Source organism: Caretta caretta, chromosome 8, assembly GCF_965140235.1.
Source record: "Caretta caretta isolate rCarCar2 chromosome 8, rCarCar1.hap1, whole genome shotgun sequence".
In the NCBI taxonomy this organism is placed as follows: domain Eukaryota; kingdom Metazoa; phylum Chordata; order Testudines; family Cheloniidae; genus Caretta; species Caretta caretta.
The window spans coordinates 70,943,640-71,183,666 of record NC_134213.1 but is presented as its reverse complement, the minus strand read 5'-3'; the positions used below and the strand labels follow the sequence as shown (position 1 = coordinate 71,183,666).

Genomic DNA, 240,027 nt, shown 5'->3' with positions numbered 1-240,027 from the left:
CAGCTCTTGATTCTACTTGCTTCAGCACTGAATAGGTCAGGGTGCAGTAAAACCTGCTCAGCTCCCCTCTGCCAGCACTGCTGTGGAATCTACTCCACTGGTCCAGAATCTGCTTCCCCCTGCTGCCGGTCCAGCCAGTGCTCACCAGAGATGAGCTCGCTCTCTCAGCTGCTGTTCCAGGCAGTACTTGTCAGCTCTACTCCCTGGTCTGATCAAGCCTTGTCTGCAAACTCTTCCTCACAGTCTGAAAACTTTCCAAATGATGGAAATCCACAGCAAACTGTATTCTTAGATAAAGCCCCTACTCCTTTGGCTAAGGGCTTGGCTACACTTGCAAGTTACAGCATAATAAAGGAGCCCCAGGCGCACTAGCTCACTACCCGTACACAGTGGCAAGGCACGTAGAGCGCTCTGACTCCGCGGCTACAGCACTGCTGGTACTCCACCTTGGCAAGTGGAATAACGTTTGCTACGACCCCACTGGAATGCCACAGCACCAGTGTGAACGAGGTGTTGCATTACTGCGCTCTGATCAGCCTCTGGAAACGTCCCATAATCCCCTTAAGTCAGGTGGGCAATTTTGTCATGGTTTTTGAATTGCTCCAGGAATGCAGATATGCCCTTTGAAAGCTCCATTTCTGACAGCCAGCTGTTTATCTGCTCTGAGACAAAGCAAGCCATTAGTGTGGAATGCTGTGTGTGAGAGAGAGAGGCGGGGGGAAGGGGGGTCTGCTGCTGTCTGAATTTACAAGACAGCATGCTGACATGCTTTCAGCCCCCCCAAAAAGCCATAACACACTCCCTGTCACACTCCACCCCACCCCCATTTGAAAAGCATGTTGCAGTCACTTGCATTGTGGGCAGCTATCCCAGCATGCATCGCTCCCAATACTGCTGCAAGGGCCGCAAATGTGGCCACGCCAGTGCATTTGAAGCTATCAGTGTGGACAGACTGCAGCACTTTCCCTACTGCACTCTCCAAAGGCTGGTTTAACTCAAGGTGCTCTACATCTGTAGATGTAGCCATACTCCAAAACTCTCACCTCTAGAGCAAAAACCTTTTCCCTACCCTGTTGTACCCTAGCTTCATTAGCCACCCTTAGTTCACATCTTGTATCGTTATGGTGACCCCCCTCACCCAGAGCATGGTTGGCACAGCTCCTATACCCTTTCTTTAGGCAAGAAAGATAATTTCATATCACATGCATATAAAACAGTTTAATCAAAACAACGAAACCAAACATAGTAGAATTAGTGATAACAATATGCAAATTAAGCTGACCTGAGCTGGTTTTTCCCCTTCTCATCAACAGAGGGTTCCATCTCCTAAATCCTCTGATCATGGGGCTTGCATATTAATTTAAACTCACAAGTAAAAACATGCGTTACAATTCTCTTAGTAAATAACATTCCTACATTGCACATATTTATATTTACATTTCACAGCACAGTCATAAAAAGTTCCAGGTATGAGTTAGGTGTTAGTAGTTAGTTGTTATATAGCTAATTTCCTGACTGCTGAATCAGAACTTGTAACCATCATGCATTAGCTGGAGTGTTCACCTTTCATGAATATCCAGCTTAAAATCAGGTAAGTTGTTTTATTTTGATAAGGCTAGACTAAATTATTTGTAAGGAATTTATTAATCTTTTGTTCAGTACAAGATGAAAGATCACTTGCACCTGCTATATAAGTATGCCCTGAGTTTTCTTATGTTATTTAGGGCAAATCAGTGTCTCACATAAAAACGTTACTGTGAGTGTTTAGTTAAGGCTAAGATGGTTATATTCACAAATAAGGTCCTATATGTTCCATGGAATCAGATATGGTTAGTCATCTCAAATTGTCTTAAGCACCCTATCTAGTATGTTTCCACTAGATAAGAATTAAATTTTTAAGTGAATGTAGTGGTCAGGGGGTGGCATGGATCAGCATTCATGTCACACTCCCCAGCAGTACCTGGCCCAAGCCGGGGAAGCTAATGATCCAACCAGCAGACCAAATTTGGTGATGAATCCTGGTCACACGCCACCTAAGTCACATTGTGCATATGCTAAGAAGAAGAGTGGTAAGAGAAAGGTAATGGATTGAAAGATCTGGAAACTGAAGTCCTCAGCCAAATGAGTTCATTACATGTAGCCTCTCTGTTACAAAAAATTTCCCCAGATTAGACAATAATGAAATCCAGTTTTGATTAAATTTCATTCCTCCCAAGAAGAAAAGTAAATCTTTAAACCTTTTTCTCATCTTGCTCTCTGAATAGAATCATCATAGAATATTAGGGTTGGAAGAGACCTCAGGAGGTCATCTAGTCCAACCCCCTACTCAAAGCAGGACCAACACCAACTAAATCATCCCAGCCAGGGCTTTGTCAAGCCAGGCCTTAAAAACCTCTTTAAGGATGGAGATTCCACCACCTCCCTTGGTAACCCATTCCAGTGCTGCACCACCCTCCTAGTGAAATAGTGTTCCTAATATCCAACCTAGACCTCCTCCACTGCAACTTGAGACCATTGCTCCTTGTTCTGTCATCTGCCACCACTGAGAACAGCCAAGTGCCACCCTCACTCTTTTCTTCTGCAGACTAAACAAGCCCAGTTCCCTCAGTCTCTCATTGTAAGTCATATGCCCCAGCCCCCTAATCATTTTTGTTGCCCTCCACTGAACTCTTTCCAATTTGTCCACATTCTTTCTGTAGTGGGGGCCCCAAAACCGGATACAGTACTCCAGTTGTGGCCTCACCAGTGCCAAATAGAGGGGAATAATCACTTCCCTCGATCTGCTGGCAATGCTCCTACTAATGCAACCTAATATGCCGTTAGTCTTCTTGGCAATAAGGGCACGCTGCTGACTCATATCCAGCTTCTTAACCACTGTAATGTCCCTGTCCTTTTCTGCAGAACTCCTGCTTAGCCAGTCAGTCCCCAGCCTGTAGCAGTGCATAGGATTCTTCCGTCCTAAGTGCAAGAATCTGCACTTGAACTTCATCAGATTTCTTTTGGTCCAATCCTCTCATTTGTCTAGGTCCCTCTGTATCCTATCCCTACCCTCCAGCGTATCTACCAGGTTACCTTACAAGTCCCTGCCTCAGAGCCAGAGGTTAAAATTTTGAAGAGTGTCCACACACAGGAGTTGTCTGGGTTTAATGTAAATCACCTAAAAAAATCTGATTTAGTTAAACAAGTGCAAACCCTTGTGTGGATAGTTATCAGTATGTTCACAAAGTTGCACCATTTAAATATCAGACCTTTAATTAAACCAGTTCAACTATGTGTGTAGACCAGGCCTAAAACCCACCCTCCTATTTCTGGGTATGATTCCCTGCTATGGTACTCCAGTTTTATGAAGGTGTAACTCTAAATGGGAGTAATGCAGGGATGAATCAGGCCCTTTGATTTTAAGATTGGAAAATGTTCTTATGAAACAATATTTTTCCCTTCTGTATTTTTGTAACTTGTATCACTCTTGACTCTGGGTATTTCATTCTAGTGTTCATGTTAGGCACTCAGATACCATGGTGAGGGGCAACACTATGAAAAACAAGTAGACAGATGTTCATGTTATTATTGCAGTATGAAACTGGAATGCAGGTTCTACAAAAACAGAACTGAACATTGTATATATTAGAGATTATCAATGTATTAGGGATAGTTTAAATTAACGAGATCACTTTATAAATGTCATGTCTAAGCACCAAAGAATTCCAGAGAAATGCTCCAGCAAAGAAGTTATGTTTCTTTGGAAAACTATTGCTTGTTTTATTTATTAACATGACCTATATATTAAATAAAACATTATCAGTGATAACGCTATGTCTATAAAAATGCTCAGCTAAAATCATATGGTTTGGAATTTTAACCATGGAAAGCTAACGTAGTTACATTTTAGAATCAGAACTACCTCCCTGACTAAAAATGAACTAGGAAGTAAATGCACAGAAATAATCTACTGCAGGTGTTCGCAACCTTTTAAATGTATTCTCAACCTTTTTCTTTCTTTCCCCCTCAACTTGCTAGAAAAACTACATGGCCCAGCAGGGGGTGGGGTACTTGGGGCTCCAGGCCAGGGGTGGGAACCCTTGGACATAGGTGTAGTTTGACTTCTATTTTGTGGGGCGGGAGGAGGGCTGGCAGGGCTCTGGCCAGCTCTGCACAGCGGGGTCCAGGGAGGGAGCGCCACCTCTACCCCCTGACTCAGCAGGCCACTCACCTGTCTGGGGCTGTGTGCCGGTGGCTGCTTCGTGAGGGCTCTGCTGGGCCCAGGAGCCGCCCGGGCAGCTCTGACCAGCTGTGTGAGCTGTCCAAGGGGGCTGGGAGCTGAGGAGCAGCCACAATGCTGGCCGGGTACCAGCAGCAGATGGGAGAATACCATGGCTGCCCACTCCATGGCACCACCAGCTAGGGTTGCCAAGTTGGGTTGGATATATTCCTGAAGATTTCATCACATGACACACTCTTTAAAGATTAATCTTTAATTCCTGGAGACTCCAGGCCAATCTGGGAGGGTTGGCAACCCTACCACCACCCAGAGGAGCAGCTGCCCCACACTGCCAGGCTCTGGCTTCCTGCCTAGGACCTGGCCAGAGGGTGAGGCCTGAGAGGGACTGGGGGAAAGGAGGAGGAGGTGGGGGTGGAGTTGCCCCCAGGACTGTCCCACTCTGGCTAAGGCACTGCAGTTTGGGGGGGGGCAACACCCTTGTGCTCCCCCAACTCTGCCCATGGGCTCAAGGTTTCTGCCCATATTGGGGTTTCATCTCTCTGTCCCCACTCCCGGCTTCCAAGGAGTGTGGGGAGGAGCTTGGGGTTTCAGTCCTGCGCTGCTCCCCACTTCAGCCCCACTCGGGGCACCGGGGTTCAGCAGTGGGGATCTGCAGCCCTCCTGAAAGGGCTTGTGGACCACCAGGGGACCGCAGACCCCCAGTTGAGAACCGCTGATCTACTGGATACTGAAAGGAATGTGGTCTAGAAAACTGAGAAGTAAAACTAATACTTGAAAAGCATGCAAGGTGCTCAGAGCAGTCAAAAAGAAGGGCTGTTCCCCTTTTTCATTCTGTAACACATTGAAAAGGTTTGAAAAAAACTTCTGTATAAGGTGCTTTCCAGCGGAGACTAGCAATGGCACAGCTGAACGCTGAGTTGTGTGCAAGTGGAGATAGAGCTGTAAGAGCTCTTTCTCTAGGCCAGGAGACACTGGCACGTTCCAGACCCCAGACCAGTCCCTGAGAAGCAGAGCAGCGAGTCTAATCAAAAGCTAAGGAGCTACGTGTATATTGAAGAAGTGGATCCAGTTTAGATGTAGTGCTAGCACGACCTATGAGTTGTGATCCTAGCTAAAAGCTGTGTAAGCCTCCCAGGAGTCCAGTCCACAGTGCATTCCAGACACAAAACCAGAGCCAGGAGAAGATAAAGGAACTTTGCTGGAACAAGGAACTCTGATTTTTAAAATACCACTTTTAAATAACTGCTTGATCTCTCTCTATGGGTACTTAGTCAGGTAACAGATGGCGATCTCAGACAAATTCAGTCTGTCACCTCTCACAAGGGCTCAATTTGCTGGGAAAAAAAAAAGAAGAAGAAGAAGAAGAAGAGAGAGGGAGATTCCATAAAGGCAAACTTTGTTGTCTCAGAAAACAGCCGGGAATATTTCCCTCCCTCTCCTTCCAAATAAATTTATTGAGCGTCTTAGTGCATTTCAGTGCCAGAAAAGTGATACCTATACAAACAATCAGTAAAGTGCATTGTGGTTCTTCTGGGTGAAAGACTCTTTACAAATGGAAGATTAATACACATTCTGCATTGTATTGTTTATCCAACTCTAGCTGACTTCCAGTAATCTGAAAGTGAGCAAGCTGGGTATAGTTATGCCTTACTAGCCCTTAGTGTTTATCATAACTTTGGGCAGGGGGAGGCTCGTTCTGATCGTTGTGTTCTTTCTTACATTACCACGTTTTCTTCATAAACTAAAAAGGCAAATGAAACATATTTATTTTTAACAGCATCCATTTCAACACAGGATTTTGTATATAAAGGCTGCACAACATGGATGGATAGACCCCAGCACACAGTATTTTAAATTCACAGGGCCAGATTCTATTCTTGCTTATACCACGGTAAAGCCAGAATAATTACATTGACTTCAGTGGAGCTACTCCAGCTTTCAGCTGGTGTAAGTTAGAATAACCTTAGGGCCTGGCTGGAATGGCTTGTTAAGGGACATTCCACAGCCAAGAATAGAGCACAGAATGTTCCGGCTACACCTTCTCCTTCCCTCAATATACCACCTTTGCCAGGAGCTGCAAAGTGGAGCACTGTACAACCTTTGCACTAGTTCTTCCTCACCTGGGAAATTCTCTTAAGCCACGCTAGTTCCTTCACTTTATAGCCCTGTTTACACAGTCTGAGCAGCAGGGACAGAGGTTTCAGGACTAGAAAAGGTAGTTCACATAGGTCAGCTCACAATCCAAGACCTCGGCATGTGTGAATAGACCCATCTACACATAAATAACCCAGCAGTGAGAGCAGTTCAGCTGGCCTACAAGTCATTCCTACTGGCCTACAAAGCATACCTCTTCAGATTTTAACTGCCAATGCGTGTGTCATACATGATATTAACTGGCAAAATTACACTCCAGGCTTCTGTGCGACAAGGCTGTGAAATTTTGGATCTGATGTGTCCATCACACAACACTTACATTGCAAAAGAACAGCCTAGTAACAAGTTTAGCAGGAAGCACAGCACCCAATAGGATGGTTTCTCAAAGTCATCAGCCAACATTGTTCCTGAGGTAGGGAACTCTTCATGTGGACCTGTTTGCCATAATGCCAAGCTGTTTCTGTCTGCATTCCCTCCAATTCCTGCCCTCCTGCCCTCCACAAGGTTCTGCACAAGATCAACCAGGGCAGGGGCAAAATGCTGAGCATAGCCCCAGATCCTTGTGTCGCAAACACAATTCAAACTTTACTGAGTCACTGGTCTGCCTAGTGTAGTGAGATAATGAAATTACTGGAGACCAAGAATAATCACAAAAGTCATTCTGTGAGGCTAGTAGTAGAGTGAGACATCACATACTGTCCTGGATGGAGATAAGGCTGCTATTATTGCTGCTGGGACAAAGAAGCAACCTGGAATAAGCGTAGAGGGACCCAAAGGAGCCATGTGTCTGAAACTCATCACGGCATACCCTGAACTTTGCCTGTTCAACTAGAATAGGATGGACTCAGAGCCAAACCACCCCTGGTTAGAGTTTTGCTCATCTTTAGCAAAAAGTTTACTTTAGAATGATACACAAGGAAAAGCTTTTCTTTAGAAGCCTTTGATATATGTCAATTCTTCTCCCACGCATTCCCTAAAACACTCAAAGATGCATTAGGTTAAACATTTAGCTTTTCTCCCCTTTATAATTTCAAGAAATAAACTAGGGCTGAGTTTGTAGCCATTTTAAGATTGGGGTCCCTCTGTAACAATCTGTACCCCTGTATTCACCCCTTTCACACTATTGTAATAATCTTTGTATAAAGTATGCCTTGGGAGGTATCATTTTAAAACTCATAATTTGCTGGTCAGTATTGTCCTGGTAAAATGTGTGTGGAACATTGTATATAAAGTTATAAGATTTCGCTGTATGGTGTTATTAACATGTTCCAAACCACAGCCCAGCCCAAACAGAAGTTGGCGAACAGGTCTATCAGAAACAAAAGAATTAATGCTCTGCTTAATTTGCATTTAATCAGTAAACAGTCATCAAGCACAAAGGGAGATCCAACAGGTGGGAAAACCAGCAGGATATCTCCTCTCCCATAGACTTTTTGTCTCCTGAAACTCAGCTGGAAATGTTTTCTAAGAGGGGGACTGACACTATAAAAATGTGGGACAAACACTGCCAGGGACCCCTCCTCTTCTGCTCTCACTCTGTCCGTCGATTGACTACACCAGAAGGAACTAAGGAAGCAGCCAGAACTTCCTGGCCTAGAAGTTTGGCCACTAAAACTATTAAGAGCATGTGGAATGGGAAACTTTGGTTTGACTTTAACATAGTTTGTTAAGTAAGGCTTTAGTTGCATTTTATCTTTATTGCTCTTGTAACCATTTCTGATTTTTATGTTCCATTACTTATACTCCCTTAAAATCTCCCTCCTTGTACTTAATAAACTTGTTTTATTGTTTTATCTAAACCAGTATGTTTGAAGTGTTTGGGAAACTCCATTTGAGATTTGTGAATATCATTTCTTTTAATAAAATTATGGACTTTATATGCACTTGTATTGTCCACGAGTGGGCTGGGCAAAATAAGAGATACATTTCTGGGGGGAAGTCTGGGACTGAGAGTGTGCTGGAGTCACCCTGAAGTGTAATTCAGGCTAGTGAAAGCCTAAATCTGACTGATAGTTTGCAAGTACATACAGACATAGCTAGGTGTGACTTATATGCTAGAGGCTGCTTGTGAGCAGTCCAGGGGTGGAGGCAAAAACAGCAAAGCAGTGTCCAGGTCAAAGAGGACACACATACTTAGAGTCCAGATTGTAACCTGGGTATGTCACTTACTTTGAACATTCCCACTTTACATCCAGAGTAACTCTGTGGAGTTACTCTGAAATTACACTGGAAATAAATGAAAGATTCTGGCCCCTTCACGATTAAGAAATATCGACATGCGTTGACAGACTTTAGATAAAGAAGTTGGGGTAGTCATTATGGAGAACTGAGGATAACCACATGGCCTTTATGTGTTCAAGTGATCTGGTGATGCTGTATAAAGCTCTCTTATCTGAAGCAAGATTGCTAGCATTCTCCTCTATGCTGGTGGGTTCATTTTTGCAATCAATGTCACAGAGTTGCTGAATAGCAAATAGTCTGTATATTCTAGAACCGTAACAGGAGGATATATGGTCAGAGCTCAGAATATGAGTTATATAATTATGTTTCACAAAGCCAAACATATTCATTAACAGATATCGGGCCTGACCATGTCATCCTTATAGAGACAAAACTACCATTGACTTCAACAGGAGTTTATGCCCAAGTAGGGAGTGCAACCCTGGGCCTAGGGTAGCCAGGTATCTGGTCAGCACCACTGACCGGGCCTTTAAAAGTCTGGTCGGAGGTGCTGCAGGGTTAAGGCAGACTAGTCCCTATGTGTCCTGGCACCGCTCTGTGCCCCGGAAGCGGCCAGCAGATCTGGCTCCTTGGTGGGGGAAAAGGGGTCATAGGGCTCCACATGCTGCCCCTGCCCTGAGAACCGGCTCCACACTCCCATTGGCGGGGAACCAGCACCAATGGGAGCTGGGGGGCAGTGCCTGCAGGTGAAGCAGTGCACGGAGCCTCCTGGCCCTCCTGCCTAAGAGCTGGACATGCCAGCCGCTTCTGGGGCTCAGCGTGGCGCCAGGACAGGCAGGGATCCTGCCTTAGCCCCGCTCTGCCAGTGACCAGGAGCCACCCAACGTAAGCCTGCGCCCCAACCCCCTTCCCCTGCCCTGAGCCCCCCGCCCTGGCCCCAAACCCCTCATCCCCAGGCCCACCCCAGAGTCCGCACCCCCAGCCTATTCCCCCTCCTGCACCCCAACCCCTTGCCTAAACCTGAAGCCCCCTCCCGCACTCCAAATCCCTCTGCCCCACTCCCCAGCCTGGAGCCACCTTCTGCACCCCAAACCCGTCATCCCCTGCCCCACCCCAAAGCCCACACCCCAGCCCAGAGCCCTCATCCTCACCCCCTCCCACACCTCAACCCCCTGCCTCAACCCACAGCCCCCTCACACATTCCAAATCCCTTGGCCCCACTTCCAAGCCTGGAGCCCCCTCCTGCACCCCAAACCCATCATCCCCAGTCCCACCACAGAGCCTGCACTCCTAGCCACAGCCCTCACCCCCTCCTGCACCCCAACTCCCTCTCCTAGCCCAGAGCCCCCTCCCGCACCCTGAACCCCTCATACTGTATAAATAGGAGCATTGCCAGCAGATTGAGGGACGTGATCTTTCCCCTCTATTTAGCACTGGTGAGGCCTCATCTGGAGTACTTTGTCCAGTTTTGGTCCCTACACTACAAGAAGGATGTGGAAAAATTGGAAAGAGTCCAGCAAAGTGCAACAAAAATTATTAGGGGGCTGGAGCACATGATTTATGAGGAGAGGCTGAGGGAACTGGGATTATTTAGTCTGCAGAAGAAAAGAATGAGGGGGGATTTGATAGCTGCTTTCAGCTACCTGAAAGGGGGTTCCAAAGAGGATGGATCTAGACTATTCTCAGTAGTAGCAGATGACAGAACAAGGAGCAATAGTCTCAAGTTGCAGCGGGGGAGGATTAGGTTGGATATTAGGAAAAACATTTTCAGTAGGAGGGTGATTAAACACTGGAATGGGTTACCTAGGGAGGTGGTGGAATCTCCTTCCTTAGAGGCTTCTAAGGTCAGTCTGACAAAGCCCTGGCTGGGATGATTTAGTTGGAGATTGGTCCTGCTTTGAGCCGTGGGTTGCACAAGATGACCTCCTGAGGTCCCTTCCAACCCGGATTTTCTATGATTCGGTTTTGTGCGATTAGAAAGTTGGCAACCCTAACTTTGAGCTTTAATCAACTCATGTGCTATTCACAATTCATTTTAATTTGACCATTTTTACCATTGCTTAATTGATAAACCTTCCTCAAATTAAATTAAGCTTCTTTCTCCCCATTCCAAAATTACAAAGGCATTTGAAAACAATACATAGTGCTGGACAAGGAGCCATTTGAAAGAGAAAGATCAGCTTGTGAAATTGTGTGTGCTGGAAGGTTAAGGAAAGACATCTCTTACCATCTGAAGAAGTCATTCTGGGCCAAAATGTTCCAACTTGGATGCTTAAGTTGGGCATCTTTTCAAAGATGTGAAGTGATTTAGGAGTACAAGTCCTATTGACTTCCATTGGAACACATGCTCCCAAGTCACTTAAATGCTTTTGAACATCCTACCCTCCCAGTCCATATTTATGTGCCTATCTGAACGGGTCTACTTTTCGAGGTGTTGAGCATTTGCTGCTTCCATTGAAGTCTATGGACAGGGCAGGTGCTCCATACTCTGAAAATTAGGCCTAAAGTGCCCAGCTGTAGGCACCCAAGTGTAAAATGTAAGCCTTACTGCTTTACCTCTGTTGTACGAACGTGCTGGTCTTACTGTTTCAATAAGCTTGCTTAGTTTGCTTTCCTTTGTCTCTATCTGCTGTAAAAAGTTTTGCTATCCAGAAATGGCTAAGTGCCTGTTTGTTAGGGATAATGAAATGGAAAGGTTTCGAATAAGCTAATACACTTCACTTTACAAAAAGTGACTGCATAAAGTTCAGGTTTCCTGTAAAATGGAGGAAGGTACTTTCTGATGGGAATGGATAAGTGATCTTCCTTCCCCCATTCACATTGCAGTGGTTTCTGTAAATGTCCCTGACTACCAGAGGTGGGTAGGAGACAATGGAACAGCTCCAAGTTTTGAACAGGAGTGAGAAACTGAGTATATCCCTATGGTTATGCCACTCATCTGGGGTGTGGGAGAATGGCAGAGCAAGGACTTGAACCAGGCTCTCTCACATCCCAGATGAGTACTCTTTTAGACTGTTTTGGGGTGGGAGTCTCTCTTGTGTTGATTAGAAATTCCATCCTCAACCATAGAAACCTTCCTGGCTAAACTTTATTCACAACTGGAATGTTTCCACAAGAAGTTTCCATTTTGATGAGTTAACCTTTCTGGGAAAGGCAGCTGGTGGAAGGTTTCATTGAAAAATTCCCAACCAGCTCCACTGTCTACAGAGGGTGCATTCAGACTGATTCAAGTGGATTTAAACCTTTAAAAAGGTCTAGGTTTGTGTCCCATTAAAAATTTGGGTTGAGTTTCAATTAGGTCACTTGTATTATCAATACTAGTTCAATCCAGCCATCACCTATGAGAAAAATTTGGCAACAAAGCTAGATTAAAGACTGAACATTCAAAATAAACTTATAAGTATTGTTTATATTAAGATAATGTCTTGTTAAAAAAACCAATGTCATAATGAATTCACTGAACAGACTCCATTCACTAGTGATAAAGTTTTAAATAGTACAAGCCTTTGCTTAAATAGGTTATAGATATGAGTGATTAATATATTAAATAGCTTATTTGGGGTGATATTAAAACTGAATGCAAATAGAGAAATTATTTCCCCCATTTATTTTGACAGCAAATGGTAATAATGTCAGCCACGATGACAATTTCCAAATTTAGGTCAGAGAATTAATTGTTGGGAGCAGGAGTGTCTGTACTCTCCACTGATCTGTTATGCTTCTGTGAAGAAGCACATCTGCTAGTTGCCATTATCAATATGATAATACACAGGAATCTGTCTATTCAAAATTTACTTTAGAGACCCCTGAATATTGAGCTCCTCCTAAGCCACGGATGTTCTGTCCTGTGAAGAGAGAAAACGATAGGAAGAGTAACAACTTTAGCAATTTGTGGGGTTTAAATTCCTGAGTCACAGATTTTGACACTAAGATTATTCTTTGATTATTTAGCTGAACAAGTGAGGGATAGATAACACAGAATGCCAGGAATAGCAGCTGTCCTTAGCCAGCTCTCTGTCAAAACAATGCTGGAAAGCTGCTGACGTATGAATATGCAGCATGTTTTGCTTCTATGGAACATCTTCTAGAGGTAACACACCAAATTCATTAGATTAGATTCATTTTTTAGAGGTATATTGCAGGATGTGAAGAACGAGCCAACAGCAATTTTAGAAAGCTCCTCTTCTTACTTGACAGGTTGCTCTAGGAGGAGTTCTGATTCCATGATGCCACTTTTCTCCTTGGGGTCCCCTGAGGAGTGATGCAGCTCTGAACCACCCCAATGCAGGCCAGTGCCTATCTGACCCAACCAATTTAGGTTATAAGTCATTCAAGTAAGAGACTTGCACAGCTATAGTGATATAGGAACAATGGATGATATCTCAATGATACAGTCCACATAATGGAATTCATGGCTTCCACAGCTCCTGAGAAGTGACTGTAAAACGAACAGTTTAAGGAATACTCTTTACACTGGAGAAATGAAATCTCCATCTATAGTGAGAGGCAAGAGAAGTTTTCATTTCCCATAAGTACCAATGATGGAATTGATCATTCCCATGAGCATCACTGATGGAAAACATTTTCCTCTTTCTCAATATTATTACACTAAACATAAAAGATATGGAAGAAAATAGAAGCTCTTATAGTTTTGCCCAGGAATACAACTTATTTTGAAATTGGCTTCAAATTATATTGGTTCATTATGGAGAACTATTACTAAATGGTGTTTGAAACTACCCCAGACAGAAGGGCAGTACATCCATCAAAGATGCTGGAGGGCATTAGCAGGTCAGACCTTCCTCCCCATTGGCTCAAACCTGCACCCATTGACTTCATTAGTGCAGAATCAGGCCTCCTGAGGCCAGCATGAGATGGGGATGAAGGAGAACTGTGTGGGGACTGAGTGCTCTGTTGTCTGCTGGAATCTTCTGTATGGTTGTGTACTTCAGCTAAACCTCTGAACTCTGGAGGCTTCTTCCATTGCTAGATTTATATGGAGTTTGCTAATTTATAATTGGATGTTTCATATAGTGTGCCTACTCCATGACTAGTTTACAGCATGTTTTTGCATATTGTTTGGCTGGGTCAGGCTGGGATTTTCACTTATTTAATGTTATTCTGTATATTGACAATATACAGATCATAGGAATCAATTTCGACCGTCCCTAATATTTCTCTACATCATTGGGTTGTTGTGAGATTAATGTTTGTAAAGTGCTTTGAGAACCTCAGATGAAAGGCACCATGGCTTTGAGCCAGCAAATAATTTAAGCATGTGCATAGTCCTAATGATTTCAATGGTCTACATGCGTGCTTAAGTGCTTTCCTACTTGGGCTGGGGGGGGGGAGGGGAGGACCATATATGTAAGAAGCATAGCAAACAAGTATACCATTTGTGAACAGCTGACCAAACTTTTCAAGTGTTTGCTGATTTTGGATGTCTAGCTTGAGACATCTAGGCTTTAAATTATCAGACTTGCTAAACATAGACAAGTCCCATAATTCTGAAGCTTTCTCTGGGATTACTAATTGTCCTTAATACCGATGCTGGAATAGTGCACTAAACAGCACTAAGTCTCAGGAAGTTATAAATAAGGTAATAAATTAAAAAAAAAACGCTCAAGGGAAATGAAAAATATTCTCTCAGCAATTTGGAATGTCCAGGTCAAGTTAAGTCTTTAAATTAAAAACATTTGCTGAAAGGAGTTAATTGTCTCCAGTTTCCTAGAGGAAATGCTCACTGTATGATGCTGTCATGCTGTCTGGAGCAGCTCACATCCATGAATGCCCACTTCAGGGTAGACTCAAAAACAGGGCAGACACTGCAACCTGAAGTTAAGTTCTATAATTATATTTCACCACGCCAGTGACAAATGTGAATTCCTGCATCATTATAACTTATAATTTAAGTCCCCTTAGACTCTCCAGTCTATCTTGCTGCCCAGGCAAATGGGATTTAGTGATAAATGGTCATCACACACCACAAAAATCACACCATAGTCACATTGCGTCCAGTTCCAAAAGATCTGTCACTTACCCCAAATCAGTTGGTAACTTAGATCTTACACCAAAGACAATGCCTGTCACGAATCCTGTAATAAACTATCTAACTATATTATATATTAACTAAGAAAAAGAAATGAGTTATTTGCAAACACACAAATGAGTTGCAGTCTAAATCCTAAGAGTGACACAGCTGTAGTGTTATGTCAATTCAAAGTGTCCTTCAGGGCAGAACCAGGAGGTAGCCTGGGGATCTCTGGCTTCATTTTGGAGACTCTAGCCCAGTGAGAGTTCGAACAGCAGAGATGGAAAATTTTCCTGTGTCTTTATTTCCTTCATTCATCCTCCATGTCCACAGGACAAGCTTGCTTACATATAGTATTTCCAAGGCGCGATAGGACCACTAACCCATCCTTTGTATTACGATGTTCTTTAATGGCCCATCTGATTTTGATAGTTCTTCTGGGAGGGGGGCCGGGGGAAACACTCTTCCCATCTGAGTTTACAGCAATCATTTTCAAAGTTATAAAGCAAAACTTACATATTTCCTTATAGCAAGACATTACAAACAAGATTAATGCATGCAGCAACTTACAAACATTCTATAGAGTCAAAACACTAAACTAAACACATTCTTATATCCATTCTTATGATACCCATTTTGACCAGCACTAACACATAAATGAACCGGACTGGTCACCAGCTCTGAGTCTGCCAGTTCTTAGCTAATGCCTGCAGCCTTTGCAAGAGCTGACACCTGGCCTGCCAGCATCGCAGACATACTGTATAATAATTACTGAAATATGTTTTATTAAGTCAAGTATGTGTTTCGCAATGGTGCTAACTGCCCGTTAGGTAAAACAGCTCAATAAAGAGACCTCTGCTCAACGTATGGCTGCGGCCCAAAGTGCTAATAATATCTTACATTGCGAAAGGAATAGATGGTGAACAATGCAAGGCGTATTACAATTTCCTGTATATAATCCGTGGCACTGCCTCATCTGGCACACTGAGAACAGTTCTGGTCACCCCATCCTCAAAAGAATATTGCAGAACTAGAAAAGGGTTAGAGAAGAGCAATGAGAATGATTGAGGGTCTTGAAAACCTCTCAGATGTAGAGAGATTGAAAATACTGGGATTGTTTACTTTAGAAAGGAGATGAATAAGAGCGGACATGCTAAAAGTATTCATCTTCTCTCAACCATTCGTTATTGTAGTCTAGAATCCTCTGTTCTCCCTCTCTCATAACAAGACCAAGGGGACATTCAATGAAATGTAAAAGGTGGGAAATAAATAATAACAAAAAATAAAATACTTTTTCACACAATGAAATATGGAATTCACTGCCACAGCAAGACACTAAATCCAATAACTTAATAAGAGTAATGATGGGACTGAATATTTATATGGATATCAAGAATATACAGACATAATTAATGACAACAAACATTTTGGAGGAGATATTAAACCTTGGGCTTCGGGGTAGGAATTAATATCTAACTATTAGAGACCAGGATGAGAACCATAGAGGAGGGCAGATTATCCCACATCTGTCCTGCTGCAGGTTTCTTACACCAGCCCCTGAAGCATCTGACACTGGCCACTAGCAGAGACAGGATACTTGTGTAGTCTAGAAGGACTTTGGATCTGATCCAGTATGGCACTTCCTGTGTTCCTAACATTACAAAGCAACAGTGCTGCATGGAAAACTGCTTACTATGCCTTCTAGGAGAGAATTTCATCCTTCCTGAAAACAGAAAATATGTTAACAGAAGAGGAAGACTATTCAATGTATTTTGAGTACATTCATCCAAATAAAGTCCATGGAAGCTGCCATTATTATGCCACAAAGGCAAGAGACACCTGTTTTCATGTTTTTTCTTAGCTTAGATCGTTTCTCAATTTAGTTTCATTTTCAACTTGTTGCTTGGCCTGATAATCTGTTGCAAAGCCAAAGTTGAAAAAGCAAGGCTTTAAGGCCCCTGAGTCAGAAAAAACAAATAACTTTGAGCACATGCTTTAGCCTGCTTCCTGCTTTTAAAAAAATCAAAGTTCAAAGTATTGAGTTTGCACTAAGAAAACAAGTTTAACTAATTACATTGCAAAAGTGTTGATTAGATGCTTAATATCCAAATCCTTTCACAGTTATGGGTTTTCATGTAAATCAGTGAGAGTTTGGCACAAAGCACTGAGCAATAAATATAGATAGAGCTACCATCGGTAAATCTAGAAGGAGCCAGATCTGATTACGAGAGATAGGAGAACAGTACCCAACAGTACCATTATCAAGATTTATCATGGTTGCCACTACATTTTTGAATGGGGCTGTATAAAATGCTGGCAATGGAATATGAGGTCCACATGTTGTGTTGCAATTTTACAAAAAATGATTTTTATGAAAAGCAAGAAAATGAAATTATGTAGGTTGACAATTGGAATAATTTCAATCATTGTATAAACACTCAAGAAGCTGAATTCCAAATTTTGAAATTCCGTTTTCCATTCAGGTGAAAATCATTGTCAGGAAAATATGAAAATCTGGACTTTCGCATTTCTTTCGATGTGAAAACCTCACTTTGTAACATTAAAATAAAAGAGAAATGTAGCAGGCACAAAATCACTGGAGATGGAATTGCAAGCAAATATTTTCACAGTTTTGCATGGACCCATTTATAGACCACATTATTGAGAAGGGATATGTGACGTTGCACCCCATAACGCTTTATGGAAATATGCTTATGAATGTATATGACATAGCTGGAATATGTTTTATGCTACATATGCCATGTAACATACCGCTGCAAAGGTTATAATCTACTGAATATATTCATCCTATTTGTATGCATGTATCATTTTTGTATTAGAAGTTATGAATATTGGCTGTGCACCTGTTTGATTTTAAGTAGCTTTAGTAAGGCATTTGGTCAGCTTCTTTAGAAAAGAATTTGCAAGTTAAGTGCCCAATCAAGAAACACTTAACAGACAATGGATCTTGGAAGACTCCAATCCACATAAGAAGTCTACCTGAGGACATTCAAGGTAGCATGTAAACAATGGCTGCCACTTGTAAGGAACTGAGTCATGCATGGACATGTGACTTGCCCATGTGACTCCAAAACTCCATCTTGTAGCTGGGTTTCTACACAGGGGGAGGGAGGGGTGTCCACCCAGAAGAGGAAGTCTATTTAAGCCCCTGGAAATCCCTCCATTTTTGTCTTCAGCTGGCTCAAGAGATAGCCTCTCCACCCCCAAAGGATACCTAAAAGAAACTGGAACAAAGGACAGTAACTACGGGGGTGTGCGTGATTGCTGGATCCAAACTAGAAGGAGGCTAGTCTGTAAAAGAAACTTATTGGAACATCTCTGAGGGTGAGATTTCATCTGTAATCACTTTCTTACTGTATTAGGTTTAGACTTGCATGGTTATTTTTTTGGTAATTTACTTTGTTGTCATTACTTGAAACCACTTAAATTTTACTTTTTGTATTTAATAAAATCACTTTTTACTTATTAATTAACCCAGAGTATGTATTAATACCTGGAGGGGCAGGGCAGCTGTGCATATCTCTCTATCAGTGTTATAAAGGGCGAACAATAAGCTTTATATGGGGTAAAACAGATTTATTTGGGGTTTGGACCCCATTGGGAACTGGGCATCTGGGTGTTGGAGACAGAAACACTTCTTAAGCTGTTTTCAGTTAAACCTGCAGCTTTTCGGGGACATGGTTCAGACCTGGGTCTGTGTTTGTAGCAGAGTAGCATGTCTGGCTCAGACCAGGCAGGGCACTGAAGTCCTAAGCTAGCAGGAAAAACAGACTCAGAGGTAGTCAAAACACATCAGGTGGCAGTCCCAAAGCAGGTTTCTGTGATCCAATCTGTCACATGATGTTAATAAAATTCTTATTTATTTGGACTGGAGTAGTACAGAGGAATCAGGGTCCCATTGTACTAGGTGTGGTACAAACAGAACAAGGAGCACCCTGATTTCTCATTGATGTTAATAGGAGGTGAGGGTGCACAGGCCAGTTCTCATTGAGGAGCATACTGGTTTATTAAATTTTGGTCAAAAAGTCTGGATTTTTATTATTCCACTAGTGATCTTTTGAGATTTAATGAATAATCTCAATTCCTTCCTTTCAAATGGCCACATTTTTAGCCATCCACCTATGCCAGTACTTTTCTTTTCTTTTAAAAACAGTTATATTTCAAGAGTAAAATTCTTGAACAGAAATAGTGCTCTCCTAGGAGTTTGAATATCTTCCTTTAAAATAAAAAATCAAGTTTTCTTTCCTCTACAGCTTGTGTAAGCAGTGTCAGGATGAGCTCCACCCTGACATCCGGTGGTGAGGTGTGGCAAGTTGTGGAAAAGAACTTCAGGGGCCGATCTCATTTGCATAGGTACACTCACCCCGCCTAGAATGAGGCCATAGCTGCCCAAATGGTCACTTTGGCTGCTGTGGGATCCCCAATGTCTCTGTTATCGGGGCAGGAAGAATAAATTGTTATTACCCTGATTATGGGAACTGTACTTGGCCTTTTGTTATGATGGAGGGACTCACCATCAACTAAGTAGCACTCGCTAGGCAAGGGTCATGGGTTCCAAAACTCTGTGAATTGAGAGAGACTGGGGACAAGTATTAATACTTGGTGGCATGGGCCCCTGGGTGAGGGCCTTACATGCTAATTGCACTTCCTCCTCTCTCCACTGTGGAATATCAGAGCTAATTTTGATTCTATTAGGGGTCTAGTGACAGGCTGCTGAGCTCACTTTGGACTAATGGTGGACCAGCACTGAGGCTCCCCTACTACAAGTGGAATTCACCAAAGAGCTGAACTGACTAAGAGCTGAAATCACTGAGCATTGTGTTAAGTAGTGGGGGAGCCTGAAGATATATTGTGGAGCAGTTTGTGGGATGGCTGGAGTGCCTTGTGGACAGGCTGGTGGAGCAGTTCATAAGACGGCAGGAGCTGCTTGTGGGACGTGGAGCGGAGCAGTTCGTGGACTGGCTGGTGGAGCAGCGGAGCGGAGCCGAGCGAAGCAGTTTGTGGGGCGGCTGGTGGAACGAAGGCCTATGGAGCTGTAGGGCGGTCAGCTTCAGATCATGTAAGGTGCCCCTTACCTCTCTTCCCCCCTGCCCCCATCTCCACCCAGGTTGGGAGGTAAAGCTCTGCAGATAAACTTTTGAACTCTGGGGCTGCCCTGACCAGGGACAGAGACTTTTGGGTCATTGGACTTTTGGGACTTTGGGTGATTTGGGGTTGCTGGACTCAAGAACCAAAGGGAAAGAACACGCCCCAATTTGCTTGGGGTGGTTTTTTTTTTGCTCATGGGTTGTGTTACGAATCCTGTTGGTGGTATTTCCCCAACATAATGCCACATTGTTTCTCTGTTATTAAAAGGCTTTTTGCTACACTCAGACTATGTGCTTGCGAGAGGGGAAGTATTGCCTCTTGGAGGCGCCCAGCGGGGGTGGTATATATTTGTCCCAGGTCACTGGGTGGAGGCTCGAGCCGGTTTGCATTGTGTTATTGGAATGAATCCCCTAGATATTGAACCCGGCCCTTGTTGCTGCCAACTCTGACGGGCAGAAGGGTTACATTTTTCGGGTTTTCTTTCCTCTACAGCTAGTATTACATAAAATACTTCCCCTTCACTTTTACTGGACAATGAGGTGTTCTGCTGATGTTTATAGTTTTAAAAAAAGCATAAGAATGAAAAATACCTAAGAAAGTTCTTCAGATTTGAAAGTGAGGTTTTGCTTAACTATCCAGTATGAAATACTGCCATTGCCAAGCTGCATTACTGTATTTTGAATAATTGTCTTTACTATATTTAGCACTTTCAGGCCAATATCTTAATTTTATGTGATCATTGTTTCCCTCCTACTGCTGACAGGTCACAGCAATGTTACTCAGACTTCCTCACACCACATTTTCTCAGTCCTATGTACTATCTAGACATCCAGAGACAGCTCAGCAGTGAAAGGGTACTCAAATGTCTGCCTTCTGGTTTCCTTCACTTTGGGACCAACCATTCTATTTACTAATAGGCAGAATACAAAAATGAAAACAATACAAAAGCCACCCTACACACCTTGGTGGATAGGTACTTACAATCCCTTGGGGCAGATCAAACTCTGATAGAAAATCTGCAAAAGAACCTCCGAAAGCCCTGAGTGCTAGTCTCATGGACTATGCACTGCCTCTCTGCAGAATGAGCATGGAGTGTGGCATTCCAGCCCTGCAGATGTCCTCAAATCCATGAGGAAATCCAGAGTGTTGGGACATAGAACTAGCTTCTCTATATAAATTCCCTTGTCTGCTTATTCCTCCAGGCACTAAAAATCCTGGAGCCAATGCTTCATCACTATGGTATTTGTGCAAATCCTGTGCGCACCACGCCCCTCCCCCACTCATGGTGATTTGCCACCGTAGAGCAGGAACCCATGGAGATAAATGGATATAGTTTCTGCCAGCACATCCCTGTGGTGCTGCCAGATCCATACAGTGGCCCTGCCTCAACCTTGTTTCCTCTACACTCCGTCATGCCCCCACCACTAGATCACTAGCTGTGCCAAGTTCATGTGAGGGGCTTCCATAAGATCTAGTGTAGGTGTAGCCCACAGAGCTAGCTTAGCCTTTTATTTTGCTTAGCAGTAATTCAAGGAACCTACATTGGCTTAAGCAGGTTAGCATATCTGGCATGCCAGGACAGGGCTGGTCCTTTGTCTCTCCCCACCAGATCTCCCAGGAAGAGTGTGAGTATATAAACATATGAGCTTATGCAAGGAATGATACCAAAGACATCCTCAATAGTATATTACTTCTATTTGTTTATGTGGTCTTGAGTTTTCTTGTCTTTACTGATTGTGCGTAAAAGTGGCTAAGGCTTTGCTTTGCCCTCACTGTGAGAATCTTTGGCTACACACCACCATTTCCAAGATATTGAACTTGGTAGTTTTAGTTCTGTTGCATCTGATTCTGGGACTAGAACCCTATTGCCCCCACCTCATTAAGTTAGTATTGGCAATGAATACAATTATTAACTGTTAAAGCTTCAGGCTAACTATTAATCAGGATAATTATTAGCGGTTAAAGAATCAGAAACAGAGGGGATGATTCCTCACTCTGCAAGTGTAGCCAAGTCTGTCTATCAAGCTCTCATCACTGTTGCAAGAGAACTTTGGTCACAAAAACTATGACAGAGTGTTCTGGGAAGGAAATTATCACCTTCAACCCGGAGGCAAGGCCCAATGCACTCAGGTTGCATTCATCCAATAGTGAGTATGGGTTGGGGAGGAAGAGGGAGCAATCCTGCTCATTCCTCCCCTCATATGTGGATTAGTCACCCTGTGTATTTTTTTTTTTTTACAGTGCATATAGCTCCTGCCTATGTCTATAACCCACCCATGCTCATTCCCTTGTGATACAAGGGCAGGCAATGGAGAAGTCCTCTAAATTTTAGTTTTCAGATCTAAGAGAGGGTGGGTCTACAATAGGTGTTATGTTGTATGTATATTATGTTCAGAATGTACCTAAATCACTTCTACTTGTACATAAAACTTCACATAACATGACTCAAGTATCTTGTGCATTGTCTCTGCTACTGTAATAGATCCATAAGCTTGTCTGGTGCACAGTATGAGCAGGGGTTCTTCCATCACATTCTTTGGGCTCTTATTTTTTTAATTCAAACAAAAAACCTGGGAAAAGTGGTTTGTGGCAAGGTCACTCTGTTTTCTCAGAAAAGCTAGGAGTTTCTTTGGCAACCACAAACAGAATCTAACTGCCTATCCCACCCATGCTTCCTTATCAGCACCAAGACCTTCATTATGAGCAGAAACAAAAACCGAACAATAATGTGAAACTGAGCTGGTACTTTGTGCGTATGTAGAGCATGAGGCTTTTCTATCATTTATCCTACAGCATATATACAAAAACGTCATTGTCGCTGTAAAATAGTGTTTGTTTTTTGTGCACATTTCAGATAAGAGCCTCAATATCTTATCCATGGGGGAGAAATAGGTCTTGCTGCCTTATTTTCCTGTTGTGGTACTTTGCTCCAGTGAGAATGGCAAAAGTCCTTCATTAAAACCAAACTGTGTACAAACTATAAGAAAATGATAGCAGCTAAATTGTTGAGTTATTTTTAAATATAAACCATCCTCACCCCTGAAAAGAGCCTCTCGAGCTTTTGTTTGCTCCAGTAGGCTATTGCATTAGCTGATGATACTGACTTACATCAGAAGTAGCATGCAGTGCTAAACAGAAATGGGCTCAAGCTACACTGTTTGTGGCTGGGTGCAGATTACAAAACATACACAAACCCTCAAATCTGGAGGTATTTGGATTGGTTTTTCTTTGGCTCTCCAGTAATAAAATAGCCTTCAGTTCTGGTATGGTTTTGCTGCTTAAGTGGATCGGCTGGAGGATAGGGCACACTGTCAACTGCACCCCTATGCAGTACAGATCCCAGTTTTGTGGGATTTCCCTAGGTGTCTGAAGATGAGGGCAGGACGGGGTCAGTACCCACTGCTGTGCATAGCAGGTCAGGTCCTTTACGCACACACACCCTGCCCAAGGTGCACTGGACTGTGGAGGACTACTTCATCTAGTAGGCTGAATTACTCTGTGGAGAGACTCCATGGTCCAGTTCGCAGGATTCTGCATGGATTACACAGCTTCCATCAGTGCAGTATCTGACCCCTCCCAATATTAATGAGCAAGACACCAGTGGGTATTGAAATATTACTATCCCCATTTTACAGATGGGAAGCTAAGTCACACTGGAAGTCTATTGTAGAACCACAAACTGAAGCCAGATCTCAATCCTGTGCTGGGCCTTTTACCACAAAATTCCCTTACATCCCCTGGCTCTACTCCTATGCGGTATCTGTTACATGAGCCTATACCCTGAAAGAACTTAATGGTCCTGGCTTTAGCAGGTACCCTGAATCTTATGTCAGGATTGGGAATGAGGGTTCCCTCATCTCTCAGCGTAGGCATAATTTCTACAAACTACTTAGATAGATATTATCTTCCCTTTAAGTGAAAGCCTAACTCAAGCAGACAGCACTGGCTCTCAGAATTAACAGTATTTTACTTTGCCAGTTAAATCCAGTGGCTAGGTCACTATGGTTTATACGTGACTCTTTGTTTCAACAAGCTGTTAATACAGCTTTAACTATTCCAGTGCAGGAACTCTAATTAGATAAACTGCATTGGGCAGTTTGTGGTGTTCTCAGAAGTCAGCATTCAGATACGTCTCGTGTGTCTCTCTCACTGAATGAGTCCATTTCAGGTCACATAGCCCTGGAGTGCAAATGGTTCTAGGGGACCAGTGGCTCTGCCCAGCATTCTTTCTGTTGTTGACACCAATGCCAAAAAAGTTATTCACACATTTTTGAGCTCACGAATCCTAGCACTTAAGGTATATCTACATTGCAGCAGGGAGTCGGCCTCTAGCAAGGCTCAAGCTAGTGTGCTAAAAAGATAGTAGTGTGAACGTTGGGGCTATAGGACACTCAGGCCAGCCACCTGAGCTCAGACCTGGGGTGCTGGGTGGGCTTGGGACCCGAAGCTACCACCAAGCAGCAACAGCCACACTGCTATTTTTAGCACATTATCGTGAGCCAAGCTAGCATGAGTTCATGATCTACACAGGCTAGGAGGCTCACTCCAAGCTGCAGCATAGCGTAGACCTATGTTAGGTGGCGAAATACTTGCTTTGCACCAGCAAAAAGTGAACAGTGCCCATAGCTTCATTAACTAACCTTTTTACAGGGATGACAGCGGGTGCCTCCATCGCTGCCTGGTGAACCTCACTGCTTGATTAGTTCAGGTGGCTTGGCAGTCAAACACGCACAAGACTGCTTGTCCTTCACCAAGGGATGCATTTATTTTCCTCTTACACCACCACAACAGGCTTATAGCAAGGGCAGGCTTCCCTGCAGCACTCACTCCCCAGCCTAGGCTCACCCTCTGAACTTCCTTCTGAACTCCTCTTGGGCTCCCTCCTAATCTGACATTGCATCCCTGTTTCCTCTCCTTATAGTCTCCCCCAATTACCTTGTTAACCCAGTGATTGTGGGCACCCAGGTGCTCACAATCCCACACCAAAAAGCATATAATTGCCCTCAGCTGGGCTTGCAGCCTCCTCCAGGCTGCAGCATTGTCAGTGATCATGGTGCTGCTGCTAGCACCCTGTCACAAGGGGCCAAATGCCACCACTGCTGCCTCCTCAGGCATAGCAAGCCCTGGGCACAGTAGAACCACCCCAGTTCCACTCTGCAAAGAGGGGATTTACAAGTGAACTTCACACCTCATGTGTAACAGAGCTCCGGTTCTCTGCTCTGCAGCAACATGGAAGGACCACTGAAACAACACACTGGAGGAAGAAAGGCAGGAATAGCCAATGGATTCACCACTGTGGTCACTTGGTGGCTGTCCAGTTACTCAGGAACTACAAATAATATGATGTCACTAGCTAACTGCACTCACTCCTTTTATGTATAAAAATATTCAGATTGCTTTTTTCATTAGTTAGCTGGCTGGGAGAGAAGATAAATACTGAGCGAACCACAAAAGGTTCTGAGTTTAGAGTCTGCTTGGGTGGGCATTTCAGCGTTCGGACATTTACCTGAACTATCTTAACCAGTTTGCCCATTGCGTCAAGTGGCCACATTTCCCTTTCTGTATTCCCAGAATCACCTTCCCTGCAACACAGCTTTGCTCCTCTCATCAGGCCTGGTCCCTCCCACCTTGGGGAGCTTAGACTAGTCCAGTGCACTCTGTGGAGTCTCAGGCCCACATTATTAAATGGCCAATGGCAGTTGCAGCAATGGCCCACAGCACCCTCTTTGAATGTGGCTGCCCACTCACCTGAGATCTGGAACAAGAGCTGATCTACCATGCTAGCCCGATTAAAGTGAAGATGGCCACCCATAAACAGCTGGAAAGGGAAGCCAGCTGCAAATGAGGTGGTACTGTCTAAGGAACAGCCACATACTGTAATATCTCACTGAGAAATAGCCTTCTCCTTCACTGAATATCCACTATGCTTCTTGTTATATTAAATTTGTTATATTCTAGCAGAACTATTATTCCAGACAATAAACATTGCCAGTGATGACATACAAAAAAAGCATAAAAGTTACTGAAGTAATATACTTATTCTATTATAAAAACATTATGGACATAATTATCCATTTTTTCTGCAAATAAAATAAAGCTGGGTCAAACTCATTCCCAGTGTAACTCTATTGAAGTCCACAGAAGATGAATGTGAGCCATTATATGAAGTGAAAAACACTTCCATGTAAATATTGTTATTCTAAGACATTGCTTACAAATAGCTATTTGTCTTAGAATAATGATATTTACATGGAAGCATTCTCTCTCTTAATACAATGGCTCAACTTCATCTCAGATGACTTCATCCTTGATTTCAACAGTTACACAGGGAACAAGAAACATTTCCAAATGCTATTGCTAAGCAAAGGTAAATAACATTGTTTTGGTGAATAAAAGACACAGGCCCACATTCTGTGATCACTTGTCCCTGCACAGAGACTGAGGAAGCACGGGTGAATGGGAAGGAGCAGAAGGCTTAAAGCCACCTCTGTGCTCTTGATATTTGGAGGTGTGCCTGCATGGGCCCCCAGAATAATTCAGAGCAGCTTTAAAACTTCTTTAACTTACATTCTGATTTCCATGCTTCTCTATGGGCCATGATGAACAGAGAATAGCCACAGTGCAGTTTATTCTGGCCACACCCCCTCCCCATCCCTGTAGATTAATTTATGATTTTTTATAAAATACATAAAACCTGTAATTTCTACTTATGCAATTAGTGTCACTGACTTTATTTGGCACTATTGAAAACAATGAGTTTTTTTCAGCAAATTCTATGTTTGAGAGCATAATTCCTTACATCGAAATGAATTAATTATTTAGCTGAACTTTTTAAGCCTCAAGTAATTGTTTGCTATAGGATTGTATGATTTATTTGTCATTTCTGTACTTTGGGATGTTATAAACAAGTAAAAATTGTCACAGATTGCTTAATGAAATAAAGAAGTTGCATCTAAAACAACAGTGCGTATTACCAATGCCACCAAAGGCATTTTCTGTGATTAAGCTATGCTCCTCATTTCTCCAACCTTTAAAATAGCTTTTTTTAAAAAACATCTTTATCTTCCAATACAACCAGTTACTTACAGAAGCCTTGCATGAGTTTGTTCTTCTTATTCACATGGAGCTTGATTCTCCAGTGTATGATAGTTCTATTGGCTTCAATTAAGTTACTCCTGATTGGCACAGGTGTAAGTGAGAGGCCATTCAGGTCCACAATGACTCACAGGAGTGTATCCATAAAGACATTGCTGTAAAACATCACATCTTTTTTTTTTTTTTGGCCCGTGAGAGTTTATTCTGGACTAGCTAGTGGGGGGTGACAATAAGTAGGATGCTGGGACATGCTTTTGAACCCAGTTTTGTTTTTTAAACAGTCTTGTTTATTAATTGAGAGACAAAGTGGGTGAGGTAATATCTTTTATTGTACGAACTTCTCTTGGTGAGAGAGTGACAAGCTTTTAAACTTAGAGAGCTCTTCTTCAGGTCTGGGAAATGTGTATTAATAGTCACACACTAAGGCTGTTCTTACAGTAAACACACACAGAGAAATCTGTTCTAAAGACAGAGAGATAAATGATGTCTCTGAGCACAGAAGCCAGGCACCACACTGTAGGTGGGATAAAATGTGACTCTAAGCTGGTGAAGTGAGTGGGTGTAACATCATATACCCCAGAGTTGGTATAACATCATATTTTACTGCTTGATATAATCTAAGGTTTTGCTATTATTGAGCAAGCTCTGTAACAGCTGCTGAAGTGACTACCCTTACGCTACCCTCTCTTGGGCTTAATAGTGGGCGCTTAAAAGGGGACAGGGGCAAATTAGAAGGGAGGGAGGGGCAGAATTGATGCAAGGGGGCAAACTGAATGCCCAGGAGGGTCAGCAGTTGGAGACAAGGAAAAGAGGGGCCCAGAGGCAAAACCAGGGGTGCGAGAAAGGAGCTGGAGTTAAGAACAGGCAGATGTGCCGCCAGACAGTGGAAAAGGGGCAAAACCTCAGATAGGGAGAGGGTAAAGGTTACCAGAAATGAGGTGAGCCATCTGCAGTGGTTGCAAAAACAGAAGCTGGGTAGCAGAAGGGCTTCCTCTCACCCCCACAGGATGGTACATCTCAGCAGCCAGGAAGGAGACTTGATTCAGTGAAATATTTTACACACCCTCCCCCCAAAAAGTGTCATACATGTTTTACATATTTAAAAGAGTCCCATAGCAGTTTATATGCCCATGTAAAGCCTCATAGCAGTTAACAAATTTGTTTTTTCTCCTTTTCTGATTTCCTGAACTGGACTCTTTCTTGTAATCCATTGTAAATGTAATTTCACTCCTTTTCATTGTTTACTTTTTAAAATGTTATTTTATTACTCTCATTATTCTTAGCACTTAATCATTTACCTTCATTAACCTTGTGTAGATGGATGTCATTGTGCTATTTAATTTATATTTTAATAACAGATAATCACTGAAAATATTAATAGTTGCTGTACTTTTAGTAATGACATATCAATGTGTTTCTTCCTATGTTTTTATTGTGCTATTGTAATTTTTAATTCTAATTTTTTTTAAATAGAGCAGTTATTCTTTTGTACCATATGACTTCAAGGCTGACTGATTTACTGGGTGGGTGTCAAAACTTCTTCAGAGTTTTATTTGATCCGCCAATTGAGATGGCCTTTCTCACCTGTTACTTTATCTCTCAATCCACCACCTTAATGCTTTTTTTGTCTAGAAGTTGGTTCCCAAATATTCTCTAAGGGCAGTATAATATATCCTATGAACTCCTTCTCAAAGGTAAATATCTACTGTAATCTTCACTGAACATAGATTTACAACCCCAGGGAGATTGGCAAGCACAAGAATTCAAAAATCGTGAGTTATACACTCAAAAGTCATAACATTGAAACCAAAATTATGTATTTTTTTTTTTTTTGCCTTCTTGAGCCTTTAGGATCAGATCCACAAGGCATTTAGGCTCCTAACTTCTGTTGAAGTTAAGAGCTGAAATACCTTTGTGGCTCTGGGCCTCGCCTCATACTTTTGCTGTTGTCTCTCCCAAAGAATCCTTATACATAAAACAGTTGTACAGTCCTATAACATTCAATACTGGTTTGGGCTCCCCTCCCCCCCTGCCCTTAACTGAAAAGTTATAAAACATCCTTATTTCTGTAAGTAATTCCCAATCCCGCAACCACTGAAGCACATGCTTTATTCGCCTATTTTTTCATTTGCTGCATACATAGATATTGATTTTTCTATGAATTGTTTACATTTCGGAGTGCATACTTTACAGTTATTGCTTTTTACATATGATACATACCTTTGCTCTGATACATTTCAGTGATGTTCTTCAAACCGACTAGTTTACTGTTTTGCACTGCCAAATCAATATATTTTTTTAAATGAATTGTTCTGTTACTCCTTTGCATTGGTTGGGCAGGAGCATAGTGCTGACCTCATCTACTTTACTTTTTGGTAAAACTAAAGTGCCTTGTCTCCCATTACATTTTTACAGTGGGGTAGCTAATGCATGTTAGTTACACCATGGTAAAAAAACACACGTTGTTGCTAGTCCCACATTTAAACCTTTCCTTTTACTCACAGTGTTCTCTTAGGAAAATTTAATTTACAAACATAGTTTTGTCTCTTTTACCTTTCTTATGTTGTAATAGTAATAGTTATGAGTTCATGACTGTGCTAGCCACAAAGGTGTGAAGACACATTTTGACAGGCTGAAATAAAGATGTTTTCAGCTCACTTATAACACTACAACAGGGGTGGGCAAACTACGGCCCGGGGGCCACATCTGGCCCTTCAGATGTTTTAATCCAGTCCTTGAGCTCCCGCTGGGGAGCGGGATCTGGGGCTTGCCCTGCCCTATGTGTGCCAGGGCTCAGCATGGCTCCTGGAAGCAACAGCATATCCCACCCCTGGCTCCTATGCATAGGGGAAGCCAGGGGGCTCCACACATTGCCCCCGCCCCAAGCGTAGTCCCCGCAGCTCCCGTTGGCTGGGAACTGCAGCCAATGGGAGCTGCAGAGGTGGCACTTGTGGACAGGGCAGCACATAGAGCCGCCTGGTTGTGCCTCCGTGTAGGAGCCAGAGGGGGGACATGCCGCTGCTTCTGGGAGCTGCTTGAGATAAGCACTGCCTGGAGCCTGCACCCATGACCCCCTCCCATGCCCCAGCCCCCAGTCCTGATCCCCTTCCCACCTGCCAAATCCCTCGGTCCCAGCCCGGAGCACTCTCCTGCACCCCCAACCCCTCATTCCTAGCCCCATCCCAGAGCCTGCACCCCGAGTTGGAGCCCACGCTTGCACCCCAACCACCTGCCCCAGCCCAGAGCCCCCTCCTGCACCCTGAACTCCTAATTTCTGGCCCCACCCCAGCGCCTGTACCCCCAGCCAGAGCCCTCACCCCCTCCCACACCCCAACCCCTAATTTCGTGAGCATTCATGGCCTGCCATACAATTTCCATACCTAGCCATACAATTTCCATACCCAGATGTGGCCCTTGGGCCAAAAAGTTTGCCCACCCCTACACTACAATATTGTGTCTCTGCACACCTGCAGAATGCAGGGATATCATCTGGCCCCAAAACATCCACAAATAGGGTGTGGCACTTCCTAGACATGCTCTGTGCTTGTTTCTGAAGCTGTATAGGTAGTTTTCATTGTGGGTAATCTACCTGGCTGGTCACTCCCTGTTACTCACCTGATAGCTAAGCCAATCAGCTCTCAAGAGGAAAAATGTCATACATATATTAGTTCAAGACAGCCCTCAGACATCATGGCTCATCACTGGAAGATCAAGCATGTGTCCGCTGTGAGGGCTGGGTTTGCCAACAACACAGAATTATTTTGAAAACAAGGAGCTGATGTCCTTATCAAGATTTGAAGAAACCAGGTGTGTACACTGCGGTGTTAGGGCTACATTATAAAGCCTTAGGTCTGTGAGCTATTCTGAAGTAACAACGCAGTGGGGACAAGGCACTTGACTTTTAGCAGTGAGGAAAAGGCCTGTGAAAAAGTCTCTGAAGTAAGATCGGAAGGCAACCTGCTGACATGTGTGTACCAAAGCACTAAATTTACATTTTTGTATTGAAACACTGTTGTTCAGCATGTGTATAAAAAGAGGGGAATTCTATATAAAGAACTATAGAAGATTTTCTAATAGTTTGTGTTCAAAAGGAATTCATAAGTATTCTGAATACTATTTATAATGTTTACACTATTTTCAGTGTTTTGTATACATTAAATGTTTCTTTACTAAGAAACTGTGTGACCTACTCTGAACTGGAAAGGGACCAATAAAGGAGTACTAAAACCTTCACTGCTTGTTTTACATACAATAGCCCAAGTGTTCAACTCCATAGAATGCTTTCTAAAAAGTCCTGAAAAGACAGAAGTCTCTGAGTCTGGTCCTTACTGCTCAAAAAAGTTGTTTGTTTTTTTTTACCAAGGAATATCTCAAAGGTATTGTGATGATCTTGCCTAGGCAGCTTGTTTAAAACTAAAGTGCCACTTAAGATTTTTAGCTCGAAACTTAATGGAAATAAGGTACCTCAGTTTTACTGTGATATAAGGTGGGATTTGTTAACCCAGATAGGATACACTCCTGTCCTGTCTTGCTTACCTCAAGTGTCTCCACTTACCATTCTCCAGTGAAACAACTATCCTGCCAGGACAGCTTATCTTTCAACCCTCTGTGAGCCCATTGGTAGAAATCCTGGGTACCCGAAGATTTAGGTCCTCCCTGGCTGAGTACATCAAGCTCCAAATGGCCAAGGACATTAAACAAAACATCTCTGAAGTCACTTTGTGCTTTGTAAATGTATTTCATGCTTGTGATCTTATCACGATATTGAAATGTGTACACATGAGTTTATTGTTTCTCACAGATTCATTTGAATTACGGCATACTCTGTTTTTTCCAAAAAGCAGTACTAAGGGAAAACCCCACACCGTAATAAACATCAATGTGGAAGATAAAGGAGGAGTTTCAGTAAATATTCTGTTTTCTTAACACATAATCCAATATCCTGTATATTTTCAAAATTCATATTATTTTTGTGCTGTTAATTTCCTGTTCCCAGTAACTATGATTTGGTTAAAATATTATATGTGACCTAATTAATTGAAATTCAAATTGATCTCCATTGGTTGCATATGGGCAGATTTTATTTATTTTATGTAGCAAAGGAAATTTTGTGGGATATTGAAAGAAAATCAGAGATACTAATCCTAGTCCCATTGAAGTTAATGGTAACGCTCCAAAAAACCCCGGTGGTGCAGGATCAGGCCCATCATTTATGTACCAAAGATGTCATTGTATTCTATGACATTATTACATTAAAAAGTGTAGCATGCACAAAAATCTCATTTACTACATATTTAGCTACTCTAAGAAATGTATTTGCATCAGTTGCATGACAAATGACATTAAAATATTACCAAAATATGCTATAATTCAACTTTATTTCTGAATCAGGCTAGCATTGTATCCACAAACAGCAATAATAATCCATACATTTTCACTGAGCAATGATTTCTAATTTTAAGAATTTTCAACATCCAATTACAACCCTATAGTAAAATTCTTCCCTCTCTTGTACTCAAGTCATCACAGTTCATACTGTATACAGACATCTTTTTATATAGATACTTTAAAAACTATGAGCTAGTTGCTTAACTGCAACATGTCATCAACACATCTCCATCCAACACATTTCCATTCTGCAAGCGGTAAAAAGGTTGAAGTTATGCACACCATGTAACAAGCCTTACAACGGTTTGAATGGTATCATGACAGTCCAATTTGTGGACATCAAGGAATAGTCAAAACAAGTATTGCACTGACATCAAACTACTATTGGCCAGGAATGGCAAAAGATATCAAGGACTGGATATGTAAAGTAATGAAGTAAAATCCTCTAATTTAAATTTAAATACAAATTTGAAATTTATATTGCAAAGAAAGATATTTAACCATTTGGTGTGAAAATGTGAGCTTCAATCCATTGTAATAATATTTTAATACATGAATATTACTAATATCATATTCTCTCCACACCAGGCTCAGAGATGTCTGCATTGCCAGAAAGTAGGAATGGAATTAAATTTGGATACCACCTTGAAAAACTTTAAAGTGAATTTTGGACTCTCATATTTCTACGATCTATCTTTCCAATTTTTTTTAATCCCTTCCATTGTTAATGCATTAGGAATGTTCTCAGTACAAGTTACATATACATGATACAAAGTCTTCGTCACTTCCTTAAAAAACAGAAAGGAAGCTTTGAAAGAGTGTCCAAGAAAACTATTTATTATTTGTGTTTGTTATTGCTACACAATAAGGCTTCCAACTGGCAACAAGTGCAATGTATATGGATGGCATGACATAGTGCAACAATAACCTCTATTGCTCTTTGCTCTGGCACATCATGTTTATGCAGGTTTACTCTTGAAGGACTTTTCGTGTTCCTATATTTCTTTACTTTCTTAAGTGAAGTGGATTCTAATTGTGTGGTTGTTTAAACCACTGTGAAAATCCCAGAAAACATTAGGAGAGATCCAAAGTGTAACCTGTATCCCTGCATACAGGTCCAGAGGCCCTGGGAATTGGTGGGAATGGATTTAATGGGGCCATTACCAGTAACAAAAGAAACCAGTACATATTGACAGCTACAGATCATCTTACAAAATGGGTGGAAGCATTTCCACTTAGAAATAACACAGTACATGAGATGGTAAAGAAAATCTGTAAGATTATAAATCGATTTGGATGGCTGGAGCAGATAATGACAGTTCATGGCTCTGAATTCAATAATGAGGTAATGACTTATTTTTGAGATTCTTTTCACAATTTCTTCAACTAGACAATCAGGTCATAGATATTCAACAGTGAACATTGGTTTCATTGTTCTCATGACTATTTTCTTTATGGAAAATTATTGCTGACAACTTTTTCTATGGATCCTCACACAATTTAAAAAAAAATTAATAGCAATTTGATTTACAAACATATTTATTTTTTCCACATACTAATACTAAAAGATGGGATAGGAAACCACAGTACTAGCACATAATATCAATAGGGAAAGGAAAATAAATGTGCACATTTCCAAAGGAAAGTTTAAGGCATAAATTCTTTTCAGTTTAACCTTGCCTTTTGTGAAAAAAATGGGGATAGAACATAGCTTCTACCTATTCAACCCAAACACCAACAAATCCACCCACAGGTAATTTTTTTCCAATAGTAAAGGTAAGTAGACAGGACCATGCTGTAAACTGTGTATTGGTAAAAAGAAAAGGAGGACTTGTGGCACCTTAGAGACTAACCAATTTATTTGAGCATCACGAAAGCTTATGCTCAAATAGAAAAAACAAGAGGAAACAGGCTACCTTGCATAATGTCATTATTCCTCTTGTTTCCTACCCCCCCCCCCCCCCGATATTCTGGTTTAACTTGGATTTAAACTTGGAGAGTGGTCAGTTTAGATGAGCTATTACCAGCAGGAGAGTGAGTTTGTGTGTGTATGGGGGTGGGGGGGGGAAGTGAGAAAACCTGGATCTATGCAGGAAATAGCCCTACTTGATTATGTAAAGAGTTGTCACTTTGGATGGGCTAGCACCAGCAGGAGAGTGAATTTGTGTGGGGGGGTGGAGGGTGAGAAAACCTGGATTTGTGCTGGAAATGGCCCACCTGTTGATCACTTTAGATAAGCTATTACCAGCAGGACAGTGGGGTGGGAGGAGGTATTGTTTCATATTCTCTGTGTGTATATAAAGTCTGCTGCAGTTTCCACGGTACACATCTGATGAAGTGAGCTGTGGCTCACGAAAGCTCATGCTCAAATAAATTGGTTAGTCTCTAAGGTGCCACAAGTACTCCTTTTCTTTTTACTATTCTAGAAGAAATTTCTAAATATGGGAAAATAACATGCAAGGTTGGGGAATGCATTATGTTACTGAATGCAAGAAGGAGAACAAGAAAGGGAGGGATACTGTAATATTTATTGAAGACCATACAAAGTTACCACTTCTGTAGTAATAAATTTAAAGTGGAACCTTATAAGGGAAGACTTTCAGATATATGTACAGTATCTCCCACTTAAAAAGCCACCAGCATTAGGTACTGAAAAGAGATTGTCAAAGGAAAACATCCAAACAGATATGGGTGATATTGAAAAAACAATCCCCTCAGCCATTATTAGAAAAATAGGTGGTGATTATGGCAGAGAACCCTGATGACAGCAGTATGATAAACTTGGAGATCACAGACACGGAGGAAAAGGAATGTATGGCAGCAGAAGAAAACAAATAAGTAGCAGTAGAAGTTAAAAACAGCAATTCAAGTGATATTGATTACATGTTTCTGGAAGATATGGAAGACAAAGAATGGTTTCACAAAGGTAATTGTTTACCACGTTGATGTAATTTTTATATATTTTGATAATATACTTCAACTTATTAAGTATGGTGAAAGGTAAAAATATCAGCAAACAAATGACAGAATACACAATGGTGAAACAGAGAAAAAGGAGATTGTATTAGGTGCTAATATGTGTTAAATTTCTTGTCTAGTAACATTTGTGCAGACCCACAAAATTACAGCCAGACTGGAGGCAAAAGTGAGAAAAATGAGTTTGCACAGTCCTTCATTTCATGGCCTGATGACAATAAGCAAGTTCGGTGATAAGGTAAATAACAGTGAACGTGGATGGCAACTGATTCATCAAATGTTTTTGAAAAGTTAACTTTTTCCTCATTGTAGGTGATCAATGTGAATTTGAGTGCATTGTTGAGAAAGCAAGCACAAAGGTAGGGCTACTTCTTATGTCGCTACATGGAAATATTATATCATTAATGAAAAGGTCAAAATAATGGTTTTAAAAAAATATTCAAGTCCAAATAGCATGGAAGTGTGAATATAAAGCAACAGCTGCAGCAGTTTGCTGTATTTCCTGCTGCCAAACATGTATTCAATAGTATTTTGATTTATAGACCTGAGGTACAGTACTTGACATGTTGAAGGCAACATTAGTTTTACTATAGAATTCAGTGGGGCCATGAACACTGGTATCTGCACTGGTTAGTCAGTTTTTAAAACAAGCATGACAGAACATATGGGTGTTAAAAATAAAGAAATGCTTGTAATCTGTGTTCCATATCAAGTTTATTTTTAACGGTGAGTATCCCTTCTAGGTATGTAGTTATGAACTACATCATATTCTTTGTGTGCCAGAATGATTAATCCATTTAATACAAGCTTATGCATAAACAGGTATAAGCCATGCCACCTCTGGAGTAGTTTCCACTAGCATTCTGTCAAGGTGACAGAGAAATGAAATTTGAGATGGTAAATGTTAATGATCTTTCATGCCACCCTGAGGGCAAAGCACCGTCAGCTAAGCACAGTCTTAAGTAACAGTAAATACAATGTGATATAAGAGAATGAATAAAGGTAAGCAGGTACTTAAGCAATTATTTAAACTGGAAAATACAGTATAGGCTCGAGCACGTAGTTTGCTTAATTGACCCATATAACTACAGATCTTTTCTCTCTCTTTTTTTTTAAATGAATTCGTGCAAAATGATATACTTTCTTACAATGCACTAGGTCATTGGATTATTGTGGTAAAATGTTTTCCATTCTTATTCTTTGGGATTGTCTCAATTAATGTAGTACTACATTCAAATACAGCTCATAGCTGTGATTTTTTTCCCTGTATTATAATTGCGGGTTTTCAATAAATGTAATAGATATGAATAAAAAATAAAATTTGTTGTGAAGTTTGGAATTGTATGAACTGCATGTTTGAAGAATTTATTGTGTTGATAATGTATATTTAAACAATGTACTCTGTAGTGTTTTAACAGAGGCACTCCCAATGTTACTTTCTCCTGGGTATTAGTGAGAAATTACAAATGCGATTATCTATATGCATTGTTTTGAAAAATTCTAAAATGTTGAATTATATTAACAGTGACATGTGTACGTATATTTACACTTACAGATAACATTAATGGAAACAAAAGAAATGTTAATAATTGAACCCTTCTGTGATGAGTTGAGATATGAAAGAAACTTGCTGAGAACTGGAGGTGATTTTTAAGATACTTATTTCTGTAATTAACATGAAGTGTTAGTAGGAAGTGGTTTTCAATAAATGTGATTTAACAACAATATAAGAGAGTATGTTCCTGATAGCTTAGATAAAATGGGAATAGCACATGTGCTTATTCTCTTTAATACTGGACATTGACTGAATTGGTAAGATTTGTAGCCAGTCTCCACTCCCTCTACTAGAATGGAAGGAAGGATGATGATTGTCATGCTGTCTGGAGTGGCTCACAACCATGAGTGCTAACCTCAGGGCAGGCTGTCAAGAAGCAGGGCAGAAGCCCCAAACTGGTTGTATATGCTATAATTAGATTTCAGCAGCCCAGTAACAAATGTGAACTACTAAAGCACTAACAGTCTTATTGTGGTGTCACAGACCATCCCTTTGGGCCTTCCAGTCCATCTCACCACCCAGGCAAGCTAGATGTAATGCTCTACACCAGTGGTTCTCAAAGCCAGTCCACCGCTTGTTCAGGGAAAGCCCATGGCACGCTGGACTGGTTTGTTTACCTGCCGCGTCCTCAGGTTTGGCTGATCGCAGCTCCCACTGTCTGCAGTTCACTGCTCCAGGCCAATGGGGGCCGCAGGAAGCGGCGCGGGCCAAGAGACACGCTGGCCGCCCTTCCCGCAGCCTCCATTGGCCTGGAACAGCGAACTGTGGCCACTGGGAGCCGCGATTGGCCAAACCTGCGGACACGGCAGATAAACAAACCGGTCCGGCGTGCCAGGGGCTTTTCCTGAACAAGCGGTGGATCGGCTTTGAGAACCACTGCTCTACACCAAAGATCACAAAACATTCAGGTTACTCCCTGTCCCAGGAGACCAATCACTTACCGCAGGTCAATTGGTATCTTAGAACTCAGGCCAAAGACAATAGTGTAGCCAAATCTATAGTAAACTATCTAAGGATTTATTAACTAAGAAAAGAATTACATACGTACAAATGAGTTAGTCTATGGTTTTACAAAGTGATAATGTTGTAGTGATCTGTCAGCTCTAAATGTCTTTTAGGGCTAACCCAGGTTGACCCTGCGGATCTCAGATTCTGTTTCGTAGCTCTGGCCCTGTAAGAGTCAAACAGCAAAAGAGATGGAAAAAATTTCTTGTCAGCTGTTTTTATTTCCTTCTTCCAGAATTCAAGCTTATGGGACAAGCCCTTTTGCACATAGCCTCTTTATGGGTGCAAGGGGATAATTAACACTGTCTTTGTATTGTGATGTTCCACTGTCATGCACTTATTTTTGATAGGCCTTCTTGAGGGGCAGTAGATGATCCCTCCTGCCTGGGTTCACAGTTTGTATAGTTACAAAGCAAAAAAAATGTTATGGTATAACATGATAAAGAAATTATCTGTGATGTTAAGGCATGCAGCAACTTACAAGCATTTCATAAGGAAGGTCTAAACACGTTGTTATAAGTTCAATACCCTCTTAATCATACTAACAGAGAGACAGGTTCCCAGCAATTAATTTTTCAGGGCTTGGCTGAGACCTAAAGCCTTGGCACCTGGCCTGCCAGCATCACAATGATGCCACAGAGACTGTGGTCCCTCTTTCCAAGCAGAAGGGAGAGAACCTGTGTGAAGTTCTAGGGAGCAATTTCAACTCTGAGAGGCCCAGCCAGGCCCAAAGTATTGTTAAGAAGAGATGACCCTGGCAGACTTTTTACTCCTTTGGAGTTGTGCTCCAGGCCCTGAGTCCTGCTTTATCACATGCTTCCTTAACTAGGGAAGATCATTTTCTCTTCAGGATTGGCAGAAGCAGCATGTTAGGTGCCTTTTACATAGATTAACAGACTGGCATCTCTTCTTTTCTTCTCCTGACAGAAATTTCTAGTACCCAGGACTGCTTTGTGACAACTAACCCGTAACACTTACTAAGTCCACAGCAGCTGCTGCTTTTGTGTTGGTGCCATTTGTAGAATGTACACGTTAACTCCCTGAGTTTTCCCTCATACAGGCCAGTCTGTGTCCTGGATCTCATTATTGCCACACACCATACAAGATAGAAAACAAAATGAATAAATACACCACCTAGTTTCAGCATTTTGACCACTTTGCTGTTCAAAGAAATAAGGATTAACAAGTGGGAATATAGCAAACATACATGTTGCATCTCACTATTACCCAGGCATTGGTTGGGAATTTCAACTCAATAAACATTTCTATGAACAAAAATACTGCACTAAGAACAGGAGACAGTGAAATATTTAGAAATTTCATCTAAATATGTTAGGTCAATTTTTTTTTTACGATGCGTCTAATAAATTCTGTGTCTATTCAATAAGAGTTGAATATGTGTATTGGAGCCTTATTACCATTTATGATTAACAGCAATACCCCAAGGTGGATTTACTTTAGTGTGAAAGTTTATAAAGCATGTCTATTTAGAGTTAACTTCTAAATTATGGGCCTGCCCACAGTGAAGTCAATGGAAATCTTGCTATATACTTTAAAGTGACAAGACCCCAAATAAATACCATACCATTGCTACATGTATATCACACATGCTACAGTTGATTGTACCTTAAGCCCAAATAGATACTTGCTGAATTACATTTATAACTGTTACATGCGTATCAAAAGTTTTGGCACATTTATTAAACAAATGTTTAAAAGTTTTTAATTGACTCTAAAGGATTTACATTTGTGACAATTAATTAGAAACAAAAAGCTGAATTCTCTTCTTATTTATACTATGCAGTTTTAGTGGAGCCAATGGAGTTATGTTGGTATAACTAAGAGGAGGACCTGGAACACATTACATGCAGTAGGAAAGTACCACCAACAAACATTTACACAAACTATATTTAAAACACTCACTATTAAATAATGCCAAAATAGTCTAATCAGTTAAAATAGTGTTGATTTATATCTCAGGAAACAACATTTCTATATACAGCTGCAATAGCATATTGAAATTTCCAAACTGGTGTTCACTTGAATATGTTTATAATACATATGTACAGGAAATGGGATACTATCTACAAACTTCGCACTTCAAAGAACTCTTCTTGTTGAGCATGCTTCAATAGGGAAGCGATTCATCTATTTCTAAGGTAGTGTCTTATTTTCCCCTCTAATGTAAAGGGTGTTGTATTTATCACAATACAGACCATTTTTTCATGTTTTTCACATGACAGTGTTACAAAAAGTCACTTGCATGTCATATTATGTCATGGAATGAAGAAGGTTAGTCACTCGCTTAAACATTTGGTTTCGGTGTGTTTACAGGACTGTAGGATCCATTTATCTTTGCTTTCCTTGACATATAAACCAATATTGCAAGTGCAGGGATTGCCATTGTTGATAAACAAGAGAGCACAACAATCACAGGAATCATTAAATCTGTTTCTTTCACTATTTCTGCAAAATGAGAGAGAGAGAGAGAGAGAGAGGAAAAAAAGAGGAGACAGAAGAAGTTGATTAAAAACTGTTACAAGTAGATGTATGCACATCACTGTAAAGGCAATGCTACTGTTATGTCATCTTCCTCTCCTCCAGCTTTGAGCATCTTATCTGACCCCATTGAATTCTTTCACTGGATTCCTATCTCTTACTGCATCAAATTCAAGGTTTTGTCCACATTTACAAGGCTCTCTGTAATCTTGGTACATCTACATCTCTGATCCCATTTCTCCCTCTTTCCCCTTCCTACCCTCTTTCCAATCTGTTCATCTTTCTGTTGCCATCATCTCCTGACTCCTCCCCCAAAAATTGGTTCACACTTTTTATAATGCAGTTCCCTATGCCCAGTGGTGTCTATCGGACAAAGATTTGCACAGGGGAATTCTAGCTTTCCTGAGCTCCACTTACGCTCACTAATTCAGGGTATCTTAGCAAGTGCCCCTTAGTACTGTGCTCCATGATGTTCTCCCCTGGTGCTCCAAAGTGAATGTGAACATGTGCATGATATAGTCTGGGGCACTGGAGCAGCTGTTCCACATGGATCCTGCTCTGAAAGAGCTATCGTCTCATGTTAACAGCTAAGACTGTGTGAATTGACTTTATTATGGTTTCAGTTTCTCATTTTTCTGAGTGGAGCAGTGCCCCAGCTATTGCAACGGGACAGACCCTACTGCCTTCAACTGGAACGCTCCCCTGGTTCTCATCTGCATCGCACTCTCCATCCTCCTTCAAATCCCTTCTTAAAACCCACTTCTTCAAGCAATCTGTCTTACATTCTCGTCTTCAGTAAACACCCTCTCTAATCAACTTAATCATTGCTTAGTGTCTTGGTCTTGGGTTTGTTAGTCTTACGTAAGTTCAGGCCTGTTTGGCATAGTATATAATAAAGGGTGTTGTAAGCTGACTGCTCCAGGGAGGACCAAGAGGCATTCTCCCTCAAGCAGACAGAGTGCCTCCAGCAGCTCCCTAGCACACAACAGGGCACCCTCTACCTCCTTTTGTGGGCTGCAGGCTTCTTCTCCCTATGTGCCAATCTTGCTCTGCAGACTGGTGCATAGAGGAAGTGGGGCTATCCCTGCCTTCTCCCCACCTCCCTTGAGCCACTGTGCCACTTTGGGGTAGCATTGCCAAGAGTATCAGTGCTGTATAGGAGGCTATTACATTACTGATATTCACTAGTGAACTGTTCTGGTATGTTTTTCACCACTAACCAGGGTATATCTATGCGTGGGTGAACAGTACACTAGCTGTGCTAACAGCAACCTTTCAATCGTTGGAAGGTAACAATACAAGTAAGTTCAAAGCAACACATATGCCTACCTACAACAGCTATCTCAATCACATCAGTGTTATTTCCAGTCTCATTGCAAGCAACCAGGTATGTGTCTGTATCAGTTTTGATGACTCTACAGAGCGTAGAGGTTTCATTCTGTGATGAGAGGATGGTTGTGTTGCTTGGATGGATCTTTTGTGGGACAGTCTGTGGAGGTAAATTACTATAGGTTGTACTCATAATAGTGATATTTTCCCCTTCATCAACATTGTCTGATGGAGATATTAACTCTGTAGTATTCTGGGGAGGAACTAAAAAGAAAGAAAATGTAGGGTAAGATTTAAATGCACATGTAGAGACTGACAAACTACAGCGGGTTCTCAGGGCCTTAATTCAGTTGAATGATTCACCAAAATTTTTTCTTAAAATCTACTTGATCACTAGCTAAAGGTACTCTCTAGTCTTCACACAAGGCTGCTGGCAGGAAAGATATTTTATTAATTGATGGACGTAGCACACTTCACTATACCGAACTTTTTTTCTTTCTTTTTTTTTAATTTAAAGTGATTATGTATATTCATGAAAGAAGAAAAATAGACAAGCATGGCTTCTGAAGTCCTCATTCTACAGAATAGGCACAGAAAAGGCAAAGACAAAAGATCAGAGGCTAAAAAAGAGCATGTCTGCCCAGCCTTCAGACATGTGAGAAAGTCATTAGCATTCCACTGTTTCAAACCTTGTTTTGAGGGACCCCAGTGTAAGGGACTGTTAAAAGATTTTGGAGAACAATTGTTTTCTGATGTCTGAATCTTTCTGGAGAACAGCCCTCACTGTTGATGTGTTCCTACTAATTATGTATGACAAGACCCTAGGTAACTCACTACATGACACACACGACATTAAAATCCTAGGGAATGACAAAAAATGACCCCAAAATCTAGAGTCTGAAGAAATTGGCTGATATTTTAGACCATGTTTTATGCCTTTAGCAGAACCCCCCCCCCCACACACACACACACTTCATTAACATAGAGAACATTATGTTAACTGACCTTTGACATCAAGCATTCTGTTTTTAAATTGCTGTCCCAACTTGTTGCTGGATTCACATTCATACATTCCTGCATCCTCTAGCTGAGCCCCATCTATGGTATATCTGCCACTTTCGGACACAAGCACTGTGTCCGCACCTCCTGATTTCTTCCTCAAGATGATCTGAACAGCCGGAATACCTTCAGATGTGCAAGAGAAGGTAACACTGTCTCCTTCTTTTACAGTGTCTGAAGGGAAAACTGAAAGCATTGTGTCTTTTGGTGGAACTGCAAAAAAGTAAAGAATGAGGGGAAGGCAGATTAGTTTACAGAAGTGATCCCTGGGCAATACAGTGTTACTGTACAGTAAACACAAGTAGCAGAGCAGAGGCAGAGAAACCAAAATATTACTGAAAGGCCACTTGTGATTTTTTTTGTAAATTGCTATTAATACAATAATTTATGTTATCAATTAATAATAAGCAACAATACTACGCACTTATATAGCAGCACTGTCAATTTGGCACCTTTCAGGTTTACTAAGTTCATTAAAGTGTGTTTCAGAGTAACAGCCGTGTTAGTCTGTATTCGCAAAAAGAAAAGGAGTACTTGTGGCACCTTAGAGACTAACCCGTTTATTTGAGCATGAGCTTTTGTGAGCTACAGCTCACTTCATTGGAGCTTATGCTCAAATAAATTGGTTAGTCTCTAAGGTGCCACAAGTCCTCCTTTTCTTACTAAAGTGTATGTGTATCTACCTACCTGTCTAGCACCAAGATAAGGTAAGTAGAGTTATATAGTTAAAAATTTTTTTACCCTTAAACAAGTTCAGGTTTAGTTTGCTTTGCATCTCTGATGAAGGTCAAGGTCAGATGTTTTCCTCAAATGGGCTCCCTCATCCCAAGAGACAACCAAAAGAATAATAATCTCTCCCTGCACAAAAGCCCAAGCAGCCAAGTTTTCAGTATGAAATGCAGCAGGGCATGGGAGAATAGGATTCACAACCCCAGTCCACAGGCACTCCCTCCAGACTGGTCATTTAGAACCAGCATCCCCTCGACACCTTTTACATGCGGGCACCTGAAGCCAGGCCAGAACTCTAGCTGCTGTGTGCAGGGAATATAGAAGCTCCCCTGTGTGGCTGCTTAACACAACCACCTCCCGACCCCCGAGGCAGAGGCACTATTGTATGTCTACACAGCCCATGGCAGCCTGGGCTGACAGCCTCAGGCTCGTGGGGGATGTGCTACCTCTTAAAAATCGCTGTGCGGACACTGTGGCTTGGGCTGGAGCTTGGGCTCTGAAGCCCACCTCTCTCCCTAGGGGTCAGAGCTCAAGCTCCAGCCCAAGCCACAGTTTAAACATGCTGCCACCACAGCTATTTTTAGTGCTGTATCTCAAGCCCTCTGAGCCTGAGTCTGTCGCCCCAGCGTGGAGGCTTTCTGCAGGCTGCCAGTGGCTGTGTAGTTGTACCCAGTGGGGCTCTAGTGATTCAAAGAGCTTTGCATGAGGTAAATTTTACCTTGAATGATTAAGGGCCATTCTTGACCTCACAGAAGTGAAAGGCAAAATTCTCACAGATTTCAGTCTGAGCAAGATTAACCCTAACGTTTCGAAGCAAGGCTTACAACGTATCATGTTGTACACACCTTGAACAATTAAGTTCACAGTTTTTTTCTCTCTTCCAAACTGGTTAACTCCTTCACATTCATAAAGCCCCAAGTGTTCAGCCTTTATGTTATTTATAGTCAAAGTTGCATCTTCAGAAAGAAACTGCAACTCTCCACTGATCAAATGCTTTGTCCAGGAGATCTTTGGAGTTGGATTACCGTAGCTAGTACATGTCATTATCACAGCTTCCCCTTCTTTCACTGTGGTGGAGGGGGTGACAGAGATTGTCGTATTTCTTGGTCCATCTAAAATTATTAATAACAGGAGCAATGAGAGGGTTCTTTATTAGGTGCTAGATTGTCAGCCTGGACACTGAAATCCCCTATTTATCCTCAAATCAAATACAGCACAGATAGCTTTGGAGCTTCAATGCAAGCCCTCCTTAGCCAATGTGCCTCAGTCCTGACCAAGAGGGTATGTTTATATGGGTGGGAGGGCAGTACTGTCTCAATCCCCACTCAGTACTTGACCTGAGACTGCCATCACTCTGAGGGCTAAATGGGGACAGGCCTTACACACTGCACATTGGGACGATTCCCCTCTCCTTTTGTACAGCCCCTATATGGGCCACTCATTCACAGCCCCTGTGCTCAGGGGACTGCGGAGGATGTGACTGTGTTACTTCTCCCCAGGGAGCAACGCACCAAAAAGTGCGTGGGGTAGACCAGAGGTAGGCAGAAGCATGGTTCTGTTCTGCTCTTCATTCTGGCCAGCCACACAGGGAGGGAGGAGTACACTGCATCCAAATTATGGTATCCCTCCCAGGGCAACTGTGGAGTTCCAGGGGGCATTCTGTCTTAAAGAGATAATGGCTGCTCCAGGTCTCCCCTTACTAGGGGCTGTTCCTAACAGGCTCAGTTCACTTCTTAGACTTGGTTTTATTTTGAGGATTATATCCAGCAACGAAGTAAATGATGAGCAGTTCACAGAACTATTTTATTGGGTCATAGGAAATGCATAATTTACACTTACATTCGACGCTAAGTTCTGCTGCCATTTTGCTTTCCCCCAGTGCATTCTCTGCTTCACATTCGTAGTTTCCTGCATTTAGGAACGTCACACTTGAGATATGGACAACTCCATCCTCACTATAAAGCACAGTGTCTTCACTGTCTGATTTTCTCCTTAAGACAATCCTGGCAGCAGGGTTGCTTTCAACAGAACACAGGATGGTAACATTATCTCCTTCTTGAACAGTTGTGGAGGGTTGTATGGAGAACTCTGTAATTCTTGGTGCCCCTGCATGAAAAGAGGGAAGGCCTTTCTATTAAAGGAGAAATAGTTACCAAAGTAATGCTGGGTTTTAAGAATGTGGGTGGCAGACCCCCTACATTGTCACATTTCTGCCTGCAGTCAATTGCAAGTACCAAACTGGGCCCTGATCCTGCAATGAGTTCTTTGGGTGTGCAGGGATCTGTCCAAAGGATGCTTATTACAGGATTGGGGCCTTAGAGGCTAGAATGACACCCCTTGGGAATTTTGATCATGAATTCTATTGTATATTTTTTTGTGTGATGTTGCTGTCCAGATGTAGTTAAACTGGATTCATTATAGGGATAACATTATTGTGTACACCTCCAGTCAGACATGTGAATCACATTATGAAATTTCCTAATAGTGCTGTATGGGGTTGAAAAAGAATTAATAAATAATGGTGAAGCAAGGGACTCTGACTTGTCAATGTCTGATTGTTTTGATTGAGGCAATGCACCCAGGTCTCTTGGCAACCATCTTATATTTTAAGTAAACAAATAAATATTATAGGGAATGATCCTGCAGTTCTTTTTCAGGGACTGAATCTGAATTTGAGTTTTGCCAAAGGCAGGACCTACAGGACTGGGCCTGTCATAACAGAATTGTATAATACAATTACAATAAGGAAAAGGAGAATTTAATTAAAAGGCATAGGGATAGGTGAAAAGATTGATTTTCAGGTGAGATTTCAAAGAGGTAGTCAATGAAGCAGATAACAGATGACTCTATAATTCATCATATTTTAAACTTTGCTGGAGGAAATAGTCTCTAAAAGACTATTCTGAGCTCAGAAATTCATAGCTTTCAAAGATAACATTTGACACACAATTTATTTAAATGTCAGATGGCTCAGCAGGTTTCATAGGACAAAGTCACATATGTTTGCAGCCTGGCTGCATACATAAACCACCTGGAAACATAATTAGCCAGAAGATTTTGGGAGCAACACAGGGCTCCTGGGCAATGTGCTGCACACAGCTAGTTGTATAGTGGCATTCCAGTCTTAAAGGAGGTTATTGTCCCTTACACGTTTAGGGTGATTACCATATTCACATGGAGCTAGAGAGGCTGTTAAATGCCTGTTTCGGAGGGGACACTTAAATGTGGGTTGGGTAAGTCACCCAGAGGACCTGGGAGAAATCATACCCACACTGGGCCATTGACTGGGGGAGCTATGTATATGTTTATCTTAGCTTGAGAGTAAAAAGAGAGAAGCAATGAAACATCAGGCATTCTAATGAGAGAAACATCAGACCTTACAATGACAAACATGACTCCTGAATAGCAGTAGCATATCTATAGTTGACTCCTGAATATACAGTAGTGAGGACCCTGAAATTTCCCAGTTCCATTATTTCAGGGTCCCCACTCTTTTGTTCATTCAGGAGTCACCTGTAGATCAGTTGGAATTATATGCTTCATAGAACCAGACAAGTCAAACTCTTGCAGGCTCATACCTTGTACAGAAATGACCACTGTTGCTCTCTCTGTTTTATTCGTTGCGTCATTCATGGCTTCACAGATGAATAGCCCAGAATCACTCATCTGGGCATGTGGAATGATTAGGGTGTCATTGTCTATAATGTGCTGCACACTTGAATCCTCTAGCTCTTTTCCCCAAACAATCCTTGCTGGTGGATTACTTGTAGTCCTGCAAGTGAGCATTAGCGTTTCCCCCTGCGTGGTTATGTTGCTTGGAGACACAGTGATGTTAGCATTTTGTGGACCAACTAGAAGAAAACAGAAGAGAAAAGCTCAATGAGCTAAGTTAATGACACATGCGATCCTTGTCTGAGGCTAAATGATCTCAGGGAAACACTTCAGATATTGGGAAACATTTCAAAAGCTGTGATGTCAATAGGACAATAGAACAATTTTCCCAGAGAGCTCAGTGAGGAATCAACACTAGAGGTTTTCCAAGAGGAACTGCTTAGAGCAAAATTCTGCTCCCTGATATATGCATGTGGATCCCATTGACTAAAATGGGAATTACATGGGCATTCAAGGGAAATTTTTCAAAAAAGCACCTCTGCTTAGGCAGTTATTGCTCTCTCTGATTCAGACTGTGTGTGTTTGCCCTCTGACTGAATTCTGCACCAGCTACCAAAGAAAAGGAGAGAGGAATGAGCCACAATGGTGGTGCTGAAGGTTGACATGCATAGCTATTTTTCATTGTTACTGAATGCAACAGTTAACTTTAACAACCCCGGGTGCTCCATGTGGAGAACGCTCATTGAAGTCAATGGTTATTCTTCACATGAAGGGATTACAAGACTGTGCCCAGAGATGATATGACCTAAGGGCCATGTCCTATCCTTGATCTTTGTACAGTACAGTCACTGACATCAGTGTGAGACCCAGTGTGGATCAGGAGTACTTTTGTTTATATCCCTAACTTTGTAGCCCTGGCCCATGAATCCTAATTTGGTTTGAAACCCCTAATATAAATATACTTACAGTTTACACTCAATCTCTGTGAAGTCTGTCTTTTCTTGGGTTCAAATTCCATTTCATCAATCTCTAATTCAGCCACACAAGTAATCTCTTTCCCAATGTCTTCAAAGGTGGGGATAAAAGTCAATGTCAGACTTTTTGTCTCTGTGGTTTTGGTGCTTACTTCCTCATAAAACTCTTTCATGTCAAGAACAGATCCATCTTTCTCTAGCTGCAACTTCAAACGCTCAGAAGGATACACTTTGGGAACCATACAGGTGGCACTGGCTTTTTCCCCAACATTCAGGGGTGTGCTGATCTCAATGACTGGTGCACTGGGAAAAGCTAAAAGAACAATACTAGTTACTTTTTACTAGAGACAGGCCAAAGAGACAACCACTGAAACTAGAGCCAGAATTCAAACACCCTCAAGTTCACGTGTTCACAACCTGGATTTTGATTTAGTCCAGTACAGTCATGAAATATGGGTCCATATTTTGGGGTTTTGACCCTCCAGACTCTTTCCCCACACACACTCAGAGTTGGAGGTCTTAGTATCTGGGGTATAGATTGGATTCATCTTTCCTTTTAATACATGTCCATGTTAAAAACATCATGGCATTTTATGAAAAGATAGAAAAATACTGATCTTTTTTAACTGATAGAATTAGAAAATAACAGCTAACATATATTCTAAATTAGTGACAGACAGCAATAATACTGTTCTTGGAAATAATTGGAATAAAAAGGCATAGCGTGTGCTGTATCTTCATTTAGAAGGCCCAGCTTCTATTAATTTTAATTATTATCCCCAATAGCTATTGAATGTGGCTCCCAAATAACAGCAGCTACCATTAAATGTAAAGACCTTCCCATACCAAGCCAAAATATTAAGGTGTATGGGACTGATTTGTTCCCAACAAACTCAATGGCAAAACTGCTATTGGTTTTAGTGGTGTAGAAGCATGCCTTGTATCTGCAGCTAATATAGTGGCAGGCAGAGTGAGTTTACAAAATCCCTCTAATACGAGTCAACTCCTGCTCACTTCACAAGAGAAGGCCTGTTGGAGTCAATGGAGAAATTTGCATCAGTAGGGCGGGCAGGATTTGGTCCTAAGGGCCAGATCCAATACCCACTGATATCAACAGAAAGACTTCCTTTGACTTCAGTGGGCTTTGGATCAGGCCCTTTATACTCAAATTTTCCCCAAACATTTCCACCCAGAGGATATTTTTTTCAGCTTTTTGAACACTTCAAGTGGATTATCTTCTGGCTTTCATATGCTTTGAGGAAAACACCAAGAGCACATAAAACCAGGAAGATTAAATTCACTCTAGGGAGCCTAGTTCAAGATGCCTAATAAGAAATCCCTGCACCAATCTATGACCCCTACCAGAAAATATATGTTTAAACCATACCAGAACTGTTGTGCAAGGGATATAATTGACCCTCCACTGTAGGAATGATTAGTCACATTTATTATGAATGAGCATTGCACCAATGTCACATGTAAAGGGAACAAATCACTTACAGTAAACGTCAACCTTGATGCTTTTTTCTTTTTTCACATTGTCACAAAATGCACTGCAGAGATACTCATGGTCATTCCCAAAGCCAACAGGATCCATAGTCAAGGTGGAGCTGCTCCCGTTATTGTACACTGACCCACCGAGGGGATTGTCCATCTGGGTTCTCCAAGAGAAACTTGGGGATTCACAGCCAATTGTACTACAGGTCAGCTCAAGTTTATCTCCAATCTGAGCAGCAACGTTGTATTCAGGTGTAACCTCAATTTCAAAAGCTTTAGCTGAAAAGGGAGAAAAATGCAAACTCAGCAGCATTCATTGCTCATGTTCTCCTTTGCACTAGCAATCTAGTATGGTATATGAGATTATTAAAGCCTGCCTGATGTTTTACTATTTTTAAATTAATAGTTGCATAGGGAAAGTTAAACTAATAATACTTAGTACTTAAATAGTGCTTTCCATCTCCAAAATACTCTATACACATTAACTAATCAACTGATGAACAATGTAAATCCATTGAAGTCAATGGAGCTACACGACTTTACACCAGCTGGGATCTGTCTCTAAAACTTTGCAGTAGACTAATAGGTAAATAAGTTACCAAGGGAGGTTATAGAATCACCTTCACTGCAGATATACTGGACTGATACTATACTTGACTGATATCTATCAAGGATGCTTCAGGGATAATAAAATCAAACCTACAGTGATGTGCTAGAGAACTCTGATTCTGTGATTCTATTGTGCAATAAATTTTGTAGCAAACTAAATTATAAAATGATTGCATTACTACAGAATAGTCAGTGCTGAATACAATTTTCTTGCTATTTAAACAAAACATCTTAATTGAGATTAACAAATTTTTATTTACTGAAATATAAAATAATTTTCCGTAAAGAGAAATGATTCTAAAATAAAGGAAAATTCAAATTAATTACAACAATTAATTAATGAAGTAACCAAACAAAAACTCACAAGTCACAAACACCAGTAAAAGCACTGTCACTGATGGAATTATTCTTCCCATTTGTCTAACTTTTTGCAATTGCTATCTAAAGAAAAGAAAGCAAGCTCCAAATCCTGGATCTCTGTTCTCTCTGAAGAAACACGGCGTGAGTCTGCAGCTCTGAAAATGACAGTTGTGACAGTTACTCAGCTCTTTATAACAATTCTGGTTCAAGCAAAGTGTAGGAAATCCCTAGATGGGGAAACCCACAGCGCAGTTAGGAAAAATCCCCCTGCAGGCTATGTAGCTGGTTTCAGCGCCCTCTGCTGCTGTCAGATACAGGATTACAATGAGTCTTTTTCAAACGAATTCTAAAACTGAACTGGCAAAATAAATGGTTTCAGAGTAACATCAGAGATGGAGAATATCAAGAACAATTCAGATGAGAAAAATCTTTTTAAGCCCAGGATAAAATTAATTATTTTAGCATTTTTATTGCATATCACAGGTATAAGGAGCAAAATAAGGACCTGATCGTGCAAATGGTTAGTCATGTGAAAGAAGCTATTCATGTGAGAAGTTCCACTGAAGTCAATGGGACTATTCACCTAGTTAAAGTTACTCACATGCATATTTTTTGCATGATTGGGTTTTATGGGGACAATCCTGCAAACGCTTGAGTAATTTTACTCAAGTGAGTTGTCCCTTTGAAATCAGTGGGACAACTTGCATGAATAAAGCTACCCAAATGCCTGTGGGTTTGGGGATTAAGCAATAAAAATAAGGAAACATGGCTCTAAGTCAGGTAATGAAGGACTAGAGATGAGCTCAAACCAAAATCTTGGATCCTAACACCCCAACTCCAGCTCCAGTCTTTGAGGCTCAGATCAATCACATACAGCTGAATAGAATGAGTGTTGGACTGAGTCTGCTGGTTCCAGTAGGGCAACCGAACAGATACATTATTTTTAATGGCAGCTAAAGGGCAATTGCCCCTAAAATGGTTCTTTTTTCTGGGACTCCACTGATTGCAGAAATAGATCGACAATCTAGGGGAAAATCAATCATATGTTGTCCTATTTCAATAATGGACTCAAAACAGCTGAAAATTTTCAGGTTGTTAAACTGTAGGCAGATTAAAAAAAAGTTGTCTTTTTTTCTTTTAAAAGAAACAATTTAAACTGACATCTTCTAGCTTTCACGCCCTTACTCAGTAATAGGGAAAGAGTAAACATGTTATGTGAAGGAATGAACACAATGTTCCTATTTTCAGTGTTTTTGTTCCAGCGGTGATATGAAGCTAGTCTTGTGCAAAGGATATTTTTGGGGACAAGTGCTGGCTGGTAGGAAGATGTCATTAAAAACAAAGTAAAAGAAGATTTTCTGTGTCCAGTTTAAACTGGGAAAATGCCACTAATGCAAAAAATTGAGAAGCAGAATTTGCAGAATATAAAGCAGATGTTGCTTACTAATTTTTGTAGAGTTCAGTTTTTTATTTAGAGGGCATGTCCTTAATTGCCAAGTACAAGTGGCAAGAAATCCAGGACAAAAACATAAAACATCCGTTAAAAATGTCTATGATTAATTAATTAAATTTGATATGTGATCATTTAACTGATAAGCTAATTGTTGTAAAATGTGGCTATGTATTGCTTATTTCATCTCTGGTCCTGATCCAGGTAGCAAGTAATAATCTGCATAAAATAAATGAGAAAATATAGAAAAAATAAACACAAAGTCATAAGCCCCAAATATAAATAACAGTGAGCAAAGAAAGGTCCCACACTGAAGTCCTAGTTTTTGAGTTATGTAGGTCATGAGGTTAACACATTATTCATTGGTTTCAGAGTAGCAGCCGTGTTAGTCTGCATTCGCAAAAAGAAAAGGAGTACTTGTGGCACCTTAGAGACTAACCAATTTATTTGAGCATAAGCTTTCGTGAGCTACAGCTCACTTCATCGGATGCATAAAGTGGAAAGTACAGTGATGAGATTTTATATATACACACAGACCATGAAAAAATATACATTGTAAGGAGAGGTTTCAGAGGAACAGCCGTGTTAGTCTGTATTCGCAAAAAGAAAAGGAGTACTTGTGGCACCTTAGAGACTAACCAATTTATTTGAGCATGAGCTTTCGTGAGCTACAGCTCACTTCATCAGATGCATACCGTGGAAACTGCAGCAGACTTTATATATACACAATGTATTGTGTATATATAAAGTCTGCTGCAGTTTCCACGGTATGCATCTGATGAAGTGAGCTGTAGCTCACGAAAGCTCATGCTCAAATAAATTGGTTAGTCTCTAAGGTGCCACAAGTACTCCTTTTTTTTTTTATTTTTTTTTATTTTAAGGAGAGTGATCACTTAAGATGAGCTGTTACCAGCAGGAGAGTGGGGTGGGGGGAGAGAAAACCTTTTGAAGTGATAATCAAGGTGGGCCATTTCCCGCACATTTCCAGCAGTTAACAAGAACATCTGAGGAACAGTGGGGGGGGGGGGAGGGAATAAACAAGGGGAAATAGTTTCACTTAGTATAATGACTCAACCACTCCCAGTTTCTATTCATGCCTAAGTTAACTGTATCCAATTTGCAAATTAATTCCAATTCAGCAGTCTCTCGTTGGAGTCTGTTTTCGAAGTTTTTTTGTTGAAGGATACTCACTTTGAGATCAGAAATCAAGTGACCAGAGAGACTGAAGTGTTCTCTGACTGGTTTATGAATGTTATAATTCTTGACATCTGATTTGTGTCCATTTATTCTTTTAAATAGAGACTGTCCAGTTTGACCAATGTACATGGCAGAGGGGCATTGCTGGCACATGATGGCATATATCACATTGGTAGATGTGCAGGTGAACGAGCCTCTGATAGTGTGGCTAATGTGATTAGGCCCTATGATGGTGTCCCCTGAATAGATATGTGGGCACAGTTGGCAACAGGCTTTGTTGCAAGGATAGGTTCCTGGGTTAGTGGTTCTGTTGTGTGGTGTGTGGTTGCTGGTGAGTATTTCCTTCAGGTTGGGGGGCTGTCTGTAGGCAAGGACTGGTCTTGTGAGAGTGATGGGTCATCCTTCAGGATAGGTTGTAGATCCTTGATAATGCGTTGGAGAGGTTTTAGTTGGGGGCTGAAGGTGACGGCTAGTGGCATTCTGTTATTATCTTTGTTGGGCCTGTCCTGTAGAAGGTGACTTCTGGGTACTCTTCTGGCTCTGTCAATCTGTTTCTTCACTTCAGCAGGTGGGTATTGTAGTTGTAAGAATGCTTGATTGAGATCTTGTAGGTGTTTGTCTCTGTCTGAGGGGTTGGAGCAAATGCAGTTGTATCGTAGAGCTTGGCTGTAGACAATGGATCGTGTGGTGTGGTCTGGGTGAAAGCTGGAGGCATGTAGGTAGGAATAGCGGTCAGTAGGTTTGCGGTATAGGGTGGTGTTTATGTGACCATCGCTTATTAGCACTGTAGTGTCCAGGAAATGGACACTCCATTATTCATTGCAGTTAATAATGGTTTCATTTTACACCATTCAGGTGAGAGCAGTAGCGCAGATACAAGGAATACTTTTCATGTAATGTGCTCCTGCTGGTCCCTAGAGACCATGGCTTTAGCAGGAGCCATTTTTCCAGGTTCTCTCCTGACTGCAGCTGTCCCTGGAATCCCCCTAAAGGGAGATTTTACAGCACAAGTTAATACACTCCCTGGAATGCCAAAATGACTGTACATTGTAATAAATGCATAAATCCCAGTAAGAATCTTAATATTATGTCCAAAAGAGGCAACAGAGACTATGTATATAAACATCACAGATAATAAACACACCAACACGAAAGGAGTGTAATAACTGGTAGGAAGCAAAAATTAGCTCCAAAGAGAACATGGACATCTAGGTCAGAAAGGTGAAGGAAACCAGAAATATAGCAGAGTTAAAAGAGACAACCCACTAATTACCAAGAGAACCCTGGAAGAAGGAGACACCTGAGCTCAGAATCCCTAACCTGAAGTGAAGACCATGGAGTTTGTCATTGTCATGGTAGACAAAAAAGAAAAATCCTCTCAGGAAATGGGAAGAGAAAAGGTTATGGAGTAGAGTCCTTACATGCTTGAAAACCCACAAATCACAGAGCACAGAATGTGTGCAGTGTACAGACTGAGTAACGGTGCTTCGACTCAACCAAAAAAAAAATTTTTTTGAAGGGGAAGTAAAATTCCCCTTCTTCGTAAAATTGCTGATACATGCTTTGTCATCACTACAGAGGAGAGAGGTCATACATATGGTGATTCCAAAATCTGGACTGTTCAGATACTTCTAATGTAGATTTCCATGAAGGGCATGTCCTCAGTCCCCAGGAATGAAATAGCATAAAAGTGGTAGGGCATGTCAGCACGCTGAAGGCATTGCAAAGGAGACCTATAAATGCTGTGAGATCTTTTATCAAATAACATGGAATGGGCAGTGTCAGCCTGATCGAACTGCCTTTAAACTCAGTGGGACACTTTTGATTGACTTTGAAGGGAGCTGGATCAGGCCCTGAGCTGGTATGCCAGGCCCTGAGCCAACTAGACATCAGCAATATATTTAGCAGAGAGAGCAAAGGTAACTGTACTGATATCTGGACAAATATGTCTCTGGTATCAGAGCAGTATCCATTTTACATATTGTTAGAGGAAGTGCAAGACTCACCAAAGGCAGTGGTTCCTCAATACAGTAAGATCCTGACACTCAGCTGGCTTCCATATGAGCCTTTCTGGTTCCTCTTTTAAAAAGAAAATGTACTTTATTGCTGCGACTGTCACCCTCAGCACTGTGCCTGCCACAAGCACACCAAGTCAAGGGAGCACCACTTTTGCTTGGTGCAGGACTGGATCTCTATGGAAGCTGATAGAGAACAGCTGACAGGTTTTAGGCGTTAACCTCAAAGGTTTGGATCCCACATGTCATTTGAATTAAAATCTGGGGTAAACTAAAAGAGAGAAGGGGCATCACAATGAGGATGAACACCACAGAAAACACGGGCAGGAATTCTGACATGGCCGGCAGAGTGTAATTAGACCATATGTGCTAAGTGTTACAGGAGTGCAGTATAAAAAAGATATCTGCGTATATGTGATTAATTAAGAGATAAAAGGGCCAGTAGATACTGCTCAAGTATATGCAGCATTGTTCCTGGGTAGGACCAATACAACTTGTTGTGCATTGCAGATGGCTTCTTTGTGTGCAACTCTTTACATCTTTTTGTGCAGCTCTGAACACTGTGTGAAAAAGCAGCGTTCTCCTTGCCTCTAGGCCCATAACTAGAGCTATCATGCAGGAGGGCCAGTTGAGAAATATGATAAATCTAAAAGGTCCAAGCTCTTTTGGAATTAAAGCTATGGCAGTAGCAGAAGGCCAGGAAAATGCAGGAAGGTTTGTGGCACCAAAGAGAGCTGGAGAATCAACTTCATCTGAAAACATTTTCAACAGCCTGTTGCAAATCTGAGGAGTGTCAACGTGGCACATGATTTCAGTTCTTCACATCAATTTGCTGGATGTTTCCCCCCCAATTCTCTTGCTAGCAAGCTGCATGGGCAAAAGACTGAAAGAGTTAAAAGAGTTAAAATCCAGGATTGATGTGTCTTTCCACTATTTCCAATAAATGAAATTCGCTTTATTCGAGGTTTGGAGGGGAATCCCAGATGGTTGGTGTTACTGGGAAAGGGGTTCACTTACAAAGTACATAGTATGAGTGCCTAGGCATTTTATCTCTGATCTGAAAACAGGACATAAAGCTGCTTTTCAGGAAACTGACATGAAATTTTTTGGCATGTAAAGAGAAGGAAAGGGAAGCTAAGCCTGAAGTAAAGATTCAGCATTAGCTTTAGTTCATGCTTCTATAACTTTTCTGAACAGCTACCTGATGGAGTTCAAGAGGTCAATTTGCTCAAGACATAAAAAAATAATAATCACAGGATACAGATTTACTTGATCAAATATTCTTGTAATCTGCATGTAAGGGGGGTAGTCTATTAATTGGCTATCATAACTAAAGGAAAAAATCCTATTGGACAGGGACCATGGAATTATACGGCACTCCCCATGTTAACAACTCTCACAGTTTTGTCACAACTCTCATGACATTTCATGTTTTATTTAAGTCCCAGCATCTGGAGTCAAGTGATTAGGTGAGAATCTCAGATTTTTTAAAAATAGGTTTCTATTTTTCTACTTGTTCATCCCTCGTAGCTGTGGAGAAATGCTTGAAAATGTGACCCAAATGCACCTTGACAGCTCACAAGCCAGAAGGCAAAGAAAACCCAACGTTCGTTTTTATTTTTGTGAGGCTGACTCATGATTCTTGAAAGTTTGGGGTTGGCAATACTGCCTTCCCCATGCTCTTGCAGGTCCTCTCTCTGTCCCTCCCCTCCCCACTCCAATTCAATCAATTCAGTACTGATGGCTTACTGGCTTAATGGAACATTAACTCTAAGGTATTTTATTTAGTCCCCACATTTTCAGTGCGGTGCAGAGCTTTGTATTATAAGCCCTTGTTGCCTGTGGAAGGTTTCAGGGGAAACCCGGCGGGTTTGATTAGGGGATAGGTGAAAGTTGAGACTGCAGCACCTAAAAAAGCGTGGGAGGTGGTTTTGTGTTTCAGTGTCCAAGGGACAGCTGAGATTTTTAGTACCTGAAAAGGGATTAATCTCTCGCTCTCTTTCTCTCTCTCCCACCCCCCACCTTTTTCCAGGGATAGAAGTGACTTCAAATATGAGAGATGTGGGTTGAGTTTTAATTTCTTATTTTCCCTCCAGCAGCCCGCGACAACAACTAACTGCTCCTGCTGCACTCCACCCCAGCCTTTGTTCCTATATCCACCAACATGGAGTATAGGATATTTCTGCTTGATATTTCTGCTAAAAATGCCCAGCACTGAAATAGTTAACTGTATTAACACATACAGCTCCATTCCAGCAAAGCACTTAAGCATATGCATAACTTTAAGTACCTGTGCTGTCTCATTGACTTAATTCATTGGTTCATCTACCCCACCAACTGCTAGCCTCCACTGTAGCTGTGCTATTTTCTCTGACTCATTGCCATGGGCCGGTGTATGGATAATGTGCCATCCTTCCCAGTCCTGATGCCTCCCAATGCAGGGCTGTCTCCTGGCTCCACTCCCAGATCCTGATACTGCCCTCTGTATGGTTCCAGGAAGGGGAAATGTGATATACTGCTGCTGAGTCAAATAGTCCCCTTTCAATTCCATTTTTGCTGAGATCCACACATAGATCTAATTAAGGATAATTAGGTGGCATGGGCAACCTTAACTCTGTTCCTATGTACATGGGCAGGGCCCATGTATTGATATGGAATCCACCCCTTATTGCAGAACTGTATTCCAGGTTGTAAGCTATCATCTATTTAAAAAATTCTGAGACTGTTTTTCATTCCCTTTGCTCCCCATGGAAATGCTGAGATGTGAAGAAGTGACATAGCTGGCTCATACATCATCCTCACCACACAACATAGTTGCTTCACTTTCCATTCCTATGAGTTTAACAGAAAAATCTCTGACAACAACCAGACTCAGGAAAAGGGATGATCAAAATGAAAATAAATGTTAGGAATTTACACAGATGACAAAATAGATAATTTCTAATTAGGTTTTCTTCAGAGACCCTGTTTATTTGGTTAAAAAAATCCTGATGTTTATATACAAAATAAATAAGCCCTCCTGTCTCCCGAAAAAAATTCCCTGATCTCCATCCTAACATATTGTTGTTCGCAGAGAGTGCAGGCCGTGGAAATTCCAAGTTTTAAGTTTCAAAGCGAGAAAGCAATGACTTTCATGAACAGAGCCCTGTCTAAAATTGGACTTCTGGTGCATATCCTGTTTTCAAACCCACATTGCCTGGAAAAATACAATTGAAATTAAAAGACAATTTAAAAGGGAAATTTTATCAATTTGGACAGCTTAAATTCCACTTTCTTTAATGGTGGAATACAAAGGGTTTGTTTTGTTTTTTTAAATCACAAATGTTTCAAGGATTCAAAAAATGAGGGTAACTGGGGGCAAATGTACTTAGCAAGCATGTGTGTGTAAGTTCCCAGTGCACATACAGTTCTGTCTTGATTTCTGTACCAAGGGCATGTTAAAAAACAGTAGTGGTATTGTACATGCTACTATATCATTTCCAATGGCTTATCATTAAAACTGGTTTCATAGTAGACAAAAATTTGTATGAAGAAATTGATACGGAAAATATTGCAAAATTTGCCAGATAAATTCTTAGAAAAACTAGATCTGTTAAGGCTGGGCTAGAAGCAAAGCCTTGGATCGAAACACTCCCTAAATTCTGTAAAATCTGACACCCCCGATTCAGACCTGAATTTTGCAAGTGGTCCCTGTCTTTATAAAGGTCCAAATCCAAACACTGCTAAACTTTCAAATTTTGCAGCTTGAGCCTAGCTCTACATCTACATTTTTGTTTGTGAGCCAAATGTATTCAGACATGTCAAAGGCACTTGTCCTCATTGAAGACAACCCTAATTGAACCCCCCAGAATTATAGACTAAGAGACAACACTTATTTTGAATTGCATTTTTTGTTTTCATTCATATATCTGTTGGATTTTAGTCTGGGTTCATTGGACTTCGGCCTGGGGCGGACTGCAGGCTCAGAACATATGCAAGAACAAAAATAATACAAACTGAAAACATTTAACAATGAATTATGAACAAGCTGCTTACCTTCTAGAGCACCAGCACTCACACGTGGCAGTTCTCACTGAAGTAGATCCCTGGAGTACAATGCTGGCTCAATGGATGTCAATGGGACTTTTGCCATTGATTTCAGTATAGCCAGGATTTCACCCTGGTCTTCAGAACGAGAGTCAATCAAGGAGAAGGTGCAGGGGAGCTTTGTGACCAACTTCTGCTATCGCTCACCTGCGGCTGTGCAAGGGCACTGCTCTCCAAGAAACGTGGCTCTACAAACATGACAAAGGCAATTGTTGAGATCAGCCATTGTGACAAAACATTGGTGTTATACTACAAGTAAAACATCATATAATAGAAATAGGTGCAAAAAATTCCTGTGTTGGCCCTCCCAGCTACACTGTAGTTTACTACCTGAATATCATTTGGATTTATGAAAATCAAACAACATACAAAATACCGGACTATGCAAGTGTCCTACCAACTATATACCAGACACTATGTTCTTCATTCTCTTATAATGCCCCTGCAGAGGAGTCACATATATATGCCAATAAGCATAGGGAGATGGAATGGTTAGCCCTGTGTAAGTTCAGAAACTTTAAAATGGTTTAGCCCTACGTAACTTCAGGAACTCCTAAGTGATGAAAGCGGAGGGGTGGCTCACACTCCTGGTTTTTCTTCCCCCACCAGCCCAATGAACTGAACAAGACTATTCTTTGACCCGATGAGCACTTACTTTTTTCTCTCAAGGGAATGAGCTGGAAACCCTGTTCCAGTAAAAACCCACTCCAACTAAAAACAGATTTGTTTTTGTCTCTGCCAAGCCACTGCAAAGGACCAAACACGAAAGAGATATCGCCATTACAACTGGTAGGGCATTGTGTTACTATCTGCATCAGAAAAATATAGCAATTTTAAAAGCCAGATGCTAGTCTGTGACCATTGTGGCACTTTTTCTGCATGATCATCATGGTATTACAGTAGATTTAAAATCAACAAAATACCATATTTTAATCTAGTCTAAATGTCTGTGCATTTTTCAGCAAGAAGCATCATCCCAGCACCTTGTTCTGTTAGCACTTGAGTAGCAAGAACATGCGAAAGTATGAGTAGCTAATAGCCTGATAAGAATTGTAGGCAATGAGTCTTACAGACAAGCCAAGTTAATGGAGACATGAATTCTTGGGATTTATTCTCCCTTTCAAGAGAATTATTTGGCCAGGCTTCAAAGCCAAGAGTCCTTGTTGCTAGAGATAGACAGCCAAGCAAGAATGACTTTCATGGCTGTGTCACCCTCTATCAGAGGCCATGGTACTTTTTAAGCGATAAGAAAGGTAACTTGAGAAATGTGATGTATGTATGAAATTGCTGGCAGGCACTATGAGGCTTTGTACTGAATTAACTCAAAAAGAGTGTCTGACTTTTAAAATCATCACATTTCTCAGCAAAGGAAGTTTCTCAAAATGCTTTTGTAACATTAATTCTTAAAGAACAGATTGGTCTGAAGATCCAAGTAGTGGGACAAATTCTGCTTCCACTGGCACCCTGGTAAAGCCCAAGTAGTTCTACTGACATCGGCAGGATTACTCTGGATGTGTACCAGTTTAAATGATGACAGGATTTGTTCAGTTCCTTAGGGGGGACATACTAAATGGCAACACCTAAGACTTAGCCTCCAAATACAGTTAAGCTTTGATGCAACACTTATTAACCTGATCTTGCGACCACACTTCTCTAAATGTTCTTTGTGCATTTAACATCTCATATGGTATGATGACTCAATATCCCTAAGAGCAGGTGGCCATTTCAAGTTCCAGTTGGCAGCCTGTTTTAATATTCATGGGAGAATTCATCTAGTTCACTGCTTAGATTTCACCCAAATTATCCTGGCTCCTCAGATGTCTATTGTACTTCAATGATTACAACATAGATATATCAGATTGAAGATGAATTCTTTTCACTTATTTGTAATTACATTTATAGCTAACATTTGATTTTGTGATCCTATAGAAACCCTTAACAGAGTTAGATTTTTGGTAGGTCTTAGCATTACCTGATCTGCTGTTCCCTCTATTATTACTGGGAATCTCAATTCCTGTTCTACATTTCCAGGTTGCAGCTGATTGCTTGGATTTCCTTTAGCACTCCAGGAGTGGCTTGTTCCATGAATGTGCGAAATTCAGAGAAGTGAAGAGGTGAGTAGTTCAGCTTGGTTTCTGGTCGCTTTTGCTTGTCATCTTGGTTGCTGGTCAGTATAGTTGCTGGTTACTTTTGAAAGAGAAAGTGTATTTGTTTGTAATTTTTTAATTTGCAAATACAGCCTATTAATTATATAGCATCTCGTATGGTATGATGACTTGATATCCCTAAGACCACCAAACCAGGTGGCCATTTCAGGTTTCATTTGTCAGTCTTCAGTTATTTTTATTAACATTTATAGCTATCATTTGATTTCATATTCCTACAAAGAGCTTCAACACAGTTAGATTTTTGGTAAGCTCTTTGCCTCTACCTGATCTGCTGTTTCCTCTGTCACTATTGGGAACTACAGTTCCTGTCCATGGTTCCGACCTCCAGCTGTGCCATGAATGTGCTGAATTTTATGAAGTAATTATAGTAATTCTGTGAAATAACCTTATCTCAGGGTCAGTGTAGGGTTATTACTGGTCACTTCTGAGTGAGGGGAAAGTATATTGTGTATAATTTTTAAATCTACAAATTAAGGCTTGTGGGTCTCAGGTAGTTTTGAAAAAATTGTTTTATTTTATAAAGTATTTCAATTTCCCTTTAAACTGGAAATTGCTCATTATAAAATAATGCTAAAGAATAATACCAGGAGAAGATTGCTATATGTAATATAAATGAGGACAGATTAATGTGCTCTGTACAGCCTTCCCCTATCATCTCCCATTGAGTACATGATACAGGATGATTGGAGGAACAGGAAGCAAAAACGTATCAACTAACAAACAAAACAAGCATTTTCTTTATATTATAGGTCATAACTCTCGCTTTGTGAGTAGCTGATTTTTTGGTTCACTCAGTTGAAATATTGAAAAAGAAATAGTTTCAGGTTGAACCAAATTGTGGTTCAACCTCAGATCAAATGTTTCATTTACATTATCAAGTTTAACTCTTTTAAAAATACAATTGAGGTAAAATTCAAAAGAAAAAGTTATTTTGAATCAGAAAATCAAAATATTTTATTTTGAAAATGCTGAAATGAAAAGTTTAATTTTTTTCAGATTTTTTTTCTGTTCTTTTCCCAACCAATGAACCAAAAAATGTGGCTAATTCGATGTGGCAAAATGTTTTGGTCAACTTGAATCTCCATTTTTCACCCAAAAGTACTTTCGGTCAAAACATTTCACCAGCTCTAGATTCACGGATTCCATGGCCAGAAGAGACCATTGGGATCATATAGTCTGATCTCCCTTATAACACAGGCCACAGAACTTCCCAAAAATAATTCCTAGAGCAGATCTTTTAGAAAACATCCAATCTTGATTTAAAAATTGCCAGTGATGAAAAATCCACAACAACCCTTAGTAAATTGTTCCACTGGTTAATTACCCTCCCATTTAAAAAATCATACAGCAGACACCACTGGTTATAATATTTTGTGAGAACCAGCTACTCAGTTCATCTGGACCATTTACTAGCGTCTCTTGAACCCTGATATTTGTATTTTATGGGAGTTATACAGCGTCAGCATTCTATGTCATGGTATCCGAATGAGTAGATAGTATTTGGGTATCCTCTAATTGTAGAAAGGGTTATTAATTTGGGATAAAATTAGAGATTATCATTATACATAAAGCTGATTGAATTTTTCATTTTGGGTACTTCATTTTTTATTAATGAATCATTTATGAATTTTCTTTACATGGATTTTTTTTGTTCTTAAAAATTAAACAAATAGCTTTGACAGATGATTTTCAGCCTAAAGGGCATAGATTTTTTGCATATATTGTTCAGTATTCATGGTGTATGACTGGGCATCTGGTCATATAGTACTTTTTCCGCTCCCTAATTAGATGACTGAAACTTTTTGAACAAAAGGATAAAGAGCAATGCAATTCTGATACAAATTTTTTAGCTATGAAGATTTGCAAACCTTTTCATATGTACATAGTGGCCTTCTGAATACTCATATGAGAGTGAACCAAATTCAGTACTTTGGCTGATAAAATATTTCCTCATCAGATTTGCTTTTACTCTTTGATCACTTCTGACAGTAAATAGCACTTTACTGTTATGTGTAAAGTCTCAGAGGAAAAGACTGTGAATAACTGGAAACCCTAACAAGATCCAATCTGCAGGAATAATCTGCAAAAAGTCATCTGCAATTGCTAAGGAAATTGGGTGGTTATTAGTTATATCAGTTCTAACAGTTTAACAATAGACATTGGTTGCTGGGTAAGGTCACTGAAAATGAATCACAATGGAAACTGCTTTACTATGTGATAGAACTCTTCCATGTTTCTCTTGGCTTTAACTGCGCTCCCTCCCTCCAAAGGAAAAAAAAATAGGTTATGTTGAGAGCTCTGTCATGTTGTAAAGTCCATGGCATTTTAAGAGGCTGGAATGAAACAGAATATAACTGATACTGTCACATCTGGGTTTACAACATGTAGCAGTGCTCAGTAAAAGTGGCTAGAGGCTAAGGCGGAAATTGTTAAATTAATGGGAAATAGGTATCCAAATCCCCTAAGAGGCTGTGAAAATCTCAACATTAAGGGCCAAAGTCTGCCATCCTGCTCATGTTGAGTGACATCTTACTCTATGGGGAGCTCACCAGGCTTCTCGCAGAGTGAGGTGCTGCTCAGTATGAATATAGATGGCAGAAACTGGTCCTTGTTTATTTGTACTGTTCCTAGGATGGGCAGAATGAGAAGCCACACTATGATCTCAGAGCTGTGGACTACGGCAGATAGCAGCCTGGATACAAACACTGATCTCCTGAGGCTCTAAGGATCTCCTGAAGTGCACTGAGTGCTTTCAATTCCCATGCCATTCAGTGGGGGTTGAGGGCACTCAACACCTTGCGGGACTGGGCTCATAGTTAGCAAGTTGTAATGCAAATCACAAAAAGAACATAGGACTAAATGATGACTTTTGGGACAGCCTTCCACAGTAATCAGTCCGTAAGCTGCTGCACCACCCCAAGAGGCACTGTGACTCAGCCCTGATCTACACTGCATACTTATGTCAGTATAACTTTGTCGCTCTGGGGTGTAGGAAATCCGTGCCCCTGACTGAAGCAGTTATACCCACTGAGCTCCCTGTGTAGACAGTGCTCTGTTGATGGGAGGGCTTCTGCCATCGATGTAGCTACCACCTCTTGGGGAGATGGAATAACTATGGTGATGGGAGAAGCTCTCCCATCAGTGTAGGTAGTGTCTTTGCTAAGGTCTTTGCTAGTGTCTTTGCTAAGCGCTACAGTGGCACTTCTGCAGCACTGTAAGTGTAGACAAGCCCTTAGAGACACACCTCTGAGTCATAATTCCTCCTCAGCTTCCTTCCTTCTCTCTCCAGCTCCAGAAGGCATGGTTAGTGACTCACTGTTGGCATATTCCAGCAGCAAATTATACCCTTCACCCTATGCATGCTCAGTTACTGTGGCCAACAACAGGTCAGGGTGGAGCCAAGGCTCTGCCCATTTCCTACCCTTCCATGCCCATCTGCTCCAGACTAAGTGGCACATAGCTCTGTTTAGTCCTTCATGTCCAGAGCAAAGGTCTGAGTAGCCTGTGTAAGAGTGCATAGGGGTTCTTACTTCCTCTTACTTCGCTGCATAGATGCTCAGCCTGAGTCAAAATCTAGCCCAAAGGACGTATATCAATACATGTAATAGAGCCAATTCTGCTCATTGCCAGTTACTCAGGCAACATTCCCACTGAAGTAAATAGAAATTTTGCTTGAATAAGGAGTGTGATATTTGGCTCAGTCTTTGTAGCATGGTTCATGGTGCATGGAGAAAGAAAGGCAGGAAAAAATTCTGAAGAAACAAAATACAAAGTATTCTTATACAAACAGAGTCCCTCTGATCCAGAACTGCTCCAAATGTTTCCAGACAAATCTCAGCTCTGTGTTCAAGAACATCCTTTACAAACACTCCTCATGCCATGACAAATAATGCTAAGGGAGGAGGAGAAGAGAGAGGGGATAAATTGCAGGAAATAATCAAGCGCTCTGGCTGAAACCAATCAGAATTTTTTTTTTAAATCTTCTGGAAGATCAAATCTTGCTGCCACTTCAAATTTAAAGACCTGATGATAGAAAACATTATATATAAAAACATTTCTTCTGATATGTCAGATATGTTCTGGGGTTGCAGTTCTTCCCTTCTTTCTTATGATTAGGGATACTTGCATGAAAAAGGGATCTTTGCTCCTTGCAAGTTCTGCTGATGTTGGCTGCCTATTTCTGCCCTGGATTTAAAATGATTTGTTTATGACATCATATGCTGCATGGTAATTGATGTATTGTAATAAAAACATAGTAGTGTTGATTTAGAGCAAAAGTGTACCTTTAATAGACATCGAGAAAGAACCAAAGGATGCCTCATGCCCAGAAATGGAATTCACCTCCCACTATGGTATTAAAGGGGATTAGTTCAGAGTACTATTATCTGTCTGTTGATGTGGCTTTTGAGCCATTGTGCCCAGTTTCCCAGGACTACAGAGAAGTCTGTGACAAACTGTAGAATTGAGAGGAGACATAGTCTGCAAGGGAAAACATCAGTGGGAATTTCCCTGGGCTGGTTTGCATTGTTTTTAGGTCTGGCTGAAATTCAGTTTTATTTCTTTTGAATATTTTTAATGCAAACCGATTATTATTCTTATAGAGTGGAAATCCCAGAAGGGCTGCAACTGGACTCAGTACTAGAGGGCCATGATTAAATAATGCAAGAACTTTCTCTGTACATTGAATGGGTTTTGTACTCTGTACATGCTGGCTCTGAATGTACATGGCATTTTTACTAGATTTTAATATATACTATTGACTTCTATTGTTTGTACCTAATTGAGATTTTTATCCTTATTAAAGACATTACAACGTTTTCCCTTTGATGTTGATTCTTTTTAGACTGAAATGTTTTTTCAGTTGCATAATTTAATAAATTTAATACAAGAAGAAATCCGCAGGCACTAACGGGAAGAGTTTCAAAAGCATCCAAGGGATTTATGATCACAAATATCACCAACGTTCGAGACTTGTGCTCCTAAATCTCCTTGGTGCTTTTGAAATCTCCCAACTATACCAATTCATCTAGAGTTCAAAGATCACCCATCTGCCACTGCAAAACCACTTCAGTTGTCCCCCAGAACCTGTCTCTGGACCACGGCTGCAAAGCCACTTTTGCTGCCCCCTAATTTCTACCTTCATGCTGTTGCAAAGCGAGCTCAGCCACCCATTGAATCTGGCCTACATGATGCTATTGCTAAGCCACCTCAGATGACTCTGTCTCAGGCTTCCAATTCCGTACTGCTGCTTCTGCCACCTCTTGCTTCTGTGCTTCTGCAGTGCCACCTCAGCCAGCCTCCTGCTCCCACCTCTGTGCTTCTGCTACACAGAAGCCTCAGCCACCTGCTACCTTCATGTCCAGTGCTTCTGCAAAGCTGCCCATTGACTCTCCCCTCTCTACTGTTAAGCTGCCCCAGAGATCAGCATGCACCTGCTGTCTTGTACCTCCCCCGTGGGCATGAGCGAAACTCCAATGGAAATCTTCACTGGATTTTGGATTTATCCTTTTGACCCCAGTGTAATTCTTCCATATGGTCAGATTTTAAAAATGTATTTTATTTCTTAAAATGGCAACTGTCATTAGTAATTAGTATCAATGGGAATGTATTTCTGATTTTTTCTATACTGTGGAGGAAAACTAAAAAATATCAGGTTTCCAGGACAGGTTAGAAAAAGGGTTCTCCCCACCAAATATTTTGATGACAATGCGGAAAAGAAATCACTTTTGTCAAAATTTTCTATAGAAAATTCATTCAATTTCTTTTTTTAAAAGGGGGCGGGTGAGGATTTTCTAACAAAACGTAGAAGTTTTTGGTCTTCAATCAAAAAGTTTGACAAAAACCTCAATATTTTCCACAGAAAGCAGATACCGTAAAAAATAAAATTGTTCAGTTGAAAACCCACTTTTCTCTTGACAAACAGTCTTGGCAGATAACTTTTGATCAGCCCTAGAGTTTGTACTTTGTGATTAATTTTCAGAGTACTAGGAATCTTGTTTAAAATTTCAGAAGGTAGCAAACACATTCAGCTCTCTAGTTCCCGACTGGTGGTAAAGCTCGAGAAGAATATCTGGGTTCAAAGAGGTCACTGTGTCCCTGTCTCAGAAAGCAACTTTCTCCCTCCAGGTGTCTCCACCTTGCTTCCCCAATTCTCATAACAAGTAAGCCCCTTTCATGGATTCCCTTAACTGACTCATTAAAGTAGCAGAGGTCAACTACCCTGGTTAGTGGATTTCCAGATAAATCTCAGTTAACTTGCCTCCAGACAAACAGGAAAGATTGGAACACCTGCTCGTCCAATCTACAGCACTGTGCTCCCCGGGATCCATATGACTAGATTAGGATCATGACAAAGAACTGGTTCCAATAAATATCACTGATGGCCTCTCACCACATATAGCCAGCCAACACTTGAGATTTGCTCTAGGATGGGTATGTTTTTAGTCCAGGAAGGCATCTCACAAAGTGAAGAAGGGCTTGTATACTCTGTTACACAAGAGACTTAAATCTTAAGCTAAATTGGGAAAGGCAGCATTGCAATAGAACTAGGAAATTTATGTTTTTATAATCAATCTCACAGAATACAGGAAACTTTCAGATAGAATATACAGAATGTTGAATCTCTAAGGCATGCCTAAGGAGAAACTTTTCCTTCCCTATATTTCTTCTTGTTCTGCACATATGGCAAAAAGATGCCAGTTAATATTTCAGGGGACCCATTATCACTTTTAAACATTTCTAGACTTCAGCAGAAGTCTTTGTTTTTCCAAATATATCATATGTGAAACCATTCCATGGCTTTTGTTCTTTTCAAAACCTTACTGGCACATAGGGCACAATGAAAGAGACAGGATATCCAAGTAAAATATACAACAATGGGAAGAAGTTTGTTTATGAAACAGCAATCAAAGTCCTGACATATACAATATTCTCATTGTTTTTTCCTTTGCCATCATATTTCTGACCCTCCTGTTATGTTTTCCTGGTTGATTTATTCTTCAGCATTGTCTATCACTATGTATTTATGCCAGAAGGTGAATATCCTTTGGAAGGGAGACCCCCTTCCCCACACATGCTTCCGCAAGGACAGTGAAAAAGAACATCAATTTGTTGTCATGTCAAAAGCTGACCATTGGGACAAAGAGATATATTTGCACTCAAATCAGTTCCGCCATACTCTAGTGCTATCTGGCAGGGTTTGCTTGAGGAACAGATGATTTGTCATATCAGCACTCTGACCATTCATCCTATATCCTGCTTCTGGCTTGGTGCTTCAGAGGAAGGTGAAGACTCCATATAAAGGACTTAACTTACTTTGCAATGCTACAAATTATTCCCTCATTGAGACAGGTTTATGTCCCTGGGCATGAGATTTGATTTTCTTTCCATTTCTTAGTTTATTTTGTTATTAATTTTCTTCCCTCAACAATGTAAAAAATGTACACAATGAGACTCAATTACAATGTGTATTAAATATAGGTTTCAGAATAATAGCCGTGTTAGTCTGTATTCGCAAAAAGAAAAGGAGTACTTGTGGCACCTTAGAGACTAACCAATTTATTTGAGCATAAGCTTTAAGTGAGCTGTAGCTCACGAAAGCTTATGCTCAAATAAATTGGTTAGTCTCTAAGGTGCCACAAGTACTCCTTTTCTTTTTATTAAATATAGGAGTAACTAATTCTGCATAAAGCGCCACCGTTTCTTCTTAAAAAACAAACCAACCAAATATGACAGTCTCCCAGTGTGGGATGAAACCCATTCATTGCTAAAAGCACCAGTAACAGTGGAACGATTACTGGAAACAATATAAAATCCAGAAACTAGTTCATTTAAGGAATAGAATGTGAACTGACTGGAAATGAGAGAGAGAGGTTTCTTTTGCAGAATTAAAATGTATACTTTTCTTTTTCTGACAACAAAAATGCATCTATGGCTGCATTTAGTTTATGTGGGATTATTTGGTACTTTGAATAGAGCTAAGTATCTGACTTTTTGAATCAGTGATTTACAAGAAGAATGAAGGCTATAAATTAAAAAAGCATAGCTCTAAAGAAACAAAGTGCTGAGATTTGAACTAGCCTAGAAGTTGAAATAACTACCATGCAGAAACTAATGGTTCTCCTCTTGAATGTTATAAATAGATTCAGTTTACCTCTGTAGTCTGGAGAGGTGTTACCGAATCTTTAACAAGAGAAGAGCCTCTGTCATCAAATGGAGGCATAAAATAATAGCAGATTAAATGTAAAAAACGTTAGTAAATTATAGTTAATACATTCATCAAAAGAGCTGAGGCTTGAATGAGTCGCCATAAAACATCAAAGCAGAAGATGGCACTTTAGTAATCTACAAGTGCAAACAGATTTTACTCAAGTAAATGGAATTGATTGTTTTATTTTAAATTGACATTTTTTCCCCAGGACAATCACCACATTGTTATTAAGATTTCACAAAGAGCCTCTCTGAGAACCCAGGTGAGAAAACACTCAGAATGTGAAAACTCACAGGTTTAGGATCACTACCACAGATATTTTCTTTACCATTAGCATTTTTGTCATCAGACATTATTAGTCTCTGTTAGACTGTTTTATGATTTTCATTTCCCAATTACAGTTTCGTAAAACCCATTCTAGCCAGTCTTTTTGTCTAAGCCTCTCTTTCTAATACCCAAAATGTTTCCTTGCACCAGCTGGTTGCATAAGTAAAAAAATAATTGTCTGTATTACATGATACACATATATACTGTATATCCCTATCATTATTGTCTGCATCATATACTTACCAAAGTAGGACCAATTTGCAGAAAAGATGCGATAATAAAAAAGCAGATAATAAAATAATTTATCATCAGCATCACCTTTTTTATTTGCTTTTTGGTAGCGTATTAAATTTATGTATTGCAAATTTCTACTTGAACTATTTGCATTGTAACATAAGGGACATTAGTAAGAAAAATGTATCCGCAAAGAGTTGCTGACAAGACATTCCAGGATGTGTGTGTGTGTGTGTAAAACTGCCATGAGCAGTATCATACATGTGTCTATATCAGGGCCAGACTTAGGGGCAGGTGATCGCCTGGGATGCCGGGCTTGGGGTGCTGTTTTTGTAATTAGAGACAAAAGGGAAAATACAAAGTAAAATGTTTCAGGTATTCAGTATGTGGATTCATTTTTCACTAACCTCCTAGAATGTGCATACAGCCTGCTCACTGCACCACTGTGACGTTCCCCTAGTGTTATCTGGACTGGCGATCTGCTAAGCCACTCCAATCCTTCACTCTGGGAGCCAGCCTTACCTGCTCTGCTGCAAGAGCCCCCACTCCTGGATTGTTCATGCACAGCCTCTGGCATGTAAGCTGCTCCTTGGATTGTGCAACCAAATGACACTAGCCAGTATCTCCGGTCCCAGACACAACCCTAGGAACCTCCGTCTTGCAGTGTCCAGTTATGCCCACTGGACACTGCAAGCTTATATGAGTTCATCAATTTAACAAAGAAATTGATATGCACCAGGCTTGTTATACCAAGGGGAGTCTCTAACATGCTTTAAACCAAGCACACTGCTTCAGGTAGAATAAACAAACAAATTTATTAACTACAAAGATAGATTTTAAGTGATTATAAGTCAAAGCACAACAAGTCAGATTTGGTCAAATGAAACAAAAGCAAAATGCATTCTAAGCTGATCTTAACACTTTCAGTGCCCTAACAAACTTAGATGCTTCTCACCACAGGCTGGCTGGTTGCCCTTCAGCCAGGCTCTCCCCTTTGATCAGCGCTTCATTCGCTTGATGATGATGTCTGTAGTTGGAGGTGGAAGAGAGAGGAAGAGCATGGCAAACACCTCTCCCTTTTATCATGTTCTTTCTTCCCTCTTGGCTTTGCCCCTCCACCCTTCAGAGTCAGGTGAGCATTACCTCATTGCAGTCCCAAACTGACCAAAGGAAGGGCGGTGACTTACTCGAGAGTCCAACAGATCCTATGTTGTTGCCTAGACTAGTGTCCTTTGTTCCTGTGAAGCTGGGCTGTGTTTGTCCCATACATGCCCTGATGAGGTGTGAACTGCCTTTCTGCTCTTGGAGAGTTTTTGCCTGGGCTTGCTTTAGGCCATGAGGACATATTCTCAGCCTCATAACTATATACATGAAATTACAACCTGTAACATTACTGTAACAACAATGCTCAGTGCATCATGAGCCTTCTGAAGACACCCAACATGACAAACTTTGCATTAGATACCAAACAATCATATTATAATGATGAACATGAGGGTGCTGGGTGTTCTCCTGAGGTACAGAATGTCACACTCTCCCACTGCAACTTGAGATCATTGCTTCTTGTTCTGTCATCTGCCACCACTGAAAAAAGCCTAGCTCCATCCTCTTTGGAACCCGCCTTCAGGTAGTTGCAGACTGCTATCAAATCCCCCCTCACTCTTCTCTTCTGCAGACTAAACAAGCCCAGTTCTCTCACTCTCTCCTTGAAAGTCATGTGCCCCAGCCCCCAATCATTTTTGTTGCCCTCAGCTGAACTCTCTCCAATTTGTCCACATTCTTTCTGTAGTGGGGGGACCAAAACTGGATGCAATACTCCAGATGTGGCCTCACGAGTGCCGAATAGAGGGGAATAATCACTTCCCTCAGTCTGCTCGCAATGCTCCTACTAATGCCGCGCAATATGCCGTTAGCCTTCTTGCCAACAAGGACATACTGTTGACTCATATTCAGCTTCTCGTCCACTGTAATCTCCAGGTCATTTTCTGCAGAACTGCTGCTTAGCCAGTCGGTCCCCAGCCTGTAGCAGTACATGGGATTCTTCCGTCCTAAGTGCAGGACTCTGCACTTCTCCTTGTTGAACTTCATCAGATTTCTTTTGGCCCAATCCTCCAATTTTTCTAGGTCACTCTGGACCCTATCCTTACCCTCCAGCATATCTACCTCACCCCGCATCTTAGTGTCATCCACGAACTTGCTGAGGGTGCAATCCATTCCATCATCCAGATAATTAATGAAGATGTTGAACAAAACCGGCCCCAGGACCAACCCTGGGGCACTCCCCTTGATACTGGCTGCCACCTGGACATCGAACCATTGATCACTACCCATTGAGCCCAACAATCTAGCCAGCTTTCTATCCACTTTATAGTCCATTCATCCAATCCATTCTTTAAAAAACAGCCCGCTCTCCTGGAATCCTTTGCCCCTCATATTAGCCTTCCAGGGGATCCTGCCCATCAGTTCCCTGAGGGAGTCAAAGTCTGCTTTTCTGAAGTCCAGGGTCTGAAGTCCATCTTATATGACAGGGATAAATCATGAATGTAACTTGTGCATCAAAGTTGTGATATGAACTACAAATGCAATAAAAAATAAAGTATTCAAAAGTTTAACAAATGGGGAAGGGCAGTGAAGACACTTCTTGCCAGTGGCGCCATTTGGTCTAGGGTCGGCTCTGGTCTATACAATCAATAATAAATAAATGTGTAGGAAAATCCTGATGAGTTTCAACCTGGTATTAGTCTGATCTCTCCTGAGATTAGAAAACCTACAATTAAAGCTGTCCCCACTTTACTGTAATTTGATGCCATAAATAATTAGGCTTTTAAAGTTTTATTCTCCCTTTGATTTACAGAGGTAACTGCCATTAACAGTAATGGATCTAGTGTGTGTCACACACCAAAGGGAGACTGTGGACTCCTTAATCTGATGGAATTTGTTAATTTGAGTTCTTTTAACGAGAACACTAAAAGTACAGGACACTGTTCTAGCTGGTATAAAAAAAGTTTTCATTATTAATAAACTACATCACTAAACCTTTTAAGAAACCTAATTGAAATACAGGCCTAAAAGGAAAGTAGAAAAAAAAAGTCTTTCAGATGGATCTCTCTACTTATCTGGAGAGTGAATATTAGATGCTTTGGCTGTAAAAGGGACGTAATTATGCCAAAGTACAGAGACACCTTCTGCCCCTGAGTGTGCCTGAATTCCACTACAAAAGATAAAAATAAGGAAGGAACCATTTATGTTCTTTTGTTGAAAAACTCCAAAATTTCTATCAAAATAAACATTTTCATTTTGTTGGAAAATCCATGGTTTCAGTCTAATGTTTTAGCAAAACAAAAACAAAACAAAACCCCACCAGCTGTAGTGCTGATTTTGACATAACTGTCCTCTTTGCTCACTTGCCAGACATATAAAGCATCCCAAACCTCTCTGGGGCACATGCATCATTACCCCGAATACCTTTTCATAAATAATTGATACTGCAGTGCACTTTATGCAGTGAAGTATACAGTAGTCCCCCCTTGTAATTTTATCCCACCTAGTGTACAGAGATAGGTGCTATTCTTATTTCTATAAATGCCCAATCCTTTAAGCAAACAAACAAAAACATATAGTACTAAGCCATTTGCCTCAATAACAGCCTTTGGCAAAATATTCACAGTTTCAAAATCTCTGGTTGGTTTTCATTTATTTCCTAATACAGATGTTAGATGGCAATGGAAACTAGACTGTCAGCTTCTTTTGAGGAATTAAAGGAATAGTGTTGCTATGGAATAAAGGTTCAGTGTTGTTAATATTGTAACAGGGTGTTTTTCAAATGGAAATAGCAGCACCAAGGCAAGGGAGAAGTGCTGATCCCTTTTCTGTGCCTGTCTCTCTGTGGGGGAACATGTGGGTGCAGAGACCTGAGTCCAAGGAGGAGGTGGATACACCAGTATTAGATGTTCTTTGTGTAGTTCCTGCAAATTCCACTGTTTGTCAGGAATTGCTACAGAGATTTTTTTTCCCCTAAAGTAACCATTTAATTTGGATTCCTTTGGGCCAAGGATTACACAGATGAATTAAAAGAGGATGGAGACTTGCCTTCCTGTAGGCGGACTTCAGAATCTCAAATGACTGCCAACAGAAGTAGCCTTTGCCAGAAGAAATAGTGTTAAAACAATGCATTAGGTCACTGGAATTTTCCCTCTAAGGAATTTTATACAGGGACTTTTCTATGTTTGTGCCTCCTACCTAAAGTAATAGTGAAAAAAAATCAATTAAACTGTCACTGGGGAAGTACCTTAAGTGAAACAGCTAATGTTAAAAGTATCTTTTAAAAATTGGTAAATCAATGCTAAGAAGACTTGAAACTGGTTAGCTCTGTGTACCAATGGGCTGCTAAATTGGCATCCTGACTCCCAAACCATGTTACTTTGGGCAACACTAGTGAGCAGGTGGCTCAAAAATGCCAATTTTAATGAAAATCTTCCCTTTCAAAGGCAATTGACAATTTGCACATGTTGAGAAATGCTTCTGATGGTGAGAAAGGTTGATGAACATTGATCTAAGCCAGCATTCCCTTTTCTGTGGTCCATGGACCTCTGATTGTTCACAGAGACATGCCACGTTCCAAAGTGGCAGCAGCTCCTGGAGATGCTTTTCTGTGTTGAAAGCTTGGCTTGACAATGTCAGTACTGCAACATGCAACGCTGCATGTCTACTGATTCCAGTTCACAATGTCCCACCAACAAAACCTGGCTGGCTTGGGGTTGGGCCAGATTTTGGCCAGAACTATTTGTCTCGAACTAATCAAGAGTTCAGTGCCATGTGCTAGACGCTCAACCTTTGTACACATGTGCAAGCTGGTGGGCTCTCTCACTAGTCAGGGAAGGATCAGTGCCATGCCAGCAGCTGGTTGAGGCCCTTGCCTCAGGGCACAATTTATTGGTTAACCACAAACTTAGATAAAATATCAAAATAAAGTAGTTCCTCTGCCCAACAATGCTACAGTTCCCAGAGGCTTTTCCTGGCCCCTCTGGGTCATTGCACTAACTCAGGGACTCCAGTGGGAGCCTTCCTGCTCCCTGCAGTTCTCACTTACCAGGCCATCTGGGAGGCAGCTAATAACTGGGTTCTTTCCCCTGCTCCTTGCAGTTCACTCCTTTAACTGAGCTCTTGGTAGCCCTTCAGGCAGTGGTGCAAGTAGAAATCATTTCTCGTCAGTTCTGCACTCATGGGAGGGACACAAGGGGGCATGTGACCTCCCCACGTGATCCTCCATGTGACTTCTCTCTGTCCCGCCCCCAGCCTGGGGCCCCCAAGCTCTCCCTGTCCCCTCTGATGCCCCATTTTCTATATACAAACATCAACTTAACTACTCACTTTCCCCCAGCATATATAGTATTCAGTCTGTTTATATGAAATATGGGAGTTGGGTGAGGAGCCATTTCAGCATATATATGAATTATTAAAAGACAAAGTTTAAGTAGAACTGTATCCTAAACTGCTTAATGGTATTGTACCCAAACACTGCATTTCAATGGGGGATTCACCTTCTTTTATAGGAACAGACTCCTGAACCTCTTACCAGTCCACAAAAATGGTCTATAGTCTTGCAAATAGTCCCATTGTCTTCAATGGGATTGAAGAAATGATTAAGGGTTTACAGGATTAGGTTCCAAGTTTGTAAATTGTTCTAGATGAAACTGACAATGCCTGAGCTGTCAGATCAGAAGCAGCTTCATTTGAATAAAGGTGGGTAGATATGTGATACGTCTTAGCGCCATTGCTAAGATGAGGAACATATTTTCAGCAAAGTTCCTGGCAGATTCCTGAGGCAGCTGGTTTAAGGCCATCAGTGTCCAGCATTATAATCTTCACTTGTAGTTCTCTCACCCACAAAGCTGGAAAATGAGGCATTTGTTTTCTTTGTTTTGCTGCTCCAGTTCTAGGTAACAAAATGCCTGTTAGAGTCATTTGGCTGCAAAGAAGAATTCTTTGTACACTGGGGACAACTCCTGATTCACATCAGGCTGCAGAACTGGGCTGACATCAGAATCCAAACATCCTCTGGTTACTGCAAGCACAGGCATTCCTCTAATGATTTGGACTTGATGTGATGCAGTATGGATGTCATGGATAATTCAGACCAATGGGGAGAAACAGAATCAAAAACACTGTTTAAACACCTTCCATCCCCCCAACCCCTCTCCGCTTGACACAATGTAACAGCACAATACATATGCTAACAAACTTAAACAAAACCTTTGTTTAAGTTTGTTAGCATGTGTATTGTGCTGTTAAAGCCATATAAAGAATGAATGCCCCTCCCTAGCCAGGTTTTCCTCCTTTAAGGAGCAAAGCACAGCCCCACCATCCTCTGGAGGTGGGGGGTGGGGTGAGGCTAGCCCCAAGTCTTTCTGGTATCCCGTACCCGCTAAAAATTTCTTTCCAGTACAGCATACTGGAGGGTACCACCCTACTTGCACTCCTGCCTTCAGGCTACCTGCTGATTCCTCGTCCCACAGCCTCAGATTAATCACAGGCAAAGCACAGTCCATCTCCCCATAAAGGTAACATGTCATCCTGTGCCAGCATACAAAAAGATCAGAAGGGGAAAGAGGAAAGCACTGTTGTCTTGGCCTTACTGATTATCACGAAAGGAAACAGTTGTCCATTCAACAAAAGTAAGACAAAAGCCAAAGGAGAGATCAAGTCACCCCCTAAATGATAACTGGAGGACAAACACATTACAGTCTGTTCTAGATCTGTTGTATGCTTGCCTTCAATACCTCTTTTAAGATTAAAGGTTATTTTGCTGATTTCCTATCTTAATCTTCCCCTGTGCTGCCTGTTGACAGAATCCACTTTGTAATGGGAGTATGATGGATTTTATGCATGTGTTATAGCCACATTGTTTTCAAATACTGTTCCAATCCAAAAACTCTCTGGGTTTCAATTTATTTAGTGGGAAATGGTCTATTTGGGAGAAGGCACTAGGCTATTACTTGCTCACATCAGGAGAAACATGAAAGCATTGAAGAAAAAATGAAAAAAGAGAATAAATGCCAAAAATGGCTATTGAAATTTAAACCATTAATGTAGGTGTTTCAAAAGAGCCACTAAATTATTAACAGGAGGTGTTCATAAAGTAAGAACATAAGAACAGCCGTGTTGGGTCAGACCAATGGTCCATCTAACAGAATATCCTGTCTCCAACTGGGGCCAATGCCAGAGCATCATAGGTAGTATACCATATAGAACAATTTTGGAGATATCCACCCCTGTCTTCCTATTCCAGCTTCTTTATGATATTTCCCTGTCTTATTATCTATCCTTTTCCTAATAGCTCCTAGCATTTTTACCACTGCTGAGCACTGAGATGAAGTTTTCAGAGAACTATCCACGATGACTCTAAGATCTCTTCCTTGAGTTGCAATGGCTAATTTAGAACGCCTCATTATATATGTATAGTCAGGATTATTTTTTCCAATGGGCATTACTTTGCACTTACCAGTGTTGAGTTTCATCTGCCATTTTGTTGCTGAGTCACTCACTGTAACAAAAGCAAGCAATGAAAGGTTTTGTTTTGTTTGTTTTTGTTTAGTTGGGTTTTTTTTGGTGGGGTGGAGGGTTTGGTTCTTTAATATTTGTTCTAATAAAACTGATAAAAACCACATCATTTCCCTCTAATCCTTTTGTTTAACTCCAAAATGCTGATATTACAGCATTAAATTCCCGATTTAATTGAAATAAAACTGAGGCTTTCTTTTTCTTTTCATTTCATCCTAATTCTTGATAATTATTTTGCATTTAGCTCTTCTGAATGCTGTTATTTTCTAATTTTTTGAGTGTAATTCAATGACGTTACAATACAAAAAATTTTTTCCTACTGTCTTATGCAAAGGTCATATTCCATTATAATACAGATCTCTTCCTAATATAGAGATACAGGGTCATAACAAGTACGCATCAAAGTCCTGCTTTGGGCTTTGGGCCTTGAGCCTAGTCACCTTTGAAAAGTGTTTCCTGTCTACAAGTCACAACTGACAACGTTACCGACTCTCTTGACTGATCCGAGGTCATTGGTTTTGAGTTGATCATTCAATGATTATCTTTGTATTTTCTCAAGGTTGTTTTTTAACCACCTCAGAAACATAACCAGGTTGGCTGAGAACATTGATTAACAGGAAGTTCCTTTAAGTAGCAGTCAATCTCTGACATTTCTCAGCCTTGTCACTATATTTCTTTATTTTCTAATAATCTTTACAGGATGCAGCAGCATGAATTCTCATTAGGTCTATCCTTTCTTTTTTTTTTTTTTTTTTAAAGCATGACCCTCAGATTCTCAGACCTCAACACCAGCTTCCAAGAAAAAATTAAAAGAGTATCAGTTTTAAGATTAGTATGGACTTTGAACAATAGGGGAGACATTGCCAGTCTCCACCCTCTCCAGGATATTCATTTATAGTAGATGAAGCAATTTATGGGAATAACCATATTTTCAAATTAAACCTTTTAGTATCTGAGAATCTATGGCCCAATTTTCAAAGCATTTGTAGCTCTCATTGACATCAGTGGGATTTCATCACATTGGAAAATCTTAGAAACAGCAATACGCTTTATTTTATATTTGCGGAATTATTGCCCTCTAGGGATTCAAAAATTCAGGTTTGATATTTTATAAATAAAGTTTATTTCTGTAAAGCACTTTGCCATGATATAAATCTAAAAAATTAGATGTACATGGATAGGAGCATATTTGCATTCACACACATACACAGAGTAGAAAACATTATTTTGTGTTCTTCCTCTTATATATCTTATACCTTATCTATATATAATATATATTAGGATTTTGTACTGCTTTTAATCACCATAATATCTGAGTGACTTCCATGTAAAATATATTGGCTATAATAACGCCATTAGTGCATTTCAGGTATCTGACTCATATAAAAAGTTCTTTTGACATGGCTTTTTTGTATCTCTCTCTCTCTCTCTCTCTCACACACACACACACACTAATATCAGCAATAACTAAGGTTGCCTGACACTTCCAACTATAAGTTCCTAATTTCAGTTGCTTATAACTTTGTGAAACTTTTAACATGATAGCAGTCTTCAAATACTTGAAAGGCTGCCATAAAAAAGATGGAGAAAAGTTGTTCTCTCTTGCCACAGAGGGCAGGCCAAGAGGCAATGGGTTCAATACAGCACAGCAGCTTTAGAATAAATCTCAGGAAAAACTTCCTTACTGTAAGAACAGTAGGACAATGGAACAGTCTGCCTCGGGAGGTTGTAGAAGCTCCTTCACTGGAGGTTTTCAAAAGGAGGCTGGATGGCCATCTGTCTTGGATGGTTTAGACCAGTGGTTCCCAAACTTGTTCCGCCGCTTGTGCAGGGAAAACACCTGTTGGGCCGGGCTGGTTTGTTTACCTGCCGTGTCCATAGATTCGGCCAATTGCGGCTCCCACTGGCCACAGTTAGCTGCCCCCGGCCAATGGGAGCTGTTGGAAGCGGCGGCCAGCACATCCCTCGGCCCGTGCCGCTTCCAGCAGCTCCCATTGGCCTGGAGCGTCGAACTGCGGCCACTGGGAGCCGCGATCGGCCAAACCTGCGGACGTGGCAGGTAAACAAACCGGCCCAGCCCGGCAGGGGCTTTCCCTGCACAAGCGGCGGAACAAGTTTGGGAACCAGTGGTTTAGACACAACAAATCCTGCATCTTGGCAGGGGGTTAGACTAGATGACCCTTGTGGTCCCTTCTAACCCTATGATTCACCATCCTTTTGGCTGACATTTTTAATGTTGGGTGCCAACTTCAGGCCCTGGGATCTGATTTGCAGAAGTGTTGAGCATTCATAGCTGCAATTGAAGTCAATTGGATCTGTGCTTGAATATATAAAGTGCTATATAATGGTAAATACTCTGAAAAATAAAGTCGTAGGCATCTCAAATTGGGCACTCAAAATTAGTGGATACTTTTGACCTTAATCTCTCTTGGGCCTCAATTTCCTATCTGTAAAATGGAGATAATATCTCCTGACCTCACAGGGGTGTTGGGAAGATTAATGAATGTCTGTGAAGCATTCAGATATGTAAGTGATGAACACCACAGAAAAGCACACGAGGAAATGAATAAATCTATCCTCTGTGCAGGGTTTGAATAGCGTTCAGTAAATAAGGCATGGAGACACATGTTCAACAATAAGGAGACAAAGAAATATTGAATAGCTGCTCTCAACCTTTCCTTAGATGTGCAAAGGGGTGCATGCCCTGACCCTACCTGGCATTACCCATGGGGCCGACCCAGAGATTTGTGGATTTGCAGGATTGAACCAGATCTGGGAAGTTTACTACATGATGCCTGGTGCGACACCGCCAACCGTAGTCACTCTCACTGACATAAAAGTCCTTGCTAGACTATGTGTGTTTGATGATGAATCATTCCCAGAGTAGGGCACTTAAATCCATTAGGGGCTTCTGAAAAACCCACCCATAAGAAATAAATTTCCCACAAACATTGATCTTATAAGAGAGTTTCAAAGATAGTTAAAACCTTTGTACTGACTGGACACTAAAGGCTACAGTAAAAAAGTTTGGATTTAGATTATTTCCCATTATTAATAATAACCTTCAATAAGATTATTGGAAACCTATACATCCCTTTCAAGTGCTAGATCTCAAAAGCTTCACAAAGTCACCACCATCAAAAGACTAACATTTTTAACAGTGAGAGGAGAGTAAATAACTGCTGCAATAATTTACCAATGCTTGTGGTGGAGTCTCCATCACTAACAATTTTTAAATCAAGACTGGGTGTTTTTCTAAAAGGTCTGAGCTAGGAATTATTTTGGGGAAGTTCTATGGCCTGTGCTATGTAGCAGTTCAGATCAGATGATCACCATGATCTGGCCTTGGAATCTATGAATCCCTATTTTCAGATGGGGAAAATGGGGCACAGAGAAAAATCAAGTCAAGTCACATAGCAAGGCTAGATGTAGAACTCAGACCTGATTCCCAGCCTTACGTCCCCTTCACTCCATCCCATTTTACATTCTATTAATTTTGTTTTTCCTTTTTAACACATTCTCTCGCATACTTTACTCGCTGCTTTCACTAGGCCTTTCTGCCTGGGCACATTACTACTCTGTGGAAATTGGACAGAAGTCTAACATTGCCTCTTTTAATGGATCAGTCTTGCAATATTCTTGTGTTTGAGGATTGCTTTTATCAGAGCACTGTAGAATGAGCAGGGGGTTGGCCTAGATGACCTCCTGAGGTCCCTTCCAACCCTGATATTCTATGATTCTATGAATGCCTTGTCTCCGAATACCAAACACAGAGCTGGGGCATTTCTTTTTGTAAAGTGTTAAATAATTGCCTCAGCCCTGGGTTTTGGGTATGTGTGTATTGTTTTCTTTATGAATTATTTTTTTTTAATAAAGGAAATGCTACAACCTCAGTTAGGATAATGAGAATAACCCACAGTGTCAAGCTTTCACATGATTTGTCAGTAGATTGGATTCATGGTTATACAGCTCCTTTTCTACAAAAATCGTAACCACTTGCACTAGATGTTTTCAAACCATAATGATTTCATTGCAATCACGTGTATTTCTTTACAGCCTTTCTTGTTTAGTCACAGAAAGCGATAGTTTCCTTTGCCAGGTTTTTGCCAGAGAACATGACCAGCTTTTGCCCACAGGATCAGAAGATGATTTCCTCTTTTCACTTTTACTTTTGGTCAGCATGTGGGCAGTTACAGCTGGTGACGAGTGCTTCAAGTGATTCAATGCAGTGTGAGAGCTGGCAATCAGCAACGAGTATAAAAGTTTAAAGAATGCAACTATCTTATGAAAAGATAGCTGTGAAGTAGCTTAATAGGCACATGGAAAGAAAGCCCCCCCCTGCAAGTCTGGCACATACTTTTGTAATGATACAAATGGTAAATGCCCCAGAGCTGTGCTTGGGAGTTCAAAATTGGGGAATGTTTCGTCATGCAAGTGCTTGGAACATTTTAAACAGTACCATAGTTCCCCATTTTCCCTCTCATGAGTACAGTACCAAGTCTGAATGCATGAGAGCTCTGATGGAAAAGGAGGCCCGTATATTCATATATTTACAGACTTGAAAGCAGATTAACAAGATATGAAGAAAAGTCATCTGTCATTTACTTTTAACAGTCAGTGTGTTAAAAAAATAACATTACATGACTCCTGTGCCATGCAGCCTATTCATCTCCCAGTCACACCTGAGAATTGAGGTGAGCTGAACTGCTTTTCTATGTACCAAGGCCTCAGCTCAGGGACTGAACTGAGTTCACAGGTCTTTCTCCTGTACGGTGAGATGACACAAAATAAAACAGATCAAGGAACTGCTATACTAGGGACACCAAACAGCAAACTGACCCACAGTATAGGCCTCACAAGCCCTCCATATGAACTCCCATTAGCTCAGGCCCATTAAGTCAGACATTTTAGTCTTCAGATCCTTCTAAGACCATTTTTTCACATGTAAATATTTGTACTCAGTTACTACCCCAGGGGAGTCTGTAATAGGCTTCTTCACATGGGTGCCCTCCAAAGGGAGCATCCTCCAACTTATGTTACAGAATTTATGTTCTCTTTTGCATTATGAGAGCAATCACTTCATATGGTTTACAATTTACTCTTCCCTTTATATGTCCATAATTCGGATCACTATCGCAGCCTTAACAGAGAAATTATCCTAAATGCGTGTGGGGCTAAACACCATATAATTTTTTTTACAGATGGGAAAGGGATGTTAAATTGCAAAAGTAAACTGTTAGATTTCCCATCTTTCTTTAGCATGGCTCAACATTTCACTCATGGAATTTTCTTCTCCTTTTACCTGCCCAGGTAATAGATCCTGAACACATGTGTTCAGTCTGCTAATAAAAAGTACCTAGAAGTTTAAGTCCTCACAGTTCTCTGATCTGCAAAATTGTTCACAGAATTCAAAGAAACTCAAATTATTTTCCTGTTTAATATCATAAGCAACTTACTTACAGCAGTTACTAGTGCCTTATTAATGCTAAGCACTTTTCTCAAAGCAAGCACCCATAGCCTAAAATATACTGGCAATCTGCTGACAGGGAGGTAACCTAGTCTATCTTTAGAAGTCTGTTCTAACAATATGATCTCCTCCATTAGAACTAAACCTTTACCAGCCAGTTCTTTAGGAGGATTGCTGAAACTGGTAAGCAAGTATCAGTACTTACATTCACTCTGATTTCATTAAACTTTTTCCACAGTCTCACTTAACTATCAAATCTTCTTACCGACCAGTTCAAGATTTCCAGCAACCTATCTGCATTAATCGGGTAACAAAATCACACTCCCTATCAACCCAATCTCACCCTCTAGTACCTTCAGATGGGATCCATGCTAATCTATTCTTTTGTGTCACATTCCTTCTTGGTTCCTGCAGAAGTGCCCGCCCAGCCCTCCACTCTAATTTCCCTTTCTTCCACCAACCAGACAGAGATTTTTGTAGCCTTTCCCTGCTAATAATTAATTCTTCATCTCATCTTCCTATTCTTTCAATTCATAGATCCATAGACTCTAAGGTCAGAAAAGACCATCATGATTGTCTAGTCTGACCTCTTGCTCATTGCAGGCCACAGAACTTTGCCCACCCACTCTTGTAATAGACCCATAACCTCTGACTGAGTTACTCAAGTTCTCAAACCATGATTTAAAGACTTCAGATTACAGAGAATCTGCCATTTATGCTCCTGCAAGTGACCTGTGCCCCAGGCTGTGAAAAAACCCCAGTGTCTCTGCCAATCAGACCTTGGGGAAAATTCCTAGACCCCAAATATGGCCGTCAGTTAGACCGTCAGCATGTGGGCAAGACCCACCAGCCAGACACCTGGGAAAGAATTCTCTGTAGTAACTCAGAGCCCTCCCCATCTAGTGTCCCATCACCAGCCACTGGAAATATTTGCTACTAGCAGTCACAGATTGGCTACATGCCATCGTACATAGTCTCATCAGACCACCCTCTCCATAAACTTATCGAGCTCAGTCTTGAAGTCAGTTCGGTTTTTTGCCCCCACTGCTCCCCTTGAAAGACTGTTCCAGAACTTCACTCCTCTGATGGTTAGAAACCTTTGTCCAATTTCAAGCCTGAACTTGTTGATGGCAAGTTTATATCCATTTGTTTGTGTCCACATTGGTGCTTAACTTAAATAACTCCTCTTCCTCCCTTGTATTTATCCCTCTGATGTATTTATAGAGAGCAGTCATATCTCCCCTCAGCTTTAGTTTTGTTAGGCTAAACAAGCCAAGCTCTTTGAGTCTCCTCTCATAAGGTAAATTTGCTATTCCTCTGATCATCCTAGTAGCCTTTCTTTGCACCTGTTCCAGTTTGAATTAATCTTTCGTAAACATGGGAAACCAGTTAAATAATTCCTCCCCTTTATTACCAAATCTTTCCCTGCAGCATTTACATATTTCATTCTCCCTTTCCAATTCTATATACGTCAGCTTCAAAGACTGTTTATTCATCCCTCACAAAATTGCATTCTATTGCAACAGGTCACATTCTCTTACACCATACCACACTACCCTTGTTCCTTTCCCTCCACCACCACAGGTTTACAGGCCAAGTTTTCTTTTTCCCTTTTTAACACATCTATTAGAAAAGCCAGGTTTCTGAGAATTGCAACTAAACCCTCATTTGCCTTTTTCAATGCATCTCTCTCCTCTTCTTTTGCATACATTCCCTCATTTCTATCTGTAAGGAGGCCACAACACTGTTCAATTGACTGCGTACCTCAAAGGGACCATCCAGTACTGTAAGCAGTCTGCAATTTTTTCTGATAGTTTAAACCAATAAAAAACTGTTAGCTGCCACAGAGCCCAAATGGGTACCAGATGCATTGCCTTGTTATATTTCTGATACCTTTCCAAATTAACGTAATTCTGTAGTATCAAATCCCCCAATTCCAAGTCCTCCTTATATCTAGCTCAGCATCATTTGGAAGGTTCTTTTGTAACCATGCTATTGTTTTTTTGATAACAAATTATTGCCTGATTCATGATCCTTCAACTCAGTTGGTTCAATTAATAAAGCAAGAGTAGAATTAAAAATGATTAAGCTACCTGTACTGCACCTTGACATTGCAGTAAAGCTGTTGCATGCCCTTTAGCCCTATTCTTACTTTTTCTTTTGTACCACGTTGTTAGAAGTGTCCCACACATAACTACATAGAATCCTGAAAAATGTTTAAAAGTTACCAAAACTGAAAAGCGCAAAAGAAAAAAAGAAAAGAAAGTAAGAAGAGAAAAGAAAAAACTGAAACAATTGTTAAAAAATAAAAATGCCCATCACACCTGAAATAAAACAAGAAATAAAATCTTCTCATGTGATTAATTATTTTCTGAATCCTTGTAAACAGTTTTAGTCACACACTAATCTCAACATGTTCAAGGTTCCCAAAATGAGAAAACAATCCTTAAAGCGATCACCATTCCTTATGGGTCAGCTACCACGTTTTGAACTATTTACTCTTTCAAGCCTCCCCAGGGGCAGTCTTAGGCCTCAATCTAGCAAAAGACTTAAGCACACTGGGTCAAGGTGTATAAAGCCCACTTGGAAGGGGAGAAGGAGTTGCTTTGGGATGGAGCAGCAGTGTCTGACACACCTGCAAGTCATGCCAGGAATGGAGGAGGAGTTTAAAAAGAGGAAGTACCACGCAGCAGCGGACAGCCCTAGAAAGGGAGCAGGCTGTTGAGCTTTCTAAGAAGAGGCCTTGTAGCTAGCAAAGCTTCTGCCCTTGTGGAAAAGTAGCACAGATCACCTGGGCTAAAAAGGGGGAAGAAACTGTATCCTATAGCGTGTGCTGAAGAACCAGTGAACCTTGAAGTGGATTGTGGTCCAAAGAGAGGACAAATATCCTGGCTAGAGCAGCTGACAAGTTTTTTTCCCTGCAATCTCTTTTGCTCACCTTGGATTGTTTGTTTCACTGGGAACTCTGAAAGGGGGAGAAATAGTCAGAAGACCTTGGCTGGAGGGCTGAGAACCTGCTATCTATAGACAGACATTGAATACTTTTGGTGGAAGGAGTGGACTTGTGTGAATACACTTTCCATGTAACAGCCAAAGGGGGTGCTTTGATGGAAACAGAGCCTTGATATGCATATATACTGTTCAGCATGTGCATAGTTCCAATTACTTATGTATGTATAGTTATGCACCTGCTTAAGTGCTTTGCTCAAAGAGGCCTTAATATTGTGATGAGGTGACGTTGTTAAGGAGCTAGCAGAATCTTCCCTATGCTGTTACAACATTAAACAATTCATTGCAGTTTTGTGGGTTTTGTGTAAAAGAAAGCTGGCCTACTTTTAACATAGCAACCACAAAATAATAGCTCTTCTGAACACTTGCAAAATGTACAAAGCAGGTGTGGGCTTCTGAAGCTGTGGGAGTGCTTAGCAAAAGGAGGAAGTAGGCAAAATAACCATAATTGTAACACAATGGCAGTTAGAATTCTGAGTATTCAGAAGTGAAATGAGTATGCATGTAGGGAAAGTTTTTCTTATCTCTTATATTTAGTTAAGCCCTTCAGCAGCAACAATGTTGTTTAAAAAGTCTCCTGCTGGTACTAAGATTCTTTCGTTGGAAGAGGAGGAGACAATCCACTCTTCGATTTTGGCTTTGTGTTGACTTTTGATATCATTCCTGTTGTTTAAACAGACAATCAGAAAGGAGGAAAAAGGCATAGTGTCTCAGTGGTGCCAGCCTCATTCCCATGCTGCAGATAGGACACAGACTGGCCAGTCCTAAACCAGTTTGCTTTAACCTGTGGACTCCAGCTTGTTTCACGGATCTGGGATGCCATCTGGCTGGCATACTCTGGGCTTCTCCCACTGGTCCTCCTTCATGCTGGGGCACAAGCTGCTCATACTGTCTTTAGCCTACCATGCTAGTGAGGGGAATATTATGTAGTTAAATTTAATTCCAAGGCTGCACAATCAGACTCAGACAGAAGACAAAAAAGAAAGTAGAAGATAGAGAAGAGTTGATACAAAGTGACACACAAGGGAGGCAAAAGCAGGAATCTTAAACCTCACACCCTAGATGTGCCTTTGTTGGATCATATTAAAGAAGTTCTGTATTAAAATCACAAATGAGTTTGATTCCCCATAGTTCAAATTCCAGGGTATTACTAATTAGGAGGTCTCTTGGTTTTTGGTGAAACTTGCAAGCTGCTAATTGTGTTAGTACATTCTAAGACAGAGTCTGTTCTCAGAGCAATTCACAGAGAGAGAGACTCAAAGCAATACTCTAACAACAGAAACAGCACCCAGAGACTCCTCACCCTTTTGTTGTATTAACAATTGTGATTAAAATAGAGATAGAGGATGTATGTGGATGGATGCTTGGTGTGGGTAATAACTGAATGATCAGGGAGGTGCCAGCCTAAGAATCCAGTGTCCATCGGCTGAAGAAGGCGTCAAGTGGAAATAACCAGAGGACCTCCAGAGGGCAGACTGGAATCCACCCAACAGCCTCAAGAATGGGAGAACCAAAGAACAAGATAACATCTGGCAGCACAGAGCCATCAGGAATGTGACATCTGCTGATTGATTCAGCAACAGCATGATGAAGCAATTCCCATAGACTGGCATAGGAAGAAATTCCTATAAAAATAGACTCTAAAAAGTGAGAACTTTGGGGTCTGATTCTGCAAACCAACTTCCAGGAGCATCAGATGAGCATCTGACAAGGCCCTGCTACCTCCTCATGTCCAGGCTACCTGGCCAGTGGCTTGGCATGAGCAACTCTAAGGCTGGTAACTATGATAACAACCTTGCAGAACCTGTGTGTGTGTGTGTTTGTATGAATGAATGTGTGAATAAATATGAGATTGCATGGAATGTTATAGCTATAACTAATTGCTTACTATGATTCTTTCTGTATTCACAATAAATGTGGTATTTTGCCTTTTTCCCTTTAATAAGATCCTGCTGGTTTTTAATTTATTGGTATAACACCTTATAGTCTTCCTGCTGGTCATGGCAAGGCTATGTGGTGCGTTTGAGGAGCATACATTGGTGTCGCTCAGGCTGCAATGGGTGCCCCAGGAACAAAGGGAAGAGATGCATAGGTAGGCAAGCAGGCAGCCCTGTGTATGTGAGCTGCTCCCCCAGCCAACAATATTAAGAGCTTCAACAGAAGCAGAAAGGAAAGATGGGTAACTTTCCATGTGCTGTCTTTCCACAGTGGAGCAGGAGGTTTCTCGTGTGCAAGTAGGCATGGGCACTGATTCTGTGAGTGCTCCAGGGCTGGAGCACCCATGGAAAAAAAAGGGATTACTCCACACCCACTGGAACCCCTGTGAGTCAGTGCATCCCCCTTCCCCCGCCCCCAGCATCTACTGTCCACTGGCTGCCCTGCCAATCGGCTCCTCCTCTCCCTCCCAGCACCTCCTGCCCACCACAGATCAGGTGTTCCGTGGCATGCAGGAGGCACTGGGGGGAGGAGCAAGGGCAGGAAGATGTGGGGGAGGGGTGAAAAGAGGTGGGGTGGGGGCAGGGCAGGGCAGGGATGGGGGCTTGGAGGAAGGGGCAGAGTGGGAGTGGGGCCTGGGGAGGAGGAAGGGTCAAGCATCCCGCAGCAACTAGGTAAGTTGGCGCATATGCAAGTAGGAGTGGGGAGCTGGAACTAGAGTCTTGTTTCACCCACACTGATCCTCCTCTCCTCTGCCCTGCTTCGACCCTGATATAGCCGAGGAAAGATTGCACTATCTGAGCCAGTCCAGTTATGCTCAGGTATCTCTGAAAGCAGAGGGAGTTAAGATCTATCTGGTAATTTGGGATCCATGCCACCCAAAAACAAGATGCTTTTATGGTTTTCTGTTGCTGTGATGTTTTGTCCCTGAAAGCAACACTCAGAGTTGACACCATACAAAAGAATATCAGAACAGTCATACTAGGTCAAACCAAATCTCCATCTAGACCAGTACCCTGTCTTCCAACAGTGGCCAATGCCAGATGCCTCAGAGGGAATCATCAAGTGATCCATCCCATCACCCATTCCCAGCTTTTGGCAAACAGGCTAAGGACACCATCCCTGCTCATCCTGGCAAGTGATGGACCTATCCTCCATGAATTAATCTAGTTATTTTTTGAACCTGTTATAGTCTTGGTCTTCACAACATCCTCTGGCAAAGAGTTCAACAGATTGACTGTGCGTTGTGTGAAGAAATACTTCCTTTTGTTTATTTTAAATCTGCTGCCTATTGATCTCATTCGTTGATCCCTAGTTCTTGTGTTATGAGAAGGAGTAAATAAAACTTCCTTATTTACTTTTTCCATGCCAGTCGTGATTTTATAGGCCTCTATCATATCCCTCCTTAGTTGTCTCTTTTCCAAGTTGAAAAGTCCCAGTCTGATTAATCTCTCCTCAGATGGAAGCTGTTCCATACCCCTAATCATTTTTGTTGCTCTTTTCTGTACCTTTTCCAATTCTAATACATAGCACTACAGGACAGGATTTTTAAAGGAAGGTATATTGGATGCACCTGCAATATTTGCATCTCCCACACAGGTTTTGTGACTGCAATGGGTTCACATACATTTTGTGGATGGAAACTCCTTCCGGTCCTAAATGTAAAGTATTAATTTAGGCAAAGGGACCGGGAAGGCTGAAGAAGAAACACTGCTGAACTTCCAGTGCTTTTATCAGTTCCTATGTAATGGTTATTCTTTTTAGGAAAAGAAAGGCAAAAGATCCAGCATAATGGGTTTAATTCAGACAAAGGCAACAAGCTACCCTTGTACTGATACAGATGATCAGGGTCTGCAGTATGATTATAACATCTCTTTACAACTTCCAAGCATGGTGGAATTTAGGGCCCATCTCCACTTCAAGTCTAACTTGGCTGTCCAAAACTTTGCAGATGTCTGTTTTCTATCACTGTTTGTCTTTGTAGTGTGGATGGGACAACACTTTGGATGATAGAAATGCCCCCCAAATAAGCAAACTCCGCAAGAGTCCCAGTGTGATTTTTGGGTTCACTGCTGCAGTTGACACTAATTGGAAAGAGCAGAAATAGGAAAATTCTATGTACATTGCATAGAGCTGGGGCATACTGCAAGAAATTGCCGTGATATTCACTGAACTTTTTAAACATATTCACTTAGCATGTGTTGAGAGCATGCTCTTGTAATTGCTTTCCACAAACATCCACAAACATTGAATTTACAGGCAAAACAACCAAAACAGTTAATTTTAAGTGAACCTTGCAGCATAGTTGACTAGAATGATGAATATTCACACCAGAAACTTGATTGTGAGTTGTTCTCATCCAAGCAGTGAAGAGAAGCATGCCATGTGGCTTAGGTATCTATTCGAAGCAGCATGAATCACAAATTTCTAAAATCAAGTGCTAGCAAAAGATGGCTCACAAACCAGCTTCAGAACAGGCATTTTAGAAGGAAGTTATTCTTCATTAATTCAGTATAACAAACACATTCAAGAAAAATTACAGTGTGTTTGTGGACATTTTGTTTCAAATTCACAATGGTACTTAGGCACCTCACTCCCTTCGATTCCAAACAGGAGTTAGGTGTTTAAGTAGCTTTATGAATTTGGGCCTTTGGGTCTGATCCAACTTTGCCAAATCTTTCCATTGAGTTTATTAGGCTTTGTTCAGACCCTTTGTGAACAATCCATCAGCCTAGACTATAACACACATTACTTACAAATACAACATCTGAATGGGTAATTAACAAATATGCTGCAAAGGTTCACTTAAAGTTCATTCGGTTGGTGAACAGTCTTCATGATAATTTCTTTAACTAGAATATTCATGGAAAGTGAACACAAGACAGCCTCCGACACATGATAAACAAATTTGTTAACAAATTTAAATGAATATTCCAGGTTTTTTTTTCAGAATTCATCCAGATCTAAAGTGTACTGAATTTACCTGCTTCTGAACTCTTCAGTTAGAATCACCTACAACAGTGAACGCAAAAAATAATACACTGGGATTCTTGCTGAGTTGCTCACTTTGGGGTGGGTTGCTGTGACCCAAACTATTAGTATTTTATTTGGCATCAGCACTTCCTAGAAAAACACGTTATTTTGAAAAAATTTCTAGATTATATACTTTAAGGACACCAGGAGTTGAGGCAAATGTGAAGGGAACATGCTGTACACAGTTATTATTATAGGAAACAGAGATCAGATATAACAAGAAAACCCTCACATCCTTAATAATTGAGAAATTGGCACCAGGCATTGTTTGTTGAAGCCCTGCTGTCGCCTACCACTATATGTCTACCGTGATCCATACACAACTTGACCCTAGACTTCTGGTGTCCATAAGCTTTCATTCATTTGAGCTACTAATAGCTTGGCTCTGTAAGAAGTTCAGCCAACATTCAAGCTACTTAAGAATGGCTTGCTTACCCAGTCTCAAAGAAACAAAATTCAGCTTCCTCAAATTTTAGAAAAAAAGTGCTTATATGACACATATAAAAACAAAAAGTTTGTTGTAAGTCCTTTAAGCACTGTTTACTGTAAGCGCATCTTCTTCCTGCTGAGATGGCATTAAAAGCAGAAGTTATATAACTGTGCCTCCAATATCACAACTCTTCCATTTGCAGCACTGTCAAAGTTTGACTGAGCCTAAAGACAAAGGATGAGGCCTGTTGGCCATTTACCCAGCTTTGCTAGGTCCCTCTCATGATGTTGCATCCCATAATTCTTTATGGAAATATGCTTATGAATGTATATACAACATAACTGGAATATGGTTTATGCTACATATGACATGTAACATATCTCTGCAAAGGTTATGATCTACTGAATGTATTCATCCTCTTTGTATGCATGTGTCATTTTTGTATTCGAAGTTATGAATATTGGCTGTGTACTTGTTTGATTTTAAGTAGCCTTAGTAAGACATTTGGGCAGCTTCTTTGGAAAGGAATTTGCAAGTTAAGTGCTCAATCAAGAAACACTTAATGGACAATGGATCTTGGAAGGTTCCAATCCACATAACAAGTCTACTTAAGGACGTTCAAGGTAGCATGTGAACCATGGCTGCTACCTGTAAGTTCTGAGTCATGCATGGACATGTGGCTTGCCCATGTGACTCCAAAACTCCATCGTGTAGCTGGGATTTTACACAGGGGGAGGGAGGGGTGTCCACCCACAAGAGAAAGTCTTTTTAAACCCCGGAGAGACCCTTCCATTTTGTCTGCAGCTGGCTCAAGAGAAAGCCTCTCCACCTCAAAGGATACCTGAAAGAAACTGGAACAAAGGACAGTAACTACAGAGGGTGTGAGTGATTGCTGGACCCAGACTAGAAGGAGGCTAGTGTGTAAAAGAGGCTTATTGGAACATCTCGGAGGGTGAGATTTTATCTGTATTTCGCTTGCGTGTTTTATTTTATTGTGCTTGGTAATTCACTTTGTTCTGTCTGTTATCACTTGGAACCACTTAAATTCAGCTTTTTGTATTTAATAAAATCACTTTTTACTTATTAATTAACCCAAAGTATGTATTAATACGGGGGGGGGGGGGGGCGGGGAAACAGCTGTGCATATCTCTCTGTCAGTGTTATAGAGGGCAAACAATTTATGAGTTTACCCTGTATAAGCTTTATACAGGGTAAAACGGATTTATTTGGGGTTTGGACCCCATTGGGAGTTGGGCATCTGAGTGTTAGAGACAGGAACACTTCTTACGCTGCTTTCAGTTAAGCCTGCAGTTTGTGGGACTTGGTTCAGACCTGGGTCTGTGTTTGTAGCTGGCAAGCATGTCTGGCACAACCAGGCAGGGCTCTGGAGTCCCAAATTGGCAGGGAAAGCAGGGGCAGAAGTAGTCTTGGCACATCAGTTGGCAGCCCCAAGGGGGTTTCTGTGATCCAACCTGTCACACCTCTGAAGTTCCTTACACTCTTCTCCAGGTGTGACTAACTTCAATAATTTTGTATCACCTGCAAAGATTGCCATCTCACTGCTCGCCCCCATTTCAGAACACCAATCAATACATTGTCCACACGAGAGGAATTAATCTCTCATCTGCTAGTGGCTGGTTGATTATTGGTAGCCTCTCACTGGAAAAATAAAAATAGCCTAACCATCGAGGAATGGTTAAAAAAATATGAGAGATTGTATACGGAAAAATTAACACACCAGTTATGTACTCAGCGAAATAGACAGTTACCAGTTACTTAGAAATTGGGTAACCTTTCATTCAGTACTCAAAGTACATTTACCTGGCAAAAACAAACAAACAAACAAACAAACAAACCAGCACACCTGTCCAATTTTTTTTAATATTAACATTTGATAGACATACTTGGTCTGTTAAATGTGTATAGAGAGATTTTACTCAATTTAATAAAGTCACTAGAAATGACAGATGTTGTAAGGATGCTCAATCCGTAATATAGTAATTCTCTGTTAAAAAGAAGGATCTGATTACTGTATTCTTGTATAATGTCCCCTTAAAACAAAAGCTAACTGTCATAATGATGTCATAAATGTCATAAACAGCAGGGTTACCATACATCCATATTTTCCCGGGAGGAATTTTTAAATTTTAAGAATCGCACCGAATGGCGATTTAAGAACCAAAAAGCCTGACCTGTCCGGGAAAATACGGATGTATGTTAACCCTGCCTAAAGTTCTTTTTTAAAAAGATGGGCCTGAACTAGAAATGAGCTCTGTTTCACATGTGTGGGTCCCTGCCACTCCCTGGGGGTGTGGTAGGGTGACCAGATGTCCTGATTTTATAGGGACAGTCCCGATTTTGGGGTCTTTTTCTTATATAGGCTCCTATTACCCCTCACCCCCATCCTGATTTTTCACACTTACTGTCTGGTCACCCTAGGGTGTTCACATGTGTGGGTCCCAGCTGCTCCCTGCCCCCCTCATTGAAGCAGGTGTGCAGGGTTATTGCCGTGGGAACTGCGGGGCATTAGTGGACGTGGGGCCAGCTGCAGACAGGAGCGTGGGGGAGGGCTAGCTGGAGGCAGGGGGTGCAGGGCTGGCTGCAGGCAGGGCAGGGAGTGCCTGGAGACAGGGGCTGGTTGCGGGCAGAAGGTGCGGGGGTGGCTGCAGGCAGGGTGGTGGGTACTCACAGGGAGAGCAGCAGGACGCAACCCAGGCCCAGCAGAGCAGCCAGGGACCCACCAGGCAGCATTGGGAGCCCCAGGGCCAGGGAAGCAGCAGCAGCAACAGGGCTTATGCTCAGGGCCAGGCGGCAGCCCACATGGCTCCCCCAGCGCAGCGCCCCCGGCAGCCGGAGGAGGAATTACATCACTTCTCGGCCGGAGCCCATCAAAGCCTCAGCGCCCCCTGCAGGGAAGCGGGTTAACAACCGGTTCTAAAACGGCTTCAAAATTTAACAACCGGTTCGCGCGAAGCAGCGCGAACCGGCTCCAGCTCACCACTGGGCATAAGCTTTCGTGGGTAAAAAACCGATTTCTTCAGATGCATGGAGTGAAAGTTACAGATACAGGCATGAATATATATTGGCACATGAAGCGAAGGGAGTTACCTTACAAGTGGAGAACCAGTGTTGAAGGCTAATTCAGTCACGGTGGATGTGGACTACTTCCAGGAACTGATGAGGAGGTGTCAATACCAAGAGAGGGAAAATTGCTTTTATAGCGAGCCAGCCACTCCCAGACCCCATTCAAGCCCAAACTGATGGTGTTAAGTTTGCAAATGAATTGTACCTCAGCAGTTTCTCTTTGAAGTCTGTTTTTGAAGGTTTTTTTTTTTTGTTGAAGGATGGCTACTTTTAAATCTGTTATTGAGTGTCCAGGGAGATGGAAGTGTTCTCCTACTGGCTTTGGTATGTTACCATTCCTGATGTCTCATTTGTGTCCATTTAGCCTACGTAAAAGTATATGCCCAAATAAATCTGTTAGTCTTTAAGGTGCCACAGGACTCCTCATTTTTTTTGTTTTGTTTCTGATATTTTCATGGCAAGAATTTGCAAACTTGTTAAAACTTCCTAAATATAGAGTTTTTTTTAAAAAAAAAGTAAAGAAAAGAAAAATGGAATAAATACATTAAGTACTGGTTCTAATGCAACCTTGGAACACCTGCTGGTTAACTTTTTGCCATGATGAAAACTGATCACTTCTTCCTACTCTTTGATTTCTCTCTCTTAGCCAGTTTCTGGAATAATTTAGCTATACTTTACAGTTTTTAAAGCAAAAGAAGATAATATATAGCTAAGCACCCATACTTTCCCTGTTCACCTTTGATAAGACTGTCCCTATTTTTGCTGAAATCTATGACAGGCCACAGGCTTCTGAGCCCAGAGAACATTAGCACTGCTTAGGACTTACTCCCACGAAGTATGTGATCTCCTTGTAGCACAGTGCCATCTAGCTTCTCTCTTTATGGCTGTTCAGCAAAATTGAACAGTTGTATGTCATAAGAAATATTTCCCTGTGGCCAGTCTTAAATGGATTATGGTCACACAGCAGGTCTGACATATTTGCCCACACATGAAGGGCAAGATGGTTTCTTTACATCATGAATAAACTACAGAAAGGGCTTAAGGACAAGGAAACTCCACAGTGATCCCATTTTGGAGTTCCTCCTTCATCATTCTATTCAGGGCGGAGATATGGAGACAAAGGTTTATTCCCCAGAGGAACAGGCCACAGGAGCTGTCCCCCACAATGTGAAGAAACTGGAGATCCACACAGCTCCTCTAGAACATTCTCAGGGAGACCCTGTGCCTTTGCTATGCTGCTGGCCCCCATTGTTACCCAACCCCCACTGCTCGACAACATGGCTACACTGGAGCAGGACTACCAGGTATTCTTAGCCCCAGAAGCTCCTCTTTAAAAGTGCTCCCTGTCCCAAAGGGCCTCAATGAAGAGATTGTGCAAATCTTCCTACAAGGCAAGAAAGAGCATGAGGACCAGCATGAGCTAAAGGGACGAGACCTCTCATTGCAGTGACCCACTGGGTTTTTGTGGGACCTCTCTCTGCCCCTGGTAGTCCGGATACCTGTAAGATGGAAGCTAAACCAACTGTCACCACGAGAATCTATAATATCCCCCTGGAATAAGCCTGCCAAGATGGGAACCCTTTTTGTGCAAAGAGTTTCTACGTGTTCAGCAAGAGTCTGCAATACATTCAAAACTGCTGGTGGTGAACAGAAACTGTCTTTGCCTCTCCTTAGTCTTTACAACATATCCAGGGCCTGCCTATTCTCACATGCACAACAGCAAATCCAGCCTTCTTGATGAAGCCTGCTCTCCATTTCAAAGAATGATAGTACAACAGTAGATTGAATTCGCCACAAGTCTGGGCCTGCCTGACCCCCCCCCCCCCCCCCAGCAGCTCCCTTGGGCCAAGAATAAACAATATCCATTTTACCCTCCTGACCATGCTCTCTTCATTCCTTCGGGTGTTCTTTCGGCCGTGGAGGGAAATTTCCTGCGGTGTCTCATCACAGAACAAGATCCATTCCCCACACAGTATTACCACCATGTGAATGTAATTAGCCTCTCTGTGCTACTGTCCAGCCAGGCTTTGGGCTTCAGCTGCTGACAGACTTAAGTTGGAACTGCCCGATTTCCCTTGGTTTTCTACTAGCCACTTAATGTCTTAAAGTAGAAGTGCAAAACTTTTGTGCGGGCGAGGAAGTGTTTAAAATCCCAGGTCAACTAAGAAACTGTGAGCCAGATTCCACCGTGGAACTACTTGAAGAGTAAGGTACAATTCAGTGAGAATAAAGGTGGCAGGATGCTGCCTTACACGCACAGATTTTAAAATAATGAGCCAGCTTGCGCATTTAGCCACTGGCCTGCAGGTGGATGACTCAAGGTGCTTCCATTTCTGTGCCTTGCTAGAAGGCCAGAGTGAGGAGGTGGGCTGCAGCCAGCCTCCTCCCTGTCCCTATGAAGCTTGCAGAGGGAATTGTCCCTATGCTGGGAATGCAGGGTGTGGGACAGATCGCTGAAAATTGCTTGCATTGTCCACACCGCTAAGCACTTGCCCTATCACTAAGGATCACCTGGCCCTATGATTAAACAAAGATTTTTAATAGAAATATGTGCTGACTGCTCATCTAAGGCCTGTGTGAAATGAAGTCTCAGTGCCGATCCTAGTGGACAGGTGTCTATGTCACCGAACCATGATCACAACGGGAATTAATTGGCACTTAAATTGCTTTCTATGCTTATGTTTGAAATCAACTGTTGGTGGTCAAAATATAATTAGCAACCATATTAGAATAATAAATAGCAACATTTTGAATCATGGTAGAAACTGTTTGCAAAAATCTATTAATACAGAGTAATGGTCAAACCAGGTGATAAGAGCAGGAAATAGAACTATGTCCCAGCATGGCTGCTATCACATTGGGACACCAAAATCTGAATGTGCTATTCTAATCTTATGGTAGTAATCTGAACTGTGTTGAAGTTTAAGGTCTCATACTAAAATTAACTTCCTCACATTGCATATAGGCTACTAAATACAATAGCTGAATATATGCACTAACAAATAATCTAATTTATTATATGTGCACTAAGAGAGAAAATTGTTATTCTGAAAACCATAACTTTACTTTCACTACCTTTCTGTATTTAAACATATGCCCTCAATGTTGCATTCACAAAAGTTTTTGCATTTAATTTGCTTATAGTTTTTGTTTGTTTGCTGGTTGGTTGGTTGATTTGTGAGAAAACAATGAGAAAGATTGTTCTTCCGGGCTGGATGAATAAGGCTGCAACATATATATAATAAAGCAACAGATGATAGCAACAGTACCAGAAAAAAAAGACACATTTTAATGTCTTCATCTTGCTGTCCTTGAAGTCCATGGGAGTTCTGCTATTGCCCTCCACAAGAATAGGCTCGTGCCCTGAATTTATATCTTTTGAAAGATTCTGTGGCAAATGTCCTTCTTATAAATTGCTCTGTCAGGAGTCCATGGTCTAATACAAGCATAACTTACAGAACTTTTGTCTGAAATTTATTTCCTGGCACCTGTTCTGGATCACGGGAACAAAGGTCACTATCCTCTGCCACATCAGGAATCTCAATATCTACTAAAAGAACAAGGAGTACTTGTGGTACCTTAGAGACTAACACATTTATTTGGGCACAATCTTTCATGGGCTAAACCCACTTCATCAGGTGCATGCAGTGGAAAATACAGTAGGAAGCTATATATATATATACACAGAGAACATGAAAAAATGGGGGTTGCCATACCAACTCTAACAAGAGTAATCAATTAAGGTGAGCTATTATCAGCAGGAGAAAAAAAACTTTTGTAGATATAATCAGGATGGCCCATTTCAAACAGTTGACAAGAAGGTGTGAGTAACAGTAGGGGAAAAATTAGCATGGGGAAATAGTTTTTAGTTTGTGTAATGACTCATCCACTCCCAGTCTTTATTCAAGCCTAATTTAATGGTGTCCAGTTTGCAAATTAATTCCAGTTCTGCAGTTTCTCATTGGAGCCTGTTTCTGAAGTTTTTTTGTTGAAGAATTGCAACTTTTAGGTCTGAAATTGAGTGTCCAGGGAGGTTGAAGTGTTCTCCGACTGGTTTTTGAATGTTATAATTCTTGACATCTGATTTGTGTCCATTTATTCTTTTGCGTAGAGACTGTCCGGTTTGGCCAATGTACATGACAGAGAGGCATTGCTGGCACATGATGGCATATATCACATTGGTAGATGTGCAGGTGAACGAGCCCCTGACGTGTGGCTGATGTGATTAGGTCCTGTGATGTGATTAGGTCCTGTGATAGTGTCCCTTGAATAGATATGTGGACAGAGTTGGCAACGGGCTTTGTTGCAAGGATAGGTTCCTGGGTTAGTCTTTTCGTTGTGTGGTGTGTGGTTGCTGGAGAGTATTTGCTTCAAGTTGGGGGGCTGTCTGTAAGTGAGGACTGGCCTGTCTCCCAAGATCTGTGAAAGTGAGGGATCGTCCTTCAGAATAGGTTGTAGATCCTTGATGATGCGCTGGAGAGGTTTTAGTTGAGGGCTGAAAGTGATGGCTAGTGGCATTCTGTTACTTTTTTTGTTGGGCCTGTCCTGTAGTAGGTGACTTCTGGGTATTCTTCTGGCTCTGTCAATCTGTTTCTTCACTTCATTAGCTAGGTATTTTAGTTTTAAGAATGGTTGATAGAGATCTTGTAGGTGTTTGTCTGAGGGATTGGAACAAATGCGGTTGTATCTTAGAGCTTGGCTGTAAACAATGGATCGTACGATGTGGTCTGGATGAAAGCTGGAGGCATGTAGGTAAGTATAGCGGTCAGTAGGTTTCCAGTATAGGGTGGTGTTTATGTGACCATCATTTTTTAGCACTGTAGCGTCCAGGAAGTAGATTTCTTGTGTGGACTGGTCCAGGCTGAGGTTGATGGTGGGATGCAAATTGTTGAAATCATGGTGGAATTGCTCAAGGGCTTCTTTTCCATGGGTCCAGATGATGAAGATGTCATCAGTGTAGCGCAAGTAGAGTAGGGGCATTAGGGGACGAGAGCTAAGGAAGCGTTGTTCTAAGTCAGCCATAAAAATGTTGGCATAACGTGGGGCCATGCGGGTACCCATAGCAGTGCTGCTGACTTGAAGGTATATATTGTCCCCAAATGTGAAATAGTTGTGGGTGAGGACAAAGTCTCAAAGTATTCTATCTGCTCCCCAAGATCCATGGAAATTCTGGACACCCCATTATCTCAGGCATTGGCACTCTGACAGCAGGATTGTCTGGCTATGTAGACTCTCCCCTCAGGCCCTGCGCTACCAGCACTCCTAGCTATCTTTGAGACACCACTGACTTCCTAAGGAAATTACAATCCATTGGTGATCTTCCAGAAAACAACACCCTGGCCACTATGGATGTGGAAGCTGTCATAAATATAAAGGGAAGGGTAAACCCCTTTAAAATCCCTCCTGGCCAGAGGAAAAATCCTCTCACCTGTAAAGGGTTAAGAAGCTAAAGGTAACCTCGCTGGCACCTGACCAAAATGACCAATGAGGAGACAAGATACTTTCAAAAGCTGGGAGGAGGGAGAGAAACAAAGGGTCTGTGTCTGTTGGTATGCTGCTTTTGCCGGGGATAGACCAGGAATGGAGTCTTAGAACTTTTAGTAAGTAATCTAGCTAGGTATGCGTTAGATTATGATTTCTTTAAATGGCTGAGAAAAGAATTGTGCTGAATAGAATGACTATTTCTGTCTGTGTGTCTTTTTTTGTAACTTAAGGTTTTGCCTAGAGGGATTCTCTATGTTTTGAATCTAATTACCCTGTAAGGTATCTACCATCCTGATTTTACAGGGGTGATTCCTTTACCTCTATTTACTTCTATTTCTATTAAAAGTCTTCTTGTAAGAAAACTGAATACTTTTTCATTGTTCTCAGATCCAAGGGTTTGGGTCTGTGGTCACCTATGCAAATTGGTGAGGATTTTTACCAAACCTTTCCCAGGAAGTGGGGTGCAAGGGTTGGGAGGATTTTGGGGGGAAAGATGTGTCCAAACTACATTTCCCAGTAAACCCAGGTAGAGTTTGGTGGTGGCAGTGATTATTCCAAGGACAAAGGATAAAATTAATTTGTACCTTGGGGAAGTTTTAACCTAAGCTGGTAAAAGTAAGCTTAGGAGGTTTTCATGCAGGTCCCCACATCTGTACCCTAGAGTTCAGAGTGGGGGAGGAACCTTGACAGAAGCCCTCTACAATAACATTCCACACAAAGATGGACTACAAGCCGTCAGGAACAGTATCCCCGATAATGTATCAAGGGATACTGTATCACTATCCCCGATAATGTCATGGCAAACCTGGTGGCTGAACTTTGTGACTTTGTCCTCACTCACAGACTAACATGGCTACCACTCTGAAACCTGTCAATATCTGCGGTTACATCTGGGCAATTGTGCACAAAAGAGAAGGGCTTCATCCAGCTAATCTAGCGCCAGAGCACATTATCTTGAGCATGCTCAGAAGTGAATTTTTTCAATTGTTTTTTTTTAATTCTTCAATTCCAAAATGCAGCAGAGGGCTGGGAGTCCTCAAAAGGGACTATTCACATATGCAGTCTGGAGAGTCTGTGTTCATTTCAGTTGTTCAGGGAGGAAAAGTAGTCTCAAAAGGCTGATATTTTTTTTTTTCATTTTCTTTGTGCTTCCAGTAACTCAGAAACAGCTGAGACATATTTTTCATCAAACTTTCCAAAAATTATTCACCTCTTGCTGAGACAAAGTATAGAAAGTTTAGTGCATTTTGTTGTATGTTATGAGTACGTGACAAAAGATGGTTACAATGAAAGTTCTGACATTACTATAAATATTCTTCTTTTGTGTGGCCTGGGTAGATAGCAACAATTACTTTACTGTAACTCTGATGGTTGCTACCGGGCAGCAGGTATAAGGTAAGAAAATTAGAGTGTACAATAGCATATATGATGACACAAGAAACAAAAGATAATCATTTGTGCCTCTCTAGTCAGCTCACATGTATCCTGCAGTGTCGTGTTTTAGTGTCACTCTCCTGTTTCTATTAATAACACATCAGTTGTAATGTACTGCAAAGAGCCAAAAAAAGATCTTCTGCTGGAGAATCCTGCAGGGAAAGCTTTCATTTCCTCACCATATACTGTACTTATTTTACTGTTCAGACCATGTTCATATTATATCAGCTTTGTTATCCCCAATGTATCGTAGGATCTACTACATTACCTGGCCTTAAAAATCAGTGCAAAACATCTGGGTGCTACAGATTGCTATCGACAGCCCTTTAGTCTTCTGCAAGAGTCAACGCAATGAAATAAGGCCCCATTAAGCAGTACTGAGCCTGTACCATTACATGTCAGTATTACTGCCTACTCCCTGTCAGATTTTACCAATCTCTGCTGTCTGGAGGAGTGCAATAACACAGACTGGAAAATACCAATTTACAGCTAGGGGAGGTGTCAGAGCAGAGGAAAGAGGGGGCTGTTTTGCTCCTGAGAGGAGTTAGCAGATGTACATTGCACTGCCTGGTATCATACACAGCACAGCCAAGTTCATAAACAGAAGCTGTTTACTAGCCATGGGAATATATAATAATTTTCTCCAGCTACTACTGGTTGATTATGAGAGTCCCTCCCACAGTATAAGGGGAGAAGCTTGTTCAAAGAATGGAGTCACCTCAAACGTGCCCACTAAAGAATTAAAATATACAAACCTTGGGAGAGTCCCAGTGGAGCCTGACCAGTATTTCAGCTCCCGCAAGACCTTCCTCTTCCTACCACCCTTTTACTAGTTATGTATTATTCATATAGCACAAAACTGAAGGAGGCACTTTGCAGAAGCCAAGACACCTACATGGAAGGGCTTCTAATCTGACCAGATAAAGAGATCTGAGATGCAACAGAAATCAAAGTGGTTAACTGTGATGTCAACTCTTCTCTGAATGGAGAGTAAAGTTTATAGGATCATGGAAGAGGTGTTTTAAGGAAAGATGTGAAGGAAAGGGTAGAGACATGCTGGGTAAGGAAAGGAAGGGGAGTTCCAGTAATAGGGAGCATCAGAGAAGACGGCACGGAGACAAGAGTGGGAGAAGGAAGCAAAGGGGACACTTAGCTGTGTGACTGAGGTGGAGCACAAGAGGAGCATGGTGTGCACTGTCATCCTGCGGCTTAATGAATTCTGGCTGCCACCTGCCTTTAATAATATATTAATGAGAAGTAATGTTGGTAAATTTACAATTTTTTCCACTCTAAGAGTGGCATTCAGCCTCCACCTCATAATTACCTTCAGAAAAGATCAAGATTTTTATGGTTCTTGCCTCAGCCACGTTTGTATTTGTACCTCTGTAATACCGCAGACCTGCTCTCTAATGAGTGGGTCCTATGGCAGGTAGGTACCCTAGGTTTTTCAGAAGCCATGTGTGAGCAGACACCTTTCCAAAGCTACTCCACAAACATGGATCTGGGGTTTGGCTTCACTGACAAAATAGCAATAAAATAATAAAGATCAGACCTTTCTTCCAGCTTCGGCTGCTCTTAGAGTTCTTCCCTCAGGACCACTCAGCCAACACACCAGATTCTCCCTCCCCTACAGAACCACTCCCACCTCCTCTATATCCAGATGGGGTAATAAGTCACCTCCCGCACTGAGTCACCAGAACCCACTTAACCATTTCCTAAGATAATCAACACCTTCTAACAATGGGAAGAGTTTGAGGCAAACACTGCTTAATAGTTACACTGACTAATCATTAAACAAAGGGGTCTCAATACCTCCATTTGATAGGATTCAAAGGTTGTACGTTCCTGCTGTATCTGTTCACCCCTGTAATCTATGGATGGTGCTCCTTTGTACCATTAACATGCCTGTTTTGGTAACGCATATCTAAACCTTTCACACTGACAGTAACACCATTCATGGTTCTTATCCCGTAGTATTTCGGCTGTAAGAGCTGTTCATATTTCTCATCCCACGCGAGGAGAATGGAATACTTTCTTTGTAGTGAAAAATAAGCTTGGATTTCTTCAGCTGCCCCTCTGAAAAGAACAGGAAAGACCTCAAGGCTGAGGATAATGGCTCATAAAGCTGCCAGACCAAAGAACTTTAAGGAATCCCAGGAACTCTGGTTTTATTTTTTGGCACTCTTTCAGCTGTACTTGAGTATCCAAGGGGTTTCTGTCATGAGGTGGTTAAAATAAGCCCAAGAAAAGAGTTTTGTTCTGTCAGGTTCTCTTGCTTTGCCTGAGCTCCCCAGGTACAGATCATGCCCATCTCACAGCACGGGCCCTCTCCCTCAGCAACACAGTTCTAAAGGCTAATTGCCATATTTTTAGCAGTTTTTTCAAGGAGCTACAGGTTGTAAACATAGTGTGTTGCATGGGGTATGCAGTTATCTGCTCTGGAGGGGAAATTCTCTGTGCTGAAACTCAAGGTGCAAAGCCAGGAATCACTATTGGGTCAGTCTTGAGGCCCTTTTAATTTTTATTAAAAAGTGTGTGTCTAGTTCCATACCTTCTCATCCCATGCATGGCCTGAACACCTATCTGGGCATCTCCATCAGTAGTGCAATGCCTGGATAAGAGTCCTCCCCTGGGGCATGATGGAGCTGCCCTGCAGCCAAAATAGCAGCCTCCATGGCTCTGCTGTATTCCTTTGTCGGGAGCAGGTGAAAAAAAGAATCTATGTACTATCATATCCTCCCACCCCACCCCTACATTGCTCCACTCCTCTGCCTACCACACCACTGTGCACTGACATTCAGGGAAGCCCACTGAGATGAACTGTGGACTAGACAAGGGGTACATAACCCCTCTTCCCCCACATTCCTGCCTACCCTTGCATAGCAGAACTGTACTTCCATTGCTAGGGGCTGTCCACATCCACAAAGCAGGACTTTAAAAACAGATTTTAAGGCTAGAAGGAAGCATTAGATCAACCAGTCTAACCTCTTGTATAACACAGGCTGTAAAATTTCACCTAGTTACCCCTATACTGAGCCTGGTGACTTATGTTCAACTAAAGAATGTCTTCCAGAAATGCCTCTAGTCCTGAGGTGAACACATCAAAAGATCACGAATCCCCCCTTTCCCTTGGTGGTCTGTTCCAATGGTTAATCACTCTGAAAAAATTGTGTATTATTTTTCATTTGAATTGGTCTGGCTTCAGCTTACAGCCATTGGTTTTTGTTATGCCTTCCTCCGTTAGTTTAAGGAGCCTTTTAGTACCCTGTATTTTCTCCCTGTGAAGGCACTGATACACAGTAATCAAGTCACCTCTCAGTTTTCTCTTTGGTGAGCTAAACAGATTGTGCTCTTTAAGTTTCTCACTGTAAGGAATTTTCTTCAGCTCTTGAATAATTTCTGTGGCTCTTTTCTGCACCTTTTCTATTTATCAACATCCTTTTCAAAATGTGGACCACAGAACTGATGCGGTATTCTAGTACTGGTCTCATCAATGCTGCACACAGAGGTAAATTCACCTCTGTCACCCTGTTTATACATCCATGGATCAAGGATTTGTCCCTTAGTTTCTTATTTATCATGTGCATGTCAGTCTTCCACCATCCACTTAGTACAAACAGCCTCATCCAAGTCCCCTGAGCATACACAACAAATGCTTTTTTCTAAGCGTAGAAACTTGCAGTAAAGACTTTAACGATCTGGAAGAGAAATAAAGAGGTGGCGTGGGAGAGAGTGGTAAAATAACCAGAATGCATGGGAAAGAATGGAGTGAAAGAGCAAAAATAGAACAGTTTTTTACACATTAGAGAACAGTGAAGAGAAAAGCCTTTGGTTTCTGTCACTTGGAGACAGGACTTTTGACTTTAACCAAAGCTGCAATAATCTATTTGCACATTTTCGGATGAAAGGGATGTGGAAATTATATGTTGTCATTTTTATTTGCAATTTTTCCTTAACAAGATGCTGCACTTGAACTGCTTTATTTGAAATTAATCTATACGGGAACGTTTTAAAAATAGCACCAGTTTGGCAGCTTGGGAGCAAAGATCACGTTGTGCTAGCAGCTACCTGAGTCAAGAGGTTAACTGGGGTCTCTTGCTAGCTCCTTATGAATGTTGATTTGTGGCACTTAGTCTCCAGGGGGTTGGGGATGGCTGGTCACATGTACATCCCCTTCAAGCTGATTCACAGAGCAGCCCTGGCTCTAGCCTCTGGCATCACACTCTCCCCTCACAATTATAGCCATCTCCAAAGAGCAGGGGCCCTAAGGGAAAGGGTGGATTCCTCAATGGCCAAACCAAAAATGGTGCTTCTGAATCAGTAGTAGGATTCTTTAGGCCATGCTCAAAACCAGCTTTTGGGTCATGATGTGTCACAGCAATGGAGAACGTTGCCTGTTTATCTGCTGGGATTCCCACTGCATTGAATTACACATCTTGGAAGACTGGCTGGCTCAGGCATTTGGAATAGTAATCAGCTCTGAAAAGCCTTTCACGTGTAGGTTAGTATTTGAATGGGACAGAGGCAGGTCAGTAGTGAACAAAAGTCTAATGGCTGATCGGTGGAATCAATCAAGTTGTATACAGCATAGCAGAGATGCCAAGGAGTGAATGGGAGTCTGATCTACTTTCTCATCCCAGAGGTGATGACGCGAGTGCTAGAGCACACCAGTATACTAGCAGGGCTGGCCTTTGGTGTTTCTGCTGCCGAGAATGGAAAACATTTTCAGTGCTCCTCCCACCCTTGGCCAGCTAAGCAAAAATTCCAACACAGCTTAGTGGCAGAGCGAGGTGATGCCCCCAGAAGTTGGCAACCAAAGAACTCACCTGCTCACTTGCCCCTAAGGCTGGCCCGGTACACTAAGTCAGTGTTGGGAAGCGCATAATGTCACTGGCCATGGGTTATTTATACTGTAGGAAGACAAAGCGCTTAGCTCTGGGTCAAGGAATACATGATCTTTCTGAGCAGTAATTTCACAAGGGGAAGAGAGATCTGAAATTAAGACAAATTATGTTATGGTAATTTCTTTGCACAGAACAAAATTGTCATCTAATGTTATTTTCTGGTCACCTGAATGTCTAAAGACGCATCCTCAAAGATTAGCAATCAAATGTAATTGCCTCAGAAGTTTCCAAAGGCTTTCCAACTGTTCTGTGGAATTTAATACATAGCACCTATATCTGAAAAAAATCCCAAGTGCAGCTCTTAGGAGATAGGAGTTCTGTACATGACAATTGTCATTTAAAATGTAAATTAAATAAGCTTGGGTTTCAAATATTGCCCTATGAAAACAAACAAGCATTTTAGATTTAATCAGCAGCATTATTCCAGAAAGGACTAAAGCCAGCTGCCTCCAATTTTTCTTGTGGTGGATGTTTGAGCCCAAACATGGTGCTGCTTTAAACACAAGACAGCTTTCTTCCCTTGTGAATACAGTACTTGGATTTGGTTGGCTGATTTGTTTATTCATTTAACATTTGCTCTTCTATTTGTGGGCCCAGTCCTGCAAAGTGCCGAGTGTCTTCAACTTCCATGGATTCAGTGGGAATTTAAGCTGCTCAGCTCTTGTGGGTTTGGGCTCTAGGATTGTTTTACTGTGGTGGGAATGAATCTAGCAGTGGTTAGACAGAGTGCTCAGCCCTGGGTGGCAGAGTACTTGGCAGTGCTCAAGAGGGACCACTGGAGAGAGATTCCTCCCAGCCCTCGCTAGCAAGAAGGATGGTGACACATTTGGCAGAGAGGGTGCAGCAGAGACACAGTGGATCTCCCGCTCCCCCAGAGAGGGTGCTGAAAAGATGGGAATAGTGGTGGTGAAGCACAGACATTCTATACTCATGTTACCTTGCTCTCCTCTTAGTCCCACTGAGTCTGTCAGGTGAGCACTCTGGCCTCTATAACAATGTTAATAGTCTCAGACAGATCTGTGGTTAGCGTTTCATGTACAACAATCTGTGGTCTCCCATTTCACATGATTTTCACTCTTTCTTTTCACATAGAAGCCAAGTGACATATTTTGGGTGGGAGGAGAAGACCCAAGGATCTCCCTCCCTGTTCCCTCTTATTCCTCCCCGGAAGGCTCAGTAGGCCCCATATCTACCAGTTTAGCCTTTCAGCTGAGCACAGGATACACGCCATGGGTCTTGCTGTAGCAGAGGGGCCATTCAAGCGTACTTCAAAGCAAACCATCTGAGCTGAGGGAAGCAAAGTTCACAGAGCTTTGTAAACTGCAAACTTTTCAGTTGCTGTAGCCACAGCAGATGAAGAGGAGGCTGTCTTATCATCCCTTCCCCAAGGTCTTACCATCTTGCTGCTCTTCCTCTCGCATAGCTGCATGACTCATGAGTTTTCACTCCTGGTCCCCACCACATTAAAATCGATGTAGTTGTACCTTTGTTAAGATCACACACACATACATAAGCTCCGTACTGTATTCTTAGCCTGCAAGATTTAGGCAATCAATGGAGACAACTTGCTAAACCAAACGGTACGTGGAGTTGTGGGAAGAAGTGCATTGTATTGCTCTGCAGCAACTCTGGCAGTCTGAATGAGCAACACCGATGGACTTGGGAAGGGGCTACCATCAGCACTCATTGCAAGACAGCACCTGCGATGATAATGTTCACATTATAACCTAGCATCTCCACAGGACGGCATTACGACAACAGTCCTTGTGGGAAAAGGGAGCTTTTTAATTGCTTTTTTGAAAGGAGGTAAAATAGAGGATTTTACGTCCACTGTCAGAAGAAGTGTAGAGGTTGCAGTAGCGGCTACCAGAAAGCTCCATTGCCACTCTGTATCCTGAGTGGGAGGATTTAGTGCCCCCGCCCCCTAAAATACTAGAGAATCCATCCACTGTGTCTCTGGTCTCCAGCTTGGCCCAAACTGTAAAATCCCTTTGTAACACTACTGTGGTTTTGTATCCAATTGACTAAACTAACACGCCCTAATTATCGCACCTGCTGAACTCTTGGTGGTAGAATGGGGCTCCAGTCATCACTGTGGCAAGCTGGATTCAGCTATCAACTCTGCCCTTCGTATCACCACTCATGTGACCTGGACAACTCCAGTTTCCAACCTCCCTATCCTGGCTGTCACTGCTTCTCCAGGGATTAGGTTTGAAGGCAGGGCCCTGGTCACATTACTGCACACAGGTAACTAGCAAGTCAGCTTACTTCACAATTTCATCTCAAAGCCACATCAGAAAGGCCAATTAAAGTCAAGGTGCTCCTTTCCTGAGTCTTTTGGACAGTACATCAGACACAACCTTCCTGGGTCATGGGAGGTTTAACTTACGTCTTTACCGTTGGGGTTTCTTGAGCTTCCTGACCCGCCCCTGTGGGCTTGGCACCCCAGAACAAACAGTGTGCCATCTGCTTATGGACTGCCCTCTTCATCGTCTTGGTGGTGGACAGATGACCTTAACACCTCTGGATGCTGCTGCTGTGATAGAGCAGCTACATCACTTACCCAACGTTTAATTCATTATTTGTGCTGTCATGAGCTATATGCCAGAACTACTAACACAAGAAAATAAATAGTTGGACAGATTATAATACTATAAACAGAGAGAGAACCTGTAGGATATTTTGATCAAAGAGAATTTCCCAAGGCAGAGATAGGTGTCAAAATTTGTTTTATTTAAAGAGCTGTCCAAAAAAATCCAAAGCAAATTATGTTAAAAAACAGACTTTTCTCCATTAATATAAGAGTTTCAGCATGTAATTTATTCCTCTCCATCCCTGATACCTCCAATGGGAAGTACAAGGAGGATGTTTCTTGGAGAGCATAGGAGAGAAGTGGGAGCTAACAGAAGCAGTTCTTGGATTCCTTAGATTGTGGGAGATAGTAACTAACTTCTGCATAAACATCTCCAGTGCATTGGGAATGGTGGGATTTGGATTGAGTGAGCATTATGGAGTGAGCATTGTGGTCACTTTAAAGAGATACTGTCAGGGTTCTTTACATTTTATAAGAAACAAGCATTTGCAAAGCGGTTCCTCACTAGAGGTCTTTGGTAGAGGTGTTCGGATGGGTGTTTATTTCACTGGAACGCCTTGGTTTTTTTAAGAAAGGAATTACATGCCGAAGCATATTTACCAATTATCCCAATTTGGCTAGGATTGTCCTTGTTTCTAAAGCTAGTCCTGCAGGATCTAACTTTTGCACCAGACAGGCAATTTAAAAAAAAAATTGCAGCAATTAGATAATGCTGTGCAGGGAAGGCAGGCTGCAGCCTGTGGCTGAGGGCTTATCTGCCTCTGTGCACTAAAGGCACCAGCAGAAAAGGCTGAGGCGGGGGTGAGAAGTCCCAGGCTACAGAGCAGGTGTGACGAACACCAACTCCCCATCTCCTAGTCCCCTAGCTGTGCTGACCAGAGACTTTCAGCCTCCCTGTTGCTGCAGTAAAAAAGAGGGGGCAGGGAGTAAAACTTGGGGGAGAGGGCAAATTTGGTGGCACAGAAGGAGAAAAAAAAACTAATTCACAGAAGAAGAGGGATTAAAAAAAAGAGTAGAGAAATAGGATTTCAATAGGAAGGGAAAGAGGAACCTCAAAGGGGTGGGCAGGGAGAGAAAGATGGAGAAGCCCCACAGACCTTCAGGGAGAGGGAAGAAACTGGAGGAAAGGGAATGGGCATAACATCCTCCTTTTAAGTTGCAAGCAGAGGAGTGAACCTGCTGCCCTTCTCCAAACACATTTCAGGGACACCCACCCAAGCGGCTGTGCTGAGGGTTTGTGGGATGGAGGGTTATGGGGGCTGCCCCAGGTTTGCAACACTATCCCAACTTCTGGGTGCCTGTCTAGAACCCTGAGGCCCTCATTTAAATCTGCCTATGATGCACCAGCCTATGGTGAAGGGGTTTGAGCAGCCCCAGACCCTGTAGAAGAGTCTCCCTGGAAATATTTTTACAAGACTACATCTGCAACCCGAACACAGAAACATCCTGCTAAAGTAAAAGACTCAGAGAGTGAAGTGAAACCGACCATAAACAAGTCTAAGTGGCATTGTCCAAGCTGAGAGAAATGCAAAAGAGAAACTAACAGCATGACATAGGGGCTTTAGAGGTATAAAATGCTTTCATCTCATGTAAATCCCTGGTGATGTCGATTACACAGGGAAGGAAATTGGTTTGATATACATTTTAACCTGGCTGTGTCTGTAAGGCAGCGTTCAACGTCTTTCCCATAGGGAGTGGAGGATTCTGCTGTGCAGTCCTGTGAGTCATCTACACTCACACTCATCCCAAATGTGTCAAATGCCACCCCTGGAAGTGAATGCAATCCCCAAGCAGATCACTGGAGCACTAGGTTCCCCAGGCTCTCAACTCTGGTACCCTGCCGCAACTGTTCCTGGCAAGGCAGTGACACCGTGGGGAAGGCAGCAGCTGCTGCTGCCACAGTTACAGCTGGGGTCTCTCCTCTGGGCAGCACTGAGCGCACAGAGCGCCTGAATTCCTCATTCTTCCAGGTATAGAGCAATGGGTTGAATGCAGACAGGGAGCAGAAGAGCAGCCAGCTGGTCACCTGCAATGCCCGGGGTACGGACTGCAGGAAGAAGCCTAGCAGGCTCACCCAGACCACAGGCTGGGTGCCCAGAAGGAAGACACAGCACAGGAGCAGCACGGAGACACTGCTGAGGCGCCGCTGAACCCGGCGGGCAGGCAGTGGGGCAGCAGGGAAGGGCAGCTGATGCAGGAGGTGGAAGTTGAAGACGCTGACCCGTTTGACACTGACCCGCACCCGTCTCACGATGCCCAGGTAGCAATGGAGCAGCAGCATGGTCTGGCTGAGCACGGCCAGTGCTACCAGCAGGGCAGTGTAGTGTGAACTGTTGCTGGCACTGCTGATCTCCCGCTGAGATGACTGCTGTGACAGCCATTGTGTCCAGAGCCCAGGCAGCAGCAGCACCAAGAGCAGGGCAAGTGCCCAGGAAAGTCCGATCATCCACCCTGTGCGCCTCTGCTGGTAAAGTGCCAGGTAAGTGCTGGGTGCCTTGGTGATCAGCACATACCGGTTGAGGGCCACCAGCAGGTGGGAGAGCAGGGAGACAGTGAGGCCAAGGCCAAGGAGCCCATCCCGCAGCAGCCTGTATCCTGCTGAATGAGCAGAGGAGGAGCTAGGGGGCAACAGCCCCAGCACCGCTTCCTGCGGCATCCAGAGGGCACAGACACTCAGGTCAGCTACACAGCCGTTCACGATGAAGGCATTGCTGGTGGTCTGTAGCTTCTTGAAGGAGAAGACCAGGTAAATGACCGTCACATTGGATAAGGTCCCCACAAGGGCTAACAGTGAATAGATGAGAGACAAGGAGATTCTGGTCCCCGTGGATTCTTCACACAGTAGCAGCAGAGAGGAGCTTGGACTCCAGACAGAAGAGGACGAAAGGTTGGGCATCTTGTTGAATGCAGCTCAGCTTCAACTCCTCTGGGCAAATCCCATCCTTATCTGGTCAGGAGGCTGTGAAGCCGAGACACAGACCATGTAGCAGACAGAAGCCAGAGCATTCAGCTAGGAGGATTCACAGCAGGTAGCAGGCAGCAGGCATGTTTCAGAGCATGCAAAATCCAAAGCAGGCAGCTAGCAAGGATGGTTCAGAGCAGGCAGCTAGCAACATCCAGAGCAGGCAGCTAGCAATGGGTGATCCAGGGCAGGTCCAGGGCAGCAGCTAGCAGGGGTGGCTCAGAGCATGCATCAAGCAAGGATGGTTCAGGGCAGGCAGTAGCAAGGATGCTCCAGCTGTGAAAATACCAAGAGAAGCAGCACTCTGCAATCAACAGCAAGAAGAGCAGCAGCAGCTGCTATGAAGCCTTGCAGCTTTTTTCTGCACTACAGTATGTACACCGTACCTCACTCCTGGAAATTCAGCCCTTTCGCTCTTCATGAATTATTCAGCAGATTTCCTACTTGCAAAAACAGGAGAAACCCCCCCTCCGGCTTGCTCTGAAAATCCTGCGCTTACACCAACTGATTTTCCCCCTACTTCAGCAGCTCCATGGTTCTAATACCACCTTATATTTACACAGCACCTTTCATCCTCAGTGAGCTTTACAGACGTGGATAGACTTCATTTGCCTGCCTCTGAAACACAGTCCATCTGGGGTAGAAACTCCCGTGCTAACTATTCACTTTAACGGATTTCTTCTGATTCACATTGTTAGGAAGGTTTCTGTGCATCTATAAACATTTTTTTTAAAGCATAATTTTAGAGCAGGTTTCTAGTAGCAACTTGCTCTTTAAATGAATCCCCCCACCTCATTTATTAGATAGGATGCCTTGTCAAAAGAAAAAACTTTTCATTTTAGGGAGTTAAGCCCCAAATGCATATAATTTTGGTCGGGGGAAGGAAATGTGACTGTGGAATACACGGAAATCTATTACACAGCCTCTGCTCTGGTTCTATCACGACTCTTCACTGTGAACAGTTTAGTGTTATAAACATGGATCCTGACCATGCAGCCCTTACTCCCACGAATAATCCTACTGAAAGCACATGACGAGGTTTCCAGAAGCAGGAACCTGATATAAACAAGTGCAAGTTCCATACTCGACATCACGAACTGGTGTTAATTCCACACAAACCCTTTCTATGGTCTATCTGAGGGTTATCGGGAGTGGCATGGGGATGAAAAAGGGATAGCCAGAGATTCAGTCTTTTCACCACAGTGGCACAAAGGGAATGAAGACTGGCTGTATCTCCGCAGCTGAGGTTATCCCCGGCATTGGGGATCCATATGCATGTAGAGACAACACAGCTGCTTTGTAATATGTCTTAAAGGGTGCAGAGTGTTGTGGGGAGCACCTTCCAGATTTGTGGTACCCAGCAACATCAGCGTGCCTGTGTTTCTGGAGTGCAGTACATTCGCTCATCAGCCAGTACGCGATATCCAAAAAGCCGTGAACTGTGAATCTAACCTATACCTTTACTTTCCTGTGAAAGTGAGTCAAAAGTAACTGGTATCATTCATGACCAAAATAGCCAATGCCTCATCGGGAAAGCCCATTCCTCTCCATCAAGCACACAATAGTCTAACTTCAATAAGACTACTCATGTTCTTAAAGTTAAGAACATACTTAAGTGCTTTGCTGGATCAGGACCTAAATGTAGTAGTAGTTTGCACTTGCTAGCTACTAGCCAGCTACCACCCAGTATCAAAACCCCTGTTCCCAAGCAACCTCCTAGAGAAGCTAGCCAAAGGCTACTATAAGCTTATCTAACTGAAGCTAATATCCTAGACATGGCACAATCTGGCTTCATGCCAAGATACGGGTCTTAAACCTCTTTAGTGACACTGATGAATGATCTGCTATAAATGGATGGAGAGCAGACATTCATCATCATATTCCTGGACCTTTCTGCAACGTTCAGCACTGTCAACCATGTGATACTGCTGTCCCACCTGAGAGAGGTGCCATGAGTCTAAGGAAATGTGCTAAAATGATTTGAATTCTCCCTGGAGAGAGGCACCCAATGAGTAATGACCAGAAACAGCACTTCCATTACTAGACATATACAAAACACTCTCTTACTTGTGGAGCTCCACAAGGATCAACTCCTTTGCCGTACCTATTCAATATCTGCATGCAACCACCATGTGAACTGGTCAGATGATATACTGCCAGCAACATGCAAATGACACTCAGCTCTACTTATCCTTTTGGGGTGATGGTGAACAATCAGCTTCACTTCAGCTTCCATTGTGATGCTAATAGCCAAAAGAACTAATGCAATCCTGGGGTGCATAAACTGGACAATCATGATTAGGAATAGAGAGGTTTTTTTACCTCTATATTTGGGACTGGTGTGACTGCTACTGGAATACTGTGTCCAGTTAAGGTGCCCAGAATTCAGGAAGGATGTTGATAAATTGAAGAGGGTTCAGAAAAGAGCCATGAAAATAATTAAAGGATTAGAAAACAGGCCTTATAGTGATAGACTCAAGGAGCTCAATCTATTTAGCTTAGGAAAGAGAAGATTAAGGGCTGACTTGATTACAGTCTATAAGTATCGAAATGAGGAACAAATATTTAACAATGGGGTCTTCAGTCTGGCAGGGAAAGGTGATCCAGTTGAAACTTCTCAAATTTATACTGGAAATAAGGTGTACATTTTTAATGGAGCGAGTAACTAACTATTGGAACATTTTACCAAGGGTCACAGTGAATTCTCCATCTCTGGCAATTTTTAAATCAAGGTTGGATGTTTTTCTAAAAGATCTGCTCTAGGAATTATTTTGCGGAAGTACTGTGGCCTGCGTTTTATAGGAAGTCAGATTAGATGATCACTTAGGTTCTTTCTGGCCTTGGAATCCGTGGATCCATCCGTATGACCAGACCACTGCCACCAAGATGGCCCTGTGCTTGGATGAGATCAACTCATGGACAAAGAAGAGCTGGTTGAAGCTGAACTGGAGCAAGTGGGCAGCAGAAAGCATTGTGATGAGTTTGCAGCCACAGTACAATCTCCTTTGGTTGACCTGCAATTGGTCAATTCAGCCCCTAGTTTAGGAGTGCTCCTAGATTCCTCACAGATGCTAAGCTCTGACATCGCAACATCCACAATTAATACTTTCTACCATCTTCAGATGGCTACGAGACTCCATCTTATTCCATCTTATTCTGGCAGATGGTGACCTGATCTCAGTTATTCACGCCTTCACCACCTCCTGTCTGGACAACAGCACTGAGACATATCTGGGCATGAAGCCTTCTGCCTTTAGGAAACTCTACCTGGTACAAAACATTGCAGCACATCTCACCAACACTGGATACTATGAACACATCAAATATTTTCTCCTCTGCTCCCTAAGCTGGCTTCCCATAGAATATCAAGTCAAGTTCAAGGCCACATTTCTTATTTTCAAAGTGCTCAACAGCCTAGGCCCAGGATATTTAAAAGAATCCCTAAAGCTCCAGGGCAAAGGCTGTAGGCAACATTTCATCTGTGCAGAAGACAGATCTTTATTAGAGGCTGGCCCAACACAATGGAACAAACTCCCATAGGAACCAAAGACCATTACAAACATCATCATCTTCCAGCCCAAGAGCAAAGAGCATTTTTCGGACTTGCCTTCTCCAATATAAACGCATTACAGCCCATACTTACTGTGATACAGCATGGCCAGAAGGCAGCATTAGAATGATATAGGAGAGATATGTAAGTTCCAGGATGAGGAGAAGCCTTATTCCCTGTAGAGGGAAGAAAGGTTTTTTATAGATTAATTAAAAGCCCCTGAAGCCAATTAGAGCACCTGAAGCCAGTCACCTGATAAAAACCCCCTGTTTCAATCAGCCAGGGGAAGGAGTTGGAGCAGAGTGCAGTTTGGAGGAGTTGAAGTAGAGGAGAGTTTGGAGAAGAGCCATGGCTGGCTAGAAGACCAAGACCCTAGGTAAAGAGACACCCAGCTTGTTCAGAGAGAGGGCAGGATGCCCCACAAGCTGAAGAGCAGGAGAGGGAAGTAGCCCAGGGGAAGAAAGCACTGGTTCAAGTGGTTTGCCACTATCCCTAGGGCCCCTGGGCTGGGACCTGGAGTAGAGGGCAGGCCCGGGTCCCTCCCTCTCCACTACCCTTCTCTGGGTTACTAGTGGGACAGTAGATACCCTAGTTTAGGGGCAGGAAACTGCACTCTGAACCCTCGCCCCGCCCCCACAAGAAGAGGAAGCGTGGGACCCATCATAATCGTGCCAACAATTTGCCACATTACACAACCCCCCTCCCACCAAAAAGCCCTATGAGAATAAAACATTTCACTGCACACACAATTCTCCCCCTGGTGAGAGGATAAGAGAACAAAGCACAAGTGGCAGATATCGGTCATGTTACTTAATGCTCTACTTGATGGTGTTCAGCTACTATGGTGCTCATTATAAAACCTTTTTGTAGACTATAGAGCAGGAGCCTTCACAGAGAGCACCCTGGCAGCATCCTTCCCTACAGCCAGGGATCTCCAGCTCTAGCGTCTCCACTAATCACAGCGATGGTATTATGGAAAAGAAAGGTGACCCTGGACTAAAGTAACCATTTAGGACTTCAAAAGTCAAAACTACCATCTTGAATTTCACACTGAAGCCCACAGATGGCTGCCACATCCTTGAGGGGCAGCTCCATCTTAGATTACTCTAATGTGACCAGTCTCAAGGTGACAAAGTATGGAGCAGCACAGCAAGGTCCACATCTGAAAAGCTGTCGCATGTGCTGCATGGAGTAAAGCTTGAAACACACACTTTTCATTATTGATGCCATCTAAATCACAAGCCCAATTTACAAATAATGGCTGCTCACCACCAGGTGGAGGGGCTGATACAACCTCCAGCCAGTTCTGGTTGCTTTCCCCAGTCTACTGTCGAAATTTTATTTTATGTCAATGTAAAATTAAAGAACACGTGTATTTTAAACACCAACAGTGCATAACTTAACTTCTCTATCATGTTAATACTATAGAATGTGCATTTTCTTAACATTATAGTGTATTTCCAAATACTATGTCACATTGCTCAGTGGTGGGTGATTGTCTCTTATATTAGTAAGACCCAACTGTCATACATGTGGAGGGATGGGAAGCTTGGAGAACACAAACAGTTCAATTCACAGAAATATGTTGCAATGATTGCAACGCTCACAAAAGACTGGATATTGATGTGTATGTATATACATGTACACGTTGGTTTATTGCACTGAGGAATAGCAGATCTTCTCTGACAGAGACACTCTCTTTTGTGGTTGATAATATGACAATTAAGTGTGTTCCAGGTCTGAGCTCAGCTTGCAAGTGCGAACTACTATGACATTTAGGCCCTGATCCAACAAAGCACTTGAGTATGTCCTTAACTTTAAGAACATGAGTAGTCCTACTGAAGTTATTGGGACTGCCCACATGATTAAAATTTACTCCATCAGCACCTTACTCACTGCTTCTCTCTTATCTTTCCTTTCCACCCCACCTCTGATACAATCAAGGTGAAACCTTGTTTAAGCTTCCCACGATTTAGAGGTCATAAGTTATAATAATAAATTTTGCACATGAGGTTCATCCCCAGTCGTCATAGACAAGAGAGGATCTTAGCTCCAGTACTTTGTGATTGAAGGATATTTTGTAAATTGTAACAGGAAACATGTCCCCAGTGTGTGTACTTTAAGACCCATATTTTAGAAAATCCAAAGATATTGAGTTTCATAGCAAGCTATCAATTAAAGTGTTCCTGCCATTTGGACAACCAACATGTACTTGTACCTCTAACAGGACAGTGATGGAGTATTTGGCTGAGCTTGTGAGACCATACATTCAATTGGATGGCATTTCTCCATCCATCTGTAATACAATAACTTTTGAACTCCGCAACTGCTCAATTCCAAAACTTCAGGGAATGTTCTAGACATCAATCGCCAGAACCCTATTGTGTTTGAGGAAACACAGAAAATCAAAAGGGGTAAAATGAGGGACGCATTCTTAGATACCAAGGCCAGAGGGAACCATTGTGATCATCTAGTCTGACCTTCTGTATAACACAGGCCATAGAACTTGCCCTGAAAAAGTTCCTAGAGCAGATCTTTTACAAAACCACCCATTCTTTAAAAATTGCCAACAATGGAGAATCCACCACAACCCTTGGTAAATTGCTCCAGTGGTTAATTACCCTCATGGTTAAAAATTTACACCTTATTTCCAGTCTGAATTTGTCTAGCTTCAACATTGAATCATGTGATACCTTTCTACGCTACACTGAAGACTCCATTATCAAATACTTGTTCCCCATATAGACTGTAATCAATCACCCCTTAATCCTTCTGTATATTAAGCTAAATAGATTGAGTTCCTTAAGTCCATCACCATATGGTTTTGAGGTTCTGGTGGACACAGGCTACTATTGGGAAAAATACTGTTAGGAACGGAGGACACTACTCAGTATGCATGTATCATAAATATAAAGGGAAGGGTAAACCCCTTTGAAATCCCTCCTGGCCAGGGGAAAGCTCCTCTCACCTGTAAAGGGTTAAGAAGCTAAAGGTAACCTCGCTGGCACCTGACCAAAATGACCAATGAGGAGACAAGATACTTTCAAAAGCTGGGAGGAGGGAGAGAAACAAAGGGTCTATGTGTCTGTCTATATTCTGTCTTGGCCGGGGATAGACCAGGAATGGAGTCTTAGAACTTTTAGTAAGTAATCTAGCTAGGTACGTGTTAGATTATGATTTCTTTAAATGGCTGAGAAAGGAACTGTGCTGAATAGAATAACTATTTCTGTCTGTGTATCTTTTTTGTAACTTAAGGTTTTGCCTAGAGGGGTTCTCTATGTTTTGAATCTAATTACCCTGTAAGGTATCTACCATCCTGATTTTACAGGGGGGATTTCTTTATTTCTATTTACTTCTATTTTTATTAAAAGTCTTCTTGTAAGAAAACTGAATGCTTTTTCATTGTCCTCAGATCCAAGGGTTTGGGTCTGTGGTCACCTATGCAAATTGGTGAGGCTTTTTATCCAACATTTCCCAGGAAATGGGGGGTGCAAGTGTTGGGAGTATTGTTCATTGTTCTTAAGATCCAAGGGTCTGGGTCTGTAGTCACCTAGGCAAATTGGTGAGGCTTTTTACCAAACCTTGTCCAGGAAGTGGGGTGCAAGGTTTTGGGAAGTATTTTGGGGGGAAGACGCGTCCAAACAGCTCTTCCCCAGTAACCAGTATTAGTTTGGTGGTGGTAGCGGCCAATCCAAGGACAAAGGGTGGAATATTTTGTACCTTGGGGAAGTTTTGACCTAAGCTGGTAAAGATAAGCTTAGGAGGTTTTTCATGCAGGTCCCCACATCTGTACCCTAGAGTTCAGAGTGGGGGAGGAACCTTGACAGCATGAAGGAACAGGAGTAGTACCTTTAATAATTGTCCTTGTATGGAGGTCATTTGTTTAACCATATGACAAATTTCATTATAGTACTGTTCTTTTTATAATCACTGTATTCTTACATTATTGACTGAACACAGCCTCAGGCACTCAAAGTGAAGAGCCAGAAAGAGTTCCCAGAAGTCACCTACTACAGGACAGGCCTAACAAAGAAAATAACAGAACGCCACTAGCCATCACCTTCAGCCCCCAACTAAAACCCCTCCAACGCATTAAGGATCTACAACCTATCCTGAAGGATGACCCAACACTCTCACAAATCTTGGGAGACAGGCCAGTCCTTGCCTACAGACAGCCCCCCAACCTGAAGCAAATACTCACCAACAACCACATACCACACAACAGAACCACTAACCCAGGAACCTATCCTTGCAACAAAGCCCGTTGCCAACTGTGCCCACATATCTATTCGGGGGACACCATCAAAGGGCCTAATAACATCAGCCACACTATCAGAGGCTCGTTCACCTGCACATCCACCAATGTGATACATGCCATCATGTGCCAGCAATGCCCCTCTGCCATGTACATTGGTCAAACTGGACAATCTCTACGTAAAAGAATAAATGGACACAAATCAGCTGTCAAGAATTATAACATTCATAAACCAGTCGGAGAACACTTCAATCTCTCTGAAGCGACCTTCATGTATGTGATTGCTGTAGCTCACGAAAGCTCATGCTCAAATAAATTGGTTAGTCTCTAAGGTGCCACAAGTACTCCTTTTCTTATTGTAAGGAGAGTGATCACTTTAGATAAGCTATTACCAGCAGGAGAGTGGGGTGGGAGGAGGTATTGTTTCATGGTCTCTGTGTATATAATGTCTTCTGCAGTTTCCACAGTATGCATCCAATGAAGTGAGCTGTAGCTCACGAAAGCTTATGCTCAAATAAATTGAGTAGTCTCTAAGGTGCCACAAGTACTCCTTTTCTTTTTGTGAACTCTCTGGCTGTCACTTTTTCGAAAGAGAATGGCTTTCTGTACCCAGATCTTTTTGTGAAATTCAAATTCTCTCTTAAAAACGCATCATCTACAACAGTAGAATTATAGTCTTTTGAAAAAGCAGTTTAATATTATGTAGTTAAGAGTCAACTCTATTCTTGTACAATGACTGACAAAAGCCAGAGTAAAATCTGAGTAAGAGAGATGAAAGAACAAAGGAGGCAGCTGACTTATATAAGCATTGCTCTTTTTTATTGTTGATTAGAAGTGTCTACACTTCAAAATAGAACAAAATATGTATTTTATGAGGCAAACTATTCATAACAAAATACAAACAATTTTATAGGAGGTAGAATTACCTTACAATTAACCTAACAATCATTCATATACAGTATATCATTATGTGTATATATATATGCACGCACAAACATATGCTACTTGGTGTGTGTATATGTTACATATACACAAGGCTATTGCATGTAAATTTTATTCAGTGATTTAAATAGCTGCATTCAACATGGTTTATGTAACTATACGGATTTTCATTATGACTGCTTCCTGTCAAAATGTGATCTAAACATGATTTTTTTCATAATAAAACATTAAATTATCGTAACTTCATTTGCTGCCCCTCTTCCCTCTCCCAGCACCTACTTGTATGTTTACTCAGGTTAGTCCACTCAATGTACTTTAGCAATGAGGACTCAACGTTTAGCCTAATATTTCCTCCTCATCTTTCTGTAACTAGTGAAAAGATTTGAGGCTGACAATTCTAGGTTTTATTGCTGCATTCCGAATTATACTGATCATTCATTGCAGAATCAAATTAGTGCATTTTTTTCAAAAGCACTTTTTTTTTGTACATATATGTATGTGATGATATCACCAAGACACTTTCTCCTATAAATATAGGAGAAATAGTTCTGTTATTGTCAAGTACTACAAACCTCATCTGCTAACATTGTTTGAAATGCTTTCAGTAAGTTTTATTCCTAATTAACTCTAAGTAGATCTACAAGTCCAAGGTTGTCTGTACCACTGGTGAAATTAGCTTGTGGTGTAACAATAATTAATAGCCTGATTGGATGTCTGGTTAGCTAACAATAGAGTACAGTCGAGAAAATGTCTATAAAAGATTAATTCACTTGCAAACTGTAATGCAAATAATTTTTTCCTTCCATGTCCAAATCTGTGGCAACATTTTTTGCCATCCAACTTGCACACCTGCTTATAACGGTGGCCAGGTGTGCAACTCCACCCAATTCAGTGGAATTACGCTGCTTATGTCCGTTCTGAATTTGGCCTTTCTTTTCATGCACAGTTTAAATGCACAGCAGAAGGTTAATTCTGATTTATGTTAGACTTTAAAACTGCTACAACACAAATGTAACTATAGGGTAGATCAAATGGTACACACATTTAGCAATGCTGAAAGTAAAAAGCTAAGAGTAAAACATCCCTTTAAAATAAATTATCAGAAGGAAAATGTTAGTAATATAGCAGAATTAGCAGCTATATTATTTTTTTTTCAAAAGGAGGACATATGATGATACGAATGTTGGGTTTTCCCTAATCCACAAGTAGCTATTTTAAGTTCCTTTTAGGATGACCATATGGAACATTAGCAGCTGACAGCTGAAAGGAAAACTTGATGATATACCAAGCTCTATCAGATGATACAACTAACCAGTTTTCCAACTAAGTTACTTAAAGCAGATTAGTTGCTAAAAACAAACTGAGCTTGAAGCGGTAACAATGGACCCATAAATAAAACCAAAAATGGTTTTGTTCATAAAATGTTTTCATACACTGTAGATAAACCTTAAAATATATTTAAAAATATATATTTTTGGTAGCAAAGAAGTGAAGGAATCTAAATCAAAATATATTCTAATTTTTACATAATTATATATATTTATAGTTTACCAAAATACTCTTTCTTAATACATACATACTGTAACACTGTATACACAAATGTAATTATAAATGTATTATTGAAATCCATTAGAAATACCCTCAAGTCAGAGTCAACTTTAAAATTTTCCAGCTGTATACAAAATTGTTGCAATTTTCATAAATTTAACTTCAGTGCATTTGCAGTAGTCATTAATCAGAAATCTCTGGCTGTTTAAAGTCTCTGCTGGGCGTCTTAGTTTAATGTTTTAATGTATCTAGGGATGAAGAGTTCTCCTCTCAGTGAGCAGTTTCTTTCCCTCAACATTGCTCCTCCATGAAGAAATGGGATTAAGAGTTGAACAGCTTTCATCGAAGCAGCAAGGCTTTAGTATTGAACATATTCAGACTGAAGGGACTGTGCAGAGGAGAAACAGAAACTGGTGTTAACATTCAGTTTAAGAGAAGTCACTTTAAACACACACAACTTGTACCTTCAAATCAAGAAACTGTATTTCTAGGAGAAAAAAATATATTAAGCCATAAAGGAAAACAGGACTATTCCAAGGTCTCCTGTACACAGGCCAAAAAATGAATGTATTTTGGACTATAATATAGCAAATGCACCAAAAATGGGCAAGAGCTGTATAAAACAGATGCATCTTTTCTGTATGTAGATTTATATTTACTAGCTTTCCCCCGTCAGTTTATGCTGAAGTTTTAGGTAACAGCATTACTTTTAAATGTTTTTAGGTATCAAGATGTATTGTTTGTGAGTAACTGGGATACAAAATTCTTTAAAGATATAACTGGCATTGTCCTTTTATATAATTCATTACATTTTAATTCAATTACTTCTAATTCAGAGAATTCTAGACTTTTTTTTTTTGTTTTTAATGAAAACCTTATGAAATTCAAATCCAAAATACAGACAATACCCTTAAAACTGATCTCAATAGAAAAAAAATGTGATTATAGTTATAGTAATTTAATTGTTTTCATTCTCTCTCGAACAATGAGAATGAAAATGCTACTAAAATATACAATGCACTTTACAGATTTTGATTCAGATGACACAGGAAACATGTAAGGTATGGGTAATTACTGTGAAAGGAAGCCAGAAAGCAAAACATAATTAAATACAGTGGAACATTCTAGAGATAATTAGCAAAATGAAAAAAACAAAAGAGAGAAAGGACGGTGAATAGTTTTTGCAAGCAGTTAACATGGAGTAGCAGACAGAAAATTAGTACAGCTAAGAGGAAGGCATGATAACCTTTACTGGTTCATTTATCTGCATCTGGTTATCCACAATATTTTACAACTATTCAGTCTTGCAATTGGTAGTGTATCAGTTAAAAACTAATATGACTTTATATTAAAAAGGATTGTAAAATTCAGATTGACATGGTCTAACTGTATTTCTGTCTGTATTTCTTCCAATACAGATGTGATCTGTGTCAGTTGTGTTAGAGCAGTAGCTTTGTAATGAATGAAGATAGGTAAATGTTTACCAATTCTAATAAAATTGTATTGATGAATAAAAATTACTTTTACTTTGAAAGTTCATCACAGTTGCCTTAAAATATATTTGAAAAACAATTATAAACTATATCAAAATATACTTAAAAAGAGTAGCAATGCAATAGGATTACAGAGGACTGTTAGGAAAAGACCCCAGCTTTCCCTAGTGTGAACTCCAAGGAAGCTAGGAATCTGAGATTTATCCAAAGGCTGATTCAAGATGATTTTTTAAAAAATGATTAAAACACCATTAATTCACCCAGAAGCTAGATTACCATCCACAATAGAGCTAAGTGAAAAAGTTTAAAAATCCCCCAAAAAATTAAGTTTAAAAAAAAATTTTCAGAAAGCCTATATATCTGTTCAAACACACATGCTTTTATGGAGTTCAATAATCAGAGATATAACTCCAAGGTATTTGGCACACCGTGGATGTTTCTGACAGCATCTGAGTGCTTTCTTTCATATGTTAAACCCCCATCCCACTTTCTATATACATTTTTGAACAGCTTTCACTAGAGTAGCAAGGCTTTAGTAATGAATATATTCAGATTGAAGGGACCGTGTCTTTACATACGAGAGTAAATATGTAAAGACAGGTCATTGTAAAAGAAAGAAAAGACAGAAAGAGGTCTTTAAAATGGCAAACTACTTTATTACAGGGGTTAGGACCACAAGGGAATTGAAAACCTGCACCATGCTATTCTTCCTGATCTACCCACTGGCAATTGTGCCTGATTATTAGCCCTGTCAAGAAAGTCTGTGAGGCAATCCATTACTGTATGTAATTGATGCTGAAGGGTCCGTATTTCTTTTTGTCCATGAATACTTAAGATTTCTGCTGGTCTCAAAGCTATTTTAAGACCATTTTGTTAAAGGAATATTTTATTGACTGAAATATAGTCCCTGTGGAATTGTAAAGTTTTTGCAGTGATCTCTTAAAAACTAAAGTCAAAGTAGAGCTGACTAACAACTTCCATCACAAACTTGAAAGCTTAAAAATTAACTCTATATAATTGGGTGTTTCAGAATAATGGACGATTCTTTAGCTTTTGATAGGTGCACAATGACCAGACAGCAATTAGGAATGGGTCATTAGTTGACTCAAAGAACTAAGAACAGCACATCATTACTTAATAGTAAATTGTAACTCATGATTCTGGAATCACAATTTAAGTAACATTTTAATTCTGGGATTCAAGCTGCAATTCTTGATATCAGAAGATCTGTGCTTTATCACAACATGGAATATCAGGATGTGAAAGATAAAAATCCATAGCAACATATCAAAAAGAAGAACAAATAAGTATATAGCACATGTACAGAGAGATTAAAACACTGATCACTTGTTTTGGTTTGTCTTTTAAATGCTTGTCACAGATGGGTAGGAGTTTCTGTCTTGTGATGTACACTGCTGTTTTCAGCATCTCCACCTCCTCGTCATCTTGACTTAATAGCAATAAAAGATCCTCCTCCCACTGTTCTAAATCATTTTCTAAGTACAGTGAAGAACTAAACTGAATTTTAAAAACGATAATTTCCTCACATACATCATCATTTGGCCATGGTAAGAAGCTCTTCATTTCTTTGCAGATTAAATCTTGTTGCTATTATCCCCAATACATTTCCTATTAAAAGCTTGTTAAGCTACAATGGTAGCTATAATTACAACTAAATTGCTGAAAAGTGCAATGGCCTTGTTTAGTTTTATTTACTTGAAATTTTAATTTTTTTATTTGTACAAAAATAAAGCATTCTTTTTTCTCCGTGATTGCAATCACAGTTGTAGCAAATGGTTTTTTTAAACCTTCTTTTCCGGGGTGGGGGGCCTGAAAAATTGTTTACCTAATGTTTTGGATCCCATAATATAATCCTTGTTTTACTGCCTGTGGATTGTATTTATCTTTTTTCACTACTTCAGTTAACATTTTAGATCTGTGTACATGTGCACTTTAAGTATGACCTACCATATTGAATTCGAATACTAATGTTTTTTTTAAACTCCCTGAATCCACATTGGAGTTATCTGGCTTTGACAAAACTCAGACATGGTCTATTTTGAAGACCAGCAGAATTTAAAATGTGAAAATAAAGAATTAGTCATAAAAGTGTTTTTACTAATGAACATGATGAGGCAATAAAAGTAAACTGAGTAATAAAAATAAGTAAACTAAGTTAAAAGGGATAATTTTAAAAAGGATATCCATAAGATCTCAAGGGAGCTTTCTTTTGGCATCCTGGTGTGGTCTGATACAATAGCCAACTTGATATTTTATGCCTAATCATCAGACTAGAGCTTGTCTACATATTGCCTATAGTGGCCTTCATGCACACTAGCAGCGGTGTAAATTCTAATGCACACCAGTGTGTTCTGCACTAACTGTGGATCCATGTGGATTCTGCTCGTGAGCTCTAAAAGTTCCCTAGTATGCATTAACAGAGTCCTGTTTCAAATGCTGCTACATTAATGCACACTAGAGAACTTTTAGTGTGCACCAGCAGGGTCTACGTGGGCAAGTTAATGCATGACACGCTGGTGCACATTAAAATTTACACCCCACTGGTGCATACTAAGGCACTGTGTGGACAAGCTGCTAATTACTCACAAAGGGCCTGATCCAGCAAAGCACCTAAAAGAATAACATTAAAGATGTAAATAGTCATACTGACTTTAATGGAATTACTGATGTGCTTCAAGTCAAGCTAGGGTTGTTGGAACAATCTGTATACTGGGGGTGCCAAGAGGCACTGAACCAAACATAGTTTTCTTGGTATTTTAAAGACAATTTGAAAAACATGGAAACAATATCCATATCCAGTATGTTGTAAATTTACAAGTAAAAGGATAATTATTTTAACTACTTGTGTGGCAAACTCACTCTGCAATTTGAAAATCAAAGATCTCATGGGAACTTTCTCATGGCATCCTGGTGTGGTTAATGTATCATATAGCAACATATGACAAATGGAAAAAAAGGAAATGGATAACCTCTCATTTATATAGATTGCTATGAAATGTAAAAAACTGATAAGGGATTCTGAAGACACCAGGGAAAAATCAATAGCTGTAAAGCTAAGAACAATAAGATGGAGGAGTGTTTCTTTTTTTAAGATATGAGGGGGAAAAATCCAAGCAAGGTATTATAACTAGTAAGTACCTTTAGTAGATGGAGGTAGTAAAACTTATTAAAGATGCAGAAAAAGGCAGAAGCGTTCAATATATATTTCTGTTCTGTATTTGGAAAGAAGCAAAATGATGTACTGGTATCACAAGAGGATGATGAAGTACTTTCTAGTCCATCAGTAACCAAGGAGGATTTTAAATCACATCTAACAGGAATAAACATTTTAAAAATTAGCAGGCACATAAGTACCTCCACAGGTCAAAAATACTGGGTACTAAAAGACACTTTAATTTAGTGGAGAAAAGCATAACAAAACACAGTGGCTGGAAGCTGTAGGCAGGCAGATTTCTAATTTGAATTTGGCACAAATTTTTTAATAGTGAGGGTGATTAACCAGTGAAACAAACTACCAAAGGAAGCGGTGGATTCTCCATCTCTCAATATCTTCAAATCAAAATTGGATGCCTTTCTGGAACACATTCCTCAGTGAAACACAAGTTATTGAGCTCAATACAGGGGTTACAGGGATATGCAGGAAGTCAAATCAGACGATCATCTAATACAGTGTTTTTCAAAGTTTGGGTTGCCACCCAGTATTGGGTCTTGGCATGTAAGGCACTGGGTCGCCTTGCTCAGCACCCAGGGACCCTAGCAGCTCTGGTGAGCACTGCTGACCGGGACATTAAAAGTCCCGGTCAGCAGTGCTGCCCAGCTAAGGCAGGTTAGTCCCTACCTGTTCAGACACCGCGCTGCGCCCCGGAAGTGGCCAGCGGTGGGTCTGGCTTCTAGGCAGGGGGGCCATGGGGCTCCACGCGCTGCCCCCGCCCTGAGCACTGGCTCTACCCTCCCATTGGCTGCTTTCCGGACAATGGGAGCTGGTGGGGTGTCACCTGCAGGCAAGAGCCGTGCAGAGCTGCTTGTGTGCCTCCACCTACGAGCTGGACCTGCTACTGGCAGCTTCCGGGACGCAGCGTGGACAGAGGTGCCAGGATGGGAGGGAAGCCTGCCTCTGCACCCTGGCTGCACTGCTAACCGGGAGCTGCCGGAGGTAAGTCCGTGCCGCAACCCCCTACCCCAGCCCTGAGCCCCGTCCCCCAACCCGAAAACCCTTCCTGCACTCCAAACCCCTCATCCCTGGCCCCACCCCAGAGCCTGCATCCCCAGCCCAGAGCCCTGACCCCCTCCTGCACCCCAACCCTCTGCCCCACCCCCAAACCCAGAGCCCCTCCTGCACCCCAAACCCCTCATCCCCGAGCCTGCAACCCCAGCCCTGACCCCCTCCTGCACCCCAACCCTTTGCCCCAGCCCTGAGCCCCTCCCACACCCCAAACCCCTCATCCCCAGCTCCACTGGGTCATGGGCATCAATTTTCTTCAACTGGGTCCCCAGAAAAGAAGTTTGAAAACCACTGATCTAATGATCCCTTCTGGCCTCTTTCTGCAACTGTGATTCAGATAACAATCCATCTGACGATGCATAAGCCAGAAGAGAATTCAGCTCTCTCCCTTGTGTTTGTGACAGTTATGCAGGGCTGACAGGAGTACAATTAGAAAAAACGTATTTTAGTCAGAAAAGTATGCCAATGTGACTTTGAATACAGGCAGCAAACATATCTGTTGTGACATTTTCACAATCACTTTTTTGACTATAACCATACTTAAAGCTATTAGGCCATTGCACTAAAATCAGACAAATTACTGCTATTTCACAGGTTAAAAAAAATCATAAGCAACTGATGTTTTGTTACAATGCAAAAGCTCTATGCATATTTCTACCTATATTAGTTTAAGTATTTTCCTTCATTGCTTCTGATTTACAGGAACTATGAAAAAACTCCATTTACGGCCAACTAGACATTATTGAGAAGATTATAGCTTTTGCACTTAAAAAGTACACATCATATTTGGCTGTGTACAATCTCTGTTCCTAACCAGTGAATGACAGAACATGAACTATTGGAAGATTACATCATTCTTGGTGAGACGACATTACTGAGTCATATAGGTGTCTGATGGGGAGAGAAAAGATTGTTCTGTTTTAAAACACTCAATTACATATCCTAGACAACACGACCCCTTTTTCTCAAAGGCTCTCTGTCTTACCAAGCATCTTCCTAGACTACCTAAATAAATTCTATTTAGACCAGTGCTCAGTCATCTGGTTCTCATGATCACATGCAAATTAAAGTAAACATTTCTCCTCTCTCCCCTCTGATCTCTCATTACCTGCATGTGGAAAAACAGCATCTCCTCCTTTACCTAAGCCAATGGTCCCCAAACTTTTTACCTCACACTCTCACCCCTGTCCGCCCCCTCCCATGGAGCTGGGAGCAGGGCCATGGCTCCGGGGGGAACATGGGCAAGGGTAAGGGGGCCGAGGTTAGGGCCATAGGTGGGGGTGGGAACGGACCCTTGGCTGGGGGCCATGGCCTGCAGCTATGGAGTGGATCTGGGCGGCGCTCTCTCCCTGCCCTCTGTGGGGGCTGGGCCCCAGCTGCGCCCTGCGAACATTACTCCGTGCCCTGCTAAGTAGGCATGCCTCACAGATTGAAGACCTCTGATTTAAGCCAAGGCAACTCTGCTCCATTATGGCAGTTCACCTTTCTCTTTTGGGTTCTCACACTCTCAGAAAATGAAAAACAGCTGACTGGCTGAGAGCACCTGCTACCATTTTTGGGTTAGTTATTCAATTACCTCTCCTTTCTCAGCTATTTATAGTCACCTGTGCCGAAATTTTTCTTCTGAGGTAAAAGTCTTCCTCTATTAAAGTCATTTTTGAACCCCAGTAATAAGACTAAAAGCTAGACATTAACAACAGGAATATGACACTAATCAAAATAGGTGAAGAAATTAAGTTATGGCTGGGGCTCCTTTCTTATTTGTGTCTAGGTAATGCATAAAATTCCAGAATAGTACTATGTATGATGTTACATAGCTGTATGTAAGATATGATGTGCTGCAAAACAGTTGGGTTAAATATGGAACAACAGTTTAGCTTTTAATTTCCAATGGTCCTCTAATGCAGGTTTTTATTTTGTTTGTTAAAATGTTCACTCATGGAACAAACCATACTTGCACTTTCTGTGGAAGATAAGTTGCTGTGTAAGGCTGTAGGGACCCAGTGTAATGCTAAAAGGGATGTTAACTGTTGCTTTTAGAATGTCACATTTTGCACTGAACTTTCTAAGTTTTGTAGTTTTGAGGATTCCTGGTTGGACTTCTTTACACTGCATGTGTTATTCCTCTACTAGCTTATAGCACTACTTGGTTTTACGATTCTTGATGTTTTATCCATGATACTGTGAATAACCTCACAAGAAAATTAAAATAGAGTGACAAAGAAGTTGTTGAATATATGATTACTTATAAAACATCTCATGCCCACAGGGCTCTGTGGGTGTGTGAACCCACGTGTTTGTTTATATAGACTACACAAAAATTATAAAGAAAAATACACAGTAAAGTGGCCAAATAATAAGACCAATAATCCACCTTCAATACAAAAATACCACCATCTTATAATATATAAATGGAAAGGAAAAAAAGCCACACTGATCCTTACTTGGAAGGATACAAGAAAAGTGCAAAACAAACAAACATCCAAGGCAGAGCATTTCAGGATTAGTGGACTCATGACAGGGCCTTCAAAGCCCTGCATCCTTCCTTCTCAACTACTTCAACCCTAACTGCAGGCTGTCCCTTAAGCATAGTACTATATTTGAAGTTTAAATATTAAGACCTTGATGATTACCATTCATTGGGTAACAGATCATAGAACTTCCATCTGGATTGAATTGGCCTCGCTAGCACTGACCCCCCACTTGGTAAGGCAACTCCCATCTTTTCATGTTTTGTAATATATATACCGCTTACTGTATTTTTCACTCCATGCATCTGATGAAGTGGGTTTTAGCCCACGAAAGCTTATGCCCAAATAAATTTGTTAGTCTCTAAGATGCCACAAGGACTCCTTGTTATTTTTGCAGATCATAGCACAGTGCATCATCAACTTTCATGGTCAAGTTCCTTAAACAGTCATGCTGCCATGCTCTACAGACGCTGCAATCAATGAGTAGTTTTCAAAGGAAACCTCCAACTAAGTGCATTACAGTAACTCAGCCTAGAGGTCAAAGAGACTTGGATCACTGTGGTGTATCTATGGTCAGAAGACAGGCTGCCATTGCAGAATAGTTTGATAATGAAAAAAGCCACTTTTGACCACTACTAAAAATTGATCTTCCATGTTCAAATCCGGATAAAAGGACACCAGAATTCAAAGCAGATCAACCTGCCTATAGCATTCTTTCTAAATGGATAAGGCTATCACTAAATAAATGAAATCCTCTTGACATTTTCACCATTCCACCAGGAATACTTCAGTGTTGAGCATCAAACAGCTATTTTATATCAACTCCGCAATCTTGAGCCAAACGGAAAAGAGATAGAACTGCAGAGATGGGGACAAAAGTGACCCAGTGGGACTTCATATAGAAAAGATCCTTGTGGATGTTGAGTAATTCCCCCATGACCAAATGAAACCTAACAGAATCACTCCTTTCAATTTTTTCAAATGGAAGCATGTATCTACCACAGTTGCTTGTACATTTTATTTACAACAACAACAATTGATGAATAAAAAAAATTAATGGACTGTAGCCCGTAACTAAGCTGCTAAAAATAAGAAAAATGGTCCCATCCAAATGTACTTCAGGGAAAAGCCAGAGTTACACAGTCTTTTACACTGTATCTTGGGCTCTGTCAGATTGAAGAGTATTGCAAGCTCTCCACTGAAAATGTCAGCATTTCAGCTCCAAGATTTTCAAATCTAGCAGATGTTGATACTAGTATGTGAGCTGATCGCAACAATTACAGCTGTGCATGGAAAGAGAGACATGCTAGGACCAAAATCACACAAGACTAAGATCAATATCAACACCTTGAAATACAGCTGGAAACAAACAGGAAGCCATTGGGGTCTTTGGCACACTGGCGAAATTGTTCAAAGCCAATCTGACTAAAATAAATCACTGCATTCTGCATCATCTGTAGCTTCCAAATGCCCTTCAGAGTTAAACCCACGTATAGCATGATGAATTTCTAAGATCATGAAGGAGTGTTATTGAGGCCAGGTCCACGAAGGGAAAACTGTCACAAACATTAAGGAACACTTCTAACCATCAAGATTATAAAGAAGAGGAAAAACATTCATATCATCCAAATGATGAGACTACTTAACGGTGAGAAGTTTACAGGAAACTGAGTCTTTAACACTTTAACTATTCTGATGATGAATATTGCTATTTTTAATAATATTTTAATTTGCTTCCAAGGTACCTGCCTGAAATGCTCAAATGCAGTCAGTCAGTGGAGCCTTCTGTCGTATAAGCCCTGATTCTCTCTACCTGCACTCCTATCCTCTTCCCTGCACTTTCCTGTCTGTGAATTCAGCTGTATAACATATAGATATCTGGGAACATTCATCAAGGAGGATTAAAAAAAAAAAAAGAACCAAGAACATTCACGGCTCTCCATGAAGTTCAAGATCCTTATTTTGCTGCATGGCTTATTCCATTGTTTTAAAATGTCCATGCCTGCAAGAATGAATCCGAGCAAGTGGTGCTGTGTTACTAGATTATCCTGTCCTAAAAGCTGTACTCTAGACAATTATCCTGGCTAGTCATTAGACACCCTACATTTATATTTAATCTGAGAACAAGATCTAGGTACAGCTTCCTTTAAGAGGATCCTGTGTAAGGAAGTTACATTCATGGATGCCATGGAATTCAAAATGTCCCTAGTAGGGCTGTCAATTAATTGCAGTTAACTCAAGCGATTAACTCAAAACAAATTAACTATTAAAAAATTAATCGCGATTAATCCCAGTTTTAATTGCACTGTTAAACAATAATAGAATACCAATTGAAATTTATTATAAATATTTTTGGATGTTTTTCTACATTTTCAAATATATTGATTTCAATTACAACACAGAATACAAGTGTACAGTGCTCACTTTATTATTTTTTATTACAAATATTTGCACTGTAAAAAAGATAAAACAATTTCTTTAGTTTTCAATTCACCTCATACAAGTACTGTAGTGAAATCTCTATCATGGAAGTGCAATTTACAAATGTAGATTTTTTTTTGCTATATAACTGCACTTTAAAACAAAACAATGTAAAACTTTAGAGCCTACAAATCCACTCAGTCCTACTGCTTGTTCAGACTATACATTTTATTGAAGACTGATATTCTTTAGCATTTCAAGTAATTCTTGATTTATTTTTAATGCATTCTACTTAGAAACAGCAATTTTTTTTTCCCAAGGAGAAAGAACTGCAGAATATGATTGTAGTCATCACTGTTGTGTCTTGACCAAGTGGTTAAAACGGAAGTAATAACAGGAAACATTTTTGATATAAAAAGATGTGAACATCAAGTTTTAGAGAGACCAGGCCGTGATTCAGTAAGCCATCCCTACACATGCATGAAAGCACTTATGTGTTTAAGGCACAGGCGTAAGATATTAAAATTGTACTTCTTTAATACTTAATACGACTTCACATACTGAATGATTTATTCTGGAAGTTTTCATAGGGTCTTAAAGGGACACTTTTCAACTTAAAAAAATCACACTTCTGATTTCTCTTTTTTTTGGTTTAAAACCTCCTATTTTTGCAAATTCCACAAATATTATAACTGAAAGATAAGAAATAATTTCTCTATTTTTTCCCTGTTTCTTTACTCTGTACATTTAACAATGTATAGTGAGTTCATTACTATATCAGTGTACCTCTGTGTGGGTTTTTTACACAGCAACAAGGGAGAAAAAGCATTTACCTTTCCTCCCACTCTCACCCCCTCCCCCTCAAAAGGAAAACACTGTTATAAAACCATGAAAAATAGAAGGTGGACTCTTGGGGCTGGCATACTGCCTTGAACTATCTAACTCAGTGTTTGAAAATGATGAGATTTCAACAGTGCCCATTTTAAAGAACTAAGTTGATTCATTTTACGCATATTTATTTTCAATTTAGGGTGGTATATACACAAAGCAGTTCCTCTAATTTTACTGTATAAAGACACCTATGATATCTAATGATCCAGGAAGATCCTATACTACATATAACTTTTAGTTTGAGAATTTCAATATAACACAAATGATTTGAAATGGAAAATCTAAATGAAAAAAACTCCAAGTCAGAAGCTGTAATCATGAAAGGTATTTTTATAAATTGTCTACTTTCATAACACCTTTCTCTGAGCCAAATTCTGGAGCAGCAAAAAGGAAGCAGTTGAAAGAACAATAGAAACAGACAAAGGTGCTATACGCATTCAGGAAATTTTAAAAGAGAAGGGATTAGATTGTTAAGAGTTTTCTTGTGACAGTTTTGGCTGAAGAAGCAAGGTAGATAAGCTTCTGTCATGTCCCTGAGAGAGCTTTTGTGGCTGTGAACTTACAGGAATTGAACGACTCAGGTATCGTGCTGGAGAAGCAGTTAACCCCATAAAGGAGGGCTGGTAGCTGCTGTTGTCGTCATCTGTCCCGGTGCTGTGAGAACTGGCAGGATTGTTGAGGTTGGTGCCATTATTGCTGCTTCTGTTGTACAGGTTGTTGTTCAGCTCATGGTAATTTCTGGTAGGCAGCTGCAAGCTGCCATTCAAATGACTGGAGATATGGTTTACAGAAAAACCTGTCCTAGAGGATGATGACATCATTTTGCTCTCTGTATCATCTGAAGCAGCATACAGGTTCCCTAGAGAATTGGCTAGCCTGGAGTTTACGGAAACGCTGAGTGGAAAACATGTGGGAAAAATACATGCAATGTATATACATGTGAAGATTTCACACACAAGACATTTAAAGACATTAGGGGAAAATGACAAGGACCATTCTGACACATATAAACAGTGGTAGCACACAGCTTCATTTTCTCTCTGAAATAATGAAAATCCAAGTTCTGTACAAATTGCACATCAAAAGTAGTAATATAAGACAAGATAATGCAAGACAAGATAAAGTAGCCAAAAAGCTATTTCATAAATATCCTGAGAGTAAAAAATAGGATGCCTTTAGTTCACTAAAGCACTTATTTGGGCTAACATAACATCTCATTTCATCTTAATGAATGAATATTCATTATGTCCAGACGTTATGTCAAAATTCATCAACCATCGTGAGTTTCATTTAACGTCCTACATTATTCAGAATAGCAGAAATATCTAAGCTGTTACCTAATGGTAACAAATGAAAAGTTCATAATAAGGGCATATGATCTTCCACTTAGCATTTTCTTGAGATGAACAGAATTTTATAGATATTAAAGTTTTGGGAGTGTTCCCACTAATTTATATTCCATCTCAGACATAAGTGACAAATGTATAAAGCAAGCACAATGGCCTCTTTCATAATTTGTCACGTGACTTTAGAGAAAATAACCTAACCCTCCCTTAAGCCACCCAAAAAGCCACAGAAGGACAAGAAAAAGTACCTTTTTAAATTAGATCCTAAGGATGTAGGGCTTCTGCTTATTCTCTTTGCAGAGGGTGAAACAGCTGCGACCACCTTGGAGGACTTTGACGGAGACACGGACACTTGTGTACTACTTGAACTATTCAATCTGAAAAAGTACAAAGCTTTAATGGGGAGCGAGATTATATTACTCAAATGTGAACTTCAGAAATAATAAATTGTTTTAAACATCTGAGCCAAGATTTTCAGAAGTGGGTGCCAAAAGTTAGGTTTCTAAATCCATATTTAGGCACTAAGTAGGTGGCTAGATTTTTCAAAAGTGTAAGCACTCAGCAGCTCCCATTCACATCAGTTTTGAAAAATCCCAATTAAAAAAAATAAAATAAAAATCTTGGCTCTGATTTGCTCCTATTTATGCATTTTTGCTAATAAACTCTGGGTATGTTTAAAGAACCAGAATAAAGATAATTTTAGATATTAAAAGATCACATCAGTTTGTTATTCACAGCCACTGAGTTTTCCCTCAATGTATCAAGTCACTTACTTGGATAAAGGCTCCATGCGCATGCTAAAATTTTTAAGTTGCAACTGCCAATTTTAGATAGAACGTCTGCTGCTGATAAAGCTCATTTTTGTTCCTAAATTCTGCTCTTCATTCTTGTGTTTTAGGGGTTGGTCCTGTGAGATGCTGAGCATCCTCTCTTCTAAATGATGTCAAAAAGTACTCCGCACCTATTCTTTTCTAGGATTGGGCATTTAATAACTAAGTAATATATGACTTAATAACAACAGAAATATGATACAGTAGGTTTCTCAGAAATATTTTTGGGCAAGTCCTAAAATCTAGTGACACCGTGATATCCTCTCACTCCCATAGCTGGCAGCTCAGTATGTTCAGCTTCTGGGGAGAGAAAGTGCTTTGTGTTCTTAAAAGGTTCCAACTGAAATAACATGGTAATAATGGTCTCGGGTGGGAGTTCCCCTAAGTCTGTGCCAAGGAGTCTCTGAGATAGACAAAAGTAAACAAGGGGAAATGGAGATCAGTGCTCTTAAAAATCATGTCTCTTAAAATCACATTGGGACAACTGTAGCCAATATATTCTTTTGTTTACTAAATACTTTCCCCTAAATAGTACTCTTTATCTACCTTAGATACCAGGTGACAGGCACAATGGAAATAACCAACTGCTGGAAATAATGATTCAAATTTATCTTTTTATATGTAGTACCATTTCTAATATGGTTCTTAATATTAACACCACTTTTCATGCTAAATTGTATTATCTTTAATGTGGCACAAGGTTTGCAGAAATGTTTAATTCTGACCCAAGTCACAAGTGAAGTAGTGTCCTTCTAGTCTCTAAAGGACATTTTTCAGCTTCATAAAGTTACTATACATTTTACAGAACTGGCAGACTTTAATTAGGAAAGGCCCAGTTATAAGATTAAAAAAGTTTTATTCCACCATTACTAGAAGACTAGCTGTTCTAATTAACCAATTGTTGTCTGTCCCTTGAATGGCTGCTTAAAATAGATTTTAATATCATTAGCAGAAGTCAAACAAATTGCTATTAATCAAACTGATAAGACAAAGCACTAAAAGGTTAAGAGCAGAATAGCAGATATTTTTAAAAAATGAAATGTAAATGCACTAAACATTTTCTCACAAGTTTAACTAAGTAAATAGATACCTGAAAGGTTGTGATATTGATCTGGTGTGCAATTTCATATCTTCCAGCCTAAAGTAATTAAAGCAGCTTGTCACACAAAAAATTATGAAAGTATCGTTTCAATCTTTTAGTAAATATAAGAACAAAGACCCTGACTTGGGCAATGTTTTATTTATGTGCCGCATACATAAAGTAGAAAATGCTTCATATAAATTGTGAGATGCATCATACAAATATATAATTTTTTAAATTGTACTCCTGTAACATTGTTTTTCAACTACAACCATCACACCTACAATCAGCTGCCATCTCCTGTCATACAGTAGCAGCTTCATACGTGCATACGAAAATTCTGTTATAAAAAGCCAACTATCTAGGTATTTATGTGGTCCTCCTCCTCATAGTATATGAACTGAAGGATAGAAATAAAACTTCTATTCCTTCTTCACCTTTAAAGGTAGCTTGAAAATAGGTTAGAAGACTAAGTCTCTGGTCAGCTTACTGTGGAAAAGTTACCTGAAAAATGAAGTTTGCATTTACTTCTGAATGTGGGGAGTACTATTCATGATGTCTTCAGCTTTAAAAGCCTTCTATTTGAACGGCACAATATATTTAAATACAGACTTCAGCATCACATTTTTTGCATAGGCAATGTTTTACAATTATATCTAAAAAGAAGAAATTTTTGAGCAGAAGGGGGAAAATATAAAAGGAAATCAGAAGTATGAAAAAGGAACCCAAATATTAAATATTCTTTTCATGTGCAGTTACTAAGCAATAGCAAAGCATTTTGACTTGAACTGCTGTAATTAAGATTACATATGAAATGGCATTTCGTTTAACTGTTATCCTTAAAAACTTTCATATAGTTATTGCTTTACAAGATGGAACTTGAAACTCATGAGAAATACAGATAAATAATTTAAAATTGGAACCAAATATATTGTTAATTATTTTCATGAGAATGTAAACTTTTATATGGTGAATAAATATACATTTATAACATGACAACAATTGATACTTTAGATTTTGAGTTGCATTTTTCAAATTTTTATTTGGTGCCTGATGATACAGGGTTATTTTAGTAAATAGCAGCAAAGAAAAAAAATACAGACATGGAAAGGAATAGAACAATATATATGTCCATATTATATTCAGTTCTGTCTTAGAATACTTCTAGCATAACTAATTAAGGCTCAGACATAATAAAAATCTCTTTACCGCTGCAGTGGCAGAGAGAATAATTCTCTCCTTTGGAATGCAAGTTTTATTTTAAATTAAATATCCTTGTTTGATAATACTACCCTCTCTAAAGTTTCTCCAGTTCTGCATCTCTCTTAGCTTTTAGGACTCCCACCATTTTTATCTGCTTTAACTGTCCACATATCAGGAAGCAACTCTACGCACTTGCTGAGGGACAATATGTGGCACTTAGTATGGTGCTTCCCACAACTCCTTAGGCGTCGCTGTTGAGAAATACAAAACATCTTTCCAAGGGTGAAAGGGTACTACTTCCCAGTTCGTAACAGGAGACAGGAAACTGAAATCCATTTTCTAGGTGTCTGCAAAGGGAACTTCCATTAGACTACTCCCCTTTAGCTAAAATGAGTTCCCCCTTCTTGAAATGTGGGCACTGGCCTTTTACTTGGCAAATTACAATGCTGTATGCACATATTAAATTGCATCAGTAAGTTGTTACAGTTATGAAAGCTTTTACACCACAAAGCAGTATCTGGCTACCACAAATGCAGTCCAGACAAACGGCAACAATATCAATGGCTAACATTAACCAATCTTGAAGGCTGGTTTTGTTTGATATTAGCACATGCTGCCTCTTCAGATTTTGAAGGGTGGTGTGAACAAACTTGACGAAGATCTAAGTCTGAAGAACCTTTGAAGAAGAGAGCTTAAGATTGTGCAAACTATTTCTGGTGGAAAGCAGTGAACTTTAAACTAACAACAAACCTGTATAAATTTAACGTTTATAGCAGGTAGAAAGTGGTGTGGTAGTAGGTGGACTAAGCACAGGACTAGGAGCTAGAAATTTGAATTCTAATTATTAGTATTTGTTTGTTGTTTTGTGTATTACCATAGCACCTAGGGTCCCCTAATACCAGCTCTAAGACTAACCACTTCTGTAGTCTTAGGCGAGTCATTTAACCTCTCAGTTCCTGATTCCCCATTTGAGCGCCTACCTAACTCATTGAAAAGTTGGCAGTATTAATGTTTGTAAAGAGATCTAAAAATGAAAAGGTCTACATACCATAATTTGTAAGTGTCAGAATTATAAAACAAACACACGAGCATATGCTTGCCATAAAGAATTAGTACACACTGAATTTAATAATGCAAAAAGTGGGAAGAGGATTACCTAAGAGCTCCAGTTGTAGCAGATCGCGGCTGTCTCTGACTTTTTAAGGCACGAAGTTTGTCGCCCTGTGTCATGCCGTTCTTAGATTCCAACTCTGCATTGTCTTCAAAGTCATTCTAAAACAAAGGAAGATGCACTCTAATAAAAATACAAAATCCTTAGAACAATGATCTAATTTTAGTGCCTCAAAGATTACTTCTGCTTTGCAGAGACCACAATTTAAGGGTCAGATAGTGCAATTATAAACCAACTAGGGAAATACTACCTAGACTGAGCTACTGTAAGGTGGGTGCATAACTGGTTGGAAAATCATTCTTAGAGAGTAATTATCAGTGGTTCAGAGTCAAGCTGCAAGGGCCCATCGAGTGGGGTGCTGCAGTTATCAGTTCTGGATCCAAGTTCTCTTCAATATCTTCATAAATGATTTAGATAATGGCACGGAGAGTACATTTATAAAGTTTGTAGATGATACCAAGATGGGAGGGGTTGCAAGTGCTTTGGAGGATAGGATTAAAATTAAAAATTATCCGGACAAACTGGAGAAACGGCGTGAAATAAACAGGATGAAATTCAATAAGGACAAATGCAAAGTACTCCACTTAGTAAGGAACAATCAGTTGCACACAATACAAATGGGAAACAACTGCCTAGGAAGGAGTACTGCAAAAAGGGATGTGGGGGTCCGAGTGGATCACAAGTTAAATATGAGTCAACAGTGTAACATCATTACAAAAAAAGCAATCATTCTGGGATGTATTAGCAAGAGTGTTATAAGCAAGACAAGAAGTAATTCTTCCGCTCTACTCCGTGCTGGTTAGACCTCAGCTGGAGTATTGTGTCCAGTTCTGGGTGACATTTCAAGAAAGATGTGGATAAACTGGAGAAAATCCAGAGAAGAGCAATACAAATGATTAAAGGTCTAGAAAACATGACCTATAAGGGAAGATTGAAAAAATTGGGTTTGTTTAGTCTGGAGAAGAGAAGACTGGAAGGGGACATGGTAACAGTTTTCAAGTACATAAAAGGTTATTACAAGGAGGAGAGAGAAAAATTGTTCTCCTTGGGATAGGACAAGAAGCAATGGGCTTAAATTGCAGCAAAGGTGGTTTACGTTGGACATTAGGAAAAACTTCCTGTCAGAGTGGTTAAGCACTGGAATAAATTCACTTAATATAGGCACACCGCTACCGACTTCAATGGGGCAGTATGTAAGCATGCAGCCACATGGATGCATTTATAGGATCTAGTCTTAATTATGTACCGAGTCGGAGACAAGTGACATAAAACACTGGAAATAAAATAGGAAATATTTTGTAACCGATATTTCAGTTGTTATGGAACCCAGGAATCCTAATTCAGACCTCTACTGTCAGGCTAACAAAAGCTTCTTCTTATTCTTACTTATCTTACACTTTGACTTAGATCAAGAGCAGAGCCTTCAGATTAACACCAAGTAAAAGAAATGGATAAATTCTTGTGCTGTGGATTGTGAGGCAAGCGTCTGAAAAGATTAATTTCTCTAGCAAGGAAGTGAGGAAAAAGAAACTTTCAAGATCTTTAGGGCAGTGGTTCCCAAACTTGTTCTGCCGCTTGTACAGGGAAAGCCCCTGGCGGGCCGGGCTGGTTAGTTTACCTGCCACGTCCGCAGGTTTGGCTGATCCCACGGTTCGCTGCTCCAGGCCAATGGGAGCTGCTGGAAGCAGCAGCCAGTACGTCCCTCGGCCCGCACCGTTTCCAGCAGCTCCCATTGGCCTGGAGCAGTGAACTGCGGCCACTGGGAGTCGCAACGGCTGAACCTGTGGACACAGCAGATAAACAAACCAGCCCAGCCCGCCAGGGGCTTTCCCTGCACAAGCAGAGGAACAAGTTTGGGAACGACTGCTTTCGAACAATGCAGTTTTGGAAGAATTCTGCTCTGCTATTAAAAACCAATATCAAGAAAAACACAAGAATAAAAAAGGGAATAGTATTCTAATTTAGGAATGTATCCCCACTGTTTAGCAGCAGGATTAAAAAAGCCTTTTGAACTCCGAGCACTTTAAAATACTCATTGCCTCAGAAAAATTCAACTAAGACACGTGTTTCTCAAAAGTCTTCTACAGGTCATTAAGACAAAATGAATATTCAAGTGAATGCCAAAACATGTTATACTCAAAATAGAGCACATTTCTGAAATATCTTAGTATTGGGTCATTTACCAATAAAAAAAGTGTTAAGAAAGCACTTAACAGCTTTAAATGTACAATAGTGAACTTCATAGCATTATATATATAAAGAATCAAAGGACTTCAGTGGGAGCAGGATCAGATCCATACTGAGGAATCTAAGAAGCTACAGATTATCTTCCACTGAACTTTGAATAAATAAATAAATAAAAATAAATAAATAAATATAAAAATAAAATAAAGAAAATAAATAAATAAATAAATAAATAATAAAAAGTAGTACAAGTTAGGGTATTTCAGACGCAAGATCCTCTATATAGCTTGGGTTATGTATTTCCCACAAAATAAAAAGTATGATACCAAAAAACTTTTGGTAAATAGCATAATAGGAAAAGCAAGAGAAGTAAAGATTCAAGTGCCTTAACCTACAATTTTAATAGGAAAAAAATATAGAAATTTTACACTATAATAATTAGGAGACATTAAACTAAACAAGAGAAGAAAAAGTGTGGATGGTTCCAAGCTCCCAGAGAGTTTGCTCTTTTCTAACGTTGTGGCAGATATAATCAATAATTATTATTTTCATAACAACTTGGTAACAAACAGCATGTGAACAGCTTCACCACAGATTAATGCCACCTCTCACTGTTCTCCGATACAAGCTCTGAATACAGCTGTCATGAAGAATACCAGACCTACCATGGGATCTTGCATTTAAATTGGACTGACTACATTATGCTGAATGGCTACTTAGACACAGTTTATATTTTTAACTGTCCTTAGCCAGATAAGATTAAAATTGCTTCAAAAGCCATGCATTTAACATTGCAAGAATTCTTAGAAATATTTATGGGTGGGGAAAATCTAAATTACCCGATTTTAAACTTCAGTAATTTAACTCCTTAAAAATACAGTAAAAAAGCAACTTAATTATGTACTGTCATAACCAAGTTTTTATAGAAAGCCTAAACCAATTTACATTACAGAAAGAACAAACAGCATCCTAAAAATACATTCTCTTTATTGTTTAAAAATAACTTTTACAACTCAAAAATATCCAAATAGATTTTTTTTCAAATTTAATACAGAAGTTAAAACAATTCCTTCCACCCAAAACACCACCTACATAACTTGATTCAGAATTTTATTTTGTTTTACATCAAAATTAAAAATCTCAAAAAAAAAAAAAAAAAGGCTGAAAATGGAACACTGTAAAACAGAAATCTGGCTAAGCAAAGCACGAATCGATACTCCTTTTATAATTATTTCAATAAAGAAATATTTACAGAGAGGAAATACTGAAGAACGTTAACTATTCCGTGAATAACGCAGGTGATAGGGTTAATGCTTTGGTGTCTAAGATCCCAATCCACCTGATTTCTAACCAAGTCTGGGCTCTAAGCCTGTCCCACAAGCTCCAGCTGCCATAGATGACTGGGGTCATTCATTGGTTACTACCTGCAAGGACTGGGAAGAAAAAACTGAGGTATTTGTTTCTGCCCACTTGCTGGCTGGTAGGCATTTTTGCTTGGTTTTAACGCCACCCCCTCCCATCTTATATGACATGGTATACCTCTTATGATGCTGAGGGCTATGCTGATCATCAAATATTATTTGAGGTCTGGAAGGGATGTTTCCCACATAGCAAAAATTGGCAAATGGCTATGGAGACCATTTCATCTTCCATCCAACATCCCAGAGTCTGGTTTGCATTACACTTGTTGCAATTCTGGTGGATTCTAGTATGGTGACGGGGTTAAAAAAAGGACCCGATGCAAGGTCCCAGTAACCCAATAGGCTACTTGGGTACAGGCCTCAAGCATCACATTGCACAAGGTGGTATGCCTCCATGTCTCATGCAGCCTGGGGCTCCCCATCTCTCATCTTTCCGACCTCCAGTATGTATGAGGGAAATGGGCTGGGATTCTGGCTTCATGCCAGGGTCTCTGGGCAGGCCTGAAGGTATAAAGGGGGCACTGCCATAATCTCCATCTTCAGGTTTGTAAAACCCAGAGTCACTGGTGCCCAGTTCAATTTCACTCTGGAACAGCTCAGTTGGGTATTTTGAGGAGTGCTTTCTCATTGATTAATAGATTAATAAAGCTGTGGCCTCTGCATGTAACCATACTCTGGCACGTGTCTCATTGCTTTCATGTCTGCATCAATTAAGCTGAGCTAGTAAAGAAACTGGCAAAGATTTTTTCTGAAAAAACTTGTGAACAATATCTGTTAAAAGTGAATGTCTACAACAACTGCAAACAAAATCTGAGACAATCCTAAGCCATTTCCATTTCTAGGTTTGTATTCTTTAACCAGATGAAGTCACAACCATCAGAAACAAAGTGCTGGAGGTCAACAAAGATGAAAAATTGTGATGGTATTTTAACAATTTTTTCATTTTAATGATATGATTATTTCTTACCATATGAACTCTGTAACAAGACTCCAATACACAAATAGTCAGAGAGTTTAAAGTATACACTTGCCAAGATGGTTGATCAAAGGCCTTTGTGAACAAGTAGGTCCTGAAACGACTCCCAAAAGGACAGCAAGCACTGGCCCTTGGGAACTAATAGAGGGAATGAATTCCTCCAGCAAAAAAAGCCCTCAATTAAGAATGGTCTGACAACTACATGCTCAGTTCCAGTTAGCAGACTACAACATCAACCCAGTTGATCCTAAAAGCCGCAGCAGAAAACAAGAAATGCACTCTCCCAGAAAACTAGACAGTTAGGATCTTCACAGATCCTAAGCAATGAACTATATGACAACTGGACACAAATAGTTGCCAGAATAGAATACAGAATATATCACTGTTGTATACTCAGAGTGACCCATTCTCAAAAGACAAAAAGGAGTTCAGGAGAGCTGACAGTTTCTGAAAGAGACAATATTAAAGGTGTAACAGCAAACTATCCCGATACAAAGGAAAGACAGGAAGGTCAGGAGCAATGTAATGACCTGAAAAATTAAGAAGGAATCCTACAAAAAGTGGAAATGGATAAATTGATAAGGAGTACAAAAGAATTGCACAAGCACGTAGGGACAAAATCAGAAAGCCCGAGGCAAAAAATGCTTTAAACCTAGTAAGGGACATAAAAGGCAAGGAAAAGAGGCTTTATAAATACACTAGGAGCAAGAGAAATATGAGGGAAAGTGTAGGTCTTCTGCTTAGCTGGAAGGAGAGCTAATAACTGATGACATCCAGAAGACTGAGATGTTTAATGCCTATTTTGCTATACTAAGGACAGCTGACCAAAGAGGAAATGTCTCCGCACCTCTGTGTACTTTTTGTGATTCTCATCACAGAGGAGATTCACTTACACTCCTTGCTAAGTACTTGAAAATTAGCCAGTGTAGATGAGAACTGCAGCTACCCAAGAGATTGGGGGAGGCAATGAAGTGCTACCTTGCAGCAAAAAGCACTATTGGGACAGCCTAGGTGATAGGATAAATCCAGAATTATACTGAAACTGGAACTGGTTTCAGTAGAACTGACTGAAAAACCAGGATGACTGAATCAATGGAGTTGCCAAAGAGTCACACAAGGCATGCCATCTTCCATTTCAGTGGGTAGTGGCCAGGGTTTGGTTTTTTGTTTAGCTGCTTTTCTTTCCTCAAAATACTAAATATCAGGTGGCTGCCATATTCTTTCAGCCAACATAATTTACCAATAATAGCTATTCTCATCCTGTCCGATCAAGATGCTAATCTTGAATTTACATTTTGAAATAGTTAACAGATAAGCTTTAAGTTTCACTTTTGTGTTGTTTATCATAAATATTCATGTTGCCCAAACATTTTTTCCTTAGAATTTACATTCATTTTGAATTCTATTTTTTCCATCACTGATGGCTGTTTTATCATTTTGGTTGTTTTCTGCTCTTCTTTTTCATTATTATTAGTATACACCGAGACATTCTTCATTCTTTTTATTTTTCCTGTCTTCATTTAATATGTATAAATTTAAAAAGATCTATTTTCTTCTTGTATTCACATGTGATTTTTATAACAGGCACTATATTATGGAAAGAAGCACTAAAATTGGGTACAGTTCATTATTAAAAGTTATGAGCTCTCCCCGCTGGTGTATGGTTCTTCCAGTGAATGCTTACCTCCCGACATGGATCCAAGTTTTGTACTTTACTAAAACTCCCACTGACTGAAAGGTCATCCAAGCTAGAAAGAATTTTATTCACAGTTCCATCATCAGCTGATCGTTGTTTTTGTTTGGATCGGCAGAAGTCTCCTTGGATCCACAATACCGCTTGCTTCCTGTTTAATATTAAACCAAAACCAATTAGTATCAACCACAAATTTTTATGCAGACAAAACTGGAGAGAGAAACATGCCAAACCATCAACTGAGAATATTTTGTCTTTTATATCGCCTCATAAATACATTGTATAATAAATGTATACATCTCTTCTTCAGTGGTAAATTTAAAAAAAGTCGTAGATCAGATATGAATCCCTGTATGGTTTTGTGCATCCGATATATATTTTCCAGCTGTCCCTTGCTCTAAAATACTTTAGGATTTTGTTTAAAAGAAGCTTATCTGAATCAGAAAAACAAACATACTGCAGAACTCAGTCATTTTGGAACAATATGTTAAAGCCCCACACACAATGCATGACAACGGGGTGTTGTATGTTGTATTACTGGCATGAGTTTGGGAGGTGTGGATTAATCATAAGTTGCAAAACCACGGCTGAGTTATGCAGGAGATTGGGGGAAGTATAGAAGTACGGTAAAGAGAACCAAGACAAGAATATCAGCTGCAGGAATGGAAGGAATGGGCAGATGATTTTTAGGTGCATGGGAGAAGGGGGATAAACAAGAAGAGTAGTATTTATCCACTGTGCCACCCATTTATGGGATGGGTGAGCTTGCAAACTGGAGATAGATTAAACTGGAAGTTCTTTAGGACAAAAACTGTTTTTGCTGTGTGTATGCATAAATGCTGTCACAGACACTACTGTGTTTCATATTAGTAGTAATAATGGAGAGTAGAGAGGAATGAAAGAATTTTTAGTAACACGTTTCTGTTAGGAACATCTCTCCTCATTCATAACAAATGGGTAATGCCTCTTGCCTGTGGAATTTGCAGGTAGTCCAACAAGGTGCAAAGACTAAGCCCGATGGTTCAACTCAGGCTACCAGAAGAGTTTTTCCAAAGCTATAGAAACACTCCAGGATCTGAATATTAGCATTAAGACAACAACTTGAAATTATATTAACAGGCAATTACATTTTTAAGTCTCCCTTTAGAGAAAATATTCACTTTGTTACAAATTGTGTTTTAGTCATTTACCAGATTTCCAAGGTGGTTGAATGAAGATGGAAACTATTATCAAAGAAAATGATCAGGTAAGAAATTTCTCATACTGCTGTATAGGTTCTTTCCTCATTCAGAAGAAATGGGAAGTAGTGAACAATGATTCACAGAAGTATGGAGGGCAGGTGGGGAGTAGATAAGCAGAGTGTTATTCATTATAGTAGAATAAGCAAAAATTAAACTGTGCCTCCCAATATAAAGCAAAAGCTCTGTAATTTAAGGAACTATTTGGGAACACAGTAGCAACTTCCTACCAAAGGATGCCCTCTGCAGAGGAATGGAAACTTTTGACTTTCTTCCTCAGGTAAGACACTTTCTTCCCATAAGAATGCTTGAGAGGTATCTTTACAACTCCAGGAATGCCTATTTGTGCCAAAGAAGTACTGAGGACTAGAACAAAGTCATAGGAGAACTACTTCCCAGGAATTGTGGTAAGAGGAACCTACGTTGGGCAGAAAGGTTTCTGGAGCTATAAGAATAATCTTTTCTTTATGACAAAAGGAGTGTGGGTTCTTGTGATGGCAACTAGAAAAACCACCCACAGGCTTGTCTAATCTGTTCTTGTTTAATCTCAACATCAGTTGGAGAGGGTAATATACCTGAATAAAGAATGCAGGTAGGGTTGTTACCTACTTTTCTCTGGTGAGACCTACTATCCTGGGGAAACTCCAGTGTCTCTGCTGTGGTAAACTTTGTGATTATTAAATCTGTGTAACAAACATCTACAGGCTGGTTCCAGTTGTTCTGGGCAGTGTAAAAATATAACAGAGACCATCCCTGCCCCAAAGAAATGGTTTGTTCTCATACCAGAAACTGAATTGGACAAGACCAATGCCTATTCCTAATTGAGTTCTGTCTTGAGCCCAAAATGTATCAATGAGGTTAATGGAGAACTACTGAAGTACACTTTTCCCTCAACACCAGGCTGTTAACTGTGAGTGGTCCAGGTCTGGACAAAGAAGACATCCTTGCTTTAAGAGGTCTGGTCTTTTGTTGCTTCTTTGGCTATCTAGCAAGTCGTGATCTAGGAGGATGAAACTTCATCTCTATGTTTAAAGACAGCAGATTCTTCTCTGCCTTGGGCATTATTTCCATTACCTCAGAAAAGGTCTGACCTCTGGTTATTCATCGATTTCGGAACGGGTTCAGGCTTCAGGGCGCAAGCTAATCTCTAACCTACAGGAGGGTAGACAAAACTTCCCCTTTAGGAAATTTATCCCATAAAATCCACTACAGGGTTTGATGCACCTTCTTCTGAAGCTGCTGCTACTCTGGCTATTGTGAAACAGAACACTGGACTCAATGGACCACAGTGGTCAATCTTGTATGGGTATTCTTATATTTTTTGCTCAGACATGCAATTGATAGAGCTGAAGCAAAAGGATGCGGTAGCCTGAGATTTTGGAAATTTGTACAGCAGAGAGTCAGAGCTAGAGAGAGCTGGATGCTTTTTTCTAAGTGAGGGATCATAACCCCAGGACCATCTAATCTTCCACGTACACTCCTCACTTTGTGTGGCTTGCTTCCACAATGAGCACGCAAAGATACAGAGTAAAAACTGGGTTGGCTTTCAGCATATTGTCTGTATTTACCTGCCTAAAAGGGGACATTCAGATATGTGCCATGAATGATGCTTATTTTTGTACTGCATACAACAAGTGGGTCCATGCTCTCAGAAAGACTTTTTGGAGGAACATTCTGTGAAGTCCTGCTCAGGAATGATATCAATGCATAGTGCCAACAATCCTAGCTGCTAGAGATAACTGGTAAGGATGACCACTGTCAGGAAGTGACTGATGCAATGAAGTTGTAGATTTTTGCAAATCTTTACAATGGTGGTAAAATTATTCCTTGTAGCTATTGATTTTGGAGCCACCGTTCTTGCCATACATGACTTCAAAACTCAGAAAAAAAAAATACCAAAAAACAATAGTCTGCATGCTGTTACAAAAGATCTGACCAGAATGTGAACTTGAAAACTTTCACACTGAAAGCAAGGATCTTACCCTGAAACAAACAAACCACTTCCTTGCCACCAAAGAGATGTTCCTTACTAAGTATAGGGAATATTTTTGGTCTGAATGCCTACAATTTAGGTTTTGAAATTTCTATGCAGTCTTCCTCACCCTTACGGTTTATGGGATTTTTTGGATGGAAATCCTCTGAGGTTGTGACATCTTTTCATTGGTGTGGCTACTGCTCTGCCAATGTTAGGCTCCTAAAACTTACGCAATTTCTATTTTTTTGTAATATAACATTTTGGCTAAAACCAAATGTTAAACTAAAAGCCCCCATTTGGACATTACGATGTCCTCAAAAGATGGTACATGTGGAAAACCCTCTACAGAATTATGATTGAAGGGGAAAATATATATTTTATTATAATTAATATTGATGAACTCCTTGCGAGCTAGTGGTTTCCTGTCCTGTGATAGTAATGCACGTTTTTTTTTGGGACAAATAGCTTGATTGTGAGAATAATCTGTTAGAAAGACCAAGGAGCCTGAAAGGACACTGTTTGCTTCCCCAGGGTGGCCAGCGGATATCTGAGTACTTCAGAAGAAACCTAGTACCAGTCAAGGCTTTACTCAGAAAATCAGGAGCCAGTTTGAACATGGGAAGGGATTTTTCTCTTACGTCCCTGTAATTCTAGGATGATGTAGCTGCATATGGAATGTACTTCTGCTGTAAGTACAGACTACCTAAAGTGCTCCTTCTAATCTAATGTGGAGCCAGCTCATGAAGATGGGGAGGGACAGAGAGAGACATCTTGCTACTCTTCAGATTCTGATTCCCTTTCCCTGTCAAAGTGAGGGTCTGCAGGCAGTAAACAAGGAACAGGCAAAATTTTTATTACACTGTCTGAAATCTGAGACCCTTTCCTTGAGAGAGCCAGGGTACATGGGCTAAAAGCTAGAAAGGCACAATATCTATTATGTTGCAGCCTGAGGTAGGGCTTCACAGGAGTAACAGGCTTCTCTGCATGTCTACATATACTGCAGGGTGAAGATGGGACCAATACCAAGCACAGTGAAGGAACTTTACAGAGAACTGAAAAGTCCCAGCAAACACTACATCTGGGTGTAAAGGCAAAGAAGAATGGGTTTAAACCCTGATATTTATTCCACTTGCTCATTAACAAAATGAAATGCCGCCTTACAAAGACTACGCTTGCTTTTCTATTTTTGGATCTGAAGCCTCTGGGGTTTGCAAGATTTATTCCTGGAGCAGGCTGGGAGGGTTCTCCTCTCCTTGGAAACCCTCATGCTCCTCAATGAGCCTTCCCACAGCAGAGCTGTGGTTTGGGGGTGGTAGAAGGAGGGAGAGAGGAGAGGGCATGCCAATCTGATTCAAAGCACCATGCCCGGCTCATCCTGTGAGGCTGCTGAAAAATCACCTTATAAATATAGCATCTTAGACTTGGCTCAATGAGTGCAGGATTTCTTTGCTACTGTGATGGGGGCAGAGGGAGCTTGCTAAGAGGTGCCGCTGCACTGAAGGAACCAGAGGGGTAGAGCATCAATGCTCCAGTGATCCTTCAGCTCAGCAGAGAGAGTGGGAGGAGCTAGAAGCTGAAATGACGTTACTACTGCATGAAAATGAATAAAAATTAAAGTTATGAAACAAAACGGAACTGCTAACTTGTTCTGCTGCCAGAGATAGAATTTTGGTGGCCTGAGTTGAACAGCGGGGCTTAGTTGCTGGAACTTCCAGCAACAACACTGAATTGCTTCTAAACTGTGCAGGTCAGAGGGATTACCTGTTAGTGATGAATGAGGACAGAAGCTGTGCAGCAGAAATTTACTTTATCTTTTTCTTTACAAGATCTGGAAATCTATTGTAAAGTGTGGTTGTAAGTGGAAGGACTGTTCTGCTAGCTAGGGAGGAAAATCATGCTTCAAACAGTTCAGCATCTGTTATCTTCCCAGGTCTTTATAAATAATAAAATGCAAAACAAAAACAAAAAAGCAACCCATCTCACCACCCATCACGGTCTTGTCTTAGCCCTTGTTTCTAGGGCTTCAAAGTCCTTACAGCCCTTCTTCATAGCCTTCCCCAGCCAGCTCCTGCTCCCTGCAGGTGTCCCCTGCCCCAAGCCTTCTGCCTGGCAGTTGCAGAGAGCCCTTTTCCAGTTCCTTTCCAGCCCCAGGTCTCTGCTTACAGGGCCCAAGGACTGTAACAAGCTTATTGGGATGCAAGCATGTGGCTTGTTACAGTGATAGCCTGTACTCTCTTAACATACTCTCAAAGTATGTTACATGTAAAGCAGAGGTTGGAACACTGTTTTTAGTGCTGTCCATTAACTCTAAATTTTGAAAGCAAACTTACATAGCCTAATAAAAGTGGCAGTACAGATCATTTGAAAGTTCACTCCTCTCACCAGTACAGTACACTGTGGCACAAAGTATGGTAAACAGTTTTCACAAAATTACTATCAAGTTGATTTTCTTGACACTTTGCTGCTCAGAAAAGCAGTAGGAAACTGAAGCAATGCATTTCCTCCTACCTACTCCATTTTCCTCAGTGAAACTAAACAGCTTTTTATTTTACACATGAAAACCATTGCCTAAATCCCAAAGATGAGTGACCATCACAAAAGCACATGCAGAAGTGAACTGGAAACCTTTCATTCGTCATAAGACATATATTCCTTTGTATAAGCTTAAAAGATGAATATAGTGTAGCAATAAAGTCAGTGATAAAGACAGGCCTATATCAATATAATTTCAAATAATATGCTTTTACATGATTGTTGCAGAAGAGAAAAAGTCTGGTTGACTGGTTTAGGATGATGAATTTGTACGTCCTGATAGATACACTGAATACACGCTTTATTACCACACATAGCAAATATTTGCATGTTTGCCAGCATGTGTGAACTAATTATCTGAGGTGCTCTCTCTCTTTTGGCTCCAAATATTCATAAAAGTGGGAGCATAAACACATAAATCTCACTATGAATAAATCTTTTTAGCTCCAAATTTAGTTTTTTACATTTTTTAAAAAGAACAATAATCTATTTTTTGAATCTTCTCTATTAGCCTTCTTTTCCCATCAGAAGTATAAGAGAATATCGCTTCTGTTAGAGGGGAAAAAAGTGTGACACTATAGCAATAAACCAAAAAGAGATTGGATTATGTGCATGCATTGCCTCAGAGAAAAGCTCCCACTGGGAGGTCAGATAATCAGTAAATATAGCAGGATTAGATAGTTGAAAAAGTGTTCCTACACAGAGTGAGGAAAGTCAATATCCAGTATACTTAAGAACGATCTGAGATTACACAGCTGCTGATGTCAGCCAAGTTAACTCGGAAGAACATGATGGGAATTTTTAAAACGAAAACAGCCAATATAGGAGATGGAGCTGTAGAGGAATCCTGCCATTGCTTCAATAACAAGTAAAAACTGAAATCATGTTGCTCATGAAGTTTAAGATCATTTATAAGAGGGCTTTGTGTATTTTATATATAATTATACATATAATTGTGCTTCTAGCTCTCATGTTTGGGAAGATAACTTTTCAGATGAGAACAATGTGCAAATCAATGCAGAATTGTTTTCTCGGGCTGCTTACAGCCCAAAGCAGCAACTCTAAGACAAGCATGAGTCGCTCCATTTATCTATATGTGTTGTTCACTCTGAATACTAATGATATTTTAAATAACAAATCTGTTACCTATTTTACTGCTTCACATTTTAACACAAGCACAACCCCAAACCACCTTCCATGTTTTCTCAGGTGCCAAAAGCCTTAACTGTCCCCAGGTAATAAAACCTTGAGCTCTGTTCTAACAACTTCTAAAATTAAGTTTTGTGTTGCCAATACAAAAATCTACAGCACAAAAACCTGAAAAATGTAGAGAAAGGTTAAAAAATTTATAACTCCATTTTAAAATTTCCCTGCATTTTACAGTAAAATCTGCAATTTCCCACATTGGAGTGCTGCAGAACAAGAGTTATGTCACAGCATGTAAGTCCAATTGAGTGAATGCTAACGCTCTGAGTAATAGGCTAATTTGAGACTGTTGCATTTACATTTGTTGAAATAAATGTTACTTTTGCACAATCTGTGACACACATGCAAAGCCCCCTTCCTATTCCAGGGAGAGGGCCCCTCCCTAGAGGGAGCTGCTGAATACAGGCTAGGCTGTTGCTCTCTTTGGGGTGGAGGGAGTAAGGGGAGAACCTTCGGCCCTAATTAAATCAGGGCATGAGTGAGATGTAGAGTGGAGGAGGGCAGAGCGAGTGGCTGGTGCTGGGAACCCAGCAGGCTAGGAGGTAGTGAATCCAGAGCTTTCACTAATCTTTCCAGACAACCCTCTGTCTTACTGCCAAGAGAAAGCTAACAGTCGGGGGCATCAGACTAGACTGGCACCTCCACAGGACTCATTGACTACGTGTGTTTTTTTTAAACAGAAAAGGTTTTATAAATCAGACACTAAATATATAGATTTGTGACCCAAATCTAGCCATTGGTACCAAACTTAAGGTAAAGATAATAAAGTAACATATTTCTTTTTCTCGGGCCAAAATCTCAATCTGCCACAGCTCTAGGCTTTATTTGAACCTGAATACATCAAAGATGCTTTGGGTATTGCTAAGCAACACTACACTCAAGCATTTATTTTAAATAAAGATGACTACCACTTTGGCCATCACTGTTCTACTGTCCTTTAGAAGCTTCTGAAACAAGACGTGTATGTGCTTTAAGTTTTCATATTTTCATTTTATAATCAATCTTGATGAAGTTAATTATTTCTCAAACACCACATTTACACTACTCCAGAACAATGTATTTCTCAAACAATACTATTATTCTACAACAATAGATATTAAAGGTACGAATCCTCAATTCAAATTTTGGCACAGGTTTCTCTTGTGCGACCTTGGACTAGTCATTTTTTAATCTCTATGCATAGGCACTGACTCCGGGGTGCTCTGGGGCTGGAGCATCCACAGAAAATAATAAATCTCCTCCTCCCCCTCCAGTGTCTCCCGCCAATCAGTTCCTCTCCCTCACACCCCAGCACCTTCTGTCTACCCCCATCAGCTGTTTGGCGGCGGCGTGTGCGGGAGGGGGTTGGCCTGGCCGATACATACCCCAGACGCCGGGGAGCAGAAGGGGCGGAGGTCCAGGTGCAGATGGGGCGGGACCAGCCAGTCCCTTCCGGCCGCTGGGATGCTGCTCTGCAGCATGGTGGGCTGACGTTGGTGGCTGTCTGAGAGAGCCTGCTCAGCCTGGCTGGAAAGACTGCTTCTGCTCCCTGCTCGGGCACCAGGAACTGGGGGTGAGCGAGCCAGAGTCCCCCACCGCCTGGCATGTTTCCAGCTCGCTCAGCCATGGTCCCCAGCAGCTGAGCCCAGGCAGGGAGTGGAAGCCACCTCCCCAGCCAGGCTCTCCCAGACAGCTGCTAGGCTGCAGAGCAGCGACTGGGAGGGGCCGGCATTAGAAGCAGCTCCCTCCCACTCCCCGCCTGAGCTCCCTCCCGCCAGGAATGTGCTGGGGGGGAGGGGCAGGTGCAGAGGGAGGACAGAGCACCCCCTCCCACCAGGCAGGTAACATGGGTTGGGGAGAGCACGGAGGCCCCAGGCTGGGTGCAGGGGAGGCTGGAGTGGGAGAAGAGAGATGACATGTTCCTGGTCATGGGACCCCCATTTAGATCGTGCCTCCCTCCCCCCGGTATGGGGAGGCACCAGTTATTTATGGCCACCCTCAGGAGAGGGGGTGGAACGGGGGTGAAAAGAGGCAGGGCAGGGCCTTGAGGGAAAGGGCAGGGCCTGCGATGGAGCAAGACTGTTGTGTATTTCTTAGTTTTTCTTAAGGACACTACATCCTCTGTTAGATTTTTCCCATAATGATGCACATTTACAGTGGTCATCTTAAAATGTATTTTGTGTTGGATAGGAAGTTAAGCTTGGGGCAGGAGGGGAGGTAATGGGCAGAAGAGTCTATGCTCACCAAACCTCACTCCCCTTCAGAACCTGGAAAGGAACCGAAGATTCCCGAGTTGTATGTACCATGCCTCTGCTGTCAGCAAATATCTGTGAAATCCAATGGCAGTGTCCTATTCCCACCTCCAATGCTAGCTTACATAGAGGGTGACAACCTACTACTGTTATCAGTTACTTCATTAGTTCAAGTGGCAGAGGGCTGTGAGGTCGATCTAAAGATTCCAATCCTGCTGATGACCCACGTAGGGGTCAATATAAATGCCACATTACGGCATTTGTTTTTTCAGTTTGCTTTTTTAAAAAGCCGAAGATATTACACTCACAGTCATTAAAAACATTCAGAGTCCAAAGTCAAGCACTCAAAAAATCAGGAAATGCCAGAATTATGGATGCTTGTGCATATGCATTAAGATACCATCTTTAAATACATTATCACATACTTTTCCCCCCACATTCATCCTCCTTGGATAATCACAGGCTTAGCCTCCAACACTGACACCCCTTTCAACTCCCAGACCCCTTCCCCCGTGCCCCAAAAATAATCAAACCCAAAATCCAGGAGAGTTTTAACTCCAATAAAGGAAGAGTGCCAGAGATTCCATAGAGATGTCACAATTGCTACTGATTTTATGTGGAAGATAGTCAAACGCTAAGGTGATGATGGGCGGCAACACAAAACACTATGACATTAGATAGATAAGATTTGGTAGATACTACAAATTGGTAAAAACAGAGATGGTTAGAAGCAGTAGACTACCTACAGTAATAAAAGATGCTATACTCACTCTTCCAAAAAGTGCTGCTGGGGTCCTATAATAGAGCCTGGCCGACATATTCTAATCCAAGCAATGACTTCAGCATGCGTGAACCTATAGTGTTTCATTATGTAACAGGCTAGCAATGTTCCTGTTCTCCCAAGACCAGCTACAAGAGACAAAAGAATCAAAATAAATATTCATATACAAATACACACGTACAACACTTAAGTATTTTGAAACCAAAGCGTTCCCCCCATACCACATCTCTATATTGCAATTTCATCCATGCCTCTGATGTTGGATTTATGATTTTTGCTTAATTTCTTATTCAATTTGCTACGTTTTAGAAATAAAGCTGGCCAGATACCTAAACAAGTATCAAATTGCTGGAAGTTTGTTTTAGTAGAAGTGTTTAAGAAAACATGGAAGAAAGGTGGATTTCATTGTAATTTGCATCATTTCACCACTAAAACCCTTTAGATTGAAAATTTATTTCAATAAAGAATTTTTTAAAGGAAGTTTTTAATTTTTATAACAGATTATAAAATACAAAAATGTATCTAATATCCTATAATAAATGTTAAAAAAGCAAAATGTGTTTCCTGATAAAGTAGAAAGAAAATTTTAAGACTGACCACTTTACAAGCTAGGGCTCAAATCCTGCAGACACTTAAGCATGGGTGTGAAAAGATATCCACATTTAAATGTTGGCAGGATTGGGATCCAAATTAGCTTTCTGGAATCACTATATTGTGTTATTAAATGAACACTCATTCAATTTAATTTTTTAAATTTTTTTTTTTGCAGGTTGGCAAAACTAAAAAAATAAATACTAGTTAGTGTTTCGATAACTGTTTTAATCTAAACCGATTAAAGCAATGATCAAGTTGTTCTGCACAAGGGAAATTAAGAAACAGAAGCTAAGGGACATGTCTAAGTTAACAGCAAGTTAGCAACAGAATAGGGATTTGCCCAATTCCAGTGCTGTGCTCTATTCACTAGACCACACTGTCTCCCCAATAAAATATTTAGAGTTTACAGTATGGTTAATTACCTGCAGATGTCCATTAGCTGCTTAACTATGGTTTCTGCACTAACAGTAACTGTTGAGATGAAAACCTTTTTACATTTCTGTCTAGTATTTTTTTTCCATTTAATATAGAACCACCACCACTCTACATTTAATCAAGGAATACTAATCTTGCTGTCTGACTTCTCAGAATGCTAAAATAATTTAAGAAATGGGATGAATGGGGTCACAAGAACAAATAATGAGCCGATTCTATTTAGTACCGCACTAGCTCTGTAGAATGATTTGAAGTGAAAGACAATAGTGTTACATTAAAGACAGACATGCAGTTTGTGTTGGAAGGCAGTTTATACATAGATTTCTCAAACTGTAACAACTCACATATTTGTCTGAAAAAGAAAACACTCTCTGATCTACAAAAATATTTTTTATTACATCACATTTGTTACTGAAGGTTTCAGCAGAAAAGCTATGTGAAAAAACTAAGGCTGCGGAAACACCTGCAATAGCAAACTTTCAGATTAAATGATTTTAATAACAGCTCCAGTAACAAGTGATTTCTAACCTGGAAGCTGTAAAAACATCCTTGGAAAAACAAGAGAGCAATACAACTACTATGCAGTATATTAAGTACGAATGAACATTGAATTTGTATCTTATAAATTTAGTAGAGCCCAAGGAAGGAACAAAGGCCAAGTAGCTTATCTTCAGACAGTATGTTATTGAACTAAATGACAACTAGTTCAACAATATAAATGTACGACACTGAATTCAGAGCATTTAGAGTCATATACTTGTAACACAACTGTTAAGCATATCATGTCCCTCTAGTAATTAATCCACATAAATTATAACAATCTACTATTATCATCAATAATTTAAGTTACGACTTTAGTTCAAGCCGTACAGCTCTGTGTTATCATTGTCAAAATGTCTGCTGACAACTTCTAAGCTATGCTCAAATAAATTGGTTAGTCTCTAAGGTGCCACAAGTACTCCTTTTCTTTTTGCGAATATAGACTAACAGGGCTGTTACTCTGAAACCTGGTAGGGGATTGTTACACACCTGAACTTAGTTTTTTCTAAACATTTTGTAGGAAAATTTAGTGCTCATAGAAATGACAAATGTATACCACTGTTCTGAGCGAGGCATAGTGCAAAGAAAAATTTTGCTAACCTCTCTATATAACTCTGTTCATGCACTTCATTCTTGATCTTCAATGGCCCTGCTAGTCCTTCCTGTATAATCTTGAAGAAAACTACCACTAACTGTGCTTGATGCATCAAGATATAAAGCTTTGTGACACCACTATCACGAATGGGAGTTAATTTGCAACCACTCATTTTCATATTATAAGAGATCTAGTTCTAGTGAACTGATCTACTGTGCAACCTATCCAGTTCTCCTTTGTGTAAAATTTTAATTGGAGACATAATCCATATTTGATTACTAAAAAAAAATATATTAAGTCCCTCAATGCTATAGCTAACAAAAAGCGTCACGCCAGGCAGAGTATAAAGATTTTATTACGTGCTACCCAGTATTAAGTTATGGTGCAATGTACTTAATGTTTTACTCTTCTTCAGGCTACAACAGTAACTGCAAAATTGTATTTTACAATTAAAAAGAAGTCATGTTCTTTAGACAAAATTCATAGTAGCAGTTCAGAAGCATGAAGAAGACTGTTTTCAGAGTAACAGCCCTGTTAGTCTACATTCGCAAAAAGAAAAGGAGTACTTGTGGCACCTTAGAGACTAACCAATTTATTTGAGCATGAGCTTTCGTGAGCTACAGCTCACTTCATCGGATGCATACTGTGGAAACTGCAGAAGACATAATATACACAGAGACCATGAAACAATACCTCCTCCCACCCCACTCTCCTGCTGGTAATACCTTATCTAAAGTGATCATCAAGGTGGGCCATTTCCAGCACAAATCCAGGTTCTCTCACCCCCCCCACCCCCTCCAAAAACCACATACACAAACTCACTCTCCTGCTGGTAATAGCTTATCCAAAGTGACCACTCTCCTCACAATGTGTATGAAAATCAAGTTGGGCCATTTCCAGCACAAATACAGGTTTTCTCACCCCCCACCCCACCCCTATACACACACAAACTCACTCTCCTGCTGGTAATAGCTCATCCAAAGCGACCCAGAGTGGTCGCTTTGGATGAGCTATTACCAGCAGGAGAGTGAGTTTGTGTGTGTATGGGGGGGGGGGGGGTGAGAAAACCTGTATTTGTGCTGGAAATGGCCCAACTTGATTTTCATACACATTTTAAAGAGAGTGGTCACTTTGGATGGGCTATTACCAGCAGGAGAGTGAGTTTGTGTGTGTATGGGGGTGGGGGTGAGAAAACCTGTATTTGTGCTGGAAATGGCCCAACTTGATTTTCATACACATTGTGAGGAGAGTGGTCACTTTGGATAAGCTATTACTAGCAGGAGAGAGAGTTTGTGTGTGTGTGTGTGGGTGGTGGGGGGAGGGGGGCGGAGGGTGAGAAAACCTGGATTTGTGCTGGAAATGGCCCACCTTGATGATCACTTTAGATAAGCTATTACCAGCAGGAGAGTGGGGTGGGAGGAGGAATTGTTTCATGGTCTCTGTGTATATAATGTCTTCTGCAGTTTCCACAGTATGCATCCGATGAAGTGAGCTGTAGCTCACGAAAGCTCATGCTCAAATAAATTGGTTAGTCTCTAAGGTGCCACAAGTACTCCTTTTCTTTTTGAAGAAGACTGTGTGCCTCTTAACATCTACTAGCCCACTTTCTATAAACGCTAAAGAGAGATCTTCAGCAAAATAAACAAAACAAAAACAAACAGCAGCATTATTGTATGGAATAAAAAAAAGGAACCCTGAATAGCAAATAATGTAATGTATAGTTCTCATGCTGGAGTAGAAGAATTTACTGTGAACTCTTTGTAGAATGAAAATAACCTGCACAGGATCAAAAACTCTTAAGCAAAATTATTTTCAGAACTGGCAAATGCTTTTTCTTATTTTGAACTAAAAACTCCTGAGTACACAGTGTTAGGTTTTTACATACCTTTACAGTGTACAGCTATAGCACCTTCAGCATTCTCGCAGATGTTCAAGAACCGTCGCACTATATGGTCACTTGGTGTGCTTCCATCTATGAAGAACAAGTCATAATGCTCAAAGCCAGCATCTGTAAACCGTTTTGCCTCATAGATTTTTTTGTTTAGTCTTATGATTGATGTGACATTATGCTTCCTGAAATAGGGAAAATAGGCTTCAGGTGCATGAAGAGGATAACCTAAAAGAAACAAAAAAAGATTACACGTTAGTAAATCACTGAAACCTACCTGAAACACACACAAATCCAAACCTCCATTAAAAAAACAAAACAAATGAACACATTTTTGAATGAAAAACTTTTTACTAATGCTGTAAACAATCTCATTTGACATTTAATAAAGGTAAATATATCTATGAGAAAAAATATGCTAAGATGTGTTAAAAATTAACAAAAAGCTTTAGCCTGAGGTTTATAAAGCTATTATTCTTACAAATAAAAGTATCAGAAGACATTAAAGCATAATCTCTCTTAGGTACTTTACAATGTCCTGTGTGTTATAAGTTAGGTTTACAATTAATACATTAGACACCCACTCACACTCTAAAGCTATTCTTATAATGAAGGATTGTCTGCTTTAAAGTGGGGCATGTATATGAATGTAGGATTCCATAATGGTGCAGATGTGTATTTGTTATGGAGCCACAGGCCAAGAGCTTAGAACAAGTGGACACCTTCTGCAACTAAGAAGCTACAGTACAATATGTAAAGAATATGCTGGCAATGCTACTACTATTCTAGTGCATTAGGTTTATCACAAGATGCGTTAATTTTAAATTGGTATTCCGTTTCTTTTTTATTTTTAACCTTTATTTCTGTGGGTAGTAGACCTAGCCAAACTGAACTTCCCATTGTTTATTGTTGGTTAAGAGAGGGAACTCATGTGGAGAAAATAGCAGCTTTTGTTAAGAAAAGACCAGATCTTTTTTTCTTGATTTGGGTTATTAACCTGAATTTCTTCCTAGCAATAAGTTTGGCTGTGCCAAGTGGAGATAGGATTAGTCAGAATTTCTCCTATGAAAAATTTTATTCATGACTATGTGGGCATATAGAGGAATGGAGAAAATAAACTTATACAAACATTTAAAACTAAATACTCCTAGCAACTAAGTGAAATCCTGGTCCCATTGGAGTCAAAGCCAAAACTCCCATTGACTTCAGAAGGGACAAGATTTCACCATTTATGTAATAAGTCTCCACTGCCTTACGGCTAATTTTATAGCAGTAACTTACCTTAATATTAATGTTAGGATTGTTAAGAAACAGTTAATTAAGTTTAAATCCTGCAAATAAAAACGTATATGTTACAGGAAGCTTTTTCTTTGAACCTGAAAGCTGGAGTCTCCATTCTGAAGTGAGTTTTGCACAGAGAAGTTGAAGAGGACCCCAAGAAAAAAAATGGATCAGAAGCCAGGATTAGACAGGGCCATGGTTATTGCTCCAAGAGAAAGGTGATCCCCTACACAAACTAGAAGCTTGTCTTTTCACGTTGTCTTCAGAGAGCCTCCTTCAAGCCTGAGAAGGCCCTGTCTGAGAACCTTTTGAGTTCATAGGTCAGAAGTGGTATTGGCTCAGCTTGAGAAGAAATTTTTCAAGTTTCCTCCAGAGGAAGGTGGGCCTGGGCCAGCAAAATTTCACTGTCTTGAGAAGACAACACCTCTGGGGCAAACCCTCTGGCGCTAGAAAATAAAAGTTCACCAGGCCATTCATGCAGATACTGTGAATGCTATAGCAATATGTAAAGCAACAGAAGATGATTAAAACCACTTTTATGGGAATGTTCGATTTTCCACAGCCTATAAAATCTTCTGCCGGACCAACCTCATCAGTTGGGATTAGAATTTATTTTCATCAGATCAGGTCCTATTAAGATTAAGAAAGGATGAATCAATCTTTGGAACAGAAAAGAATCTGGTGCCCTTATCCAATTAGACTTGGTATGTCAGAGAGATCTTATTAATGGACCACCTGAATCAACAATCTTCTCAAGAGATTCTAGAATGAGGAAAACTGAACTGCTTTTCCTAAAGCTCATTTTGACAGGGTCCTGGAGAGACTGGGCTATTGGTTGGCTATCTGAAAGGCAAATGTCTCAAATCAAGCATTCCTCCACATCTTCATTAGCGAATAAGCAACTCAGCTCATCTTCATTAAAATGTGCAGAGTGGGAGGAAAGTTTCCCTCCATCAGCTGAGGTCTGAGAAAAATGTTATGCCAAGGGGTATCTTTAAAAGAAGAGACAGGTTTGCTGTTTTATATTTGCTTATTTTAGAAAAGTGTTAATTGCCCTAGGACTGCAAACCCAGAAAAGGAGAAGAAAAAAAAAAGAAAAGAGTCCTGTCCTTTGTGCTTAAGAGTGTTGTTTTGGCAGTCAGGTGGGAGATGAGCTGATCCTCCTCAAATTCAAACAAGCAATTTAAAGTTGAAGAAATTTAAAGGTGCCGACTATCTGCAGCTTGAGGATTGGAGGGGCTCTGATCAGTGAGGAGGGAAGCCTTAGATGACACAGAGGATGAACAGTGTGGGGAGCAAAGCAGACAAAGGTCATTGATGGTAGGGTACTCCATGGAACACAGTGGGCATCAAAACTTAGTCACTGTGGCTAAGGATGGATCTTACACAGCCATATTTTGGAGGGATCTCACACAGCCCACATTTATTCCCCTGCTGCCATTTATCCCATCCAGTGGAGTTAAACCAGTTGTAGCACTGGTGGGAAGGCTGTTGACAGGCTGAATGGAAGTACTGTGACTTGGTAGTGGGTTCTATTCACTATGAACCTTAGAATCTTCTGCTGATCTGGACAGGTCACTGTATGAAAGTAAGCCCCCTTTAAGTTGAGGGCAGCATACCAGTCCCCTTGTTCTAGGGAAGGAATAATAGATGTTAGGGTAGCCATGTGGAACTTTATTTTCTTCAGGTATTTATTTAACTCTCTTAGATCTAAAATAGACCTGAAACCATCTTTTGCTTTGGGAATAAGGAAATAGCAAGAACAAAAACCCTTCTCCCTGAGAAACAGAGGAACTTCCTCTATGGCTACTGCTAGGAGAGATTGAACCTCCTGCTGAAGAATGGTCTTGTGAGAGTGTCCCTGAAGAGCATGGAGGAAGTGGCATAGAGGATTGGGAAAACATATGGGAAGGAACAGATGGGCCTGTATGAACTAGTATATTGCCCTTAACAAACTGTCAAAAATGTGTTTTTAGAATGGACAGCTGGATAAGAGGAATCTGCTGCCGCAAGGAGGAGTGAGGAGGTGATTGTTTACAATAATTTCTGCCCCTTTTTCTCAGCAGGTCTTGTGGCGGAGGCAAAAAGCTTCCTCTTTGTCGCTGGTGTGTAGATTCCAAGTGACTTCAGAGCTGCCCTGGAACCTTTTAGACTACGTCACCTATTGTCCATCTTTTCTGAAAAGGACCTCTAAAAGGGCAGATCTTGAATGGTCTGTTATACTTCATGAGAAGACCAGAAGACTGCAGCCATATGCATATGCAGTTCGATTCACAGATATGGCAGACACCATGAATCGAACTGCTGAGTCCGCTGAATCCCAGTGATCCTGGCCATCAGCTTGCCCTCCTCCACCATCACTCCTGCCTGGAATCTTCCATTAGCCTGTCTTTAAACTTCATGATGTTTTCCCAGAGGGTAGTCATGACAACTCAGAGGGGTGACAACCTCAGGAGGGGTGCAACTGTAAGTTGCACCCCTCCTGTTGAATAAAATTTATGGCCAAACAAGTCCAGTCTCTTCGATGCCTTCCCCTTTGGTGTGAACACTTGATGCCCCTAATCCTTCCTGCTCATTTGCCTACTGCCACCACCAAAGACCCTGGGGGTGGGTGAGAGTAGTGGTGTTCAAAACCCTTAAAAGGGACATCTCTGCCTGTTTCACTGTAGGAAGAAGGGAAGGAAAGGAAGAAGGGGTCTACCAATTGCTTCATTAATTGGGAGTGCAACTCAGGAGGCTGCCATCAAAGCTAATTTATCCACTAGTTTGTGGCATTTCTTGCGGACCTCTTCCCCTGAATGTCTAATACCAAAGCTACCCTTTTAAGCAGTTCTTGGTGAACCCTGCAATCCTCCAGTGGTGGTGAACCACTCACCATCTCTATAACCTCACTTGGTGATAAGGAAGATGATGCACCAGGATGCTGATGCAACGTCTGGTTGGTCTCCTATAGTGGAAAAGCTGTCTGAGCAATTTCCAGATGCTTGGTACCACATGTCAAGAGAACATTCCCCGAGGTGCTGACTACCCCTCAGAAATCAACTCAGGTGGGTGAAGGGAGGTCCTAGGAGGGGGAGGGACACCTGATGGTGTCCAGAAAGGCCTATAACATGGTGGTGTCTGGGCCCATACTAGCATAAGCCACTGTCTCTGAGGTGTGCCACTGCTGGAATTGCTGCGAGACCCATGAACTCCAAAGCTCTGATGGAGGGTATGCATCCTGTTTTGCATGGGACACAAAAAGACCCCACTTCCGAGTCTGAAGAAAATGACTCGGAGTCCTTTGATAACAGTGAAGCAGAACCCATGTGGATAGGAGATAGATAAGCTGAGCTAGAGAATGGCAGTACTGGGGATATTAATGATTGTTTGCCCCTGGATTGTACTGCCTCTTAGGTCATCAGCCTGGCACCCGACTTACAGGATTTAAACCACAGAATGCGAGGCAGGGCTCTGGTACCAGTACTGAGATTCAAATCTGGCCCAAAAAGGACCTAAAACTGAAGCCTATCACCAGCACTAACTATACTCTATACCTAACTGACTGCTAAGAGAACAAATAAATTATATACAAAAAATGAGGGAAAAGCTTGTGACAGCAAGACCAGAAGTGCTCCAACAACCATCACTGTGGTAAGAAGAAACTGAAGGGCGGTTGGCTGCAACTCCATATTCTTATACCTGCATGCAATGTGTGCGATGGTGGAGAGCGCTTGTGCCATCCCAATGGATATTGATGAGGGATAAAGTTCCCCAACAGCTGCACATGAGGTGTGTACATACCTACAGTAGAATAGACATGTGCAATCACTTGAAGAACTCACCCACTTTGCAATGAGAATGCAGGTTAAATCACTCAAGCAATTACAGTCCTTCATTGCCTTGCCACAATGCCCTCTGTATGCCCAGAAGACAGACAAGTTCTCCTACAACTCACTGGGAAAGAGTTAAAGAACAGCTCAGCTTACTCCAACACAAAGAATCATGAGATATGTGCCCAAAAGTCCTGGTGAAACACAGGTGTCTGCAGCACCAGCAAGGACACAGTAACTTGTGGATGGCTTTGCAACTCTAAAGTATTCAGACTTCATATGATGGTCCAACCTTTTCAGTACTGTGGGCTGCATTTGTAGCTGTGTAGCACCTCCGCAGGCAATGTACATTAACAAAATAGTGTCCTCCATGAGGCGTGACCTTGCACGCACCATATGTGTGAGGTCATGCTGTGCGGAAGTTGCCAATTTTGTAGAGAAAAATGGTGCAGGGCTGGACGCTTTTCAGGGCCAGACACAATCGTCCTGAGGGATGCATCCTGCCAACTGGCTGCCAGTTGGACCACCCCTCATCCCTCCACTCCAGTAGTTAGTTGAATACGTGCTTTAAAGGAGCAACTTATAAATCACATCTGTTAAAGTGTTTTGCCTACTGCAGGTAATGCTTGTAACTGAAAAGTAAAAAAAAAAAAAAAGAAAAAAAATGTTTTTTCTCAGTTCATGTACTCAATATATTTGACAGTTCTTTGCGGTTTCCGTTTCCCTGTATAGCTAGTCAGTTTCCATTTTAATTTGTATGCGTATTTATATTAAATACAGCAGCTGGAAAGAGACCATTAAAAATTAGAAAGTGTGACTTTAAAACCACAAAGACTGGCAGGGAATCTGCGGGGTAAGGTGTAGCAAAACAACTACCTGTAACCAATTTTTTTCTAGGTTTCAGATAACAGGTAACAGCAGCCGTGTTAGACTGTATTTGCAAAAAGAAAAGGAGTACTTGTGGCACCTTAGAGACTAACACATTTACTTGAGCATAAGCTTTCGTGAGCTACAGCTCACTTCATCGGATGCAATTTTTGCAATTTTTTTAAAAACTAACTTGATTTCTAGTTGACTCTTCCCCTTTAAGTAGCATGAATACAAATCCGTTCCCCTCTCAATCAGGTTTCACTTCCTTGCTCTCTCTAAATGTTATAAAACCTACTAGTTTCTCCATCATCTACAGAATTTTCAATAGACAACACCTGAATTTCCAACGTAATAACAAGCATTTTTAAACCCTTCAGGGCTTTTTTATACAATATAAAGAATCTGGACTTGCACCCTTTTTTCTTCATTTCCCCCTTCGTCGTTCACCTTTAATTCTGCATAGAAGTGAGTTCAGTTGTCAGTTTCAGGAAGAAAAGTAGGGAGCCACCTCAAATTTTGGAGTCACTTACTGAGTGAATTCCACAGATCTCTTCTGATTGTCACTGAATGAAATTCAGTCTTATGATGTGAAAACTCGAAACAAAATTCTATCCAAACTGACCAAAAAACCCAAAAACCCATCAACCTACCAATCCACCAACTAGAATTAATGTAACTTTTTTTTTTAAAAACATACTCTAACCCTTAACTACTGTCTTCACAAATATGCCAGAGATTGGAAATAAAGACTAATCATATTAAGGAATAGCAGGGTTATAAAAAATAATACAGTGTTTTGACGTATGATTGACAAGAAAAACATACCATTTTCAATTTTGGTTTTTGGATGAGGTCCACTAAATGCTAAAAATTTTCCTGGAACAATCCAGTTGAAGTCACCATTTTCTACCCGCTAGTGAACATTTTAGGAGACAAGAAAGGAAAAACATTTTAAAATTCACACACAACTGTTAAAAATCTATTTCTGAATAATACTTTTTAAAAAAATAACTGTATCCTCTCTATAGAAATCATATGAGCAAAGCATTTCAGATGTAACTATTTGGCTCAGAAAATGGGAGAAACCAGCCATGTATGAAGCTACTTGCCAGAAATGTACATGATAGTAAAGGTAATCTTAGAAAAGCCTGCTTTGGAGAGATCTTCAAATAGGCAACCTTTCTACACCTGACCTAAGACATTTCTGCTTAAAGGCTCAGGCTTTCCAATGCAGCTCTACTTATGAAATACAATAGATGCTGGCAAACACCAATTTTATTTTATGCATTATCAAAGGCTATGGAAATCTGCCACATCGTTAACAATGGCAAAAAAGGAATTAATAGTAAACAAATTAAGACAAAATTAGCTCTCAAAATAATAATTTCCTTTTGAAAGTTGTAATCCATGTACTGGCATAGCTCTGATAGGTTAGCAAACAAACCCAACTATAAATCAATAAGAGGATATTAAAGTTTGAAAGAGGGTTTTCTTTAAAAGAAACTAAAAGAGTGCATGTTCCTCTAACATGAGAAACAAAAGTGTTTTGTTTATTTTTAAACTCAGGCTTCACAACTAATCTGTAAACCTGGAATTCTTCCATTGCTCACTCAGCCGGCCACATCTGAAAGCATCTCTGAGATACATAACCCAAGGCTTCTCTAATCTCTAAGGTTTCTTAAAAAAATTACAGATGGGTTCATTCCCAGTTTGACAGTGTAGTTGCTCTACACATGACATTTTTTGCAATGACACACTGTTTTCATGTTGTATGAAGATTTTTGTATAATTTATGAGTAGATGATATATTCAGTATACCAGCTTGCCACCCCACATAAAATCTTGCCAAGTAAAAAGTTCTGATTCTGTCCATCACTATAGGTAATTTGTAAACTATTTGCCTGGCTACCCCATTACAATTGACTCCATGGTCCTCCCACAAGTAAAACTCATGCTGAAGTAAATAGGAGCATAAGGACTGGTGGCCTGACTCCTTACTTGGCAAACAGCAGAAACAAACAAATTTATACCAATGGCTGTAACCTCAGTAGACTGAGCAGAGTTTTATATAAGAACATTTTTTTACTTGACCACTCGATGTTGTCAGCTGTATTCATGAATACTGAATTCTTTGTACTTAAAAAGGGACATCATCCACACCTCAATTTTTAACCTACCTGAAGAAATATACAGCTGACAGATAACTGGAGATAGCTGATAAGAACTTAAGATACCATTATAAATTCAGTATTTTCTGTCTAGTTCAATGAAAAGGGAACAATCTATAAGCCTGGACCTGTGTAGGACAATGAAGGAGAATTGGTTTCTACATCCATTATTCTTGCATAACTGTCCATTTAAAATTACTCTTAAAACAACTCCCACATCTACACTACAAGTCATCACTTTTGTGATGGTGCCAAAAAATACAGAAGTGTTTACATTTAGCTTCACATACTGGGAGCATCTGGACTGAATAAATACACACAGCAGGTTAGTTTGTGTGCATGCTCAGAGTTTAAACTGGAGAAGTGCAAGTATAAAGGTAAGTGGCATTTGGTTATGAGAAAGTTGGGGAGAACTGGATAAAGGAGAACACAGACACTTTTTAAATGGGCAAACCTGAAAGAATGCAAGAAGAGGAAATTGAAGAGGCTCCCAGATTCTCATTTCTTTAAGTAGGTCAAAATTAATCCAAGGCAGCAGTGTTCCTTTAAACAACATATTCCACATTCTCATTCTTCAAAAGTGAATAATCTCATATGTAAACATTTAACAAATAATGGAACACTTTGTACACAGATCACTAGTTTATACTATTATGTACACACCCTACTAGAGAAACTTGAACGGGCACGTACATATTCCAAAGAATCTTCTTTTTTCAATCAACTATCTTTTGTTTTTAGAACAAGCATTTTACTATAGTATACAAAGAGTAAACAGAATAAAGATTACTTGTTCAACATAAACTATAGTAACTATAACAAAAAACGCTAAGCAATGCAACAAAGACTGCTGTTGTGGAGAACAAAATTGGTTTACCAGTCTATACACAATAGCACACTACTGAACTTAGAAAAACCTCTTTCAAAGATTTTTAAAATTGTGGGAACAGCTAGACGGTAGGAGATATGGGAGAACTCAATTTGGTGAATGCTGAATGTTCAATACTGAGTTCAAGGTTTGGCTGTCATTTCACCCCCTTCAAACTAAATTCTCAACTAACTTCTCAGTGGCCATTCTTCTTGCCCATTTCCTACTGCCTCTTGTACTTCAGAGGATCTTAACTCATATCCTAGAATCACAGGACTGGAAGGGATTTCGAGAGGTCATCTAGTCCAGTCCCCTAGCAGGACTAAGTATTATCTAGACCAGAGGTGGGCAAACTATGGCCCGCGGGACCATCCTGCCTGGCCCCTGAGCTCCCGGCCAGGGAGGCTAGCCCTGGCCACTCCCCCGCTGTCCCCCCTCCCCTGCAGCCACGCCGGCCCACCTCCCAGGCTTTCCAAGAAGCCTGTCCTGCCACTCTGAGTAGCACGGTAAGGGGGCGGGGAGAGGTGGTCAGGAGGCCCCGGGGGGCAGGGGGCGGTTGGATAGAGCAGAGGTTCGGAGGGGGTGGTGGTCAGGAGACAGGGAGCGGGGGGGGATTGGAAAGGGAGTGGGGTCTTGCGGGGGGTCACTTAGGGATGGGGGTCCCGGAAGGGGGTGGTCAGGGGACAAGGAGTGCGGGGGGTTTGGATGGGTTGGGGCTCCCGGGGGGCCTGTCAGGGGGCGGGGGTGTGGACAGGGGTCGGGGACAGTCAGGGGACAGGGGGGGTTGGATAGGGGGTGGGGTCCTGGCAGGGTGGTTAGTAGTGGGAGGTCCCAGGAGGGGGTGGTCAGGAGACAAGGAGCAGGGGGGGGTTAGATGGGTCGGGGGTTCTGAGGGTGGCAGTCAGGGGGCAGGAAGTGGGAGGGGGCGGAGGCCAGGCTGTTTGCGGAGGCACAGCCTTCCCTACCCCGCCCTCCATACTGTGCGCAACCCCGATGTGGCCCTCGGGCCAAAACATTTGCCCATCCCTGATCTAGACCATCCCTGACAGGTGTTTGTCTCACCTGCTGTTAAAAATCAAGGATAGAGATTCCACAACTTCCTTAGGCAATTTATTCCAGTGCTTAACCACCTTGACAGTTAGGAAGTTTTTCCTAATGTCCAACCTAAACCTCCCTTGCTACAATTTAAGCCCATTGCTTCTTGTCCTATCCTCAGAGGTTAAGAAGAACAATTCTCCTCCCTCCTTCTTGTAACAACCTTTTATGTACTTTAAAACTCTTATGTCCCCCCTCAGTCTTCTCTTTTCCAGACTAAACAAATCCAATTTTTTCAATCTTCCCTCATAGGTCATGTTTCTAGATCTTTAATCATTTTTGTTGTTCTCCTCTGGTCTTTCTCCAGTTTATCCACATCTTTCCTGAAATGTGGTGCCCCAAACTGGACAAAACACTCAAGCTGAAGCCTAATCAGCGCAGAGTAGAGCAGAAGAATTACTTCTTGTGTCTTGCTTGCAACACTCCTGTTAATACATCCCAGAATGATCGCTTTTTTGCAACAGTGTTACACTGTTGACTCACATTTAGCTTGTCATCCACTATGACCCCCAGATCCCTTTCCGCAGTACTCCTTCCTACGCAGTCATTTCCCATTTTGTACGTGTGCAACTGATTGTTCCTTCCGAAATGGAGTACTCTGCATTTGTCCTTATTGAATTTCATCCTGTTTACTTCAGACCATTTCTCCAGTTTGTCCAGATCATTTTGAATTATAATCTTATCCTCCAAAGCATTTGCAACCCCTCCCAGCTTGTTATTGTCCGCAAACTTTATAAGTGTACTCTCTATGCCATTATCTAAATAACTGATGAAGATATTGAACAGAACCGGATCCAGAGCTGATCCCTGCGGGACCCCACTCATTATGCCCTTCCAGCATGACTGTGAACCACCGATAACTACTCTCTGGGAATTGTTTTCCACCCACCTTATAGTAGTTCTATCTAGGTTGCATTTCCCTAGTTTATGAGAAGGTCATGCGAGACAGTATCAAAAGCTTTACTGAAGTCAAGATATACCACGTCTACCACTTACCCTTAACCACAAGGCTTATTACTCTGTCAAAGAAAGCTATCAGGTTGGTTTGACACGATTTGTTCTTGATATATCTATGCTGAATGTTACTTATCACCTTATTATCTTCTAGGTATTTTCAAATAGATTGCTTTATTATTTGCTGCATTATCTTTCTGGGTACAGAAGTTAAGCTAAGCTGACTGGTCTGTAATTCCCCAGGTTGTCCTTATTTCACTTTTTATAGATAATTTTCAAAGATAACTGTTAATGACTCAGATATCTCTTCAGTCAGCTCCTTGAGTATTATAGGATGCATTTCATCAGGCCCTAGTGACTTGAAGACATCTAACTTGTATAAGTAATTTTTAACTGTTCTTTCCCTATTTTAGCTTCTGATCCTACCTCATTTTCACTGGCATTCACTATGTTAGACATCCAACCACTACCAACCTTCTTGGTGAAAACCAAAACAAAAAAGTCATGAAGCACCTCTGCCATTTCCCCATTTTCTGATATTGTCGTCCCCACCACCCCCCCGCATTGAGTAACAGGCCTACCCTGTCTTTGGTCTTCCTCTTGCTTCTAATGTAGTTGTAAATTATGTCTCTAGCTAGTTTGACCTCATTTTGTGCCATGGCCTTTCTAATTTTCTCCCTACATACTTGTGTTATTTGTTATATTTATCCTTTGTAATTTGACATAGTTTCCATATTTTGTAGGACTCTTTTTTGAGTTTAGATCATTGAAGCTCTCCTGGTTAAGCCAGGGTGGTCTCTTGCCATACTTCCGATCTGTCTTATGCAGTGGGATAGTTTGCTCTTGCGTCATTAATAATGTCTCTGAAAAACTGCCAACTGTCATCTTATCTCAAATAAATCAAACAGATTTTTAATGGAGTCACAAAGACCTGTTTAAGTTAAGCACGTTTACAAATCTTTAGACTTATTTTATTTAAGCATGCTCAACTACACTTAAAAAGGGACACCAATGCCTCTGTGCTAGCTACATGAATGATTTTTGAAAATACAGAGTTTTCTAGAAATACATACAGTAGTACAATAAGCAATCTCCAGAAGATATTTTGGTATGTATTCAATTTAATATTGAATACACCACTGGTACATATACCACAGTTTTAACTTACATTGGTCAGCATATCATGATAGACATACAAAAATAAAATCCAAGGTCCAACACTACAATGGATTGCTATTTATGCACATTCTAATTCATAGCATATGCCACTGCACATGCAAGTCTAACATACTTTGAGCAAAGCTAGAATTAAGAATTAAATATTAAGATATACAAACCTCATAGTGTTCATACTCATCCACATCAAATGTCTTAAAATCAAAGAATCCATGCTGAAAAGCCTAAAAAATAATAATAATAAAAAAATTTCTTACATAGGAGATTGATCATAATAATGTATTGTCAGGTCTTCGTATTTTGTAGCATATTTGAGAATCAACAAAATAAAACTGAGTTTAAAATTTTTAAAAATCCAAAAGTTTACACTAAGAACATTGAAGCTTGCACATTTGAGCAAATCAGAAAACTTGGAACTTTAAGTAACATTAAGGTACCACCTGCCATCTTAAGTCTACCCCCTTACACATATAATTATGGAACAGTCTTTTTTTTTTTTTTAACTTTTTACTAAGGCAAAGTTACAATAAAATATTAACACACTACATCGTACATTACTTATTCAGGATTAGGTTAATATTCAAAGAAGCTGACTATATATTCTGGTTTGCTGTCTGGGGAGTCCTCCTCCCTCGAGGCAGCCTTTAATTACATTAATGGCCACTACTTTTCCCAATAATAAAATTGACTATTTCTAACTACTTATTACTTTATATAGTGTATTGTGTAAGCTGCACAATGAATGAGAACAGGTTTCCCTCACCTACCACTTTTTGGGAATAAATGACTTATGGAGTCTGTCTGACATACAGAGTAGAAAAATGTAGTACAAGGTTATAGAAAAATTTATATTATACTGTATTTGAGAAATACTATACGAGTACATAATTAAAGATTATAATGTTTATGCAAATGGCATACAAAGGGTTATGGTAGCGTGTGCAACCTGTATTTTGGCATTCCCTAACTCTGATTGTTAAGTATGCAACTATAATGTTTTCCAAGTTTTTGTTTTTTTTTTTTTTTGTGTGGCATATATAGTTCTTGAAGCACTGTGGGATTCTTCCAACTTTGCACTAACTGTTTTTTTCCCCCTGGTTGATAATACTTAAGCCTATAATGTCTTGTGAATGAAGAAGACATGGCACGGATTGTCTGTGGGGAATAAATGGTGTATAGTTCTGCAGCATGTTAGTATAAGTATTTATACCAATGAACCAGATATATCCATCATGTTCTGAAAAATATAGGTTACAGAAAGTATGCTTTGGGATTAAGAAATGTTTAAACTAGTTTATGCACTAGGTGAAAAATCCATTCTGGAATTCTACTATACAGAGTGTAATCTTTTAAAGGCAGAACAAAATAGTTTCTTCCAAATTAATAAAGCAGGTCAAGAATTTTGCTTTAGACTAAAAGAGGAGATTTCAGCTTGAAATACTTTTGGCTTTGCAGGTCAATTGGTTAGAAATTCAGTGCTGATCTCTATAATGGAACAAAGAAAAAACGTGATCTCTATATCCTTGCTGATAAACACACATTCATTTCACATGCACTACTATAATTTCCTACAACATCTGGTTTTAGTCATCTCCCAGAGCTCTCAGTAAGATTTCCCAGTGTTAGTGCCCTGTTAACTGGCTGGACTTCTCCAACCAATGTGAAGAGTTGAAAAAATATTCAGCTAAAGTTGCCTTTTGGTTTATTTTGAAGAAACAAATTTGCTTCCAAATATATATATATTATATTTATATTTGTAATAATCTAATTTTTAGGACAATCTCCTGATTTTAGGGGGCCTGACTCATGTTTTTTTAATTTTTGGTACTGGCAATCCTGTCATGTGTTTTCTAGAAAATACTTATTTCTTCAGTCCCATGCATCATCAATGTACACTGAATCCCTAATACAAATATTACAAAGAACACTTACCTATACATTTGACTTTTTTTAAAAACTAGTTTCCTTGATAAATTTGACACAAAAATTATAAAGTGAAAATCCAATTTGAAAACCATAAATTGAAAAAGAAAAATACTCAGGACTAGCCAAATTGCTGCATAAAGTGAATGGTACAACAAAAACTAAGCAAGTTATTAAAATTGCATTACCATTTTTCTTTTTCAAGAGTTTTGGAAAGGCTGGAAAGCTATATCAAATCATAAAAGTCACTATGCCAAGAATTTTATTTAGTACAGGTCATAAATATAATACTGGATTAAACATTGTTAATTTTCTCACCATCGTTCACAAATACTGTGTTAAAGATAGTATTTTTGAAATGCCAGTTAGATTAAATAATTTAAATTGAATCTTAGTCTATTTTCTCAATAAGTAAGGAAACTGATCTAAATTATTCCTTTGTACCAACTTTTAATTTGAGCCAAATTGTTACAGAAACATTTCTACACAGATGAGGTTTGGTGTACATACAAATTCCTACACATCAGCTGATCTTCAGAAGTCTGTAAAACTCAGGTGGTGGCCAACTAGCAAATTAGTAGTTTAATACTTTCTCCTACTCTCAGCATTTAAAGGAAGTCCCCACTCTTTCAAGTTTTGTGGCAGGGCATGACTCTTTCCCAGAAAATTAAAAAAAGACAAAACAAAAAAAACCCCACCCACCAGATTTTTAGGTAATTTTTTTTTTTAAAAAGAATTATTGCATTTTACAGTAAGGAGAAGTGATATTACCTTTTTTATTCCCTGCAAGCAATCCAGGATTGTGAGATTGTATGTGCAGTTCCCAAATGAGGCATCCCTAAAAATTTAATACAAATCAACTTTAACATGTACCGGACAAAAGTCTGTCAAGAAAAGGCATCATCACAGCGGCATTATTACATTAATTTATTTCATAGTTATTCAATTCTCATGTGAAAGCTCAATCTAGTTGGCAGAAAATATCACTTACAAATATGAATATGCCAAATATCTTTCCCCCACACTCATTAACTCAATTTCTAGTAACTAATGTTTAAATTATCTTTAAAAAAATAAATCAAAATTCTTTCATCTCAGCAGTAATACATTTTCAGGAAGCACACAGTACTGCTTTGTGATAGATTAATTCTCTTTGTTACACATGCAGCATTGCTTAGCAACCTCTTCAAAAAAAAGTCTTTACCACAGCATGTGCAAGAACAGTAGCAGTCTTGGCAAGAGACAACAACAAAAATACATAACAAAAATTAGAAGCAAGTCTTAATTTCTGTTTTTAATCAACCCAGATACCCTAAGGAAGAGGGATGAAGATGACCACCAATTGGCATTTTTTCTGAAAACTATTTCACTTAAATGTGTCACTACAGATATGATTAACAATTATCCTAACACACAAAGTAACTGAAAATTACACTGACATCCTGAACAACTTTACCAGTATGGCAAAAATGTAGCTCCTCTTAGTGACATGAAATTATATTAAACATCAAGCCAGATATTTAAAAAAAATAACCCCCCAAAACCACAAATACAAAAAGAGTATCATTCAAAAGTTACACTGAACACACTCGTAAAAACTGCCAAGCAGAAGTGAAAATATGATTTTTTTAAACTGTTCAACAGTTTCATGGAACATACACTTCATAAATGGTTTACTATATTAATACTTTATGAGTTCATTATGGAAAAGTAAGTTGTCTCAAATAGGAAGAAATAAAAGGCTTTTCAAAATGATGCCGTAGTCTACCAAACATTTTTTTCCACAGACATACTGCCAAAACATTAATACAACATGTTCTAACTTGGGAATTTTCACACTATTCATCCTGTAGAACTGAGAGACCATTATAAAAGTGTAGACATATAGTACATGATTTTTGCATTATGAGCACATAAGTGCATACCTAATTTGCATATGCAATGGTCAATTTGATGATGTATTGATTTTTATCTTAATTGACAGTAATACATGAAGGCAGGAGTAAGGAGGGAATTTGGTCCACTGCTTATTTTACTAAATTAATGTTTCTGTCTAGCTGTTATCTGCAATTTTGTAATGCTGCTGGACTTCGAGCACTTGGGGCAACCAGCTGTCAGAAAAAAAAAAAAATAGGAACTACAAATAACCTCACTACATTCAGAGCTAAACCCATCTCTTTCCCACAGTAGTATCCTCATTGTCCAGCCACAGTAAAGAAAGACAGGAGGCACTGCATGTGGTTTAACTCGGTGGCAACTTTATTCCCTTAAAATATCTATTGTACAGTGCAGGTCATCATCACTTCCTTAATCATTTCCACATAATCCTCAATCAAGTCCAGCTACTGCATTGCTGGGACCCTCATAAGGGGGCTAGAAAAAGAGGGGGGCTGGCTCCTCCTTGTACTAGACTTAGGACCCCCTGAACTCCACTTCCCCATCTCCCTTAGGGACGTTTTCCTTTAAATCCTTTTCCAATCTATTTTATCCAATTACCATGTGCCTTCCATAATGACACTACACTCTAAACCCCCTTCCCCTACCCCAAACCTGAAGTGGGGAAAGTGAAAAACTCACCCCTTGGCCAATCTGGCAGTGGGGGGAATTTTTTCCTTCAGTCTCTGAGGAAAAAGGGGTGACTAGTATAATGGGTCACGAATGAACCCGTTTTTTTTTTTTGTTTTTTTTTCAGATTTCATGGGTGGGCGCTGTGGGTGCTGCCAGCCTGATCCAAGTAAAAGACAGCTTCTCTGAGATTGCCCAAAGTATAAATGACCCGACTTCCAGTCAGCTGGAAGGACAGTGGATCTTCCCCACCCCACAATGACCACCTGGGTCAGCCGTTTCCTGCTCCTTCTGGGTAAACTTTCTCTCTTCCTCCCCCACTGGTACCAGTTGCACAGGGTGCCCTTGAAGGGGTAACAACCCCTTTTCTTCCAACCTGCCAAACAAGGATCCCACTGCATACAGCTTTGGTAAGCACATTCTCCTAGGCTTATTCTCAAAAGGGACTATAAAGGAAGTAACCATTTGCCTCAGCCATACTTGCACCAGGTCAATATAATTGATCGATATAAAAATGTCTCAAATCAGAACATCCATAGTTAGGTAAGATGAAAAATTTAGAAGAGACACTGATACTTCAGGAGAGCATTAACTTCCTGACGTTAGATGATCTGCCCTATAGACAGGTTGTTCCCTAACTGTTCACTGAAGAGGTCTTTTGCACCCTTTTCTGACTCATAGAATCATAGGGCTGGAAGGAACCTTGAGAGGTCATCTAGTCCAGTCCCCTGCACTCATGGGAGGACTAAGCATTATCTGGACAGAGCAAGACAGGTACCCAGAAGTCACCTACTACAGGACAGGCCCAACAAGAAAAACAACAGAACATCACTGGCCATCACATACAGCCCCCAGCTAAAACCTCGCCAGTGAATCATCAACCATCTACAACCTATCCTGGAAAACAATCCCCCACTCTCACAGGCCTTGGGAGGCAGGCCAGTCCTCATTTACAGACAGCCCCCCAACCTGAAGCAAATACTCACCAGCATCTATACACCACATCACAGAAACACTAACCCAGGGTACAGATGTGGGGACCTGCATGAAAGACCCCCTAAGCTTTTTTTTAACCTAAGCTGGTAAGAATCTTCCTCAACGTACAAACTTTGCCTTGTCCTTGAACCATATGCTGCCACCACCAAGTGTTTTAAACAAAGAACAGGGAAAGAGCCCACTTGGAGATGTCTTCCCCCAAAATATCCCCCCCCCCCCCAAGCCCTACATCCCCTTTTCTGGGGAAGGCTTGATAAGAATCCTCACCAGTTTGTATAGGTGAACACAGACCCAAACCCTTGGATCTTAAGAACAATGAAAAATCAATCAGGTTCTTAAAAGAAGAATTTTAATTAAAGAAAAGGTAAAAGAATCACCTCTGTAAAATCAGGATGGTAAATACCTTACAGGGTAAACAGGTTCAGAACATAGAGAATCCCTCTAGGCAAAACCGTAAGTTACAAAAAGACACAAAAAGAACAGGAATACATTCCATCCAGCACAGCTTATTTTACCAGCCATTAAACAAAAGGAAATCTAACGCATTTCTAGCTAGATTATTTACTAACTTTACAGGAGTTGTAAGGCTGCATTCCTGATCTGTTCCCGGCAAAAGCATTACACAGACAGCCTAACCCTTTGTTCCCCCCACCCCAGATTTGAAAGTATCTGGTCGTCTCATTGGTCATTTTGGGTCAGGTGCCAGCTAGGTTACCTCAGCTTCTTAACCCTTTACAGGTGAAAGGGTTTTGCCTCTGGCCAGGAGGGATTTTATAGCACTGTATACAGAAAGGTGGTTACCCTTCCCTTTATATTTATGACAGCCCCTCTGCCATGTACATTGGCCAAAATGGACAGTCTCTACGTAAAAGGATAAATGGACACAAATGTGAAATCAGGAATGGTAACATACAAAAACCAGTAGGAGAACACTTCAATCTCCCTGGACATTCTACAACAGATTTAAAAGTAGCCATACTTCAACTAAAGAAACTTCAGAAACAGACTTCAAAGAGAAACTGCTGAGCTACAATTCATTTGCAAACTTAACACCATCAATTTGGGCTTGAATGGGGACTGGGAGTGGCTGGCTCACTACAAAAGCAATTTTCCCTCTCTTGGTATTCATAGAATCATAGAATATCAGGGTTGGAAGGGACCTCAGGAGGTCATCTAGTCCAACCCCCTGCTCAAAGCAGGACCAATTAAATCATCCCAGCCAGGGCTTTGTCAAGCCTGACCTTAAAAACTTCTAAGGAAGGAGATTCTACTACTATTGACACCTCCTCATTAATTATTGGGAGTGGACAACATCCACCCTGACTAAATTGGCTTTCAACATTGGTTCTCCACTTGTAAGGTAAATACCAATATATATTCATGCCTGCATCTGAAGAAGTGGGTTTTTTACCTATGAAAGCTTATGCCCAAATAAATCGGTTAGTCTTTAAGGTGCCACTGGACTCCTCGTTGCTTTTGTGGATACAGACTAACACGGCTACCCCTCTGATATTTGCATTTGTCCTTATTGAATTTCATCCTATTTACTTCAGACCATTTCTCCAGTTTGTCCACATCATTTTGAATTATAATACTATCCTCCAAAGCACTTGTTACCCCTCCCAGCTTGGTATCTATCGCCTGCACATTTTATAAGTGTACTCCCTATGGCATTATCTAAATCACTGATGAAGATATTGAACAGAACTGATCCCTGTGAGCCCCCACTCGTTATGCCCTTCTAGTATAGGGTGACCAGAGGGCAAGTGTGAAAAATCGGGACGGGGGGGGGGGGGCGTCATAGGTGCCTATATATTAAAAAAAAAGCCCACAAAATCGGGACTGTCCCTATAAAATCAGGACATCTGGTCACCCTATTCCAGCATGACTGTGAACCACTGGTAACTACTCTCTGGGAACAGTTTTCCAACCAGTTATGCACCCACCTTATAGTAGCGCCATCTAGCTTGCATTTCTCTAGTTTGTGTACTCGTCTCTGCTTGAGACAGAATAACTGACGAGAAAGACCTCTGGTCTGTCTTATCTGGTAAGGCAATTCCTTTGGTCCTAATTAAGCTGGATTGTCAGAAAATACAGAACAAAAACATTTAAAGCAAGCCTTGACTGCACATTGCAATACAGCTTCCCTTTTTAGCTGGCTACTATTTTCTATGTACACATTTTCATATGTTTTAAGAGAAGACTATGTAGTCTCACCAGAAGAAAATATATTTAGTTGCAATTATAATGGCATGTGTTGTATTTGGGGAAAAGTTTATTGAAGAGAAGTAAAAATGAGAGACTGCTTTGTGATGCATTACAAATGAGTTAAAACATAAAAAGTAACTTCATATTTATCACTAGATTATAAAAAGCTTGTTTATTTGAAATAAGTTTTAGCACGGAAAAAACTGAATTTGAATAATTTCATTGTTACATTAAAATATTTAATTATAACAAATTCATTTAAAAACTTTAAACTTTTCTCGATAAAAATCAAAATATCCTCTTGATAAGCTTCAAAATACATAGAAAATAATTAACTTTATTACGGAAAAGGAGACGCAACTTTGATGGGGCTAAAATGCATAAAAAAGGAGTTCGGAGAAGATAAACACAGGTGTATTTTAGTATTAGGTCTGTTGAGAGACAGAATGAATAGGAACATACATATGGATATATCAAGAAAAAAAAATCCCTGAACAGAACAACAGTAACAGAAAATTTATTATACATGGAGAAGGTAATTAAGTGGCAAAGCTAGGAGAAAAGGACATGAAGTGTTTCTGTAAAGTGTTTACAGAAATATGTAATGAGTGGTGGTGATTAGACTCATTTTGTATGAGTTATTATACTACAAATTGTGCACAAGACTTATTTTTTTACTTTTATTCCAAAACATTCCATTGCAAATAGCATATAATTCTGGCTATATTAGTATGTACGCAATAACCAACTACTCCTCCAGCTGATAAGCCCTCAGATACTGTGGCAGAGGCCATTTTGCATCAAGGAAGTGTCATGACAGCTGATTTAGCTAACTGCAGAAACCCAAATAATTTGCCTGTTACATTTTAATGCCTAGATGAACACAAAATTTTGCTTTATCTCATTACTTATGTCAGTTCACATAAAAGTCAACAGCTTTTGTATATTTGTAGATGAAATGCGTGTAGTAATGAAATGTGGCAACTGTGCAAGTTACTTTTCTTCATTTCATTTTACAAAACTTATTATCCTATCACCATAAGGTACAACATATTTTCAAACAATAGTTGCATGAGGGTAGATTTTCATTAACTACAACTAGAGCACCACACTCAATCTAAAGATTCAATTCCTAAAGTCATAGAAAGTGTTCACTGGAATAAAATGTTTAATTACTCACAGCATTTCTTTACCCTGACAATGAAATGGTAAGAGAACAGGAGAAAGCTAGGATCAAAGATCAAAAAGGAGAGAGCAACACTAATAGCCATCATGCATCTCATACCTGTGACAGGGGAAGAACACCAAGCAATCCGGTCAGAAAACAGGAATTGGAATGTTTCCTGTTTTTCATACACATGATAAGGGGAGATATAAATTATCTGCTTTCTTAACAACTCAGACAAGCAGAGGCAGATGTGAAAAGTATCAGCTCTGGAGAGAGCTACCTGCTCTTTGGGTAGATTAAAAAAAAAAAACAAAAAAAAAAACAGGAAGCTACCACCCTATTAACTAAATAACCACACATCGTCAATTATTCCTATTAATTGCTATTAGAAGATGCATTTTAATATAAATAATGAGGAGTATAGCTCTGTACAGGGATAACTGCTGTGTCTGTTTCAATTTTTATAGAAATAAAAGAAACTGTCCATTTGGAACTTGGAAAACTTATTTTAAACCTATTTAAACATAATACAATTTATTTAGACAAATTGACAAATGAAAGGAATGGCCTGATGGTCTAAATCACAAGGATGAAACTAACCAGCTTCCCTGGAACATGAATTTCAGATCCCAACAGGGTCAACCCATCCCTCTCCTTTTGAGACAACTTACGTAAGCTGAGTACCAAGCAACTCTGTGGGGATCTTCCAGATGTAATCTTAAAGACAGAGATCATGAATGCTCTCACGGACTTTAAAGATTCTGAGGCAGTTTTCATGAAAAATGAAACTGGACAGTGCAACTTGAATACTGTATTTCTATCTAAAAATGTTCTATTGTTACAAGTAACAAGATGACTAGTGGAAAGATTACAGGAAAAGGTATTTTTTCTATTGTTTCAGTTCGTTTACCTTGTATAATTTGACCTCATTTCTGTGTATCCGTATTGCTATACGGGTCAGAAACCTGGACCTTCTTACAGGCAAATTTGGAGTGACTTGAGGCATTCCATATGCACTGTCAGCACCAAATCCTGAGCATAAAGTCATTTGACTTTGTGTGAAGTTTCATAATCTCACAAAGATTTCAGTCACTCGTATTCAAAAGCAGCACTGTATACTCTTTGGTCATATTGCCTAGAAGAACAAAAACACCTCTGCACACAGTGCTCTGAAGCGCTCCATTGTTACATGAAGTGCATGCCCTGTGACCCTAGCTGGCATCGCCTATGGGACCACCCCACAGATTTCTGGATGCACATGACTGAGCCAGATCTGGGAACTTCACTGCATGACACCTGGTGCAGTGCCCTCAAGTCTGGTCACTCTGGCTGGTGCAGTGGTCCTTAGTAGACTGTGCATGTTTGTTGATTTCTGTGTAGTCCGTTTTACTGTTTTGTTGATGTCCCATTTCACTTCCTGTCTCATGCACTAACATAATACAATTGCTGGTACATAATGATTGGGGGGAGCTAACTTGTATGCTTTTCCCCTGGTTCTGCAAGAAGGCATTCACCAGTAACAATAGCAGAAGAGATGAAAACTAAACAGAGAGGAAGGCATATGTATAGAAAGCATATAGAGAAAGAGCAGGCAGGCAAGTGGACAAATGAGAAGGATAAGAGTATATCTCAAGTAGGTGCAGTAGAATTACTCCTGGGCCCATTCCAAATGTCAGCAAGAAAGTAGAAAAACGTGTGTTTAAATAGCATGCCCTGAAACGTCTTTAAAAAAAATTCTTTAAAAATATTTTAAAGATGTTTGGTCACAATTTAATTATTCAAAAATAAGTCAATTTAAAAAAAATGCAAGCTTTCAAGCATCTGTTATTTCTCTTGGGTTTTTTTAGGCCCTGATCTTGCAAACACTTGGTTTCATGCTTATCATAAAACTAAACACACACAAACGTTTTCAGACTTAAGGCCTTATTTTTATTCTGGTGGACCCAGTAAAGATTGGGACTAGTTGTTAGTACAATGTACAGCTGGTGCTACCAGCCCTGCTTATTATTAAGGTTGCTTGACATGTCCCATTATAAGACCCTGTTTTCAGTTGCTTATAACTTTGCCAAACTTTAACTGTTTGGTGAGAAACTTTCCTTGCTAGGAGTCTGCATTAGACTAATTTTTTTTTTTTAAACTTAAGTCAAAGTGGGTCAGCCATTTTTTGAGAACAAGGCTGTTGTTTTTCAGTATTAAAAAATATATATATGTTGAGAGCGTCTTCTTTGGAAATCTCTACCTCTCCCTGTGGTTTGGAACAAAGACTTGAGATTTGGAAAAGGTGACCTTTGTATCAGGGATGTGCCTTTTGCTGTGCCATTGAGAATCTGTCCAAATTTGGCCAAGTTATAAGCCTTTGAAAAATTGCTGTTCACACATGCTCAGTAGACTTATTTCACTTTTAGCAGCTAAAATGTTAGAAGATTCTGCCCTAAGTAAGCATGCTCAAGCCTCTCACTACTTCCAGTGCTGAGCAGACTGCACATGCACTATTCTCAGAGTAACTGAGCATGTTGTACCTCAGACCTACAGGGCTAAGCTGGACTTTCCATTTAATGGCTGTTCCAGGGCAAAGTGAGGTGGAACACTGGAACTGAGAACTGGGAGCTGCTCTCTCGTGTGCTCTGTGTCCTTCCCCCATCCTTGCTGGCACCCAGGCCACTGCCCATGAAAACTGACAATACTGGTTTTATTGACTGACTAAAAAAAAAAAAAAAAAAAAAAGATAGTGGGGGAAAATGAGATTTTGTTCTAATAATTAGACTGAGTGGAATTTAAGTTGTACATGTGGCTTCCTTTTTGTTGCCCTGACACTTGATTACAGAGAATTGTAGGGGTCCGCTATAATATTATGGGTCTTTTCACTTTGCATGACTCTTGTCTTCCTTGGTATAGTAGATCATACTTAGTTTCGAGACCGGTTTTACTGGCACTTTGTTGCTGTGAAAGGGATACATAGTGGTGCTGTGGCTTGGTTAATAGTAAATCTCAGAGACTGTTATTCTAAATCTCTTAGGCTTGCCAGAACTTGCTGGCTTGTTGTACAAAGGGAAAAAGTGATCAATCATTTTGAAAGAGATAAGAATTTCAAATACTAGGAAACTTCAGTCCATGAAGGTTTTTGAGTTTATGAAGCTAATTTTAGTGGTAGAGCACATATTTCCCCTAAAAGAGCCTGAAAAATTCCTGTTTTCTGCACAACGGAAAAAATTCCCCGTTTTGTAAAATGTATTCCTTTGAGAGGCCAGGTTGATTGGGGCCTTTCATTCCTAGGCATCCCAAAGAACTTCACATATAATACACAGAGCATCACTGAAATGCAGTCAGACCTGGGGTGCAGGGTAGACCCCAATAGTGCTAGGTAGTGGAAACAAGAGACGAAATTCAGGAATCTGGGGAGAAAACAGTTCTTTAAACTATATACTCTTAAAAAGTAAGCCTTCTGCCTACCACAATGATGCCCCAATCATTCAAGTTTATGCATATGCTTAGCTGTAAACAAGTGAGCATGCATAACCATTTGCAGGCGTAGAGCCTCAGTGTTTGAAATGTACAGCAGCTGTTTGAATTCCTGTTCTTCTTGTATTTCCTATAGTCCAATTCATTAAATTCTGTGTTAGGAATGAAGAGATATTGTTGTAACTGGATATCAGATCAATAAAATAATGAAATGGTAACAGACAGATATTTACTACTTAATTCTATGAATTTATACTATATTCTATATTTCTGTTGCTTGTCAGGTAATTTATTGCTGGTAGCCGGAGAGAACTCTTCCAATCTCAAGTGGCCAACTCGCTGCATTATTGTGTACACTGACTTTTTTTTTTTTAAAAAAAGTCATTACTAAGTGCTATTTGATTCAGATCTGTAGTAACAGGTTTTGAAATATGAAAAATATTAATATATATGACACAAACTATTAATGGAATCTGCATGGGACTTGCAAACCTAGTAATATGAACATCAGACCTCACAGATATTTATTCAGTAGGCTTTGCTCTTGTAGCACATTCAACTGAATACAAGTCATCTTTCCTTAAAAAAAACCCCATGGACTTTTCAAAAGCAGTTAGGTAGGAGACAATATGAAAGAGTTTAGTTTTGCTTTTTGCATTTCAATTTTCCTCAGTGTTTAAGAAAAATCAAAAGCTTTTCAGATGCAATTACTGTAATACAAACATATTTGTCTTTTTTCTTGAATATAAACACATGCACATTTCCATTTAAGTAATTTTGCAAAAATGATTTCCATGCTGTTGTAAAGAAAATCTTAAATGTCAAAGTTACAGTAGGAAAAAGGATGTCTGAATGGTGTTCCTTTGGGGCGGGGGGGGGGGGGGGGGGAGGCACAGTAAGAGTCTAGGCACCTTCAGAAATTAGAGGATTTGGATATGATGAAAATGAGTCAGCCAAGAATAAAACACGTATCTCAAATGCAGCAGTAATGTCTATAAGCCTCTATGAGCTACTGCTTTGTCTGCAAGTTTGCAACTATAGAAGTGTTTTTATATATCTGGTAAAGGGTACAGTGATACTTTTCCACAATATTTTGCTGAAGCAGTCTTTAAATGAAACGACTGCTGAAGTTCTAAGCTGAATAAGGCCTTTTCAGGTCATTGAGCTAAATGAAACTAAATCAGTTTCTGAGTAAACATATTTAGTGTCCCCTAAAGGAATCTGTCTATCCTGCAACCTCCAAACTATTTAAAAAGGAATATAGTCTTCTATACACAAAACACATTTAAAAGGTCATATTGTCAGCTTCCCCTAACTAAAGAAACTATCTGCAGACACGATTCAACAGTGATTCCTTAGATCATTACACTGAGAAATTCTGAATATGAAGTCAGTCACTTATACCAGTAAGCAGTACAGTATTTGCTGGTTTTTTTTTTTTCCGGTTCCGATGCTGCCTGATTGGTGTCTGAGTTGACTGGTAAGTCCATAACTCTGATGTTCATATCTTTGAAGTTCTACTGTATCTCTTTCTGCACATACCAAAGGCAGTTCAGTTTGATCCATGAGATTAAATGTGAATGGGAAAAACATGAGCCAAAAATAATTAAAAAAAATAAAAAAAAATCAAAGACTCACAAGTTGGTGGCAACCTTTCTGAGACGGACTTCTTTCCCAGCCCACCCCACCTGAGAGAAGTGTTCTCGCTATCTGTAGGATGGCCTCTTCAGGATCTATCTTTTTATGTATATATATTGCCCATCCCATTATATATATGCAATATATATTCAGACCCGGTCTCTCCCACTCTGTTGATAGTCTGATCTTAGTGTCCATTCCCTGCCTTCTCCCACTCCCCAGGCTCTCAATCCATCCCCATCTCCAGCTGCCAGTCCATTTGCCATGACCCCAACTCGCAGTTTGAATTTTCCTCCCGTCCCTCTTAGCCTCTAAGGAAAGAGAGCCCCTTTCCTCTCCCCCCACAACCCTTAGGCAGGTCTCTCGTCTCTTCTGCATCTGACCCAGCATTGCCAGTCCACACAGCTCAAGGCAGCAACTGAAGTGAAAATCCTGCTCCGCAAGGTGGAATCTTCAGGGAAATAAGCTGTGAAGCTCTAGCAAGTCTCTAGAGAGAATGTGCCTGCGATTTTTCAAAGGCTTATAACTTTGCCAAATATGGGTGGCTTTTCACACTAACAACAGAAAGCACTTGTGGCACCTTAGAGACTAACAAATTTAGTCTCTAAGGTGCCACAAGTACTCCTTTTCTTTTTGCGAATACAGAACAACATGGCTGCTACTCTGAAAACAGAAAGCACATCCCTGATATAAAGCTCTAATACCTCCATGCTCTGTAGCAAGGAGTTGAGCTTCTAAAAGAAAAGATCACCAGAACTTTTTAACATGGGCAAAGCAATGTGCTTTCCCCAAAGCCCTTTTATTGGAAACACCTCAATCATGTTGGAAGCTGACACTCAGCATGGAAAATTTTAGCCCACATGGTTAAACTTCAAACTGAAAACAGGGTCTTATGTTTACCCCACACTTCACACTTTATAATAGGAAGTGCTACCAGCCCTGCCTATAGCACACATTAGGCACCCCACATTTGAAATAATGTGTACAGCAATTATATCTGACCTACTAAGGAGGTCATCATATAGATACCCAGAGGCATCTTGAATGGTGTGAACTAGAGAAGCTGTTTGTCCCTTAAGGGAAACTATAAAGTTACTACAGTTTCCATTCTCGATCATATCTCTTGTCCACTTGGACATCTCGGATGTAGTAAGCATAAGGTATAAGAAAGAATGAATTAAAAAGATGATTCCACAGCCCTAAATGTAGTAATACTTGTATTTTAGGATCACTGCTTGGAGAAACTTCATGCCAAAGATATTTCTGCAGAGGAATGCAATTCAAGTCTGTAGTGCTTTATCATATTGTCAGTTGATGACCAGGTGGCAGATGCACAGATTTTCTGTGGGGGTAACTGACAGTCTGCCTGCGCAGAAGGTCACTAATGTATTGAGTTACCTCTGATCCCTTCTGAAATCAGTTTATGTATAACTGGATATACTTCAATGATAGCTGATTAATTTGATTTACCTAGGTATGCTAGCTGTGGATGCTTTCAGGACCAGCGGGAAGGAATGAATATAGAGAGATGTTTTCTTTGTTTGTTTCTACAACAGTATTTTTTACTGACTCTCTCAAAGCTGCCATGTGCCATGCATTTTCCTTTGGTGCTGAAGTTTTGGAGAAGAAAGAATGATTTCTTGTGAGTTTACTCTTGGTTACAAATGACTTTGTGATCAAAGACCTACTTTGTCCTCATGGATAGTATTCTAAGGCTTCAGAGTAACAGCCGTGTTAGTCTGTATTCGCAAAAAGAAAAGGAGTACTTGTGGCACCTTAGAGACTAACCAATTTATTTGAGCATGAGCTTTCGTGAAAGCTCATGCTCAAATAAATTGGTTAGTCTCTAAGGTGCCACAAGTACTCCTTTTCCTTTTATTCTAAGGCTTGTGTCGTCTAAAAGCAGAGATTTTTGAGAATTAAATGCCATTAGTTCAAATGGATGGGTTACAAGAGCTCGTAGCATTGTGGACAGACCTCAACAGGAAAATATGCCTTTTGGTTTGGATAGGATGAGCTACCCCAAGGAATCTTGATCAACTAGAGACTGAAGTTTGGAAGAGATGTAGAAGAGCAGGAGGTTTTATGAAAATAACTATGCCATACATTAACTCCCAGACCCAATTGTCTGAAGTTGATTGGAACCAGATACATTTTAGAAGTGGGATAACCTTCTCCCCAACAGCCATTTCTGGACATAGACAGACACTACTGAACTCATTCTGATTATCTGGACTGGAAAAAAGTGTTGGTCCCATTCCTGGATGTGGACTTCCCCTTAGTATTCTGAGTCAAGGTCTTACCCATTGGATAAGAGTAGTATTTTTTTCTGTAGTTAGGAATGAAATGAACTTATCTTTAGAACAGGGTCTTATCGTTTCTCATATTTTCCTGAGTGAGCACTTTCATTTGTATCTCAGCCACTACCTTATTAGATTTCTCATGGAGCAGAATTCTGTGAACCTGAAATCACAGAGGATTAGCTTTGGATAATTATCTGCTGTCCAGGGTTTAAGAAAGAGTTAGCTTCTGATCCACTGAATTGCTACCATGGTTCTTACTGCCAGCCTCACAGAATCCATCTGTTACAAACATTACTAAAAATCCCTAGCTTCTGTAAGTTAAATTCATCATGGGTCTTGAGGATCATCAGTTTTTAGGATGTTTCTGTCTGCAGAGTTTTTGGTCTGAATGGATGGGTCACAAGGGTTTGTTTTTGAAGAGGTTACCATATCTCTGCCACTACTGCATAAACTTGGGGACTATGATGACAGTCTAGATTCTGGGATGCTCTAGAATTTCAGTACCTGACAACTAAACCTCTTTCCTTTGTCAGGGGTTTCCCACTACTCCCTAATGGACTTCTTCAAAAGGAGGAATGCAAGGGAATTGCAACTTATTTCGTAGTTTTGCGAAGGAGATATTATCCTTAGATTTAGCTTGCTCATTCTCTCTCTCAGGTTGGATATCAGTGGTTTCTACCACCTTCCTCCATATGGATTCAAACCAAATCCATATACCACACACACAACCAGAGAATTTTTTTTTAAAATAAGAAATTTGATATTTAATTTAAAAATCAGACTTCTAAAATTGTTTACTTTTTAAAAATAAACAAATTTATAATAAAATTTGAAATCAGAACAACTTATGGGAAGAAGGAGGATCCTGGGAACTACAGGCCAGTCAGCCTCACTTCAGTCCCTGGAAAAATCATGGAGCAGGTCCTCAAAGAATCAATCCTGAAGCACTTGCATGAGAGGAAAGTGATCAGGAACAGCCAGCATGGATTCACCAAGGGAAGGTCATGCCTGACTAATCTAATCGCCTTTTATGATGAGATTACTGGTTCTGTGGATGAAGGGAAAGCAGTGGATGTATTGTTTCTTGACTTTAGCAAAGCTTTTGACACGGTCTCCCACAGTATTCTTGTCAGCAAGTTAAGGAAGTATGGGCTGGATGAATGCACTACAAGGTGGGTAGAAAGCTGGCTAGATTGTCGGGCTCAACGGGTAGTGATCAATGGCTCCATATCTAGTTGGCAGCCGGTATCAAGTGGAGTACTCCAAGGGTCGGTCCTGGGGCCGGTTTTGTTCAATATCTTCATAAACGATCTGGAGGATGGTGTGGATTGCACTCTTAGCAAATTTGCGGATGATACTAAACTGGGAGGAGTGGTAGATACGCTGGAGGGGAGGGATAGGATACAGAAAGACCTAGACAAATTGGAGGATTGGGCCAAAAGAAATCTGATGAGGTTCAATAAGGATAAGTGCAGGGTCCTGCACTTAGGACGGAAGAACCCAATGCACAGCTACAGACTAGGGACCGAATGGCTAGGCAGCAGTTCTGCGGAAAAGGACCTAGGGGTGACAGTGGACGAGAAGCTGGATATGAGTCAGCAGTGTGCCCTTGTTGCCAAGAAGGCCAATGGCATTTTGGGATGTATAAGTAGGGGCATAGCGAGCAGATCGAGGGACGTGATCGTTCCCCTCTATTCGACATTGGTGAGGCCTCATCTGGAGTACTGTGTCCAGTTTTGGGCCCCACACTTCAAGAAGGATGTGGATAAATTGGAGAGAGTCCAGCGAAGGGCAAAAAAAATGATTAGGGGACTGGAACACATGAGTTATGAGGAGAGGCTGAGGGAGCTGGGATTGTTTAGCCTGCAGAAGAGAAGAATGAGGGGGGATTTGATAGCTGCTTTCAACTACCTGAAAGGGGGTTCCAAAGAGGATGGCTCTAGACTGTTCTCAATTGTAGCAGAAGACAGAACGAGGAGTAATGGTCTCAAGTTGCAGTGGGGGAGGTTTAGATTGGATATTAGGAAAAACTTTTTCACTAAGAGGGTGGTGAAACACTGGAATGCGTTACCTAGGGAGGTGGTAGAATCTCCTTCCTTAGAGGTTTTTAAGGTCAGGCTTGACAGAGCCCTGGCTGGGATGATTTAACTGGGAATTGGTCCTGCTTTGAGCAGGGGGTTGGACTAGATGACCTTCTGGGGTCCCTTCCAACCCTGATATTCTATGATTCTATGTTAAGGCATAAACTATTGAAATAATTTTCTGCTGCTCAAGTTTAAAAGAAAATTCAACCACTGAATTGATGGAAATCACTGGCTAAGACTTGACTTCAGACGCTGCTGAAGTGCTGAACCATCTTTTCACAGAATCAGCCTCTCCTGCAGGTGAAAAGCAAATATTTTCTTTGTTTCTGTTTAATCAACTAGTTCATTCATTTGCTGAGAAGCGAAATGGGAACTGAAAAAGCAGAAAAGCTTGTTTTCCTCTACTAAACTATGAATAAAAACAAGGTGTGAGAAGATAAGGTTTACTAGTTCTAAAAACTTGAAGGACAAGGTAACCAGAAACAATCAGGTCAATTTCACTAACTACAGATATTTCCTTTGTTTAATGAATCAGTTAGTTTTAAATGCAAAACTTGCATATTTAGTTTTATTTAACTAATAAAAAACATTTTAACATTGTTTGTGCATTTTAACTGAATTCCTATTTACATCCACATGCAGCTTAAACAAATCACATGTAAAAAAATCTTGTACATAAATGTGTCATTTCAGACAAATGTAAAAATTAAGTATCTGAATAAATGTAAGTTAAGGTATATAATTGCTTAAATAAATGAATATCAATATAGAGTATCTTCCTGGTTAGCAAAAAGAAATACCAAGTTTAGTGTAAAGGCTATATTCAGTAGTTGTAAGTCAAGATATTTTAACAGTTATACCAGTCAATGAAAATGAACCTTTCTTTAGGAAAGTGACTAAAAAGTCAAGGTTTCCTGCTTGCTTACTTAAATCACAATACAAGTCAGTCATTTAAAGTCACTTTGATTAAAAAGCAAAATCAATCCACTCTCATACAAAACATGCCAGGGGGAAGAAATGTTCCTGCTTCACCATTGCAGGGTTTTCAAAATCCTGAAGCAGATAGTGCCCCTTCCTTGATGGTGGTATTAGAACTTATGGAAAGAGAACAATCTGGTGCAATTCTTGGCTTTTCTTCCCCCTTCGTTTTTAGTATTTATTTTGTCTTATGTGGAGTGGGAGAGGTCATCATTTCAGTAGGACCATCCCCTTTTCTTGCTGGGTGCTCCATTTTGCTCCAGCATCTCTTCATCATCCAATCCCTAAGAGAGCATAGGATCTTTCTCTCAGTAAAGAGACTCAAAGAATACTTGATTCCTTGCCAAGTGACTCAATTACCCACTTAAGAATCTGGGATGATCCTTGAGCTTTTCCTTTTCCAGGTGGAATGGAATGGGGATTCAGAAATAATTTTTAAATACTTCTCTCTCATTGATATCCTTGATAGATGAAGGAGGTCTGGTTTTCTTAGTCGCAAGAACCAAGAAGGATTGAACCACTCTCAAGTTGTTTCTAAGAAAGGTTTGACTCATGTGGGGCGGGTAGGCTGCAGCCTTAACAAATCCATGCTCTGAATCCCTAGCAAAATAAGAGTCCATGGACTGGGAGTGATTGTGACAGAGCTCCCTTCTATGTCTCCTGAACTTTGGCTTGCTCTGTGTCTTCTCCATGATGGAGGAAAGGAAAAGAAAAGGAGAGAATGAGCTCAGTGGGTCACACCATTTAAGAAACAAAGCTCCCCAAATTTCTGTCTCCTAAAGGAGAAGAAAGAGGATTTTTATTTGTCACTCCCTCAAAATAAACCATAAAGGCAGAAGAGCTGAATGCTGCCTTTTTTGTACTACCAGAGGTAGAGAATGTATTGCAAGGACAGGAATGTGACCACACCTTAAAGACCCAGAAACGGTATCTGCATCAAGAGACGAGAGGCACAACCCAACTCACAGACGAGGAGGGAAAGACCAGGAGCCAGAAAAATGCACTAGTTGAAACACAGTTACTAAGACTAACTAGTTCAACTGCTTTTTCAAAAACTCACACTACTGTCCACACATTTTACACTTTCGATCCTGTGAATATTATGACCAAGCACTGGCATTTCAATTTAAAAGGTGTGTTTCTTTATTAAGGACACCCAGTGCCTTTTTATTATTTTATGAACAGTGGCAGCTTAGCAGGATTTTTATGCCAGCAGCTCAGCAAACTTTGTATATTTTTGGTAGATGTCTAAAACACAAGGTGTGAACAAAACAGCTCTCTACTCATAAAGCTTTGATCACTTGTATAAAATTAACTTAATTCATAAGTCTACCTATACAGGCCCCACTGAAAGAAACTGATTGAGATGGCTTCTGTTACTTGTAAAATTCAGTGTATGACATGGAAAATTACCAGCAAGTTATTACTTTTCTAATGAATTAATTTTGAACTACAGTGTTGTCAGCCTTAATTAGTGGGTGATCAGCAGTGATTTTCTCAGATGGAAATGTGTCTTAAACACTGCTCTCAATCCACATGGATTTATTATTTTATCCAGGAGCAAATGTTTTCTCCAAAAGTCAAAGAAGAATTTCTTGGGAAGTAATCATTTTATAACCATAAAATTTTTACATCACACATTCACGATTTTGAAAATGCTTCAGGAAAATCAAGTCCTAAAGTAAAAATTTCAACAAGTAATATTTAATTTGCAAACGTACCTAAATGGAAGATATGGTGGATTAGATCCAGATAAAAGTGCTCTGTATGCGTCTTCTGGTGTTTTCTTTAAGTAAATTACCTGGAAAAAATGCAACCAGTCATTAGAAAACAGCCACTGGACTAAACCGCAAAGTAGTCATGAAAAAAATAAATCAAATTGTACGATGTATTTCTTCTGACATAATATAGTCATCTTAATTTGCAAGTAATTTATTCCTTCCCTCATTATTATGTAGACCTAATAGGGTGTATCTACACAGAAATTATCTTCAACAGAAGTTACAAGTAAACAGAAATATTGTTTATAGATTATTGCAATCTAGAGGCACACAAAGGAAGACAATACAAAACAAACTAAAAATCAATGAGTAAACTATTCCTATGATTTAACCTCCGATTAGGACAATATCCATGAACAGATCTCCATTCAGTGATTGGCCCATTTCTTTCCAATGCCTTCACCGGCATAGGTTATTGAACAGGATGCTCCCAACTCCACCAGTGCCTCACAGAAGCTCTCTCAGATACTGTGACACTCTTCAAAAATGCAGTAGATGTCGCTTGTGATCTGGTGAATGCACTTGCACCCTGTGAGGGCTGACAACCCGCAGACTCATAACAGGTACAGATACAAACCAATAAAGACTGTCTAAATGGATTAGCAGAAATGGGAACCCAGTCAGATCTATCCACGAAGGACATTAATCTTCTAGGAGATCTCGTAAACTGCTTATTACTATCCAGGTAGACAGCTAAGGCCTTTCTAACACCCAGCAAAGGGAAATAGGATTCCTGCTGAAACTATGAGTTTTTGGAAAAAATACTGATAGATGGATAGATGATTAGGAGGCAGCTACAGGCGGATCTGCAAACTCTGCCGCTTCTGCTGTGGGAGCCTCAGCTGAGGCTGACTCGCCCTGAGGAACCTGCTCTGACTCAATGTCCGTAGTGAGGGGGCGGACAGGAGACTGTTGCCGATAGTCTGTCGGATGCCCCCAAGGCTGACCTATACCTTTGCAATGGGTGGTGAAATTCCCAGTGGTTCCAGAGTTGCTAGGGGGCTGGCCACTGGCCCTGGGGCCATGATGCCCCTGATGGCCCGCAGGCAGGGTCTCCTCCTTGCTGTCGGAGCCCGAGGAGGGGGGGAGACTTGTCTGGTGGGACGAGGACGGTGACGAGGCCACCTCTCTACCCTAATCCCATCGGCTCTGGCTGTGGACCTCCATTGAGGAGCTGTACAGGGCGATGGCTCTCAGTGCCACAATCCCGGTGACGTTCTGCAGATCAGAGACAGTACCCCGGTGATCTACGCCTTATGAGCGGTGCCGTTCGGTAGAGCGGAAGCGGAAACAGGAGCGAGAAGACCAACATGGTGGAGACCGTCGATGCACCTTCCGTGAACCATACCGGCAATGGGGCTCAAGGGACTAGAGTCTTGACCCTCTAGAGCCATGCCGTGAGCTGGGAGAGAGACTTGGGTGCTCCCAGCACCCAGGCTGTGGGGACTGGTGCCATGCTGCTGTGGGTCTGCGCTAGACCACTGGCAATTGACACCTAGAGCTCGAGGAACGCTGCCTGGAGTCTGGGGACTGACACCGGGAACTCTGCAGGCAAGCCGACCCACGTCTGGGGACTGGTGATGCTGTTCAGGTGAGCGCTGACAGGGCACTCCCTACGGCGAGGAGCGGTGCCACACTGATGGGGACTGTTGAAAGGGTCCCAAGGCAGATTTACCCCTTGAACAGGGCACCACCATGGCCGGCGTGGGCAACATTGGCAGGGAGCATGGACGGCAATGCAAGGTGCCAAGTGTCTCTGCCACTCCCCAGGGCAGCATGCCGGTGGGCCTTGGAGGGGAAGAGCTACCCCGCGTGGGTCTTTGCTCTTTTCTAGCTCTCTCCTTCCCTTTATTGGGCGTAGGAGAATGTCCCCTCCTGGCCTCTCTTTCTTGCTTTTTAGCCAGTACTGAGGCTGTGGTGCTAGGAGCAGAGTTAAATCTGGTGGTCTCTGAGGCCGGTGCGAAGGCCAACTCCATAAAGAGCGCTCGGAGATGAATGTCCTGCTCCTATTTGGTCCGCAGTCTGAAGCTCTTGCGGATGTGACACTTGTCACTAACGTGGGTTTCCCCTAAACACTTCAGGCAGCTTCTATGGGGATCACAGACTGACGTAGGTTTCTTGCAACAGTCACAAAGTTTGAAGCCTGTGGACCGGGGCATGTCTCGTCCCTAGGCTAAATCCTGTTCAGGACTAAAACTATCACTAACTCTACACTAAGGGGACTATAAAACTATCAAAGTTTTTAACGACTGTACAAAAAAGTTCACAACCAGGCACAGTTGAGAGGAGTGAGCCTGCTGAGGCCAGGAGACGTTCCAGCACTGTCACTGCCGGTAAGAAGGAACTGAGGGAGGGGGAAGCCAGCAGCGCCCCCTATACCAGTGCATATGCATGCCACTCCAGAGGGCACCAGAGCCAGTCCCCTACAGATACTACTATGGGAAAAACTTCCGGCAACGGTGCATATGGCAAGCATACACATCTACAATGGAATGGACATGAGCAACCACTCGAAAAAAAACCAAAACAAAACAGTACTTCTGAGAGATGTGGGATTCCCCCAGAAAATGGACACACTTGGAGTGTCTGTCACTCACCAGTATAGCCTCCTGGCAAGAGAGGCAGCACTGAAACTTGGTGAAACAGGAATATCCTGCCAGAAGAGAACAAAGCTCCCAAGGGAAAAGAGGGGGCAGACAGTTCTCTCACCTAAAACTAACTATATAAACTCTACCAACAACCCTAAGCCAACTACTATGAGAGAAAAAGAGAAAAGTCAAGTATGCTCTAGGCAGATACACCTGTATTCTGTCTTGGGGCAAGACAGCAGAGAAGGAACTGAAGGTGGTTCGCCCACACATCCCTATAAAGCAGAGGTGGGCAAACTATGGCCCGTGGGCCGGATTCGGCCTGTGAACTGTTTTAAGCTGGCCCATGAGCATCTGCTAGGGAGTGGGGTCTTGTGGTTGCCCCGCTCCGGCGCTCCAGCCTGGGTGCAGGGTTGGGGGCTGCACCATGTGGCTCCCAGAAGCCGTGACATGGCCCTGCCCTGGCTCCTACGGCCCCCTCCAACACTCCAATGGGAGCTGCAGGGACAGTGCCTGTGGATGGGGCAGCGTGCAGAGCCACCTGGCCGCCTCCAACTAGGAGCCAGAGAAAGGACATGCTGCTGCTTCCGGGAGCCGCTTGAAGCATCACTCGGAACCTGCTCCCCTGAGCCTCTCTCCACACCCCAACCCCTTGCCCCAGCGCTGATCCCCCTCCTGCCCTCCAAACCCCTTGATCCTAGCCCAGAGCACCCTCCTGCACCCCAAACCCCTCATCCCTAGCCCCACTCCAGAGCCTGCACCCCTTCCTGCACCCCAAACCCCTGCCCCAGCCTGGAGCCCGCTCCCACACCCTGAACTCCTCATTTCTGGCCCCACCCCAGAGCTCTCACCCCATCCTGCACCCCAACCCCAATTTTGTGAGCATTCATGGCCTGCCATACAATTTTCATTCCCAGATGTGGCCCTCGGGCCAAAAAGTTTGCCCACCCTTGCTATATAGCCTTGGTGTCTGCCATGGGGAGGTGTGGGGTGCATGTGTGGGCCGAACAGGCACTGATAGCAAGAAATCTCTGATCCAAGACATGAGAGAAGCATGGGCATCTGAAGTAGAGCACCCATAGGGACACTATTTGAAGAAAACCAACTTTTAGGAGTTTTACAGGTTCCGCCCCCCCCCGACCAGAATAGAACTGCATGTTGCTGCTGCTTCAGAAAGGTTTGAAGATAACAGACTGAGGGAATGCGATGTTTAAGATTGCAAAACAGTTTGGCTTTGACCTCAGTTTTCACTCTCCCAGGTTCCTGAATTATTATTTGTTTGATGGATAAAGCTTTCCATGCCTGGGACCTTGCACAGGAACATGCCAGATAATGATGCTGGCCACAAACCAACTGTGAAGGAAAGTCACAGCTGCATGTCCTAAAAGGTTTTCAGAGGAGAAAAGGAAATCTGTAAGGTAGACTTGCAAAACTCTTTTCCCAAGGTTTGTATGACAGAATCTATTATATCCTCTTTCCTCTGACTCCCAATATCTACTTTATAAGTAGCTTCTGAACACATCTTTGTAGAGGCTGGTATGTTTTCCTGAGAATTTTGCAAAGCAGCCTTAGGGCAATTTGGCTTGAAGCAGGAAAATCCAGACCTACAGTTATGAGAAGAGCGAGGGACTGCTTGTTGGTCCCCACTTAGGAGGTAAACAGCACGTCAGGTTGCTGATCTGACTTCTAAGATTAAGAGCAAGTAATCTCTCAAGGCTACAGAGTAGGATTAAGAAATTGTTTATATTTTCAAGTTAGGGATGAGACCATTATAGTTCAACATTGTAAGGAGAGTGATCACTTTAGATAAGCTATTACCAGCAGGAGAGTGGGGTGGGGGGAAGGTATTTTTTCATGCTTTGTGTGTATAAAAAGATCTTCTACACTTTCCACAGTATGCATCCGATGAAGTGAGCTGTGGCTCATAAAAGCTTATGCTCAAATAAATTGGTTAGTCTCTAAGGTGCCACAAGTACTCCTTTTCTTTTTGCGAATACAGACTAACACGGCTGTTGCTCTGAAACCTAGATTAGCGTAGTTTCCATTAGAGTGAGCGAGCGTGAGTGTGTCCCAACAGATATGCTATGCTTGTGTGCTGGAGAAGAATAAGAGCAACTAGTAAAGAGAGATCCATTTCTGAAAAAGAAGAGGTACTAAAATGTCAAAAAACTAGAGCACTTATGCTGCAAGGGAAAGCTAATGCTGTACTTTCCCATAGTTGACTGTGTGCCAATCATCACAGTTAATACAAAAACAAACCAATCACAGAATGCTGGTATTAATAGAAAAAAATAATATTTTTGGATTCAAGGGAAGTTATACAAGCCAATCTTTTTAAAGTAGTATCACATTATATAGAGTGGGTCAAAACTACTCACTTTATTAACCATTACACCAAAAATTTACCCATCAGCACTTAGTTGCAAGTCAGAATAATTCAGAGTAGGAAAAATGTGCATGTGTTTCCATAAACACACAAGTTTAATACACAGCTATAAAAATTCACTCTGGGATGAACTAGGCAGGTCAAAGGATACTTTTATACTCCTTAAAATTAAACTTTTTTGTAACATGAATGTTACTCAACTAATCTATAATTAGAACCAATTTGACTGTTTTAGAAGCTATATTTTGTTTTTTTAAATCAGAAGATTAACTAGTGTGCATATGAAAATATCCCATAATAAAAAGGGGCAGTTTTTTGGTTTACAGTCACACTGATAGAAGAGGAGTACTTGTGGCACCTTAGAGACTAACCAATTTATTTGAGCATAAGCTTTCGTGAGCTACAGCTCACTTCATCGGATGCACTGATGTAATACACTGATGTAATAGACCAAGCTATTATCTGCACATCAGCGATCAAAGATTTACAGCATCAACCAGCCAAAGAAATGTTAAACCACCAAATTATTTTTCTAAGAGAATAACCATATCCTGTGCACATGCAAGCCCCAGCAGCATACGGTGGCAATCAGAAAGTATTAGTTAGGACTGGTAAACAGGTTAGCTTGGGACAGGCGCTCATATGAGCGGAGACTGCCAATTGTACCACATTGCATGGAAATTTTCCAGGGTTTTTCCCACTAGTACATTTTAAAATACTTCACTTGCTGCAACACTTACATGTAGATTTGAATTCAGCGTTAAATACTGGAAGAACAATTTTCAGAAAGTCCCAGATCAGAGAATCACAGTCTGGATCAGGGGCCATCTGCATGCTTGCTCAGCAAGGAGCACACACTGCCCTATATAGATCTTAAGCCAGAGGTGGGCAAACTACTGCCCACAGGTCACATCCAGCCCGCGGGACCCTCCTGCTCAGCTCCTGAGCTCCTGGCCCAGGAGGTTCACCCCCGGCCCCGCCCCTGCTGTTCCCCCTTTCCTGCAGCCTCAGTGCACCATGCCGCCTGTGCAATGCTCTAGGCAGCCGGGCAGTGCAGTTGCAGAGCCGCAGCCTGACGGTGCTGTGGGTGGCGTGGCTGTAGCGCCGCCAACCACCGGTGCTCAAGGCAACTCAGTAAGGGAGCAGGGGGGCTGGATAAAGGCAGGGAAGTTGGGGGAGTGGTCAGGGGGCGGGGGTGTGGATCGGGGCGGTCAGAGGGCAGGGAACAGGGGTCCGGGGGGGGAGGGGGCAGTCAGGAGGGGGGGGGTTGGATGGGGCAGCGGGGGGCAGTCAGGGGCAGGGGTTCCAGGGGCGGTCAGGGGACAGGGAGAAGGGGTGGTTGGATGGGGCAAGGGTTCTGGGGGGCAAGTCAGGAATGAGGGGGGGGGGTTAGATGGAGCAGCAGGGGGCAGTCAGGGGACAGGGAGCAGGGGTACAGTGGATGGGGTAGGAGCTCGGGTAAGAAGCACGGGGGTGGAGGAGGGTGTCGGATAGGAGGCGGGGGCCGGGCCACGCCTGGCTGTTTGGGGAGACACAGCCACCCCTAACTGGCCCTCCATACAATTTTGGAAACCCGATGTGGCCCTCAGGCCAAAAAGTTTGCCCGCCCCGTCTTAAGCTCTCTGCCAGGGGCTCTGCAGAGGCTCTTGATACCCTGCCTAATCCAGATTCCTTTACTTGAGTTTCTGTGGTGGGAGTCCACTGTTTTACTCTTCATTTCTCTTATTCAGCCTTCTGGTAATAGGGGATGCTTAAGATTTGCAAGGAGTACTTCATTCCAACAAGCATAGAGGCTGCTCTCTACATTTGGGCCTCAACCATGTTGCTCTGTACCAGTACTGAGTATTTCCTTTTAACACCATTATGGTAACAGAGGGAAAGCTACTCCATAGAGGCCAGCTAGAGCAGCAAACAATCTTGTAGCAGGTACCAGGGAGAAGGGCGGGGGAGGGGAAACAAAACACCTCAATCCTTCCAGAACCTGTCCCACTGCTGGGACTGCAGGAACTTGTGCGAAGGGGATCAAGATGGGGGAAGAGAATGCTGGGTAAGATGCAATACAGAAGAGAGGGAATCTAGAACTCTCCCTCCCCCTCACAAAAAAATTTAAAACCCAGGGTATAGCAGGTTAAAATATTAGTTAAAAGGGAACTTTACAAAACTATTCTTAACCACAATATCTGGGGAAAAACAAACCTTTAAAAAATGCCTGAAATATAACAAAATATAACCTGGTAGGAATCTGCCATGTCCAAAGTTTCCAGGGCAGACTAAACCTCTGAAAATCTAGGTCCCACTAAAAACCATTGGGGAAAAAAAATAAGATTTTCTCCATTAAAAAAAAAGTTTTTATAGTTGGTTTAGCCAGTTAAACTATTAAGTTATCAGGTAACTAAACTTAGAACAGTTCACTCTTAAAATGATATTTAACTTTTACTTATTTTCAATGGTTTCTAAGGAGACCTAAGTTTTCCACAGGTCTAATCTGTTTTACAGGCTCAATATTGTACTAGGAATCATAATGTACGTCCTCAAGATGGCACTGAATGGAAAGTTACTGATACAGTGACAGACAGAGCTAACATATTTTGAATACTTGTTTATTCCTCTTTAGAATATTTAGCTTTCCATGTTATGAAGCATTATTGAGGGGAAAAAATATCTTTGCAGCCTTGTTTTCAAATTTGAGATTTCTGGCTCAAATCTGAATTTCCAACATTGTGGAGTTAGACCTAACATTTTTGCAGTGCAATTTCTTTCCATTTTGTTGTTAGGTTAAGCAGTTTCATGCCCAGTAGTATTCATGACTCCTTCCTCTAAAAATCACTTTCAATAATATGGTTTATTAATTGACTTGTTTTGCAAATAAGTCTATTTATAAATAGATATTGACCAATGCAAGTTTTTATATTTTTAAAATTATTTTTACAACATCCAACTGTGGAGGAGTACTTAACAAAACAAATGGCTCTTGCTTGGGAGAGCTTATAATCTATTGTTAAGAAATATTACTTGTAAAGGTGTCAAACGTGGGAAGGGATGGCATGAGGATGAACGAGGGCAAGAACCCTTCCCATCTTTGTTTTTCTCAAAACACATTTACAGTGCAAAAAGTGATTGACAGTTACACAACACTAACCCATTTAGAGAATATTAGGGTAACACTAGTGGCAATGAAATGAGAACTTATTCTTCCCTACTACTTTAATAAGTCTAGCAACAGGCACCTCCCTTCAACTTTGAGCTGTATCAAGGAGGATTCAAGGACCCCTACTACTACTTTCTGGTATATTCAAGTCTGGCTAAGTCACATGTAGACCCTAACTTTAGGATATACATTACTAGACCATCTGACTGGCTCTTATCTACACAATCTGAATAAGTCCCCATATAGAAAGCATTCGATTAACACACATTATGTAATTCTATATTTAAAATAAAAGTTACACTTTCTAGTTATAATTGGAGATAGAATTATTAAAGTGTAAAGAAAAAAGACCGGTTTGAACAGGATGACTGAAGCATTTTCCTCCAAAGGCTAGTTACAGCTTGAAAGGAGGTTACTTCTTGCATACTCAGTGGTGAGCTGGAACTGGTTGTTAAATTTAGAAGCCCTTTTAGAACCGGTTGTCCCACGAGAAACAACCGGTTCTAAAAGGGCTTCTAAATTTAACAACCGGCCAAAAGCGGCGCCTTAGGTGCCAACTCCATGGGTGCTCTGCGGCTGGAGCACCCACAGGGAAAATTTGGTGGGTGCAGAGCCCCCACCGGAAGCTCCCCCCTTGCCCCCGGCCCCGGCTTACCTCTGCTCCACCTCTGCCCTTCAGTTACGTTCCGCCCTGCTCTGCTTCTCCGTCCCCCGCAGCGGTTTCCCACGAATCAGCTGTTCACACGGGAAGTCTGGGAGGGCTGAGAAGCAGGCAACGGCTTTGCACTCAGGCCCAGGGAGGCGGAGGCGAGCTGGGGCGGGGGGCCATGAGGAGGGCCGCCCGTGCCGCAGTAGGTAAACCGGGGGGCAGGCGCAGGGGAACTGCTCCTCGCCCCAACTCACCTCCGCCTCCCTGGGCCTGAGCACGAAGCCGCCTGCTTCTAAGCCCTCCCAGGCTTCCTGCGCGAATAGCTGATTCGTGGGAAGACGGGGCGGGGGGAGGAGGGGGAGGGGAGGTGAGAAGCAGAGCAGGGCGGCGCGTTCAAGGGCAGAGGCGGAGCAGAGGTGAGCCGGGGCAAATTTTCCCTGTGGGTGCTCCAGCCCCAGAGCGGCTGCTCTCCTTGTTAGCTACGCTACCCCACCCCTAGGAGCTGGAGAGACCTGCCGGATGCTTCCCGGGAGCCGCCACAGGTAAGCACTGCTGGGACTCCCCACCTCGCCCCTCGGCAGGTCCCTCTGGCTCTTAGAGGCGGGGACCCACTACGGTGGCCCATGAGACCCTCCTGCCCGGTTCCAGGGGCAGTCAGGGGACAAGGGTGGATGGGGCAGGAGTCCCGGGGGCAGGCCATGACCCCCACATGGGGTGAGGAGGGAACTGGTTGTTAAGATTTTGGCAGCTCATCACTGTGCATACTGCTTTAGTAATGCATATAAAAGTTAAAGATGGATTGCCTCTATCCTGTGAAGAAATAAAACGAAAGATATTCAAAATGTGAGTTAAATGAATTTAAGCACAAACATTTAATTCTGCAACATTATGGCGGGGTCTTTTTGCCATGCCTGAGAGGCTACAAAGGAATATAAACAGACCTTGAAAGTGCAAGTACAGCAGAGTCTCTTTACAGACCATGCACTGTAAAACTGCTGGTTCCCTAAAGTGGGAAGCTAGCTAAATTATCCAAATATGGAAGTTTTCTTCACATTATTATGTTAATTCTGAAGAGATGAATGAGCAGTTGCATCTTAAGAACAGAGAAGTCAATGCTAGTTACCAAGACTGAAATAATAATGGCGACTAGGATAACAGTGCAAAATGAAGGCATAACACATGATTTAGAGACAATTCAGAGATTATTTAGAAGAGGAGAGAGAGAAAAGGAACCACCTAAACCAATTTAACAATTACTCTGGCTCTAAACTGGAGTCTTCAGCCAGGACTGCTGTTGGGGTATGTCTACACTGCAGGTGGGAGTGAGCCTCCAGCCTGGGTAGACAGACTTGCTCTAAATTGGCTCGAGCTAACATACTACAAATAGCAGCACAGACTCTGCACCTTGGGCTTGCAAGCCCACCCAACAGCTTGGCTGCCATGGAGGATTAGCCACTGGGCCGACGAGGCCCATGCCCAGGGGCCCCAGCCAATTGGGGGACTGTGGAAAAAATGGGTACCCTCAGTCTCTCAGGGAGCAGATGGAGCAGGACAGAGCGGCTTTCCACCCTGTGCTCCAGGTCCTGCCTCAGCAGCTGGACACTGCCTCCTGGGTCTTACTGCCTGTTTCCTCTACAACCATCAGTACTGGGTTGGGGGTGGGGGGCAGAGCAAGAGAGGGTGCAGATAAGAAGAAGGGGAGAAAAAGGGGTAGGGAATCGGGAAGAGAAGGGGATATGGGAATGGGCAGGGAAGCAGGAGCCCAGCAGGTGGTATTCCCTGGGCAGCAGCAGCCCCAACCGCAGCAGCAGCTGGTGCCGGAGTGGTCGCCAGCAGCAGATGGAGCTCCCCTGTTACGCCGTCCTGTGCCCCCCACAGCACCACTGTAAGCAGGTGGAGAAAGCCAGGGAACCAGGGGGACTGGCTTCAGCGTGCATGCATGCTTTTCTTCCTCCCAAATATAAACAGTCAAACTACACCTATTGCCTAGGGTGGCCAATTTTGGTTGGACATATTCCTGGCGGTTTCTTCACATGACAATCTTTAATTAAAGATTAATCTTTAATTCCTGGAGACTCCAGGCCAATCCTGGAGGGTTGGCAATCCTACAATGGCCCCAGGATTGGAGGAGATCTAACTCCTGCTGCAGCCTCAGGGCTGGGGGAGCTCTCGCTTCCCGCTTCAGCCTGGGGCCATAGCAAGGGGGTGGGATACAGAGCTTCTCTTGTATGGGGGCCACAGTGGGAGGGGGGACAGAAAGGAGCCAGGTTGCAGAACTGCAGTGTGGGGAGAAGAATGGGGCAGACCATGTGTGGAACGTGGTAGGGGAAGGGACAGAACAGGGTGGGGCCGTAGGCATGGCCACAGGCAGATGGGGCAGAGCTGCAGGTGGAGGGGGTGGGGAGGGCCCCCCCTCACTTGCTCTGGCCCTGGAACCCACAAAACCTTAATCTGCCTCTGCCTGGTTGTCTGGGCTTGGGTCACTAGCTTGGGCAGCTGCCTGAGGCACAATACCTACAATGCAATTTTTTTGAGCGCTAGCATGAATTTGTCTACCCAGACTGGGAGGCATGCTCCCTGCTGGAGTGTAGACATACTCAAACTCTTTTCCTCCCCCAATACCACCACCACCAGATGCTCTGATCCTGGGTTCCCACCTTTAGGCAGTTTGGGGGTGGAGAAGATTAGAATTTGGTTTATGTTCCTGACATTTAAGGGAAGAGAATTGGGGCTAGAGTTAAAAGACCCTACATGAGTGAACACGGATTTTGTCCCTCTCCCTTTCCCCTCCAGGAAAGTCTCTCATGAGATCAGTAAGAAATTCAGATTAATATCCTCTTCATAACCTTGGGGGGGAGGTGTACCCCACTTTCCAGTCTCAATGGGTTTGCAAATGAGGAAGGTAGTACCCTTATGTATAAGAGGATACATTTGGAGATTAGTGGAGAGATAGACAGTCAGTCATGAGAAAGTGGTTTGTTCGGTTATGCAACTCAGAGCAAGACTCATGGGATTAGTGTGAAACTCTGGGTTTCTCTCACACTTGGGCCAGACTGAATTGTCAGATCTCAGTGGCAGACGTGCAACTGAGGTAGTATGAAGTGGTGTGTCTCCTTATTGCTAAGGGTCGGATTCAAAATTGTGGTGGAACTGCCGCCTTCATCTGGGGGATGATGTTGAGATGGACCCTATACTGACAATGACTTGCACTGAATGCACTTACATAACAACTCAGCTGCAGACACTGTTTCCATTCAGTGGCCACATTAGGTGGATGCAAATGACAGAACAATGCTACTGCACGAGGATTTCAAAGGTATGTGGTAGGATTTGAAATCCTTAATCCAGGCCATAAGGGGGAGAAGATTACATCTTTCATGTGAGACCCAGCCTGGAATAAAGATAGGACTGACGTCAGCACCACAGCACTTCAGGACATTATGCAGGGATGCTGAAGTTCCTCACTGAGGTGGCCGATAAGCTAGAATACTAACATCCATATTGATGACAGTTCTTATGACACAGCTCAGTAGTTCATGGCTAGAGCGCCGTGAAGTTCTTTTTATAGTTTGTTTTATATTTCAGGAATTTATATTTCAGGAATTTCTTATTTCGTTTTATCCATTAAAACTGTTTTATTTCTTTATTACATTCTGAGGTATTTAATGTCAATCACCACATATAAATAACAGCATATAAATCCTAGTTTATCTACACAACATCATTTTATTAAACATTATTAGAGGCCTTGAGATACTCACCAACAACTATCATAGTTAGCTACACCAAAATACCCCAGACAACTCCTTAGGGTCCCCCCTTGAAGTTTACCTAGTACTGCAGCCCCCTAAACAACCCCAACTTCTTCATACCCACTGATGGGCACCACAGATCTTCCTAATCTTCCTGCTTCCTTCTCCAGCACTGACTCCACCCCCGTCCTCATCTTTATATCACCACGGAGCCCTCCCTCAGGCATCCTCATCTCCCCTTATACGTCCCTCCTCTCCCACTGAACCTCATCCTACCAGCTCCCCAATGAGCCCCAGCAAACCCTCCCTTTCTTAATTATTTCCCCTCTCCAACTGAGCCCCAGCTCCCTCTAAGTCCCAGAAACCCCTTCCCTATTCCCTCTTAGATAATTCCCCCTCCCCCACTGGTCCCGCCCTGTGGAAGTGGGTAGGAGGGCATCATGATGACTAAGGGACAACTGGCCCAAATCTGACTGAGTGGCCCTGCAACCCTATGCTCCACGTCATAACACCCAGACCAGGGAGCCAGTAGCCACATGGTGACCAGGAATAGAGGCCCATGTATTTTTGCATTTGTACAATACCACAAAATAAAATAAAACCTTAACAAAAACTACATGAAATTAAAAACTGTACCACTAGTTTTTAATTTCATGTAGTTTTTGTTAAGGTTTTATTTTATTTTGTGGTATTGTACAAATGCAAAAATACATGGGCCTCTATTCCTGGTCACCATGTGGTTAATGGCAGTCTTCATATGGCTGACCACTCCCCTAAACTGCTTCTATGCATTCAGAGTAATATCTCGACAGAACAGGAACAAAAGCCATACCTTCCATTTGAGTTTAGATCAAGAGTACTAGAACTGCTGGGGATGCTCCATGTTGTGACCTGTGCTTTGGACCCCATATCCTTCTCTGGTACTCACTCTGTCTTTGCTTAAGTTTGCCTATCAGTGAAGCTGATACAGCTTTAATTTATACCATCTATTTCAGAAAGCTACCTCCTATCTCTTTTGGAGAATAGTCTGTCCTCAGTTTAGTTGTTTCCCTCCTGGTAGAGATCATAATTATAAGTTTGTTGCTTTCTTAGAATTCTGGATCCAGTCTTGAGCATGGAATCAAGGAGAAGTTACCTACCCTGCACAGTAACTGGAGTTCTTTGAGATGTTTCTCCCTATGGTGCTTCATTATGGGGGGCATAGGGCCCAGGCGTACCTGAAGCTGAGCGCCTATAGGGACATTACTTGAAGAACATCACATTCTTTCCAACCCACAAATATCTCCAGTGTTTCCAAAGAGTTTTTGATAAATTTTTTGTGACAACCCTTTCTCAGTGGCTTAACATTCAGATACACAAATCCACTTTGGGGTAAAGCTTGGCACTAAAAGACCACAGGATGCTTGGTTTAATACTCTGTTTTAAAACCAAGCTTTTAAAATTAAAATTACTATTTGATTAAAAAGAGAATGACACAGTAAATTTTACAAGAGTTTGCAGTTATCCGCCACTACCACAACTACAAAAAAACCAAACCCACCCCTCATTCATAAGTCAGATCCTTTTGCTTGCTCACACAGTGTGATCATAATACTCAAAGTGTGACAATTTCCTAGGTCAAAGAATTATTTGCAGTTAAGGGAAACTAGATTGTAAGGGAAAAAGGTCCAAATTAAACAGCGCTGCAGTAATGGTGGATAAAGTTTAAATTTTCTATTCTTAAGACTTCTTTCAGAATTCTGGCATAATGCCATTTGATTACCTGTTCTGATTTCCTTTGAGATATATATTACCTGTCTGAGAAATGTATAAGCTTGATATCTACATTAGTTTTTCTGATGTGGGATACAGAACAGATTAATGTAGAAACTGCTACAGAAATAATTCACTTACAAAAGATAAGCAATTGGAGCTTACCATTAGAGCAAGAAATACCAATTGCTAGAAAAATCTATGACTTATCCTCTAAAAGAACTAAGATCTCTCCCCATATATCTCATGTACTGCATAAACGGAATATTAATTCGATCAGGGTCTGTACAGCTCAAGGATAATGGAAAAAAGTCAGTGTACTTAACTGTATTTGCATTATAAATTAAAATCTGTAATCATCTTTGTTATTCAGTTAGTTCAGCTATAGGACAAACACTTTTGGATACCCATTTTAATTACTGATTACATAAACAATTCATACTGAAATTAAACTTTAAAAGACCGGAATAGGCTACTACAGAAAAAGCAACTCCATCAAAGTTCTAAATTACACCTTGAAGAAACAGTACAAAGAGCTAGATTACAGAAGATTGAATGACAGTCTCACTATTTCACTGAAGTCTATGTTTAGCCACAGTTTTACATGGCAGCAAAAGTGTCTGCTCAGGGAAGGACAGTGGTGTATATAAACAAGTGATACTTACTGCATATGACCCTATTAAAAATGCTGCATTTGCTCGTTTCCGTTGATCAAAGCTGGTATAGTGAACTATTTTCTTTCTTGATAGACTGAAAGACTGTATAAAGAGAAAGGAGAGGGATGTGTCAGCTACATTAATTACAGTAAGACACAGGATTTACAAAAAGCCAGAGCTTTAGAAAAAATCATTTTCAATTTGATAAAATAATTAAAAATATTATGAGGTGGGTGAGGTAATATCTTTCATTGGACCAACTTCTGCTGGTGAGAGGGTTCCGGAGTCCAGGCTCTAGCTTGAGCCTGAATGTCTACACCACAACTAAACAGCCCATTGGGCTCAGGCTGAGTGAGTTGGCATGGGCCAGCCATGCGTTTTTAACTGCCGTGTAGACATACCATTAGCATTAGGCCTAATCTTATTTGCTGCATTGATTTTACTAATCCTTCTAAAACCATCTGAAAAGAAACAGTTAAATAATTGCACAGATGAGGAGATACAAGTCATAGTGAATAAGTGTCTAAAAATAGCAATATTTAGTTCACAAGGATTCTCTTTATAATTAAATAAAGGAACACCAATGATTACAATATCTCAGCAAGAATGGAAATCTCAGAAATCCATAACGGACTTAAAACCGGAACAGTGTTAGTTAAAGCACATGTGAACCACAGTGATGTGGTGATATTTAGTTCACTCAGTGAATAAGTGTTGAATCACTGAATTTATAATATTGATATTTTGTCATTCCATGTCATAAATATAAAGGGAAGGGTAAACACCTTTAAAATCCTTCCTGGCCAGAGGAAAAAGCCTTTCACCTACAAAGGGTTAAGAAGCTAGGATAACCTCGCTGGCACCTGACCAAAATGACCAATGAGGAGACAAGATACTTTCAAAAGCTGGAGGGAGGGAGAAACAAAGTCTCTCTCTGTCTGTGTGTGTGATGCATTTGCTGGGAACAGAAAGGAATGGAGTCTTAGAACTTAGTAAGTAATCTAGCTAGATATGCATTAGACTGTTTGTTTAAATGGCTGAGAAAATAAACTGTGCTGAATGGAATGGATATTCCTGTTTGTGTCTTTCTGTAACTTAAGGTTTTGCCTAGAGGGAGTCTCTATGTTTTGAATCTAATTACCCTGTAAGGTATTTACCATCCTGATTTTACAGAGGTGATTCTTTTACTTTTTCTTCTATTAAAATTCTTCTTTTAAAAACCTGATTGCTTTTTCATTGTTCTTAAGATCCAAGGGTTTGGGTCTGTGTTCACCTATGCAAATTGGTAAGAATTTTTATCAAGCCTTCCCCAGGAAAGGGGTGTAGGGTTTGGGGAGGATTTTTGGGGGAAAGACGTTTCCAAGCGGGCTCTTTCCTGGTTATATATCTGTTAGACGCTTGGTGGTGGCAGCAATAAAGTCCAAGAGAAAAAAGGAAAATAGTTTGTACCTTGGGAAAGTTTAACCTAAGCTGGTAAAAATAAGCTTAGGAGGTTTTCATGCAGGTCCCCACATTTGTACCCTGGAGTTCAGAATGGGGAAGGAACCTTGACATTCCATAATTCCACTAAATTGTGTAAACTTCATATCACAATGCACTTTCCAGACAGATAAGCTTGGATTTTTACACTGCAAATGTGTTAAGCAGTGTTTGTGGAGACTTGATTTAGAGGGAGCAAGTTTCTTGACTGAAAACTTTTGAGGAATACTGCACACTACTACAGATTTTTGCAGCATTGTCAATTAATTTAATTGGTGCTAGCCATACTGACTTTTCATACATAGTGAAAATAAAACTTAAGATACAGAAGTTTCTACAAGGGTTCATATGAAAGCTTTAAATACAAAAAAGCATTTCTCTAAAAGAACCAAAAATAGCCAGCAAATTTAAGAGAAACTTATTGTAATACATTCATCAGTTTTTTGTTTTTTTTTTTTACTCCTGTCCTCCATAGGAATAGCCCCTCCAGCAGTGGATCTGTTTGTATGTTATGATAAGCTGGTCTTATTCACCACTGCTTCCACAAGAGGATAAACAGTGTGATTTAAATTAATGTGACTGGAGTACATCTAAATGGGACTATAATCCCCCAGAGTGGGGGAGGGGCATCCTCACGGATTACAACAGGTCATGCTTGGAGACAGACAAGCATGACCTGCTTTATATTTATTATATGTGCACACCCCCATCTTCTATGGCATTCAACGGATATTAAAATCTGACAAGTCACACCCAATAGCTCAAGAATATAGGAATAAGCTTTTTCTTTATCATACTGGCATCCAGCATTCTGTGATTTTGACCAAGTCTATTATGGTCTAAATCGGACAAAATTACAGTAATAGTGCCACACAAACAACAATTGTATTTTATCGTCTACATCTCTTATTTTAAATAATTCATAGCAACATAATTTACAGTTCTTTTGAAATACAATTCTTTCTATAGCCAAGAGCACTTTGGAATTTGCTTTATTTAAAAATCATTTAAAAAAAATGGTTTAGTAGTCATGTAAAAACCTCCTCTACCTAAACAGCAATCTTTTTTTTTTTTTTAAACAAGGTGATAGTAGACTGCAGTAATATACTACTACTGATGGCATTATTGTTGTACCAAGTGGGGGGAGGGAGGGGGAAAGAGAGAAAACACTCTCATTCTCAGAAGCATCCCTGACATTTAAGGTAAACTATTGGAATATAGAATTTTCATTGCTTCCATGCCATTTAAAAAAATGGAAGAGAGGGCTACACTTCAATCTCTATGGACTCAGATTTCTATACTATACATTTAGATCAATTTTTGATAAGCTTAAAGCTTTAAATAAGATTGAAAACTGGCTTTGAATAACTGGCATGAAAAACTCATTTACAATACAGCAAATGCTGAGGGAGATTTACAAGATAAGCATTTGAATTGAAAAAAGAAAAAGGAGTACTGGTGGCACCTTAGAGACTAACCAATTTATTTGCGCATAAGCTTTCGTGAGCTACAGCTCACTTCATCGGATGCATCGAAAGCTTATGCGCAAATAAATTGGTTAGTCTCTAAGGTGCCACAAGTACTCCTTTTCTTTTTGCGAATACAGACTAACACGGCTGTTACTCTGAAACCTGTCATTTGAATTGAAGATTCCAATAGATTCAGAAATGTGGAACACTACTACCATGCTATATCACTACTTTGCTATGTAAAAATCCCATTCATTTAGGAACAATGACAACAAGTACTGGCCAAAATGACATTGTTACAAGAGCACTACACCAGGGGTTCTCAAACTGGGGGTCAGGACTCCACAGGGGGTCGCAAGGTTATTACCTCAGGGGTCGCGAGCTGCTAGCCTCCACCCCAAACCCTGCTTTGCCTCCAGCATTTATAATGGTCTTAAATATATTAAAAAAAGTGTTTTCAATTTATTGGGGGTGGGGGGTCACACTAAGAGGCTTGCTATGTGAAAGGGGTCACCAGTACAAAAGTTTGAGAACCACTGCACTACACTACGTATCTGCACTTAACATTTACACAATTGAAACTTCTATATTCAGCTCAATTCCAGTTTCACCACAATTGCTGAAATTATACAGACGAGAATTAAATGCAGTAGATTATATTTAACATATTAAGCCATTAGACTCCCAGTTCTGCAAGCTGATCCAAGTGGGCAGAAACTTAAAACGCATGTGGAGCCCTCTGAGATCTGTGGATTTTCAGAGGTCCACTGCTTAGATCAGCTTACAGGCCCAGGCCTTTAGTTATGATAAAACACTTAGCAGTAATTTATAGTATTTGCCAACAGAATACCTACATTTTTTTCTTTACATGTGTAAAACTTTAAAAAAAAAAAAGTGTTCAGATTCCTTTCAGCTTGTTTTTTAAAAAGTCTATATAGTACCACATACCAGTTGTTTTTAAATATGTAAAGAAAGATTTAATATGTGTAATTCAAAAAGAATGCTCTTCCTCTGTTTTCCTAGGATACCACAGTTTGGATGTTACAGTAGTAAAACTCATGAATATCAAGATATATATTTAAAAAAAACAGTTAACTAGCCTTAGTCCACATTCTTCAAATGCTACGAAAGTGCTTCTTTATTCAAAATCATAATAATGAAAAGTTACTTATTTTAGTAATTAAACTAGAGCTTTTACTCTACACAAACCATCAGTTTCTCAATTGGTGAGGATACAAAAGTCCACTTAACACAACATGACAACAGTGCTATACATTTCACGGTAAACTCTGGAATATGCTCAGACTATTTTGAAGTTAAAACACATCTCTAACAGGAAGTCCTTTTGTAATATAAAAACATATGAAAAGCAACATGCTAGTTCTAGTTTTAAGTAAAGAAAATCTAACTCATTCATTTACACCACAGAATCCCAAAATCCAGATTCCCAAACAAGTTCATACTGTTAAATTATTTAGAGAGATCCAAGACAAAAGAAAATGCCAGAAGTTTTAGAAATTCTCATTTATGCTGCGACTAGATTAGCATTTCATTAGGACGGTCACTGGATGATGTTGTCACAGTATACTACTCAATCAATATGTCATAGCCCTTGCATTGTTCAGCATGAAGATATTGCTTTGCATTTAACAGAAAATTAGATTACTACAAGAAAGAACTGCAAGTTCAGATAAATCTCAGGGAAGTTTGCAAACTATCTACAAACAAATCACAGTTTAGAGTATGAAGCCCAAAAGCTCTGTGCCATGCTAAAAATAAAGTTTGCAAGTAATTTTTGTTATAGCAATTTCATTAAGTCAGATTTACTTAGCAGAGTAACCATGCAGTGCTATACTACTGTTTGCTCTATTTGTTCTTCACTTGTTTGAAGAAAAAAAAAAAAAAGTGCGCCGTTGAGTTTCTCTGAACAATCAAGCTCCACAATATCGTAATGTTAAAGTGGGTTAAACATTTCACCAAAGCTCAATTTCAAAGAGCAAACAGGATATTATGATCAAGTATTCTTGTCTTGCTGTTGATTACTTAGAACAGCATCACATCATCTCCATAGCAATCAGTGATCAAAACACAAGGAATGAAACAAGGTCAACAGGCTCTCTTATCAAGCTTAACCTCTCAGTGCTTTACCTACAATTTTTTTCTTTTTTTTTTTTTTTTTGAGAAAAGATATCCTTGAATAAGTTCTGACTATACAAAAAAGTTCATTTTTTAAAATCCACCACCAGAATATTACAATTGTTTGTGTTTTAAAAATGTTAATCTGCTTTTGACACTTGCCAAGCCACACCTTAAAAAAACCCACAACTTTTCTCCCAACCATGTTTAAAGACTAAAAGTAGCCAATTGTTAAAAACAAACACCTGCCCCCGCACAAGTTGTGACGAAATGGGGATTTTCCCTTTTTATGTTATATGTGAGTCTTACTGTTGAGCCTATGAGTTTTACTGATCTGCATGAATGTGTGCTTCAGTTTCCCTGTGTGCTGCACCAATACCTCAGTGGTGGTAATAGGGGTTTGTTACTTTGGCTGAGACCTCTGGGGCAGGTGAGGCTGCTCCAGCTATCTGCATGGCCCTTCGTAACCTGAGACCCAGTGGGGATGCAACCAGGTGGCTCTTTGCCCAGGGACAAAGACAAGAAGGAGGAGCAGGAGCAATGGGGGTGTCACTAGTCCGGTCACCGGAAGCTGGGCTGTCTGCTTGGGGGGACTGAAAGAGGGGTCCAGGGCTTCCGGACCAGGACTCCCCAAGATGGACTTGGTTAAAAGTCACTGATTTCTGTGCTAACAAGTTCTGTCCTACGCTGTGTTCCTGTCAGCTAATAAACTTTCTGTTTTACTGGCTGGCTGAGAGTCACATCTGATTGTGGAGTTGGGGTGCAGGGCCCTCTGGCTTCCCCAAGAGCCCTGCCTGGGTGGACTCGCTGCGGGAAGCACATGGGGAGGAAGGCGAGGCTGAATGCTCCGAGGTCAGACCCAGGAAGGTCGAAGCTGTGTAAACTTCTTACCCTGGCGACAGTATGCTCAGAGAGGGGAGGCACACTACCCCAGAGTCCTGACTAGCTTCCTATGGAGTAGTTCTAGAGCACTGGCCCAGTGACTCTGTGACACAAGTACACACACAAATACAGCTGAAGTAAAACTTCTCAGAAGCCATTTAACTTATTTAAAATTCAATGTTGGTTATAAACAGACATGCTCCCAAGTATTGTTCATTATATTAAATATACATGACTGTATATCAAGGAATTAAAAAACCCCTAAGAATAAGGGAATATTTAAGTGGAGACCAGTATTTGATGGAATGTAGCTGTCACTTAATAACTTTTTAAGTATATTTAATTTGTATTTCAATTGGGGAACTGTGTGTGTGTGTTTTATGAAAGGAGGTTTATCAAATGTTGATTTTTTGCAGTAGTTTCCAACTGACATTTCCATAATCTATCTCCACTTTTAGGTTGGATATAAGGACTAAGGCTTTGTTTCTATTATACATGGAGCAGGACTCAACACCATCAGACACTTGACGAGAGATTCTCAGCCTGGAGACTCAGTGGGAACAAGAGTGTCTCAATATTTCTGCTCCCAAAGGCAGCTACCCTCATGGGAGGGAGGTGTTACAGGTCCCCACTCCCCAAAGATTCTGCCTATTTCATGGTAATTTGGAGAAGAGATAGAACATCACAGCGAGGCTTCAGACTACAGCTGTTTAAGGCTGCAAGTTTGTCATGGAGGTCACGGATTCCATGATTTTCCATGAACTTTGCAGTGGCCGGTGCGTTTGGCTCAGGGGCAGCTCAGACAGATCCTGTGCCAAGTGCACCAGCTGCTGCTGGGGCAGTCTTGGGCAACCGCGTGCCCCCCCCCCCCCGCAGCATACTCCCCAGCAGCAGAAAAGCTTTGGGTGTGGGAGGGGGCAGGGGGTTGGGGCCCGGGATGGGGTGAGGCAGGCTCTGGGTGGCACTTACCTGGGTGGCTCCCCAGAAGCTGTGACGTCCCCCTCATCCAGCCAATGGGAGCTGCGGGGCCAGTGCCCTGGGCAAAGGCAGCGCACAGAGTTGCCTGGCCATGCCTCTGCCTAGCAGCTGAGCAAGGGGGACATCGCAGATTCCAGGAGATTGGGAATGGTGAGATCCCTAATGGAGTCTCTGGAGCTTTTCTATTTGAGGCAAAAATTTTGCTTGGAGTAGGATTTATTTAAACCCATATAAACCAATGTATTTTGTTGGATACACTTGTTCACTTTCAACCATCCATTACAGTCTTATCGGTTACATGCAGAATGCCTAAAGAAAAATGCAATGGTTAAAAAGAAAAAAGTTGTCTGGGACTTTTTGCACAACAGAAGAATATTTGAGTAAGACAGACTACTAGCTCAAGTGGATAACACCTCTGGCATTTTCTCGAACAGAAACCTAAAACAATTTTAAGAAGCTGAAGGCTTTCCATTTCTCTTTGGTGCATTTTTGAGCAGAGGGTAATCATGACATTTTCCACACTCCAGTTTGTCCAGTTAAATATTTGTATCCCACATTTCCTTCATAAGGAGAGATAACTGTAGCATACATAGCCTTTTTTAAACAAAGTATGTAAAAACAAAAGGCTCACAACAACAAATAGCCAATATATTAGCTACTTATTTGTTATTCACATAAGGAAGTCACTATTCCAAAAAGCTGCTACTAAGGACTAGTTCACACACTAATCTCAAAACCTACTCTCTAACAAGGAAATCTGGATTTTACTTTTAGACCGTGTCTTGACAGGTAAAAAAAGGGTGCGTTTTTCAATTGTTAGCTCAACTGAATTTAATAAAGAAAATCATTTATTCATATCTGAATATTGGTGACACCACAGCAGACTTTTTCAGAAGCGCTCTCATTCCATTGCCAGCTCTGAGCCCTTAGCAGCTAAACTCCCAGTGATCTGCCGCACGTACTTTCTATTAAATTCCTTGCTGAGTGTCCCCTGCTACAATGACCCACCACCACTCCTTCCATGATGACTTTCTCAGGGTTACTTCCATCTCTATACCTGATGTGACCAAAGTATGTAGGCTTGTGCCTGTTGATTTCCGACAGCAAATTCTACTTCTGTCCAATAATATTTCTAACAAGTATGCATCTTCTTTTCCATCCAGGAGATATGCAACAGTCTTTGCCAGCACCATATCTGAAAGGCTTCATTTTTCTCTTCTCAGTAGCATTAATTTCCTATGATTCAAATCCATAAGACACTATGGAAAAAATTATGCTTTCACTAGTCAAACCTTCATACATTAAGATGCCATGGTTTTTCCAAATGTCCATAAGAGAGGCCATGGCTGACCAAGCCATTCCTAGTCTTCAGATTTCTTCAGAACCGCCTCCTTGGTTGGATATGTATGATCCTAGATGACTGGATTCTATCTACTGCCTCTCAAACCTGAGCACTAATCTTGATTCCTGTTTGTATCTTATTTTATTAATGGTGTAAATGTGCATGCACTTAGTTTTTACGCATTCAGGAAGGGTTCATATCCCTCACTGTTTTAACAGACTCCACAATTTAATTGTATTATATCAGTGGTTGTAGCAAAGAGTACTTTGTCAGTGTGTCTAAAGTAGGTTAAGAAGTGTCCATTAATGGAAATCCAAATTGCATCCACTTTGGCAAAACGTTCCAGGGCTTGTCTCACAATAAATTCTGTGTACATGTTGAAAAGGTTTGGGAAAAGTATATACAAAAAAGGCATGTATGTGTGTGTGGCACCCTGCCCAGTAAAAAAAACCCACTTGCTGTCACCTGCTGCTATTCACACTGTAATCTGTCAACGTTAGACTTGCAATGAGTTCAGTGAAATGCTTTGGAATCTCCGTGTCTGCAGTATCCTCCAAAGGTGATCATGTCAGATAGTACTGAATGTTTCAGAGTAGTCAATGAAATACACAATCAATGGGTGATTATATTCCCCCCCTGCATTTTTCAATGATGTGACAGATGTGTGTGGTCTGATAACTTTTGCCTTGACCCACTCTGAGCTTAACACAATTGAAAAACCCCATTAAGATGTAGGTTAACGCATCTGAAGGCTAAAAATGCAGCCAGCTAACATGGCTTCGGATGTATTAGCCTGTGTCTTGATCATGCTTTCAGTGTGCTATGCTAACTCAATTGAGTTAACATGATTTAAAACACACACACACTTTTTGCCAATTAAGAGGGAAGATTTAAAGGGAGCTCCACTAAATATTACTTATTTTATTTATGTAAATTCTCAGAGCCCAGGATTGCCTCCCCAATTCCTCTAAGATTTAAGGTATTTTGAGGACCATTATACTAGACTGCTTTCTCCTTCCTAGAATTACTGTCATGAATAGTTAGACAAGATGAGGGAAATAGATATAAACAAGTTTAAAATGGTGTTAATGTCTGAATTCCAAAAGAGGGAGAATACAGAGTACATTTAACATATAATAAAAAGTGGATTATTTTAAAACAAAAAAACCCCCACGTACAAACATACCACAAGCAGACGACTTGGAGTCCACATACTGTAAACAAAAGGAACAGTTTAAAAAAGTCACTAGTCAGTACCTACAGGAATTTCTAGCCATAGAAAAAGTAACTTCAAGTTCAGTTTTTTCCTAAGACAAATAATATAACCCTTATGTAAACTAACTACAGCATCTTTAAAGAACATTTTTCACCAACCAACCAAATGCCCAGACCTTAACAGTTCAAACATGTAACATTCCCCAGTGAGGTCCTCACTTTCAGTCTCTACTACTGCAAAATTTTCCCCTCTGACTTCCACACTACCCTCTTCAGCATGTATAAAATGCTGTAGTTAAAAATCTTCCTGGCCTATCATTTTAACCATGCTCCCCACATATGAATCTCTCCACTGGCTTCCCCCTCTGCCACTATATCAAATTCAAGCTTCCTGTCTCAGTTGTCAATGCCTTACATAAATGCTCCATCCCTATTTATCTGCTATTGTCTTGTTTTGAATCAGCCCTCCACTTCTAGGATGACAGATCCAGCCACCTATTTATCAACTGCTTAATTCCATACTGCCTTCTGTCGTGAAACATCCTTCCTGATTTTTAATTAAAATACCCGCACCCACTCCACATTTAAGTCCATTCCTAAGACACACTTCTGTTGTGTTGCATATGGAAAAGACTCACTGACTTCTACCAACAAGAGAATTAATGCTTCAACTTTATTTTGCCAGTACCTGACCCAGGGCCATCTTGGGCACCCAGCTAATAATTGTATCCCTTCCCTTTAATCGGTTTGTTTCTGAATGAGTACTCCACAAGACAAGGCCTGGGCCTTGTTTTTGTTTGGAAAATTCCTAGCACAACAGGTGCACTAACAAAAAATATTACGCAAATATTCGACATTTGATTTACAATATTGGCACAGGAAATCCAGATTATGCATTCCAACATTTAACTCCGACCCACAGGACATAATTCAAAACCCTGAAACTAATGATTGTTTCATACACAGATTATAAGTATGGTTTGTGGTAGGACTGGTTGGATTTTCCCAACAGGTTTTCAATCAGAAAATGCTGATTCATTCAAACCAAAATTGTTCCTGAAAACCCCAGGCTTCCAGAGTTTGTCGCTCCAGGGCAGCCCTGCCATGCAGACTGCCTTTGTATTGTGAACCCAAGGGTTTCCAGGGTCATGGCTCCACAGGAAGGAGCCCAGAAACCCTGAGCACCCTGGCTAGAGCTAGCGTTCTCAGGCTTCTTGCCGTGGTGCTGAGAAGTCCTGGATTGGGCTTCCAGGGCCCGTGGCATGGGCTCTGAGGAAAAAAGTGGTATGCAATGGTGTAGTTACAGACTGTATCAAGATGTGCATGCACAAGGAGGGGCCAAATTTAGGTTGCATAGTTAGCCAACTGTAAATTTGGAATTTCTTAACTTCTGAGTGCTTGACTTCACAACTTTAATAATGTTCTTTTAACTTTTGTTTGTACCAATGTATTACAAAAACATAATGGTCATTTTTACGAGAGGTTATTTTGCAAAGAGGTTATGAATAACATATATTAACAAAATTTTCTTGCAGAAGTTCCCTTTAGGGCTTATAAGTTTGTTTCAATCAAGTACTTGTTTGCAACTTTATGCCAGGCATTTAAATTTTGCTACTAAGTCAAGTTCCTATAAATTAGATCTCCTATGGAGGGAATGAACTGTCACAGAGCCTAAGGACTGTACAAGAGTAGATCCCCTTCTGAACACCATGACGTGTGGGATGTTGTATTACCTGCACAACATTTAAGGTCACTCGGAGGATGACCCAGCACACGCTGTTTGTTTTAAGAACACTTTTAATGCAGATTTGACAAAACTCAAAGAAGGTACTAATGTGAGTAAGATCACTGTGAGAATTCAGAGTGCCAGAATTATTTTTGTAGTATTATCTTGTTCTAGAAGGAAAATTTTAGTAGTAAAATGTTCAGCTAATGATACAAAGTAATCTAACTCCACACATTTACTTAGGTGGTAGTAATGTATTTCGTTTTGCAGTAATATGTTCTATAATTCCATTAGCTTTAAATCACCTTTTAACTATATTACATAGTCAGCGAAGAATTTGAAGTGAACAGTACAAATTTATTAAAAACTTTATAAAAATTAATTTGAGAATATTTCTGTACTTTGAAAAATGTTTTCTTGAAGTTAAAATTAGAACTGGTCAAAACTTGGAAAGTTCCAGTAGATGGGAAATCTTCCCATTTCAAAGATTGCTGTGAACTTAAATTGTGTAAAATTTTAGTTTTGGAAGCACTGACACATGGCATTTCCAAAACAAAACATGGGCCCTAGGATCCAGCAGCTGCTGACTGAAATGGACATATTCTTGTCAGTTTCACATTGTCCATCTCTGAAAAACAGCAGTGAAAATTGACAGCAAGGTCTGTACCAGAGCCTGTTTTTGTCAGAAGATTCCTAACAAAGTTTAATTAAGATATTTACTTTTCTTATAAGGCAACCGAATTTGTTAGGATTTACACCAGGTGCAGAAAGCAACCTTTGTTTTCCTTGGGCATCTAGGGACAGGGCTGGACTGAAGGCTACATGACTGTATTATTATTGTTCTTAGAGGAGGTCAATACAGTCACATTTTATATGCATTTTTGAAAGTCATTTGCTGCGTTTTAATTCTGAATTGTATATTTTATGTACTGCCTAGGATTCGGAACAGGCATTTTACAATTTAAATAAAAGTCGTCATGGCATCCAAAGAAAACAGATAGGTCCATAGGTCTTATGTGAGGTAAGTCAAAGTCAAGGACCAAATTTAGAAAGCCCTAATGGAGGGGCAGAGAAGAGAATAGGTACACAGATGCGTGGCTAGGAACAGCAACTGGGCCACCACATCAGAAAAAAGTGTTTTTGTATATGAATTTAACTGAATGTTTCTGTATTACTGTTACATTAATAAAGATATCTGGTTTTAAAGAAACTATCTAAAGAAGTCCTAACTCTTCCATTGCAAAAAATATTCATTTTAACATGCATTTTCATCCTTTGTCACACACTCTTACCATGCTATCATGATCCTTCAGTCTTCTAATACTGTTCATGCTAACATACCTATAGATTACCGGCAGGTATGCTGGCAATGAACTCAAAGACATCAACACAACTCAAAAGGATTCTGGCTTTTATTCCTTTGTTTACTATTACATTAACTTCCTTTGGCTTATATTTCACCTTGAAGAGAAAGGTGTACATGTCCTTTGTGGTTCAATTGCTGAACAAAAAGGCTCAATTTTTAGTTCCTCATTGGGAGTACACATATGGCAAGACAGCACAACTTCTGTATCCAAAGCTCAAGGTTAACCATGTAAATGACACTTGCACAACAATGCTGTGCACTGCAATTTGTTAAAAACAACAGAGTTTGAATACTTGGTACAGAAATCTAAATAGAAAGGATTAAAATTTTACCTTTAACTTCTTATTTAGTTTGCAGCAGTATCTGTATAACATCGCCAAGTTTAAAGGTCCAAAATCTGCATAGAAACTGTGGAGTGGGGAAAGATGAAAAAAATACATTTAGAGAAGAACTAAACTATTTCAATGAACATCTGCTTCCAGCTCCTGCAAGCAAGTTAGTAATTTTTCTGTGCTCCATTTCAGATGCAATACAATCATGGCAGAAAAGTTTTCAGTGCTGTTGTAGCCATGTCGGTCCCAGGGAATTAGAGAACAAGGTGTGTGAAGCAATATTGGGCCAACTTCTGTTGGTGAGAAGTTTTCGAGTTTACACAGAGCAAAAGAAGAGCTCTGTGTAAGCTTTAAAGCTTGTCTCTTTCACCAACAGAAGTTGCTCCCATAAAAAGTATTACCTCACCCATTTTGTCTCTTCAGTATATATTGTGTAATTAAAAACACATTTTATCCATTATTGGGGGACTCTATATTTCAGTTGCCTAATACTTTCTATTATAAAATATTCTCAAAACATTGTTTTGAGAAGTCCCAAGACCTCCATTGTTTGCAGCACACAAGCTCTCAGAGAAACCCTCTTTGTCTCATAAAATTATGTTCAGTTTTTACTGAGACATGCACTGCTGAAAACAGCCACTTCCCTTCCCTCACCTTCATTCCTCAGGAAATTATGGCAGCTTGTCAAAACAACAGAATACGAACAAACATTATAAGACTGGGCTCATGCTGCCACCTAAGGAGCAACTGCTGCTGACACCACATCGGGGACTGCCAAAATAGCTGTGCAGGGTCACAGAAGAGCCAGGAAAGACACTTCCTGACTACCCTCCCAGAGGCAAAACATGACACAAAAGGCCCTCCCTCACTCTGGCTGCACACCACAGGAAACAGGAGCTCTCCCCACTCCTGAGCTGGGAAGAAAGAAGACATATCCAGGCCAGATGAGCCTCTCTTCCACCACCTCCCAGACCCAGCACATGGCCCGAGCAACCCATTCCGACCTCCCTCAGGGAAAACATCCTTCCCACTATCAGCTAATGTAGTTAGTCCTGTCTTCAAGTGGCACTCACTGTTCTGCAGTGCTGAAGATTAAGGATGTAAACACCACTCATGGTGGGAGGTTGCAGCAGTTAAGTGTAATTTCTCTTTTAGCTTAAAACAAATGAAAACAACCACACACCCTAGAAAATTATATTCATGAAAACCCTATGCTACGTTACAGGAACATTATTTAAGTTGCAAAGTCACGTACTTGAAAGTTAGGAAGTGTCAAATTTACAGTTGCCTGGGCAACCTTAATTTTGGCCCCCTTGCTTATCTATGTGCTGATGGAAGCTCTATGAAAAAAAAAATAGTAGGTGATAATGTAATTGAAGACTGCATCAGGGTGTGGTGTTAAGGTTTCGCTGCCAATCCCAAACATGGCATTTCCTAAAACTTGAGTGCGTCATTTTGCTTGCAAAATAATGTTCTTATAACACCTTTCTTTAATGTACCATAATTACACACAAAAAACTAGGTTAAAAAGGACCTTAAGGCTGTAAAGTCAAGCACTCAAAATTTAGAAAGTGTCAAAATTAAAGCATTTTCATGCCTCCCTGTGTGTGTATGTATGATACAGTCTAAATACATGAATTAGATTGAGTTAGAAAGCATAGTCTTCCATAGTCTTTTAAATTGACCTGTTAACTCAGGGGTGGGCACACTTTTTGGCCAGAAGGCCACATCAGGGTTGCAAAACTGTGTGGAGGGCCGGGTAGGGAAGGCTGCGCCTCCCCAAACAGCCTGGTCTCCCCCCCTCCCACTTCCCGCCCCCCGTCAGAACCCCCGACCCATCCAACCCCCTCAGCTCCTTGTCATCTGACCGCCCCTTCCTGGGATCCCCGCCCCTAACCGCCCCCCCACCCACACCCCAGAACTCTACTCCCTATCCAACCCCACCCACTTCACCGTCCCCTGATTGCCCCAACCCCCTATCCACACCCCTGCCCGGCTCCCCAGGACTCCCACATCTATCCAACTCCCCCCCGCTCCCTGTCCCAACCACCCCCCCAAACCTCTGCCCCCCCCCGGGATCTCCTGCCCCTTATCCAGCCCCCAGTCCCCTTACCATGCCACTCAGAGCGGCACGTCTGGCAGCTGACACGTCTGGCAGCTGAGCCAGCCGTGCCGCCCAGAGCACTGCCCACGCAGCTGCATGGCTGTGGGGGAGGGGCCAGGGGCTAGCCTCCCAAGCTGGGAGCTCAAGGGCCGGACAGGACAGTCCCACGGGCCATGTAGTTTGCCCACCTCTGTGTTAACTTATGTGCAAACTACAAACTGCCTTGTTTTCACTAGGATTTTACTATGAGTTAACTTTCTACAGTTAACAACCATACCTTTTCCTACTGAAGGAAAGGTAAAAAAGAATGAAAGTTTTGCTCTTTTTAAAACAAAACCCCCCACACACCTTCAAGAATTTAGGAGACTGAAAACGAGATTACAATGGAAGCCACTATGAAACTTTTAAAGAGGTCACTGCTCCTAGTCTATTATTGGGTCTGCTCTACCACCCAGCTCAGCTACTGCTCTCTCTATCCAGGACAGCCTCCACCTCTTCTCTAGAAGGGGGAGAAACGTGCCATTCTATCAATTAATCATTTCAACATATTCCTCTACTGACAACATTCTGAGAGAGGGAGGGAGAACAGAAAGAAGAGATAGGTTTAAAGTTGACTTTCCCACAGGGAGGTAGGGGGAAGGAAAAGAAGAAGGGAGAAGAGTCTAATACAGTGACACTAAGTTGTTATATATGTTGCCCTCCTTTTTAAAAACTGGGGGGTATAAAAGGGTGACTGGTCATCTTTTTTGCAAAGGTTCTTTTGAGACTTTTTGTTGCTTCATTTGACATTTTTGCTTCTTTTGTTTAAAAAGTTCCCCCTTACTAACATATGGAAATTTCCTTATTCCTAACCAGAAAAGGGATGGGAGAGGTGTCTCAGGGACAGGGAAAGAAGCTCTCCCCAACCCCGTCCTCCCTCCCGCCAAAAACTCAACAACCCAGGGTGACGTTGCACCCCATAATGCTTTATATAAATATGCTTATTAGTGTAAATACGACTTAACTGGAATAGGTCTTATACTAGATATGCCAATGAACATATCTTTGCAAAGGTTACGTTCTACTGAATGTATTCACCCTATTTCTATGCATGTATCATTTTTATATCTGAAGTTACGAGCATTGGCTCTATGCTTGTATTTAAAGGGTTTGCTGTAGGAAGCACCTAAGGCAGATTTGATCAACATAGTGTGAAGGGTTTCAGGGGTTATTCAAGTAAATGGAAGTACTTGGCTAACAATGGACCTTGATAGACACCAATCCACATCTGAGCTTTCCTGGGAACATTCGGGCTAACGTGTGGGCAATGGCTCCGCCTGTAGAGAACTGAGCCATGCATGGACATGTGACTTGCACAGGTGACTCCAAAACTCCATCTTGTAGCTGTGATTCTATACCGGGGGAAGAGAGGGGTTTCCAGCCACAAGACAGACTATATAAGCCCCTGGAAATCCCTCCATTTTGTCTTCAGCTGGCTCAAGACATAGCCTCTCCACCCCAAAAGAGATGCCTGAAAGAAACTGGAACAAAGGACAGTAACTACAGGGATGAGAGTGATTGCTGGACCCAGACTAGGAGGAAGTCTCGTCTGTAAAAGAAGCGTATTGGAACATCTCTGAGGGGAAGATTTATCTGCATTTAGTTTCTTACTGCATTAGGCTTAGATTTGCATGTTTTATTTTATTTTGCTTGGTAATTCACGTTGTTCTGTTTGTTATTACTTGGAACCACTTAAATCCTACTTTTTATATTTAATAAAATCACATTTTACTTATTAACCCAGAGTAATTAATTAATTCCTGGGGAAGCAAACAGCTGTGCATCTCTATCAGTGTTATAGATGGCGAACAATTTATGAGTTTACCCTGTATAAGCTTTATACAGAGTAAAATGGATTAATTTGGGGTTTGGATCTCATTGGGAACTGGGTATCTGGGTGTTGGGAGACAGGAGCACTTCTTAAGCTGTTTTCAGTTAAGCCTGCAGCTTTTGGGAGACGTGGTTCAGACCTGAGTCTGTTTGTAGCAGGCTAGTGTGTCTGGCACAACCAGGCAAGGTTCTGAAGTCTTAAGATGCCAGGGAAAACGGGCTCAGAAGCAGCCCCAGCACATCAGGTGGCAGTTCCCAAAAGGGGGTTTCTGTGACTCAACCCATCACACCCAGGATATTCTTTAGTGAAGTTTATGACAAACAAGTGCTTAGGGACTTCATGCTTTAGGACAATGACTCCCAAACTTTGATCTACATACTATTTGCTGGTGGCCCCTAGAAAACTGACCAATCAGCATTAGCTCTCCTCATTTCCAGCCATTTCTACAGGTGTCATTTTCTCATTACAAACTGGACCTAGGTGACCTAAAAACATCTGGAAGCAAAGGAGTTTCCTACCTGCCTCTGATGCTTAAAAGCAAGAAAGAAAACAGAAGTTACTCACTACAAGAGCCAACCACTTACCAAGAGAGATGGGGGCAGGGTGTGTGTGTGTTGTGGGGAGGGGTGAACCAGGCATTAGAAAAACATACGTAGAGAGAAAAAGAGGAACAGGATGCAAGGGGAAGAACAAAAAAAGTGGCCAGTGTCATCAACATACTTATATTAGAGCAGTTAATACATTAAGTAATTGCCTATTACTTTTTCATAGTTGTGTTATGAAAACAGGGATTTTCGATCACACAGAAATTTTTAATCTTCAGTAACAAAGAAAAAAGTTGACTGAATGTCAGAAAATGTCTATTTGGAAATGTCATCATGGTTCCTCATGAAAGCTGTAGCATAGGTGCCTAATATGTCCATTCTCTTTGACAGACTAACCTCCCATGATGTACCATAGCCTACATCTCTCATGATGCAGCACCTCCTCTCATCAAGAAGGCAGATTATGTCCACATTACCACTTATGTTGGCAAAACTTGTCAGTCACTCAGGGGTGTGAATATTGTACACCTCCCCCGGAGTGACATAGTTACACTGACATAGATGATAGCGTGCACAGCACTATGTCGACAGGCGAGCTCTCTCCTGCTTGCACAGAACAGCTACACGAGAGATCTTACAGCTGCACTGTTGTAGGTTCTCTAGTGTAGACATAGCCACAGTCCAGCTGGGAAGCCTGGCCCACTGAGGAGATCAGCGACTTGAAGCAACTGAGCTAGAATGCCCAAGCAGCAGTGGTGGCATATCCAAATATGGATATTTTGAGTTTGGGGCATTCAGTTCTTCTAAGAAAAATTTTGTTTGGTCAAAAGCCCAATTTTCCAACTGAAAAAGAAAAAAAATCAGTTGAAAGTATATGACCACGCTTGCTTTGCTATGTAAGTATTCCGTACTTTCAACAGTGATGTTACATTATAAATGCAGGAGACTAAGAGAAGGGTCATATTATTAATAAAATTTGGAGAACCCCTGACCTAGGGGAAATGGTAATGAGATTAAGAGCCTAAATCACTGGTTTGAATCTGTCTTAGGTTGGCAGTGACAAAATATTATCTGGTAGCCTTTGTGAAATGAACTAATGGTCTCCAAATCAAGAGACCATCAACAACAACTTCACCCCTATTTATGGCACCTTATGGAAGCTGCCTCAGCAGGCAGGCCAAAAGGTTAAAGCTTAGAGAATTTGTTCTTTGACTTCTTGACATGGTCCTTCCAAGTCAGAACTGAGGCACATTTTAAAATCAATGGGAGCAGGGGTGTTTTCACATGCTGTAGCTATGTGGTATTTTAACAGAACACTTGAGTCTTTAGTGCTATGAATCTGGCACTCCTGAACTCTAAAATAATTTTCTACAAATTTAAAAATAGAAAAATCAAATTATAATGTATTGAACAAGCACTTTCTAAAACCAGTGGATACTTTGGGATGTCACTTTTATTCCTTGGAAGTCCTCAGTTCAGCCTGGATACAGACACATTAACCTTCAGAAAGACACCCATAAACTTTGTTTAACAATCTGGTACCTAACAATCCTGCTCTGAGAGAAGAACGGACTAGTTATTTATGTGAATATTAGTATGTAAAATTGTTGTGCCCTGCCATTCAGCTTCCCAAGTTCTCATGAATCCAATGACAATAATTGTAGCTCATCTGAAGGAAGGAGGGCACAATTTTATTCTTGTTTGGCAGACAAGTCTAAGCATCTTCTCTACATGATATGCTGATGGCAGTGCAGTGGATGCGGAATTATTATTACCATGTCAGACTTGTGGTGACTGAATCCAAGCATGTTTCACACAAGCCCAGACACCTGTGACCAAGATTTCAAGATGTCCAAAAACAAAGAGTATGTCCCAGGACAAATCCTAACACTGCTGTGATGTTCAAGAGGAGCTGAAGCTATTGGATCTCCTGAATTCTTGATTCAAGGTTGTGCCATAACTCATTACTAGTCCAGAGCAATTCAGCTCTTCATTGTTCTCCATGATTGTAGTGCATATCCTCTGAGGTAACTACTACCTTTCATGAAAGGCAATGTTATTGCTGATTAGTGGGAATACCCAAGTTAAGCCACCAAGCAGCAAATCCTTTGTGTCAGCAATTCTGATGTCCAGATATGTAAACTCAAGCAAAAATCACAGAGATTAGTCAGAAAGTAGAAATGCTTTAGAGAATTAGCAGGGTTTTTATTCTCCTTTCCACTGAAAGCTTCCTCCTGTCCACCTATCAGAGTGGTTCAAAGCCAAGGTGTCCTGGTCTCAGTTCACCACTTCTTCCACCTCCAATTTGCTAAAAAAACATGACTCTTCCTTCCATATAAGAATCTGGCCACAGTGACCCCTGTGCTCTCTGTCTCCATGCTGAATTACTGTAGGTCACTATACTTAGGAGCGAATGGGAATGCAACTCAGGGACTCCAGCCTACATAAATAGAACAGGCTACAAACAAGCCCATCACTCTGTGCTTCACTCCCTCAGCAAGTTTCCACTCCTCTTCAGGACTTCAGTCCTGATCTTCAAAACCATCAATGAATCATGACCCAGCTGCATCAATGACTGAACTTCCATTAATGAACTATCAATAGAGAAGCAGTCCTGAGAAAAGGTACCTCAGAACCCAAGACAAAGCTTATGAGCAGGATATAAAGTTCTCAGTCAAGAAGGTTTAGTTATAGAACAAGGGTTTTGTTTTTGTTTTTAGAGTAACAGCCGTGTTAGTCTGTATTCGCAAAAAGAAAAGGAGTACTTGTGGCACCTTAGAGACTAATAATGCATCCGATGAAGTGAGCTGTAGCTCACGAAAGTTCATGGTCAAATAAATTGGTTAGTCTCTAAGGTGCCACAAGTACTCCTTTTGTTTTTGTTTTTTAAATCAGAGTACGATCATTTTCAGAGCATGGTGGAAGCCCCTTCTCTTTGGGGAAAAAAACACCTTGAGGAATTCGAAGTTCCTCAGTAAGTTTGTCTAAGCAGGGAGGCAGTATGGTGTACAGCGGTGAAAGCTGGAGCCTGGGAATCAGAAGGCAAGTTCTATTTTTGATTGGTACTAACTTGCAGTGCAGTTTTTGGTGATTTGTTTATCCTTTAGTGAGAGAAACAGATATGCACAGATGACCCTTTGAGATATTGAGGAGAGGCACAGTACAAGTGCAGAAAACTGTTAATTAGGTCAAAGTTCAGCACAAATGTTTTGAGGGGAGGTTTTTTTTTTGTTTTGTTTCCCACCACTTCCCAAGAAGGAGGGGGGGGGGGGGAAGTGTACTGACACTAATCTTTCTCCTCCACCCCAGTAGAAATCTGGCTAGGAGCTAAAAATTAGAAGTATGATTTAGAACAGCTACCTAGAACTTCCACATACAATCTGAGGTTCCCCTTTATGGGCTAATTCTGCACCGTCAATGTTTGGCAGTTCATTTTTATAAGTGAGAGGGGAGGGGGGAATGGTACACTTCAATTTTTAAAAGTGGTGTATGATTACTGCATGTGTTGGTTGGACCAGTATTTGAAGAAACTGTAATTTTGCCACAAAGTATTCTCATACACATGATTTATGGTCTCTTGCTTGTACTCCATGTTAGCCTTCTAAAATGGCTTTTCTTGTATTCTATTGCCTGACAAGATTGGTCAACTGATGTTCAATTTAACATCATCACATGCTGTTGAAATGAACAAAGAACTCACTGTTTTGTGTGTGAAGTGGTAGCTCGTGTGTGGTGTGACAAGGGTAGTCTAAATGTTCGTTATTGGTCCTACAGCCACTGAATCAGGGAGCATTCAGGGCTTTCTGCACAGCTACAATTACTGGGTTACTACAGTTAAGTAAAGAGACTTAACTTTGTGAAGTACGTGAAAATTTATCATTGCTCTGTCAGGAAAAAGAAACTGCTTCTTTGAACGTATGAAGGCAGTGAAGAAGACATTTCATACCAATACAGCTCTAGACAGAACCAATTAACTTTATTACACAGTAAGCATTCGAGATACTGACTTTACTACTTCCTAACCTCAAAAACAAGGGATATATATTCTCTGAATTAAGCTTGCTTGGTCCACAGCAATATATCACAGTTTGAGTAAGTTAACCTAGATCCTCTTGCTGATATGAAGTATATGCCGTACAAAATGTTCCACTGTCACATATAATTACTTCTGCGGCTGTTCACAGAGTGTCTCTGGCGGCATAGTATCTGATGTCTTGATAATAGAATTACTAACCAGAATAAATGGTTGATTAAAGGCTCTATAATTTAGGAAGACAGTGAAGGATCCTTAGGCTTCAATACTGTAGTACTGGAATAAAATTTTTTGATAAAAAGTACCCAAAATTGAAACATGTCCAGCAAGCTCTCTAGTTTGTTGATATAACAAGTGAAAGCCTACTGTATGTTAATCAGTCAAGTGTAGGATGCCCAACCCAGATCTGTTTGCTGAAAAACAAAGAACAGAACCACTATTCTCCTTGAAAAAAAGAAAAGGAGTACTTGTGGCACCTTAGAGACTAACCAATTTATTTGAGCATAAGCTTTCGTGAGCTACAGCTCACTTCATCGGATGCATACTGAAGTGATGATGAAGTGAGCTGCAGCTCACGAAAGCTTATGCTCAAATAAATTGGTTAGTCTCTAAGGTGCCACAAGTACTCCTTTTCTTTTTGCGATTCCAGACTAACACGGCTGCTACTCTGAAACCTATTCTTCTTGAAGAAAACTATTTACCAGGGCCTGACTCATTAACTATTAGGTCTATCCAAGACAGGCCATGTCTGTGTGCCAAATGATCATCTGCGAGCTGGGTCACTTCTCATCAGCTCTACATCCCTGAAGGCATCAAAAATGGCATACCTTTTATCGATGAAAGCATGTACCTCTTGAAGAGAGACCCCAGTCATCTTAAGACCAGAAAGTTTCACTTATAACCTTCACTAGATCAGAACCAATTTTACCTAATGTAGTCACAGCCTGATAACTGCATTCAGCTTTTTCCCTTTAATTTGATGATATACAAGGTTGGCAAGAGAAAGGAAGTGGTTTTAATAAGAGCTCTCAATTATCATGCCATGGTGTAAAAACAACACACAACATATTTAACCAGAACAGTCATCATTACAGTAGTGAAATTCAAGATAGCTACCATTTGAGATGGGATTAAATAGCTTTTAAAAGTATTTCATTTGATAAAATATTGAGACATTTGATTTGAAAGTTTGAGCAAGAGTACTGAATACGCAATTCTGACTCAGTTTCATTCCCAACTTTAATTTTCATCATAATTCAGTCATGCTTTGTATATACTATGGACTATACAAAATAATTACAGTATATAAGAGTTGTTATCTTTAATGATAGACATGACCAGTACTCAAGACCAAACACCTCAAAAGCCACAACGATGGGGCCTCAAAATTCCTATCTATAAATGGAATGTTTAACAGCAAATCATTTTTACGGACTTTTCAAGGGTACTTTTTGAAGAACGAAGAGCTGTGGTAGGGGGACAGACCTTAAATACTGGGAGTGATCAGAGGATGTAATCCTGATAACTATTAGGCTGACAATCTTCTGCCTGAGTGTCTGGAGTAACTAGTTAGGAAATATACACACTGCCTCAATGAATGCACAGTGATGGGCTTCAGAGAAAGAGTTCAGAGTTTCTACAACCCTGCTGAACACACCTTATGAGTTTTGGGTTCTTATAGTGTTATCACCATAAAAAGCAGTCTGTAATTTCTTCTGTATACATTCGTAATTTCATCAGTTGCATGATTACTCACATATCCCACAGTAGTTTGGAACATTCTTTTTATACCAATAAAGTCCCATAAACAGTTTGGGTACTGGATCAATACCTCAAAGATCCTCTCCCCGTTTGCAATAACAGCTTGAGCGCCTCAGTTGATTTCAAATGCTAACAATTTTAAATAAAAAGGGCCTGTGTAGCAAGGCGTTCTGAATGATGCACACAATTTTTACTCCTGGTGGAATTTTGCACTACTGCGCACGTGCAGAATTCACATGCAGTTCAGAATTCCCCTCCTCCACAGAAAATACTGTGCAGTTGCTCCTTTCACCCACCAGGGGCTGCTGTGGTACCAGAACAGAGAGCAGCCGCTCCCAGGCAGGAGCTGCACCAGCTGTGGATAGAGAAGAGAAAGAATCTGACTTCCTCACAGTGCTCTGCCCATGGGTCCAGGCCAGGAGGCACAGGATATCGGGGAAAACAGACAGCAGGGGGCACATGGGGCTCCTGGGGGGGAGGGTGTCACAGACAGGGTTCAGAGGGGCTAGCATGGGAGGACAGCTTGGGGCAGGAGCTGAATAGGAGTGGGGGCAGGGATACATGGGAAAAGGGACACATGTGCCTGACTGAACGAGAGGGATTTGGGTCAGCCAGAGTCTGCGTGGTGGAGGATTCCTAACAATCCTGCCCCACCCAAAAAAAACCAACCCGTTCCATACTTCTCCCACCCACACAATCCTTCACCTTCACACCCAGGCTCCTTCCCAGCAATTACTTCCCTCTCCCTCAGCTCCTCCATTACTCCTGACTCCCCCAGGCCTTTGCACTGCCTCTGAGGGGTGCAGGAAATATATTTCTGTATTGTCGTTTAAATGAATTAGTACTTGGAGTTCTATATTAATATACCTAGCAATGAATCTATTTGTCAAAAAAGCATTTCCTGGATCTTTTTTGTTGTCTGTTTTTTGTTACAGACATAGTTGCTGACAGGTATTTTAAAATAAATTACCAACATAATTTAAACTGGTGTGATTACATTGTTATTTGACCCAAAAAATGCAGTTACAAAATTATTTTAAATTACAGTAAGACCTAGAGGTCCCAACTGAGATTGGCGTGTCATTGTGCTAGGCACTGTACAAACATGTAGTAAGACAGTTATTGCCACAGACAGCTTACAATCTAAACAGACAGAAGCAGCATTATTAGAAGGCAGATGGTCTAGCTGATATGACACCCAACCGGCAATCAGGAGACTTATATTCTATTCCCAGTTTTGCTACAACCTGCTACCTTCAGAGAAATACATGAATAAAACATGTGGAGTGTACTGTTGCTAGGCCACCGTACACTTCCCTGCAGACGACCCAAGTTTCATAGGGGAAAACGTACTTTTGAAGCCATCCATATCCGGTATACAGTATAAAATTTGTGTGGGGGTAACAAATGTCAAGGCAAAATCTGGCATTAGCCAATTGAAGGGAGGTATATATTGCTGCACAAGGTTACTTAAAATCTGTATGCTGGCTGCTAATTGCCACCTAGTTTATAAATATCTACAGTTAACCCCTTCCCCTGGAAAAAAAGTTGTTGGTTTTTGTTTTTTTAATTGTCATGCTGTGCACAAAGAAACTAAAATAACTATTTTTTCATTAATCTATGAAACAACATTTCTGGGCTCTTCCTAGTGACTCAAAGATCAATTAACAAGCGTACTGCTAAAGCTATGTTAAAACGGTCAATGGATGTTGGTGGACAAGGAAATACACATCACTATTCCTGTAAAGTCATTTAAAACATTATAAAGTTCTGCTATTTGGCCAGATAGATTACAGAGGTATTCTCAAAAATCAAACACTGAACAGGACTTATTCTATAATTAGCCCATCATAGGAGTTATTCAGGCTGAGTTAGCAGAAGGCTATCATTATAGGACCAAATCTGATGGAGAGTTTGAGTATTGCTTTAGAATTTTAGTTCGGGGGGAAGGGAGGAGAGACACTCAAAGCACTGCATACAAAATGTCTTTAGACACATGCCCTAAAATATAAGGGCAATTTTACAACCCTTCCGCAAAAGGTAGGCTGATTACCAGGACATTTCAGGCATGTAACCACTGATATGAATGAAGGGATGCACTATTTGGACTTTAAAGTTTTTCCAATTGGTTTTTTCACCCCCTCTTGAATTTCTGTATATGTTTTCTGGATACTGTATACTGGAAGCAAGGTGTCCCTCCAGTGAGGAAGTAAAATACAGATAAATCTTCCTGACCATAACAATAATGAGTGAAGTTTTGATTTCAATTATTTTTAAGTAGCAAGTTCAAAATCTGTATATACTGAAGCTTTACAGTTTTCCTCCTTTAGAAGAGTGTTTAGAATTTAAAATGTCCAATCAAAGTCATCTTGCATATAAAGGAAGTCAAATTCTGCTGGCCATTAAACCTATACAAAATCACAGTAGTTAACATTTTGTCACCAGCCCAGACATTTAGATATGAAGCACCTAACCTGGGGAATCTCAATTGTGGGGTGCAAACTGGGAAGAGAGGCAGGTGGTCTGAGATAGCTAAGCCCCAAGAAATAAAAAGTGCCATAAGGGAAATAAACCCAGAACTTTGAATTACATCCAAAAATTAAACTGGAAGCTAATGAAGATCATGAAACACAGGTACTGTGCTAGCTCAAGAAATGCTACCAAGGTCTAGTCTATGCTTGAAAAGGTTTGTTGGTATAACTATAGAAGAAATCTAGCAGTCTTAAGGCCTCATACCAGCAAAAGAACGCTTTTTCCAGTATAGTTTACAAGGGTTCAGTGTGTGAAATACACTATACCAGCAAAAACACTTTTATGCCAATATAACTTCATCAACCTTTAGGTCTTTTGCTGGGGGGGAAAAAAGTCACACAACCAAGATTGCTATATGAGCGAAAGTTTCTAACATAGACCTCGCCTAAATAAACTGGACATGCATTGTGCACGAGGTGAAATTTCCAAGTGGTCTGCTGGTTTCCTCAAGCAGACCATATTACAGTGATTGAATATGGATAAAGACAACCGTAGCAAGGTCCATATCCACAAGATGTCACAGGTTTTTTCACGAAATAAGTACAGCCTAAAGTGCTTTAGCTGCTACTTTAGTAAAGTAGAGTTACCCTTAGATACTCAGCTAATTTTAGTAAAGTATCTCCAAATTGCAAACCCTTCTAACAAGAGGGCAAATCTCTTCAGAAGGGACACCGACCTCACTATTGCTGCCAGATGTTCCCCCACCCTAAAAACATTATCTCCATCTTGCCAGGTTTTCTCAGCCACTTTGCCCTCATCCAGATACATACTGTCCCATCCAAATGCAATAAAAAGAAAACAGAGCTTGATGTTATCTGTGTATAATTAATACTGAAGCCCAAAACAGTATTTGCCTGGTCATAAACTGCACACACATCACAATTATCTTGTGATCAGCAATATCAAAGATACCTGACAGAAAATTAGAATTAGCATGACCACTTGATCCAGATCAATAACCATAAGGAGAATGTATAATGAGACCCATACAATTTCTGCATCATATCTAGGCTTAAACCAAGATTGAAGAAAAATCTGGAGACTGAGTACTGCAAGCACTGAACAAGCAGTTAATTCAAGCCCCAGAGAGCACAATAATTAGCAAGATTTTGTCAAGAGCAGACTTGAATCACAGCCTAACAGTTTTTTGTTTAAGATAAGATAGCACCAGTAACAGACCCAGTACCCTGCTGCATAATTTTGTCAGCCATAGGCACGAATCTTAGGCCTGGGTCTACACTATAATCATACATTGGTATAATTATGTTGCTCAGGGGTGTGAAAAATCCACCCTGAGTGATGCCGTTATACTGACCTAACTCCGGTGTAAACCATCCTATGTCAATGGGAGGGCTTTTCCTGTCAACATAGCTACTGCCTCTCACAGAGGTGGATTAACTACACTGATGGGAAAAGCTCTCCCCTTGGTGTAGCAGCATCTTCACTGAAGTACTACAGTGGTGCAGCTGCACCAATGCAGCTGTGTTGCTCTAGCATTTTAAGTGTAGACATGCACTAAGTCTCACAGTATGAAGTTCTTCAAGAATCCTCAGAGCCTCAACAAGGTTAAACCTGCCTGAATATGAAATTTTTCATCATGTTTGTCCCTCCTGACACACAATCACACCCACAAAAGCAACTAATCTGCAAACAGGTAAAAAAGCAGCAAGAATTATTTTTACCCGAGCAGAAAATACAGATTAATCAGATTGTCAGGAACCCAAAACAGTTTCAGGGAGGGCGATATACCAAATGCAAATAAAAATACTCCATCAGAGCCATAACAGATAAACAACTCTCTCTCACTTCCCCCAACAGAGCAATTTATACATCTTTATACGGCTGCACTGTATTAAGTGAACCTTTGCATGTAAAAAGGATAAAACCAAATTCTTTAGGGTCAGACAGTTAAATATTGCTAAATATATTTATGTACTGAATGCCCCAAATAACCAGATTACGAGTGAATGGGCACATGAAGTTTAAACTTATTCTCCTCAAGTTTCAGGTCCCTATTCTTCATGCCTTTCCCATTGGCCCCAGTATCAGGATGCCACATTTGTGTATACTGCCACAACTCTGGATGCCCATTCTATAATAACTAAGCTACAAACAGAGCATACCCATTCAAGATATAATCTGGTTCTCTTGAGTTTTTAATAGTATTTTGTATCCTACAGTCTGAGGCATAGCCTCACTTTGTTGCATGAAGTATAATTCTCTTTACTTTGAGTTCAGATCATACAAATAAAATAGGTAACATGATAACAGAGCCACCTTGTTTTAATAATGTTATTGAGATGGGCCACAGCCAATTTAAGAAAACACACACATCTAAAAGTGCTTTTACTTCCAACATTTATGAATAGTTTTCTTTAATCTCTATTTTCAGCTTATTTTGTGCAGCGGACACCACTTTGTGTACAGTCAATTTCACTGCTGACCCTGAATTGTCAGTTTCCCTTGCAGGTGTTGGTCTTTCATCCCACAGGAAAGAAAAACAAACATCCTTATTTATTAAACCTACAAAACTATCAGTAAAAGATACCCCTTATTTTTTTTCCAAATCTGACTAGATTTCAAGCTTTGTGTGTCCATTTAAGAGCCCACCTAAAACTTCACTATCTTTAAATTATAAAAGAAAAAAGAAAAAAATCCGAAGTATAATCACTTTGTACTTTTCTGCATATAGAAAATACAAGGAGTTAATTATTAACAAAACAGAAAAGCCACTGTTATTTCACCTGACTTTCCCCTACACAGACTTCTATGTAAGACTTTATCCAATAAGATTTAATTACTCTTGAGAGCCTCACTTTATAAATAAATCCTGAGCAGCATGTCCATCCCACCCACCCCTGGGTCAACTACAAGTTAAGTAACTGCACTGCAGTCTTTCAGAGTAACAGCCGTGTTAGTCTGTATTCGCAAAAAGAAAAGGAGTACTTGTGGCACCTTAGCGACTAACCAATTTATTTGAACATGAGCTTTCGTGAGCCACAGCTCACTTCATCGGATGCATACCGTGGAAACTGCAGCAGACTTTATATACACACAGAGATCATAAAACAATACCTCCTCCCACCCCACTGTCCTGCTGGTAATAGCTTATCTAAAGTGATCATCAAGTTGGGCCATTTCCAGCACAAATCCTGGTTTTCTCACCCTCCACCCCCCCACACACACAAACTCACTCTCCTGCTGGTAATAGCCCATCCAAAGTGACAACTCTCTACACAATGTGCATGATAATCAAGGTGGGCCATTTCCAGCACAAATCCAGGTTCTCTCACCTCCCCCACCCCCATACACACACAAACTCACTCTCCTGCTGGTCATAGCTCATCCAAAGTGACCACTCTCCCTACAATGTGCATGGTAATCAAGGTGGGCCATGTCCAGCACAAATCCACAGCACTGCAGTCTTGTTATTCTTTAAGGGGAGGAAGCGATGTCGTTCACCATAAATGTTTGGTTCTTTACTACACTCCATTCATTACAGAGGACTGAAATGCATCAATTAACAAGAGAGTTAAGCAGTTAACAAGAGCCTTGCAGGACAATGGAAACTAAAAGACACTTACTTTTCATAGACCAGCTCCTCATCAGTACAGAAATAGTGGGTATTTACCGTGCTTTTGGGTTTATTCCGTAAAGTAGCAAAATATAATCGATCTGAAACAAAGTTGAAGGCAACTGACGAAGGATGTACAGATGTCGCGGTTCGCTTTCTCTACCTCCCCCAACCCGCCCCTACTATTCCCCCCGGCCAGCAGGGGCAGCTCCAGGCTAGGGGGTAACAGAGCAATCTCCACCCGCCCTTTCTAATCCTCGGCCTCCGAGCGGGCGGGGCATCGCTACATTTCTCCTGCGTAGAAGGGAGAAGAGAAAGTCGGGCTGCCTGCGCTTAGGCGCACGCTGCTGTCCCCCCAGGAGAGGGCTGGGCGGGACGGGCTCGCTACAGGGACAGCCATGGGAGCGGCTTTTACCCAGCGCAGAGCCCGTGGCAACAGGTGCCGGCTGGTTCCTCACCCGAACGGAGACGGGAGGAACCGGCTTAAACACGACCAGCCCCAGCCCAGGGGAGCTGGGTCCGTGAGCGACGGGGACAGCGATAGGACGGCGAGGACCACAGAACTACAGGGATAAGAAGGAGAAGGCAGGAGCCACAATCCCCCGGGGCCAAGGCAGCCAGGCAGAGTCCCGGGGCCAGGGCAGCCGGAAGCCTTGTGTCCCTCAGGCTCTCACCTTTCAGGAACTCGGAAGCTCCCACCAGCAACTCAGAGGCGGACGGAGCCGGCTCCATCTTAAAGAGAGCGCGGAGCGGCGAGGCGCGGGGCAGCTCTGAACTCATGGGACCCTGGGGTGGCTCCGGCGGGACCTGCGCGGGCTCAGCAGACAGGGAGCCCCCGGGACATATCGAGAGGAGCCGCCTGCCTGCGGCCGCGCTGCCCAGAGTATCGTTGTCCCGACAGCCCGCATGGGAGTGAGAACGGGGATGGGGGAAGCTGCCAGCTCCAGCACAGAGCGGGCGGGCGGGCGCCGAAGGGGACTTCGGATCTTCCCCGCCCTCCGGCAAGGCAACACCCCCGCTGCTTAAAGGGGCAGCGCCTGGTTACCAGGCGCCGACCAGCGCGCTAGCAACCCCGTTACCAAGGCTTTGTTACACCGGACTTAGCGCCGTGGGGAGGGAGCAGAGACGAGTGTCCCTCCCCGCCTCCGCTCCTCCCTCAGAGCCCGCCCCCCCTGCACCCAGGGCTGCTCCGCCCGCTGCCTTGCAGCCTGCAAGGGGATCCTCTTCTCCGCCCCTTCGGAGACTCCTTACACCCGCCTCCCTCTCCCCGCCCCTTCGGAGACTCCTTACACACACACCCCGTCCTCCTCCCCCAGCCAGCAGCGCCCCTTCGGAGACTCCTTACACCCGCCCCGCCCCTTCGGAGGCTCCTTACACCCACACCCCGCCCTCCCCCCCAGCCAGCGCCCCCCCCTCCCCGCCCCTTCGGAGACTCCTTACGCCCAGCCAGCTGCGCTCCGTCCTCCTCAGGCTCCGGCAGCCCCCCTTGCAGGGTGATGCCGGAGAGCCCCCACACTCTGCCCTAGCATCATAGAGAGCAGACGGCCTGGGAAGCTGCCGGGGCTCTAGCGCTGCGGGGTGGAAGTACCTTGGTTTCACACGGTGAGGACCTTGCCTCTGAGCGCGTTCCTCCACTGAGTCGGGCGGGCGGGGCCTGGGTCTCCTCAGCGCCATCTACTGGACGGAGCCTTCAGCCTGATGGACGACGCGATCAACCACTTAAGAGCGCCCTCCCGCGTTCGTAGTCAGCGGCGGGGCAGGGTTGTGAGGCCGCTCCCTCCAGAACACGCCCCTCCCTTGCGAGGTTGAGCGGGCTGGGTTCCTCCCGCGGCGGGGCAGCGAAAGGCGGTGCTGGGAAATAAGGGTGAAAACTTCCCGGGCACGTTTGAAGTCTCCAGGTAGACGCGCCACGGCCCAGCCCGGCCTCCCGAATACATGCACTCGCCGCACATTGCCCCTTCTCCGGTGTAAGCTCTTCCCAGGTGCCCCTGAAATCCCTCCCATTGAATTCGTTTCCCCACAGTCCTGTCTGTGAGGGAGAATGCGGGGGCGGGGCGCTCTCCACAGGCAGGGCTACCCTCGCCTCGCTGCCTGGGGGTACGGGCCGAGGGCGGCTTCTTGTCCCGGTCCTGCTGTGGGCTTTATTCCCTCCTATGGAAGTAACTACTGGGCAGTGGTTACAGCCCCTTACCTTTGGCGGAGGTATAATAGGAACTGGTGTAGTGCTGAACGCCGACAGGTAACTGGCTAGAAAACTTGGGAAGCTAGAGTCAGTCTGAGCAGAACTGGGCCTCACATCTTCATTACACCTGAACTACTGTCCAGTATTATAGAGCTAGCTTCCTCACACTGCAGCATAAAACAAATTCCCCGTGCATTGGGCTGAGCCTCAGGCACTCTGAGCCCATTCTTTTGGGGCCTCTAAGAAGTTATCCAGTGATGTAATATTTACTGGAGGTTGCTACTGTTAAGACTGTTGAAGTAGCTGGACTATGGGGAAAGCATTCATAATTTGTTTATACCTGGTAACCGTGAGAGACTGACCCTTGGTCAATTCAGAAAAGATGTTTCTTCATAAGTAGGTCAGTGGAGGTGAAATAGAGTTGGATACCCTTATTTTGCTCTGTCTGGCAGAAGCAGTAGTAGCCGATGCCCAAAATAAGGGGAAGGGGGACTCTAGATAAGTCTTCCCCCACACAGAGTGATCCTAATTTCAAATATAGCTGTAC

At 41.1% G+C, this 240,027-nt stretch overlaps 3 protein-coding genes across 9 annotated transcripts; all 3 read right to left on the bottom strand.

The window, feature by feature from the left end:
* Positions 1-37,704: 37,704 nt before the first annotated feature.
* VCAM1 (vascular cell adhesion molecule 1) lies at positions 37,705-50,564 on the bottom strand. Of its 2 annotated transcripts, XM_048862418.2 has the most exons (9): positions 50,386-50,564; positions 49,416-49,691; positions 47,908-48,228; positions 46,908-47,180; positions 45,169-45,435; positions 44,175-44,441; positions 42,547-42,813; positions 41,542-41,805; positions 37,705-40,179 (listed from the first exon to the last, which is right to left on the bottom strand). In XM_048862418.2, the coding sequence occupies exons 1-9, from the start codon at positions 50,435-50,437 to the stop codon at positions 40,019-40,021; spliced, it is 2,148 nt and encodes a 715-aa protein (XP_048718375.1). In that variant the 5' UTR covers positions 50,438-50,564; the 3' UTR covers positions 37,705-40,018. The 2 variants fall into 2 exon arrangements, with proteins under 2 accessions (XP_048718375.1, XP_048718376.1); XM_048862419.2 differs by lacking the exon at positions 44,175-44,441 and having other exon boundaries at positions 50,386-50,561.
* Positions 50,565-109,119: 58,555 nt separating this feature from the next.
* On the bottom strand, positions 109,120-112,376 carry GPR88 (G protein-coupled receptor 88). The gene has a single exon (XM_048860223.2). It carries the CDS (start codon positions 111,894-111,896, stop codon positions 110,796-110,798), a length of 1,101 nt encoding a protein of 366 aa, XP_048716180.1. The 5' UTR covers positions 111,897-112,376; the 3' UTR covers positions 109,120-110,795.
* Positions 112,377-120,563: 8,187 nt separating this feature from the next.
* CDC14A (cell division cycle 14A) lies at positions 120,564-238,954 on the bottom strand. Of its 6 annotated transcripts, none has more exons than XM_048860218.2 (16): positions 238,887-238,954; positions 237,309-237,399; positions 220,880-220,955; positions 207,964-208,056; positions 192,964-193,043; positions 174,615-174,681; positions 172,082-172,144; positions 166,485-166,572; positions 159,694-159,924; positions 155,634-155,772; positions 145,673-145,832; positions 139,393-139,508; positions 137,043-137,090; positions 135,371-135,499; positions 134,340-134,670; positions 120,564-122,645 (listed from the first exon to the last, which is right to left on the bottom strand). In XM_048860218.2, the coding sequence occupies exons 3-16, from the start codon at positions 220,919-220,921 to the stop codon at positions 122,616-122,618; spliced, it is 1,617 nt and encodes a 538-aa protein (XP_048716175.1). In that variant the 5' UTR covers positions 220,922-220,955; positions 237,309-237,399; positions 238,887-238,954; the 3' UTR covers positions 120,564-122,615. The 6 variants fall into 6 exon arrangements, with proteins under 6 accessions (XP_048716175.1, XP_048716173.1, XP_048716178.1 ...); XM_048860216.2 differs by lacking the exon at positions 238,887-238,954 and adding an exon at positions 237,973-238,412; XM_048860221.2 differs by lacking the exons at positions 134,340-134,670; positions 238,887-238,954 and adding an exon at positions 237,973-238,415.
* Between the last annotated feature and the right edge of the window lie 1,073 nt (positions 238,955-240,027).

Excerpts from the sequence above, each read along its gene's own strand:
- CDC14A (XM_048860219.2), bottom strand. The coding sequence starts at position 238,078 with ATGAGTTCAGAGCTGCCCCGCGCCTCGCCGCTCCGCGCTCTCTTTAAG. Across the intron at positions 220,956-237,308 it reads GAGGAGCTGGTCTATGAAAA|TTTCTATGCAGATTTTGGAC; the intron begins GTAAGTGTCTTT and ends CCCACTCCACAG. Across the intron at positions 159,925-166,484 it reads AAAAACCAAAATTGAAAATG|GTTATCCTCTTCATGCACCT; the intron begins GTATGTTTTTCT and ends TGTTTCTTTTAG.
- GPR88 (XM_048860223.2), bottom strand. The coding sequence starts at position 111,896 with ATGCCCAACCTTTCGTCCTCTTCTGTCTGGAGTCCAAGCTCCTCTCTG.
- VCAM1 (XM_048862418.2), bottom strand. The coding sequence starts at position 50,437 with ATGGGAAGAATAATTCCATCAGTGACAGTGCTTTTACTGGTGTTTGTG. Across the intron at positions 47,181-47,907 it reads ACAGAGATTGAGTGTAAACT|TTGGTCCACAAAATGCTAAC; the intron begins GTAAGTATATTT and ends GTTTTCTTCTAG. Across the intron at positions 42,814-44,174 it reads TGTGAACTTAATTGTTCAAG|TTCCACCAAAAGACACAATG; the intron begins GTGTGTACAACA and ends ACTTTTTTGCAG.